Below are 207235 nucleotides of genomic sequence, written 5' to 3'. Positions count from 1 at the left end.
AAAAGCCTCAGGGGCCAGGGATTTCAAAACAGGGCTTGTAAGGATATTTAAAAAAAAAAAAAAAAAATGGAGGGGCGACGATAGCCTCGGCTTCCGATGGCCAGCAGTGAGAGGGAGTGGCTGACGCCATGGCCTCCGCAGGACAGGGGTGTGGACGCCAGTGAGAAGCTAGGCTGCGGCTTCTGGATGCTACAGACATCTCCCCACGGGGGAGGGTCTGTTCGGGTTTGAGGAGCGCGAGGGCACCCGGGGACCTCTCAGGTTGCTGAGCTGGGGAACCAGGCGCGGCCAAGGCGGCAAGGCTTTGGGCGGCGCCCCGGGGGCACTCAGAGGCTCACGCTGCCAGGAGCTGGGCACACGCAAGCAACTCGGCGTTCCCCGAGGACCGCCGCGGACTCCGGCGGGGGCGGCCGCGGGGGCGGGGTCTGTGAGGTCCGGGGGTGGGACTGACGCGGATTGGTTAGGCGCGGCCGCGTGACCGACCCCTTATAGGGCGTGGCGTGGGGCCGCGGCTCGGGTGCGGTAGCAGCTGGCGGGCGAGGTCCAGGCAGCTCGCTGCGGCTCGGCTAGGAGCCCCTGGCGCGCCGCGCCCTCGGTGCCGGGCCGCGGAGCCGGGGATGCTCGCGGCGTCCGCGAGTCATGGTCCGCTTCGGGGACGAGCTGGGCGGCCGCTATGGGGGCACCGGCGGCGGGGAGCGGGCTCGGGGCGGCGGGGCCGGCGGGGCCGGTGGCCCGGGCCAGGGTGGTCTGCCGCCGGGCCAGCGGGTCCTGTACAAGCAGTCCATTGCGCAGCGCGCACGGACCATGGCCCTGTACAACCCCATCCCAGTCAAGCAGAACTGCTTCACCGTCAACCGTTCGCTCTTCGTCTTCAGCGAGGACAACGTCGTCCGCAAATACGCTAAGCGCATCACGGAATGGCCATATCCTACGGGGGCCTGGCGGGGCGGGAACCGGCGGAGGTCAGGGGCCGGGGCGACGTCGGTGTCCGCGCGGCAGGTCCAGGAGGGGCGGCTGGGGCCTGGGCGGCGGCGCCCAGTGGCCATCTTTCTGGTGCTGGGAGGGGGTGCGACCCGGGAGAGGCGAGTCGCGGACCCCACGGCCCAGCGAGGAGGAGCGGGGCGGGGCCTCTGGGGCGGTCTCCGGGTGCGTATGTGCGTGGTTTGGGTGTGCGCGTGTGTGGTTGTGGAGGCCACGACGGACCCGGTTCACGCTGGGCGGAGCCCCTTCTGACCCGGGACTTGTCCCTTCGTGCTCTTGGTCTTGTGGGGATCCAGGTTGAGGCACACAGCATGCGGCTGGCCTGGAGGACACGGGAGGGCGAATCTGAGTCTATGCAGGTGTGAGCGCTGTGTGGATGCAGGTCCGTGCGCGTGCTGACTGCAGGTGCTTGCGTTTGTGTGCGGGCATCGCACGAGCTGGTGCTGCGCGTGCGTGTGTTAGGCATTCTTGGTACATTATGTTCACGTGCGGGTGTAGATACTTGTGGCTGTGTCTTTAGGTAGAGTGTGCGCCTGCGCAGGGCCCGCTTCTACGGCTCCGAGGGGCGACAGGCGGGTTCCCCGGTGGCGCTGGCCGGCTAGGCAAAGCAGCTGTCCGTGGTGCTGACGGCGTCGGAACTAGCGGAGGGGCTGGGCAACTGCAGAGGCCCCGCCTCTTGGCTGCCCCCAGAACTAGGGCGGGGAGTTGGGAAGACTAGCCGTGGTCCGCGGGAAGGTGGGTGTAGGCCAGCGGGACTCTGCCCCGGCTGCTGCACTGCGCTGCCCTCTTCTTCACTAACCCGCGTAGCGCCTCCTAGCCAGTCCTTAACCCACGCACGCCCTTCGAATACATGATCCTGGCCACCATCATCGCCAACTGCATTGTTCTCGCTTTGGAGCAGCACCTTCCTGATGGGGACAAGACTCCTATGTCTGAGCGCCTGGTGAGTGCTGGCTGAGGGTCTGGGGCCGGGAGAAAGGTGGAGGTAGTGCCAGGTTGTCTGCTGTGTCTGAGCTGGACAGGCAGGGCCCTAGGCTACATATGACTCCCCCTCCAGTGCCAGGAATCTGGGGTGGCCAGCGAGCCTGATGGAAAACCAGGGAAACCTCAGCTGGTCTATCTTGTGCCTTTAACTGCCCCTGATCCCCAGACGGTCCATTTGGCCATTCTTGGCTAGCCTTGGTTTCTAGACAGGACATTTCTCAGGAAGAGAACAAGAGTATCAGTCGGGCTTTGTGGCTAGCCCTGTGGCCAGCTGACCACCTTTCCTGCCATGCAACCTAAGGAGGCACTTCTTCCTAAATGTTCTGAATCCACATTTCCCTCTAGTGTCCTGTCAAGAGCTTTCTAGAACCCAGGGCTGCCCACTGTGGGAACCAGGGGCCATGCCTCTGGGATTATGGGTTTTATGAGGCAGGAGGCAGGATTGAAGACTAGCCTTCTGGACTCTGGAGCCTTGAGGGGTAACGCCCCTTCACAGGTGAGGGCGCACACACAGCTTTTTTGCTGCTGCCCTTTGCCTGGGTTTAGCCCATCCAGGGTGTGACTGTGAGACTGCAGCATTGTACAGTGTGGAGGAGAAGCGAGTGGAGGTCAGGAAGGGCACTGGGGACTGAGGTCTCTAAGGAGACGAGGCTGTTCCATCCTTTCTCTGTCCTGGCTGTTGCTTCTCTGGCTTTAGCTCAGATAAAGCAACGTGTAGCCTTCTGGGCTCTGGTGTGGCCTCTCTTTCCACTCCCCTGCAGTGTGGAAGAGGAGGCGACTGTGACCAGGTGAGCATCAAGATAAACCAACTTAAGAGGATGCCTAGGATGGCTGCTTGGGGTTCACGGGAAGGCTGAGTGGGCTTACTGTAGGCTGAGAAGGAGGAGAGTGAGTTAAGTCATGTGTCAAGGGAGATGGCAAACAACAGTCCCTGGGCGCTTCTGGGCATACCCCGTAGGATTCCTCTGTTCTTCTGGGCTTCTGGCAGAGTAGCTTCTCTGTCTGCTGTATCCTTGTGGTGAATACTCACCCGAGAAGGGAGTGAACTTGGAGGTTCGTCAGATTGAGTCTCACCAGTGCCAGCCCACGGCTAGTGACCATGTCTCTAGGGAACTCCGGCAGGGAGACGGGAGGGTCACAGGCTAGAGCGAGGTCAGCGCAATGAGGTCATGAACTTAGGCATCCTTTTACAGGCCACTCTGGTGTCCAGCTTTCCGGGTACCTGTGTTAATATGTCCGGTTTGCTGATATACTGACGTTTGGTGGGACAAGCTTGGTTCTGGTGATGGTGGGAATGAGTAAGATGTAATTTTAGTAGCTAAGCTTTTGGGGAAACAAGCAGTATATGCCTGCTTTGAACCTACACTGGAGATCCAAGGGCTCTCTGCTAACCTTAGTCTCTCCTGTAGTCCTAGTCCTCGGGCTATTAGGGCGAACAAAAGAAAGCTGGGCTTGGAAACTGAAGCCACTGCCTAGGTGGCAGCTAGGGGATGTTTTGAGCCTCCCTTGGCCTTGGGCCTGCCTCATCTCTAGGGACTCTGCTTCCTACTCTCCTGCCTTCTATAGCTGTCCAAGCCTTGCACTTGCAGCCCAGTGCTCCTAAGCCATTGGCCTACCTATCTGCCAGCCCCATCACTCACGGGGTCTGGCTTACAGGAGCTGGGCAGAAGGACCTAGGGTAGGGTTTCCTTGCTAGCGGCCCTAGGATCTTGTCTGCTTTTCTCTCTTTCTGACCAGGAAGCCTTCTTTGAAGACCTTCTGGGATCAGCTCCTTCTCTGGTGTAGCTGGCAGCCTCTCCCAGCTAAACTAGATCAGAAACCTTGAGGCCAAGAACAGTTAGTTCATGCCTTCCTCTAGCAGTCTCACCCTGCCGTGAGTCAACATCAGGAGGCAGGGCAGGAGCACCAGGCCATCGTGGATGCTCAGTTGCCAGGCCCCTCGGATGTAGCTTTCTTCTCATGCCTACTCATAGCTACCTCTAGTTCCAAGCTTGAGAGCCATCGGTGGCGGTTAGTCTCAGGGGCTGGCTCCCCGCAGGCAAGAGAGAAAGGGCCAAGCTGAGGTGTTGGCAAGGCACAGGGCCCTCGAGGGCCAGACTTCTTGGGGGAAAGGCCCCAGCTGAAGAGGAAGTTAGCGGATCCCATCTCATCTGGTAACTCCTTGGACCAAGTATGTAGGCCACACACCCAGTCTTTCCTCATGGAGGCGTAGTGGCTCTGAAAAGCAGGTTTTGCTGGAGCTGGTTCTAGGGGCCAACCCTTGTGTGAGTAGACGCTGGAAGCCGGCTGCCTCAGTCAGCATCACTTCTTCCTCTGTTTAAAGCTGCTACTCCAGAGTGCAGCAACTAGACCATGCTAACCCCCTCCTTGTTCATCTCCCTAAAGCCCTCTGCTCCCCTCCCCTTACACATGATGCTCCTATTGCTTTCTACACGCACGGTCATGTAATATCTTTCTCCCCAGCATCATATCTTGTAAGTCTGGGCTAACAAGTAGACTTGGGGCTCTTACTAGAGTCCCAATCAATCTTCATTCCTTTGGGTCCACTGTTTCTTCTAACAATAATCTTCCCCTTAGTCTCTAGCCCTAGCGCCTTTGTTGCCATACCTTTGATGACGCTCCCTGAGCCTTGGTCCACCTGAGTTTCTGGGTTTGCTCCCACCTTCTAGTCTCATGCCTGTTGCTGGGCCTTGGGCCCGGCCTGTAGAGAGGCGCTGCCTTTTGGTCTCCGTAGATACCATCACTGTAGCATCCTTAATGTTGGAGCTTTTCCTTTCTTCCTCCCTGTCAGAATTTGTATGTTCTGCTTGTTCATATGTGTTGCATGTGTGGATAAGTCCCAGAGCAAAATCTAAGGACGTCAGGCTTTCCAAGTAACCTGGCATAGTGGCCACACCCAGGTGGCTGCTGGGTTTACCTCTGATCTCTGCTATAGTTACTCCCTCTCTGTGCCTTTGTGCCCTTAGAATGGAGAAGACTTTAGTGTACAGAAAGGGTTGCTCTGGTTAATACAAGGATTTGGTTTGCGGGCATCCCCAGTGAGCATTGGCACTACCTTTTTTTTTTTTTTTTTTTTTTTTTTACCTTCTTGAGCAAAGTCAGATACATGATGACAGCAGGATAGTCCTGGGTACCTTGTTGATAGACTAGAGGCCTAAGGACTCCTAGACATACTCAGGACACCTTTGTTCACCTCAGCAAACGACAGGTCACATTATGAGCCATGTCAGATGAGCACACTCAGGCTGGTGGAAGCAATGCATTCTGGGAAGTCAACATGGTGGCTGGCAGGGTAAGCCTAGGGGTAGGACGTATGTCCATCAGACGGGGACTGCTTTTTAGCCATTTTTCCGAGGGGACAGAGGTGAACACTGTCCTGTGCTCCTCCTCAGGATGACACGGAGCCTTATTTCATCGGGATCTTCTGCTTCGAGGCGGGGATCAAGATCATCGCGCTGGGTTTCGTTTTCCACAAGGGCTCCTACCTTCGAAATGGCTGGAATGTCATGGACTTCGTGGTGGTCCTCACGGGGTAGGTGGGCAAGCTTGCGTGCGTGCGTGTGTGCTGCCCTGACTGTAGTGCCTAAGTGGTCTCCAACTGTACTCCTGGGTAAATGAGGACTGCTTCTCCCCACTCATGTGATGGCCTCTGGGCTCCCAAGTGAGGCTCTCAGAGACATTAGGGGTCTGTTCCCATCTGCTGCGCTGCAGCTTCTGCGTGAGGACCATGTTTGTGTTTATAATGTGTTTTCCCAAAGGGCTCATTCCTAGTGGCCTGTCTGGAGGAGCCTGCTTACAGACCAGAAAAGCAAGGTGGTAATTTGGGCACTATGGATGCTGTGCCCAGCAAGTGAGGGGCTTCTTTGAGGAAGGTTCTTATCCGTCTGTGATCTTGGAGGAATGCTTGGCATCTGAGCACTTCCTGGCTGAGAAGCTGCCTGGGATGTCTTCCTGGTAGCTCTGTGCCACCACTCTGTGTGAGGCTGCGTACATGTCCCTGGTAGCTTTGTGCCACTCCGCTGTGTGAGGCTGCATACACGTTCCTGGTTCTTGCCCTGGCAATGCTTTTGTTATTTGGTTTATTTATGAGTGAGTGTTTTGCTTGCATCCATGTCTGTGCACCACATGTGTGCCTGGTGCCTTCCGAGGTCAGAAGAGGGCATCAGGTCCCCTGGAACCGCAGTTACCATGTGGCTGCTGGAAACTGAGCCAGGCCTTTCTACCAGAGCCACCTCTCCAGCCCCTCTGCCTCAAATGTGTTTAGTCACAAAGTATGCCCACCGTTTCCTGTCAGTGCTTCCTTATAATGGCCAAGATAAAACTCCCAACCACACAGGAGCCTCAGGAAGCCAGTATGTGGCCAGCCCCGAGCTGCCTCTATTGATTTATCTGCCTACCGAGCGCCGCACGCCCTATTCTGTTTCTCTGGTGTAGGGTTAGGACTGTGGAATTACAGGGGCTGGGGCTGGGATGAGGGTTGCCTACACAGAGCTTGGGGCTTTCGCAGAGGCGCTGTCGGTCAAGGGATGGCAATGTCATCTGTCCTAGGAGACTGTGTGCTCAGATTGGGGCATAGCTGGCCCACTAGAAGTGAGAGCACTTTTGTTCTTGTTTTGTTTGGTTTTTTGAGGCAAGGTTTCTCTATGTAGTCCTGGCTGTCCTAGACTTGCTTTGTAGACCATGCTGGCCTTGAACTCACAGAGACCCGCCTGATTCTGCCTCTCCAGTGCTGGGATTACAGGCGTGCACCATTGTGCCCGGCAAGAGCACATTTTTAATAGGGGTTGATGTGGCACCATCTTCTCTGTCAACTGGCATCTGTGGAGGCCTGGAGCGTGTGTGTGTGTGTGTGTGTGTGTGTGTGTGTGTGTGTGTGTGTGTGTGTGTGTGTCGGTGTTGGGCAAATGGAGAGCAGGAAAGAGGTGGCTGGGAAGCCTGGGTCTGGGGCTTCAGCCACCATGAGCTCTTGTATTTGAGGAATAAATGAAGTCAGATAATGACCTCTGGGCTCCTAAGTAAGGTCCCCAGAGACATGGGGTGCTCCCCATCATAGCACAGTAGCTCTGCTGGGAGGACCACATTTGTATGTCTGGGGAAGGGAGAAGGTTAGTCTCCCGGAGTTGTCTGGTATGGCCAAGGAATGTAGTGTGTTGGTGGCCTCAGCGCCTTCCATGTGATTGCGACCAGGATTTTGCACACTTCTGTGGGTTGTGGGAACGTGCTGACATGGTGTTTACACAAAGCCCTCTCTAGCTTTATGGAGGCTTGCTTTCCACCGATGACATAAGTAAGCAACCACTTGGGGTTGGTGAAAGTGTGGCCCCTGTGGGTTGGGTGTTCCCCACATCCAGGGCTACTACCTGGGGGCATCCAGGGGTAACTACAGCTGTTTACAGCTCTCCTTCCCTTGAGATCAACTCCCTGAGGAATAGAATGGCGTCTTATTTTTCAGAGTGTCCCCTGAGCCTCTCTTAGGGCAGGCATCTAGGAGCGGGCAGTGAGTGGTGGCCAAACTGCTCAATGTTGAGGGGAGAGGCTGGCAAGGGAGAGGCTGCTACTAGAATCTTCCACCAAGGTATAGGCTGCCTGGGAACAAGGAGGCAAGGGAGTGTGTGGAGAAACACCAAGAGTTCCCCACCACACCCCTGCCTGTAGAACCCCCGCCCCCCAGCTCTTCCAGAACTCTGATCCTAGGAGAGGCCTGAGGGTAGGGGTGGAGGACAGGAGTGCTAATCTTCCTGTGAATGCCTGGGAGAAGATGCTAGGGCTCCAAAAAGAAAGGCAGGGCTGTCCTGCTCTAGCCTTGGCCATCTCCTTGTCCACTTTCTGTTTATCCACGTCTCCTTTTCTGCCTCTTGTGCAGTAGTCTTCTCTCCTCCTCCTCTGCTCCTCCTTCCTTCCGGCTTCCTTCACTCTTCTGTGCCTTCCCTTACTCTGTCCCCTGCCTCATCTCAGCCTCCTGGCCTGTTTCTCCGTCCTCTGCCTTCTGTGCTAGCAGGAAAGCTGGCATTGCTGTCACGGTTTTAGGCTTCTCCCTTTGCATCGAATTCCTTGAGGTAGTGCCAGGTTTTGGAGAATCCCTCCCTGCCCCCCTCTCCTTCCCCCCCGCCCCCCAGGTAGCAGGGTGATGCATGTGTCATGGAGGCCCACATGAGCCACAGAGCCACATCAGGACGCTCCTCTAGGATGCCGAATCTCAAGGGACCCGCATGTGTCTATCTGTGGGAGGCTTTGGTGGGAAACCCAGGGAAGAACCCGTCTCTAACCCTCCTGAGCTGAGGTCCCTGTGGCAGAGTACATATGGGGGTGTGGCACTTTCTTGTTATTTTGTTGTTTTAATTAAGCTTTGTTTAATTGGTGCTTAGAGGGCCGGAGGCCCAGAGGGGAGAGGCAGACAGCACCCTGGCCTGTTGCCTAGTGAAGCCAGGCGTATCCCCAGTGGCCAGCAGGGGTCTCTCTTTCCCTCATGCTGGTGTGGAGGTTGTGAGAGATGCCTGGGCATGGGTAGGGTAGGGAGTTATGCTGCCACACCGACCGTATCCCCTTTAGAGAAGCCAAGGCCAGGTGCTCACAGCTGTTTTCATCAATTCCTTCTCAGGTGTCGTTTTCTATCTGCACTACTGTATATGTGCAAGGGCTGTGATCAACTGGGTATGCTGGGCACTGGCCAGTCTAAGGGCATAGATGGGATCTGGCTATGGGCCCTATATAGGTCAAAAGGATGCTTCTGGAACCATGGGGATCATGTGAGATTTTGGTGTTTTCTGGGCATTGAGGCTGGCCTGTGGAATATGGGCCTGTGCCCATTGAGTCTAACCTCTCAGTTCTGAGTTCCTGCTCCTCACTGGACCATGGATTACCACCCAAACTGTTGTTCCTTGGTGGGGTGGGGACAAGTGCTTATATCTCCTAATATGGGCTCTGCTTTACTACCAGGAGAGGGTTTCCTTCCTTGTCCTACAGCTGATTGGAGGGATAGGGGCAAGCTTCCATGCCCACCTCCTTTTCAAAGGACACTTCTTTCTGCACAGTAGGATGAGCAGGGCCCAGAACTGCCCTGATGGGAGCCCAAGTTGGAAGAGGACAGAAAGAGCCACCATCCCTGCTCAGCCAGAGGCCACCTGAAAGCTATGTCCTGCCACTCCTCTGCCTCTTCCCTCATGACCACCGCATATGTCCACCTGTGACCGTTCATCCCCTTGAACATTTAAGCTTCTCTTCTGCCAACGCTGCTCCAGTCACTCACCCATTAGTCACTTACTTATTCAGTGTTTGCTGGATGGTATGAACACGGGGACAAAATGCAGAGCCCCTTCCTGTGAGCAGCATCCAAGGGGCCAGGTGCCCTTCCCAGCCTGTTTCTCATCAGCATATGTAATCTGGTACCTGGGTGGTGCTTAGATGTGCTGTAGTCACTGGCTTAGGTTTCCACCTCCCAGACTATCACCAGGGCAGGCCTGCATCCTGCCTAGGTCACAGTGCTTCTTGGCATGGGCCAACTCAACATGTCAAAGAAGGACTAAATAACCTTGATCGTGGTGGGGAAGTGGGTGAGGGGTGCGTGGGGCATGCCTTGTGTGGGCAGTCAGGGAAGGCTTCAGGGGTGGGAGGGCCTGAGTGGCCCAAGAGTATGGCAGAGAGTGGACAGGGATGCCCAGGATCTGGAGAAGCTATCTCGGACTGCAGCCTGGTGCCCATAGCTGTGGGGTTGCCCGGGCAAGGAGGTGATAGAGACCCAGGGGAGCATGTGTGTGCACCTGAGGACTTCAGAGAGAGTACGTTCTGCACCACAAAGCTGATCTTGGAGGGAAATGTGTGGCGTGGCCTGAAGTGGGTTAGGTGTGTGGGGGAGTGAGACTGCTGGGCACCGGGGCCTTGTGCTGGGACCTGATAGTAACAATTATGTTTATTGTTTATGGTGCTTTGTAATAAAAATGGTTGGTGTGGTTAGAGGCTAGAGACTCAGAGTGCCGCATCAGGCTAGGAAGTAGCAGCCTACCTGGACACTGGTGCGAAGGGGCAGGAAAAAGGATGATGCCGTCGGAGAAGGTCAGCCCTGGGGTCTGGGCGAAGACGTGTACAGGACCCTGGTCGCTGTATTGGTCTGTCCAACGGAAATGAGCGTCTGCGGGCTGGAGGTTGCTGAGCTGAGGTGGGCAGAGGTGGCAGAGATGGCTGCGCTCTTTACAGACTGTTCCCACTGCATTTGGAAGCAAGTGCGTCGGCTGAGACGTGTGAAGATGAGTGAAGAGATACAGGAGACGGAGATGTAGGAGATGAATGTAGGGCAGAGCAAGGCGGGGTGACTGAGAGAGGGTGGGGGTGGGGCACTAGAGCTCCGTTAGCCCAGCACCCCAGTGTGTCCTTCCCAGCTGCCTCTTCTTCACTGTCTGATCGTCTAGCTTGTTCACTGGGAAGGGGGTTCGCCAGAGACACCTCTTACCTTCTACCCCAGTTAGGTTTCTTGGGACACAGAAGTGACCACATAGATTCTTGCCCTTTGCCTGGCCATGTGTTTTTCTGACACATAAAGCAAACTGTCCATTTGTTCTTGGAGCGGGGGAAGGCTCAAAGTGGTACTGCCACTGGTGCCAGGAGACCTTTGAGAGACAGTTTTGGTAGAAGAGGGTGGGAGAGAGGGTGCAGCGACAAGCGCAGTGGTCTGGGTTGGCACAGGGCACAGGGCGGAAAGCAGACACTTGAGAGTGAGGTGCCAGAGACAGCAGCAGGCCAGGTGAGGCCACAGGGCCAGGTGAGGCCACAGGGCCAGGTGAGGCCACAGGGCCAGGCCTCCAGCATTCAAGAGGTGTGCTGAGAAGGCAGATTCTGTAGCACTCTGACTTTCAAACCTGACACTCACGTTTCCAGGCTGCGGTGCCCACCCTACTTCTCTTGTCCCCACCCCACCTTGTCACTGCCTCCTCCCTTCCAGGATCCCCAGAAAACCCTGCTGTATAGCCTTTGGCCTAGAGGACTTAGGTCCACAGTAACAGGGGCGTCTCTGCTGCGGCCTAGCTGACGGAGGCACAGGGAAACGTGCCTTGGCTCCGGCAGGTGGTCCCCTGGGGACGCACTGTCAACCACAGCTTCTTGTTTTACTTCAAATTAAACTGAGATTCTTTTCCAGGACATGTAATTAGAGCTCAGGCTCCTCTCTCTGGACTCATCTCCTGTGGGAAGAGGAGGAGCATGGGCCGCCTCGCTGGGACGGAGGTGGACAGTGAGTTTAGAGTCAGACTCTGAACTCCGTGCTTAAGCCATGGGTGTCGAAGGGCCTCCAGGACACAAGGACGTAGCCTGACTTGGGAGGGGGACTCCTTCACGGCTAGGGAGGCACAAACAGATGGGCATCGTGGACATCTGCTGCAGGGCAAGGAGACAGTGCTTCGGGATACTGTGTGTGCCTGCCATCAAGGGACCCAAGAGACATGGAGAGAGAGTGACATGTGTCTGAGGGGAGGGTGACCCCAGAGCATACCTAGCAGTGGTTATAGCAGCTTCACGCAGTGTGGGGGTGGATGCCAGTGCTCATCAAGTTGGGGTTTCCCGGGCTCCCTTCCCCTCCCGACACCCAGGGCTCCGATGATCTGCTGTCCCTAAGTGTGGCTGGAGCAACTGGGGTGAGGAATCCAGTTTTGAGAGGCGGCCTCTGTAGCCCCCCAGGGGAAACCCTTTGATCCCTGTCTTTTTGAGACCAGTTTTAAGGCCCTCCAAGTACTATCCACACAACTTTATTGGATACCCAGGGGGCATTGCAACTTCTCCTGGTCCTGTGGCATCCAAGGACTTGCCAGACCCAGGACATAGGAACCTCTTCACCCCCCGCTCTTGTACAATAGGGCTCCTGCTCCTGAGCAGTCCCGTGAATGCTGCCATGTGAATGTGGCATTGGGTGAGTGCTGGTGACATTGGGTTCAGCACCGGTATTCCCAACCCAGATGGCCTCCTGTTTCTGGGGCAGCCCCAGAGCCCTGTGCAGCTTACATAAAGCCCCAGGGACACCCTGCTTGATGAGTGGTGCCCAGCCTCCCTCCTTGCCAACACCCCTGCAAGTGGGTATTTATAGAGGACCTAGCTCACTCTCTGCTCTTTTCCTTCCTCCCTCTACTTTTTTCTTTGCTCCAGGACTCTACACTTCTGGATTATGGGGCAGAATCAAGCCCCTCTCAGGAGTGCTCCCCACTGACTTGTGTTTAGGGGGTCAGGCTCTTCCCTGACTCCGGCTAGCTGGAGATCCACAGTCGCCTAGCTGAAGTGGCTTCAAGCTCTGGTCTTGTCAGTTATTTCCAGAGTCTAAAAGTCCTTGTGTGGTTCCAGATTCAGGATAACCCGTGAGCAAAACAAACCCCAAAGCCTGCCTTCTATGAAAGCAAAGCTGGGCCTTCTGGAGGAGTGCTGTGTGCCCTTGAGGCTGTGCACAGGCCCACCCGCCTCCGAGCTGGACCCTGGGTGAGGGTGGGAGGCACTCCTGAAATCTGCTAACCACTGCCTCAAGGTGGAGAGCTTCCACAATCCCCAGTACCCCAGACCTTGGGCTGACTACAGGGTGTAGGAATGGGATATGCTCACAGCTGGACCACCTTCCAATAAAAACTCCTAGGAACATCCCTAGGCCTCGTACTCAGAGAGGTAGAGGTAGGCCGATCTCTGTGAGTTCGAGGACAACCTGGTCTACAAAGTGAGTCCAGGACAGCCAGGGCTACACAGAGAAACCCTGTCTCAGAAAAATAGGAAGAAGAAGAGGATGAAGATGAGGAGGAAGAGGAGGAGGAAGAAGAAGAAAAAGGAGAAAAAGAAGAAGAAAATAATAATTCTAGGTCCTAGGACACATGCCCACCTGTCTCTCATACCTTCCACAACCTGTGCCCTCAGATTTGGGTAAATTTTGGGCTGAGACACTCTGAAATTCAGCCTTCAGGGCCTCTCAGATTATTCCAAATTGGACCTAGAAGTCACTAGGCAGCCAGCACCCAGGGCGGTTAGCCAGGAAACTTGCCTGTTGTCACCTACCCTCCACACCTGACCCCTACAGCCCAGGGATCAGGAAGTGAAGTCTTTCTACAGAGTTCCTCTGGGACACAACCCGGCCTGTCAAAGAGTACAGAGCTCGGGGGCACAGAGTGGACTCAGGGTTCTGGGAATGCCACTGTGAGTGCAGGAGTCAGACACAGGCGTCAGGGTCTGGAGCAACATGTACCTCACTCTGGGGTACGTGTTTCCCACACTGAGCAGTAGCTGGTCAGCTGTAGGCCTGGTCAGGATTTTGAGATGGTCTCTAAATTAGTTGTCACCATTTAAGAGGGAGGGGCCTAAGTTTCCATCTTGAATAGACACCCCAGTTCTACCTGGTGGTCTCTACTTTCTGGCTTACTACTGTTACTCTGTCCTGGTTGGCATTCCCTTGGTAGGCTTGAGCATGGTGCTCTGGTGTGCACTGCGTTCAGGCCGCTGATGTGATAACCTGGGACAGCTGGTGCTGCGTCCTGTGGCTGTACCCCCACAGATGGCTTCATACGTGGTGAGGATGGTGCTTGGGAGCAAAGGCTAGTGAGCTAACTGGCTTCGCTCCTTTCTCCTCAGCATCCCAGAGCTGTGATTCACACCGAGGTAAGAGTGACGGCTGCTAAGCACTGTGGAGGGCTCTGTTACCCCATGCTCTCGGCCTCCTCGATGCGCTTGCTGCGTTTCCCTCCATTAGCCTCTGAAGAGGCTGAGGATGGGGAGTGTGGTCTGAGGTGGAGACCCTGGCGCCAGTGTTTCTCAGATCCTAGCTCAGCAAGTAGTGTTGCTCCCTGGTGGGTACACCAGGTGTACCAGGTGAGACCAGAGCTGGCTGCAGCCCTGATCGGTACAGGGAGGTGGTTGGCTCCTGCCCACAGATAGGCAGAGAGGAGGGGTCAGAGGCTTTAACTGGCAATGGTTGACATGTGGGTTTCCACAGACTCACCAGACTTACACTGGTGTAGGAAGGATCAGGGCCGGAAGTACAAAGGATCTGGGTCTGTGGGCCAGGTGAGACCAATGGCCTGGGCGCTGTGAGCTCTGAACGTTAGCACCACCTTAAAAAAAAAAAAAAAGGTAAAGTTTGAATTTTGAGCTAATTGTGTATGTGTGTGTGTGTGTGTGTGTGTGTGTACACACATATATAAGTATATGTGTATATGAGATATATATATTCATATATACGTGCAATAAGTGGTACGGAGGGAACATTGCACCCCTATCCAGGTTTCCCTAGTGACAACCCGTCACCAACACAATGCAACACCACAGCTAGGATGCTGAGCTTTGCATTCCCAGGAGGAATCTTCCTGGTGCCCTTCTGTAGCCCTACAGACTTACCACATCTTCACCCCGCTGCCGCCCCTGGCAACCACAAATCCTTTCCGCATTTCCGTGATTTTATTGTTTCAAGAATATCATATGAAGCCGGGCGAGGTGGCGCGTACCTTTGATCTAGTACTTAGGAGGGAGAGGGAGGTGAGTCTCTGAGTTCGGGGCCAGCCTGGTGTATAAAGCGAATCCAGGACAGCCAAGGCTACACAGAGAAACCCTGTCTCCAAAAAACCAAACCCAAACAAACAAAAATAAAAAGAATATCACCTGAGTAGTGTGTACCTTTGGATCTCCCCCACTGAGCACAGTCCTTTACTGATGATGTGGCAGTGACAGTTGACTTCTTTTATTGCTAAAGTCAGGCACGCCTCAGAGATGTGATTTGGTACTAAGCTGCTACAGTGAAGTAAGTTTTGCAATAAAGCAAGTCAGGACGTCTTATTGCCGTAATGCATGTAAACGTATACATTGTATCTACTACATTAAGCGCAGCAACATTGTGTCTACAGCATGTGCACTCCTCACTTAAAAAGTGCTTTATTGCTGGCAGGGCTAACTGCTGCTGAGCCTTTTTGTTGAGATCTTCTGTTGGTGGCAGCTGCTGAAGGAAGTGGTGCCTGGCAATTTCCTCGGACAAGGGTGAAGTTGGCCTTACGAGAACCTCTTCTTGTCCCATACTTGTCTTCGGTCTGCAGTGTGCTGTGATAGCCTCCTAGTCACAGTGGGAATTCTTTCACAATTGAGGTTGGTCCTCCTAAGTGGCCACTGCTCTACCAACTAATGGTGATGCTGTGACATGTGAACCACTTGTCACCAGTGTCCACAGCCGCTTCAGCCGGGAGCGAGTCCACCTCCGGAAACCATTTTGTGCATCCGTTTGTAAGAGGCAGCTTGGGGTCTGCTCAGGTTTGATCGTGAGGTGACAGTGACTTAGATTGTTCCTCAGGCCAGGCCCTATTTCTAGCTCCAGCTCTCTTGCTGTTGCTCCACAGCTGCAGGCAGCTCCTCTGCTAGAGCCTTTAGACCCCAGAGTTCCCCGTGAAGGGAAACATCCTGCATCCTGCGTCTATTGACGTTCTCATCGAGCTACCTTGGGTGGGTACCGCTCAGCACAGGGAGTCCTCAGAAGTGTTGATGTTCGTTTGCCCAGGATTATCAGAAGAGCGTATGCATTGGAATTCTTTGCTCGTTTGTGAGGTGCAGAATGGCTGTTGTGTTAGCAGGCTTCAAAACGACACCCATGTCCTGGAAGGACCACGTCACAGCTCTTCTGTGAACAGGTGTGTGGTCATCCACGCCCCAGTTCATTTAGAGCAGAGGAGACCTGGTCATCCGCACCCCGGTTCATCTAGAGCAGAGGAGACCTGGTTTAATTTTTAAGGCCCGAGGAGGATTCCAGAATGGCAAATGAGCAGTGGCTTCAGCTCCCAGTTCCCAATGGAATCAGCTTGCCCCATCTTTATACCCGTGGCAGTTCTCAGTGGCTTCTTCTGCCTGGGAAGCTACTGTTCCTATACTGCAGCTTGGTTTTGAAGAAGCCTGCCCCATCGGGTACCTCAGCCAGACATCCCGGACTTGTTGCTATCGTTCTTACAGCAGCACCGGCTGCCTCACTTGGCACTGATGCTCCAGTCTTGGCCTTGAAAGAGGTTGGACTCTATGTCGGGCATGGGCTGAAGTGGCTGCGGTGGCTCATTGATTTCCACAGACCTCTAGCACTTCCTCCGTGTCAGCAGTAGGCTGACAGCTTTTCCTTATACGGATGCTCATTAGCGTTCAGGAAACGTTTCTTTTGATTTACAACTTGGCTGTTTGGCGTGAGAGGCCATTTAGCCCATCTCAGCTTCTGACCTTCCTTTGTCACTAAGCCGTATCATTCATAACTTCTAATTTAAGGTAAGAGACACAATTCTTCTTTTTACTTACACACTCTGAGGCCATCTTTTTTTCCCCCAGAGACAGGGTTCTTCTATGTAGCCTTGGTTGTCATGGGCTTGCTTTGTAGACCACAGTGATCCATCTGCCTCTGCCTCCCTAGTGCTGGGAATAAAGGCAGTGCCACCACGCCTTTTTTTTTAAAGATAAATTTATTATATACACAGTGTTCTGCCTGCATGTACACCTGCGGGCCAGAAGAGGACACCGGATCTCATTATAGATGGTTATGAACCACCATGAGGTTGCTGGGAATTGAACTTAGGACCTTTGGAAGAGCAGGCAGTGCTCTTAACCTCTAAGCCATCTCTCCAGCTCTGTAGGGTTACTGTTAATTTGAATATTGTTGTCTTGGATTAGAGATGCCCAAGGCAAGAGGGAAGATGGGGAATTTGCTGATTAGTGAATCACATCAGGACGTTTCTTAAGTCCCTTGCCTTATGTGTATAATTATGTGCATCTTATGTATCCCAAACAAACACATTAAAAGTGTCAGAGGTCAGCTCACAAATGTGGGGCTGTGTCCTTTGGGCTGGGAAGTCCTGTGGAAGCATCTGTGGTGACTGACATGAGGCCCTCATGGGAGAGGTGTGTGCAGATGGGAGGGCAGCGTATAGGACCCTTTCCTCCCGTCTGCTGTTCATGGTAGAGCTGCCCATAAGTTTCCAAGAGCACCTCCGAGTTGCCCACAGTCCTGTAGGTAACCCCAGTAAGCTCACTGTGGTTTGTCAGTGCCCTCTCTGGGGTGGATACATGTTTTTGTATATCCTTATTAAAAATGGAAAGTCATGTGGACAGAGTTCACCATAGCAGATTAGTAAGAATGTTTGGAACCCTGCACTAAGTTGTGGCAAAAGACAAAAGCAAGAAAATGTTATTGGAGAAGTGGCTCAGGACACTTGATGGGTAGGGTTATAAAAACATGGCGTAAGGTAGTAAATTAGTAAAGCAACAGTTTTCTTTAACTCCGCTAGCTTCCAAATAATCGGCACAGAGAGACCATGATTTACTTTATAAGCTTAAAGCAGTGGAGCTGGGCAGACGTCAACCCTCTAAGTTATTTGGCTATGTCTCGGCTCCACGGCCCACGTTACTTGGCATCAAGCTGGATCTTCTCCATCAGGCCATGTCCTCTTTCTCCAGCCTCTACTCCTTCCCTGGCCTCATGGGCTTCTTCAACCCCCAAGCCTGGGAACCCCAGTTCCGTCTCCTTCTCTTCGGCCACGTCCTTGGCTTCAGCATTTTTAATCAACCAATCAACTTTAAATTAGGTAGAGCAAGGTTTACACGCAAGTGCTCCTCTGTGCGGCACCCAGATCTTGGGGGCCGGTCATTAGCATTAGCATACATAGCACCAGGCCAAGCCCCAACAACACGGTGTCTGAAGCATGGTACAGCCAAGTGGAGATGGTGCTGGCTTGTGTGTGTGTTTGAACTGGACGGCGTCAGGCTATATGATAGTTCCACGGCTGGTGCTTCTTTGCTAAACTCTAATCCACTGGCCGTGTGCAGAAATCCGTCTTTGCTGGCATCTGGGGTTGTTACTGCTTTTATTTACCTGTCCTAACTGGCAGTGGATTTCCTATGATGTATTGAGATCACTATAGTTTGATTTGTGTTTCCGGATAGCAGACATCTAGTATCAAGCCCTCCAGCTGGGACTGAGCGGACGGTGCAGCTCAGTATAGAGTACGGCCTGTCATGCCTGAGACCCTGAGTGCAACGCCCACATAAATAATAAAACAGACACAAATCATCAGAATATACAGAGACACAGTTCATAGCCTAGGCCGTAGCAGGTGATGGAACAGTAGAATTAAAAAAAAAAAATTTTTTTTTTTTTTTATGTACATTGATATAAGGGTGTAAGCTCCCTTGGAGTTGGAGTTACAGACAAGTGTGAGCTGCCATGTGGATCCTGGGAATTGAACCCAGGTCCTTTGGAAGAGCAGTCAGTGCTCTTAACCATTGAGCCATCTCTCCAGCCCTCCTGAAAGAGTAGCATTTTTATTTTGTGTCTTTTTCTCAGAAATCTTTGCTGAGCAGTGGTGGCGCACGCCTTTAACCCCAGTACTCGGGAGGCAGAGGCAGGTGGATCTTCGTGAGTTTGAGGCCAGCCTGGACTACAGAGCGAGTTCCAGGACAGCCAGAGCTATTATACAGAGAAACCCTGTCTCGAAAAACAAACAAACAAACAAACAAAAACAAAAACAAAAAAACAGAAAACCTTAAATATTGTATGCATGTTTGTATGTATGTATGTATGTGCATGCCACAGTGTGTGTGAAATCCAGTAGACAGCTTATAGGCGTTGGTTCACTTCTACCATGTGAGTCCTTGGGACTGAACCTGTCACCAGGTTGGAAAGCAAGGGATTTTGCCCACTGAAGCATCTTGTTGGCACTCTGTCTTTTAAAAATTAAATTACAAAGGATACAGAGGGTCCTAGAAAACTACAAGTAAAACAATATGATAGGCAGATTTGGGCCCAGGGGTCCCGCTCAAACTAAGGCACCAGCCAAGGACAATACAGGAGGTAAACTTTAAACCCCTACCCAGATCTAGCCAATGGTCAGAATATTCTCCACAGTTGTGTGGAGAGTGTGATATGACTTTCTCACGTTTTCTGGTGCCTCACATTTGACCATGTCCCCTGGAGGGGGAGACCTGGTAGCACTCAGAGGAAGGACAGCAGGTTGCCAAGAAGAGACTTGATACCCTATGAGAATATACAGGGGGAGGTAATCCCCCTCAGGAACAGTCATAGGGGAGGGGAATAATGGGAAAATGGGGTGGGGGGGGGAGAGGAATGGGAGGATACAAGGGATGGGATAAACATTGAGATGTAACAAGAATAAATTAATAAAAAGAAAGAAAAAAATTAAATTACAAAAAAAGATACGAGCCTAATCAATTAAATCTGGAAACGTTCTCTTTTCCGGAAGTCGCTACGTCAAGATGACAGTGCTTGAAATGTTTGGCAGAATTCTGGAGCAAATCCATCTCTAATATTGGAGATTTATTTCTGGGGGGAGTTTAAAAAAATTTAAGATTCAGTTTCTTTCATTGTCATGGGGGGATATTCAAACTACCTGTTTCATATTGGGTGGGTTGTAAAGGCTTCTGTTTTTCCAGAGGAAGCCCATTTAGTCTGAAGTCGCGTGAGTGGCGGCTCCTCAGAGGCTCTCTCACCTGCAGGTCTTCCACAGAGTGGCAGCTGGCATCTTCCCATTTGTTTTTGTTTTGTCACTGTTGCTAAAGGTTCATCAATTTTATTAATCTTTCCTAAGAGTCCACGCTGACTTTTCCCTGTAATTTTTGGAAGCCTAGTTTGCTTCCCTGCATTGCTTCCCCCACCCTTTCGTTAGCGCTCTCTGACAGGCCTTCTCAGGGTTTGGCTCTGTGGGGCGCAGCAACGGGTGCGGTCCTGGAGGCAGCAGCTGGCCCGGCCGACTTGCAGTTCTTCTTCTTCTTCCATCTTAGACTTCCTAACCTTCACAACTGTTAGAAATACAACCCTCCATCATTTACAGGTTTGCAAATGGTGGTCTCAGGCGCTTCATTACAGTAGCACGAATGGCAGGCGAATGGAAATAAGAAATAAAAAGGAAGTGGAGAGTGGGGTATGACTTTCACACGAACTCTCGTGCCCCATATTTGACCACGCCCCCTGGATGGGGAGACCTGGTGGCACTCAGAGGAAGGATAGCAGGCTACCAAGAAGAGACTTGATACCCTATGAGCATATACAGGGGGAGGAGGTCCCCCTCAGTCACAGTCATAGGGGAGGGGATAATGGGAGGGAGGGAGGAATGGGAGGATACAAGGGATGCGATAACAATTGAGATGTAATATGAATAAATTAATAAAATATTAAAATAAAAAAAAAAGAAGGAAGAGACTGTTCTTAGACATGGTGGAGAGACGGTCGTAGATAAAAGGGAGACTATAGCTAGAGGCGGAGACATCTGGGCTAGTCCAGAGAGAACGGAACCCTGAGCCATGTGAGGAGAGGGGAGGAGGGGACGGGCACGTGCAGCTGCTAAGAGGGCAAAAGGGACACAGGTGGCAGGTAACCGAGTGAGTGGCTGGATTGCACAGGGAAGAGCATCTGGGGTAAGGGCAGCCCGGCTGCTGGGCTGCAGAGTTCCTGGGTGGTGGTCTGAGGGGCGAGGGGTGTACACCAGCCACACCCTGTAACAGGCAGGGACTGAGGGGTGCTGGGAGAACAGGGCACCTCAGCCGTTTGTTCCAGGGTTTGAGGCTCAACAGCAGGGCCTTTATGTTTAGAATCACCAATAGATCTCAGCAATGTCCTTCTTTTTGTTCTGGAACTGCCAGTTTTCATTTATTTATTTATGTGTGCCTGTACGTTATATGCTCCCTGTGTTCAGGCGCCCAAGGAGGCCAGAGGGGATCACTGGATTTCCTGGAGCAGAGCTACAGGCAGCTGTGAGCTTCAGGCAGCTGTGAGCTGCAGGCAGCTGTGAGCGAGCTGCAGGCAGCTGTGAGCGAGCTGCAGGCAGCTGTGAGCGAGCTGCAGGCAGCTGTGAGCGAGCTGCAGGCAGCTGTGAGCTTCAGGCAGCTGTGAGCGAGCTGCAGGCAGCTGTGAGCTACGGGAAGCTGTAAGCTTCAGGCAGCTGTAAGCTTCAGGCAGCTGTGAGCTTCAGGCAGCTGTGAGCGAGCTGCAGGCAGCTGTGAGCTTCAGGCAGCTGTGAGCTTCAGGCAGCTGTGAGCGAGCTGCAGGCAGCTGTGAGCTTCAGGCAGCTGTGAGCGAGCTGCAGGCAGCTGTGAGCGAGCTGCAGGCAGCTGTGAGCTTTAGGCAGCTGTGAGCTTCAGGCAGCTGTGAGCGAGCTGCAGGCAGCTGTGAGCTTCAGGCAGCTGTGAGCCACTTGGTGTGGGTGCTCCAGCTCTCTAGGAGAACAGCTAGTGCTCCTAACTGCTGGGCATTCCTTCACCCCCTCCAATGCTTTATTTACTTTTTATTTGTAGACAGTATACATTTTTGGCCACTGTTGTTAACCTCTTATACCAGTTGTTTCATTTGTTTTATTTAGACCGTATCTACTTGACCTAATATTGGTATGTTAGGACTTAAATCAGCTATTGAACTTTTTTGTTGTTGTTGTTGTTTGACTAAATTCTATTTTCTGCCTTTATATGTGCTACTTAGACATATTTTAAGATTCCATTTTGATTTATCTACAGTATTTTTTAATTACTTATTTATTTACTTTTTTATGTGTATGGGTGTTCTGCCTGCATGCATGTCTGTGTAGCATGTTCTTACAGTGCCTGCAGAATCTAGAAGAAGGCATCAGATCCCCCGGAACTAGAATTACAGACAGCTGTGAGCTGCCACGTGGTGCTAGGAGTCAAAGCAGGGTCCTCTGGAAGAGCAGCCAGTGCTCTTAGCCACTGACTCTCTCTAGCCGCCCTCCCACATACCCCAGACTCTGTGCCCCCAGGGATTTTTTCAGTATAGCAGCCCTGGCTGTCCTGGAACTCCCTCTGTAGACCAGGCTGGCCTCGAACTCAAGAATTCTGCCTGTCTCTGCCTCCCAAGTGCTGGGATTAAAAGGTGTGCCACCACCGCCCGGTTACTGCAGTATTTTTTAGTGTGTTTCATATATAGTTTTGTAGCGGTTTCTTAATGTGGTACATTGTGGATGCAAAACTTGCTCTAGGCTCCTGAGGATATCTTACTAGTTTACAGGAGGAGAAACCCTGCCGTAGTCTGCTTGTAATTGCCGCACTTCTTCTGAATGTATTTAGAACTACACCAAGGAAGCTGGCTTTTGTTCCAGCCATCAATTAATATTTCACAGACCTCAAAGGGAAAAGGGAATTGTATGTACTCTTCACTCATTTGATGGTGCCCTGATTTCTCCTTCATTCCTGAACAATGGTTTTGCAGCTGACAATTCTTTTCTTTTTTTAAAATATGTATTTATTTATTATGTATATAGCGCTCTGCCTGCATGTACACCTGCAGGCCAGAAGAGGGCATCAGATCTCATTCTAGATGGTTGTGAACCACCATGTGGCTGCTGGGAACTGAACTCAGGACCTCTGGAAGAGCAGCCAGTGCTCTTAACCTCTGAGCCATCTCTCCGGTCCCGGACAGTTCTTTTCTTTCAGCCTCTAACATGTGCCATTTCCTTCTGTCCTGCGTGGGCTTTGCGATGTGAAGGTCATGAATTGCTACCCATTACCATCAAGGTGTGTTTTTCTGTCTACTTTTAGGGCTTTGTGTCTTGAGTCTTCTGGAGGGCTCCCTTGTTGTGTTTTGTTTAGAATGTCTGTGAGTTGGTCCTGTTCAGAGTTTAGGCAGCGTCTTGAGTCTGCTGGTCTACGTGTCTTTCCTGGTGTTCAGACATTACACTGGTGAGTAGTTTCAGCCTGCTAAGCCCGAGGATTGTGAAGCTCCACGGTTTTTGAGGCAGTTTTGAAACAAGCTTTAATTAAATACTGGCCAGGACGATGGGCTCTGGCCAGGGCCACTCTGTGGCTCCCAGGACATAGCGACAAGCCATGTTTTGCAGAGGCATAAAGAGGCAAAACCTTGGGGCCACCGTATTTCCCATCAGGCCCAAGGGGCCTGCATGCACCCTGATGCATTTTCTGCTTACATGCATCCCACCTACATGTGACCCAGCGCATCACATGTATTTGGGTGAAATGGACTTGTTCAGGGGAGTGAAATCACGTGGCCCGTTATCGCCCATAAACAACAGCCTCCAGCATCTCAGCAAGTATCTGTCTTGGGACAAGGGATTCACAGGTTAGAGGCATATGTATTCCACGGCTCTCATAGGCACAGTAATTAAAGCTTGCAATGTAGCTTTGGCCCTCACGTTCCCACCTTGAGTTGTATCCTGAGTCAAATCCTTGCCTCTGTTATGGATACCTGCTTACACTGGGATGTGATAACCATCAGCTTGATGGTACCCAGACAGGACTTAGCTAGTTAAGGCTTGGTCATGCAAGAACCACAGTAATTAGCAGAAACAGCAGTGTGGGCAGCCCACAGTTAGCCTGCTGTTGGCTCCTACCAGGGGTCTCCTGGGCTTCGAGGGGAGCAGGGGCTTGTACTGCAGGAAAGACAGGGAACCCTGGATCTGCTCTTGTCCTCTTGCGGTGGGCATGGGACCTGGAGGCTGGGATAAAGCCAAAGCATCTTTGGAGGAGACTCAGAAAGTCTGTCTCCATGGAAACCACCAGCACCTGGAAAGCGAGTGACAAAGCAGTTCCTAGGTAATGCTGCCTCCGCTGCTGTGTCTGCTGCTGAGCAGCCTGCCTCCCAGGACCCGCCCTGGCCTAGAGAAGCTCCCTTTGCCCCAATGGGCCAGAGCCAAGGCATGCAATGCAGAAGGCTTTTCCAAGCAGCACATCCTGAGCTGTGGACCCCAGAGACCTCTTTGTGTCTTGTCTTACTGTGGTAGCTGGTCACAAGGACACGGTGTCTGATCCTGCCACTAGGTGCGGGTACAGCTGGGCACCCTGAGCTGTGTGTTATGGGAGTCTCACCACAGGCATGACCCTTCTCCATGACCTCTGACCTCGGTGTCAGGGATAAAAGACTAGCTATGCAGATAGTCCGGGCAAGCAGATAGACCAAAAATGACTTAAATTGCTGTTACTTAGACCTCTAGCGCTTGGTCACAGGAGCCTATGACTTTAAGTTCCTCCAGGCATGACTTGTTGAGCCCAGAGCATGGGTTTGGTAAGCGTGGAGAGGTATTGTTAGCTGTCTGGCCTAGTGGATGAACAGCTGCCTCAGTCTCAGCCTTTAGGAGGAGTGGCAGCCCACGAGAGATGGAGTTCCTTTTCCTCTAGACTTTCCCCCACTGCTTTATTGACCAAACTTAGATGTTTGGAAGTGTCAGAGGGCTGTCTGTAGCACTGCTGGGATGGCCTAGTCTTGCTGTCTTGTCCTATGTTGCTCCCTTGCAGGATCTTTATGTAATGGGAGCTTCATGGCAGAGCTGCTAGCTCTGCTCAGAGGACCCTCAGCCCTCATGCTGGCGATATAGAAGGCAGTGGCTCATGTTCTGAGAGATAGTCGGGAACTCAGCGAGCTTTGTATGTGCCTACTTGGCACAGACTATTGCAGACTCAGAACTGTCCTCATGGTTTGTGATGACTGTCCCCAGATAGCTCCAGAAGTGTACACACATAAGCTTGGGATTGCTGGGTGCCATGAGCTTTGCCGTCACCCCCACGCTTGGTACAGGTGCCCTGAGGAGCCAGCCCAGGTGGATGGGCCAGAGAGAAGCAGAAAGGGTATGCGTGGGGCAGGGCAAGGTAGCCACAGGTGTGTGGGGCCTGAGGACATCAGTTTTCTGTCACTCCTGGTGTTCCAGCTGCTATGGCTGGGCTCACAGGATGACAGCTGCAGATCTTGAGAGCAGCCCTCTGCGAGGCCCCAGATGCTGCTGCTGGTGGTATCGAGTTAGCCAGCTGCTTTGCCAACTCATGGTTTGTAGGTTTGTGGCCATGGACACCCAGCTGGGACTCGAGGTTTGAGTACTGTGGGGCTAGTTTCAGGGTGCCTTTGTTCCTGGAGGCGGGGCTTCTCAGTGTGGGTGCTGTAGATCACCAGGGGGACGAGCTTGTGTCTGTGTGAGTCCCTGTGCCTGCACATGTATCCACATGTCTCTCCATGTGTCCAGATGTCAGCCTTGTGTGTCCCTGTGTCCACGAGTGTACCCTTTGACTGGATTGTGTCCACCTGGCTCATCTGGGTGTGTTTCTGTGTTTCCATGTCCTTAGCATGCCTCTTGTTTTGCTGTAGCTGCGTGTGAAATGACTGCCCACAGTTGCAAGCTGTGTGGATGTGTGCACTGGGGTTTCATTTTGAGTCCCTGTACGTTTTATAAATGAGGCAAAAATTTGCACTTAACCTTTTTTTTTTTTTTGAGGCTTATAAGTATACATGTCACCTTCATCTTCTGTAGTGTATAATCACTGGTGCTCATATGCTCCTGGAGTTGTACACTTTGGTCTAATTGTAGACCATTTACCTCACTCTCTAAAGAAGTTCTGTGTCCACCAGCGAGTCTTACATGCCCCACCCCACTTGGTGCCACCGCTGCCAAGTGCATGTTTGTCATTTTTTTGTTTCTTCTGTGAAAGACTCACAGGACGCGACCCCTGTGTGTTATGGCTGTCTTTCAGGGAGGTGGGAGGCCTATCTGTTGTGTACTTGTATCAGCCTTCAACACTGTGTCCCATGCATACGTCCACACATGGCTGTCATCCGTAATGACCGCTCTGTGTTCTGAGTTGAGGTCATCGGCGAGTCTGTGACGACCAGCTTTGGCACCAGTACTTCATGACTCCACGTTGTTTGCACAGGCCAGGTTCCCAGAGCATGTAAACAAAGGCGTAAAGATTACAGCACCAGCGTTTTGCTAGGCTGTTTCCAAATGGCCTGCGTCAGTTTATGCGCCCTCCAGTCCTGTTACATATTTTAATGTCTAGTTAGCTGCCACTCAGCCTTCTGTTTTGAAAGCTTCTTAATTCATTCGTTGCGCGTCTGTACCCCATTACTCTTTAGTTTTCGGCTTCCGTTATGTACACATCACTGAACTGTGCTCCCTTTTATAAGTTTACTGTGGGTCTTTTGCCATTAGGCTTAGAAATTTCTGGGCCTTTTCACCGGAATCTATGGAACACGTATTATTGCCCAGGATTCGTGCTAAGACAGGTGAATAAAGAAGGGAGGCAGCTGGCTGTGAGCATCCAGCAGGCTGGTCACGGGTCTCAAGGCTGAGGACTTACAATATGGAAAGCACTCAAGAAACACTTGTTGACTGCAGAATGTGTGTTAGACCTGGCTGGTCTTGAACTCAACAGAGTGTTGTTTGCCCCCAAGTGCTGGGATTAAAGGTGTGTGCCACCACTCAGGGCACAGAGCTTTCTTCCTTGTCATTATTGCTATAAGTGGTTAGTTAGACAATCACCTTGACAATGTGTGGGGGTTTTTTTGTTTCTGTTTTGGCGGGGGTTTATCAGCAACTTTTAAAGGACAGTCTGGTTCTTTTCATTTCGGATGGCGAGGGCAGCAATAGACCACAGAAACGATTCTGTCCCAGTCCACCCCGGTGAGGTGGTGAGTCTAAGTGGGTTACTTACAAGTCCGGGCGACTTGATGGCAGCTCACCCGTGCCTGAAGAGGTGCCGTTTCCCCACTGCGATTGTGTCCGGGAGCTTCATAAACTCCCTCCTCCACGAGGGATTCTTAGCAGTTTCTGGGTTTTGTTTGTTTTGTTTTGGTTTTGGTTTTTTCGAGACAGGGTTTCTCTGTGTAGCCTTGGCTGTCCTGGACTTGCTTTGTAGACCAGGCTGGCCTCGAACTCACTCTGCCTCCTGAGTGATGGGACTAAGGAGCGTGCACCACCACGCCCCGCCAGTTTCTGTTTTTATAAGATTCTGCTGTGGCCGATTCCAGCTGCTCTGATTTTAAGGTAGCAACAGCCACATCACGCTGTTGAATGTGAAGAATCCACAGGAAGAATAATGTTTTTCTTCTCTGTATAAGTAAGATAGTAAATAAAACCAAAAACAACCACGTTAGAATTCTCATTACAAGGAGTATGGAGGGGATGCAAGCCTGTGAGCTAGTACGTGGGGAAGTGGGGGCAGTGGAGGCAGGAGGATCAAAAGTTCAGAGGCCTTGCCAGGTGGAGGTGGCATGCCATTAATCCCGGCACTCGGGAGGCAGAGTGAGCTCGAGGCCAGACTGGTCTACAAAGCCAGTCTAGGACAGCCAAGGCTAACAGAGAGACCCTGTCTTGAAAAAAAAAAAAAAAAAAGTTCACAGGCCTTTAGTTGTCTTTATTATGTTTCTTTCTGTGTCTCTGTCTGTCTGTCTGTCTCTTTCTTTGTGTGTGTCTGTCTCTCTCTCTGTTTCTCTTTTTGTGTGGGTATATATGTATGTGTTTATGTGTGTCTGTGTGTGAGCATATGTGTAAGTGTATATGTGATATGATGTGTGTGTGTGAGTGTGTGTGTGTGTGAGTATATTGTATAAGTGTGTGTGAGTGTGTCTAAGTGTATATATTAGTGTTCTCTAGAGCAGGGGTTCTCAACTTTCCTAATCCTGTGACCCTTTAATACAGCTCCTCATGTTGTGATGACCCCCAACCATAAAATTATTTCATTGCTACTTGAAAACTGTAACTTTGCTACTGTTATGAATCATAATGGTAATAGTATTTGTGTGCCGGACATTTGATGCGTGACTCCTGTGGGGGTCATGACCCACAGGTTGAGAACCACTGTTCTAGAGGAACAGAGCTGATAGGATGAATCTATGTGTCGAGAGAAAAGGGATTTATTAGATTGGCTTACATGCTGTGATCCAGCCAGGCCAACAATGACTGGCTAGTAACAGAAGGCCCAGCTATCCCGGAGTTGCTCAGTCCACGAGGCTGGGTGCCTCAGTGGGTCTGCAGTGTACGCTGGAATCCTGCCATAGGCCCCAACGCCGGTGAAGGATCAGACTTGCCAACGAGAGCGAGAGCGAGAGTGAGAGCAAGAGCGAGCACCAGCAGGAAAAGAGAGCAAGCAAGCGTCTTTTTTTGTGTGTCCTTGTTTAGGCTGCAAGCAGAAGGCATGGCCCAGACTAAAGGTGGATCTTTCCACCTCAAAAGATGTGGCTTAGAAGTGGATCTTCCCACATCGAATGCTGCAGTTAAGAACAAATTTCCCCATAGGTGTAGCTGCTTTAATAATTCCTCATGGAGTCAAGCTGGTGACTAAGAATAGAAGAAGTGTGTGCAGTTCTAAGTCTTCCTGGGGTTTTAGAGTGCTAAGTCCGCTACGGAAGCTGTCTCGGTACAACAGATGGAGTAGAAGATTCACCATTTGTGGGTTTTAGCTTAGTCCTGGGCGCCAGGCACAGGGCTGGGGAGGGGTTCTTGCTTAGATTAGACCCTGGGGTCTCGGAGCCTAAGAAAGGCTGTGATTTATCCACAGGACTGCTTATGGTATTTGGGTGCTGACCAAACCCAGGGCTGCATGCGTACTATGCAAGGACTCTGCCAGTTGAGGTGCATCTCATGCCCTCTTTTAAACACTTTCTATGTTAGTGTATGTGGGCCTACTTAATTTTGCACACTTGTCCAGTTTAACCATAGTGTGCGCATCCCTGACTGTTTCCCCCTTTGTGAAAGGCAGTAGGCTGTTTCTGCTTCTGACTTAGGAAGAGCTGCAGGACGTGCCTGCATAGGTTGTCTGTGTAGCTAGAAGTGGCTTCCTGCGTCACCGAGCTGCTCACTTGAACATTTCCTGGAACTAGCCAGGCGCTCTCTGAAATGACTCTGCAGGTTTTCTTTCCTCCAGCAGAGCTGTTGGGAGACACAGCGCCCGGCTTAACATAGCCTGCTCAGCTTGGGTGTGAACTTCCCTGCCTGCCAATGCCTCCGAATAGCTTTTTTTCTTCTTGTGATTTTTTTTTTTATTTCTCTGGTATGCATATTATAATTTTTCGCGTGAATTTGTAGGAATTTATTTTTCCTCACTGTTTTAACTGTTTTCTGCTACACGCATTGGAATTGCTCCCTCGCCCCCTCTTTGTCGTGTTGGTGGTTGGGCACATGCTAGGCAAGTACCCTGCCACAAAGTTACACCCCCGGCTCTCTTCTCGCTTTTAATTTTGTGACAGGGTCTCATGAAGCTGTGCATGCTCTCCTCGAACTCACTCTGTAGGCCAGGATGGCCTAGAACATCGGCTCTTCATGCCTCGGCTGTCCAAATAGCTGAAGCTACAGGTGTGTGTATTTAGGTGAAGGGAAAAATATATTTTTCATTTTCTTCCCCCCCCCCCCCACTTCGAGACAGGGTTTCTCTGTGTAGCCTTGGTTATCCTGGACTCACTTTTTACACCAGGCTGGACTCTTAAAGGTCCGCCTGCCTCTGCCTCCCAGAGTGCTGGGATTAAAGGCGTGCACTACCACTGCCCGGCTACATTTTTCATTTTCTTGATAGTATTCTTTGTGGGATTGTAGTAAGACTTTTCAGTTATTATTTTGTAGGTTGTGATTTCTGTGGTCATTGACATGCTGCAGCGTCTAATACCAGGTGTTCAGAATTTTTCTATATATGGCTATCTTGCGTGCTTATATGTCTGTGTGCCACAGGTGCAGATGCACACGGTGCCTGTAGAGGCCAGAAGAGGTCAGCAGATGCTTTGGGACTAGAGTCAGGGGTGATTGTATGCGGCCATGTGGATGCTGGGACTCAAGCCCAGGCCCCCTGCTGCAGCAGCAGTGCTCCTCAGCTCTTTGCTCTACTCCATTCTATTCTTTCTTTTTAAAAAGATTTATTTATTTATTTTGTGTGTGTGTGTGTGTGTGTGTGTGTGTGTGTGTGTGTGTGTGTGTTTCTTCAGGTATATATGTACCATATATATGTGTGTGCCCTATCTCAAAGTGGCCAGAGGAAGGGGTTGGATCCCCTCCAATATATGACATTTGCATATGATAATGAGCCACCAATAGATAGATACTGGGAATAAAACCTGGATCTCTACAAGAGCAATAAGTGCTTTTAATGACAGAGCCATCTCTTTGTCCCCAGCTGTTCTCAAGTGTCTCCCAAGATTCCCGTCCTGGGGCAGTCTGGTCCCCTGGCAAGGGGAAAAATGAGACCAGCAAACAGCCTAAGGGGATTAAAAACATTGCGCCTTTGAGAACAGTTAGGAGCTAAGCCAGTTCCAACGGAGGTTAGCGTTGCTTATCCCGTGGTGTACGGATGCCAGCTAAGGTGGCACTGGGAAGCTGGAAGCTTCATCTATGGAGACCTCTGTCCAGAACGCTAAGGTGAAAACTCTAGCGGTGTTAGTGGTTTGTTTTGGCTGGATGTTCTACGCAGCCTATTTGATGACCTCACCTGTGTGCTGCGTGCTCTTCTACCTTTGCTTGCTGCCTACTTAGGAAACTGGTTTGTATGGGATGCTCTCTGCACAAACAGCTGAGCCTGCATTAGTTTACCCCTAGGACAATAGGATGACTTTCCTGTATCCATATACTTTGGCGTGCTGGTTCTTTTCTTTCTTTTTTTCTTTTTTTTCTTTCTTTTTTTTTTTTTTTTTTTTTTTTTTTTGTGGTTTTTCAAGACTTGGTCTCTTTGTGTAGCCTTGGCTATCCTGGAACTCACTTTGTAGACCAGGCTGACCTCGAACTCAAGTGATCCGCCTGGCATGCGCCACCACGCCCAGCTGGTGTGGCCAGTTTCTTCTTGTCATTTGTCATACAATACTTTTAGTCTTTCTCTGTAATTTCTTCATGAATCATTGAATATTCAGGAGCATGTTGTTTAATTTCATGTGTTTTTTTTTTATGGTTTTCATAGTTGATGATTCTAATTTTCTTCCACCGTGGTTTGAAAATATACATGATATGATTTTGATGGATAAAAGTATGGTCTCTCCTAGAAGATGTTTTATGTAATGAGAAAAATGTATATTGTGAAGCTGTGGCGTGACATGTTCTGTAACTATGGTACGCCCACTTGTTCTAAACTTTCTTTAATTGATGTTTCTTTGCTGGTTTTCTGTATGGATGATCTGCCCGTGGGTAAGGTGGGATTTTTGAGACCTTCAGCTGTATTAGAGTGGAGCCTATCTCTCTCAAATGCTTGCTTGGTTGAGTGCTGGCTTCGTATATGTCTGCCACTGTTGTACTCTGTTGCTGTTTGTCCTTTCATCGCTGTACAATCATTGTCTTTGTCTTTCTCCTGCTCATGAAGTTAATTGCAGGCAATTACTCTTTTCTTATGAAGAGAGTTTCTTGAAGTCAACATATAGTTGGGCCTTTTTTTTTTTTTTTTTTTGAGACAGGGTTTCTTTGTGTAGCCCTGGATGTCCTGGACTCACTTTGTAGACCAGGCTGGCCTGCCTCTGCCCCCCAAGGGATTAAAGACGTGCGCCACCACACCCGGCTAGTTGGGCTTCTTTTCAGATTCATTTAGCCAGTCTATTCAGGGATTGACTTAAGGACTGATACGCGACTCCTGTCGTATTGGTGGATCCCATCGTGCTAATGTTCTCTTCCTATCTTGTCTGTATATCTTCTCGACACTTCTGTGTTTCATGATGTCTGTTTTCACTTCTAGATAAAGGATGCCTTAGTGCTTTATCACAGGGCTGGGCTTGTTTGAGACAGACTTTATCTCTTCACTTCTGGAGGCAGGCTCTGTTGGGTACAGTATCTGTAGCTCATATTTTCCCTTTTAGCACTCTGATTGTATCCTGTCATCTCTCTGCCTCCAAGGTTTGCCCCGAGAAATCTGCTATAATGGAGTCCTTTCTACGGGATTGTAGGACTCCCTTAGGGTCTTTAACCTTTGTGCCTTGGAGAGAGTATTTTTGGATTGAGTTTCATTAGGCCAATGGCTTCATCAACTCAGATGTCCTGTCTCTCCCAAGTAGGAAAAGTTTCAGCTATTATTTTGCTAAATACACTTTTTGTGCTTTTTGTACCTCACTCCCTGAAACTCCCACACACACATTTTTGTTTGCTTAGTCGTGTCCTCTAGGCCCCAGGAACTTTGGTCACGTCTTTCATCCTTTTCATCTGATTGAGTTAGCCAAAAATACCTGTCTTCAAGGTCGGACCGTTTAACTTCTATCTAACCTAGTGCCTGTTGGACTGGGCATGGCTTCCTGGAGGTGCTGGAAGCCAGTGTCTCTGTGGTGTCCTATCAAAGGCAGGACCACCATCTGGCTGGTCCTGAGCCGGGCTTGGGTACTGGGCGTTGCTTCTGGGCGGCTGACCAGAGCAGGATGTGTGGTAGGGTTGCTGTCTGGCTGGCTGTGGGGCTAGCTGAGCTATGTGACGCGCCACAGAGCTGCATGCTGCTCTTGTCAGAGGGAGGAGCCAGCTACTGCCTGGCTGCTTGTCAGCTCAGATCAGCGTGTGTGGCTGTCCTGTGCTATGGAGCGCCTGCCCTTTCTGTGCCGGATGGCCTGACTCTGAGAGTGGGGGTTACATGAGTTTAGATGCCAAGTCTCTGTCTTTCTTCTGAGTCAGTGCTTTGAGCAGCTCTTCTGTTGTGGTGAAATAAAAAGCATGGGCTAGTGAATATCTATTATTAAGCTATAGTGTTATGACGGTGATACGATCAACCTGCTTTTATAATCAATAATGACACAGACACCTGCTGTATTTTAGAATGCGCCTTTACCTGGGGTGAGGCAGATATTACCTCCTACACTGTCCTCCAGTGACTCCCTGTCTCAGTCCCATTCCATCTGCTTCCAGTAGTTTCTATCTGGGCTGCCTCCTATCCACAATCCCAAAATACTTGCTAAGGTTTGGCCATCTTTCGTTCCATGAGGAACTTCAAAATTCCTCCTCTGGGCCCACATGGCTTTTTTCCTATCTCATGGCGATTCTCCATCTTCCTCCCCTGGTCTTTCCTCCCAAGATCCTCTCTGTCTTCAAAGCCCTCAAACCTTAGCCACACCTATCTAAATTTGCCTGCCCAGGTGTGTCAGCTTTTTATTGGTCAGACAGGAATATGTTTTTAGGTAAGTTTACACAGCAATATTTGGGGTACATAGACATGTGCTAGTCGGGGCAGCAATTAGATCTCAGGAGCTAGTAATTAACACCAGATTACGTTTTGTTAGACCGACCCGGGGCCCCCCCCCCCCCATATGCTCGGAAGTGATGTTGCAGTCATTTCTGTGCACGTGATGGAATGAAGGTAGCGTCTCAGGAGTGAAGATCACCATGGCAACTGTGCCGGGGTCAGATGTATTCAAGCAGTGAGTGGGCCTGGCTTCAAGCTGATAAGGAGCTACGTCACCTTAAGTCCCTGGGTGACGTGGAATTTGTGCAGTGTGGCGGCCTACTCAGGCAATAGGAACATGTGAGCTCAGTGTTTGGGGCTGCGGGAGTCTTCTGTGCAGTCACTTGCCACAGAACAAGTTGGTTTGGATGAAGATGAGGGCAGGGTGCATTACTTTCCTCCTGATGGCATGCCATGGGTTTTTAGGCTTAGTTAGTAATAATAAAATATCTGTCTTCACGATCATAAAATGTCGCGAGCTTATGGCTGGTCAGTCACTCTAGTCAGAAGGACAGTTTTCCCTGAGCTTTCTACTGTTGACCCCTGGGATCCAGGTGGCAGGAAGAGAGGAACAGACACGCGTCATTATGTTTTATTTACCTTTCGTTGCTGTGATGAAAAACCATGACCAAAACATCTGACGGAAGCATGAATTCGGCTTATGTTCCAGCCTCCTTGCTGACGTCACCCCATGATGATGTTCTCCTGAGTCTTCTGAATCCACCTTCCGGTCCCTGTTCTAGAAAAGTATGAGGAAGGGCAGTGGGAGGCGTGGCTCAGGCGCCCTTCAGGACCCCGTCCACCGCCGCCACACTGCCGTCTGTTCTGAGGGAGGAGGAAGTGCAGTGAGGGTTGATGTGGGAGTATGTGGTTCAGGCCTGGGCTCAGCTGGAGTAAGAGTCGCTACCAGCCTGGTGGTTAAGAGTCCGCTCAGATGGCGTCTTCGAGCTAGAGGGCTAGCACACAGATAAACCCCTTGTCAGCATTCTGTCAGGACCCAGTTCTGTCCCTCTTGCCTGGCCCTGGGCTGCCCTGGGCTGTGGTTAGATGGTAGGGGCACAGGAAGGAATGTGCTGCTGGAGTGAGTGCTGCTTCTGCATAGACTCAGCCTGGAAACTCTTACATCCTTCCTCCTTCTTCTTGCTAGGATTCTTGCCACAGCCGGAACCGACTTCGACCTGCGCACCCTGAGGGCTGTGCGTGTGCTGAGACCCCTGAAGCTGGTGTCTGGGATTCCAAGTAAGTAAGTCTAAGACAATTATCAGACTCAACATAATTCTTCCACCCTCATCAAAGCCGTGGCTACTAAGTATTGGGGGTGTTTTGAACGCTTTGGGGGAGGGTGGTGTTGGGTTGTGAACCCAGTGCTTTGTGTATACTAAACATATACTCTCCCGCTGAACTGCATGCACCCTTACCCTGCCTGAGCTTTCTGCTTTTGACATCAGGAGAAGAGGAACAGGCATGTATCAGTTAACTTTTGCTGCTGTGATAAATACCACGCCCAAAAAAGCAGCTTACAAAAGAGTTTTATCTTCAGCAGGGCAGGGTGGCACATGCCTTTAATCCCAGCACTTGGGAGGCAGAGGCAAGTGAATTTCTGTGAGTTCGAGGCCAGCCTGGTCTTCCAAGCGAACCCAGGGCAGCCAGGACTATACAGAAAAACTCCCCTCTCCCCGCTCCCTCCACTCCAAAAAAGAGTCTATTTTTCATTTATGGTACCAGAGGGTTAGAGTCCATCATGGCGAAGGCGGCCATAGCAGCAAGGGGTAGGGCCAGGAAGTCAAAAGATCGCATCTCAGTGATATAGGAAGCAGAGGAAGAAAACTGGAAGTGGGGCCCAGGGGTATACAGTTTGTCCCCGTCCTCAGTGATGTACTTCCTCCAGGAAGGCTTTGTGTCCCAAAGTTCCACGACCTTACCAAACAGGGCCACAGAAGCTGGGGGCCACATATTCAAATGCCTGCGCTCATGGGGAGCGTTTCTGGTCAGAGCGCTGCAGGGCTCTGTTCAGCTCATTCTTTGCACACCCCGCAGGGTGGCCCTGTTATTTTTCCTGACTCGCATTTCTACCTCTTGACTTCATTTTCTGGGATTAAAGAACAGGTTAGAGACCAAGCAAGGTGGGAGAGTCCGGGAATGTCCAAGGCTGCAGAGGGCAAACTTGTCTTAGCCTCAGAGAGACTGGTACTGAGATGGCCACCACGGTATATTTCTGGGTTGTCACTCAGGGAGTCAAATATGGACAAGAGGATAGTCAGGGGCCTTAGTGAGCCTGAGGGACACAGGCCGTTCCTTATGGCTAGTCCCTTAGCCCAGTCCAGGAGAGATTTGGCTTTCAGCTTACCACGGGCCTGGTTGGGCAGTGTTGTGTTGTCCTGAGACCAGTCCAAGAAAACCATTGAGTGGCCTCCTGTTCTGTTCAGTGCAGGCAAGGGGTGAGTTCTGTGTCTAAGAGGCCAAGAGGCAAGAGTGATGGATTAAGGCTATAACCTCCTTGTCTAGTTTCTCTGCCCTAGGCCAGTGACAAGCCCTTCTGGTTCTGGATGATGCCCTTGTTTTCCTGAGGAGATGGACCTACTAGGAATCTCTATACTTACTTATTATGTATATAGTGCTCTGCCTGCATGTACACCTGCAGGCCAGAAGAGGGCATCAGATCACATTACAGATGGTTGTGAGCCGCCATGTGGTTGCTGGGAATTGAACTCAGGACCTCTGGAAGAGCAGACAGTGTGCTCTTAACCTCTGAGCCAAATCTCCAGCCCTGGAATCTCTGTACTTATTTCCCCAGGATCTCTTGCTCCTTATTCCCAGGATTCCCTGGTCTTTCCCTTTTAGGGAGCTTCTTTTTCCTCTGTGTATTTCATTCCCTTTTCAGACTCTGAATTCTCCTTTGTCTTTCTCGCCTGTGCCCAATTCCCCACCCTAGCCTCATCTCCTAGAGTCAGTCCCTTGTCTTCTGTCTGCCCCCACCTTCAGATGCTGCTCACCCACTTTTCCCCTGAGCCCCTTGTCCTCTGCCGCAGAGGACTGTTTTGCCCGCACGGGCATCCGCTCTGCGTTCTCTCTGCCCTCTGACCCCGCCTGCCGTCCTCTGCTCGCAGGCCTGCAGGTGGTGCTCAAGTCCATCATGAAGGCCATGGTGCCCCTGCTGCAGATCGGGCTGCTGCTCTTCTTCGCCATCCTCATGTTCGCCATCATTGGCCTCGAGTTCTATATGGGAAAATTCCATAAGGCCTGCTTCCCCAACAGCACAGGTGAGTCTCTCGGGGTGCTTTGCACTCAAAGGAGGACCCCAGATATATTTACCTGCCCGTGAGACAGGCACTTGTTCCAGTGCCAGAGGGGCTTCTTAGCCTCCAGACCCGGGAGGTGGAACTTATAGTAGCTTGATAAATAGAGATAAGTAAACATCACTAGATATTTACTTTTGACACTAGAAAAACCTCTCTCTGTGAAGGGAACAAAAGCATTTAATACAGAATAGCTTGGGGCGTGCTCTGCAGAAGATCCCAGGGATTGAACGGAGATCTGAGCAGGTGAGGACAACTGTCTTACCAGACAGACAGAGCACTCGGATTCCAGGGACAGTAAGTGCACACGTGCAGAGTGGAAGGACACTGAGGTAGAGGACATTGTTTGGTTTCAGGGCCATGGTCAGGGACTTGAGCCTCGTAAGGGAAGTAGGAAGGCTGGAGGGCTCTGGACGAGGGGCGGCATCTTCTGGCCCTCCTGGCGCAGCAGGGAGGCAGAAGCAGAGGCAAACTGAGCGGGAGGAGATCTTAGTCCAGGAGAGATGATGGCAGCCAGCTCTGGATGGTCAGAGAGCGTGGCTTGGAGTGGGTCACGTGCTTATTTTGGGTGTATTGCTACAGATGAGGCCACAGGATGTTTTGAGGGATGAAGCATAATTAAAGCAGAGAATCATTTCTTTTAGATGTGTTAGATGTAGAAAACGCTCCTGCTAAAATTTAAATCATTCATCACTAGAAAAAACTTTTCTTAAACCGGAAATAAGTTATTTTGTCAAATTCTCTAAAAATCCCTGCAAATATCAAACATCATGGTAAATTCAGAGCTTTCCCTTTAAAGAAGAAAACAAAAGTCACAGACAGTCGCTTCTAGTCTGGTAGTTACTGCAGAGGCCTGAGAGAAGGAAATGAAAACTTTTGTCAAGAATTACAAAGGAGGAAACAGAACTGTCACTGTGCACAGCGAAGGCAGCTGGCCACAAACACTCAAATGGTGGTATGTTTGAAGGCCTTAATCAAGCAATCTGGAGAAAGAGAAATAAATGGAATAATCATCTGTCAAGCTTATCATTTATCAGCTTTCTCCCTCTTCCCCAGGCTGGGAGAAAGCAGAGGAGTCCGGGGAGGGAGGGAGGGAGGGAGGAAGGGATTGTGAGCATGGTCGTGGGCAGGCTGCAGGAAGGGAGAAGTGGGTGGGGAGCTCACTGGCTCAGGTGGAGGCAGTTGTAAGGTTAGTGAGAGGCCAGAGCAGACGCAGGTGTGATAAAGGGGGGGGGGGGTGATGGAGACAGAGGCAGCAGAGGCTTCATGTTTGCTTTGCTCTCCTCCCCACAGATACAGAGCCTGTGGGTGACTTTCCCTGTGGCAAGGAGCCCCCAGCCCGGCAGTGTGAGGGCGACACTGAATGCCGGGAGTACTGGCCAGGACCCAACTTTGGCATCACCAACTTTGACAACATCCTGTTTGCCATCTTGACGGTGTTCCAGTGTATCACCATGGAGGGCTGGACCGACATCCTCTACAATGTGAGTTGCATCTTGGTCCTATGCCTGGCGGCAAGGTCTGGAGCTCTCAGGATGGCGAGCTGGGTGGGGGTGGGGGGGGGGGGGGGTGGGGTGGGGGTGTGTGCCTCTTAGGGACACTTCAGACTGGCAGTGCTTGCCCAGACCCTTACCCAGGTATTTCATCCAGATCCTGGGTCACTTTCAGCACACACACTCCTCCTGCAGTCTTCTATTATGAAGAGGAAACTGAGGCTGTTACATAGATTGGAAGCGGTGATGCATAGAAGGTGCTGCTGTTGCTCTTGGTGACAGCAACTGATGCTGTGAGCCTGCTACATGTTCAGCCTATCAGGACGTAGCATGCCACACCTCTGTTGACTTGACCATGACCCAAGGCAGCTACCTACCATAAGGGAAAGCATTTACCTGGGGGCTTGCTTACAGTTTCAGAGGCTTGGTCCATTATCAGCATGGCAGCAGGCAGGCAGCTCCTGGATGGAGCAGTAGATGAGAGCGAGGCCCTGCTCTAGGCGGAGAGAGATACCCCAGGATTGGCACGGGCTTTTGAACCCTCAAAGCTCACTCCCAGTGGCACACTTCCTCCAACAAGGCCACATCTCCTAATCTTTTTGAACGGTGGCACTTCCGGGTGACCAAATCTGTGAAGCTGTGTGGCCATTCTCACTCAAACCATGATGAGAGAGTCCGGGATAAGGCCTTGGGGTGCTGGTGACCCATTTAATTAGTCTCCTCGTATACCCAAGGTGTTTTTTTTTTTTTTTTTTTTTTTTTTTTGTGGTTCTACAACCAACTCTAGCAAATCTCAGTCTTTTTGTGGGAAGACCACCCCGGTACCTCCCCACCCTGCCCCAGAGTCTTGTGAGCCATCAGCTAGGAGGCAGGGACAAGGAAGAGTGAGCCGTGAGCTTTGGAAGTAGAGGATGATGATGAAGGTGCATTGGGTCCAGGCGCCTGGGAGCTGGGGCTGGTGGGCCCTCGGTTTTGGACAGAGTAGGGATTTGGAGAGTGGGGCATGAGCTGCTGTCATTTGCACTTGAGGGCGATGCATCCTCATGGCCCTGGAGCCCTGTTTCACCTTCCACGCACTCTAGCTGCTGTGTCCGAGCCTGCCCTGTGGGTTCACAGAAACCCAGGTGATCTCAGGACCAGGCGTTCAGTAGGCGCTTAGTAAAGGCTTGCTGGACTGTCACACTTGAGCAGGAAAGTGAAGAGTTAAAGGAAAACCAGCTGAGAGTCTAAACAAAAATGCAACTTGGAGAACTGATATCATCTGGAAGACTGATACAGAGACTGAATACAGGGACAGATGCGGGGACACGAACTCTTTCTTTTCTTTTCTTTTTTCTTTTTTTTTTTAACCAACCATAGAGCAATTTCCACAAAGACAGATCCTAAAAGCATCTTCACACTGGCCACTGTTGTTTTTCTGAAAGAAAATCCCAACCATTCAATTTTACCAATGAAGACTCAGGAGCCAGCTACAGAGGCAGAGAAAGCACTTAGCTCACACCCCAAAGGAAAAAGCCAAAAACTAAAAGCCGAAGGCCAAAAGCTTGCCAGCTCACCCAACATCCCAGGAGGAAAAGCCAAAGAGCCCCCCCCCCCCCTTGATGCTGTCTTAAATACTCTTCTCTCAAAGTCCCTCCTTTCTCCATCATCCCTGTCAGCTGGCTTCTTGCTCCGCCTCTTGACCTAGGTTAACTTTATTACATCCTTTGCACATAAAGCTCTTGGATTAAAGGTGTGTGCTAGGGCTGAGCCACACCAGAATCACCTGTAACAATAAACAGAGTTCTTGTATTAAGGGTGTGCAATGTTAGGGCTGAACCACACCAAACAAGAAAAAGGGTTTTACAGTTCACAATCTCCGGTTCACAATGGGGTCACATATCCTGCAATATTTCCCCCTTTTTGTCTAAATAAAAGACTCTTTCTCTAACACCAATAAACTATATACTATCTGGTAAAAAAATACATTCATAATTTCCAGTCCATTAGTATTTGGCAACCTTGGGAAAAGTGTTCTACTATCTATCCTATCTTGGTGAGTCCAAAGTTCCGTACCTGAACCACTTTGTATCTAAACTTGCATTACCAGTCAAACAGAACAAAACATATTCTTAGACTTAAAACATCTTATTAAATCATAAACAAATTAAGCTTGATTGTAAGTCTATAACTATTTAGTCTTCAACCCCATCAGAGACCTGAGAGGGATAAATATTACCTGAATAAACAGGAATCACAAACAGCTTCCAAAACTGTAGAAATGACAGAGACTGCTGGCTGCCTGCACAGTCACCCCAGATTTCTCTATAAAGTTGGAGCATCATCTTCAGCCTTCTGGCTCAGAAGATCTGACAGACTTTTCTGTGAAGCAGGCATTATGAAGGACCTGCCTACCTTGTTCTTGCCAAGCTGCGCAGTCGACTTTTCTGCATCTAGTTTGTCTAGTATTCTATTTACAGTGGAAGCAAGGACATTTTCTTGCCCAGTGCCTAGCTTGCCATATATGAAGCCATCTCCAAAAGGAGATTTTTTTTTTTTTTTTTTTTTTGGTGCTCATCATCTTTGAAGCTGAAAGGGTGCTGCCAGGAGCTGACATGCCTCATTGTCAAAAAGTTCTCAAATTAATAAAACATCTTTACCTGTCATATCCTGTATATCTCTGAGGTTTTTGAAGACCACCTACCTATCTCTGGAATATCTGAATTACCTGATTCTAGCTATATATAGACTGATTGGCTTAGAAAACACCTGTGATTAACTAGACTAGTACTTAACAAAACCACAAGTTCAACTATTAATTTACATTTATTAATTATCCAAACTAGTTTGTGACAGTAGCTTTCAAAAATACTAGAACTTCACATTGCATTTTTAAGAATTACATAGGTACAATACCTTAACAAGAGTTGATACATAGTATATTGTAACTAAAATATACTTAAATTTGTATCAATGTACAAAAGATTTATATCAGAGTAACCAATTATAACCTTAATCTTTTATCAGTATACAAAGATCTATAAAAGTAGATTCAATAATCAACCCCTTTTTCCTATTGTTCCCGTATTGTCCCTATATCACCCCTTTTTGTCTAAATAAAAAAGGAAAGATTTTTAACTTTAATACAGTATTTACAAAAATGAATTAATTTCTGCTAACCTTTCTACAGGGTCCAGCTTGGTTGTATTTAGCAATTTTAAGATTAAATATTTTTGATTTTAAAGTTCTGTAAAATGTTTGCTTTAATGTCATATTAACTCAGCAATTTGAATGTCCTAAGCAGTCTGTAGTTGGCAGCTGATCTCTGAGTGGCCTTTGTCAGCTCAGTGGCAGTCCTGGCCAGGTAGAACCTAACAGTTAACGCAAAGGTGTCCATTCTGTGCACAGAACCGGGCAGCAGAAGAAGCACTGAGCAGTGTTTTCCAGTGGTTGGTTTTACAAAATCCAGGCGTATGCACCGCTGGGGGCCCCATCATCTTGGAAACCTAAAGGTTACTGCTAAGAGTGGTAGAAAACCTAAACATTTTAAATGCTGTATTCAGCAGATCTCAGAAAAGTTTTAGGACCAAAATCTACCAAGTACACCCAAAGTACATAAACTCTGTCCCTAGTTATGTGCATCAGGCTCAAACCAGGAAACACATACAGGAAGTTAGATGAAGCTTCTAGAGTTAGTTAGTACTCTGACTACTAGTATCATGACAGAAAGTTTATATATACACAGTAATCTTAGAGATTTTGAGATAATATTTATACCTTAAGAAAAGTTTTAGAGTCAAATGAAAACCAAAGGGTTGTGAGATCAGTGGCAGTAGTCCCTTATTTTTTGTTTTTCTCTGTCCCATACCAGGTGGCTCTTCTGATATGAGACAGAGATTTCTGGATTTCCCTTTAACAAGCATGCATGGTTTAGAGAAGGAGAGAGCCATGCTCCAATCTCAAAGCCAGTTTTCATTTTTAATCGAATTGGGGCCACATAAAGATTATTTGCCACATATGCTGTAGAGGGCAGAAGAGACAAGATAGAGGTGGGCAATACCACTGGGCCAATTTACTTCTTTCTTTTTCTTCCTTCCTTCTTTTCTTTCTTTCTTTCTATTTGGTTTTTCGAGACAGGGTTTCTCTGTGTAGCCTTGGCTGTCCTGGACTCGCTTTGTAGACCAGGCTGGCCTTGAACTCACAATGATCCTCCTGTCTCTGCCTCCCCAGGGCTGGGATTAAAGGTGTGCGCCACCACCACAGCCCGGCTTACTCCTTTTCTTGTGACATTTTCTCTTGATGATTTGTCCTTTTTCTTCAGATGTTTCATTTGTCCAATGGTCTCTGGATTCCTTTAATGGTGTTTTTATTCCTCTAGAAAGATAAAAACAAAACCCTGCTCCAACCCTAACTCTGGGAGGGTTCCTTTTTTGGTGGGTTATATCTTTCTTGGGGCAAACTGTTTACTGGCAATAGAAAAAGTAGCTCTCAATTGAACATTTTTAAAAAGTTGTTTTTGAAAATTTGAAAATAAATATAACTTTAAATTATTCACTTTTAGGTCACAAAGGACTTTGAATTTCAGCCTGCCTTTTGCAAGTATCTTTTAAGCTTACTCATTATAATTCTTAGATGCCTGCCTCTAACTCTCAAGTGTTGGGTTAAAGGTGGGAACTCTCACCAGTCCCACTCATTGTAACCCTAGAATTTAAAAGACACCTAACTTAAAGAGATCTGCCCGTCTCTGCTAGCACTAATGGCGTGGGCTACCACTACCCTGCTCACATGTTATCTTAGCTCCAGATTATTCCACCTCTTAGAGATTTAGAAAATGAGATGAAAATGTAGTAACCCTTGGAAGTTACTTAAACCATTTTAAATCTCTTAACTGTGGTTTTAATACCAAATGATAAAACTATCCTTTTTATTTAAGAAGAAAACTTTAATTTGATATGTTAGTTTGAACTGAATGACCAAGCTGTCTGATGAACTATCATCTCTCTTTGTTCAGGAGCGCTCTCCTGTTCAATTCTAATCTTTACCAATTTTGATGGTATCCACAGCTTTTCTTCTCCTGTGGAAACAAAGGCAAAGCCTCTTCCCCTGTGTAACACACATCCTGGTTTCCATTCTGAGGTCAACACATGTTTAAAATATACAGGCTGATTTACTTCAGCAGTTTTTTTTTTTTTCTATTTCTACTGTCTCTCTTCAGCTGTTGCTCCTTTCGTATAGTATTAAAAAAATTAAAGTTAATAAAGCACTGTGCAGTCTATTTGTGGGAGGTCTTTATTACCCATTTCTGTTTATTAAACATATCTTTCAAAGTGCAGTTAGATCTTTCTATAATTGCTTGTCCTGTAGGACTGTGTGGTATACCTGTAATACGCTTTGTGTTGTAATATGCAAAAAGAATACCTTTTCATTTTACTGGAGACATATGCTGGAACATGGTCAGTTTTAATTTGTACAGGTATCCTCATAATGGCCACAACCTCTAATAAATGTGTAATTACAGAATCAGCCTTTTCAGAACTTAAAGCTGTTGTCCACTGAAGTCTTGAATAGGTATCTATGGTATGGTGCACATATATTAGTTTTCCAAGCTCTGCAAAATGAGGACATTCTTTGCCAAATTTCATTTCTTTGGGTACCTTTTGGGTTACTTCCTGTAGGTAATAGAATTCTGTTAAACAAAGAACAAGTAGAACATTGCCTTATAACTTTCTTGGCTTGCTGTGAAGTGAAAGAAAACTCTTTTTCAAACCTTTGCTGTTAACATGGTGTTTCTTATGAAATTCTGAGGCTTGTAGCACATTTCATCATTAATCATTAATCATTAATGTGTGCTAGAGGGTCTGGTAGACTTGTACGGGATCTAATATTTGTTATATACTCCGGATGATTTCTATTTCTAATTACTTGTTGTAGTTGAATGAATTGTGAAGTTAATTCTGAGTCATCCAAAATAAATTCAGCAGTTTCAATATGTAAAACAACTCTTTGTGCATATTGAGAGTCAGTAACTATATTAAGAGATTCATTAAAATCACTTAATACCATAAGAATGGTACACAACTCTGATTTTTGAACTGAATCATAAGGACTCTGAGCCACTTTACTTATTTTTCTTGACTTATAATCTGCCTTTCTTGATTTATTTGCATCAGTATAGAGTGTGGGTGCTCCAGAACCTGGTGTCTCTTTTTACTATATGAGGGAGAATCCAATTAGTTCTTTTTATATATGGAAGTCTCTTGGTTTTGGGATATTTGTTGTTAATCTACCCCCTTGCCCTAAATTAGTGCAAACACTTTGCCAGTGTTCATTGTCTGCTCATAATGAGGCAATTTCAGCATTACTAAAGGATACTACAATTTCTGCTGTGTCTATTCCTTCTAATTGAGGAAGTCTCACTTTCCCTTTTGGAATCAATTCAGAAATCTTTTTCTACATAGGTCTTTAATTTTTTTTTTTTTACTCTGTTTGTGTGCTAAAAATATCCATTCTAAGATCCATTCTCTCTGCATAAGAATTCCTGTGGGAGAATATGAGTAGAAGGCAAGATAACCAACACACAATCGAACTTAGGATCCACGCATCCACATGTGGGTCTTGTAATTTCTTTTCTACAAGAGCCAATTCTCTCTTAGCCTGAGCTAACAGTTTTCTTGGACTACTTAAGTCTTTTTCTCCTTGTAAGGTATGAAATGAATTACTAGCTCTTGAGTGATTAATCCGATTATGGGATGTAGCCAGTTAATACCTCTAGCAAATTTTGAAAATCATTAAGAGTTTGTAATTAATCTCTCCTGATCTGTACTTTCTGTGGTCATATTTTCTGTAAACCTATCTTGTATCCTAGATAATTGATAATATCTCCTCTTTGTATTTTTTCAGGAGCAATATATAATCCCCAGCAAGGCAAAATTCTCTTTACTTCATCAACCACTTTTTCTAAAGTATCTGCATCTGAATCAGCCAGTAAGATATCCATATAATGCTAAATTTTAGATTGAGGAAACTGTTTGTGAATTATTTCTAATGGCTGCTGTATAAAATATTGGCATAAGGTAGGACTATTTAACATTTATTGTGGTAAGACCTTCCCATAATATCTCTTTATTGGACAAGTATAAGTTGGCACTGAGAAAGCAAACCTTTCCCTATCATGCTCATATAAAAAGATTGTGAAAAACAATCTTTTAAATCATTTATGATCAAAGGCCATGATTTGTGTAATAAAGAAGGCAATAGGATTGGCTGAGTCACCATATTTACAGCTTTTAAATCTGCTAACATCCTTCATTTTCCTGATTTCTTTCTTTCTTTCTTTTCTTTTCTTTTTTTTTTTTATAACAAACACAGGGTGGACTCTATGAGCTGGTAGATTCCTCAGTGTGTTGAGCATTTAGCTGCAGCTATAATTTTTCTTTAGTCATAGGCCATTGATCCACACATACAAGCTTGTCAGTTAGCCATTTTAAAGGTAGGGTGGTTGGTACCTTTGAAAGACCAACTCATGTCATGTCCTACTTATGGACAACCTGGACAGTCTGTGATTGTTCTCAATAATACCTTTTAATATTTTTCTCAGAAGCTTTTTTTTTTTTTTTTTTTTTTTTGGTTTTTCGAGACAGGGTTTCTCTGTGTAGCCTTGACTGTCTTGGACTCACTTTGTAGACCAGGCTGGCCTCAAATTCACAGTGATCCTCCTGCCTCTGCCTCCTAAGTGCTGGGATTAAAGGCTACCACCGCCCAGCCTCAGAAACAGTCTTTATTGTATAGTTTGTTTCTGAGATTAGAGGAATGTTAATTTGTGTTTTACATTGCTGTAACAAATTACACCCATATAAATTCATGGCTATATTAGCCACAGTTGGCTTTAATTTTCCTCTTTGTCCTTCTGGACCTACACACATGACCCATCTTGCACTTTGTTTTACCTGAGATAAAATTCCAATCCCTAGAAGCTGATTTTTACTTCCTGAAGAGGCTGATCTGGATACCAAGGTTTTGGTAAAATTATGTTGCATCTGATTCTATGTCTACTAAACCTTCAGTTCCAATACCATTTATTTTTTATTTTTAGCTTAGGTCTCTGATCTTTTATAGCTGTTTGCCAGTATATTTGTTTTGTCGTCTCTCTTGAATTTTTTGTATTACTTATTGAAGCTCCTCCGCCCTTTATTACATCCAGAGCCCTGTTGTTTTTAACAGCAGGCATTAAAAGTTTTAATTGCCCAGTGGAAGAGTTTTTCCTATGCTGACAGGGAACAATTGGATTTGCTGTCAGGGCCTGCAGGAGGTCCCCTGGGGCTTTTCCTGATGGCAAAGGGTTATCTTGCCTATCTCTCGTTGATCTGTACTCATTAATAAAATGCCAGCCTCTGTCACACCTTCCGCATACTCCGGAAGGCTGGGACCTTCTTTTTGGATTATCTCTAGAAAAACTATTGCTTATGATCCCTTTTCAAATGGCTTTTTTTTTTGTTTTTGTTTTGTTTTTTGGAGACAGGGTTTCCCTGTGTAGCCTTGGCTGTCCTGGACTTTGTAGATCAGGCTGGCCTCAAACTCACAGAGATCTGCCTGCCTTTGCTTCCCAGTGCTGGGATTAACGGTATGCATGCGCCGCCGACGCCGCCACCACCACCACACCCGACCATTTTGCTTAACCACAATTAAAATATTTACCTTTTTAATTTTTCCAAAGAATTTTGTTTGTTTGTTTTGTTTTTAAGACAGGGTTTCTCTGTGTAGCCCTGTTTGTCCTGGACTTGCTTTGTAGTCCATGCTAACCTCGAACTCAGAGATCTGCCTGCCTCTGCCTCCAGAGTGCTGGGATTAGAAGCATGCGCCACCACGCTGGGCTGTTTTTCCTAAGACTTGTAGGAATTACTTCTCCATCAGATTAGCGTCATAGACATGAGCTCTACTATCAGCCCTTAGTTTCTCTAATCCCTTCCTCTACTGGTGCTGATCTTGCCTTTAAGGTCTGATCACTCTTTGGCATTCTGAATTAGCATTTTCAAAAGCCGAAGATTCAATTAGTACTTTTCTGACTTCTGAATCTATTACTATTCTATTTACAGCTGAAGTCAATATTTGCAGCAACAACAACAACAAAAAATCAGTGAAGGCTTCTTTTGGGCCTTGTACATTGTAGTAAAGGACTCAGCCCTCTTTCCTGATCATCCAATTCAAAGCATTTATAAATTAGCATATTGACCTTCACCTAGCATCTGATCCTAGGAAACAGCAACACCTCTGGCCTGATTTTGTTGTTCTGTGGCCTTACCGTCATCTTTCCACCAAAACTGCCATTGTAACTGAGGACTGGGTTCCAATATTGCTGTTGCCAAATCTTTCCAGTCTTGGGGAATAATCCTGTTCTGCGTTGCCCATGAATTTAGAACTTGCTTCACATAGGATGAAGAGATGCCATAGGAGACAACCACTTTCTTGTCTTAAATCTTCTCAAATCACATATGTCTATAGGATTCCTTTTAACTTCACTATAACCTGGGGGAGTGCCTGTCATTTCCTGGTATGCCTTGTATAGTAACTGGAGAAACTAAGGTTGGTTTTATAACAATCTTGGGCTGCCCCCCTTTTCAGTTTCATTATGCAGTGGTGTGGTAGGCTCTTGTCTAAAATACTGTTTGTGTCTGAGAATTTTCTTTATATTCCCATTTAAAGGTATTTTCAAAGCTTGTCTAAATTCCTCTGTCTGTGTCTGAGTAATTTTCTTACTCTCCTTTATAGAAATTTCAAAGGCTTGTATAATTTCCTCCATCTGTGTCTTGAGTTTTTTTCTTATTCTCATGTATAAGTCTCTGTAATTTTCCATCTAAGGCTTGTAGTTTATCAATCCACTTTTTCTTTCATCACCAGTCCAGGTGGCCACAGAGAGCCACTATGGCTTTTAAGAATAAAGCATAAAATACAAGAATGATAACAATCATAATTGTATTGAGGCAAGTTTAGCTAAGCCATTTCCCTTCTCATTTTCTGCTTCTTTTTTCCAAGCCATCTAGAGCAGCACTATACAGGGTCCTAAAGCCTTCTACTGTGGCACTTCCCATCCTTACCTCTCCCTGAGGACTTCCCAGATGACTTACCAAATCTAATGGTGGCTCAGTTTGTCCACAGCGGGAGCTCTGTCTGTGAGGTTGTGCCACTCCTTGGAGGGCCAAAACACTGTTTTAAAAAATAAAAATCCCAACTGTTCAATTTTACCAGTGAAGACTCAGGAGCCAGATGCTGGGGTGAAAGCCTGCTTAGCGGGGCTGGAGAGATGGCTCAGAGGTTAAGAGCACTGCCTGCTCTTCCAAAGGTCCTGAGTTCAATTCCCAGCAACCACATGGTGGCTCACAACCATCTATAGTGAGATCTGGTGCCCTCTTCTGGCATGTAGGCATATATGAAGGTGAAACACTGTATACTTAAATAAATAAATATTAAAAAACAAAAACAAACAAACAAACAAAAAAACAAACCTCCTTAGCTCAGAGAGGCAGAGAAAGCACCCAGATGAACTTCCTACTTGGCTCACATCCCAAAAGAAAAAGCAAAAAAACCAAAAGCCGAAGGCTGAAAGCTTGCTGGCTCACCCAATAGCCCAGGAGGAAAAGCCAAAAGCCAAAAGCTAAAAGCGAAAAGCTAAAAATTCAAAAGCTAAAAGCCAAAGAGCCCCTTCTCCTCCTTGATGCTGTCTTAAATACTTTTCTCTCCAGGTCCCTCCTTTCTCCGTCATCCCTGTCAGCTGGTTTCTTGCTCCGCCTCTTGACCTAGGTTAACTTTATTACATCCTTTGTTTTGTATATAGAGCTCTTGGGTTAAAGGTGTGTGCTGGGGCTGAGCTGCACCAGAATCACCTGTAACAATAAACAAAGTTCTTGTATTAAGGGTGTGCAATGTTAGGGCTGAACCACACCAAAAAAGAAAAAGGTTTTTACAGTTTACAGCCTCTGGGTTCATAATGGGATCAAATATCCTGCAACAGGCCACATTCCTGCCATCTTCACCAAAATGAAGTGTCATTTGACCAGGTATCATCTACAGCTCTCAAAGCCAACTGGAGTTCAGCCAGGTGGCCACAGTGATACAGATGCTCCTGTCTGTATCCAGGAAGGGATTGACACAGAGAGGCCATAGAGGTTTCATCCTGCATATATTGCAGTTGGACCCACTGGCATGGGACACTTTTTTTTTTTTTTTTGTCTTTGAGACAGGGTTTCTCTGTGTAGCCCTGGCTGTCCTAGGCTCACTCTGTAGACCAGGCTGGCCTCAACTCACAGCAATCCGCCTGCCTCTGCCTCCCGAGTGCTGGGATTACAGGCGTGGGCCACCACGCCCGGCACATGGGGCACTCTTATGGTAAAGCTCAGGCATGAGGACCAGGTGATAGGGCATGTCATTAAGCACACAAAGGTTGAGGAACACAGAATGCCTAGTTAAAGATTTCTTGAACCAGCTGGGCATGGTGGCGCATGCCTGCAATCCCATTTGGGATTGCCTCTGGGAGGCAGAGGCAGGTGGCTCATAGTGAGTTTGAGGCCAGCCTGGTCTACAAAGTGAGTACAGGACAGCCAAGGCTACACAGAGAGACCCTGTCTCAAAAACAAAAACAAAATAAAAAAAGATGGCTTGAACCTTTTTTTTTTTGGTCTTTGGAGACAAGGTTTCTCTGTGTAGCCTTGGCTGTCCTAGAGTCACTTTGCAGACCAGGCTGGCCTTGAACTCACAGCGATCCACCTGCCTCTGCCTCCCGAGTGCTGGGATTAAAGGCATGCGCCACCACGTCCAGCTTTGCTTGAACCTTTTTAAGTCCAGAAGCAAAATACACTATGCTGCAGTACTAGGATGTGGATTCCCCACTCCTCTGCTACTCCACACAGACTGGTTCTTGGAGGTTAGGTAATATTTTTCATGGGACTTTTAGGAGGGAACCTAAGACAAAAGCTCTTTTGAATGGTGAGTCTGGGTTCTGTGCGGGCACAAGCTGAGACAGGTGGACAGTTCACTCAGTGTGGGAGCAGGGGAGCCTGTGTGCCTTTGACCAGCACAGCACACTGTGGTTAGCAGGGAGCGCAGTACTAACTGGCTGGTGGTGGTAGATGAGGAGGGAGACCGTCCAGCCTGTGGGGAGACTATTCGCCTTTGCTGTGGTAAGTGTGTGGACTCAGGTGGGGCTACGGAAGAGTTACAGATGTGGCTTGTGAGGGGTTGTCATCAGCACCCAGGACAAGATGTCCCCTCCCCTCTCCTTTTCCTGCCTTTACAGCATTGGGTGAGCATGTTCACAGGAAAGCTGAGGTAGCAGGAACAATGCTGGCATAGAGGAACACTCAGGGGCTGTTGTTTTAATTGAAAATCCCAGATCAGTCTATTCTACCAATAAAGACTTAGGAGCCAGATGTTGTGGTGAAAACCTGCCAGCTCAGAGGAAGCACCCAGCTGACCTTCCTACTCAGCTTACGTCCTGATGGAGAAGGCTCAGAAGTGTCACTAGCTCAGCTGCAGCCCAGGAGGAAAAGGCCAAAAAACCCAAAGCCAAAGGCTTGCTAGTTCACGGCCCCAAAAGCCAGAGGCCGAGGAGCTCAAGAGCTCGAGAGCTAAGAGCCAAAGAGCTAAAAGCTAAAGAGCTAAAGCTAAAGTCCCAAGAGTAAAGCCCAAGAGCTAAAAGCGCTAGAAACCATTGTACTTATCCATGCTACCTTAAATGCCCTTCAACTCAAAGTCCCTCCTGCTCTTCAAACCCTGTCAGCTGGTTTCTTGCTCCATTTCTTGACCTAGGGTTAACTTTATTAAATCTGTATACAGATGGCTCTTGGAGGTGTGCGTAAGGCTGGCTGAACCACTCCTTAATACCTGTTTACAATAAATAGAAAGCTCTTGGATTAAAGGTGTGTTAGGACTCAACCAAAGGAAACAGGGATTGACAGATCAATCTCAGGGATCACAATGGGATCCTGTGACAAGGGGCCCTGTCTGCCCCTCCCCTTGAATGTGCCATCTGTGGCTGCTAGCTCAGAAGCAGTAATGGTTGGTACTGGTCACATCTGATTACCAAATCAAAGCTTTGTTTTTAACTTGAAGGGGTACCATGAGAGTCGCCTTACTTTTCTGTTACCATGGCAAAACACCATGGCCAGGGCAGCCAGGGAAGCAGCTGAGAGTTTATGTCTGGTCCATAAGCATTAGTGGGGAGGGGGTGTGGGGGAAGCATGCTGACTGGGAAACATCAAAGCGCACCCTCGGTGACATACCTCCTCCAACAAGGCCACACATCCAATCTTCTTATCCACAAACTAGGGACCAGACATTCAGATAGAGCAACCTATGGGGGCCACATTCTATTCCCTGGCCCCCGTAGGCTTGTGACCATATCATAATGCAAAAAAGCACTCTTAACCCAACTTCTAAAGTCCCTGTGGTATTTCACAGTCTCAACAGTTTGAAAGTCTGGAGTCTCTTCTGGGACTCAAGGCAAATTCTTTATTTTTTTCTTTTTATATATATTTTATTAATTTATTCATATGACATCTAAATTGTTTCACGGCAAATTCTTAACTGTACCCTCCTATAAAATCAAAAGCAAAGACAAATGACACTTCCCATATACAATGGCAACGAATATAGATTACCATTCCAAAAGAGAGGAAAAGGGGCATAGTGAAGAAATACTGGACCAAAGCAAGACTGAAAACCTTTTGCAGGGTCAACTCCATGTGTTACATTAGAGGTCTTACTGGCTCCATCCTCCCAGCCTTGCTGAGTTCCACATAGTTCCACTCCCAGTATGCAGCTCTCTCTGGGAGACATTGCATGGCTCTGGAGTCTCCAACACAATCCAGGCTCCACTTTCATAGCTTTGCTTAGTGGCCTCTCTGGGGCTTCATGCAGGGTCTCCCTGCCACACACCTGACCTCAGCAGCTTTCCTTAACAGTGGAGGAAGAGTCCACAACCCCTTTATGCCTGTATCCATCCCTGACTGCAGAGCCGGAACCATGTGGCCAATGCTATAGATGGCTCACACCCATCTATAATGTGATCTGATACTCTCTTCTGGCCTGCAGGTGTACATGGAAATAGAACACACATATACACAAAATAAATAAATAAATCTTTAACAACCTCCGCACCGCCCCCCCCCCCCCGCCTCCCCGAAAAAAGAGTGGTCGCTAATAGCTATATGCCTTGAAATTGCCTCTGTCTAGGAAATTTCCAGAACTCTTCAATGTAGCCTTGGGCGTATTCTCAAAACCCAATCACATTCTTTGTCAAAATATTACAAGAATGATCTCTAGCCAGTTGCTAATATTGTTCTCCTCTGAAAGCTCTTGATCTGGACTTGCACTGTGCACATAGCTATGGGCACCATTGTCTTCCAAGCTCCTATGTGGATGGCTCATGGATGGTTATGCTGTTCAATTGCTTTCCTAGAGCAAGGACCCCAAAGCCCCCGCCCACATTTCCCCCATAAACAGCATGGTCAGGCCTGTCACAGCACTATCCCAGTCCCTGGTGCCAACTTCTGTCTTAGTTGCTTTTCTATTGCTGTGACAAAAGACCATAGCCAAGGCAACTTATAAATGAAGGCTCTTAATTGGGGCTCGCTTACAGTTTCAGAGCATGAGTCCACGGCCATCATGGTGAGGAGCGTGGTGGCAGGCAGGCTCCCCTTCTGAATCACAAGCAAGAGGCAGAGGGCTAACTGAGGGACATCTAGGCTGTTTCCAGGTCCTGGCTATTACAAATAAGGCTGCTATGAACATGGCTGAGCAAATGTCCTTGTTGTGTGGTGGAGCGTCTTTCGGGTATATTCCAAGGAGTGGAGTAGCTGGATCTTGAGGTAGCCCTATTCCCAATTTTCTGAGAAAGCACCAGATTGATTTCCAAAGTGGTTGTACAAGTTTGCACTCCCACCAGCAGTGAAAGAGTGTTCTTCTTTCTCCACCTCCTTGCCAGCATGTGCTGTCACTTGAGTTTTTGATCTTAGCCATTCTGATGGGTGTAAGATGGACTCTCAGAGTCGTTTTGATTTGCATTTCTCTGGTGACTAAGGAACTTACCTAGGAGGAAGCATCTTTGGAGCTGCTCAGGGAGGCCATGAAGATCCTGTCAAGGAGCTATCCTACCAGACTGAGGCCAGGCATATAGCCCTCAGGGTGTCCTGAGCAGCCTTCGGCTCTCTGGCCTTGTTCCTGGCTTTTTAGCATTGCCGGGCAATGTCTGGGAATGTGCAGTTTCTCTGGTCTTCTGGGAGCCTCCACCATGGAAGGCTGTTGTTATAAAGCAAGAAAATCCCAGATGTTTGATTTTTACCAATAAAAATGCAGGAGCCAAATATTGGGGTGGAATCTTGCTAGCTCAGAGAGGCAGAGAAAGCACCCAGCTGATCTTCCTACTCAGCTCATGTCCCAGAAGGAAAAAGCCTCTCCTTTAAAAAATATTTCTTATTTTTTTACATATACATTTATATTATTACACATATATCAAATAAACTGCATACAGCAAGAAGAACCATGAAACAATTGGGAATTATATAAATGTTACAGTCATAGTGTTTTGGCTATTTGTATTTGACAACCTTGAAGAAAACATCTTTCCTATCTTGGGGCATCTTCTGAATGTAAATCAATATCTATCATATCTCATCTCTATCTAGCTAGACCTAAAAACATCTTAACCCCTAAACAACTAAGCTTAATTATAAAACTAAACTATCTGGTCTTCAATTCCTTCAAGGACTTGAGAAGAAGTAAAAATTAGTTACCTGAGTAAACAGGAAGTGCAGGTTAGCAACTCCCAAAATGGAAAAAAAAAAAAAAAAAAAAAAGGACAGAGACAGTTTGCTGCCTGAACAGCCACCCAAAGCTCTCTATAATGTTGGAGCATCGTCTTCAGCCTTCTGGCGCAGTGGACCTGACAGACATATTTGTGAGGCAGGAACTGTTGAGGACTTGCTTACCCTGCCTTGGCAGAGTTTGGCTGTCGACTTTGCCTGCATCCAAGCTTGGCCATTTTTAGGCAGAATTCTGTCTGTGGCCAAAATGAGGACCTTTTGCCCACTGGCTGGTCTGCCACATTTGAAGATGCTGAGCATCAAAGAACCTCCTTATGCAAAAGCCCCTCCTTCTCCACACTGCCCTAAATTCCTTTCTCTCAGTGTTCCTATTTCCTGTTTAATCCCTGTCAGTTGGTTTCTTGCTCCACCTCTTGACCTAGGGTTGACTTTATTTAGCTCTTGGATTAAAGGTGTGCGCTAGGGCTGAGCCACTCCACAACTAGAAACAGGTTTTTACAGTTCACAATCTTGGGGTTCACAATGGGATCAAATATCCTGCAACAGAAGGCTTTGTGGGGCAAGAACAGGTCTGACCACGCTGAACTCCCTGCCCGGACCTCTCTGAGGGGGCCTCCTAGGGGCTGAGGGCACAGCTGTGGCCACAGCTGTTTGCCTACTTGTTTCATCTGCTCCTTTTTTTTCCCCCCAGACAAATGATGCAGCCGGCAACACCTGGAACTGGCTGTACTTTATCCCTCTCATCATCATTGGCTCCTTCTTCATGCTCAACCTGGTGCTGGGTGTGCTTTCAGGGTAAGCGCCATGGGCTGGGGCATGCCTGAGCAAGCCTGGTGTGGGCTTTTGAAACCTCAAAGCCCCACCCCCAGTGAGTGAAACAAGGCCTCCAACAAAGCCACACCTCCTAATCCCTCTCAAAGAGTACCACTCTTGAATGACATTTCAAATATATGCGCCTTGTTCAAACCACCACTGTGGCAGAGTAGAAACCAGTCTGAGAGGTTTAAGGCTGAGAAGGCATCTGAGGACGGGGCATCTCAACTGAGATCCAAAGAGAAGGTTCGAAATGAGCCAGGTAGAGGGTGGGTAAGGGCTAGTTATGCAGAGCGCAGTGGGCTGCTATCTCAGGGGTGCTGAGGGGTATGGCACGGGTGAGCTGGAGCCAGAGCATGCTGTGAGGTGAGGGTGCAGGAGTTGGCAGGAGCCTGCCTCCAGGCATGAAGCTTCTAGAAGCAGTACTGTCCTGCATGCCTGTGCTCACTGGAGCTGCTGGCTTTTCTCTCCTTGGTACAGAGAGTTCGCTAAGGAGCGGGAGAGAGTAGAGAACCGCCGAGCCTTCCTGAAGCTCCGCAGGCAGCAGCAGATTGAGCGAGAGCTGAATGGGTACCTGGAGTGGATCTTCAAGGCGGGTGAGTCTGTGTGGGAGCGGGCAACTGCACGTCGGCTTTGGACTCGGCCAGCCCACCCGCCCGCCTTGCTGCCGTCTAGGATCCCTGGGCTAGTGAAAAAGGCTGACTCTGAGCTGCTGCCATGATAGTCACAAACCCTCTGCATGGAGGGATCACACCACCCTGGACTCGAGTACCCTGCTATCCACCCTTGCTCTTGGCACAGCAGACCTAAACTCTAACCTACCTCCCCCAGCCCCAGGTAGAGTCGCTCCCCTCTCTATGGGCTGCTTCCCTCTGTTTGGGAAACTCCCCCCATGGGGGGACCCCTATCCATGCCCTCTGCTCCTGTCTGTGTGGGCAGTTTCTCCTCTTTAGGGCTGTTCCCACGTGTGGGTCTACTCCTCTCTGGGCGGGCTGCTTTCTTGCCTGAACTCTTACAAACACTTCCTCAGTGGTAAATTCAGTTTCAGTGTCTGCCTAGGAGGACCATTTGTAGGCTGGACGTGGGATGGACTCCAGGTGGCTGGGTCTCTGCTTGGGTTGGGCATTGGTAGAAGGCATGTAGCCACGGCCTGCTGATGCGTATAGTGGAGCAGGCAGACGCTTCTCCAGGTAGAAAGACCTTGACTTGAGCTTTGCCCCTCACAGAGGAAGTCATGTTGGCAGAGGAGGATAAGAATGCAGAAGAGAAGTCCCCTTTGGATGGTAAGTGGCCTCCATAGGACCCCCACCCCCACCCTAGTGTAGTGGGAGCTTGGATACCTGTTCTTGTAGGACACCGTGCTGTGTCAGATGCCCTTGCATCTGTGATGGTAACGCACGAGCCGTAGGATCTGAGCAGCCTGCTTCTGTCACGTTGGAAGTTATGCTGGACTGTGTTGCTTCTAGAAGCTTCATGCCTTCAGGGTGTGAGGCGAGCTGTCTGTCTCTAGACTTAAGGTTAACCCTCAGGCCAGAGAACACTCTCGACACTATCTAGAGCCCTTAGCAGTTGGGGCTGTCCACTGCTGTGGGCACCTGCAGTTGCCTGCACAGCCCCAGCGACAGGAAGGCTCAGCATGGGGCCAGATAGCATGAGGTGCTATTACCTTTGCAGGCCAAGCCACTCTGAGCAGATCTGTGCCAGCCCCTCTGCATCTCTGGCCTTGCCCCAGACGGATATGCCTAGTCTTTTTGGTGGCCATGCCTTCCTTGTGTCCTTGTCTTGGACGGAAGAGAAGGATGACCCTTCTGTGTGAGGAATGAGAAGAGCTTGCACACCAGGGTCAGGGGATTGCTGTGCCTCACCGTGAGGACAGGAGCTGGGATAAAGTGGACCCTTCTCAGGAGAGATCACACCACACAGCTGAAATACACCTTGAGGTGGGCTGCTTGATGCTACAGCTCACACTGGTCCCCACTGCCTGTTGTTTAAAGCAGTGTTGAAGAGAGCTGCCACCAAGAAGAGCCGAAATGACCTGATCCACGCCGAGGAGGGGGAGGACCGCTTTGTAGACCTCTGTGCTGTGGGTGAGTCTCTGAAACCGCCTCCTGACACGGTGGCGCCCCCCTGACTGGACGCAGAGTTCAGCTATGTCCTACAGTAGAACCTTCCGGTGCCGCTCCTGGGGCTCTTCCTCTATGCTGCCCCATCGCTCCCTGCGGTACCTTCTTGGGATGCCGCTGCTTTCGGTTATAACCCGTGGTCAGAGAACCTGGGATGGAAGGACAGAAGGTTTCTGCTTGTCTTCCCATGATCCTCGTGTTCCTTGGCATGGGCCCATAGCACCCTGGCTCTGTGTCCTCCGTCTTAAATAGTGAAAAGAGACTGGTTAATTTTTCCTGTGGAGCTAGGAATTTTAGTTCCTTTAGTGCCAACCCCGCCCCGGCATCTCCCCATTGGAAACCTTAGTAATGCTTCGTTTTGCCAGGATCAACCAGGGTCTCCTGCAGCTCTGTAGGGGAAGTGCAGACCCTAGTGGTGCTGGGGCCACATGGCACACCCACCTGGCCCCCTAGTTCTCACACAGTCCGAGTGCCCCAGACCGAGGTCACCGTTGGATTCTGGTCCCTGTTTGTTGGTGTCTGTGCCTCACTCCCTCTTCTGGCTTCCCATGCAGCCTCGCCGTGTTCTTTCCTCCTTTTTTTTCCCCCTCATGAGAAATGTTGCCCTAAATTCTCATAATCATTTGTCTTTTCTTACCAGTGTCTTTGTCTCTACAGATAGGCTTGCCAAGGGTAGGCATTCTGCATTTTTGAGAATTCCAATGTTACTGTCTTTCATTAACCGTTTGAAAGAGATATTGGCCCTTTACCTCAGTGCCAGGGTGTTTTGTTTTGTTTTGTTTGAGACAGGGTCTCTCTGTTAGCTCTGGATGTGTAGAACTTATTACATAGACCAGGCTGGCCCTGAACTCAGAGATCCACCTGCCTCTGCTTCTGCCTCCCAAGTCCTGGGACTAAAGGCATGCACCATCGTGCTTGGCCATTTGAGTCCAGTTGGATGAGCACACTGTAGTATTTGACAGAGATTGCAATTCTTGTTTTACTAACTGCTGATAACTTTGACCCTTTTGTTACCTTGAATTAGTGGATACACTATTTACTTTTTGATTGAATTGCTTGTGTTCATTTTACAGTAATGGCAGGCCGATGTGTATTACAGAGCTAAATCTAATTTTAAAAATTATTGTTAGATTTAGATACTTTTCTTTATTGTTTTACCTACGTTCTGATTTTGTAAATTGAATTAGAATTTTTGAAAAAATTTTTTTTTACTGTGCTGTATATACATCTAATGACTGTTAGAATTGTGTGGCCCCTGCTTGGCTGACCACACTGCATTGGACGGCCCCACACCCATGAAGATATAGGTAGCACAAAGTGAATTTTTGGGTTGTTAAAAAAATAAAGGGAAAGAGGACATGCAGTTTGGAGGATGTGGGGAAGTAAGAGAGGGATCTGAGGGAGAAGCAGGAAGGGACTATGATTAAGATACAGTGTGTAAGACATTCTCAAAAGAATTCTGAAAAACATGATACTATGGAGAACACTAGAATTGTTTATTAGTGAGATAAACTGACGACCCGTGTGGTCCCTGAGAAACAGAGGAGATTGGGAGTGGGCTTGGGCCAGCTTTGTAGCTGGCACCTCATTAAGAAATCTTGTTTTTTGTTTCTATAGAGTTGCCTGTAGTAGTCTCTTAATAATTCAGGCCCTTTTGTGTTTAGTCATTTGTGTGTTTATTCAGTCAACAAATATTTAGTAAATACCTGTAATATTCTAGGAGTCGTTTGAGGCGTGTTTGAGTTGTTGTGTTGAGCAGATAGATGGTCAGGGCCCTCGGCTTTGGGGCTTTGGGGATAAGGCGGATGGTAGTAAAACATGTAGCCCATCAGTTGGAGCTGTGTTTGAAGGAAGAAAAACTCGGGAAGGGCAGGGTCTGAAAGGTCTGTACGTGTTCCGGTTTCAAGCAGAAAGGCCATAGATGGTCTCAGGATGAAGGATATCATTTGTTGTTGTTATTTATTTATTATTTATTTATTGTTTTTTATTTTATTTATTTATTATTTATTTATTTTTAATTGAAAAATAAAATAATTCCTATTACATCTCATTTGCTGTCCCATCCCATGCATCCTCCCATTCCTCCCTCCCTCCGCTTTCACCCCATTCCCCTTCCCTATGACTGTGACTGAGGAAGGATATCATTTGAGTAAGGAACTGGAAAAGAATGTTATGAGAAAGAACCTTCTGGAAACAGGTATTACGACCCTGAGACAGGAATGTGGCTAACATCGATGAAGAATGTCAAAGCTTAAAGGTAGGCCAGGGCCTAGCAAGGACTTCAGGCAGCCACCATTGGTCTACAGATCTGGCTTTCACTGTAGCAGCCGCCGTCTCTCCTTGGAATGCTGAAGACAAAGTGGAACAGGGAAAAAGCACAAGCGAACAGGGAAGCGAATTCGTGAAGGCTGGTGTACCAATCAAATAGGCGGGACCCCGTGTCTGGCTTTGGTAAATGCTTGGCCTTCAGGTCTATTTGAAGACAGTCCAGGCAGGCATGTCTGAGAATGAGAGCGCTATCAAGGAAGCTCTGGCTTTCACAGCAGAGATAGGGGAGCTCTCAATAGGAGATGGGGCTGTGGGCTGAGTCGGGGCACAAGGTCTTGGCTGCTTGAGGACGCAGGGTATTGATGTTTGTTGGAGGCTGGGCGCAGCCCCACACAGACATGTGCGAGTTGTGTGTTCAAGCTGCTCATGGCTCTGAGGCCGCCGACACAGACCCGGTCAGCACAGCTTTGCTCGTATGGTCCCCAATGTATCTTCATGTTTCTTTTCTTTACTTATTAAGGTCATTCAGAATTAACGTGTATATATTGATGAATGTTAAACACCCTCATCTTAGATTTCTTTGACCATATTTTTAATTTTACTGTTTTTCTCATTTACCGTGTATCATTATTATTTTTATATTGTTTTGGATTATTATTTTCTAATTTATTTAAAAACATTTACATTCACTTATATTTATGTGTATGTGTCTGTGTAAGTTTATGTGTAACATGTGGGTGCAAGTGCCTGCAGAGGGCTGAGGGCAGAGGGCAGAGGGCAGAGGGCAGAGGGCAGAGGGCAGAGGGCATGGGATCTCTTGGAAGTAGAGTAACAGGAGGCAGTGCGCCGCCTGATGTGGGGTGCTGGGAACTGAATCTGGGGACCTCTGCAAGGAGAGTAAGCATTCTTAACCACTGAGCTTTCTCTCCAGTTCTAGTTTTCTAATTTCTTTTTGTTGAAAAAAACCTTAATTTTATATGTATGAATGTTTTGCCTGCATATATGTATATGTACCATGTATGTGCCTATAGGTGAGTATAAGTCATCATGTGGCTGCTGGAGTGGCAGGAACTACCGAGCCATCTTTCTAGCACCTTCCTAATTTCTTTCATCTGTCTGCCTGCTTGTCTGTCTGTCTGTCTATCTATCTATCATCTATCTATCTATGGTCTTCGAGACAGGGTTTCTCTGTGTAGCCCTGACTGTCTTGGACTCGCTTTGTAGACCAGGCTGGCCTCGAACTCACAGCGATCCGCCTGTCTCTGCCTCTGAGTGCTGGGATTAAAGGCGTGCGCCACCCTGGGCTCTGTGCTTGCCTCTCTGTGAAGGTTAGCTATGACACAGTCCTTTCTGTTGACATCCATGTCATGTTCTTTCCTTTCCTCTTTAAGCCAACGGTTGTCTAGGAGTCTGCTTCTTAATTGATAAGTAGGGGCAATGATCTTCGGATGATCTTTAATCTCATTTTGTTAGATAATTATGGGGCAATGTGGCCTATAAATCTCCTTACGCTTATACATTTTCAAATGAAAGTTTGTAACTAATCCTAATGTCTCATTGGCATAAACAAGAAGTATATGTTCTGTAGCCGAGAGTGGCCACGTTTGTTCATCGAAATTCCTGGTTCTTTGGTTTCTATCTTGTAGAACTGTCACTTGGGAGGGCTGCTGTTGGCGTTCCCATCACATGCTTTTCTAAGCACGTAACCTTGCATTCTAGAGTTGTTAGTGAGGCTGTGGTTGCTGTGCTTCCTCAGCTCTTTGTGTCATTGCACAGCGTCTGTTCTTACTCCACTGAACGCTCAGCTTTTTTTTTTTTTTTTAAACAGGCTCTTACTATGAAGCTCATGCTGGTCTGGAGCCCAGGCTGGCATTGAACTAATGGTGATCCTCCTGCATCAGCTCCTACCGATTAAGTGCTGAGATTATAGGCCTTGATTTTGTCTGACATCATGCCACTGTTCTGTTCTTTTGTTGTTGCTATCAGTGTTTTTAGACTGCGTTTCCTTGGTACTTTTCCAATAATAATAATAATAAATAATAATAATAATAATTATTATTATTATTAACTGGGTTTCTCTGTGTAGCCCTGGCTGTCCTGGACTGGCTTTGTAGGCCAGGCTAGCCTCAAACTTTCAGCGATCCACCTGCCTCTGCCTCCCGAGTGCTGGGATTAAAGGCATGTGCTATCATGCCCGGCTCCTATTTTATTCTTTATTTCTCTTTAGAATATTGTCTTAGAGTTCTACTGCTGCAACAAAGCACATGACCAAAAGCAAGTTGGGACGAAAGGGTTTATTTATTTTATTTTATTTTTTAAGTTTTTTTTTAAAGATTTATTTATTTATTATGTATACAATGCTCTGCCTGCATGTACATCTGCACACCAGAAGAGGGAACCAGATCTCATGATAGATGGTTGTAAGCCACCATGCAGTTGCTGGGAGTTGAACTCAGGACCTAGGGAAGAGCAAGCAGTGCTCTTAACTGCTGAGCCACCTCTCCAGCCCATCGAAAGGGTTTATATGGCTTCCATATCATAGTCCATCGTTGAAGAAAGTAAGGGCAGGAACTTAAAACAAGGCAGGAGCCTGGCGGGTGTTCCTCATGGCTTGCTCAGCCTGCTTCCAAATAGAACCCAGGACCACCAGCCCAGGAATGACACCACCCACATCAGTCACTAACTAAAGAAGTGCCTAAGGCTGCGTCTTCTGTTTGTTTGTTTGTTTTCTTGAGACAAGGTCTCTCTGTGCAGCCTTGGCTGTCCTGGACTCGCTTTGTAGACCAGGCTGGCCTCAAACTCACAGCGATCTACCTGCCTCTGCCTCCCGAGTGCTGGGATTACAGGCGTGTGCCACCATGCCCGGCTAAGGCTGGATCTTACGGAGGCTTTTTCTTCGTTTACTCTGGCTTGTGTCAAATGGATGTAAAGCTAGTTGGCATATATATTAAGTCCTAGTCTTGTGGTCTGATGTGATTTCTTTCTTCCTGCTTCGTATTTATTATTTGTATGGCATGTCTGTGGTTTCTGGTTGTCATCTCTGTTTTGCCGCCTAGATCACATTGGTATTTGTCATGTTCCCTGCTCCTTTTCCGGTGTCTGGGTCTCAGCTCTGTCCCCCAAATGGATATTCTCCTGTATCCATTTTCCTTCTTTCCCACTGAGATGCATTATGTCAGTCACTAAATTGTTTCCATCTATGCTGCCCCGCGCCTAATTTAGCGCGGGTGACCTTTGCAGAGCTCCCGCACACTGCTGGTCCCTTGCATGCTTGGCACTCCTGCAGTGAGCCCCCTGAGGACTCCCTGCCTGTCACTTCTCCACTAAGTCTCTTCAGTGCTTCTCCCTCTGTAGTGCCAGTGTTGGGGTTAGGGTGCAGACCCTTGACCATCACCCGGTGATAGCTGGACTGCTGGTGCACACAGTCCCTCTGTGGCTCTGGCACTGTAGCTTCCATCATAGGCACTGGACTATTGGCACCGTCTCTCCCTCAGTGCCAGGTCCAGGCTTGCCATCAGTGGAAACACTGTCCACATGACTATTTCATCTCTTTTTCATCTGCTGAATGGCAGAGAGTTGCAATTATTTAAAAATAAAAAGCCTGTCCTTGTTGACTGTTGTATTTCAGAGATGAGACACCAGGACCAAGGCAACTTAAAGAGAAAGCATTTACTTGGGGCCTAGCCTACCATTTCAGAGGGTCAGTCCATGATGCACTGCTTCCAACAGGGCCACACCTCCTAACTCCTCATAAACATTTTGGGTGCCAAACATTCAAATATATGAGCCTGTGGGGGCTATTTTTATTCAGGTTCTTTCTCTCTCTGAGATTTGTTTTGTTACAGTTAACTTGTACTGTCCTTAAATCCATAAAAACTGAGGTTACTAAAACAAACAAACAAACAAACAAACAAACAAACACAAACTCTCAGCTTACTTTCCATCCCCACAGACCCAAGGGTGTTGGCATGTTGCTTGGCCATGTAACTTTCTTTCTTTAGATTCATTTATTTATTATGTATCCAGTGCTGTGCCTACATGTACACCTGCCTGCCAGAAGAGGGCATCAGGTCTCATTATAGATGGTTGTGAGCTACTATGTGGTTGCTGGGAACTGAACTCAGAACCTTTGGAAGAGCAGACAATGCTCTTAACCTCTGAGCCATCTCACCAGCCAGGGCCATGTAACTTTCAATGCCACACACTCAGATAAGCCAGCTGGGCTGGAAGGACGCTTGGAAACTTCTCTTTTCCTTAGAGGTCGCGGGCAGTAATGGCAGTGTGCATCTCAGCTACCTTTTGCTTCCTGTACCTTCCTTAGCTGATGCATGCCCCTGTGTATACGCGCTGTTGCACAAGTCCCAATGAGGGCGGTGAGGACCCTGTGTGTTCACGACACCCCTCTTTGTTGAGTGCAGGGAGTCTGTTGCAGCTGGCTCACTGGGCCCTGCTGTCATCTGTGACTTATTTGAACTCTCCAATGCATGTAGCTTGAAGGTGTCAGATCTTGCTTTTCTTAAGACACATGCTTTCACTATGGGTAATACACGCTGACACTAAGCTACACCTGGAAAGCACACAAAGGTGAAAAAGGGTCCCAGTCATAACCTACAGTGTGAATGGTGTATTTGCCAGAGATCTCACCAGAGTCACTACCCAGAGCAGATGTGAACACGCATTGGCTGCTTGCTGAGAAATTCGGCCCAGAGATCCAGGTTCACAAAGCGGTAGAGGGACAGTGGCCTTGTTGCCTATGCTTCCTGTTGAAGGGCACCAGGCCTCAGCACATCTGCAGCTGGCATGTCTGGTTTTTGGTGCCGAGGAGCAGAAGAGCCTTCAGATTGCACACCGAGGGCCCTTTCACTCTTTGAGTTCTGTGTTTGGAGTGAGGTGCTGGGGGACTTCAAGGGCATTGTAGGGAGAAGATTGTGGCTTTGTTACAGGTGATTGTGTGTGGTGTGTGGCTGGGTAGTTGTGAGCAGACACATTCCTGTGAGGCCTTCAGCCATGAGTCTTGCGGCCCCTTTCTTGGATGGTATGGTGAGCTGGATTTGGATGTCTCCCCTGAGGACTTGTTGAGTGACTCACTCACAGTGGTTTGCGTGTCCCCTGTGCATCTACACATGTTCTTACCGTGTGCCTGTTAAATATGTGAGCAGCTGGTTGGGTTTTCAACCAGAGTGAGCCTGGCCAGGGCCTAGATGTATGCTGAATGTACGTGTATGGCTCAGATTTCTGGGTGACCATGTGAGTATGTAGGTAAGTGGGGTCTCAGGCAGTGCCTTGGTCTACATGTCTGCTGTTCTGCCTGGTAGGTCTTTGCTCGTCTGCACAACATGCTGTGTCTTCCTCAGTCCCCGGTCCCCGTGGGAAGAGCAGTGCCTCACTTACAACCCTCACCAGCACTGGCCTAGAGGCTTCTTTGTATGATTCAGCCCTGGTTTGTGGACGTAGCCACACACATGGTGCAGGTGTGAGGCTGAGGCTGGTTCAGTAGTGCGGAGCTGTGGGGGAGCACAGTCTTCTGTGGGTGCTTGTTGGGGTGGCATCCAGGACCAGGCCTTCTCTATTAAGGAGGCGTCTTCGGCTGGCGGGCTTCCTCTGAGCTGGAGATGGTCCTCCGAGTCTCGGGCACTTGGCTCCATTTCCCCAGGCCGAGGATGCTTTCAGTGTGTCACTGAAAGCCTGGGCGTGTACACACTTGCATGTGGTAAATCATCCACTCTGCATCCACTCACAAGCCCAGATGTTCTTAGCAGAGGGGCAGTGTGTGTTCTCAGAGGAATGCGTATCCAGGCCGTCAGTACAGACACTAGGGCTGTAGTGCAGACATGAAGAAAGCACAGCCATATCTAGACACGGCTGTGCCCGTTACTACACCCACCCATCCAGAACCTTCAGGTACCTGTGGGCGCTTGTCTGTAGGCAGAGGAGATGCTCCCTCCCGGTTTCACCCATATGCCGGCATTTATTGGAACCACCTCTGTGAACAGGGCTCAGTGGCAAACACAGTGATCGTTGGTGATAAGGTTATGGTTACTGCTGGGAGTGGGTTGAGGATCATATTTTAGATGAAGTGTCAGAAAACGGTGCTGTGAAAAAAACCATTGAAGCCAAAACCCAAACTCACAAGCCAACGAGGAGAGCTGGAAAGGGCCGAGGTGGAGCAGGAATAGTGCTGTTTGGAGATGAAGGATGGTTTGCATGTAAGAGAGGACTCAGTGTACGAGGGGGCTCTGGACAGGACCGAGGCTTCCGCTAAACACAAGCACAAATAGCTGCATTCCAGAGGACCGCCTGAGAAACAGGAGGCCAGTGGTTGCTGATCCAGGAAGGTCAGAAACTGCAGAGCCTTGAGGCCACCATTCAAAAATGGTATTAATGGTGGGGTAAAATCTCATAGTTCTTGCAGAGGGTACCCGTGTCAGAGCTGTCCTTTTGAAACTTGGCCAGGGTTCTGGGGACCAGAGACATTGATTGTTGATCACCTATCTGGTCTGATACCCAGTGGCCCTGGACTCCCTAGTCTGTGATAGGCAAAAGGGCTGGAATCCATTCGGGAGCCGTGGAGGTAAGCTGCCCAGTTGCCTGTGGTCAGGGAGATGTCCTCAGAATGCTTGAGATGGGGCAGGTACCGGCGGGGGATCCTGTCGGCGGGTGGCTGCTTGTCCTGGTTAGTCCACTGTTCTCCGGTCCCTCATCGAGCCTTGTCCCTGCAGGCTCTCCCTTTGCCCGTGCCAGCCTCAAGAGCGGGAAGACGGAGAGCTCATCCTACTTCAGGAGGAAGGAGAAGATGTTCCGGTTCTTCATCCGGCGTATGGTGAAGGCGCAGAGCTTCTACTGGGTGGTGCTGTGCGTGGTGGCCCTGAACACATTGTGTGTGGCCATGGTGCACTATAATCAACCTCAGCGGCTTACCACCGCCCTGTGTACGTACTCCGGTCCCTCCTCTGGGGCCCTTCCCAGCCACTCTGTCTGTAGCTGGAGACCCTGGCACTGGATGCTCTGAGTGATACCCCGTCTCTGCTGCACAGCCATGGGCCTAGCCTGTGTGCCGGGCCTTAGTTGACATGGCTAGATGCCCGCCATGATTGTGTCATGATATGAAACGAGTTATTTTAGAGGAGTGGTTCATGGCGCAGCCAGGGGCAAACCAGACCAGTAGACTCAGCCATCTTGCCTCTCCGCCTGGGGCTGCTGTCGCCATCCCGGATGCCGGGGAGGCAGAGCTGAACTTCTGCATTCTCCTAGGGATCTCCTGATCATTCTGTCTCTTTACCGGGCTGCACTGGGGGGTGGGGGGTTTCCATGTCCCCAACAGGGCCAACCTGTTATCTCAAGTCCACGAGCCCCTCACCAGTCACTGGGATCCAAGTCACGTTCAGCTGGTCCCTGTTACAGTTCAGAGAGGCAGACCCTGGAGGTTTGAGACTTCTATGCATGTCAAGCATCAGAGCTCCTCCTCAGAGACTGACCCTCTAGGTCACATGGCGCCAGGCCTCACTCAAGTGTTAAAGGATCTACTAAGCTCGCTCACTGCTCAGCTGTCAGTGTGTTGTTTTCCTTTTCCTCAGGGCTCAGCTGCACTTTCTATTCTTGTTGTCTGCAGTGGGTGTGGAGGAACAGGTCCTGGTTTATGTCCACTTTCTCCAGAGGGGCTCTCTCTGTGTGCCACAGGTTTCCCTAAGTAACTCAGGAGGGCCCTTTCTGACCTAGTGGGCCTCCATTCTGACCCCTGCTTGCTGAGTGTTCTGCCATACTCCCTGCTCTGCGGATCACTGAGCCCGCCCATTCCCTGAAGGGCTCCCGTGAGGTGCAGGCACTCACAGCTCCATGGTAGCCAGTTGCATGTGTGCATACGCATATTGTTGGGGGGGGGTAGTGGGATTCTAGGCTATAGCTTCCTAAACTTCCGTGTTGAAATCGATTTCTTGCCTCATAAGGAAAAGGTGTAGAGGCAGCAGAGGCTGAGGGAATAGTGATGGCATCAGCTGTCAGCCTGACTAGTGCTCCTAGGGTGGGGTGAAGGTCAGGCATAGTGTGCGTCCTGCGCCAGCAGGGCCTGGCGGAGTGGTTTGGTATCTCAGGACTTGGATTGTTCTTGGATGGTTCTCGGGGACCCCCATTGGGGTTGGGTGGGAACCAAAGCATCTGATTCCTGTTCTCTCAGTCGTTCAGGCTTGTGCTTCTCCCATGGGCGCAGTGCTAGCTGAACAGACTTTCAGCTATTCCTGGGTGTCTGCGCTTCTCCCATGGGTGCAGTGCTAGCTGAGCAGACTTTCAGCTACTCCTGGGTGTCTGCGCTTCTCCCATGGGCGCAATGCTAGCTGAGCAGACTTTCAGCTACTCCTGGGTGTCTGCGCTTCTCCCATGGGTGCAGTGCTAGCTGAGCAGACTTTCAGTTACTCCTGGGTGTCTGCGCTTTTCCCATGGGTGCAGTGCTAGCCGAGCAGACTTTCAGCTACTCCTGGGTGTCTACTGTCTGAGTAGGTTATGTCTGTATGCTGGGGCATCGTCTGCTTGCCTGTCTGAGGTGTAGGGACACAAGGCTAGCCGTGCCCTCAGAGTTGGGCTAGGCCACAGATCGACCTGCCAGGGGACAGACCCCTTGGTCCTTCGATGCTTTCTCTTCTCAGTAGTTTGCTGGAAGTCCTGGCCCTCTTGGCTTCATGGAGGGAAAATTGCTGAAGGAGGGTGGGCATTTGCAGGATGTGAGTGTTTCTCCTTAGTATCTGAGGTTGTTGTCCTTGGTGGCTAGACTGACCCACTGAGGCGAGGCAGGCTTGCCAGAGGCTGTGGAGACCCACACTACAGGTGGGCTCTGTCCATCTGCCTGCCCATGCCCTGGTGATCCCAAGGTACTCACAGGTCCTTTGAAACCAAAGTGTGGATAATGAAGGGGAGAGCTGTTGAGTCTTATGCTCCCGGGAGCCCTTTGGTCCCCTCTGTTCCTATGGCATACTGGCCTCTTACTATAAGAAACAAACAAACAAAGACATTTTTTTTCTGTGGGAGCTAGCTAATTCTCTCTTTGCATATGTGGGTCCTGGGGAACAAATTTGGGCTGTCAGGCCTGATGACAAGCGCCTTCACCACTGAGCCATTGCACGGACCTTAGAAGGCACGTGTAGCCACCTCTCTCTTCTTCCCTTCAGCTTGTAAGTCCTAGAGGGAGCGATGGGCATCGCTTTCCATGCTGCCATGCTGGCTCCCAGCAGCCCTGGTGCCTGCCGGCTGAGTGGAACAACTCAGGAATGAAGGAAGCAACCCTTTTCTTCTCAGAGAGAGAGAGAGAGAGGTTGTGTCTACAACACTGTGGCCATCTTCACAGAGGTGTTTCTGATCTCTTTCTCTGAAAGTTTAATGCCCGGCAATTCTTGTCAAAACCCTTTTTCCCTTATTTTCCTGAAAGGCAAGATCAGTGCGTGGGCAGCCTCACTTTAGTGTATGGGTGGCAGGGGTACCCACTTCTGCGGGGAGCTCGGTAGCACAGGAGTCGCTCTTTTGGGTGTGGAGGTACGTTGGGCTTCAGATAGGAGTGTTGGGCCCCTCCGTTCTGTACTGTGTCTCCTTTGCCTACCGAGCTGTTCTAGGCTGGCGTGTGTGACTGTAGCTTTCCTCCTGTACTTCATACCTGTTGATTAACACGTTTGGGCCAGGTGTTGGTCACTTGGGCAGTGTCAAGCCTGACGTGGGAGGGACCTGTCTCCCACCTAGTTCTTAGCCTCCCGTGCTAGATGCAGGTGTCTGACAGTTTTCACGCTGGCTCCAGAGAGCATGTTTAAGGGACTGCATTGCTCTTGGGGTGTGAAATGGATCCCCCTATGTGTTAGAGTGATGCGATGGAGCTGGCTGCTCAGCTGCTGCAGAGTTGCCCTCAGCTGACGCGTTTGGAGACAGATGGCTGTGGGCGAATCTTGGGGCACATTGGCATCTATCGGAAACTGTATGTGCTTGCAGGGGCCCTGGGATGGCTAGGCTAGTGGCTTTCTGGTGGCAGGGATCTTGGAAGCTTGCCTTTCCTTCTTTGTCATGACTTTGTGGTCCGAGTTCCTGCCCTGATTAGAACTTACGAAAGCTATGCTACCTTCCGAAGCTGAAGCTGCATGCGTTGTGGGGAGGTTCCCTTTTTAGTCGGTGCCGGGAATGCACGAGTAAGTTAAAATCAAGGGTGGCTCACTTTGGGTCCTAAGAAAAACCTGTCGGGAAGTCTGATGGTTTGTTTTGTTTTTCAAGACAGGGTTTCTCTGTGTAGCCTTGGCTGTCCTGGACTCACTTTGTAGACCAGGCTGGCCCCAAACTCACAGAGATTTGCCTGCCCCTGCCTCCCAGAGAGCTGGGATTACAGGCGTGCGCCACCATATGAGGTGGCTGAGATCCTTAGTGGAGACTGGAGTGCAGAGCTGAGGTAGAAGGGCCGTTGGGCTGTGTCGGGCCTTACTGTCCCTGCCTCTTCTGAAGTATTCCAGCTGACTCCTGAGTTGATCCTGTAGATGACCTTACAGATGTCTGACTACTTGCTGCCATACAGACAGGGACTGATATGACTCAGAACCTTTCAATTCCTTATCCCTTTCCTGAACTGTGGCCAGGCCATGGGACGCAGACCACGCCCACAACCCTCAGAGGTGTGGCACTGCCAGGCTGGGGTGAGAGGCGGGTGAGAGGAGCCCGAGTTAAACCTTCTCTTCTCTGACTTCTCTAGACTTTGCAGAGTTTGTTTTCCTGGGTCTCTTCCTCACAGAGATGTCCCTGAAGATGTATGGCCTGGGGCCCAGAAGCTACTTCCGGTCTTCCTTCAACTGCTTTGACTTTGGGGTAAGACTCTTCAAAAGGGCCCCGTCTGATGGGTGAGTCCGAGCTGTGCACAGCCCCTCCCTGTGTGCACTCAGAGTGGCTGGGCTCCGTGACCCTGTGGGGCTCAGGTAGGCTGCCTAGAGCCTGGGAAGCGACAGCAGTTGGAGAGGAAGGCTTGTCCAGCTCCGCCTAGGTGAAGAGTACACCCCAACTCCTTACGACTGGCCTGTGAGGCACACACCAACCAGGGCCGAGCTGGGGAGTCACTTGATTTCCTTTAGACTTGCCTTTAGCTGTTTTCAGGTTCAAATTGAAGTCAGGATGTTTTTTTGCCATCACCTGCAGACCGTGGCCTTTCTCAGCGTTGGCACCACTTGGTATCTGTGAAGGCTGGACACGTTCTGAAGCACCCGGTCCTGGCTCCCTTCTGCTAGGTTGTTCTTGCCTTTTACATTTGACCCAAGCAGAAGCAGAGTCCATGCAGTCCTCTGCACTCGGCCTGGAAACTTGCAGATTATACCTCACGGGTTTCCGAGCTTATTTTCTACTCTTCCTCCCTCTACCAGCAACTGTGGCCAATGTCTTGCCCAGATGCCATGGCACACACCTCCTCTGCTGACCAGCAAGGGTTTCCTTGTGTTTTTGTAGGTCCTGATGGGCAGTTTTCTCAGTGTCCAGGGTACTTTACACCTCCACTGACAGGCTACTCAGCCCTTGTTCTCTGGCTCCAAAACTGCCTTTAAAAATTTTATTTTTATTTTTATTTTTTAAAAATATATTTTATTAATTTATTCATATTACATCTAAATTGTTATCCCATCCATTGTATCCTCCCATTCCTCCCTCCCATTTTCCCCTTACTCCCCTCCCCTATGACTGTGACTGAGGGGGACCTCCTCCCTGTGTATATGCTCATAGGGTATCAAGTCTCTTCTTGGTAGCCTGCTATCCTTCCTCTGAGTGCCACCAGGCCTCCCCATCCAGGGAACTTTTTTTTTTTTAAATTACGATAGTTGTTCTGTGTTTCTAAAACATGCTCAGTTCTCCTACTTGGAAAGCAATCCTCTCAATGGCAAGTGGCCTCTAAAGCAGTAAACACATCGTGCCTCGCTGTGTCTATGGGTGAAGACTTCTAATGTGACCCACCCGATGCCTCTGGCTCAGTCTGCACACGCTTGTCAGGTTCACCCGTGTATGCGTGTGTGTGTCCAGATAGAGATGTGCCCTTGTTGGTGCTGTGTGTTTCAGGTGATCGTGGGGAGTATCTTTGAAGTAGTCTGGGCTGCCATCAAGCCAGGAACCTCCTTTGGAATCAGCGTGCTGCGGGCTCTCCGACTGCTGAGGATTTTCAAAGTCACAAAGTATGTTATCTCCATGGCCCTGGCTGGGGGAGTGGACAGAGGCAGCGTGTGAGGCCGGACTGCATGGGATGGCTGGTGTCTGCAGCCTTACTATGTGGCTCACTGGTTTAAAGACAATATTGGTTGTGACACAGCTCACGTAGGGACACCATGGCAACAGCCTTTGGGCCTTACGGTGGCCTTAGGGTTGTCAACTCCCTGGCTTTCTTTATAGTTTGTCGCACCTGCAGTTTTATACCACTATTCGTTTTATCTTCCAGGCCTTCAAAGGTGACTTTATGGTGAATAGAGAAGCCAAAAATTTGTTTGTTTAAAAAAAAAAAAAAATACAACTAGTGGCCATTGTATTAAGTAAGCAGGATAAGCCCGATTCAGAAAGACACTTACTGCATTGTTTCTTCCCATTTGTGGATTCTACACACACACAACATCAAAACAGAGACAGGGTTGTCTGAAGGCAGGAAAGGAACAAGCTGGAGAGAGTGAGGGGTGGATACGGTAAAAAAACAAAACAAAACAAAGATATATCTGAAAGAAATGTCTTTATGAATATGTGCTAATAAAAATAAAGAAAGCAAAACAAAAAAACAGAAAAACAAACAAACAAAAAGAAATCAGAAATTTTCCCATTGTCCTGTCTGTCCCAGGTTTGCCCACCCACTGTGCAGAGGGTGGGAGGCCTGGTGGCCCTTCCCCAGGGCAGCCAGCCTAGTGCCTACATGGCTCCTCCCCCACCTTGATTTCTCCACCTTCCCAGTCCCAGCGTTGGTAGTTACCATAGTAACGAGGCTGTGTCTTTAGTTCCATTTCACATAAGTCTTAACTCTGGAAGAAAAGTCTCTTCATTTGTCCACAAGGAGACTGAAGCCCAGGGAGGTGGTGTGAAGTGTGTGAGCCTGAGATGGGCCGGATACCCGCTTACCATCAAAGACGCAGGTGGGAGGAGCGGGAGGAAGAAGCGCCCTCTCCAGGATGGTCTTATCAGCAGTACAAGCTGGTGTGGGCTGAGCTTGCCCTGTTTCAGAGGTCCCTGTGCTTTGTGCGGTAACTGTGGCACGGAGCTGCAGTTACTTCCCAGGTAGACGGAAGTTTTGCGGGTCCTTCCCAACTATTTTCAACTCCAAACTGTCTGAGGACAGAGATGCATCAATGAAAGAGAGGTTTACGCAGGGATTTTGTCCAGCTAGGGTCACAACCTGCTAAGCAATGTCCTTCGAGCTGTCCCGACTCTCCCGTGAGCACCTGTGGTGTTCTGTAAGAGAGGCCCCAGAAATACGCCTTCACCCAAGCCTTGGCCTTCAGATCCTCCCAAGGAGGTCAGTGACCCTAAGGGAGGTTGGCTCTTTCCAAACTGGAGGGCTAGACGATTCAAGAGCTTTCTCATTCTCCAGAGTCTACTCATGTTTCTCGTGAGAGAGGCTGTGGAGGATGGCTGGGTCACTGGCATGGGGTCCTGGGAGGAGGAGAGCACAGTAGGGCTCCTGGGAGACCCTAACGGGTGAGCACAGGGAGGCTGGCATCTGTTGTGCCGTGGATCATCCCTTGTGTCAGGGTGACAGAGTAGCAGGTTAAAGGTGCAGAGGCAGGTGGCATACCTCCTGGGGGGAGGCCGAAGGCTCCTGGGAGACACATTCTAGAGGCTGGGATGACAAGTGGATATCACTTAGCAGCAAACTCTATGCCACGAAGACTGGTTGTAAATGAGGGGATCCTACTTTCTCTTCGAGGGGTACGGTGAAAGGGACCTTAAGAAATGCCAGGTCAGCCATATCTTGGCTGGCCAATTGAACATTGGGTGTGAAGGAGTTAGGGCAGCGGTTGTCAGCCTGTGGGTCATGACCCCTTCCTCTCAGTCATCTGTCTGGTACCCTGCATATCATATACTTATGATTCACAACTGTAGCAAAATTACAGTTATGAAGAAGCCGTGAAATGACTTTATGGTTAGGGTCACCACAACACGAGGAGCCATATTGAAAGGTTGCAGCCTTGGAAGGGTAAGCACCACTGTGAGCTGGAGGGTTGGAGAGCGCAAAGTCTGGGTTAGGACCTGGCTGCCTGACGGGCAGTGGCTCCTTTCTGTTAACAACAGTGCAGTTTGGGGGGAGAAGGTGAGGCCAGCACTGCAGCCATGCGCCTGTCTGCCGTCTCACAGCTGGATTGAGAGTAAAGGATGGTGGCTTTTGATCCTGGGGACGTGCACGCCTCATGTGGAGGCCGGAGCTCAAGGGGGAGCACAGAGAGTCTGGATGCCGGTGACACAGCGTTGGGGTGGCCCGGCTAGGTGTCAGCCCTCCTTCCTGCCTCACAGGTACTGGAATTCCCTGAGGAACCTGGTGGTTTCCCTCCTCAACTCCATGAAATCCATCATCAGCCTTCTCTTCCTGCTTTTCCTCTTCATCGTGGTCTTCGCTCTGTTGGGGATGCAGCTGTTTGGGGGACAGTAAGTAGCCCAGGATCGGGGGGCGGGGGCGTGGCAGGCCACAGCCCCTGGCAAGGCGGAGCTCAGAGCAGACACTGCCACCACAGGCCCTGTCTGCCTGCCTCCTTCCTGAAGGTCCTCCAGAGGGCCTGAGGATGCTGAGGGCACCGGGAACGAGCCCGCCGCCGACGTTAAGGGACTGGTCCCCGGGCTCCTGATAGGGACTCGTTCTACTCAAGGCTTCTCTTTCTCCTCAGGTTCAACTTCCAGGATGAGACTCCGACCACCAACTTTGATACCTTCCCAGCCGCCATCCTCACTGTCTTTCAGGTGAGGGCTCCTGCACTGTCTTTGGTTTTCGTGTCCCCCAGGGTCGAGGAAAGAGTCGGTGAACTTAGAGGCCCCACGTTCAGACAGAACCATGCAGCAAAAGATAAGCTTTGGCAGGTCCAAGGGTCGCCACTCTGGGGGTACAGGAGGGGTGGTGGGTGAAGTTCCCTTGGGTCGTCTGGGTTCATTTCATCAACTTATTAGCCACTGCCTTCTATCCTCTGAAAAAACCCAGAGCTCTTCCTGAACTTCTGATCTGTTCTCTTTTTCATTCCGCCATCAGTGCCCACCAGTGCCTCGTGGGAAGCTGCAGCTCTGGGCCCATTGTCTGTGTGATGGGGCCGTATTGGCTCAAGTGGTCACTTCCTGTCTCGGACAGCGCCGTTTTGGGTACTCTTGGCTGGATACTTTCTCCTTGGAGAGAGCCTTCTCCCCTGGTCATGTAGCCGATGTATCTGTTTCAGGGTTCTTGCTTGGATACCTTGTCTGAGAGTGACAGGACAGGATGAGCTGGTGACCTGTCATGGTAACCGTTGTTGACTGACAGGCTGGAGGGGGATTAGCTCTGAAGAGGCAAGGCTGAGCCCACTTATGTGGAAGAGCCTTTGTTCCCTTGACTGGCCAAGAGAATAGTTTGGTCTTAGGAATTACATCCATGCCCAGTCCTTGGGTTCCTGGAGTGTTCCTTTTCTTATTCCATGGACACCCTTTTTCTCACAGACACTTTAGCTTTCTAACAGGTCAGTGGTTTCCAAGATTGAGTCTCTGGTGTGGGGTGGGGCCTCTCAGCCTCTGGAGACAGGGCCGTGTCGTTCTATCTGGGTCTCTGCAGAGTTGTATGTGTCTGCTTAGGGATGCTCATGATAAGGAGGAGTGTTTTTTACTGTGGTCCATGGGGCTAGGGTGCCCAGGTACCAAGGAAGGGAAGCGGGGAGAACCACATCCCAAGGTCTACAGTGAGCATGTTGACCCAAGGCCCAAGGGTTGGGAGGCCAGGTTAGAGGGGCCTTTAAGCAAACAGGTTTTGGTAGGTTCTACCTAGTGGGAGCCCTGGTAGGGTGACAGACCTTGGAGGGTGACAAGCATACTGTGCCTCCGCTTTGTGTTTGTTGGAACTAAGTGCAGTAGGGGCACTGGTTCTTTTTGGCAAAAGGGTTCTGACCAGGCCTCCATTTTAGTTTGCTTTATATCGCTGTGATAAACACTGTCACCATAAGCAAGCTGGAGAGGAAAGGATTTGTTTGGCTTACACTTGCATGTCACACTCCGTCATTGAGGGACGTCAGAGTAGGAGCTAAAACAGGGGCATAGGTAGGAGCTGTGGAGGAAACCTGCTTATTGCCTTGCTTTCAGTGTCATGGTCAACTGCCTTCCTTCTAATTCCCAGGACCACCTTCCCAGAGGTGGCACCGCCCACAGTGGGTGGGACCTCCCGCACCAATCCACAGTAGACCAATCTGATGAATACATTTCCTTGAGGTTCAAGGTGACAAAAAAAAAAAAAAAAAAAAAAAAAAAAAATGGCAGCACAGCCTCACACATCTTCTGCTCTGAGCAGAGCAACAGGACACAGCAGTGTTTTGAGAACCATTGCATCAGTAGTGTGCACGTGTCGCTAGGCACTGTGAATCCTGGAGGAGGCCAGCAGTGTGGACAGCATGTCCTCAGCAGCATGCCTTTGGACTGGACTGTTAATATCCTGGCCTCTGGACTAGGAGGACAGCATGGGTGGGAGGGTGGGTACAAAGAAGGAAGAAAAAAAAAAACCCCTAATTTCCCCCTGGAGGAGCCTGCAGATTAAATACTGTGAAGTGTGGATGCCCTAGAAGGGAACCAGCACCCACAGCTGGAAGGTGAGACTACTTTCAAAGAAAGAGAATAACAGAGCAAGTGCACCTGACTCTGAGCTGAGTTAAGGGACAAAGGAAGAACCCTCAAGGGGGGGAAAAAAAACCCCAAGTTGAGGGAAAGCATCTAAGTCAAAAAATAATAACTGATCAGAAATCCTAGGAATTAAAGTTATAGCAATTCAAGTTAAAAAATATAGGCAAGCTGCTCTCTGGACACCATCCAAGGCACAGTGGGCAGGCAGCCTGGAAAGAACGAGGTGCCCACTGACGGTAGTGCATGGGAACAAATGGACTCATGCTGTGGTTGTGCTGGACTTGGAGCTCAGAGGGGCTGTGCCTGGCAGTGCAGCTGCGTGGTAGAGATTTTGTTTAGCAAGCACTGAGCCTGAGTTCAGTTCCAGAAAACACAAAAGGAAATGAGTGAAGACACAGAAGAGCGAGCGGTGAATTCTAGGCAGGCTCAGAGAACTTGTGCCCACAGAGGCTGAGCTGAGGGAAGAGTACGTGTAGACTGAGGCACACACCACAGTGCAGAAGAGTACTCCCTAGGGGGCTACTCTGCGTCATTTCATGCAAACAGAGCTCTTCCAACAGCTGACGTCATGACTGACAGATACCAGAAGGTCATGGAAAGTAGCTTTGGAATATTGGGGTACGGTCTCAGAGCCTAGGGCCCCGAGTGGTAGAACTGTGACCAGAGCATGCTTGCGACCATGCCCAGGGACGTCTGAAGCTTGTCAGGAGGCCACTAAGGAGAAAACACACTCTGAAGAAGAAATAGGAGGCCTGGGCCACATCAGACCCAGGGCATGAAGTTAAGACAGCTTTAGTAATGAATTCTCCTGAGTATGTAGAGGTTATTTCAATGCTTTGTGGACTATAGAGCATATGTAAGTTCCTCACTCATTTTACGAGGTTAAAATATCATTGATATGAAATACCAAATGAGGATAATATGAGAAAAGAAAAATGTCATGATAACAAATTCAGGCAAAAACACCCAGAGGAAAAAACTTGAGAAGTCTTCGTAGACTCCGTGTGGTTGTGCATATGTCTAATTCTAGCCCTCGGGAAGATGTGACATGAGGGTGTGGGTTTGAGGCAAGCCTGGGCTGTATAGCAAGAAGCCCCCTCCAAATATAAAGTAGAACCATAAAATAATAAGAAACAAAAGAAAGAATTGTCTTTATACATTCCTCAAAATCTTCTTAGACTTCAAGACAACTTAATGTCAGGAAGCCCTTCAACACACTCATAATGTTAACAAGCAGAGGCTTTGAACAGGAGACAAAGCACATCTGGCAGGGTGAGGAGACAGGTGTGCGAAGTGCTAGCAGGCGATTCTAGTGTCATCAGCCTTAGTGTGGTAGAATAGGAAAAAACAAAATTCAAGATTCTTTAAGAATTGACAAGAAAGGAAAATATTCATAAAAAATAAAATATATGTGCTGCCCATGGGACAACCTGGTTGATTATACAGAAGAACATGACACGAAGCTGGGGGGGTGGCTTATAGGGTAAGAACACTGGCCGTGCAACCCTGACAACATACATCAGACTCCTGGAACTCACAGAAAGTTAGAAGGAAAGAATTAACTGAGCAAATCTGTCCTCTGCCCGCTGTAGACACACCGCAGCATCCATGCCCTCCGTGCACACACCGCAGCATCCATGCCCTCCGTGCACACACCGCAGCATCCGTGCCCTCCGTGCACACACCGCAGCATCCGTGCCCTCCGTGCACACACCGCAGCATCCGTGCCCTCCGTGCACACACCGCAGCATCCATGCCCTCTGTGCACACACCGCAGCATCCATGCCCTCTGTGCACACACCGCAGCATCCATGCTCTCTGTGCACACACCGCAGCATCCATGCCCTCCGTGCACACACCGCAGCATCCATGCCCTCTGTGCACACACCGCAGCATCCGCGCCCTCCGTGCACACACCGCAGCATCCATGCTCTCTGTGCACACACCGCAGCATCCGCGCCCTCCGTGCACACACCGCAGCATCCGTGCTCTCCGTGCACACACCGCAGCATCCATGTCCTCTGTGCACACACCGCAGCATCCATGTTTTCTGTGCACACACCGCAGCATCCATGCCCTCTGTGCACACACCGCAGCATCCATGTCCTCCGTGCACACACCGCAGCATCCATGTCCTCCGTGCACACACCGCAGCATCCATGTCCTCCGTGCACACACCGCAGCATCCATGGCCTCTGTGCACACACCGCAGCATCCATGCCCTCCCTGCACACACCGCAGCATCCGTGCCCTCCGTGCACACACCGCAGCATCCGTGCCCTTTGTGCACACACCGCAGCATCCATGTCCTCCGTGCACACACCGCAGCATCCGTGTCCTCCGTGCACACACCGCAGCATCCATGTCCTCCGTGCACACACCGCAGCATCCGTGCCCTTTGTGCACACACCGCAGCATCCATGTCCTCCGTGCACACACCGCAGCATCCGTGTCCTCCGTGCACACACCGCAGCATCCGTGTCCTCCATGCACACACCGCAGCATCCATGTCCTCTGTGCACACACCGCAGCATCCATGTCCTCCGTGCACACACCGCAGCACCCATGTTCTCCGTGCACACACCGCAGCACCCATGTTCTCCGTGCACACACCGCAGCATCCGTGTCCTCTATGCACACACCGCAGCATCCATGTCCTCCGTGCACACACCGCAGCATCCATGTCCTCTGTGCACACACCGCAGCATCCATGTCCTCTGTGCACACACCGCAGCATCCATGTCCTCTGTGCACACACCGCAGCATCCATGTCCTCCGTGCACACACCGCAGCATCCATGTCCTCCGTGCACACACCGCAGCATCCACATGCCTACTTCCTCTCCTGCTCCCTCAAACACTAGCAAATTTAAAAATTGAAAAAAAAAATAGATAAGCAGGATTTCTACGTTGTACCTGGTATGAGAAAAAGCAAACCCAAAATTTTAGACTAAAGGTAGGGAAGCCATTAAAGGAAGTATTTTTATTTTCAGTAGAAAACAAAACAAAACAAAACTGTCCTGACTACACCATCCACTAGAGTACACATATAGTACACAACCCAGTACAAACGTACAGCATGAAGCAATGATCAACCATCATGGTGCATTGGAAGATGTCCTTTTAAACGTCCAGAGCCTGGGAGATCTTTCTAGTGTCAGCAAATAACAAAGATTTTGTTTCTAGAATGTACTGGAAGCACTTATAGATCAAGAAGAAAAGATACTGTAGTGGGAAAAGGCTAAGACACAGAACAGTAGCAAGCAAAGGCTGGTGGACACAGTAGGAGAACCATAGCCATCCGTCCTACTGACTACATCCTGACTTTGTCATTCAGGGGGATGCAAGTTACACCTGCAGTAAGTGTCCTCCTTGCCTCTCATTGCATTCCAGAGTAAGAACTCTTACATCAGAGCTTAGAGAGGCTGCGGCTGCTCTTCCCCGTGTGCTGGCGGTGGGTGCTTAACATCATGCTGGACAGTGGTTTCCCAGCATCCTATGGGCCTGTGTATCAGCAAGTCCTGTGCTGGATGTGCACAGTTCAGGTGTACAGATGTGTAGGAGACGGCTCAGCAACAGCTGTGAGACAAGACTGGGCAGCAGCATCCTCATCTAGGGAGTGTGTAAGGAGTGTTGTTCGGAACCAAGGAAAACAACTAACCTAGAACTAAGTGTGTCAGCCCAAGCAAGTTTCAGGGGAACTTGATATCTGTTATGTAATAATGTATGCTGCATGAAGGCTTGCATGAGATGATAAACCTGAATCCGGGAAATGGTGTAACTGGTGGGGGTTGGGGCTTGGGACAGAGCTGGAGAGTCCTGTGAAGACACTTCAGCCTCATTTGGATGTTTTATTTTAAAAATTGAAAATTACTTCAAGTTATTTGTATGTTGGGCATGTGTGAGTGTGAAACCCCACAAAGATAGAGGAAGGGCAGGGTCTCCTGGAACTGGAGCTGTAGGCTGTTGTGGATGCTGATGCGGATGCTGGGAACCGAACTCTGGCCCTGTCTGAGAACAGCAGGGGCCATCTCTCTAGCCACGGGTGTTTAGTTCCTTCATCTGCTCCATAGGGATATGAGTATTACAAGTGGTTTTCTGTCTAAAGTGTTACGTAGTCAGGAGTTAGGAAGATGGCTTAAGAATCCCAGGGAGTCTGATGGATGGCTGTGAACCACCCTGTGGGTGCTAGGAATTGAACTTGGACGCTCTGCAACAGCAACAGGTGCCGGGAGTGGCCATCCACACCTTTAATCCTAGCACCCAGGAGGATCTCTGATTTTGAGACCAGCCTGGTCTATAGAGTGAGTCCAGAACAGCCAGGGCTATACTGAGAAACCTTGTCTCGAAAAACAAAACAGAGAGAGAGAGAGAGAGAGAGAGAGAGAGAGAGAGAGAGAGAGAGAGAGAGAGAAGAGTGCAACAAGTATTCTAAGTTGCTGAACCATCTCTCCAGTATGAAATTTATAATGTTAAATGTAAGGATCAAAAGTAAAAAGTTATATACATAACGGGATTAATAATTTTTAAAAAGTAACTTTTTCTTTGAAATCCCCATATTTTATGCAGCATTATCAAATAGATTTGAAAACTTAGATGATTAAAATCTACATACATTAAAAAAAAAACCAAATAAACAGTATTTATTTTACTTGGCTGAAGAAGACAAGGAAAGAGCTGGACACTGTCTTTCGGCTTCTGGCTTTGAGCCCATTAGCTATAAGTTGAGTGTGATACAGCCTTCAAGGAACAAATGATAGTTAACAGAAGCAAGGCATTCTGGGAGTGGGAGGAGGAGGTTTTCTATGCCATCAGTGTATTTTGACACCATAGTCACAGGACCAATGCAAAGCAAGTGGCATACAGATCAGAAAGTAAGCCCTAGGGTGGGGGTGGGGCGACTCTTGGGGCCTCAACTCCTCTCAGCTGCCAACGTGGATGGAAAGAAAACACCGAAGAGAAACCAAGACTCGGAGGGAGTCACCTGTCCTGCTGGTGGCCTGACACACGGAAAGAGAAAACACAGAAGAGCAGAGTATGCTGCTCCGAGACGTGCTGGCCGTGGGTAGAGAATTACCTGAATGAGAAACAGGACATTAAAGCTCAACGGGGAAGGCTGGGGTATTCAGTACACGTGCCTGGAAAAATGGACTCCCGTAAGAGAAAACAGTATAGCCGTACCATACCACACAGGGTTCCAGATGGATTAGAAATGTGTGTGGAAAAGCACGCTGTAAAATGATCAAATAAAATGTCCGAGCAGAATAAAGGATATGAAGGAGAGCGAGGCGGGGAGAGAGCTCATGACCCTGGGGACAAGTGAGCTGTCCAGGCCCCTAGGCTGGGACTGTCAGTGCTACTGTACATTTCAAAAGATAAAAGTAGAGATAATGGTTTGCTGATGGGGCAAAAATTGCATTTAGTCTGTGAGTGTGAACCTATGTGGCCAAAGGTGGCTGGAACCTGGAGAGTCCAAGGCCCAGCTTCTGTCTGGTGGCTTTGGGCAGCTTGTTTCCTTCACTGACTCTTGCTGTTGGAGAGAGTGTGGCCAGGGTGGCCGCAGTGGCTTCACCTTCCCGTGCCTGGGCCGTGTATGCGCACACTGCGCACTGATGTATGTGTGTGTGCCGTGATTCTAGTCTATGCTGGTGTGTGGACATGGGTGCTGTGTGCCCTTGGGTGTGATGCTGATGCCTTCCGTATTAATTGTTGTTCCTCCTTCAGATCCTGACGGGAGAGGACTGGAACGCCGTGATGTATCATGGGATTGAGTCACAGGGCGGAGTCAGCAAAGGCATGTTCTCTTCCTTTTACTTCATCGTCCTGACGTTGTTTGGAAACTGTATCCTTCCTGGGGCGAACACCTAAGTGGCTCATAGTCCTGTGGCCACCTCATCGTGGCCTGACATACGTAAGGAGAAGAGGCTACAGGGTAGGGTACACCAGGAGGGCCCGGGGCATGCCAGCAGTTCCTTTTCAGAATGTGGGTGGTGTGCGTCCCCAGGATGCCAGAGCGCCTTGTGGGGAAGGGGTGTATAGGGGTTGGGGTGAGCCACGTGGTTACCAGGAAACACTCTGAATAACCTTGGAGTCCCTGCGAGAAGACATGGGTGTGGAAGGAGCCTCTCTTCCCGAATAAGGACTTTAAGAAAACCTTCCCCTGCTGGAAATAGAAAGTCGCAGAACTTGACTCTGACCTTCGCTTCAGGCCAGAGGTGGGCCTGGAAGGCAGGGGAGAGTGGGGCGATCCACTCTTGGAGCCAGTGCAGACACAGCAGCAGCAGCAGCAGCCCAAGGACAGCATGGGGGAAAAACAGGGGGGGGGGAGGGGGTGTTGGGGGAAGGCAGAGGAATCACATGACTTACTCCTGAGAGGTGGAAGAAGCAGGTGTGAGTGTGGCTCGAATGCACTGGAGGCAGGAAATGCAGCCTCAGGAGGGTTAGGGTTAGGGTTAGGGTTAGGGTTAGGGTTAGGGTTTTTTCATGGAATACATCTGGGGGTCTGACCTTTGAGATTGTAAAGCTGGGGTCCCAGCCTTAGCCAATGCGCCTGGTTTGAGAACATGTATTTTATCAGCTTCGTGAGCAGGGCCTAATCTGTCGGTCTAGGAACCCCGTTTTGAGAAAGCAGTGGGATGGTGCTGTAAGCTGGAGCCAAACATCTGCGGACTGTGGTGCAGCTGCCTGTGAAAACGTGGCTCTTGGTTTCAGAGAGGGAAGGGAGCTGCAGTGCTAGCCTCGTGCTGGGTCACAGCCGCTAGCTGTGGTGGTTAGGGTTCTCTCATGTGAGGGAGCTTTCAGGATGAGCTGTGTCTAGGGGCTTTATCAGGATGGCACACAGGCTGCCGTGTAGCTGGACCAACGACGCTGCTATGAACAGCAAGTCCAAGGATCCAGTACTTGGTCAGTCCACAGGCTGGGTGTCTCAGCGGGTCCCATGCCAGTGAAGGAATGGATTTGCTAACAAGGGAAGAGCTAGAAGGTGCAAGGCGGAAGCTTACTTCGTCCACGTCCTCGCGCATGCTCCCAGCAGAAGGTGTGGCCCAGATTAGAGGCCGGTTTTCCTAACTCAAATGATCTGGATTAAAGGCGTATCTTCTTACCTCAGAGGCAAAAATCCCTCACAGGTGTGCCCTCTGTGTTTGGGTTTTAGTTGATTCCTGATGTAGTTAAGTAGTTAAGGTGACAACTCAGAATTGCCACCTGACACTTAGGCCAGGCATATCAGCCACCGAGTTTAGTTAGTTTTTGGTGGGCTTGTATCTCCCTCTGGCTGGATCCTCCCAGGACTGCAGCCTTCAGCTCTGCTCTGGGCATGGGAAGGCCTCTAGGTATATGTGGTAGGGTTAGTCCACAAGGTATGTACTGCTTAGAGGGATTGCTGCAGCCCCGAGCAGGCTTGACTGTGACGATGCCCTGGGCCATGGACCCCCAGCTGGCAGGCCTGGTTGTGGCAGAAGTTGGTTATGGCTGTCTAGTTGTTACTTGCCTGGTACAGGCCAGGGCAATCGGAAGAGTGGCACTGCCTGGCAAGGGTGAGTCCCCAGACCTAGGGTGAAAGAGGCCTAAGCCCTGTGGGCACTGGGTCCATGGGCAGCCTTCACCCAGGGGACATCAAGTAAGATCCGCAACATTTTGGGCTGTCAGATGAAGGACATCATGATTAATGGCCGGGATTGCCCTGGCCAGTTTGCCAGCTGTAGCAGGGTTATCTCCAAATTTTGAGATAACTCAGAAGGGTGAACCTACATGGGAGGTGAGCAGTGCAGTGCTTGCTATACCCTTGTGGGAAGAGGCTTATGGGAAAGGTGGTGACAATTACTAGGTCCTGCTGAGATCCAGGGACCAGCTTCAGGTATCGCATCCTGTCTTAGTCCTTATCTCATGGAGACACCACCGTGACCACGGCACTCCTGTGAAAGAAAGCATCTAATTGGGGCTGGCTTACAATTTCAGAGGGATGGTCCTTTGTCATCATGGCATGGACTCCTGTGAAAGAAAGCATCTAATTGGGGCTGGCTTACAATTTCAGAGGGATGGTCCTTTGTCATCATGGCATGGAATGTGGTGGCATGTAGGCAGACCGGGGGCTGGAGAGGCAGCTGGGGGCTCTACATCTGGTCGGAAGGCGGAAGGCGTCAGGAAGAGAGAGGCTCTGACACCTCCAAGCCCATCTGCAGTGACCCATTTGCTCTAACAGGGCCACGCCTCCTAATCCTTTCAAATGGTGCCACTCCCTGGTGACCAAAGATTCAAATCTGTGAGGCTGTGGGGGGCTGTTCTCAGTAAACCCACCAAACACACAGACACAGACACACTTTGTAACTGTGGCTTCCTTGTTCCAAAAGGTAGTGACAGCACCTCACTATAAAGCAGCATGGGGTCAGTTCAGGGTGGGGTGCAGTGTTGGACACTCAGCATCATTTCCAGCGTTATTCAGGGGATCATGTTGAGGGAGGGTGCCCAGGAATTCATAGAGAAAACAGAAAGTAAAAAGAAGGGAACTTGCAAGACAGGGAGGTTTTGCCGCCTGCCTTAGGAAGTGGGGCCTGGAAGGTGCTGGTCACGGTTGGATTTGTGTGTTGGGCTGTAGGGGTGGAGCCATCACTGAGCCTATGAAGGCAGGCATGCTGGTTTCAAGGCTTCTCATGCAGATAGGGTCAGAGAAGAGCTGGGGAGGACGGGAAGGTAGACGGTGTCCTCCAAAGCGGGGGCAAAGCAAATTCATTAAACATGACCTTTAATCTTTGGATCTACAGCTCATCCCCAGGGATCCTGGGTGAGAAAAGAGCCATCTTCCCCCTCCCCCCCCCCCCCCGCTCCCCCCATACCATGTGTGTGCTCACGTGTTGAGCTGTAGAGACGCAATTCCGAAGTTGTGAACAGAGGCCATGGTGGTGGTGGTGGGGGGGAAGGGGCCTTTTGCATCAGAACAGGCTGATGGTTTCAGGGCAGAACGGCTGAGACTTGGTAGATGGGTGTTTCTGTCTTTCATGGGCAGCCATGGTGGGATGAGAAGGGACAGTGTGTGGGGTAGAGGCTCCCTTCCTTAGCTGGAGCCAACCAGACACCCTGCTGAACGTCTTCCTAGCCATTGCTGTGGACAACCTCGCCAATGCCCAGGAGCTGACCAAGGTATGTAAAACACCACCTGCGCCATAGGAGGCGCTAGTAGGTCTGGGACTCAGACCATTCACTGGATGAAGTTATCAAGCCATGAGGAAGGCCAGCTGCTGGGGCGGGTCAGGGTCCATGTGATTTTTCTCCAGGGGAAAACCCCTCAGTCATGACCAGAGACATTAATCTGGGCTCTGGGTACCTAGGATTGCCACAGAAGCAAGCAGGTAGGTCCATGTGTGGACAGGCTCTTAGAGAAGCTGTGGCCGTGAAAAAGAGAGGGGCCAGCAGGGTAGAATGCGGGAGCATGGGGGGGGGGGTACATACTGATAGGGCACCCGTGTCATGGGAGTGCAGGCTCCTGACACATGCATGCCGGTAGCTGTGTGACGAGGGCTAGAAGTGTTCCCAGGGGAGAAAATGTGCGAGTGAGCCCCAGGGAAAGGGCAGCAAGAGGACACCCGCAGTGCTGCCCTCAGATGTTCAGCCTGGCTGGAACCTGGGATAGCAGTGGTGATGCTATCTGTGCGCATCTGTGTCCCAGCAGGGCAGCGCCTGCTCTAGGCAGTGCCCAGCAAGGACCATTCAATATTCATTTCTTATATCCAAGCCCAGTGGGGGACATGATTATACACGCATCTCTCTCTGATTTCCCTCTGGATGACACAACCCCCTATCTGGCAACCCCTCAGCCCTGTGTCCTGCTACCTGCTAGGTAGCTAGGCTGCCTGCTGTCGGCCTTTGGCCTGCATTCTGATTCAAGGTCTGCTCCAGCATGAAGGCTGCCTCCACGTGCATCACAAATGTTTTGTGTGCATGCATGTGCCGTGTCTCTGTAAGGGGTGGCATGCTGTATCTTCACTGGTGCTCAAATTGGCACCTGTGCACATCTCCCAAGTCTGAGCTTAGCAGTCCAGTGTGTTGGCCTCACTCTGGGAATGAGGAGGAGAGGTTCAGATGCCGTGGGCGGGGCGTAGCTTGTGCAGTGTGGTGGCCGTGAATCTCCTTTGGCTTCCCCCCAGCATTTCTCTTCCTGCATGTAGCCCAGGGCTGTGCCTGAGGTCCTGGGTGCCTCTTTGGCTCTGGTCTCTGGCTCCTGAGGACTTGGGAATGCCACCAGCTTGCTTGTTGTTGTCACCAGCGTGGCTGAGTATCGCCATCCAGGTGTGGTCAGACTCCTGGCTGGGAGGTGTGGGCTGGGGAAAGCCCATGGATTTCCAGGGTTGTCCTTGGTGTTAGTGTTTCTGGAACCATGTGAATTTGGGATACCATCAATACTAATTCCTGTGCAGGGGTACGCTCGAGTCCTGCTGTCTCCCTGAGTTCTCACGTGGGTGAGGATAAGCTGAGGAGGCGGTGCCTTCAGGGACTTGCCTGGATACAGAGCTTTCTCTCTGTGGTAGATCCTATGCAGGAATCCTCCTGCCTAGGGAGTTAGGACTGTGGAGGCCTATCTGTCTGGCCACATGACACTGCCTGAGTTAGGCAGGAGTTCTAGAAGGGAGGACTCCACCCATCCTGTGCTAATTAGCTTCTCATTGCTGGGACCAAAAAAAGCTAGAACAGGATAAATAGGCAGAAAATTTTATTTTGCCTTATGACCCCAGAGATTATCACCCACTGTTGCTGACTCTGTTGTCCCTAGGCCTGTGGCAAAGCCAGCATCGGCCAGGACATTGTGGCAGTATTGAGATTATCTGGGTAGTGACTGGCAGTTCTGTGGGTTTGTCATTTTTGTGCCCCTCAAGAGTCAGGTACATTTTGAGCAGTGTTAGCTTTCGGGGGAGTTAGCCTAGGTAGGTGTAGGCTGGGGAGGGGGGGGCAGTTTAAGAAGTCATGAGGGTGCCCAGTAGTTCATCAGATGCACAGCATGGGGTCTCTGTTCTTGGGTTGTGGACCCAAATATTGATTCAGAGTCTTGGAGCATAGCTTGTTGGTTTTTCTTAGTGACACAGGGTCAGTGCCCAGGGATCTGTCAGCTGTCCATTTCTCTTTTTGGATAGGTAACTGTACACGTGCAGGTCCTGTGGCAGTGGCAAGTAGCCATGTGTGGCTTTGTGGGATTGGATTGGTTCAGGCAGAGAAGCTCTAAGGTGGCCGTAGTGTCCTAGTGGGAACAGGAGGAGCTTGGCACCCTCATCTTCTTCCCAGCCTCCGGGGCACGTTGTGGGAAGGGGGGGAGATGGGGAGAAGGGAAGGGAGAACAACATTGTTCAAGTGCTTCATGAACTTCTAGAAGGACGAGGGATGGAGAAAGACAGATTTGCTGTAATGAGCCTGAGGTAGGAAAAAAAAATCTGGTAGTGGCTTCGTACTTGTCTGGGGATGATCAGGGTAAGGTCTAGGTACAGGCACAGATTCAGGGTCATCAGCTCACGAACAAGCTAGACAACACTGATGCAGGGATCCCGGGTACTGATGTTTCTAGCCACAGGCTCAGGAGGGGAGGCCTTGAAGACTACTAAGGAGAACGCATCCTAGGTCACAAGGGACTCTGTCCAGCCAGGATGGAGGGCAGAAGGGGGCAGAAGGGGGCAGAGGCTTTAGGAAGAACCTGTCGCCTCAGAGTGGCAGACAGTCAGTTTTTGACTTGAAAAGACTGTTTTGTTGTTCAAACAGGATGAAGAGGAGATGGAAGAGGCAGCCAATCAGAAGCTTGCTCTACAGAAGGCCAAGGAAGTAGCTGAAGTCAGCCCCATGTCCGCTGCCAACATCTCCATCGCCGCGTAAGGCTTCTGAGAAGGAACGGGATGCGGGTGGCTTCGGGCGGCAGCAGCACAGCCCTGTCCTCCTCCTCAGAACCTCTTGCCCTGGCCACCGCTGGTGAAGACACAGCGTCCTCTCAGGTCGTGTTGAAAGGAGCCTGAGCAGAGGCCTCAGATGAACACACTCTGCGGCTTTCCCAGCCTGAATGAGGACAGTGTGAGGGCGTGGCCTTCGTGCTGGGTGGGGTTAGCTGGGCTTCTGATTGGCTGGAGGATGGTGTCTGGGTGGCTCCAGCGCTCCTGTCTTGGCAAAGCCCTGGCTGGGGTCAGGGGAGCGAGGAGTCAGCGTGTAGAGCTTAAACATGGTTTTCAGCCGCATACTTTGTGAGACAAAAGGTTCTAGCGGCAGCCCAGCTATTTCCAAAAGTGTCTCTGTAAGTACTTGGCAAGGAGGAATCTGGGATGAGATTCCGTGCTTTGTGGGAAGACCCAGTGTCCTTGCCATCCGGCTGGATCTCACGTGCAGTGGAGTTTGTAGAGGGTGAGGGGCTTTGCGGGGAGTCAGTGTTTAGGAGTCAGGAGAGTTGGGCACATGGCCTGGCCGTAGGTTAATCTTGGGAGAAGTAAACCCTGCTGGCTTCGAAGCTGCACTCACCCTGCCACACGCTTTTCATAGGCTGGGGACATGGCTTTGACTCAGTCCGCTGTGGTGACTTTTGCCTGCACTACTGAATTATGTGTTGGGATTGGTTGGCCGTGGATGCCGATATAATGCTTGAGAAACATATGTGTGTTTATATGTGTGTGCCCAAAGTGGCTCTGTTCCTTCCCAGAGGTCACCAGATGTCTCTAAGCCTAGCAGGAAAGCATTTGGTTCTAGGAATCATCGGTCAGAATGGCTACAGCCCATAGTGACCGATGGTAGGAGCCAGGCAGGCTCAGGGCATGGCGTTTGTTGTTTAGGTGACTTTTGCAGCCCAGGGCTCTCTCTGCTTGTTTCACTGTCTGGCCAGCTCAGTTGTTGATTAGTTGGCCAGTTTTAATCAATAACCTGTTCCTGAGGTTGCTAAGACCTGGCAGGTGTCCTTCCTCCCTTCCTTTATATGAGCTCTGTGAGCTGGTAGTGGTCTGTTGTGGAGAGGACGGCAGGTAAGCATCTGGCACGATCAGCTCCCAGCTCTGTGTAGACTGTGGTACGAAGTGGTGTTCTTTTTAACACTTCCCCTTCTCTGCTGTTCCTAGATATAAGCAGCTCCTGCTGCCTCTAGGGCTTCTACTCCCCGAGGTGTTCCTGTCCTGCCTAAGGTCCTCAGCACAGCCCAGAAAAAAACTGCCCAAACACCCCTCCCCTCACCGCCCGTTTGGAGACACTTGCAGGCGTATAGCTCCAGTAATGGAATATGCACAATAGTGTATGTTAATCACTCTGGCTTGCGTAGAGATTGTGGGGAGTCAGCCACACGGGGGCTGAGCGTGAGGGATGCTCCTGGTACTTCCTGCCACTCATGCTAATGCCTCTGAGGGCTCAGGGGCTGTACGCGAGCTCTCCCCCGTGGTTTGCTGCCAGACTGGGGAGTAGGTGGTTGTCAAGGACCTCTTGCCTTGGCAGTTTACCCCACAGCTGTATCTTGTATTAGCATCGGGTGTGGGCGCTGAGGGACCTGCAGTATGCATGGTGATTGACGCCTTCTGCACTCTGTAGCATATGACAGACGAGTCCAGAACTGCTGAGATGAGGTGCAGTCCTCTGTAGCCCCTGTGGAAGCTCCTCAGATCCCTGGAAGGAGCAGGACACTAAACATGGGGTACCCTCTGCTTTTCTCTGCTGTGGCACCTCATTCTTGCCCAGTCTTCCAGGTCTCTCTCTCTCTCTCTCTCTCTCTCTCTCTCTCTCTCTCTCTCTCTCTCTCTCTCTCTCTCACACACACACACACACACACACACACACAGTCTCACTCAAGTCTTAACATTGTCTCACACACATGTTCTTACAAACGTTCACACATATGCTCAACCTCTCCCACTCACAAGTCCCATGTTCACCCTCATGACCTCACAGAATCATGCTCCCAGCCACTCTCAGCAGCACTGTGATATGCTTACCTGCGTGCCTACCCTGGGGCTGTGTGAAGGTGAACCTGACTTCAGTTACAGTGTGCAAAGGCCTTGGCCTTTAGAAAGGGGCCCTGGAAACCTTCCTGACCATCCCGGTGAAGCCTGGGAGAAAGGCAAGGCCTGTAGAGAGAGTGTTGCTTTCTCTGTTTTTGGAAAAACTTCTACCTGTCACTTGGAAATGGCTACAGTAGCCATATGGAAGGTGGGTTGGTGACATAGCCCAGTTCTTTTCTGGAAGCCATAGGATTTAAGTTTAGGACCTGAGGGTCTGGGAGCAGAGACCAGGTACTTACAGGGAAGGCAGGACCTGGAGAGCTCCACAGGTTGGGGTACCCTTCCGTTCTGTGTTTGCCGTGAGCTCATCCAAGGTCATCAGCTCCAGGTCTGTCTGCCTGGATGTCGGGGTATGGGAGACTGCTGGAATTGCTGTAAAGGTGCTATAACTTTCCAGAGCACTCCTTCTTAGGGCAGTGTGGGCCAAGCTGTGGTGGTGGATGGCCTCTGAGAGAACTGTCTTGCCTTCCAGCCGTGTAAGATTTGCTGGTTCACTTTAGCCTGCCTTTTCTGCACATAAGGAATTCGTTCTCAACCTCTCTTTAGCGCTGGTCTTGGCCAGTGCCGGTCTGGTGGATGCCTCTCTAGCCTTCTGCCAGATGTGCACTGTGGCCTGCAACTGCACTGATGTGGTACCCAAGTGTCACTTGTGTCTCAGAACGTTCTCTCTGGTTTTCTCACTCCTGTTTATGTTTTGTTTCTTGCATGTGCAGTTTTGTAAAGCAAACTCGAGGTACTGTAACTCGCAGCTCATCTGTCTCCAGCGTAAACTCACCGTGAGTGGTTCTGCTATGATTCTCCATCTGTGGCTCCATGATAGCTCTGTGCACACACCCTCCCTCCACTCCTGGCTGCTTTGCCCTAAAGTCATTTGCTTCATGGGCAGTTCCAGCCCAGCCTTCTGTGGGAATGGTGGCCATGTTCCCTGTTGTCCCCAAGTCCTACTCACAGGCCCAGATCTTTCTGAGCTTGGCCCTCCTCTCCCTTCTGGTCTCTGTCCTTCTGTCTGCTGTGTGTCTGTGTGAAGTCACTCCAGTGCCTCATATAGGTCTGTTTCTTGGATAGGGTGGATCTCTGTGGACGCAGGTCTTCTGTGGGTCTCATGAAGCCCTGTGCACAGGGATGGCAGAAAGGGTTCTTGGGGGACATTCCTTGGCTCCTCCAATCCCTCCTTACTTTGGGGAGAATTCAGTTATTCTGAGGCAGCCCTTGTTTTAGCATGAACAAAGCTGCTCTAGAGCTCATAGTGTATAGGTCAGGAGAACACTAAAAACCCCAGGGTGCGAACTAAGGGCCTGGAAGCAGAGTGGGCACTGGATGCTCACAGGGAAGAGAGTAAGGCAGGTAGCAGAACACACTGGCCTTCCTGGCAGTCAGTGACACTAACCTGGCCAGTTGGCCTTAGGAGCTCTTCCTGGGAGATGTACTCTTGGCTCATCCCTCAAAGATAAGGCCAACACCTGTGAGTGAGGGCCCCCTGTTTCCTTCCTGGCTCCACTCACGCTCCCTGGGGAGGTGCTGCTAATGTCTTCTGCCAGTGGCTCCTCGTGGTCAAGAAGGAATGTTTGTAGCTGGGCCCTCCGCATGGGTTAGCCAGGGACCCTCTGTGCCTTGTGTGTGCCTGCTTTGTGTGTCTCCTTGACAATAGCACAGGGCAACCTGTCTCCTTTCAAGTGTGAGATGCTGCTGGATGTTGGACCTTGGTGCCTCAGCAGTCCATACTGCGGAAGTGAGGCATCTGTATGACACAGTGGGGATGCCTCCTCCTTCCAGGAACAACAAGTGACAGGCAGCTCTGCCCGGAGACCTCACAGCAGCACCACATTACCCTTAAGATTCGTTGTCGAGCCTTGAGTGGTCCACAATGCCTTAGCTGGGAGCCTCTCTCCTTCTGGGTGTGGCTGGGTAGCATCTCTAAGCTGGGACCAGGACATAGTGAGGCAGTTCTTCCCCATTGGCTCCTTCAAGAGCCCTGTCACAAATGGGTTCTGGCTGAGTAGTGTCGCCAGCCACATAGCAGTGTGCCTCTCAAGAGAGGATCCTGAATTGCTTATGAAGTTGGTAAAGAGGAATGGATTGAGATGTCTGTGCTAGCTGCAATGGGCAGAGATTAAAAAAAGAAGAAGAAGAAAAAGAAAGTGAGCTTTAGAGAGTGATCAGGGTAGGAGCTGAGATATGAAGAACCAGACTCGGGGATCTGTCCTGGGAGGAGCCCAGTGGTCTCTATGGGCTTGTGGGCTGATGAAAGCAGTCTGGTGATAAAGGTCCCAGAGCAATGGGCTGGGGGCTGTAGCAGTCCAAGGATGTGAATGGGTGGCCCCGGTCCAGCTAGTTTGTATTTTGCCCTATGTTTTGAGAGATCCCTGCAAGTCCAGGGATGCCCTGCATTCCTGTGACAACCTGGCTTCTTTCTGTCCTTGAGGTGGTTCCTGAGAGACGGTCATACCTGGGACAGGGCTGGGGCTGAGGGAGCCCATTCCTGCCTGTACCACAGAGCTGGAGCTGCAGGCTATTGCACACTCTCACTAAGTCACTGCCCATCCTTTCCAGCAGAGAACGGTGATGCTGGCCCTAGCCCAAAGGCTCATTTGAGCTGGCCACCTCTCTGCTGATCAGAGGACTTGGAATCCAGGCCCATCTTGGTGTATTGGACTGATTGAGAGACCAAGATAGCGAGCAGGAATCTTGAAGAAGGGTGCACATCTTTAGGCCCTCTTCCGTTTCTTGCTGTGTTGTAAAAAAATGAACTCTCCCAGGGCCATAGAGGCTCTGTGGGTCTGCAGGGCCTTCTTGGAGTACAGATAGCATGGCTTTGATGCCTCAGCGAGGACGAGAAACAGCGGATGGCTTCTTGCTGCCCCGTCAGCCTCACTGAGCTCCGTGGGGAGGAGGCACAGATGCTGTTGTTTAGCTTTCACACTAGAGGAAGGAGAAGCTTTGCTGTCCTCCACTGTGGCTAGCTTTTCTCCAGTGGCTGGGCTGCTCCCTTGGGTCTGTCAGAGAGATTGTGCATCCTTTAGGCCCTTGTGCCCTGAATGCATGAGACTCCACCAGTGACCACCTGTGGACTCCGAGTAGGTCTTGTCCTCTTTTTAGGCTCAGTGCCCATCCTTATGAAATGGGCGCAGGAGAAGCACCTGCCTGTCCTTAAGGTGGCTATGAAGGTTAGGTGGTCATTGTGAGTGGTCCCACAGACATTGCCAAGGCTATCCAGAAGCCTCCGGAGACTGAAGGGTGAGGCTGTGGCCTCAGGTGAGGGTTTTACTTTGCAGAGGTGGGGCTGGAGCCACTTTTTTGTTTTGTTTTGGTTTTTTGTTCTTTTGTTTTGTTTTGTTTTCGTTTTTGAGGTTTTATTCAGTAAAGAACCCGAAATGAAAATGGCTCGCTGGTTTAGATGTGGGAACAGATGTCTGGGGCAGAGAAGTTTGGATGAAAAGAAGGCCCTTAATTGCCCAGTGAGGACTGAGCTAGACTGTGGCCCTGGTGCTGGAGGAGTTCAGGGTTGTGCCTGGCTCTTTCTTCAGTGGAGTGAGAGGCTCCCCACAGAGCCAGGAGAGGGCGTTGGTGGCCCTGGAACAAGGTTTCCTCCGTTCCAGACCTGCCGTCTGGGTGAGACAGATAACGCCTCTTTACTAAGGGCTGCCTGGACGCTTCAAAAGCACAGCAGAGGTTCTGTTTGCTCACGGCAGGGCCACATGCTCCCTTGGGAGGTACCATGGGTAAGCGTCTCTAGAGAAGTGTCCATTTGGCCCCTCCCGGGCCAGCTCCCAGGGTAGGCTGCAGGGGTTCCCCCCTCAGTCCTCCACTTACAATATAGTCTTCCCTTCCTGTTTTGCCTTTCTGGCTAGCTGCCCATCTATCTACCTCGAAATTGTGTTTCCCCACTCATGCTGGCGCCTGGCATCCCCACAGCCTTGTATCCTTCAGACTCTGGGCCATTGTCCTTCCGCTAGAGTGGCAGCTAGAGCCCGTCACCAGCCTGTCCAGAAGGGCGCTGACAGGAGGAGCTGAACTCTGCCCTACTCCCCTGGGTATTTCTCCCCTGTCCCCCACATCCCTTCATCGCTTGTGGTCATCTGCGGCTTCCCTGTGAGGCAGAGATAAGTGTCGGTGACACTCATGACAGTCTCCCCACAGCAGGCAGCAGAACTCGGCCAAGGCGCGCTCAGTGTGGGAGCAGCGGGCCAGTCAGCTAAGGCTACAGAACCTGCGAGCCAGCTGTGAGGCCCTGTACAGCGAGATGGACCCAGAGGAGCGCCTGCGATATGCCAGCACGCGCCATGTGAGGCCAGACATGAAGACACACATGGACCGGCCCCTAGTGGTGGAGCCTGGTCGGGATGGATTGCGGGCACCGGTAGGGAACAAGTCAAAGCCTGAGGGCACCGAGGCCACTGACAATGCAGACCCGCCACGCAGGCACCACCGGCACCGGGAGAGGGAGAAGACCTCAGCCACGGCCCCTGCTGGAGGCGAGCAGGACAGGACAGACTGTCCAAAGGCTGAAAGCGCAGAGACCGGGGCCCGGGAGGAACGTGCGCGCCCTCGTCGAAGTCGCAGCAAGGAGGCTGCAGGGGCTGACGTGCAAGCACGCAGTGAGCGCAGCAGGCGTCACCACCGGCGCGGGTCCCCGGAGGAGGCCACTGAACGTGAGCCCCGGCGCCACCGTGCCCACCGGCATGCACAGGACCCAGGCAAGGAGGGCACTGCGCCAGTGCTTGTACCCAAGGGCGAGCGACGTCCACGACACCGAGGCCCGCGCACCGGCCCCCGAGAGGCAGAGAACAGCGAGGAGCCCACACGCCGGCATCGTGTAAGGCATAAGGTGCCACCAACACCTGAGGCCCCCGAGAAGGAGGCTGCAGAAAAGGAGAGCAACATGGTGGAAGCTGATAAGGAAACCAGAAACCACCAGCCCAAGTATGTAAGAGGCAGGGTATGCGGGGAGGGGGTGGGGCGGGATGGGCTGTTAGGAGCTCTTAGGCAAATGGGGGAAGATACAGGGTGCCTCTGCCAGGCTGCTCCTGTTGTCACCACTACCACCCTCCCTTACACACACCCTTAGTTCTCTCCTTTGTAAATTCCTTCTGGCAACCACTGTGTACTCGGTGACACCCAGGCAGACTGAAGACATTAGGAACCCATTGACCTGGGAAGAGCAGAGAACCCAGGAGAATGGAAAACCGTGGAGTATTGTCATGAAGGGGAGAATGCTGGGAAGGGAAAAACAAGCAAGGGTGCTAGCTGAATTGACCAAGAAGAAGCAGGGTGCTGGCCTGCTTTTTGGCTTCGACTCTTCAAGAGACCATCTTTGTGCCTGACCACTGGCTCCCAGAAATCAGGTTGGGCACAGCCGGAAGCCATTATTAGGGCTCAGTCTAGCTGAGCGGTGTCTCTGTGTATAGGAGTCTGTGCTGGGCCTTCCCTGGGATGGGTAGAGGAGTGAGGTCCCTGCAGGAAATAGCCTGCTTTGGATTGCTTTGTTTTCCAAGGGGGTTTTAATCCACATTCAGACTATAATACCGACGCTATGGTTGGTGTAACACTGGCTCTGATAAAAGCACATGGGTCAGCTCTGCGCCTTCCTTTTAGACCTAAAGGCAATGTAGGGTGATAAACCATTCAAGCAGCCCAGGCTTTCCTTGCCTGTGTAAAGGGATGGCCAGAAGGGAACTAGGCTTCACACCCTGCACCAGACTGATGAGCATTCTGCTTTCAGGGACCCTCACTGTGACCTGGAGGCCATTGCAGTTCCAGGTGTGGGCCCTGGACACATGCTGCCCAGCACCTGTCTCCAGAAAGTGGATGAACAGCCAGAGGATGCAGACAACCAGCGTAATGTCACCCGGATGGGCAGTCAGCCTGCTGACCCCAGCACCACTGTGCATGTCCCCGTGACACTGACAGGCCCTCCCGGGGAGACCACTGTAGCGCCCAGTGAGTATCTCCCTGTAACCGATGGCAGGCCCAGCTACCCCAGGGCCCTGCTGCTCTAGATCAGTGGCTGGGGAGATCCAGCTTGCTTCTCTGAATTCTCTCCCAGGTGGGAGAGAGAGAAATGTCTTTGCTCCCAGTGTCTGTCCTTTTGATATCTCTTGGCTTTCCGTTGGCCCCAGAGGCAGGCCAGTGTTGAATACCTTTGCTCCCATCCCCTAAAACATGTTTTCACATTGCAGTCTTACACCAGGCTCAGTGTCAGAGTGCTAGGAGCACAGTGGAGGGTGCTAGCTCATCCAGAAAGACAGCAAAGCCTTTATCTTTTGTTGCTTGACAGAAGGAGTAAGGGCTGGTGCTGGGGTGGGTGGCAGAGCTGTCATCTACCTGCCCTAAGCACCTCCCCCATCTGATGTGCTCTCTTTCTTGCCTCGTGTGCTCCATGCGGTGAGAGCAACACTGAATAAGTCAGGCAGTAAGTAACAGATGTGCCTCCCACAAGGGCAGACGTTAGAATGGAAACAAAACAAAGTCAAAACATGCCAGGGAGAGAGGCAGGGTCCGTGGAAGGCTAGGGAAACGCTGAGCTCCCAAGTAGGCCACGTGAGACATAGGCCCCATGCACATTTGCAGTCAGTCACACACTTTGAAAGATAGAGCAGTGCAAAGTGGTGACTTTTAGCTGCTTGGACACCCATTTCACTGAGCTTCTTCCTCTGAGGAAAACTTGATCTTGGCCCAATCTTGTTTCAGTGTGTACACACACACACACACACACACACACTGTCTTCCCAAATTCCCCCTTTGTTTCTCTTTAGAGTAGCCTGAAACTGGCTCAGGGACACACACTGCGGGATTTTATCCATTCTAGCAGCCACAGACTTGCTACCAGAATGTCACACACTTGGAATCATACAGCACACAGATTTTCAGGTTGGCTCAAAAATAGATAGATAGATAGATAGATAGATAAGAGAAAGAAAGACAAACAAACAAACAACAACAACAACAACAAGAAACCCAAAACAAACAAGCTATCATTATGCACTTAAGGCATTCTGTGGCTTGGTGGCTCATGTCTTATGTCATTAGGTAACAAATGTCTGTCTGAACTTTGCCCGTCCACCTACTGAAGGGTGTTTCAGTTACTTCCAGGCTTGATAGTTATAAGCAGATACACATGGTCGGGCTTATGTCTGTGTGCCGCTGTGAGGGCACACCTAAGCACGACGGTGAACTTGTGTGTGGTAAAGACTACGTGTAGTTTTGTAAGGAAAATTGCCAAACTGTCTTCAGGGTGGCTTTGCTGCTTTGTCCTCTCGTTGCTTCTCAAGTCTTCCTAGAATTTGTCTTACCTGTGCTTTGGACTTCATCTGTCCTAATGAAATCAGGAGAGCTTGTTTAGCTTCCTAATGATATATGATTTTTGAATACTTCTTAGTTATGTTTATTTCACGTCTGTGCATCTCTGGTGAGGTTTTTATTCAGGTCTTTTGCCTATTTTTTTAATTGGTTTGTTAAATAATTATTAACGTTCAAAATATATTCGTGTATGTCTATCTTCTTTTAATCTTTTAATCTGGTGTGGTTAATCTGGTGGTTTTACCTGCATGGTGCTTTTGGCCCCATGTGCATGCCTGCTACTGGTAGAATCAGAAGAGAAAGGGCTTCAGGTCCCCTGTACTGGAGAAACTACAGATGGTCATGTGCTGCCATGGGGGTGCTGGTTACTGAACTCACGCCCTCTGCAGGAAGATCAGGATGTGCTCTTAACCTTTGAACTATCTCTCCAGCCCCTCTTTTTATATTTTTCACAGAGGTCTTTTATCAAATGTACTTTATAAGTATCTTCTCTTACTCTCTGGCTTGGCTTGGTCTCTGAGTGGCTGGTATATTTCTTTCCTTTCTTCCTGAGACAGTGTCTCCCATGTGGCTCTGATGCTGGTCTCCAAGTGCGAAGGCCACAAGCGTTCACTAGCAGATGTGCACTCTGCCTGTCTCCCTGTGGCGACTGTGCCGCCAAGGTACCGAGTTGAGGGTGAGGGACTGTGGATTTAACTCATGCACACACACACAATAACACAGCGGGTCCTTCGTGCTAAGAGAGCAGCAGCAGCAGCAGCAGCAGCAGCAGCAGCAGCAGCAGCAGCAGCAGCCGCGGCAGCGGTTTATTCTTCTCCGTTCAGAGTTCCAAAGAGCCTTCTTATAGGCAGCAAAACAGGAATCCTCCTCCCAGGTGAAATCCCTCAAGAGGTGATTGCACACAGGAGGAAAAGTCTCGAGGATGCGAGGGGTGCATTCTCAGAGCAGTAAACATGACTAGCTAACCAAGATAAACACAGACATGGAAGCTGCTAGAAACAGGACATGAAACAGCAAAATAGATAGGCAGCCCAGTCAGGCCTGGTTCCTACATCTCCCCGAGTCTGTCTTGTGAGGGTTGTTAATACGAGACCTGTTGCAGGCCACAAGCGTTCACTAGCAGATGTGCGCTCTGCCTGTCTCCCCGAGTCTGTCTTGTGAGGATGTTAATCTGAGACCTGTTTTACCTCTGCTAGAAGAAGGAAATTTTAAAAAAATGTTATATGTTTATTACATATCCTATTTTTCTGAATTGTCAAATCAGATGTTAGTTGTAATGTTGATTCTATTTGTTTTGTTTTGCCTAGTTTTGATAACTTCTGAGAGTGCATGTGTCTCTCTTCCAAGTTTTAGGTCTCTGAATCTGTCTGGTTGCATTGGTGGGTAACATCCAGGTTGTTGGGTGCCCCTGTCTTGTTTTTCCAACACTAAGGTGAAAGTTCTGGCTTGATACCTATGTGTAAACTTATGTTTATGGTGAACATTGATTCCTATTTTAGTAATTTTTTTTGCCTGTCAGAGTTAAATCTTGTTAAGTCTCTTCAGAATCCATAGAGGCCGTATGGTCTCTTGGTTGTAAAGATGTGAAGCAGTGAATTTCCTATCTGGAACCGCGTGCAGTGTTAGAATACACCTCAATTAGTCGCTATTTATTTGCGGACTTAATTCATTTTATTTTTCTGGTATGAAAACCCTATGTGATAGCCACTGCTGGAGCCCGTGTCCTTGGAATGGAGACTTCTGTGGGTTTTCTCAAGATGGCCAGTGACTTCCCGTAGGGAGACTCGATGAATGTTGTCTGTTTCCAGAGGCCGGGGTCCAGTAGCTGTAGGTCTTGGAATTGGCATCAGAAGTGGCCTTGGAGAATCTGCCAAAGTGGCAGTGTATTTCCCAGCCTAGTGGTTGTCAACCCACGGGTTGTGACCCTTTGGGGGCGGGGCATCACATAGCAGATATTTACATTACGTTTTCTAGCAGTAGCAAAATTACAGTTAGGACCGAGCAACAGCATGATTGTGTGGCTGAGGGTCGGCACAACATGGGGAGCTGTATAAAAGGGTCACAGCGTTAGGAAGGCTGAGAGCACTGCTCTACCTTGTCTGTAGCAGTCATCAGTTTCCGTCAGCAGCAGCAGCAGCAGCAGCAGCAGCAGCAGCAGCAGCAGCAGCAGCAGCTGCTTGGACAGAGGAGCAGAGACGGTGCCAGTGTATCTGCGGGGAGAGACGAAGCAGAGTGGCCCGTCCCCTTGCCTGGGACAGTTAATCTTGTTCCTGTAATAGCCTCTCCACACAGGGGATGGTGGCGCTTTGGCCCCTCGAATGATGGTGGCTACTTTCCGAGACCAACATGACCGCTCTAATCCCCAGGAGTGCCAAGAGCTTGTGGAGAGACTTGTGTGAGGTGGCTGCTGTTGCCTGTGGAGCCACCTCAAGGTCCTCGAGGAACTCTTTCCTCCCTCACCAAGTGTGAAAGTCACATGGGTAAAACCCAGCGTAATTATGCAGATTAAGTAACACAGTTCTACTTATTTTGAGCTGTGCTGTCAAATTCTATTAAGTGATCTTCATGTACGATTTTGGCTCAGTACTTTAAGGTGAGGTGTGTACTGTGGCTTCATCACGCTGTGTTTCAGCATAATACAGTCAGGGTATTGATGCCATATAAACACATCATGCTCAGCCTCAGTACTCCATTCCTGAAAATCAGATGTTCCAGTTATGGCCATTATTTTTTTTAATCATCTTTTATCCTCTTCGTATTGGGGATCACACCTAGGACCTTTTACATATCGGGCAAGGAATCAAGTGCCTTTCTCCGTTAACATAGTAAAAAAAAAAAAAAAAAAAAAGCCGCATGCTAACTTAACCGCACAGGTTCATAAAATACAATGAAAAAGCCATTAAGCACCGACGACTCACAAATGATTATGTTAGGGCATAAGATGTTGAACGTGATTTTTGCTGATCACTAGTTCAAATAGCTGTTCATAAGGGACTGGTTTGGATACTTCCTTTCTTGAAATAAATGCAAGGCACGTTTCAAAGACACCCATACATGATTCGGATAATCTGTCAGTGGAATCCGCCCCCCGCCCCCTGCCTGCCCCGCCCCCCCCACCCCCTGCCTGCCCCGCCCCCTCCTTCCCATGCGCCCCCCCCCACCTGCAAGCGTTCTTTGCATTACTCTGTTAAAAACACCACATATGTTGTACACAATGAACATCTGGCAGGAAAGCTAGTAACATTGTAGTGACATATTTTTCTGGAGTGTTGGGCACTAAAAAAGAAGAGATTTTTGAACTGGGGAATTTTCCTCAAATGAGGAGCCAGCCTGTGGAATGTACTTATCAGTTCATAAAAAGAACTGCAATTATTTCTTGCTGTAGTACAGTCTTTTAAGTGTTTGGTAGAATTTTGTGAAATTATCTTATGGATTTGTGCACGTGTACACAACAAACAATATTTTAAATATAGGGTTTTTAACTTACATAAACTTACACAAAGTATTGGCTTAAATTATTTTTCTTTCTTTTTTTTTTCTTTTTCCTTTCTTTTCATTTTTCTTTTCGCAATAGGGTTTCACTGTTTAGCCCTGGCTGTCCTGGAACTTGCCCTGTAGACCAGGCTGGCCTCAAATACCTGCCTCTGCCACCTGTGTGCCACCACCACTTGGCCTTAAGGTCTTTTTCTTTCATTTCTTTTTTGTTCGGTGTTTTGGGTTTTATTTCCTTGTTACTTTTAGAATTCCAAGCATTTCTGTGATTTCTCCCTTTTTCTTGATTAGATTAGTTGGTGGTTTATATATTTTATAATCCTTATAAAGTGGAAACTATTTTGTTTGTTTGTTTGTTCGTTTGGTTTTTCAAGACAGCATTTCTCTGTGTAGTCTTGGGCTGTCCTAGATTCACTTTGTAGACCAGGCTGGCCTTGAACTCACAGCAATCTGCTTACCTCTGCCTTCCTAGTGCTGGGATTAAAGGCATGTGCCACCATGCCCCACCTGGAAACTAATATTTTAGTTTGTTATTTATACTATGATTTATTGTAAAAAAATCATTACTTTTTATTTTGTCTTTATTATTTTTCCTCTTCTTGTCTTATTTTGTAGTTGTTCCTTTCCTAAATTCTTAAATGACATAATTTTGATGTATTTTACTTCAAACATATATTTGTAGAGTCCTTCCAAAGTCTCTACATAAGAATCAGTAATGACTAATTTAATTTTTTCACTTTTATTTCTTCTTTTTTTCCGTGTCCTGGTTGTGATATTCAACGCCACAGTTTCTCAGGCTCACAATTCTCCTACTTTAGCCTACCAGCGCTGGGACCGTAGATCTGTGCTGCTCCGTTTTAGTTTTCTTTTTCATAGTCTCCTTGTCTGGTTTGGGTATCAAAGTAAGAATGGATCCGTAAAGCGTTTTGGGTCTAATGGAACTATTCCCTCTGCTATTTTTCAGAGTGAATTATGTTGAGCTGGGCACTAGTTTTTCTTTAAGTATTTTGTAGAAATTGCCAAACAAGCATTTCTTGTGTCTGAGGGCTTTTAAATTAGTACCTGCAGAGTTATGTTATCAGATACGTTTTGGATGACTTACTATTTTTTTTAGGACATTTCCATTTCATCATGTGTGTATAGTTAGCCACAGTTAGCCCCTGGCTCCCCTTGGATGCCTTCAGGCCCCCAACACATCCCTTCCACTGGGATGTACTGCCGTCTCACATTTTTCTCAGTCCTACTATATTTGTTAAATTTATTGGACTTTTTGAAAAGGTTGGGTTGTTTCATTGTTTTTTTTTTTTTTTCTGTTTTCATGATTTTTATTTTAAAATTGATCTGTGTGTTTGTGTGTACACACACATACAGAGGGTGGAGAAGAATAGCTCTGTGTGTGTGTGTGGGGTAGTCCATTCTAGAACAGCTCTGTGGGGGGCAGTCCGTTCTTTCTACCCTCACCTAGGTTCTAGGAATTGAATTCAGATGACCAGACCTGGCCAGCAAGTACCTTGACCCGCTAAAACACCTTGTTGGCCCTACTTTTATGTTTTTTAATTTTCCTGTGGTAGGAATGTATATATTATTGATTCCACTTTCCTGCTTTTCTTTATTGAATTATGTTAATGAATGCTTTTGCCTGTATGTATGTATGCACACAGTGTGCATGCCTAGTGCCACGAGAGGTCAGAAGAGAGCGTCAGATCCCTCAAGTTACAGACGGTTGCAGCTTCCATGTGGGTGCTGGGAACTGAACGTGGGCCCCCTGCATGAGTAGTGAGGCTTTACAGCCCTGAGCCGTCTGTCCGGCCACTTGCTTTTCTAATACAAACATTTAGTGCTGGAAGTTTCTCTCTTTGCACTACCTGTGTTTATGGATAAAGTTTTTAACTTTTGTTATGTTTTACTTAAACAGTTCCTTTGGGATTTGTTCTTTTTTTTTTTTAAGATTTATTTATTTATTATTATGTATACAGTGCTCTGCTTGCATGTACTCCTGCAAGCCAGAAGAGGGCATCATATCACATTACAGATGATTACGAGCCACCATGTGGTTGCTGGGAATTGAACTCAGGACCTTTGGAAGAGCAGGCGGTGCTCTTAATCACTGAGCCATCACTCCAGCCCCCTGGGATTTATTCTTTGGCTCATGGATTATTGAGGTGATATGGGGATAGTTTCCAAGCGTTTGCAGCTTTCCCTTCGTCTTTCTGTTGTCCGCTCCAACTTTTATTACTTTGTGGCCGGTAACCGCATTCTGTGTTACTTTTCTTTTAAGTTTTGAGGTTTTGTTCCACGGCCCAGGATATGAGTCATGATAGACATTTGATGGGTGTTGGAAAAGGACATGTGCTCTACTGTTTCTGGGTGGAACGTTGTGTAAGGGCCAGTTTTATCCCGTTGGTTGGCCTTTCTGTGTGGGTGTTATTTTGCGTCTAGATCTGTCAGTTGCTGAGAAAAGGATGTTCAACTCTCTAAATATAATGTTGGATCTAATGTCCCATTCCTTTCAAACTCTCAGTTGTTACTTTCACATTTGTGAATTGCTGTTAGGTATGGACACATTTATGATTTGTCCTTTGGTGAAACAGCTGTTTTATCATTACGTTATGCCTTTCTCTGAACCCTTGGTTTGAAGTTTATCTTACCTTGGCTAACACATTCACTGTTTTTTAAATTAATATTTGCACAGTTGATCTTTTTACCTTTCACTTTCAAGCTAGTTGTACAGTTGTAATTGAAGTGCGTTCCTCACAGACAGCATATGGTTGGGTCATGGTTTAATGCACTGCAAATTCTTTTATTTGGCATTATAGCATTTACATTTAATGTAATTGTTGGCAAGATTAGCGCTGAAGTTTGTTCTCCTAATTTTTGTTTTTTGTTTGTTCTCTCTTGCTTCTTATTTCTCTAGTTCATTTTTCCTGCCTTTCTTGGAGGTTATTTGGATGTATTTATAAGTCCAATTCGATTTATCTATAGTATTCTCCAGTGTGTCTATTGTATATAATTGTTTTAGGTATTTTATTATATAACTTAGCCCAGTCTACTCATTCTGTCAGTATTCTTAAAGATTTTCCCCTGTATAAGTTTAGATCTCAAAAGAGTGTGTTTGAATTTTTATTTCAGCTATTAAACATAACTCAGAAGACTGGAGAGAAGGGAACTGTGTTTTATTTACTCATTTTTCTCTTATTATTCTTTCTTCCTTTTTGGTATTCTGTATTCTTTCATAAATTGTCTTTGTGTGGAAGGCTTTCTCTAGCTACTCTTTTGGAATAGACCTTCAGGTGACAGATTCTCTTTAATTTCCTTCATCCAAGAATGTCTTGGTGTTCCCTTCATTCCTGAAGGATATTTTTATTGGGTCTAGAATTCTGGGTTGACAGTTCTTTTTTTTTCAGCACTTGAAAAAAACGTGTGCCTCTTCTGAATCCATGGTTTCTGATGAGAAATCTACTGTCACTCGAATTGTTTTCTTCCTATAGGTAAGATGTTGTTTCTCTCTTGATGCTTTCAAGATTTTTTTTTTGTTTTGTTTTTTGGTTTTTTTGGATTTTTTTGTTGTTTTTACATTTCAGAAGTTTGGGTACAATGTATTTTGATATGGACTTCTTCAAATTTATTCTGTTTGGGTTTGCTCAACTTCTTTAATCTTTGGCAAAATTTGGGAATACTTCATCTTTTACGTCCTTGAGTCCTTTCTTAGTTCTGCAGTTTCCCTTTTTTCATTCTTAGACTCTGGTGGTATGAATGGTTAATCTTTTGTTGTACTCCTAAAGGCTCTTGAACTCTGTTGATTGTTTTTCAGTATATTTTCTCTCTGCTGATCAGATTGGGTAGTTTCCATTTTCCTATCTTCTAGTTTATAGATTTTTTTCCCCTTGTCCTCCATTCTGCAGTTGAGCCCACCTGTCTGTTAAGTTTTTAATTTTAGTTACTATGTTTTTCAATTCTAAAGTCCTTGCTTAGTTCTTCAAATCTCCTATTTCTCTGCCAAGATTTTCCTACATTTTGTTTGCTTTGTTTTGTTTTGTTTTCAACTGCCAAACATTTCTAGGATGCTGTTTTGTTGTTGTTGTTTTTTTTTTTTTTTACTTTTTTTTTCTGGTTTTTTTGAGACAGGGTTTCTCTGTGTAGCCTTGGCTGTCCTGGACTGGCTTTGTAGACCAGGCTGGCCTCGAACTCACAGTGATCCACCTGCCTCTGCCTCCCGAGTGCTGGGATTAAAGGTGTGCGCCACCACTGCCTGGCCTCTAGGATGCTGTTTTAAAGTCTTTGTCAGATAGGTTTAACATCTGTTTTCTTAGTGCTTACTGATTGTTTTTCTTGTTCAAGTTGATATCATGGTTCTTGATGTGATAAGTAACTTTTTAAAAATGAAACTACTTTGGAATTATATACCATGAGCCTCTGGGCCTGCTGTAACATACAAGGAGGAGATGGATAACTGCCTTGCTAGTGCCAGGCAAGGTGGGAAAACAGATTCTGACTTGGCTGCCATGGGCATCAATGGAAGAGACCGTCTCATCATTGCTGGCCTAGGGTGTGTGTTCCAGGTCCCCAGCAGCTCTCCACTGCTCCCATGTGACTGCCAGGAACGACAGAGGGGACCTAATCACCACCGGCTGGTAGTGCAACTCCTGGTTTTCCCCTAGTGAGATGGGGAAGCGGTGCTTCATAACTGTTGATGAAGTGCAGTCTCTCCACGTGATCTCCACTGTCGTTGGATGGGTGATGGGGCTGGTTGCTTCAGGGTAAGGATGAAAATCCCCCATATAGGCAGTGAAGGTTAGGCTCCTTCCTTAGCCTGTGCTGCTCTGAGTAGAAGTCGCACTACCATTTTGTCTTGTTGAGGTTTTCCATTGAGTTTAGCTGTAGTACTGCGGTCGTTACCTGTAAGTTTTCCTAGTCTTTTCAGGGGGGCATTTTGAATTCCGTGCCTGTTGGTCTTTATGAATTCTAAGCCAAGTCTGGGTATATGAGGCACAAACTAAAACTCAAGAAAGACAGAGTTCTTACTGTGCTATTCCTTGGTTTCAAGGTTCCATAGCCTATGTGCAGTTTTCTTCCTGCCTTTCGGAGTCTTTTTACATTTATCTTGACGTGGTGCCCAAGGGTCAGGCATATGCAGGCGTGCTTTGCTGGGTGCAGAAGGGAAGCTACTTTTAGCCTCATCTTTCCAGAAGGTCAAATCTTGAGTAAAGATTAAAGATCTCTTGGCCCCTGGCCCTTACTGGATGTCCAATCACTTCATTACCATTTGTTGCGGGGGGGGGGGGGGGGGGGGGGGAAAGACTGTCCTGTTTCCCTTAAATTACTTTGGCACTTTTGCTGAAAATCAATTGGCAGATGATAACTGAATTTCATGAAAAATTTCTGGAACTACATTTTCAATGATCGGTTCTGTCACATTGTTTTATTTTTGTGTGTTGGACATTCTAGTTCTGTGTGGGTTGCATCTGCCTCCTGTACTACTTTCTAGTCCTCTTAGAACTCAGTCTTTATTTAATATTTTCTCTCCTGATGCCTTTCACTTCGCCTTTTTTCTCTTGCAGTACTTCCAGCCATCCATTCTTCCATAGGCTCCTTGCAGTTTCTGACGTGATTTAAATTTGTCTAGTTGGATTTTTTTTTCTCATTTTTTCTCCTGAGTTTGGTGAGCTGTCCTCTCAGGGCTCCCATTCTTAGGCCTGTGCCATTCTTTCTCAGGGGCAGCTGGCTTGTGTAACTGTATTTATTATTTCATGTTTGAGAGTTGTTTTAATTCTCTCCTGCTATACAGGGATTGTGTAGGCACATGTGTGTATGTGATATTTTCATTAAATACTTTTCATCTTGTTTCCACTTCCTTATTATAGAAGCTGTGCGTGTTGGGTACCTTTTCAGAAAAGGATAAAATAAAGAGTTTCTTTCTGTAGTTGTTTGGTTTGTTTGTTTGTTTATTCCTGGTGGTTCGTTACATTGGATTCTGTGGAGCACAGGTTAGTGGTTTGTACTTGTTGGTGGGGTAGGGCACTCACTTTCTGGCTCAACAGTGCTCTTTTCTGTTGGCGCAGTGTAGCTTAGTGCCTTCGTCAGGATTTGGGGTAGTTTTCGTTGTTTTAGAACTCCAGTATGCCATCTATCTCTGCTGTACCCTTGACTTCAGCCCTTGCAGCCTCACCAGCACACACTGGCTCCCCCGCTGTGGTGATTCTTGTCTTCGTAGCAGGATTTAGGTGGCTTCTTTCAGGCCCAGGGACTTGCCAAGTCTCCTACTTTTAAGTCCCCAGGTGCAGTGATGTGGTTCATCCCGTCTCAGACCTATTCTTAGCATTTATTTGTTAAGGATGGAACCTCTCTTCTAGTACAGGCACCAACCGATGTGTGCATTTCTTATCACCCGGACTGGACTCTGGTGCACACCGTCCTCCTTTCTGGTCTCTTCCTGCTTCCTGAGATCTCAGTTTAACTTTCCGTTTCCTGTTAGCAGCCAGCCCAGATTATTGCCCAGACCGTGCTTGCCCACAGCAGCCTCTTATTTCCAGTACTGTACAGGAGGTGGCAGGCTCAATAGTGAGAGCCTACCTGTGATCCCTAACCCTTCAACAGATTCTCAGGTGCCCAGATTCCAGGGAAATGGCAGACACCAAACAGGTCCATAGCTCAGACTGCCAGACTCTAGGACCTAGGAGGGCCACCAGCAGCCACACATTTCCCACCCTTTTATTGTTTGTGCGTAATTAAGGGTGCCCCTCCTTCCCACCTCCCCTCGCTGTGCTACCCATGAATTTGTAGACAGCCTGACCACATGAAGTCTCCCTTCCGTTGGGACTTACAGGAAAGAACCCCAACTCTGCCTCAGGAGGCTGGAGTCTCCTCAGAGCCCCACCTTGCTGCTGTCCGTGTGCCCATGAAATTAATAATGTTTAAATGAATCTTACTCAGAATGACAGTCTGCCTCAGTTGCTCAAAACCAAGACTGTTCACTTCTGTATCCTAGATCATAGGGTTTTTCTTTTTTTTTTTAAATCTCCTATACGTGAGAGTAGATTATAATTTTACTTTTCTATCTTAATCTCCTGTATGTCGACTAGGCATGGCTTCATTCCCTTTCCTTATTGACGTTAACGCCTATGGAGGGTACGAACAGGGAGAAATACAAGTGTAAGAGGCTGGCACGTCTATGCGAAGTGATCTCTTGCTCTGTCCAGCAGGCTTATTTTATATTTTAAACAAGTGTTCCACCACCAACCTACATCTCTACAGTTCTTCTTACCTTTTGTTTTGAGTTCGGGTCCAAGGTCTTTTTGAGTAGTCGAGGCTGGTACTGAACTTACTGTGTACTCCAGGCCATTCTCGAATTTGGAAATTTTCCTTTTTCAGTCTCCTGACAGCCAGCAGGAGTCCTGTCTGTTTCTGATGTCCTTCCCTCCCTCTGTCCTCCTCCTCCTGAGCCCTTTTCTCTAAAGTCCACTCTTCACATCGTTATCAGCGGCAGCTGTGGTCTTTTCCACCCTCTTTGTTCTGTGCTTGCTAAATGCTGCTCTTATTGGTTCCTTTTTTTTTGTTTTGTTTTGTTTTTTTGAGGCAGGGTTTCGCTGTGTAGTCCCAGCTGTCCCAGACTTGCTCTGTAGACCAAGCTGGCCTCGAATTCACAGAGATCTGCCTGCCTCTGTCTCCCCAAGTGCTGGGATTAAAGGTGTGCGCCATCAAGCCTGGTTGCATCATTTCCTTTTTCTAGTTTCTTTTTCTTATCTGTATTACAATGTTCTTTCTCCTGTGTGTTAGTTTCTTTGATGCTCTCAGCCCATGACATTTAGGCTTTTTAAAGCTTTATCACGTTAAGCTTTAGATCTCACTCTTAAGGGTTACTTTGATTGTGCGTGAGTTTTTGAAGCTTGGTTTTGTTTTTAAATCTTTCCAAGTTTTTTTTTTGTTTGTTTGTTTCTTATCTAATTGATCAGTATGGTTTGAATTTCCATATAACTGAGCTTTTTCTCAGGAGTCTTCAACTCCTGAGTTCAAGACATTAATGAACTTGGCCCAACTAAACATTGTAAACTTTACGTAGGCCAGTGTGAGGCTTTCTTGGGGTGAGGGTAACCCACTGCACAGTTCTTGACTGTGAACTCTGTAGGTGAGTGTGCTGCAGCACCAAAGGGTCAGGTAGCCCTGACTGGCTCTACATGGTATTTTTCATCTGTCTTCTGTTGATTTCATTATTCCTTCTTAGTTAGTTTTCATTACTTCTATATTTCATTTTTGCTCATTTGTTTTGTGTCTTCTCTCCTTCTGCTTGAAGAACATGTCTCTTTCTTTTTCTTTCTTTCTTTTTTTTTTTTAAATGAAGTTCGACAGTGGTGAGTTCTCTGATAACCTGTGTCCTGGCGTTGTTGTGAAAATGGTTTTCCTTTGTGTGGAATCATAGCCGCTGGCTCGTCTCTCTCCCACCGGCGCTATTGTCCCTTTGTCCTCTCCGCTCCTGCTTTGCGCAGAAGCCGGTTGTTAATTCAAATTATTGTTCCTTTGTACAGCTCTGTCATCTGCCCATGGTTGCTAAAATAAGACCCTTTTTATTTTGGAAAATTGGGATCTATGAGAAGCAGAGACAGGCGTGATGAGCTCCACGTTCTGCTCCTCACCCCTCAGACTGCCCTCACGAGCCAGTCTCCTCCTTACTCCTCACGCCAGTGTGCATCCCAATTAGGGGTTTAAAATAACCATAGTAGCTTCATCATACTGAATGCTGATAGTAAGTCCAGCATCTTGCCCATCATAAATTCCAAGTTCAAATCATAAAATTGTCTCAGAAATAACCTTTTATGGCTGCTTTGAGTTATTATCCAGATGAGGTTCGTTCATTTGACTTTTTTTTTTTTTTTTTTTTTTTGTGAGCATATCTAAACGCCCACTCTGGTCAGCATCTGTCCTTGTTTATCCTGGTTGTTTGTCTGCTGGGTAGAACTCCCGTATGTGAGAGCTGTTTGAGTGTGTCACGTGCCGGGAAGCACTGTTCTCTACCTGCGCTGCACTGCGCTGACTGAAATTGCGTTGTTGGCAACTACATTGTGTTTTAGGAGCTTACTAGCCTCCTTGGCCTCCTCCCAGTAGATGTTTTTGCCATTTTTGTGAGAATCAGAGGATGCCTTTAGCAATGGATACCTATGTATTTGGAGCTTTGGTTGGTAATATAGGCTCTGTTGACAGTAACTTGGCCCCAGGGGGTTGCATCACACCTGCTGTCTCTGGGTGATGTAAGGATGGGACGATGGTTTAAGATGAACTGTTGCTCATGACTTACCAGATGTGTAGTTTCAGTAAGGTCACAGGTTTCCATTATTTCTTCTGTATTTAGCATCGCCACCTTTATGTGAGGAAGAGCATTGCTTTTGAAATACTTGGTTACCTTGAAATATATTCTGTGTTTGTATTAAGAAAGGAAAATACTTATTTTTGTCCATTTATTTATGAATTTTTCAAAGTAACAAATCAATATCTTAGCAACTAAGCCAAATATATTAGTACTTTGAAAATTTGGATTTTAATGTGTTTGGTGTGTTTTTTTTTATTTTTTTATTTTTGAAATTACTGTTTCTTTTGCTGCTTCAAGTTTTCCCATTTTGGCCCAGGGAGTCCCTTTAGGTTGGCTGTTTGTCCTTCTCACAGACCGTAGACATTTTTACAGAGTCCTTGTTCTCCTTTCTAGCATATTCCAAGGACCATTTTGTATGGCTCTTCTGGAAGACTGTGTATTGGACACTGCCATTACGTCCTGGTTCCCCTCCCCCTCCTGCGGAAGAGCCTGGCCTTCAGGCTCCTTAAGGCTGCTGAGAACTGTGAGAGTGTGTGGAGGCTCAGTTCCCTAGGGTAGCTTTGCTAGACTCTTCTGAAATTGTACCCCTGCTTGGTCTCTCAACAGCCCATTTTTATTTCCTTCTGGTTGCTTCTGTGCATCTGACTGGCTTGCTGCATGCTCCTCTGGAGCCTGACACGGATGCCATGGCAAATCATGGCCTACAGTCATTGCTATTGGGTCAGCCTATCTTGGTCTCTTCCTTAGCTCGTTTTGTTGGGTTTGGGTGGAACCCAGGGCCTTACGCATGTTAGGCAAACTCTTTGCCTCTCAGTTGTACCCCAAACCTGCTGCTGGGGTTTTTTTTTTTTTTTTCATAGCTTTTAGGCTTTAGTGTTTTGTTGTTGTTTGCTTTTGTTTTGTATTTTGAGAAGCATGTCACAGGAGTGCCACATTTATAATTCAAATATATTTTAGGATGTATGTCTGTTATCTTTCTTTTCTTTATCCTGAAAAATGTTTTACTTTGTTTATTCTTCCCACCCCTCCCCCAACATGGTGTTTGTTTGTTTGAATTACATGTATGTGTGCATCTGAGTGCCAGTGTCCTTGGAGTCCAGAAGAGGACGTTATATATTCCTGGACTAGAGTTACAGGCAATTGTGAGCCATCTGTTGTGGGTGCTAGAAGCCTAAGCTGGGTCCTATTATTGAGAATGCCAGGCTCAAGAATAGTGGTATTCAGCCTGACAGTGCTAGCACACGCCTTTAATCCCAGCAGCTGGGAAACAGAGGCAGGTGGATCTCTGTGAGTAGGAGGCCAGCCTGGTCTACAAAGAGAATTCCAGCACAGCCAAGGTTACACAGAAAGACCTTATCTCAGAAAACTAAAACAAACAAACAAAAAACTGGGAAAAATAGTCTTCTCCAAGGAAAAGCACAGCAATTGATTATCCAACACCAAATGGTCATCCCTGAAAACAAAATACAAGTGACATGATACAGAGTGAGCTGGTTAGAATATAAATGTATATACACACATATGTGCTATAATAGCAATTATAGCAATTAATGAAAAAAGAGGCAATACATTTGAAAGAGAGCAATGAAAGGTCTTATGGAAGGGTTTGGAAGGGTCTTATGGGAGGGAAAAAAAGAGAAGGCTGAAGTGATATAATCATAATCTCCAAAATAAAAGAAAAAAATTAAAAATTCTCTTCGCTAATCATTTGTTCCCTTATAAAAATACAGGAAGTTTCAATCTATTGACCCTGTTAAGCCACAAAATTGCAAATAAATGCTCTTCTTGTTCTCACTAGAAGTGTTTGTTTGGGCACAGTTGGACCATTTGTGAACACATGTTCACGTATGTACACACACAGACACTCACACACACTTTTTGAGGTAGAATCTCACCAGGCTGGTCTCCAATTCTCCCTGCAGTGGGGCTATGGTCCAGCTAAGATGTTAAGAACTTGCCTAACATGCATAAGCCTACCCAAGCCTTCCGAGTGCTGTGATCACAGACACACGCCACCATGCCCAGCCAATGGCAGTTTTATTGATGGAATCTTTAAAATCCATGTCTTAGTTACCAAATGTGAAAATTTTTCCTTTCTGTTTTTTGATTGTTGCTATGATTTCTAATTTGCTTGTGCTGTGATTAGGATATTGACCTGTGATGATTTCCCTTGAGACTTGTTGATAATTTGTTCTCCTAAAGCTAAGGTTGTGGTATATCTTAAGCTATGCTTTTGTGAGTATTTTAGCTTCAGACAGTGGTGTGTGCTCTGTTTTTCTCACCTTCCTTGTCATCGCTGGTCAGTGTTTTAGTCCTTTTTCAGAGTCCCTAAAATTAGAAATTAGTGTTGTCTATAAAGACAATGTTTATTTAGACTTTTCAGCTTATTGTCATTTTAGTTTTTTGCTGTGACATGATTTGTGTGTTTCTGAAAAAGCAGCAGGCTTATTGAGAAGGGTGCCATAGGGCTGCAAACAGAGCATGAGGGAAACATGGAAGGTCTCCACAGAGCTCAGCCGACTCCTTCTCCATAGTGCTTGCACCCAGCCTGGAGACCAGTTAGTCTTTCACAGTCTGTGGGCTACAGGACCGGGAGGGCATTTGCTGCCCTGGGAGCCTGGTGTCTTCTGCACCCAGGGACACTCAGAGATGCTTATGTCTGCACCCAGGGGCACCGGTCTGGGTACCAGCAGAGATGCTTTCATCCGCACCCAGGGGCACTGGTCCTGGTACCAGCAGAGATGCTTTCATCTGCACCCAGGGACACCGGTCTGGGTACCAGCAGAGATGCTTACATCTGCATCCAGGGGCACTGGTACGGGTACCAGCAGAGATGCTTACATTTGCACCCAGGGACACTGGTCTGGGTACCAGCAGAGATGCTTACATCTGCACCCAGGGACACTGGTCCGGGTACCAGCAGAGATGCTTACATATGCCTTTGTTCTTTTCTTTGCGTTCTTCCCAGGAGTCAGGCACCATTGTCTTCAAACCAAAACACTCCAGTCTTTTTGTCCTTGTCTCCATGAAACAGGTGCTTTCTGCTTGGCTCTTGTTCCTGAGTATGACGTGGGAAATGGTCTCAGGGTGCATATGGGTGGTTATGTGGGCTTCTTGATTCTTCCTCCCAAGGAAATTTGCTCCTGCGTTCCTTCTGTCACTGATCTCAGCGTCTTCGGACAGGCTACACCTGTGTTTCTTTAACTGTCACAGAGACTAGGGGTGGCACTGAACCAGTTCAGAGTTTTATTGCTTGGAACATTTGAAAAGATTAACTTTATATTTTTCACATTTTATATTTGTCATCTAAAAATATTCTAAATTTGAAGTCATTAGTGGTGCCAGTCACTTCTGCCCTTTGCATTGTGGTGGCCTTGCTTTCTTGTGTGTTGTTGGCACTTTCTCTCTCTCTCTCTCTCTCTCTCTCTCTCTCTCTCTCTCTCTCTCTCTCTCTCTCTCTCTCTCCTTCTTTCTTTTAGAACCTTCCCTTGCTGTGTGAGATCATTACCCTGTACAGAAGGCTGACTGCTCATCTTTCCACGGTCAGCCCTAACAGTGCCGTGCCAGATGGATAGGAAAATGGGCTTAAATTATTTTAAACTTCCGTAGAGCTTTCTGTGGTCCAAAGGTGGTAGGTTTTGTAGGGACGTCTTACATGGCGTCTCTTCAGCAGCACAGTCTTGCTCAGGATGGCCACTTCTGGACTGTGGCTTGATAGAGGAGGCCATTTCTGTTCCATCTTTCAATGACTGACAGGCTTGGAGATCCCAGTCGGCACTTGCGGTCACTTTCCCACACAGAGATTCCTTGGGCAAGTCTAGATTGAGCTGGAGGAAAGAAAAGACACACCAGCAGTGGCCAGCACACAGGTCTGAGCCCAGTGGCCGGCACACACGTCTGAGCCCGGTGGCCGGCACACACAACTGGGCCCTGGTCTTCCTCCTGCCCCGCCCCGTCTGCCAACTCGAGTTTCTCTGGTCTAGCGTGTTGACAAGTTATTTAGCTGTCTTGTGCAGGCTGGTGATGGCACACATACTTTAATCCCAGCACTCACGAGGCAGAGGAGATCTCTGTGAGCTCCTGGCCAGCCTGGTCTATAGAGGGAGTTCCAGGACAGCCAGAGCTACACAGAGAAACCCAGTCTTGAAAAGAGAAAAAGAAAAAAGACGTCTTATTTTAGATAGCCTGTTTTCAGCAGTGGATTTGCATCGCCTGTGGTAGCTTTCATCCTGACCCCTTCTCTTGTGTGTCCTCCAGGACTTCATGGACCCCTCTCTCTTTGTTCTCTTTTAAATTCATGGCGTCTTCACTTTTTCACTAATTGTTATTGCACATGTATATAATTTTTCCTATGGCAAATCTTCCTCAGTAATAGTTTCATCCAGGCACTAGTGTCTTTATTTCATTTCTTTTGTATAATTTAGTCCCTCAACTCCAAATTATCTCTTTTCCTAGTTTACTTGTTCTTTGCTTCTCTTTGTTTATTGGGGGGGGGGGAGTTCAATAGGCACCGCTTTAAAATAATATTTCTTTCTTTAAAAGTAGTGTTGTTTGCCATGGGAACATTTCCTAAATGTTAAAAGTGAGAATAGAGTCGTTGCCAGAAAGCTGCTCATGTCAGCCTGTCTACCTCCAGAGATAATATCTTATGAATTAATAGAATGTTGGGGCGGGGGTTGGTAAGTATTACCAGTTATTTTCTCAGAAGACTGTGTAACTTACATCTTCAGCAGGGCCATTTGATGGTGTTTACTTTTAAAATGTTTGCTTTGAAGTACGTGCAGGTGGGGGATGCAGCTCTGGAGCCTGCTGCATCACTCTAGCTACTCTCTGCCCAGTGATCCAGGAGAAGCCGCATTCTTTCGTCTCCACAGTGGGCTTTGGCATGAGCGACTCCATTTTTGTTGCTCCTTAGTATTCAGTTTTATGTATTCTTTAAAGGGAGTAAAGAGACTTTGGCACCGAAATGTGGTTCAGAACACTGCACTGTCTTCTTTGATGTGCCTGAGGTGTTAGCCCTGTTATACACAGGAGTTGAAATAACACATCCCTATAGGTAAAAACAAAGAAGTGAGAGAAATATACAGCTTACCGTAAAAAGGACGTCACTCATGGCTCTTATAACCTGGGGAGCGGAGTTTGTGGGCACAGCGATGAAGCTGCGGAGAGAGAAGAGACAGGGACACGGGAGAGGCAGCGATGAGCAGGAGACCTGGAAGATGGGGTTCAGGAAGTACCGCGGGTTTATGGGTTCCAGGAAGCCCCTTCTTTACCCTGTCTTGCTGCCCAGAGGGAAGGACTCGCGAGGCTCTGGAGGCCTTGGTGTCCATATCAAGGGAGTGGTCCCACTACGGTGGCTCTCACGGCTCAGCGTAGGAGGCAAGCAGGGTCTGCTAGGATTTCTGTGTCTGATCATCGTCTGTCTCTAGGTCTGGCAGTGCTGTTGTCCCCACTGCCTTGAACATGTTCTACTCACTAAAGCTGTGTTCTTAGCCGAATCCTTCCTTGGCTGGGCATATGGTAGTCTGCCTCACTTGTCCGAGGGGTGGGGCTGGGAAAGACTCATGCGGTACGGTGTTATGTGTGTACATGCCCTGACTTTAAGGCCCCGTGTCCTTGTAGGTGGTAACACGGACCTGGAAGGCCAAGCAGAGGGCAAGAAGGAGGCAGAGGCCGATGACGTGCTGCGAAGAGGCCCCCGGCCCATTGTCCCGTACAGCTCCATGTTCTGCCTCAGCCCCACCAACCTGTGAGTCTCTTCAGTGCTCATGGCCTGGGTTTGTCCTGCCTGTGTCTTCGCCATTAGTGTCTGAGCAGACTAATGTACAAGTTATGCGCCTCGTAAAGACTAATTCTATGCATTTATGGGCTCTCTTAGCAATCCTGTGAGACACATTTGTCACCTGATTTTGTAGACGAAGGCAGGAGGCGCGGAAGGGAAGGGTTTGGAGAAATTTTGAGATGCAGAATAGGATGGTGACTTAGAAATGGATGGAAGGGAGGGGCCAGAGACATGTGAGTTCTGTTTGCTGACAAGAGCCAGGGCAGTCTGTGAGACCGGAAGGGCTCTTGGGAGTCTGGCTGGGCCCCCCCTCCCCTGGGCATCTTAATTAGCTGCTAGACAGTGCAGAAGGGGAACGCCTGGGGGCACCTCACAGCCAGGTGAGCTGGGAGCACAGCTGAACAGTGGGAACGTAGCCATAAGCTGGACGGCTGAGTTAGAAGAGGGGCGGACATACTGCAGCCTGGGACCCGGGAAGAGCAGCTCTGTGGGATAAGCAAAGGCTTGCAGAGGAAGGCCAGAGAAGTAGGTGTGTGATGGCTGGGAATTTGCAAGCTTTCGACAGCAGACATCCCTGGGGATATAGAGTTGGGGAGGTACCTGGAGGGGTTGGTGGCAGAGGTAGGCTTGTGAGGCTGTTGAGACACTGGTGACAATAGGAGAGATGTCTGTTCCACTTGCTGGGTCTATGGCTGTTCTTTCTTGTCTGCTTCACGGCTTCAGTCCTCTGACCTGGCCACGTGGCCGCTTCAGTGTGTGGCAGCTGAAAGACTCTGAAACCGCTCAGTGGTGAGTGCTCACTGGAGTGGAGCCTCTCGTAACTGGGGACTTGGCTTTCCCATTTGATGCACAGTAATTTGTGAGCCAAACTAAGGTCCTGCTCAACGGGTATGGGAGGAAGTATGTGATGGAGCCCAGGTTGCTCAGACACAAGCTAGCCCCCATCACAGCCCCAGACACTCTAGGGCAAGAGCGGCCTGCGTACTGCCAGGCGGGTGGCTGAAGCAGTTTCCTCATGCTTTTCATGATGTGTGCAGGGCTGGATGGCTGCTCTCATCTGCTCGGGTGCTGCAGACAGTGTACAACCAAGAGGCCTTGACCGGTAGTTTGCTGGTCCCTGGCCTGGAATGCCCTTGTGGAGACTTAGTCACCTGGCTGTCGACTATTTCTTTTACCACAGAAATAAGCGACAAAGCTCCATTCTGATGCTGACTCTGTGCTTTCCCCTGATAACCAATGAGCTCGTCTTGTGGGAGACGTTGACACACTCAGGTGTTGGCCTGTGGTGACTCGAGCTTTGTCCTCACAGGCTCCGTCGCTTCTGCCATTACATCGTGACCATGCGGTACTTTGAGATGGTGATTCTTGTGGTCATTGCCTTGAGCAGCATTGCCCTGGCTGCCGAGGATCCCGTGCGGACCGATTCATCCCGGAACAATGTGAGTGTCATAACTACTGGCCTACTGCTAGGGACAGGGGTGCCACTGGGCGCGTCACCAGGGTCCACAGGGATGGGTGGCACTGTATTCTGCTTTCCATCAGACATCCTTCTTTCCTCTCGGGTGTGAGAACCAAAGGTCTGGAAAAGCCTATCTCTGTTAGCAGGGCAAGCAGCAATGGATCCTTCACATAGTGTTGCCCCGACACCGTGGCCAGCTGATTCTGCTCAAAGACCCGGGGGAGGAGGCCACCATGAGCCAATGTTGTATGCCTGGCTCTAGAGTCAGGCCTGCCTAAACTAATCCCATTTTCGGTTCTAGGCTTTAAAGTACATGGATTACATCTTTACAGGAGTCTTCACCTTTGAAATGGTCATAAAGGTGAGATGGGCGACTCCTGCAGCTCCCGGGGAAGCATGTAATGTGTGCACAGGCATGTGCTCAGTCAGCAGGCGTGCATGTGTGCATGGGCTGTGTGTACATGAAGTATTTTGATGGCTAAAAGCCTTACTGGCCACAAAGGGTACCCAGGGTCATGCTGTCCCATGGGGTGCTGCTGGAGTGCTTGGTCCAGCTGTACTTGCCTCCCAAGCATGGGGACTTTGGCTTTATTTATGCGCATGCACGTGTATGTGTGTGTGTGTGTGCATGCGTGTGTAAGTGCATACTCAGCTTCCCCTCCAAGGCTGCCTCACAGCCACAAAAAAGGAGCCATATGAGAAGACACAGAATAAAGGCCCCTAGGGAGAGATGGCTGGAGCAGTGTTAGATGCTAAAGACTACAATTCCATAGGAGCTAGAGGTTTGCTGATAGGTTGAGAGCCGGCCATGCCATTGTCACTTCTACTTTCTTTGCCAGGTGCCCTTTGTCCGTGTCTGGCATACACCGATGTACTTTCGGTGCAGTGAGCCACACGTGCACATATCAGTGCAGCCAAAGGCCACACATGGACCTCTCTGCTTAACGTCAGCTCAGAGAGACCATCCACAGAACACTTACGTGATAGCTAACATAACACTTCTGCCACTCGTATACGCATGTCTGTGAGGAAGGGCCACCACGCTCACTTGGCAGATGAGGATGTTGAGGATAAAAAAACTGTGGTATTTGCCAAAACCCACTGTAGCAGAAATGGCAGAGTCAGAGCATGGAGGTCTGAGCACCTTGTCAGTCTCTCCTGAGCCGAGCATTCAGGTCAGGGCCGTGTGAGTTCTCTGAGAGAACATGTCTGTTGCTAGAGAGATAGGGAGCCTCTTACCAATCAGAGACCCCACCTAGGGTCCCTAGGTCACACCTAGGCAGGACTCAGACTGCAGGGACATTGAGGCCAAGGCTCTGCCAAGGCCACTTAGGAGTGTGACCTGTGGCACCCTCCCTGAGTGTGTGGAGTGTGTCTGAGATGCACTGAGGTCACAGTGTGCTCAGAATGTAGTGTGGCCTGAGCACTGGGCCTTGTGCTGTGTAGACACTCAGAGCCATGTCCCCCTGGCTGGGGCTTGCCTCTGCCTCACTTTTCCTTAGGTACTATATAATCTAATGTCAGCTTATCTCCTTAAGATGATAGACTTGGGACTGCTGCTGCACCCTGGAGCCTACTTCCGGGACCTGTGGAATATTCTGGACTTCATTGTTGTCAGTGGAGCCCTGGTGGCATTTGCTTTCTCGTAAGTAAACCTTAAGTACGCTGGGTCCAGTGGGCGTGGCCAGAACTGCGGTGGGGTGTGAGGGTGATAAAAGAGAAAGGGCAGGCTCATGTCTAGTCTGAAGCTCTGTGACTGTGCAAGCAGGGCCTGTCCTTCCTTCTTGGGGCTGGCACGTGGGGTTGAAGACTGAGGCCTTCTGTTCCTGATACTCCCTGTGGTCTGGGAGCTGGCTGGGCAGACCTCTGGATTTGGGGTGCCAGTCTGCTTGCCTGCTCTGAGGTGAGCACCTGATTGAGGGATTGTGTGGTTTTGCCCCTTCTGGTGGAAATCATTGTTTTTCGGGATGCCAGACCATGCTCTCCAGTTCCGGTCTTGGTGGCCCTTAGCTTGGTGATAGTTGGGACTAGACCCTCGGTGGGGAGTCGAGACTGGGTTAGGCATAGGGGAGGCTGGTTTGGGGATGAAATTTACAGGCTAAAAGGACCCCAGGGGGAGAGTCTGCATTTCTCTGGCCTTGGGTGGGCCCCTGGAGGCTCGTGTTCTGCCTCCCACAACACTGACGCTGTTTTCTCTGTCTCTTCTTGCTGGACTCTGGTAGGAGCTTCATGGGGTAATGCCTCCCCTTCCCTTCATATTGCCTGATGTCATGGCACGCCTCTGGCCCATCCATCATGGCCTCACTCCTGCTCACCCACCTTCACCCTTTCAGGCTGCATGCTACCTACCAGGGGCCATCCTCAGGCCACCATTCCTGCCATGCATCAGGGGACTGGTTAGGGGCTGGGCTGGGCTGAGCTAGGCATGGTCAGCCTTTGCTAGGGAGGCCCTCAATGGGTAAGGCATCCATCTAAGTAAGTCTTAGAAGCTGGAGCAGCGGCCTAGACAGCAGTGAGGGGTCTGAGTAGGAGCTGTCGGTCCTGACTGCAGTCTATGATGAAGTGCTTTCCCAAGTGGCTGCTCTCTGGAGATGCAGCTTTCTTTTTTTTTTTTTTTTTTTTTTTTTCCTTCCCTCAGTACAGCCCCCTTGCCAGTACCTCCCAGTGTCTCCTCTGGGTGTCTTAATGGACCCTCTGTCTCAGACAAAGGAAATGAAAATGTTGCTAGAATTTCAGCAAGGGCCCTGGAGGACTCCAGGCAGAGCGTCAGAGAGGCTGCAGGATGGCAGTCCAGTGGGCAGTTCTTCTCGGAAGTCTCCCTGTTTCTCTGCCACCCATCCTGGCTGCTCTGTGTCCTTGTACTGCAGAGGGAGATGGGTAAAGGTGGATATTGGATGTGTTGAGTGAAAAAGAGGCAGGTTTTGTTTTTGTTTTTGTTTTATGACCAAGCCGGCCCCAAATAACCTTGTACCATGTTTAGGCTGTATTAAGGACAGTTCGTTCTGATTCTGAGGTGTGTGTGTGGGCCGTACCTCTTCTTTCCTGTGAAGAAGACCTGGCCTACACAGCTGATTTCTATCAACCCTGGACTTTTCCTGGAGCCTAAGGGAAGCCATTTGGGGCAGACTCAGCCATACTTGCTCAGGGCTCTCAGTGGGAAGTGGTCTGAGCTGGCGAGGACAGGGCTCTCTCCAGGCTTGCAGGCCTGGCCCCTGACTCTTAATTCTTTCCATCTGCACCCTCCAGCAGACAGAGACAGCACTGTGTCTGCCCTGGTTTCCAAGAGGGCTCTTGTTCTCGTCTTCCAATCCTAGACTTGTGAGCTTGCTGCTGGTCTCTGGAGTTTTGCCTCTCTGTCTCCTGCACCTGAGTTTCCGAGCCTGCTACTTTCTCAATCATCCTGGTGTCTGGCTACTTCCTTGGTCTCTCTTCCTCCTTCCTGCTCCCTCCCTTGTTCCCCTCCCTGACTCCTCCCTTTTTCTATCTCTTTCTCCTCTGACCCCTTTCTTCTTTCTCTCCCCTTCTCTCTCTCTGACCCTCTTTACTCCAGTCTCTGCCATTGCTTCTGTATTTGTATGTCTCTTTCTTACTGTCCCCCTACTCCCTTTTTGGCCACTAGAGGTGGGTGTTCTGCAGCTGATGACAGTCAGGTGGCCTGTAGGGCAGAAGCCAGTAAATTCCCCACAGCAGCAAGCAGGTTGGTGACTTGTCTAAGTGCACTGTAGAGCTCTAGTGTAATAGGCAGTCATAGGCCTCTACTCTGCTGGTGTGGAGGGTTCTCTCAGGACCCCTGGGCAGGTGGGAATGTCATTACAGAGAAGTGCATAGGCTCTGTCCACTTGAGGAATCAGCTTTCCCTGCTCACTGGCTGTGTTGCCCTGGCTTGGTACTGGCCCTAGCTCACCCTCGTCCTCAGGCAGCCATGGGAAGCGGTCCCTCACTCAGTCTTCTACCTGGAGGCTGAGATGCACAGGGTCTTATTAGACAGACCCGGTGGGCCGGCTAGGAGATAGACTCAAGCCAGCATCCCGCCTGCCAGCATCAGCCACTTCTCCCTTCTAGAGGATCCAAAGGGAAAGACATCAATACCATCAAGTCTCTGAGAGTCCTGCGCGTCCTGAGGCCCCTCAAGACCATCAAGCGGCTGCCCAAGCTCAAGGTTGGAGTCTGGAGTTGGGGTTGAAGGCGTGTGTACTGGTGTGTGGGTGGGTGCCTGTGTCTTCACAAATGGCTCACCTGTAAGAGGGGACAAATCCTGCTTAACTCAAAGGCCCTTCTCCAAGGAGGTCTTTCCCAACAGAGGACCCCCTCTCCCTTAGCCTCCAGCACCAGCTGGGACACTATGGCAGGACAGGGGACAACAGAGGACAAAGGGCGCAGGGGTAGATGCCAGGACTCAGGGATTCCAGAAGGTAGCTGCTGGGCTCAGTAAGAGAGGGTGGGTTCTGCTGAGTTTCCGGATGAAGGAAGTGCAGTGTAAACCTAATCTAATAATTAGTGAGCCCGGGGTCAAGAACAAAATACTTTCTGTGCTTTTACTCCATTAGTTTTTCAAAACATAGGCAGTAGATTTTCAATAGCTTGGACATTTAAACCTCAGGGACACTAACAACGTGTAAGTTAAAGAAGTTGGGTTAGTCCTTGCGTGTGAAGTAGTGTGTGAGGAAGTGAACTGGGAAGGCGTCGGGGAGTCTCTGGGCCAAGCAAAACTTAGACTTGAGGCAGCAGAAAAAATGCATAGCGTGGCTGGGCCTGCGGCTTCCTTGGCCCAGGTGGCAGGCAGCAGCACTTGGAGCGGGCAATTGCTGTGGTCTTCAGGGGAGCCTGTGAGATAGATCAGCTGTGGGACCATGGGGAGGACCCTGAGTCACATCCCGGAAGACATTCCCATAGTCCTCAGGGACAGTCCCTTGGCTACAGCTCTGGCCTCCCCCCATATCAATGCTGTTGCTGGTCCGGAACAAAGCAGGGACACTGCATGAGGCCCATAGATTCCTTTGTACAGGCCTGGTCCTTTCTGGCTCCTCCCTATGGGCTGCCTCCAGTCTACTGCAAGGCCAGTTTTCTTGCGCACCCAGGTGGCTGGTCTGGTACCTCCAGCCACTGGTAAAATCCAGGATGACACTCCCGTCCTGCATCCTGCGAGAAAGACAGCAGTTAAGGTGGCTTGGGGTCTTAGCTCAGAGGGCCGTGAGGGCTCCTGGGATGCCTCTGGGAGCCTGGAGCTCAGTGCTCCCGAGGCTCTGAGCCTGTGACTGTCCTGTGTCCTCTTTTGATGCCCTCCATGTCCTTTCCTAACCCCCATCTCCTTCAGCTCCCTCGGTGGCCTAGCTGCACTCCACCATGGCTTCTCTCTCCCATGGGCCTTCACTCCTCTCGCGTGCCTCTGCTCTCCCCTCCTCGCAGGCTGTGTTCGACTGTGTGGTGAACTCCCTGAAGAACGTCCTCAACATCCTGATTGTCTACATGCTGTTCATGTTCATTTTCGCCGTCATCGCGGTGCAGCTCTTCAAAGGGAAGTTCTTCTACTGCACGGACGAGTCCAAGGAGCTAGAAAGGGACTGCAGGTAAACTGAGGCTTAACTCATGGGAACGTCAGCTAGAGCGTGAGCGCCTCGGCGCCTTTCATGGCTCACTGTCACTTCTGGGGTATGGGGGGGAGGCACTCTACGCTTTGGTCATTGCAGATAATGCCGCCATCAGCCTTTTTGTATACGTCGTTGTTTCGTCTATATTGTTGTGTGTTTTAATTTCTCGTGGTTGCATATGTAGAGGCAGAACTCCCGGGAAGTATGGTAACCGCTTTTCTATTTGAAGAGATGCCAGATGGTATTCAAAGTGGCCGAGCCAGTCTGTATTTAGTTGTACTTTTTCTACGTCCTTACCAATACTTACTGTTTTCATTGTTCTTATTTATTTTAGTTTCTTGTGTTTGCTTGTGTGTGCGTGTAAGGCGGTGGCAGTGCTTACACAGCACAGTGTGTGCGACCGCAGGGCACACCCACCGTTGAACCGATGTGGTGAGGTGGTGCAGCAGGACCCGTTAGTTGCCCGCTGAGCCTCCTCGCCTGCCCTGCTTGCTTTTCTTTAGTTACATTTATCCTAATAGGAATAAAGTGATGCTTCAATGTGCTTTGGGTTTGCTTTTTTCTGATAATTGATGATATTAAGCAGTTTTCATGTAATAGTTGGTCTTTTGTATGACTTCATTGAAAGAAATGTCTATTCACATATTTGATCCATTTTAAAATTAGGTTGTCTTTTTTTTTTTTTTTTTTGATGTCTTTTTTCCCATATTTTCCATGTTATAAATACAAATTTTTTGATTGATCAAAGATCAACAATAATTTCTCTGATTATTTCAATCATCTTTTCAGTTTTTTTTCCCTCTCTCTCTCTTGAGAGAAGACCTGAGATAGAACTCCTCCCTCTCCTACCTCAGCTTTCTGAATGCTGGAATTGAAAGTCCCAGCCGCCACACCAAGAGAACTCTTACTTTTAAAAAATGGCTTGTATTTATTTTGGGATGGTGGCACATGTGAACACGTCCGTGTGGCGGTCAGAGGATGACCTAAGGAGTCTGTTCTCTTTTCGTCACATGCGCCTCAGGGGTTGAGTTCTTTTACCCACTGAGCCGCTTCACCAGCCCTCTCTTACGTTTTCATGGTGTTTTTTAAGACAAAAAAGTTTATAATTTTGCTGAAGTGCATTTTACCTTCTTTCTCCATCTGTTGTTGTTCATGATTTCGGTATGACCAAACACAAAGCCATAAAGACTCGCCATGCGATTCCTTCAAAGAATTTTAGAGATTTGACACCGACATTTACATATTGGGTCCAGTATTTTTTTCACTCTTAATAAATAAAACTTTATTTTGAAAAACACAGTACAATGAAACCAACTAGTTCCAAAGTCTGTACCTCTCGATGTAAATTTTTGGTCGTCAAGAGTGGCCCAATTTTATAAATACATATAGGTGGTTTATAGGTAGTGCGGTGGCATCTAGAATGGCTGGAAATGCATTTATCTTGCCACAGTCATTGAGGAAGCCTTCTCTTTCCACATGGGATGATCTTGTTTGGTTTTCGTTGGCCATTTGCCTGCCGATCCCTGGGTATGTGAACTGCCTGCCTTTAACTGCCTTTGTTGACTGCTTCCTCTTCCCAGGGGTCAGTATTTGGATTATGAGAAGGAGGAAGTGGAAGCACAGCCAAGGCAATGGAAGAAGTATGACTTCCACTATGATAACGTGCTCTGGGCCCTGTTGACACTGTTCACGGTGTCCACCGGAGAGGGATGGCCCATGTGAGTGCCGAACTGATGACTGTAGCTAGTTAGGCCAAGTGGGTAGACTGAGGCACAGTCTGCTTTGGTTTCCCTACTTCCAACCCCATAATGCGGTCGGGTGTGGTGTAGATAAGAGCCCTGCCCCTCTAGGGCCCAACCAACCTTCATTCCTAAAATACAAATAGGGGCTGCGCTCCTGGGATATGACTCAGGCTCTTTGTACGAAGTCTAGACTTGTGCCCTGTCTCCGCAGTGAGCCCCGTCCCTGAGGTGCAGAGCCCTGCTCCTTGGGGAGCTCTCCTGAAGTCTGCTTTCCCTTCCCTAGGGTGCTGAAACACTCTGTGGATGCCACCTATGAGGAGCAGGGGCCGAGCCCTGGCTTTCGGATGGAGCTTTCCATCTTCTACGTGGTCTACTTTGTGGTCTTCCCTTTTTTCTTTGTCAACATTTTCGTGGCCTTGATCATTATCACCTTCCAGGAGCAGGGTGACAAGGTGATGTCCGAATGCAGCCTGGAAAAGAACGAGGTGGGTAGATGCCGTGTGGACCCTGGGACTTGGGTACGCCAGGCAAGACTGCCAGCCTGCCTTCTGCACGGGCGGGCAGAGCTCGTGGCTGGTGTAGGCAGGGCCGCTTTCTTTCTGCAAACGGAGACCATGCGTGTCTGTTGGGCCCACCTGGAGGAATCCTAGCTGCTTCTGCTTCCTTCTCTTATGTGTGCTCCCCGAGAGGGCGTGGTGAGAGAAAGTTCCAGTTGTGGTGGGCAATGCTCTGTGTTCATAGCCCCTCCCCCCTTGTCTTCTGCAGAGGGCTTGCATTGACTTCGCCATCAGCGCCAAACCCCTGACACGGTACATGCCCCAAAACAAGCAGTCGTTCCAGTACAAGACGTGGACCTTCGTGGTCTCTCCTCCCTTTGAGTACTTCATTATGGCCATGATTGCCCTCAACACGGTGGTGCTGATGATGAAGGTGGGTACGGCCCACCCTGTGCTTGATAGGGGTTGTTGTGTGTGTGAGGCTTTCTGAGGGGACAGCAAGGACACTCGTCTCTCTCTGTGTCTGTGTCTCTCCCCACCCCATTCACCCCAGATAGGGAACTCAGAACAAGTAACAATCCTACCAAAGTCCAGCTAGGTAAACTGGTGAGCTGGGGGGGAGGGTGGGGGGGGGGGGGGAGGGAGGGAGGGATTATGAATGAGGGCTGAAGAAACAGGAACAGCAAATGTCGCTGCTACGTCACCAAGCTCTCACCTCAGCCTAGATGATGGCTCACAAAAGCTCTGACTGAAGGGCTCTCTGCATAACTTGCAGGCAGCTCACACGTCTGAGAGTCTCCTCCCTGCAGTAGACTGGTCAGAGTCCCCTCCCCGAGTCGTTGATTGCTGCGTCTACAGTCCTGAGGAGGGACTCCATGGATGATCTTGCCAAGTTCAGCTAACCCAGACATGGGGAGTCGGTCTAGAGGGGAGGTTTCAGTTAGGAGGAATCTGCTCTAAGACGCGGCTGTGGGCCTTTCTTTGAGGCGCAGCGGTAGGCCCCCTTCTTGTTGGCACATGCTGGAACTGAATGGCCCTCGTGTCGTGGCCCATGCATGGTGCCTATGGGATCCCGGTCTCTCTTATTTGTAGCCGAGGCAGTGGAAAAGGTTCTGGGAAAACTGGAAAGAGCAAGGAGGGGGTGGTCCAGGAACGGGCAGGTGTGAGGCAGGACGTTGTTGCCTCCGGTTGGGGCCCTGGGGCTAGTGCATCCTGCCCCATCGGCCCTCCTCTCCCCGGGCAGTTTTATGGTGCACCTTATGAGCACGAGCTGATGCTCAAATGCCTGAACATCGTCTTCACATCCATGTTCTCTATGGAGTGCATCCTGAAGATCATCGCCTTTGGGGTCCTGGTATGTGCCTCGGCGTCTCCTTTGCTTTGTTTTGATGAGCTGCTTCCTAGCATGTTGCGGGTGGTCTTTGCAGCACACATGACACTGGACGGTGGGGAGGCACCAAGAAGAGTTGCTTTGTACTCACTTTGCTTGAGTCTTGCCCTGCCCTGGGATGGGTGGCTTGCAAGTTGCAGAGTCTCCTTTCTGGACCTGCATTCACCAGGCCGGAAGTATTCCACGCTCGCTGTGGCAGCTGCTTGTCGTGGCCTTATGTTAGGGACCTGTCACCCTTGACACTTTATTGATCAGTGCCCTGCCCACAGTTATTGCCCGGGTAACCCTTTACCACCAGCACCAACTGCCTTCTTTTTTTCTCCAGAACTACTTCAGAGACGCCTGGAATGTCTTTGACTTTGTCACCGTGTTGGGAAGTATTACTGATATTTTAGTAACAGAGATTGCGGTAAGTAGCATTTCTTGACCCCCATCCAGGGTCCAACGTGGCTTCTTTCTAGAGGGCTCTCCCTTGGGTGTGTCCCAGGTCCCACTGTCCTGCTTCCTCCCAGGATGGAGCTAGATGGCTGGGCATTGTGTCAGCACTTGCTCTTCTTGGATAAGAATGTAGTTCTGGGGTTGGAGAGACGGGTCGGCAGTTAAGAGCACTGTCTGCTCTTGGAAAGGACCTGGGTTCAATTCCCAGCACCCACATGGAGGCTCACAACCATCTGTAAGTCCAGGTGCAGGGGGATCTGACGTCCTCTTCTTCCTTGGACACCAGGCCTGCATGCGGTACACAGACATACATGCAGATGAAACATCACACACGTAAAGGAAAGAACTCCCTGTTAAGGTGGCTCGCAGGGATCTTCCAGGTTGGTAGCCTGGAGTCTCCTGTCGCTCCATGGTAGCAGCCAAGAACACAGGACTGGTGAGATCTCTATGTGTGCATGTGCACATGTTGGATGTACTTAACAATTTGGCACCAGGAACGCAAAGCCAAACCCAGTAAGAATTTGTAACTCGGCAAGAATTTGTATTTTTAAGTCTCCACTTCTCTATTTAGAGACACTCTTAGTAAACATATGGATGATATACCAAAATTGTCCAGTATCGGGGGCGTAAACCCAAAAGATTTTAGAGTTGGAATCATAAAGCTCTATTTTTCCCATGTGGCACATTAAATTGGAAACAGAAAGTCTTGTCTCTAGGAACAGCTGCTGGAATGGATGTTCATGTAAAAGTTACTTCTTAAAAAGAAAAAGTAGGTGAGGTCTAGGAAGCAGCTGTCGTAGGAGAAGGAAAAGAAATTTATTTTGAGTCAGGTATGAAGGGACCTTTGAGATGGGGAAGGCTTCCCTTCAGGGAGGTCTGTGAGGGAACAGAAAGGGCTGGAGCTTACCTCCGAGCTGTACGGGGCAAAGGGCTTTATGTACCAGAGGTCAGCGCGTGGCCCGATGGCCCCCGAGTCCATGGATGGAGGTGAAGTGGGGTCTGGCTGCACTGGCGCCACTGTCACAGGAAGGTACTGTTGACTGCAGCTCTTTGTGTGCGAGGCTGTCCAAGCTGACCTGATGTCATCGTTGGATCTCCTCACTCATTTTTAGACTCCCAGGCAGGTGGCCAAACCTCTACTGCTCTGGTTTCTGGCCTGATGAGGCCCTCCGTATCCTTACCCTGCACTGCTTTGTTACCTTTCACTTGTCTATGTCCGGTTTGTCTGATAGTCTGGTCGCAGGATGAGACTGGCCTTGGTGGACTAGCAGCAGCTCTGCCTTCACAGCAATGGTGGGCAGGTCACTGGCCAATAGGGAGGGAATCTCTTTGCCTGGCAATGCTGGTTTTCTGGCATTAGGAAGTCCCCCTTCAATCACACGGCTGCCACAGCTTTGAGTGTTCTTTGCGGGATTCCCCCTGGCCTTTGGAACAGGGTGTATATTGATCTCAAAGTTGAGGAGAAGATGAGCACAGAGTCACCCTGGGTCCCTGGAAGGCTGGCAAGTGCTCCAGGGCCTCCATGGGCTGCTGGCCAACCTGATGTTTAGCATTCTGTCTCCATAAAGCACATGTCCAGTGCTGTGGCTACTGTTTCGTTTTTGTTTTTGTTTTTGTTTTTGTTTTTTTTTGGCTTTTTGAGACAGGGTTTCTCTGTGTAGCCTTGGCTGTCCTGGACTTACTTTGTAGACCAGGCTGACCAGTGATCCACCTGCCTCTGCCTCCCGAGTGCTGGGATTAAAGGCGTGTGCTACCACACCCAGCTTCTGTTAAGTTATCTTGATTTGTGTTTCTTTTCTTTCTTCTGGATGATGTATTTGGTACCCCAGTAGATCATCGTATGGCCACTGACTTCTGTGTGCCTCCTTTGCTTCCCCTTAGTTGATGTTGTGTGGATTCTGTGCTGCTCAGTCTGATGATGACCTGTCTGAAAAAAAGCAAACAACAAAATAAAACTAAGGAGGATGACACCTGAAGGTTGACCTTTGGCCTCCCCATGCATATACAAATACACACCTGCAAACCCAATTACATGATCCCAAAGTTGAGGAGAAGATGAGCAAGAAATGTAGTGTGTCACCCATGTGCACAAGATTGAGCCATTAACCATTCTGTCAGATATTGGGATTCATGCAGCCGGACAGTGTCTGAGGTAGTTAACTGTTACTGGGGAAAGGGTGCCACTTTCTTTAGTAGTGTAGCCCCTGCAAAGTAACCCATGTTCTGAGAAATCACCTTTTATCTATGGTTACCCAATACCCAAATCAAACTCAGCAGGGTCACACACACAGGACATGAAAGTAAGAGAGAGACTATGGATAGGAGAGGAGAGAGAGAAATGGGGTTAAAAAAATGACCAAAATCCATTATCTATCTGTATTAGACTGTCAAGGAATAAATAATAAAGAAAAATGTCTTTAGAGAAAATGACCTATTCCTACATCAAGATTATCACACAGAAGCTTCATGTTAAGAGACATGCATTTGTACACACTAGAAGGCCCTGAGTGCTCTTATATGACACTGTCAGAAAGTTTGTGGGCCAGCCTCTGTATCTTTAGAGCCACATTAAGGCACAGATCATTTGATGACCTCTTACGTGCAAAACTAAACTGGAAAAAAGAGAAAAGAAAAGAAAACAGGGTGAAAAGTGCTATTCTGAGTTGGTAAACTGTTAAACGAAAAATAAAAATAGAACTAGAGGGAAGCTGGACGCAGTGGTGGCGCATGCCTTTAATCCCAGCACTTGGGAGGTAGAGGCAGGTGGATCTCTGTGAGTTCGAGTCCAGCCTGGCTTACAAAGTGAGTCTAGGGCAGCCAAGGCAACACAGAGAAACCCTGCCTCGAAAAAAAAACAAGCCAAACCTAGAAGAGGACATCTGTGCACAGCTAACACATGGCGACACAGGAGGAATGCTCTTCAGGATTAGAAAGAGGCAGTGCTTGCACGTTTCTTTCCAGCGCCCAGCTTCAGTTTTAGTCCCCTCCGTGGCTGTAATGTCAGCTCGTGAGGATGTAGCCTGCAGTCTTCCTAGTGTTTAGAGTAGTGCTTAACACTTGCTAGACATCCAGTGGGTGTTCAGTGTGAAGAGAAAGATGAGAAACAGCATAACACATGTAAGGATTAGAAAATGAATAAGCAAACCTGCTATCATACACAGATGACACTGCTATTTGTGGACAAATGCTAGGATAATCTAATGAGATTGTTTAGCAGGATTGCTGAATGTACAGTTACTCCAGCATGTCCGTCACATTTTAGTACAAGGCCAGCCATCTTGGCCGTAGCCCTAACAAAATATGAGGGCATAATCTTCATGAATAAAAATCACTGAGTTATATTGAAAGGAATAGAGAACACGTCCATAAATGGAGCCATATATGATGTTAATTGTTGTCGGTTTCATAGTTACTGATTTCCCCCCAAACTAATAAGCAGGGTTAGTCCAAGCACAATAACAGTTTTTAAAAATGTATATTTGTTTCAAACCCTTTCATGCTGTTTTAAAAATGTATACGAAAGCGCAGTACCCCCTAAGGGTGGGGACACTTAGGAAGGTGGACAGTGCAGCTGTGTGGCCTGGCATGATCCGTCCCTATCAGTAGTGAGGACTGACGTGAATTGATCAGATCAGGATTAGCATGGTAATCAGTGGAAAGAATGAGGCGCCTCGGGGCAGCACTGTCTTCTGTAGAGAAACAGGCACTGATATGTACCTGACTGTGTTCGTGGGAACATCTGGGCCACTGAGAAACTGATGTGTTAGCCGGAAGTCAGCGTCAGTTCACCTCCGTCACCACCCTCTCCCTCCCTCCCTCCCTCCCTCCCTCCCTCCCCCCATCTCTCCTTCCTGCATTTCTTCCCACTCCCATGGTTTTCTCATCCCACCTCCCTAATACAGTATTACAACTGTAAAGCTCATAAAAGACCTTGTGACAAGAACTATTTGATAAGCAAAATGTAGGAAAAGCAGCCATAACTGGAAGGAGGCCTCAGGTACCACTTCATTCACTGTGGTGTTCAGGGCAGGAGGTGGTCCTATCAGGAGCCGGAAGCACGCAGCCTTGTATCAAGATGTAACTTGGCCGTCTGCCTTAAGTAAAGGGTCTTGTACAGAGGGATAATATAATCTGGTTATTAAGACATGCCTCTATAGGGAGTTCTGAGTGAAACATACCTGCCGTTCTGTCAAGGGACAGGAAGTTGAGGGGGTCTTTATTAACCATTGCTGGTTGCTAATGGCTCCCAGGGGAACAGCCAAGGAACATCCAACATCTGGAAGTTTCTAGGAAACCCTCCAGGGAAGAAGTGAATACAGTATTGGGTTCTGGCCCTGAGATGACAAGGTGTTGCCATGTGTAATACATAGCTTCTCTGCTGGGCCTTAATGAGCCTCGGTGCCCAGCAGGGCTGGCGGGAGACCAGAGGCCATGTATCATGAAAGCTCAGCTGTGTTATGACCATTTGTTCTTGGAGCTCAGGCTCTGACTGTGCCTGGGGGAAAGGAGAAGAAAGGAAAGCCGTCATGTCATGTCACTTGACCAGTATTCCGTCTGTGTGTTTTTCACCTGAAGCCATTTTATACATTTTCTTTGCAAATGCCCTCTTTTTCCTTAGGCAAAAATTTGAGTGTCAGTTTCTATCCCCAACTTAAAAACCAGTATATATCTCAAGGATGCCTAGAAGAATGCTCTAAGCATTCATAAAACTGACATTGATTTCTTTGCCTGGAAATAAATAATAATAATAATAATAATAATAATAATAATAATAATAATAATAATAATAATAATAATAATAAATGTCTGTGACTCATCTTTGGATTTGCATTACAAACAAAAATGCAAATGGATCCCATTGTCTGCATAACCTATAGATTTTAATACCATGCTTTGAATGGATTAACTTTCAGAAACTTGTGTGGTTTAACAAAATCCTACGTTCTCTACTTAAGAATTCAGAGTTTGAGTTTTTGCTTGTGTTGATGACTCATTTTCTCTTTTGTTTCCTGTTTTTGTTCTTGACTTACCTTCACCTACCTGCTGACTCACGTCATTCAACCAACATACAATGCGAAAACCCATGTCTCCGTCTGTATGTTGCCCATCTGCTGCTCAAACCACCCAATTTGTCAATAACACGCAAATACCCATCCATGAAAACATCACACATAGGAAACGGTTGGTTTCATGACTTTCAACAGTTCTTATGCTTCCTCCCGCTGTGTGTTCCGCTCCTCCTGTCTCGGGGCCTCTGCCCCGCTGCCTTCCAAGGCATGAACACGGTTTCCCTGTGCATACTCACCTCTGGCCTTCCCTGGTGCATTTTCTAAAGCAGCAAGGGTTTCTGAAGACCTTTAACATGCTTTCAGTCTGTCTGAGGAATGGAAGTGGGATTTTGGGAGGTGAAGGTGGTGGGCAGTGGAATTTATGAGTTCTTGTAGGCTGTGTTTGGTCCTCATCCATGTAAATCCATGGTTTCTGTTGCACACTTACCTCTCATGCCCCTGTCTTGCCAACACAAAGAGAACACTGAGCCTTGCCAAGGAGAAGGCACCATGCTTCTATTGCTGTGATGAAACAAAGTGATAAAGGCAACTTATAGATGGAAAAGTTTTATTTAGGGCTTAGCATTGCACAGTGGTAAGAGTCTATGACCATAGCAGCATGGAGTATGGCGGGGGGGGGGGGGGGCAGGATCACACCTCAAACCACAAACAGAAGGCAAAGAGATGCAATCTCTTTGAAACCTCAAAGGTTGCCCCGTAGTGACACACTCTGTCTAGCAAGGCCACGCCTCCTGATCCTCCCCAAACAGCTCCAACTGCTGGCTGTTTTCAAGAATTCAAATGTCCCAAGACTTACAGGGGACATCTTCAGGCCACCACACCCAGGAGAGCTTTGTAGACAGGCTCTCTTAGATTGTCAGGCAAAAGGTTTAGGGGAGGGTTTGGAGACCAGTATACCATGGCTAGAACAGTCTGTGTAGGGCCTGAATAGGAGGGGGCTCTGCCCCGGTGTATTAGGATATATGGATCCCCATCTGTGTCCATTTACATATCATAGATGTGTGAGCCCCTGTGGACTTCAAGCACTGGTAGACCTCTTCCAGGTCCTTAAGGATTTTAAGAAGAGAGCAAGGGGGTTTGGTAACAGCTCATCCGCACAGGCAGATACTTTATATTCCTGTTATGGAGGCCAAATGCTTCATGTAGGGTTTTATGACTAGTTCTAGAAGCTTGAGTTTTGAGAATGTACCATGACACTGGAGAAATGCTCATGGCATGCCCGGTGGCCTCCAGCCAGGCCAGGCATCTCACCTCCAAGCCCCTCATCTCCCTCTTTATAACACATATAACCACCTAAAGTCTGTCTGTCTCTTTCTCTCTCCACGCCCCCCACCCCACAACCTGTATCACATAGGATGCAGGAAAGGGGCTGGAGAGATGGGTCAGCATTTAAGAGCACTGTCTGCTCTTCCAGAGGTTCTGAGTTCAACTCCACACAACCACATGCTGGCTCACAACTGTCTATAATGAGATCTGGTGCCCTCTGCTGGCCTGCAGGTGTACATGCAGATAGAGTGCTCATACACATTTAATTAATTAATTAATTAATTTAGAGTGAGGGAAAAAGAGAGTAGCTGCTTTGGAGCTGCAGGACTCTTCTCTGGTATGGTGTCCATAGGTCTGGACTTTGCCTTAAATGATATCTAGAAATAGGTTCTCTTTGTCCTACGACTAACTAGAGGCCACAGTGGAGCTGGATGGTAGGCCTTAGTCAGTCCAGCCATCTTTGTTGGGATGCCTTACAATGTTTAGTATATTTTCAATCCCAATGCCCCAATTGTCCCTCACCACCTAAGTATGGATACCTCTGGTGTCTCCAGGTTGTAAGCCAGAAGGCAGAGGCTAAAGTGTTAGAAACTGGTGTCCCTTCTGGGCCCATGATCCTTACAATGAGATCACCCGTGACTTAGCGATGCCACCTCCTGTGCAGCAGAAACCGTGGGTCTTGGGGGGACAGGACAGGCACACTCACCACCAGTGCGGTGGCCAAGCCAGAGGTGACAGTAGCGATGCACAGCTGTTTGCTTGTAGACCCTTGCCATCCTGCATGTGACTGGCATGCTGCTGCCTAGCCCATTGCTCTGTGCTTGGGGCATCGGGCAGTTATCATCACTAGCCCCATGGTACTCTAAGGCTGCCTATCAATTGCTGTCCCATCCAGTGCTGAGCACTTACAGAGAGCTCAGAGGGCTCACAGGAGAAAAGCCTGGGAGAGGGTGTCCACAGATACCCCAGGCCATCTCAATAGGCTGTGGTTTACAATGACTCCTCGCCATCCCTGCTGCCCTCGGTCCTGCCTCCACCACAGGGAGCCTTCCTTTCCCTCAAATCTTCAGGAAGTCTTCTCTCTGATGGTACCTCAGTACAGGCTGCTTTGAGTTGGCCGAGCACTGCGTTGTTAGAATCCCTGCCCCTCAAAACAAACTGAACAGATAGTTTCAAAGTCACATCCCGGAGAGGGCCAAGTAAGAGCCACCCTGCCTCTGCATCTTGTCAAAGGCTCCTTAGTGTTAGTAGACAGTGGCTCTTGACCACCATGTCAGTTAGTGAGGTTCTTTCCTCATTTCAAGCTAGGACTCTGCCGGGCTGTTTCATCTTTGAAGGTCACTCCCTGAGGTGCTATTTCCCCTTGTGGATTTGGACATAGTTTGGGGCCCCTTTGTGTCCGCAGACCCTTCTGGGTGTTGTTTGAAATCAGCCCTGGCTCTAGGCCTTCAGCATCCTGGCTGTACACCCACTGCCTGCATAAATGGCAGAACCGCTGTTAACTCTGGTTGAGAGTCACACAAGTCTGTCCCAAGAACAGACGCAACAGGCAAGGCAGGAGCATGCACTGGAAGTCGGCATGGAGGCCGTCCCCTCCTGAACGTATGATCAGCCAAGATGGGCCGCCCGGAGCATCTCCCCAGGCTGCCCCTGCTTCTGTGTCTGCATGTCCTGCCCTACTGTTTCATTCAGTGTGTGTGTTCTCTTTCCTTTTGTTTGTCACTGAGTCTTGACAACACAGATGTGTATGAGCCTGAGCTGCTTGCATATTGAAAAAAAAAAAAAAAGCCAAATGGCCGAAAGTTGCTCTCAGGACATAGTATAGGCACCTGCTGTCTTAAACAGGCAGAAAACACCTGGCTCCACAGGTTCCCGTACCCGGTGCGTGGCTGCCTTCCCAGATCCAGAACCCTGAAAAGGCCTGCCAATAAGTCAAGGTGCCCAGGGTCAGGTGTCTTTTAATAACGGTTTGTTATTTTTATGTGCTTGGTTTTGAACCCCTGATTGAGGGAGCAATGCCGGATGTCCTGGGTTCTCTAGAGCGGAGGCCTGTGGGGTATGGGTTGCACAGATAGCTTCTATGGCGAGAGCAGCAGTGACCATACCTATCTCCTATCAGAATGTTTGTCAATCCTGGACCAGTCCAGAGAAGGCAGCCAGAGTCTCAGACAGCAAGGCCTTTACTGAGCCCAGAAGGGAGGGGTCAGTCAGGAGTGCCTCCTGGGGAATATCTGGACAGTTTGGCAGGGTTGTAGGGAGGTTACCAGCATTGGAGGCTCATAGGTGATCTCCCAGCACTACCTGGCAGGAGGGGAGGGGCTTTGGGACTTTTTTTTTTCATTATGTTCCGTACTGTTGGGAAGTGGCCCTAGTGAGAAGGGAGGTTTTTTTTTTTGATGAGAAGTGACTTCACGTGACACGCCCTTCTTTTGGAAAGTTTTTTGGCATCCGGTTGCTGCTTAGACGAAAGCAATGGCCTTATTTCTTCTAACACATTTGTTCTGGGCCACAAGGACTTGAGGGGAGAGGTTGTAGGGTGGGAGCAGCTTGTCTGCACATCCGGGCGATTCTGAAGATTTGGAGACGGGTGCTTCTTCTTTGCAGAACAACTTCATCAACTTGAGCTTCCTCCGCCTCTTCCGAGCAGCGCGGCTGATCAAGCTGCTCCGCCAGGGCTACACTATCCGCATTCTGCTGTGGACCTTCGTCCAGTCCTTTAAGGTGAAGCGGGGCTGCTGTGGGGCCTGGGCAGCTTCTGTTGGACATTTTGTGTTCCTCTTTTCTTTGCCGTGGTGCCTCCTTTCTTCCACTCAGAGTGGACCTTCCTCCGGGGGCGGAGTCAGGGCAGGTCCTGCGTGCCTCTTTGGCACATTATTATCCTAATGCAGTTCTCTAAAGGCATTTTAAGGAAGTAGAGTCGTAGCTTATTCTGCTAATGTCCCTGCAACACTGAGATCGGCTTATGCTCCCAAGTTAGATAAACAGATGAGGCCTCTTGCTGCCAGAAGGGCCCCGTGGTCAGTGGGGTGGAGTTGGGCTGGGCTGAGGGATGCCCCGGAGCTGATGTGCTCCTCCTGTGTCTCCAGGCGCTGCCCTACGTGTGCCTCCTCATCGCTATGCTGTTCTTCATCTACGCCATCATCGGCATGCAGGTGGGTACCACCTGCCCAGACTCCTGACTGCTGAGGGAGAGGGATGTGGGTCACTGTCGCCACGGGTGGCGCGATTGCTTACTGTGAACCGGATACTGGTATAAACATTGAGTGAACTGAACCCCCTAGCAGCACTGCTTTGTGGCAGTGGAGACCAAGGCCGCACAAGTGGGCTCACAGCAACCTGTTGCGCTCACCCCCATTTCTCAGGCGAGCTATACTTCTGTCATTTTTGGAAGGACGCTGAGGCACCTTAGGCAGGTGTCCGGCTGGTGGCTGATGCACTGTCTAGCCACCAGTTAAGGGCTCCTTTTCAGCTCAGACATTCCTGATGAACCCCTTTGCAGAGTGTAAGTAGGGTCCCACCAGATCACTGAACCTGACAATAATTTAGTCAAAGACCACTGTGTAATTCTTTGGGGGGGGGGCGGAAGAACATTCAATAGGTGGAGATCAGCATCTTAGCTGTAAATCATGGCCACTTCCTAGCAGTGTTAGATGACTTTACATCTTTAGCTGATTTCTAAAACTCCTTCTTCAGGATCGAAGTTTGCTGAGATTTGGTGCCACTTAAAACAAATGCCACATTTTATGTTGCTTTTGTCTGTGGATACTCAGTAGTACGTGTTTCCCTGACCTCTGCCAAGCATGGTAGTTCGCAGACTTTCCATTACAGTCTGAGTATTGAGCCCAGCATGGCTCTTGGCTTGTCTGCGTTTCTTACGCCAATCTCACAGCCTGTTGTGCTGCGTGCACAGGAGATTCCAAAGACCCTTTCCTGAGCGGTGACTAACCTGCTTACAGTTTTCAGATTAGAGAGTGACCTGAAAGCTTCCCTCCCACCCAAAGCCACGCCCAGCCCCCATTCCTCCTGGCTGCTCAGATGTGTGACCATGGGTGGCCCACGGCCCCAGCTGCAGCACTGAACTGTGGAACAAGAGTGTGTTGCACTGAAAGGTGCCTGTGCTGGGCACCACGCTGTCCCCAGGCAACCCCTGTCCCTTCTGTTGTCCTTGGTCTTGCACGCACACTTTCTCTTGCCTAGTCTAGCGATCACAGCTCCCAAAACTCCACCTTCTCACTCTGTTATTTTTCCCCACCTCAGGTTTTCGGAAACATTGCCCTTGACGATGACACCAGTATCAACCGACACAACAACTTCCGGACATTTCTACAAGCCTTAATGCTGTTGTTCAGGTGCCTTGGTTTTTAGCCTAAAGAACATGTCTGCTCTTCACTTGTGGTATAGGGTCAATCCCACTCATGGACCACTCCTCTTCCAACACCAAAATCAATGCTGTTGCTGTCAAGTAGGCTTTCCCAGTTCTTTTGCTTTCTATTCATTCTTTCTAAAGAGCTCTTGTCTGCCTTGGCTTTCAGATAGAGGGATAGATGTGTGACCCTTGTGCCAAGCCAGCTTCTGCCACGTTGTTGCTACTTATTCCCCAGTGAGAGCCAAAAGGTGTCCAGAGCTGGTACAGTCTGTGACAGCAGGTCCTTGGCAAGGTCATACTGTCTGCCATCATATTGGTCACCTGTATCAACAGATGAAAGAGAGAGACAGGGCACTTGGGGAGTTTTCAGTGACTCAGTGGGCAGAGGAATCAAACTCCCCCAAACCGGTGGTCTGAACACTCCTCCACTCTCTGCCCTTCCTTCATCGCCCTCATGGGAACTATAGTGCTCTAGGCTCCTGGGCGCCTTCAGAAAAGTAGCAGGTGGAGGACACTCAAGGTCCAGAGCAAGAGGCCCATCTGCACAAGTTATAGGACTGTGGACCACCCTGTCCTGCCTCCAAAGCTGCTGCAGAGACTAGCCATCCATTGTTGTCCAAGTGTGAGATAGGACGGAAGCACTGTGTACTTATCGACAGAAGACATGGGCTCTTGGTAGGAATGGAGAGTAAGATGTGCTGGCCTCAGACCCTCCGTGCCTCGGGAGTCTCTTTCTGAGGTTTCGCCACACTGTTTCTGTGTGCAAATGTGTCACCCAATCCTGTGGCGCCCCTGCCCAGCTTGTCCGTCCACGTGCCTGGGCTCATGGAGAAGAGTGAACACAACCCAGTCCTCACTCACTGAGCTGCTTGGAGAGACTCTTCAACAGGCACCTCCCGGCTCACACTTTCTCAAGTCAGGTTTCTCTGGGCTTCAGTGAATAAGAGTAATTATATTTGATCATCAACGGGGACAGCTACACACACACACACACACACACACACACACACACACACAGACACAGACACACACAGACACACACACACACAGACCCACACACACACACACACACACAGACACAGACACACACACACACAGACCCCCCCACACACACACAGACACACACACAGACACACACACACACAGACACACACACACACACAGACACACACACAGACCCACACACACACACACAGACCCACACACACAGACACACACAGACCCACACACACACACACACACACACAGACACAGACACACAGACACAGACACACACACAGACACACACACACACACACACAGACCCACACACACACACACAGACCCACACACACAGACACACACACACACAGACACACACACACACACACAGACCCACACACACAGACACACACACAGACACAGACACACACACACAGACACAGACATACACACACACACACACACACAGACCCACACACACACAGACACACACACAGACACACACACACACACACAGACACACACACACATACAGACCCACACACACACACACAGACCCCCCCCCACACACACACACACAGACACACACACACAGACACACACACAGACACACAGACACCCACACACACACACAGACACACACACACACACACACACACACACACACACACACAGACACACACACACACACACAGACCTACTGTCTTTGCTGGCCACATGTCTGTAAATAAAAGTCCCCAAGAATCCCTGCTTGGGGTGCTTTTGAGAAGCAGTGGCCAGTGTGAAAGTAGACTGAGCTGAGACCAGGCAAGGAAAAGAGCTCCCAGGTTACAGGAAAGGTGTTTGAGTTTGGGTTTCTGCAGCGAATGAGAAGAGTTGAGGAGAAGGTGAGGGGAGCGAGCAGGCCGGCTACACCCAGGACCCGGTGGGAGGCTATGAAACAGAGCGGAGATCGCTTTGCCACTGTCGCAGTGGGGGGGGGGGGTGCAGCTCAGCAAGGACAAAGGAAAACAGCAGTGCTTTCTGATGGCAGGCTGCTGGGCAGACCACAGAGTTAGAGTCACTTCTTCACCCAAAGAGGATGAGGAAAACTTGAGTCCTGAAGGAGGCCTGGGAGTGCTGGGAACATGCTGTGTCCACATAGGAGTGCCTACCCGCAATGGGCAGGCTCCCAGGGCAGTACGTCACGTCCACTGCATTTGTAGTCAGCGGTCAGTTTAGAGATCTACCCTCCATGTGTGTGCAGAATCCCGGAAAAGGAAGATCCCTCTACCCAGCTCCTGCAAGGGCTCTGCTAGCCAGGCCTGGGCTTACTGGACAGCCCCCTCCAGGCTTGCCTCCGCGTGCTTACAGCCCTGTCCTTTCCAGGAGTGCCACTGGGGAGGCCTGGCATGAGATCATGCTGGCTTGTCTGGGCAACCGGGCCTGCGACCCAAATGCCAACGCCAGTGAATGTGGGAGCGACTTCGCCTATTTCTATTTTGTGTCCTTCATCTTCCTATGTTCCTTTCTGGTAAGTTTCTTTAACCCCACCCCCACCCCGCCATGTCTGCCTGTCCACGGCCATCCTCTGTTGTTTTCTGCTTTTAACCCAGCCCACATTATGTCAGTCCCATGATTAAAAGCTTTGTCCACTGTGGTAATGGAGTCCAGGGAAGCAGTGTGCCTGGGGTAATCAGTAAGTGACATCAGGATTAGGTAGGAGACGTCGGTGGGCTGGTCCTATGCTTGTGTAATCCTGGGAACCTTGGAGCATGAAATGGCAATGCTATAGCTTGGCTCTGGCCTTCTGTTTGGACGTGAGCAGGGAGGCCGTTGTGGGAGACGCTGGCCCAGAGCTCGAGAGAATTGGGAGGTGCTGTTGTACAGCTTCTAGGTAGAGCTGATTAAAGACAGAAAAGAAAGCCACACTCTGGACTTTCCTAAGCCACAGTGTGCGTCCTCTGCTGGACACGTGAAGCTCTGCAGGCATGGGTTAGAAGGGAATAGAAACACTGCGCAGGCGTCAGGGGTGGAGCTATGAGGGAGCGGTCCTTGTGCTAAAGTGTGTGTGTACCTGGACTGTGTCTTCTGTGTCCATGGTGCACAGCCCAGCAACTGGTGTGTTGGGCGGAAGCAGCACGGACCACGTGAGTGCTGGTTAGAAGTGCAGAGCCCTCAGGCTAGGAAAATCCCTCAGTCGGTAAAGTGCCTGCCACAACCCAAGTTCCTCGCTCCTGCGTGGAAGCTGGTACATGTGTATAACCCCAGTGCTGAGGGGAGCCAGGGTACAGAGCTGATTGGATCCCTGAAGCTCTTTTCCCTTTCAGTGTAGGAGAATCAGTGAGCTCCAGGTTCAGTGAGAGACCCTGGTTCAGAAAATAAGGTGGGGGTGGATAGATGGCTCAGAGGGTAAGAGCTCTGGCAGTTCTTCCAAAGGTTCTGAGTTCAATTCCCAGCAACCACATACAGGCTCACAACCATCTATAGTGAGATCTGGTGCCCTCTTCTGGTCTGCAGGTGTACATGCAGGCAGAGCACTGTATAAGTAACAGATAAACAAATCTTTAAGGAAAAAAAATGTGGGTAAGTAATTAAGAAAGACAGTACTAACACAAGTGATTTATACAATAACATACAGACCTATATGTACACATATCCACACACAGTGCCCATGCCCACATGGGAGAACACAGGTAAGTACAGAGAGCATAAGCATATATATGCCCAGTGCCTCCATGTGAAAACAAACACAAGCACACACAATATACATATATACACAAAGAGGAAGCAGTGTACTGAGCCCTGTCTCAGACTTACTGTACCCCTGGGAAAAGGACCCAGAAGTCTGAGGGTTTTTGCTTATAAATAAAAGATTTACTTATTTTTACTTAGGTGTAAGCATGTCTCAAAGTGTGTATAAGTGTGACCAAAAATGCCAGAAGAAGCCATTACATTCCCTGGAGCTAGAGTCACAGGCAGTTGTGAGCCACCTACACGGATGCTGTGGACCTAACTTCAGTTCTCTGAAAGAGCCACAGGTGCTCTCAACTGCTGAGCCCTTTCTACAACACCCTCCCCTTGTGTGTGTGTGTGTGTGTGTGTGTGTGTGTGTGTGTTTATGGGTGTGTGCGTGGGTGTGTGCATGTGTGTGTATGGATGTGTGCATGTTTGTGTGTGTGCATGTGTGTGTGCATGTGTGTGGGGGGTACATGTGTATGGGTGTGTGTGTTTATGTGTGTGTGTGTGTATGTGTGTGTGCATGTGTATGTGTGGGTGCATATGCACATGGAAGCCAGAGGTATATGTCAGTATATCTTCCTCAATTTCTCTCTTAGTTGTTTTTTGAAACAGGGTCTTCTACTGACCCTAGAGATCATCACTGTGGTTAGGCTGGACGGTCCGGGAGCTGCACTAGTGTGGGGTGGCAGCTGTGGGCCTCTGTGCCTGCCTTTTGTGGGGGTGCTGGGAATGAGCCCGTTTTCTTGCAGTGAGTGCGTTACCAACTGAATCATCTCTCCAGCTGTGTCACTCTGTAAATGTGAAACTCTGAGGAGCAAGTGAAAACTGCTGACATTAGTGAAAAGAAAAAAAAAAAAAAAACGTAATTAAATGGAAAAAGACATCACGTGTCCATGAATTGGAGCTTAGTATTATCACAATGGCAGTACTATTGCAAGTGATTTATACAATATCTACAGCCCATAATAATAGCCCAGGGGCACACATAGGAAAGCAGATCCTCAAATCCATGCTCAATTGCCAGGAAGTAGCCAAAAACAGTCTTGAAATACAAAGTAGAGTGATTAAAAAAAAAAAAAAGTTGAAGGATTCATCTTCCCCAATTTTAAAACTTACTTCAAAACCTTATAGTGGCCAAGTGCTTGCCTAGAAGTCAAGCTGGGTTTGATTTCCAGCGTGACCTAAACTGGGTGCAGTGGGCACACACCTATAATTCCAGCACTCAGGAGGTGTAGGACTAGAAACTGAAGGCCATCTTCTGCTATCTAGCAAGTTCTAGGCCAGCCTGGACCTCAAACAAAACAAAGCAATAGTAATCAAAATAGTACTGTTGGCATAAAGATAGGTTATAAGCCAGCCAAAGAAAGCCGAGACTAGAAATAGTCTAAGACACTATGGCCAATTGGTGTTTATGCTTAGTTATTGCCTCAGCTGAGTAAAATAGGTTTATTGAGTATACTCGGGGGGGGGGGGGGCCGAGGGTCAGGCAGTATTAAAGTGCTGCTTTTAGTCTGGCCAGTTCGTTTTTGACAGATGTGCTTGTCGGCAAATAACGTTCTGTTCTTTAGTCTCTCTGTCTTTTTCAGGAGTAAAAATTGGGATTGGTGGGATTAAGAGCTCTTGGGAGTGAGGAGACATTAATAAATCCTATCAGGCCAGTCCCCTCTACTGTCCTGCTAGCTCCTCGTGCAGACCGCGGGCAGAGCTGGGGGGCAGGCACGCGGGCACACTGGGGTGTGCGTCACCTCTCTTTCTCCTTGCCCTGCAGATGTTGAACCTCTTTGTTGCCGTGATCATGGACAATTTTGAGTACCTCACGCGGGACTCCTCCATCCTAGGGCCTCACCACCTTGATGAATTCATTCGAGTGTGGGCTGAGTACGACCCGGCTGCGTGGTGAGTGAGCTCCAGTGCTCCATGGTCCTTGGGGTGGTCATTTCCTGTGGTTCTCAAGGCAGGGCCAGGGTGGATTCAGCCAGTTCCGTGTGCACGTCCCCCTCAGTTGTTGGTCTGAGGCCCAGGGACTTGCCCAGTTCCATGTACGGTAGCACCGGTCCCCCTTTCAGTAGCATGCTCCCTTTCTGACTCCATGCTTGGTGCAATTTTGTGACAGAGACACACAGTCTTTGAGCCCCTCAGTACGGTCCTCAGGAGAGTGCCTATGCCTGGGGGGTCAAGGGACATTTTCAGGGCTCTTTGCGCAGAAGTGTCCTGCCTTCTCCCAAGGCTTGCCTTGTGACGGAACGTGGAGGCCCAGTGGGGGAAGGCGAAGAGACAGTGTGGAGATACAGCTGTGTAGTGCTCGGAGGCCTCTCAGAGCACATTAATGTGTGGGGTCTGTTGCTGCTGCTGCTGCTGCTGCCGCCGCTGTTTGATGCACTAGCGATTGAACCCAGGGACATGCGCAGGTTACGCAGGCACTGCACCAACTGAGCTATACCACCTGCCATAGTGTAGGCTTAAAATTTCCCTAGAGGGACTCAGGTTTTCCTCTCTGTCAGTTCTTTCAGGGGATAGAAGCTAATGTGTATGTCTGTTCCCAGCCCTAATTGCATGTGGTAGGCCCTGGGTGGGGTTTCATTTAAAGCAGAGGAGTCGGGAAGGCCTTACTGTGTGGGAATGGTTTGGGTTCAGATGTCAAAGTTGCCTGAAGCTGTGTTCCATAGGGAACCCTCACAGTCATGTCATACAAGTCCCCGTGCCAGAGACCACACTCGGGGAGGCCGGCAAGCAGGGCATCAGGGGCTCTCGCCTGTGTGCTGCTCACTCCTGCACCTGCTTGGTCACTAAACTGATACGGTGACCACTCATGTCAACTCTTTCACTCATGTCACACTCCTTCTTCTTCTTCTCCTTCTCCTTCTCCTTCTCCTCCTTCTCCTTCTCCTTCTCCTTCTCCTTCTCCTTCTCCTTCTTCTTCTTCTTCTTCTTCTTCTTCTTCTTCTTCTTCTTCCTCTTCCACTCATTTACCTGTTCACTCATTCATTGTGTTAATTATTACTTTTCCGATTCTGTGGTTGTATCTCAAAAAGCAGCTTAAGGGGGAAAGTTTATTTTGACTTAACAGCTTAAGCAGAGATAGAGCCCAGCATGGAGGGAAGGCGTGGTGGTGTGCTCGGGAGGCGGCTGCCAGTCATGAGTGATGAATGCTGGTGCGCATCTCATGTTTGTCCTGTTCTTCAGCCTGGGGACCTCAGCCCTTCGAATGATGGCAGCTGCATTTAGCATGGGGCTTCCCATATCCCTAGGGAAGGTGTTCTCAGAGGCTGCCCTCTGGGGACTCTCCATCCCGTCCCGCTGACAGCTAGTGTTTAGCCGTCACACCCACACGGTCACTCGCCCAGTTCCGTTTCACTTAGCTGCCCGTTCACTTCTTCGATTGTTCAGTCACAAACCGTAGTTGCTGAGCACTCTTCCCTGTCAGGTAGGATGTAGGAGAGGCAGGGGCGAAGAGCACTGGCTGCTGGGGAGCACAGGGCCTCTGGTCTCCTTTACCACAGTTGTTCAGGAACCGCATGTGTGAATGAACAGTTCTCCTTGAACGGATGAGTGCTCCCTTCCTATGCCCGAGGGGTGAACAAGAAACTGCAGCTGTCTGCAGCTTCTCAGCTGCCCTTGTCTACCTCTTCACAGGTCTGTGTCAGCGTTTTGCTATGGGACAGTCAGGAGAGTGCAGTCAGGCTTCTGATGGAGAGCCAGACGGCGTGGCTAGGCTGTCCATGCTCAGGACGGGGCATGTTTAGGTTTCTAGTGAAGACCCAGAGGGCGTGATCAGACCGGTGGCTACAGTTCGGCTTCCCAAGGAGCTCCTTGGCTTCTGCTTTCTTCTCTTAACCTGAGGCTCAACACCAGAGTGCTCAGTAAACCCAGCTGGGCTTGGGGGATAGTTGGCTTTCTTCTGCCGGGCTAGATTCCCATTGCCCCCCATCCTTCAACCTCTCCTGGGCCCCTGGGGATGGACAAGCCCTGTCGGCCTCTCACAGTGTGCATTTTGAGCTGCTGCATGAAGTTGCAGTCCTAGGAAGTGCCACCGTCTTGCTTTAAGCCCCAGGACACAGGCCACTTCTGTTGGGGCTACTGAGACTAGTGTCATCTCCATGTACATTTTCCATTTATATGAGAACTCTTCAGTTTTTACACAGTCCATTAGCAGCAGAGCCATTTTTCTTGTTGTTACTGCATATTGCACTTGACCATCGCTGACTTTGTAGAGGCCTCTCATATTTGATATCCATATGGTTTCCCTACCATGGCCAGGACTCTTACTGAGATGCATAGGCCCAGGGATATTGCATTGGCTCTGTGGTCAGCTATGCCACTGAGGTGGGACACAGTGGGGAGACTGAACTTTGTCATAAAAAGGGCAGGGGAGACTCCAACTGAAAAAGGACACATTAGCACTCCCCCATTACTCCTGGCTATGACCTAAAGAGTCGCTGCTATTTCTGGAATATTTTCCCAAGGGGGATATGAGCTACAGAAAACTTAGAGTGCATTGCACTGAAGGCTAGCTGTGGAGGAGCAGCGTCCCCTTAGTCTGTGTGACCTGCACAGCCAATTCCTACCATCACTTGTAACCCCGAGGGGGCAGCGTCCACTGTCATGCTTAGTGAGTGAAGTTGGCCTGAGTACAGCTTTGCCATCGTGCAGGGTGAGAGTTCAGGCTGTTTTCTCATTCGAGAGCTGGAGAGCTAGGGGCCCTGGGTGTCACAGGCGAGCTGAAGGAGGTGGCCAAACACGAGCCTTGTGGCAGAGGTGACGCATGGCCAGAAGATCACGATCAAGCAGCCCAAAGCACAAGTGCACCTGCGGGCCTTTTGGCTGGTGCTGGTCCCCTCTAGACTCCTACAGCTGGGTGACTTGACAGTGTGTCCAGACAGGTTCAAGCTGGGTCCCACATTTGGACAGGGTCACTGCAAACCTGCCAGGTGCTTGTCTTTATTCCCATGTGAACACATGATTTTCTCATCATTTGGGAAAAACTTTGAAACCATACACAAAGTGTCCATTTTTCTAACATTTGTGTATGTACAAGTACAGATGTGTATTAGCAATTAGCATATGTATGTATGTATGCATGACCCTGTGTGTACAATGCGGGTGCACATGCAATATATGCATGTATGTATGAATGTATGTATGTCTGTGCACACATAGGCACATGCATATATTTTGTATATCCATGCCAATTTATCTGTGTGTATGTTTATGTGTACACATCTGTATATATGTATGGTGAGTGTCCATGTATGTTGTGTGCATATGTGAGTCATTACATATATGTACGCAAATGTTAGGGTGTTTAAGTATCATTTTCACATTGTGTAAGCTTGGGCCTTGCTGTGGGATAGCAGAAAGGCATGGGCAGAAAGGCATGGAGCTCCTGGTGGCTGCGGCTGCCTGTCCCCGAGCTTCCCTTTTGTTGCTTCAACCCAGCGTGGTCAACAACAATGGAGACTAAAAACGAGAATCACTCATATTCGTCCATGTGTTCAGTAAGCATTTCCTGAGCATCTGCTATGTCTGGGGTCTGGGATCCCGAAGGTGAGACCATAAACAAGGCATTGCGATAGGACAGTTGCATGGCCATAGCTTGAGGCCAGGGCACTTTTGAGGAGGGAAAGATCACATGCTTCTGAGCTCTACGAAGGGAGGCAAGATGAGTTGAGTGGCAGACACCTCTGAGGTAGGTCCAGAGGTGAGGGAGAACTCCCTAGGTTGTGTTAGGCTCGAGTGAGTATGTTAAAAACCGGGAGATTGAGAGACCTTGAAATTGAATTAAATAGGTAACTTTGGTTTTTGTTTTGTTTTGTTTTGTTTTTTTTTAACTTGGTAGACAGTGGGAAAGCTTTTGACTATTTTGGGTAAATATATATTCTGAAAATATATTCCAGAAATAACAGGGTCAGCAGTATCGTGCCCACACTTTCCCCCCTTGTAATCCTCCCTGGGGTCCAGCAAGATTAACAAGTGTGCACAAGGCCCAACTAGAACTTCCTCTTTTCTAGAAGAAAATTGGGCATGACTTGAAACTGATGGGACTGAGAGGGGAGCAACACAGGAGAAAGAAGTGTCAGTGGTGGCCAGAGGGTGCCATCGCTGCGAGGGGGCCTTTGGCTGGACCAGCAAATTCCAGGGACCGGCAGTGTGTCCAGGGAGTTAGGAGCCACTGCGAGGCCCTTAGACGTGTACTTCTGAGTAGGGTGGATGAGGTGTATCATGGTAGTGAGTGAGAGCCAGGGTTCCAGGGAGACCTGTGGAGAAGGAACAGAGAGCAAGAGCAGGGGCCCAGTCCGGTTGAGATAGGCCAGTGACGGGGCTTGTGGTGGGACTGTGGGTGCTGATGTTTCTCCTGACAGACATTGCTCTGATTGTTTCCTGCCTGCCTTCACCTCCTGTAGGGATTATCTCGGGGCTGTCACTTTCTGGAGAGCACTAGACTCCAGGTCCCACTAGGAGGTAGTGTGTCTAGCTTGTACCCCTCACTTCCACTTCACAGCTCACAGCTCATCTTCCATTGCGGACTGGGTGGGCGGACGGGTCGGACTCCATCATGCCTTGTTGCCATAACCTGTGACATTTCCTTTCCAGTTGCCGGATTCATTATAAGGATATGTACAGTTTGTTGCGTTGTATTGCGCCACCCGTTGGCTTAGGAAAGAACTGCCCTCGTAGGTTGGCCTACAAGGTTTGCAACTTCAGAGCCTCCATCTGGCATACCTCCCTGCCCGAATCGCAAACACTGCACACACTCCCTGCCTGACTTGGAAATGACAACACCTCACCTTCTCTTCCCTCTGTCCTGCCCTGCCCTGCATTCCAGCATCCTGGATGCTTTGGTTCCCTGTCTTATCTCCCCAGGCCCTTCCAGCTAGCTGGAGGCAGGCAGCCTTCAAGACAGTGCCCAAGGAGTTTTCTGGCCTGGCTAGGCCGGGTCAGCCAGGACCAGCTGGCTGGGCGTGGGGGGTGAGGTTGCGGGGGGTCGGGGATGTGGGTGAGACAGGCCCTGCCTTTACCAAGGAAGCAGCCACCACACCCAGCATTTCCGTAGGCTCTTACGAATGGGCTGATGGTCAGACAGGCCAGAGGCTGAGAGCCCAGAGGAAAAGTATATATGTGGCGCAAATAAACAAGTAGCAGTTGTCCCTGTGGGTCAGAAGACGCGCTCAGGTCCCCCAGGGGAGGGAAGAGCGGGAACAAGAAAGGGGAGCCCGCCTGCGTCGCTTCAGGACTGATGTGCTCAGTTCAGGGAGAAAACCCCTGGCCTGAAACTGTGAGCGGAGGGCAGGGTCCGGGCAGATGTGCCCTCTGGAGAAAGGCTGGACTCTGCTGTGTCTCTGAGACCCCAAGCCCACAGGCAGGTGCTCTGGGGTAGAGGGAGGCCCCAGCCTCTTGACTTGGGAAGATGCTACATCAGCCCCAAGATGCTGCCCCAAAGTGAGTCCTTGGGTTCTAGGGCCCCCCAACCCCCCGCAAGGGGCACATCCGACCTGTTGGTCCCAACCTGTGCTGTCAGAGGCACCAGTGGCACCAGGCCACAGCTTACTCAGCTCCTCCCTTTCCCGCAGTCTCCTTCCTATCCAGCCCTGACCTCAGCAGCGGCCCTGCCCTGGGCTGGCCTCGGGCGTCTCTGGGCTTGGAGCTGACTTGCCCTGTCATTAACTTTAGTCTTCTAAGAGCTTTGGGACTCCTCTACTTTCCTAGCCTGTTGTAGATTTTTCTCCACTGTAGCCTCTGGCCTTATTTGGAAGCAAATCTGATCTGCTCACTGAGGCAGGAGAGATGCTGCTGTTGTGGTTGTGCTGTTGTGCGGCAGCAGTCCCATTTCCACACAGCCTGGCCAGTGCTTCCTGCTTGGTGAACCGGCTCTTTCTGATTCGGCCTTGTCTGCGGTTCTAAAAGAGTAAAGTCAGAAATGCATAACCCAAAGCCGCCCCGATGCAGCCCGTCCTCACCCCTTCATGTTCATTAGCTCAGATGTCACCCCTGCCCGCTGCCCTGCATTGGGCTGCTATGAGGAGGTGAGGCTGGGGGTGGGGGCAAGCAAGGGTCAAGTCAAGCAGAGATTCCCTCATTTTACTTGTTTTGGTTTGGGGCATTTACCCGACACTTTGGTTAACTGAATCTGTTTTCTTGTCTGCTTCCTCCCCTGCCCGCTCCCTGCTCCACCCCTCCTGCCGTGTGCCTCTCCTGTGGACCACCCCACTATGCCTGGCCTCTGGAACGGGTTTCCAGTGGGCGCATCAGTTACAATGACATGTTTGAGATGCTGAAACACATGTCCCCACCTCTGGGCTTGGGGAAGAAATGCCCGGCTCGAGTTGCATACAAGGTAGACCTTGACCCTGCACTGATCCTGCACCCAACCCAGGAGCTGTCTGTGCTTGGCTGGGCCCACCTGGGCCCTGTGCAGCCCACAGAGCACTCATGGGCTCTCACCTGCTTTCTTAGGATTTGTCTGGCTGTCTGGCTGTACCTGGCTGCCTTACCGCTGCTCCCTTTACCACCCCGAAACCCTTTTCTCTCATCCCTAACAGAGGGACATGTCTCTGCACTAACCCCTGATGTCCCCACCTGGCTTTCCTACCACTGACATCCTTGAGAAACTCAGGACAACAGGGCCAGAGTCGACTCCACCCCACCCCACCCTGCCTGTCCTTTCCCCTGCCTTCCCAAGACCGAGAGGACCGACAAAACAATGTTTTTGGACAGAGAGTGCTTTATTCTGGGCTTGGGACTACCCGGCTGCCCTGCCCCCTGTGCTCCTGTCATGGGTGGTCATCAAGTCTTCAAGGTCTGGCCTTGGGGTTCATGCGGGGCCTGTGGGGCTCTGCTGCTTACCTCCTGCCCTGCCCTTCCGCCCTCCAACTGAGCTCAGCCGTGTAGGGACCCATGCCCAGCTGCAGTCTTCGAGGGCTTCCTAGGCTGCCCAGCGGGAAGGGCACCTTGTTGAAAAGGGATGTGTGTTTAGATTCCCTTGGGTGAGGGGTCCCAGCTTCAGGAGTTCAGGGGTCACGAGAGACTGCGTCACGAGGGAGGAAGTGAACGAGGGCACCTGGCCCAGCCACAGGCTTATTCCACCTTCAGTGTTACTTCAGTCCTCCCAGCCCCTGCTGCTCCCCGTTAAACACTGCCAGCTGTGTTTGCCTCTGTCTGAGGGAGCTTCCTGCTAGCTCCTCCCTCCTTGGTTCACCGTGCTCTGTCCATATTCTGTCTCTGTCCCCCATCCTAGGTTTTTGTCTGCCACTTCATTCAGTGTAGTCTGTGGGAACCAAACAGCTCTCCCTGCGCTCACACAATGCCTCCGGGTTCTTCCTGCCTCTCTCTGCCCCCTACTAGCATGTGTGTTGAAACTGCAGAAGTCCTGCATGCGTGCATGTCTCTATCCGCAGGAGGGCGAGCTCTGTCCCCATGACACCCAGCCGGCCAGAAAGGCTGTGTTGTCCTTTCTAGCCATGCCTAAGGATCCTGAGGTTCAGGGTATAACCATACCAAGGGACCCTTCAGGGTAGGTTGCAGATGGCTTGGGGCAAGGTGGGGAGGGCCCAAGAGACGCTTAGAGTACCGTTCCTGGAGCTTATTTGCCCAAGCCTTGTCACTTTGCTTCTCCGAGGTTCTATCTCTCTCTGCCCTCCACGACTAGGGGCAAACTGGTAGGAGTGCCTGTGAGGGTAACCCTTGGTGTCCTGGACAGATCTCCCCCTCTTAGTAATAGTCTGCTTGCTCTTCTTTCATTCCCATCCTAACTCCCCTCCTTGGAAGAGGAATTCCTTGGCCTCTCATACTGCCATCGGTGCTGGTCTGCAGGGATGCCATACTCTGGGAAGCAGGTGTTTCCTGGTGTGTGACACATGTGACATGTGAGGTCCTGGTCCTGTAATTGGATGTGCCCAGTGGGGCTTTGCCAGCATTCATAGGACAAGAGCCTACCTCCTGTTTTCTGCACCCCTGTGCCCCCCCCCATCACAGTGAAGATGCAGAATTTGGGGGCAAGGACTAGGGGCTGGGCTATGTGGCCCTCCCTCAAAGAAGGGTGCTTGCCCCAGGGAGGAACTCGTACCTCTAGCTTTCTTCCTGTATAGAGGACACAGTGGGTTACATTATGTTCCTGGGGTGTTCCTTGGCCAGCTGAGTGTTTCTCAGATGTACCTGAGACCTGCGCCCTCCTTGAGGCCTCAGATGTTCTCCGAGCCAGAGGCTCCTGCGGCTGCTGAGTCTACGCGGAGGGTTGATTCAGACACCTCCTTGTTTTGTCTCTGAAAACCGAGGAAGGAAAGGGAGCTGGCCACTCAAATGGCAGCAGGGTGAGCCTGGGCTCGGATGCAGTGCCCTGTGCTCTGGCCCCTCGAAGGTCTCTTAAGACTCTTCTTGATGCATTCACCTACCAGGGTGTCTGACTTCAAGTATCATCAAGCACATCTTCCTGGACCCTGTTTTGTGGTTAAGCCCTGAGGTAAAGCAAAGATATCTCTCTTGAGAAATGCCCCACCGGGACGGGACCTCAGAGAGGCCTCTTGGCTGCTGTCCCTTGCCCAGATGTCCCAGCTGCAGATAGAGAAGGGCAGGTAAGCAGTGTCACAGGACAGGGTCCTCATCTGTTCTCTAGGCTGTCCCAGGGAGTTACACTCTGCCTTGGATCCTTCTTCCTCAGCCAGGATCACACCCCCTCGAGGCGTTCACAGCCAGAGGGCAGGATGCAGGCTCCTGGCCCAGCTTTGGCTCCAGGTTTTAGTGGGGATTTCGTTTCTTCTCGAGCCAGGAGAATTTCAACTCGGGTGAGAGCGGGGTCTGGGAGGACAGAATGCTGGCAAAGCTCCCACCAGCCCAGCCTTCTTGGACCAGGAACCTGCCGGGACCACTCTCAGGAAGCCAAGCCAAGCTCCAGAACCCAAACACTAATTCTAGGGTGGGAGTGACAGTGACACACTTGGCCCTGATCTGCCTCTACTTATCCCCAGCGCCTGGTTCGCATGAACATGCCTATATCCAATGAGGATATGACGGTGCACTTCACATCCACGCTGATGGCCCTCATCCGGACGGCGCTGGAGATCAAGCTGGCCCCAGGTGAGTCAGGCGGCCTCGGGAAAGGGAGGGCACTGGCAGCCAGTCCTCAGCAAGTTTACTGCCAGCCTTGGGTAACTAGCAAGACCTGTTTCAGAGCAAAACAAGACATACACACACACACACACACTCTCTCTCTCTCTCTCTTTCTCTCAAATAATCTACTCAGGCATGTAAAGAAGAAGTTAAAGGGATGAGCTCTGTCTGGGGCACAACTGGATAGATTTACCTGTTAGGCGCTGAGTATTCCCTTGATAGTTGCGTTAGCATTATACTGACCTCATATTTAAGGAGGAAGCCAACACGCTGAAACGCAATCCCTTGTTCTAGGTTATTCCATCCAGCAACCATACCCTGCCCCAGTCATGTTACAGGCAACATGTACCATCTCTCCTTCCTTTCCCTTCCCCTCTACCAGAGGGACCCTGCACCCCATCACTCTCTCACTCTCACCCTAGTTGCACCCCTTGCTTCTTGCTTTGCTGGTTTTCTCTTTCGGGGGTTACTTGTGCCCCTTTGTGAACACACTCTCACCGTTCCTTTCTTTAAACGGTTTGTCTCTTACCCCTCCATTGATGCTCCTCTTTTTCTTCCTTCATAGGAAGCAGCTACCTGAGAGACGAGTCTCTGCTGATTTCTCTTTGCTAGTTTTCAGTTAGGCAGTTTTCGGTCTTTGTCCTGTCTGTAGCCTTCCTCGGATTCTACTTCCTGTGTAATTTTTTGTTTGTTCTTGGCTTCTCTGGCCCTCCCACTTCTGAATTACGGGTGTGCCTCAGAGCATCCTTTTTTGCCACTTTTCCTGTTCCTTGTGCATATATTGAACCCTAATCTTACCAATTTCCTGTACATACATTAAATTCTAATCTTACCCACTTCTTCTTGTTCATATGTTGAATTCTAATCTTGTGTTTTCAGTCCAGATAAAAATAGCACAAGTTATTTGATCTTTGCCCAGAGGCTCTGCAGGAATCCCCCACTGGCTTGTCTCGACCTCAATGCCAGGTGACTCCAAACCTTACCCTGGCACCAACATTAGGAACTCTTTTTGTTTGGTTTGTTTGGTTTGGTTTTTGTTTGTTTGTTTGTGTGTGTGTGTGTGTGTTTATTTGTTTGGTTTGGATTTTCGAGACAGGGTTTCTCTGTGTAGCCGTGGCTGTCCTGGAGCTCGCTCTGTACACTAGGCTGGCCTCGAACTCACAGCAATCTGTTCTCATTGCTTTGCTGCTGTAGTCTCCAGCTGCTCTGCAGCTGCCCAGCCCTTCAGGCTGCCTTCAGCTCCAAGACCAGAATAGCCAAGGTTAAACAGCAACAACAGCGCTGTTGGCAAACCGCCAGCTAGACCAATCAAGAAGAAAGAAGATGCAGATCCCAAAGCAAAGAGCAGAAGAGGTATATCACTGCAGGCCCTGTTGACAGTAAAAGAGTGAGCATCGATTGTGTCAGTGACCTACAGCATCTTAGGGGAGGTGACTGTCAACTACCAAACACATTCAAGAACAGAATTCACATTAAAAAATGCCAGGCATAGTGGTGTGTGCTTGTAATTCCAGTGCCAGCGATGTGGGAACAGGCAGAGAGTTCTTGGAGTTTCCAGATAAGCTTAATTTGTGATGCTTCCAGCTCCTGAAGATGACGCCCAAGGTTTTTCCTCTGGCCTCACACAAGCAACAGCATACAGGCATACATGCAACCCACACATAGTCACACATGTGTGAAAATAGGAGATAACCTTAGGAGCACTGTATCTCTTAGGTAATCTGATAGCAAACAGCCTTCCAAGAGAAAATTCCAGGCCTAGAGGGCTTCGTTGAGGAAACCTACCAAACATGTCAGTGAATACAAACTACTGAGACTTTAACAGAGTAATACATACACACACACACACACACACACACACACACACACATATATATATATATATATATAGAGAGAGAGAGAGAGAGAGAGAGAGAAGGGGGAGATCCAAGGAGAACAGAACAACTGATGTCATGCAGTAGACCCCAAAATCCCAAACGGCTGTTTTTCCCAGGTTCAACAAGATCCCACAGTGTGGGAAAATCTCTGGTCCAACCCCAGGTCACCCAGCTAAACACTGGGGAAAACTCCCAGGGTCCCCTCCAATGTGGCCTCAGCTTCAGGCCTTATGATACCCAGGAGGTGCAGCACCAACCTTGGGTGCCCTTTATCACTAAGGGGAGACTTTCCAGATACTGCACCTTGCAGGCCCCCACCTCAGACCCTCCTGTGAAGAGGTTACCTTCTGGGACAGGGACACACAGCTCATACCTCAGGTGCCCGCTATCACCACCATGCTGTGGAGACTCTGTGGGTACTGTGTTTGGCCACAAACTTGGACCCTTCAGTGAAGTGGTTACCTTCCAGGAAGGGGACACAAAGCTACTACCGCAGGTGCACACACTCACCACCAGGCAGCGGAGATTTTCAAGGTACCACAACGTCAGCCCTCCCCATGGAGAAATGGATACCTTCTGACATTCAAGCAGGCAGACCCAACTGCGGGCTCCCCAATTCAGTGAGTACAGTGACTGGGCACATTGACTGAGGACAGTATCTGGGCAGTGGGACCTCATCAACCTTGGAGCAAGAAAGCCAGTAGCAAAGCAGCCATCTCCCTTTGCAAAAGGAGGGTCCCAGAGTCCTGAGAAGAAGCCCAGTTGACCCCCAGGATCATACAGTTGAGGTGAGGCCCTGGCAACTCTCTGATAAGGACTGGCCAATCCGAGACCATTACCAACAATCTGAGGAGGACACCTTCAGCACCATCCAGCTTCCTGCCCAGGGCTCTTCCTGTATCCACCGAGAACTCTGGGGAGCAACGGGATCTACCAGCCAACACCATAGACAACCAGATGGCTAAAGACCAGCATAAAAACACAATCAACAGAAACCAAAGCAATATGGGATCTTCAGAACACAGGTATCCTATGGCAAGCAGCCCTGGGTCCTCTAACACAACTGAAGCACAAGAAAATGACATTAAATCTATGCTTGTGAAAATGATAATAGAAGAAATAAAGAAAATTCTTAAATACAAGAAAGACACAAGCAAACAGTTTGAGGCCTTTAGAGAGGAAATGCATAAATCAATGTTAGAATTTCAGGAAAATACAAACAGGTGAAGGAATTGAACAAATCACATAAGGAAATAGGTGAAGGAATTGAACAAATCATATAAGGAAATAGAAGAAAATAAAAACAAACAGATGAAGGAAATCAATAAAATGGATCAAGACCTGAAGGTGGAATTGGAAATAATAAGGAAAGCACAGCTGAGGAAATTCTGGAGAGAGAGAACTTAGAGAAGAAAAAAGGAACTACAGAGGTAAGGATTGCCAACAGAATACAAGAGATGGGGGAAAACATCTCAATGCAGAAGACACAATGGAAGAAATTGATGCATCCATTAAAGAAAATGTTGAAGCTAAAAAATTCCTGACACAAAACATCCAGGAAATCAAGGACACCATGAAAAGACGAAACCTAAGAATTATAGGAATCGAAGAGTCCCAGCTCCAAGGCTCAGAAATGTCTTCACCAAAATCATAGAAGAAAATATCCCTAATCTCAAGAAAGAAATGCCTATAAACATACAAGAGGCTTACAGAACAACAAAGAGGTTATGCCAGAAAAGAAAATACTCCCACAACATAATAATCAAAACACTAAATGTGTAGAACAAAGAAAAAAAATACTAAAAGCTGTAAGGGAAAAAGGTCAAGTAACATATAATGACAAACCTATCAGAATCACACCTGACTTCTCAGCAGGGACAATAAAAGCCAGAAGGGCCTGGACAGACATCTTGTAAACCCTAATAGACCATAGATGCCAGTCCAGACTACTATACCCAGCAAAACTTTCAATCACCATAGATAGAGAAAATAAGATATTCCATCATAGAACCAAATTTAAACAATATCTGTGTTCAAACCCAGCACTACAGAAGACGCTAGGAGAAAATCTCCCACCCAAGGAGGTAAACTACACCACCACAAAAGCCACAGGATATAAATAACGTCACTACAGCAAAACCAAAGCACACAAACACAGTTCCAGAATCAACACCAAAATGAAAGATTATAACAGTCACTAGTCACTAATATCTCTCAACATCAACGGTCTCAACTCTCTAATAAAAAAAACACAGAACTGTGGTACATATACACTATGGAATACTACTCAGCTATTAAAAACAAGGAATTCCCAAAATTTGTGGATGAATGGATTGAGCTAGAAATGATCATAATGAGTGAGTTAACCCAGAAGCAGAAAGAGTCAAATGGTATATACTCACTTATATCTGCATACTAGCCCAAGGGGCATGTCCCATGAAAGCCTTCACTTACCAGGAAACTGGGACAGAGGGGAGGACATCCTATTGGGACTCTAAATGAGAGAAGCATGGGAGAATAGCAAAGTAGAAGGATCCAGAGGGTCCTAGAAACCTACAAGTAGAACATTATGATAGGCATATTTGGGCCCAGGGGTCCTGCTCAAACTAAGGCACCAGCCAAGGACAATACAGGCAGTAAACTTTAAACCCCTACCCAGATCTAGCCAATGGTCAGAATATTCTCCACAGTTGAGTGGAGAGTGGGATATGACTTTCTCATGTACTCTGGTGCCTCACATTTGACCATGTCCCCTGGAGGGAGAGACCTGGTGGCACTCAGAGGAAGGACAGCAGGTTGCCAAGAAGAGACTTGATACCCTATGAGCATATACAGGGGGAAGTAATCCCCCTCAGGAACAATCATAGGGGAGGGGAATAATGGGAAAATGGGAGGGAAGGAAGAATGGGAGGATACAAGGGATGGGATAAACATTGAGATGTAACAAGAATAAATTAATTTAAAAAAAGAAAACAAACAAACAAATACTTCTTAAGTGAAAAAAAAAAAGATATGAACTGATAAAAAAAAGCCACAGACTAACAGAATGGATTCATAAATAAGACCCATCATTCTATTGCATACAAGAAACACAGTCAGCTACGAAGATAGACATTACCTGAGAGTAAAGGGCTGGAAAAAGGTTTTCCAAGCAAATGGACCCAAGAAGCAAGCTGGAGTAGCCATACTAATATCTAATACAATAGACCTTCAATTAAAATTAATCAAAAGAGATGAGGAGGAACACTTCATACTCATCAAAGGAAAATTCCACCTAGATAACATCTCAATTTTGAACATCTATGCCCCAAATACAAGGGCACCTACATTTGTAAAAGAAACAAACATTACTAACGCTTAAGTCACACCAAACCCCACACATTAATAGTGGGAGACTTCAACACCCACCTCCCACCAGTGGACAGATAATTGAGACAGAAACTAAATGGAGAAATAATGAAATTTAACAGATATCATGAATCAAATGGACCTAACAGACATCTACAGAACTTTTCACCCAAGCACAAAAGAATATACCTTCTCAGCACGTTATGGAACCTTCTCCAAAACTGACCATATAGTCGGTCACAAAGCAAGCCTCAACAAATACGAGAAAATTAAAATAATCCCTTGTATTTTATCAGACCACCATGGACTAACGCTGAACTTTAACAACAATAAAATAACAAAAAGCCTACACACACATGGAAACTGAACAATGCTCTACTCAACAACAACTGGGTCAGGGGTGAAATAAAGAAATCAAAGACTTCCTAAAATTCAATGAAAATTAAGGCACAACATACCCAAACCTATGGGACACAACGAAAGCAGGGCTAAGAGGAAAGTTTATGGCACTAAATGCCTTCATAAAGAAAGTGGAGGCATCTCATGCAAGCAACTTAATGGAGCACCTGAAAGCCATAGGGAAAAAAAAAGCAGACACACCCAAGAGTAGTAGATGCCTGGAACTAATCAAACTCAGGGCTGAAATAAATAAATTAAAAGCAAAGAAAACAATTCAAAGAATCAATAAAACCAAGAGCTGGCTCTTTGAGAAAAATCAACAAGATAGACAAACCCTTGGCCAAACTAACTAAAAGGCAAATGAAGAGTACACAAATCAAAAAAATCAGAAATGAAAACAGAGACATGAAGACAGATACCGAGGAAATCCAAAGAATCATTAGGTCTTACTTTGAAAGCCTATATGCCATAAAATTTGAAAATCTAAATGATATAGACAAATTTCTTGATAAATTTCACTTAACCAAAGTTGAATCAGGATCAGATAAACAAGTTAAACTGTTCTATATCCCCTAAAGAAATAGAAGCAGTCATCCCCACCAAATAAAGCCCAGGGCCAGATGGATTCAGCACGGAATTCTACCAGACCTTCAAAGAAGAGCTAATACTAATACTCCTCAAACCATTCCACAAAATAGAAACAGAAGGAACACTACCAAATTCATTCTATGAAGCCACAGTCACCTTCATACCTAAGCCACACAAAGACACAACAAAGAAAGAGAATTTCAGACCAATTTCACTCATGAACATTGATGCAAAAATAATAAAATACTTGAACACTGAATCCAAGAATACATCAAAATATCATCCACCATGACCAGGCATGCAGTGGTGGTCCAATATACAGAAATCCATCAGTGTAATCAACCATATAAACAAACTGAAAGGAAAAAAACCACATGATCATCTCCTTAGATGTCAAAAAAACATTTGACAAAATCCCACACCCATTCATGTTAAAAGTCTTGGAGAGATCAAGGATACAAGGCCCACACCTAAACATAGCAAAGACTATATACAGCAAGCCTACAACCAACATCAAACTAAACAGAGAGAAATTTAAATAAATCCACTGAAATCAAGGCCAGGACAAGGCTGTCCATTCTTACCATATCTCCTCAATATAGTACTTGAAGATTCTAGCTACAGCAATAACACAACTAAAGGAGATCAAGGGGATCCACATTGGGAAGGAGGAAGTCAAAGTATCACTATTCATGGATGATATGACAGTATACATAAGTGATAAACACCTTTATCAAGGTGGCTGGATAAAAAATCAACTAAAAAAGTCAGTAGCCCTCCTGTATACAAGTGACAAACAGGCTGGGAAATAAATTAGGGAAACTACACCCTTCACAGTAGCCACAAATATAAAGTATCTTGGTGTAACTCTATCCAAGCAAGTGCAAGACTTACATGAAAAAATCTTCAAGTCTCTGAAGAAGGAAATTAATTAAGTTACCAGAAGATGAAAAGATCTCTCATGCTCATGGATCGGGAGAATCAACATAGTAAAAATGTCCATCTTACTACCAAAAGAAATATACAGATTCAATGCAGTCACTATCAAAATATCTACACAATTCTTTATAGTCCTTGAAAGATCAATTCTCAACTTCATATGAAAAAAAAAATACAGAATAGCTAAAACAATCCTGTACAATAAAAGATCTTCTGAAGGACTCTTCATCCCTGATCTTAAGCTGTATTATAGAGCAACAGTAATAAAAATGAAATGGTACTGGCCTAGGAATAGCCTGGTTGATCAATGGAGTCGAATCGTAGACCCAGAAATAAACCTAAACACCTATGGACATTTGATTTTTGACAAAGCCAAAACTATACAATGGAAAAAATAACATCTTTAACAAATGGTGCTCGCCTAACTGGATGTCTACATGTAGAAAAATGGAAATAGATCCATATTTATCACCCTGCACAAAACTAAAGTCCAAATGGATTAAGTAAGGACCTCCATATAAAACCAGACACACTAAATCTGTTAGAAGAAAAAATGAGGAAGAGCCTTGAACTCATTGGCACAGGAGACAACTTCCTGTACAGAACACCAACAGCCCAGGCTCTAAGGTCAACAATTAATAAATGGGACCTCATGAGACTGAGAAGCTTCTGTAAGGTAGAAGACACTGTCAAGAGAACAAAGCGACAGCCTACAGACTAGGAAAAGATCTTTACCAACTCTACATCTGACAAAGAGCTAATATCCAAAATATACGAAGAACTCAAGAAATTAAACACCACCAAACCAATTAACCCAATTAAACATGGGTTACAGAGCTCAACAGAGAATTCTCAACAGAGGAATATCAAATGGCTGGGAAACACTTAAAGAAACGATCTGTGTCCCTAGTCATCAGGGAAATGCCGCTCAAAATGACTCTGAGATTCCATCTTATACCCATCATAATGGCTAAGATAAAAAAAAAAACTCAAGTGACAGCCCATGCTGGCAAGGATGTGGAGAAAGGGGAACACTCCTCCATTGCTGGTGGGAGTACAAACTTGTATGACCACTTTGAAAATCAATCTGGTGCTTTCTCAGAAAACTGGGAATAGTTCTACCTCAAGACTCAGCTATACCACTTCGGAGCATATACCTGAAAGATGCCCCACCATACAACACCAGCATTTGCTCAACCATATTCATAGCAGCTTTATTCATAATAGCCAGGATCTGGAAACAACCTAGATGTCCCTCAACTAAAGAAACTGTGGAGCGGTTACACAATGGAATACTATATAGTTATCAAAACCAAGGAAATCTTGAAATTTGCAGGCAAGTGGATGGAACTCGAAATGATCATCCTGAGTGAGGTAACCCAGACCCAGAAAGACATGCATGGTATATACTCACTGATAAGTGGGAATTAGCCCACCATGGATGTTCTCTGAGAGACTCCACCCAGTCGGGGTTAGGAACAGGTACTGGAACTCACAGCCAGACTCTTGGTGGAGTGCTGAGAGTTGTATGGGAGAGTGGGGATGCGGGTAGGATCTAGAGGGGTCAGGAGCCCCACAGAGAGGCCATCAAGGTGGTGGATCTGGACGGGGGTCAGGGGGGGCTGCACAAACTGATGCACCAACCAAGGACACTGCATGCAAAGTACCTAGACCCCTGTTCAGGCATAGCCGATGGACAGCCCATTCTCCATGTGTTGGGGGAGAGATGGGGAGAGAGTGGGGACTGCCTTTGACATAAACTCTGGTGCCCTGTATTTGATCACTGCCCCTTGATAGGGCAGTCTTGCAGGCACACAGAGGAAGGGGATGCAGGTTATCCTGATGAGACCTGGTAGACTGTGACCAGGCAGTGGGAGAGGAGTGCCCCCCCATTAGAGCTATAAGGGGGGAATAGGATGGAAGAGGAAGGGGGTAACAGGAAGATAAGACTGAGGGTATAATAATGGGGATGTAATGCCAAAAAATAATAATTTAAAAAGAGAGTATTTCTCAACTTACTTTAAATGTACTTTATTTTGATGTAAGAAACAAAGATATGACGGGAAATAAGGCAGTCTTCCTTTATGACGTTCTTCAGTATAATTTCAGTGAACTGACTCTAGACATAAAATCTTCAGGGCAGTTTTACCAAACCAAATCCACCAGTACATAAAAGAAGATAATAATTGATGCCACTGTCAAGGGTTAGCCCAGTAGCGGAAGGCTGGCCTGGCATTGTAAAGCTCAGTCAGTGTTACTTACTGGGTCAAGCAATGATAGAAACCAAGTGACATCCCCACAGCCACACAGGAAAAAGCGTGTGCCAAACGCCAACACTCAGCTGTGCTAAGAATCCTTCTATGTGGAACTTGAATTAATATATGATAAAGGCTGTCTGTGAAAAAACGCAGCTAGTTAATACTTGGCATAGGAGCGCTCGAGGTCAGGACTAAGGCAGCAGCTGCAGCGCACTGTCAGCACTTGTTTTCAGGAATGTACCTGAGGCCCTAGACATTTTCATAGAGAAACAAGAGCAAGAAGTGATGGAAGAGGAGGAAAACAGAAGCAAAATATGTTTAAATTTAAAAATTTCTTTAAATAATAAAAAAGCAAGAAATGAAAAAATGAAAATGTGTGTTTAGAGTTGATATCATCTGTGTAAAATTTCCAGTCTGGGTTGTTGTTGTTATTGGTGTTTTTTTGTTGTTGTTGTTTTGTTTTTTTTGTTCTTTGTTTTTGAGACAGGGTTTCTCTGTGTAGCCTTGACTGTCCTAGACTCACTTTGTAGACCAGGCTAGCCTCGAACTCACAGAGATCTGCCTGCCTCAGCCTCTCAGTAGGCGTGCGCCATTGAAGCTGACAGGTATGCAATCTGGTATACAAAAGCATTTGCATTTCCCTGTACTCGTAATTGACAATAGAGAAATCCAATGTTTTCTTGAAAACGTTCCTGGAAAATAAGCACAGTACAGTGTTTCCTATTGTGGGTACCATGCTTGATTCTGTGAGCTTATAGGAAGAACCAAAGAAGAGCCGAGCAGCGTGCAAGTATGCTGTGCGTAGGCTCTATCAGCCTTAGACTCCCCCTAATCATCAAGGTCATTGCCGTCCAGACAGTCCCAACAGATAAACCAACTCTAAAATGTATGTAGGAATGTAAACAAACCTGAATAGTAGTTTTTTGCTTTTTTAAAAAGAGCAAGGTTAGGAAGCAGGCCCTTCCCAAGTAGCTTTCCATGAAGTTATGTTGATCAAGGTGTGGCTGAGAGAAACCCACGTACGTATGGCCAACTGATTTTCTGCAGTGCTGCGAAGGCAATTGATATGGAAAAGATAGCATCCCGAAGAAGCAGTGATTTTAAAATTCAGACAGCTATTTGCAAAAGGAAAGACTTTTTTAAAATACTCATACAGTTTAGAATGCGTACTAATTTTCTTGTTGCTATGACAAAAGACAACTTTAAAAAGGAAGGGCTTATAGGTGGCGCATGCCTTTGATCCCAGCACTCGGGAGGCAGAGGCAGGCAGATCTCTATGAGTTCGAGGCCAGCCTGGTCTACAAAGTGCAAAGGGCTACACAGAGCAACCCTATTTGGGAAAGCCTCCCCCCCCTCCGCAAAGGAAGAATTTATTTTAGCTGACCATCTGGGGGATTTATCCACTGTGGTGGGGAAGTATTGTGTGTGTGGGGTGGGGTGGGGGGGGTGCTGAGGCAGCTGCTCAGCTCTTCCCGAGTCAGGGAGCAGAAAGGAATGCTGAGACTTTCAGTTCCCATCCCTTTCTTTTGAGCCCAGGACTGCAGCCATATCTTGGTGCTGCCTTACTTAAACCTCTTTGACGACACCTTCATAAACATGCAATTCTAAATTCTGTCAAGATGAAACATCACCAGGGTGCTGGCCCAAAATTCCGCAGACTGGATACCTTGCCCAGGAAATACATTTCTCAGAGTTTTGGCGACTATCAAGTCCAGTACCGAGGTGCTGCAGGATGGAGCTTTTTCTGAGGTCTCTTCTTGCTGTGGTTTTTCACTGTCTTTCTGTTGAGGACGTAAGGTGAGAGGGTGGGTGAGGGGTGAGATTTCTGCTATCTTCTCGAAAGGGCACTTTTAGCCTTTAATTCCTTCAATGATAACCCTCTTCTAGGCTTTTCCACAATCACTGGTTCTTAAGACTTCTGTGTAGCAAGGGGGAAAGCCTTTCTATATGTGCCGTGTAACCTCCTACAAAATTTAACTCAAAATGGGTCATAGATACAGTTTTAAAATGAAAAAAAAAAAAAACAAAAAACAAAAAACAAAAAAACCAAAAAAAACCTCTAGAGGAAAAAAAAAGTTGGCAACTGAGTAAAGGGAGATTTCTTTGTAGAAAGATGCACCAAAGTGGATTGGTTAAGTGTGCTTACTACCCTGCCAGAGTATCAGAGCTTGGATCCTAGGAAGAGACTCACAAGTAGGATCTGGTACCATGGGAAACCCCTACAATCACACACACAACACACATAGATATATACATACATAAGATAAATGCATGAACCATACAGGAAAATTGGTAAGTCAAACGTCATAAAAATAAAACATTCACTCTCCCCAAGATATTTAAGGTGCCTGGGTTATAGCTCTGTTGTAGAACATGTACAGACCCTGGATTTTTATCCTAGGCACACATGCACATGTGCACACACGTACACATGCTCTCACACACCCTCACTCACATGCACACACACACACACTGTCGTACTGCCTCCAGAACTACTCAGCAGGAAGGTCTGTAAGCAGCCTGCAGGTCTGTGCTTCACACTGTCTTTCCGCGGCATGTGTCTTCCTCACACACTGTCTCCTGCTCTGCCTGAATGAGAGCCTGCATGACTGCTGCTGCTGCTGACATCTGTCTTCCCTTTCCTTCTTGTTCTGCCCCCAGCAGGGACAAAGCAGCACCAGTGTGATGCTCAGCTGAGAAAGGAGATCTCTTCTGTGTGGGCTAATCTGCCCCAGAAGACGCTGGACTTACTAGTACCACCCCACAAACGTAAGTGGGGGAGGGAAAGGTACCCTCTGGGCCCACCTTCCCTGTTCCCTCAAGGGCTATGAGAGCACAGCCAGGGACTGTGTTGCCTTGGTGCCCCCCCCCCACCCCCGCCTCATCCCTCTGTAGCCATGCTGGGTAGCACAGGAGTCGTGAGATCTGATCGGGGTCTCCCACTTTGAGGATATGCCTCACAACATTTAAAAAACGCAAGAGGGTACCCTGGTATGGGCACAAAAAGAGGAGGTGCTTAATTCTGAGGGCCTCTTGGGCCCCCAGGACACAGGACTAGTTAGATGCGCAGAGTGGGACTCACTCCTGTAGCTGAGCCCCGTCTGGAGCCATCCAGCTCAGTGCGTTTCCAGGAGACCACGTAGGGCTGAGGGAAAGATGCTGCCTCCTTATCTGGCTAAATTTTCTGTGGCTTCTTCGTGCTGTCTGCCCTCCAAACCTCTCCCTCTGTCTCTTCTCTTTGCCTCTCCCCTCAGCTGATGAGATGACAGTGGGGAAAGTCTATGCGGCTCTGATGATATTTGACTTCTACAAGCAGAACAAAACCACCAGAGATCAGACTCACCAAGCGCCCGGAGGCCTGTCCCAGGTACCGCTGTGGGAGACCTACAGCTGAACAAGGCTCCGTCTCAGAGGAAGACTCACACACAGGGACAGACCAAAGAGATACATGTTGATATCCCAGCGTTGCGGTTATCTTTGCTCATGGTTATGTGGGAGGCAGGAGGTACATCTTCCTGGTGTGTCACTTCCGTGTCTTCAGGGATTACCATATGGAGGGTCTGCATCTGACCCTGGGTTGGATTCCAGGCGGCAGTCCCTGTGAACTGAAGATGAGAGGTGGATGATGGATTCTGTAACATGAACACTTAAATGGGGAAAAACTAAGACACTCCAGGGGTCCCCCAGCCTGCCTTGATCTGTTTGCACGGTCCTCTTGGAAAGCAAGGCTGTGCTGCAGAAGCAGGAGCCAGCCCACACTGTTCCGAGCAGACACAGGGCTCTGCTACACGCTGTAACAGGTTGAGGTCCTCAGGCACAGGGCTCTTCTCTGTTGTCCTTTGCAGATGGGCCCTGTGTCCCTGTTCCACCCTCTGAAGGCCACCCTGGAGCAGACACAGCCTGCCGTGCTGCGAGGAGCTCGCGTGTTCCTTCGGCAGAAGAGCGCCGCTTCCCTCAGCAATGGCGGGGCCATGTGAGTGCCGGTGGGGAGAGCTCAAGGGCAGTGGGGGTGGGGGGGGCTGGTGTCTGTGACCACACACTACCTGGTTCTGAATGCCTTCTGGCCTCTACCTCACTGCCTGAGCATAGGAAGTCCTCAGGCCCATCCCACTTCCGGGCCTGAGCTCTGGAGCAGCTCCATGTCTGCCTCCACCCGTGGGTGCACACAGACATTTGAAAGCTGGTGTCCATTGCTGCTGCCAGGTTTTTCTACCTGCTGGTTTCTGCGGTGGGCCCTGAGGTTAGCTTCATGGCACCAGGTAGACAGCCTTGTTCTGTCGAAATGGGGGTGGATAGCTGTGTTACTCCTGAGGTGACAGCCACAGCAGGTACCCCTCTCTTCTAGGGTCTGCTGTCACTGGCTTCTAATTTCTGTGGGCTCCTAACTGCTTCTTCCTGAGCTTTCAAATGCCTAGACAGTTCTCAAATTCATAGACAATTATGATTCTGACCTTCCTGTTTCCTCTGAGCCGTTTTCCTCCCAGTTTCCCATTTTGGTTTAATTTCACAAACAAATTGGCCTGGCCCTCTTGTTTCACTTTACTTTTGGACAGTGTTTCTTTTCTTTCTTTTTTTTTTTTTTTAAGATTTATTTATTTATGTATTTATGTATACATTGCTCTGCCTGCTTGTACCCTGCAGACCAGAAGAGGGCATCAGATCACATTATAGATGATTGTGAGCTACCATGCAGTTGCTGGGAATTGAACTCAGGACCTCTGGAAGAGCAGTCAGTGCTCTTAACCACTGAGCCATCTCTCCAGCCCAGACAGTGTTTCTTGATATGAGTTCAAAGAGTTGGAAACTGAGGGTCATGTTTCTCACCCGAGGCTGTGGACAGACTCTGGGCAGGGCTTATTCCACACTGGAGGCCAGGCTCTTTCAGCTGCCAGGCATGCCCATCTTTCCTTACTTGGTGGCTCCAAGAGACTTACACCTCATGTTGGCCCTGAAAATGGCAAGAGAGCAGCGTGCAGGACCTTGTTTGGACCTCTGCTTCTGCCTGTACCACTATCAGCATTGCAGAGCCAGGCCCACGTTCATGATGTGGGCATGCGGAGGACAGTGCAGAGGGGAACCCTGTCAGCACGTGCTGGTAGAAGTGGCTCCAAGTTGAAGAAGTCCATCCTAAGGCCTGCCACACAGAGCCCTACAAATATCCTCACTTACACACTTTCCCTTGCACAAGTTGCTTAGGGTCCCACTTGTGCATTTAAAATTAAAGATACTCTGAGCATGTGTAGAAGACTGTGAGAGAGGGAATGTGTGCACATATGTGAGCTGTGTGGAGATGTGTATGTGAGAGGGGTATTCTATAGAGTGTGTGGTCTCTTTGATTTGATCCAGGCTTCCAGGAGGATAAAAGATCCAGGTATTTTGAAGATTATAACTGTTGCATAAAGCCATTAAGGGTTTCACAGAACATCAGTGTCTCAGTTGGGGTTTTGTTGCTGTGAAAAGACGTCATGACCACAGCGACTCTTATGAAGGAAAACACTAAATTAGGGCTGGCTTACAGTTCAGAGGTTTAGTCCATTATCATCATGGCGGGAAGCATGGCGGCGTGCAGGCAGACATGGTGCTGGAGAGGTAGCTAAAATGTATACATCTGTATTGGCAGGCAGCAGGAAGAAAGAGAATGCCACTGGGCCTGGCTTGAGCTTCTAAAACCTCAAAGCCCGCCCCCACTGACACACTTCCTCCAAGTTACTCCAACAAGGCCACACCTACTCCATCCCTCCAATACTGCCACTCCCTTTGAGTTTATGGAGGCAATTTCCTTTCAAACCACTAGTCAGAGAACACGCTATCCCATTGTTCCAGCAATGGAGGATCTGAGCTATGCTGTGACCTCAGGACTGGCAGTGCGCCAGGGTTTAGCCTGGCTGCTGCACCCCCCCCCTGCCCCCCCCCCCCCAGCTAGAGCCCATCCCGGGGCTTGCTTCAAGAGTCATTGAGGTGAGTTGGCCTTCAATACTCCAAGAAGACAACTGGATGAGTCTTATTTAAAATGTGCAGAAAGGACAGGTCTGGCCGACTGTCCGAGTGCACTATGTGTTCAGGAGTCTGGCTCCATGCTGACTGTGACAACGAGTCGTTCAACCTGTATGGTACAAATATCCTGATTGCAGTGGGTCTGCCTGGGAAGAACCAGTGCTGTGTGGAGTACTTCCAGCACCATGAGGAGCGAGCATGGTGTGAGGTGAGGGCAGGTGAGGTGAGGAGCAGGTGGTGAGGTGAGGAGCAGGTGGTGAGGTGAGGGGCAGGTGAGGTGAGGAGCAGGTGAGGTGAGGAGCAGGCGGTGAGGTGAGGGCATATATAGTCTGATAATTAGGAAGTGGACAGGACAGTGAGCAGGCCCTTCATGGAAGAGCTCCCAGCAAGAAACTCCGGAGGAGAGAGGCCCAGGAAGGATCCTGGAGTTTCTTTAGCTGTTGGCTGATTACTATTCACCACATAGTAACTGTGCCCCTCCCACCACTGCCTGTGGCAGAGGCTTGATGCCTGTGTCATAGAAGAACTCTCTGATTGCCCCCAGACCAGGGAGTGATGGGGCTGGCTTTCCTCGGAATAAGTGTTTCAAGTCCTTTGCTCTGAGAGTACCGTTTAGCTTGGAGCCATGTTGAGTGCATGCTCTGTGATGTGTCTTGGTTTAGGCCATGCTGGAGCTCCTGTGCTGGGATGGCTGGGAGGTCAGGGGGAAGGAGACAGGTCCTTACTGCCAAGTCTGTGGCTGGTGGAGATCCCCACATTAGTAGTGTGCTGCGGACCACAGGTCTCTAACTCTGCAGAACATTTTCTTTTTCTCCAGACAAACCCAGGAAAGCGGCATCAAGGAGTCGCTGTCCTGGGGCACGCAGAGGACCCAGGATGCACTTTATGAGGCCAGAGCACCTCTAGAACGTGGCCATTCTGCAGAGATCCCTGTGGGGCAGCCAGGAACACTGGTGAGCCTTTGCTGGAGGGATTGTATGAGATAGGAACACAGTGTGAGACGTACCGGGAGCATGTGTGATGGGGGCGTGTGAGTCAGGGTGAGGATGCGTGAGATGGGGAGATGAGCCGAGGGTGGGGTCAAGTGTTGTGGGAGTTGGAGGGTTTGGGGCGGGGACTGGGGTGAGATAGCGGTCAGAGGGACCAGATAGCTCCGTGATGTGTAACTTAGGAGGCCGCTGTCCTCCAGGCTGTGGATGTCCAGATGCAGAACATGACGCTGAGAGGACCTGAAGGGGAGCCCCAGCCAGGGCTGGAGAGCCAAGGCCGAGCTGCCTCTATGCCGCGCTTGGCAGCGGAAACACAGGTATTGTCTCGGAAGGGCCTGGGCTGTGGAGAAGATGGTGTGCACACAGAGGACGGTGCTTGATGAGGAGGCTGGGGTAGAGAAACAGGTGGCACCTAGAGAGCCTGCCTGAAGTCACCTGCCTGTGTAACCTTGGACGCCTCCCACCCTTGGGTGACATGGTACCTACCTCACCAGGACAGTCTTTCGGTCAGGCATTAGTCACCACATTGTGGATCGGCAGCTTTGGTGTCCTCCCTCAGCTCTGGTCCCCCAACCTCTAGTGTCTCCCAGCCCAGCCTACTGTCTCCTGGGTGTTACTCCTATGGGCTCAAGGCCCTCAGCCCTGCTGCCTTTGGCTCCATCGTCGCATCTTCTCCTTTCCTGGGATTCTGCTCTAGGACCAGAACAGAAACTACAACCCAGGAAGTAATGTTTCGTGCCTCAGTCTACCCTTTTGCTGTTTGGGGTTCTGGCATGGCCCTTCCTGCCCTGTCCCTGAACCTCCAGACTTTTTTTTTTTTTTTTTTTTTTTTTTTGCCTCTTGTGAGGTTTCTGTCATTAGGCCATTTCACTAGGAGCCAGATGCCCAGCTTCGGAATCGACAAGCCCCTTTCTCAATGTCACAGGGAGGAGTCTGTGGCATTCCCACTTTTGAAGCCAAGAAAGGGGGGCTGCTGGTTGATCTGGGTCTTTAGTGCCCAGGCCTATGTGGTTTGCCTCCTGGCTCTGTTTCTTCTTCTTCCTATGGTCATGGATATATTTCTTTTAAAATGTTTTATTTTATTTAAATAATTTATTCAGATTACATCTCAATTGTTACCCTCTCACTTGTATCTTCCTGTTCCCTCTCCCTCCCTCTTTCACCCTCTTCCCCTCCCCTAAGTCTGGGACAGAAGGGGACCTCCTCCCCCACCATATGATTACAGCCTCATCCTGGTAGCCTGCTTACCTTTCCTCTGAGTGCCACCAGGCCTCCCCACCAAGGGGAAGTGGTCAAATGGGGGCACCAGAGTTCACGTCAGAGTCAGTTTCTGTTCTCGACACAACTATGGAGAATGTGCTGTCCATTGGCTAGATCTGAGTAGGGGTTCTAGGTTTACAACATGCATTGTCTTTGGTTGGTACAGTAGTTTGAGGTGACCCCCCTGGGTCCAGATCCGCTAGCTTTGATGGTCTTCTTGTGGGTTTCTAGGATCCTCTGGGTCTTTCTATTTTCCCATTCTCCCTTATCTCTCTCAGCTGGAGTCCCAATAGGAAGTCCCAGCATCTGTCCCAATCTCCTGATAAGTGAAGACTTTCAGGTGACATCCCTGTTGGGCTAGTGTCCAGTTATGAGTATATACCATGTGTATCTTTCTGGTTCTGGGTTAACTCACTCAGGGTGATCATTTCTAGTTCCATCCATTTGCCTGCAAATTGGAAGATTTCTTTGTTTTTAATAGCTGGGTAGTACTACATAGTATAAATGTACCACAGTTTCTTTACCCATTCTTCGACTGAGGGACATCTAGGTTGTTTCCAGGTTCTAGCTATTACAAATAAGGCTGCTATGAACATGGTTGAGCATATGTCCTTGTTGTGGGGTGGAGCCTCTTCTGGGTATATTCCAAGGAGTGGAATAGCTCGGTCTTGAGGAAGCCCTATTCCCAGTTTTCTGAGAAAGCACCAGATTGATTTCCAAAATGGTTGTACTAGTTTGCACTCCCACCAGCAATGGAGGAGTGTTCCCCTTTCTCCACATCCTTGACAGCATGTGCTGTCATTTGAGCTTTTGATCTTAGCCATTCTGATGGGTATAAGATGGAATCTCAGAGTTGTTTTGATTTGCATTTCCCTGATGACTAAGGACATTGAGCATTTCTTTAAATGTTTCTCAGCCATTCGATATTCATCTGTTGAGAATTCTGTTTAGTTCTGAGCCTCATTTCTTAATTGGGTTATTTGGTTTGGTGGTGTTTAATTTCTTGAGTTTTTAGACACTTTGGATATTAGCTCTTTGTCAGATGTAGGGTTGGTTAAGATCTTTTCCCAGTCTGTAGGCTGTCGCTTTGTTCTGTTGACAGTGTCTTCTGCCTTACAAAAAAACCAGAGACACTAAATCTGTTAGAAGAAAAGTGGGGAAAAGCCTAGAACTCATTGGCACAGGAGACAACTTCCTGTACAGAACACCAACAGCCCAGGCTCTAAAGTCAACAATTAATAAATGGGACCTCATGAGGTCATGGATATATTTCATGCGCTCTTTATTTTCACCCTTTTCTCCTCCCCACTGGACACACTTCCCTTCACATGTCTCTACATGGCTGTAGCCTACAGCGCACTCCACCCTCTTCTTCTTTCCTTCCGCCTTGCTGTTTCCTCTTCTTCCGTCTTATGACCCCATCCGGTGGTGTCACAGGCTGAGGTACTTCTGTCTTGTGTTTAACACTCAGGTAGCTGTGCCTAAGCTCCATAGCACTTTCTTTCCGTAGGTCCTAATTTCGTAAGTCATGGTTGGGGTGGGGATGGGGCAACATAGGGGTCAATCCTCCGGATGAACCAAAAGAAGTGAATCACACTAGGATTCCTCCATCAAACAAGCAACCCATTTCCTGGCAGGACCCACACTAACAGCCCAGCTTCCAGCCAGCCTGTCTGGAGGGATGCCCCACCCACAGACTTGTTCCTTCTCGCTTGACTGTGTCTTGATCAGGTTCATTTTCTCTGCCAATTAAAGAATTAGAAGGGGGCGGGAAAGGTGGCTCAGAGGTTAAGAACGCTGCCTGTTCTTCCAAAGGTCCTGAGTTCAATTCCCAGCAACCACGTGGTAGCTCACAACCATCCATACTAAGATCTGGTGCCCTCTTCTGGAGTGCAGGGGTACATGCAGGTGGTACACTCTACACATAATAAATAAATCTTAAAAAGGAAAAAAGAATTAGAAGGTAGAGGGAAAACCTCACGGACACTATTAGGATGTATGCAGCAAAAATAAAAGTCACACCATGTGGCAGATCCATGCGAGAGGTTTTAATAGGGAAGGGAATAAGAGGCGTACAGAGGCCGACTCTGGAGACACACAAGGGAGAAGGGCAGGGGGATGGGAGGGATTCACTTTATAAGTCGGCCTAGTTCGTGTGTGGGAGGTGCACATGAACGCGCAGAAGGTGCATACGTGGCTTAGAGGACCTGAATTCTTCTGGCTAGCAGCGACATGTTTTTGGGGTTGCCTTTTGTTGTGGCTGTATCACTTCCTCTTTACTAATACACACACACAGGCAGCAGTGGAGAAATCTCCCAACACCACAGACAGCAGCAGACAGAATCTGTAGTTGACGAGAAGTGTATGGGGTGAGGAGACTTACACAGGTCTCAGACATGGAGAGAAAGACCGTCTGGAAAGCAGAGTGGAACTCGGGAGACTGAGAAGTCCAGTCTCTTTGATGGCTGAAGTTTTTGTTTGTTTGTTTGTTTGTTTTTTTAATCTCTGAAGAGTTTTCCGTCTCTAATTTAGGGTTAGTCTGTTTGGAGCTGGTTGATCAGCCTACAACTGTTGTGTAATTAGATCTTGATCTGGCCTGTTGAGGTATAGTCCATCAGCCAGGAGGCCTGCTGGTGGGAGAGGGAGAAAAAAAAAAAAGCTCACAAGGTCTTTGTTTTAAGCTGCCAGGCTTTTGTCTCAGGTCAGGAGGATGAGGAAGAAGAAGCCACCTTGGAAGTCCACTACCTTTGTTTTCACTGAGCCCCTCTCCCTAGCCGTGTACCCCCTGCTCTCTCATCCTCTGCCAGCTCAGGCCAAGCGCCTCCTCATCCTTGTCCTTTGCCTGCAGCCTGCCCCTGACGCCAGCCCCATGAAGCGCTCTATCTCCACACTGGCTCCACGCCCCCATGGCACCCAGCTTTGCAACACCGTCCTGGACCGGCCTCCTCCTAGCCAGACATCACATCACCACCACCACCGCTGCCACCGGCGCAGAGAGAAAAAGCAGAGGTCCCTGGAAAAGGGGCCCAGCCTGTCTGTTGACACAGAAGGTGGTGAGTGTTACAGGGTCTCAGGAGCCTTATGAATCGATATGGCCTGATTTGGGATAGGGTCTAGCAGTCCTTGGTATCCATATGGTCCCAGAAGGTTCCCACAGCAGAAAGGGGTATGAGTCCCAGTTCTGGGGACTAGGCAGAGCCATGGGCTACCTCAGGTGTTGAGTCTGTAGGTCGAGAGCCAGAGGTTTCTGTCCTGCCCTGGTCAGCTGAGCCAACCTCTTCCCTTCTTTGCCAGCGCCGAGCACTGCCCCAGGATCTGGCATGCCTCAAGGAGAAGCGCCCACCGGCTGCCGCCGGGAGCGTAGGCAGGAGCGAGGCCGGTCCCAGGAGCGGAGGCAGCCCTCATCTTCCTCTTCAGAGAAGCAGCGCTTCTATTCCTGTGACCGATTTGGAAGCCGGGAGCCCCCGCAACCCAAGCCCTCCCTCAGTAGTCACCCCACATCTCCAACTGCGGCGCTAGAGCCAGGACCCCACCCACAGGTACCCAAACAGGGCAGTAGGGTTCAACATTCCAACTTTGCTTTTCCGCAGATCTTTGAGTGCCCTCTGTGCCCTGCCACCCCATACCTGCCTTTCTAGCCACTGTGTCCCCTGATCAGTTAGGTTGGTACTCCCGAAACCAGCAGCACTTTCTTCTAATCGCTCTTTTTATTTTCCTCTCTGACTGTGGGCTTCTAGTTAGTGTGTCCCTCGCTCCTGCTTCCTCTTCGTTTCCATAGCATCCTGCCTGCATCCCTTCCCTACGATGCCTATGTTGTCTGCGTGCTGTGTTGTCTAATGTGACTTTTGTTTTTACTTGCTGTTTCCTTTTTCATGTAGGGCAGTGGTTCCGTTAATGGGAGCCCCTTGATGTCAACATCTGGTGCTAGCACCCCGGGCCGAGGTGGGCGGAGGCAGCTCCCCCAGACTCCCCTGACTCCACGCCCCAGCATCACCTACAAGACCGCCAATTCCTCACCTGTCCACTTTGCTGGGGGTCAGAGTGGCGTCCCAGCCTTCTCCCCCGGCCGACTCAGCCGCGGCCTTTCTGAACACAACGCCCTGCTGCAGAAAGAGCCCCTGAGCCAGCCTCTAGCCGCTGGCTCTCGCATTGGCTCTGACCCTTACCTGGGGCAGCGTCTGGACAGTGAGGCCTCTGCCCATACCCTGCCTGAGGATACACTTACTTTTGAAGAGGCAGTGGCCACCAACTCTGGCCGATCCTCCAGGACTTCCTACGTGTCCTCCCTCACCTCCCAGTCTCACCCTCTCCGCCGCGTGCCCAATGGCTACCACTGCACTTTGGGACTCAGCACCGGCGTCCGGGCGCGGCACAGCTACCACCACCCAGACCAGGACCACTGGTGCTAGCTGCGCCACGACCACCCCGTGCACCAGCTCCGTGGGTGCGGGTTCCAGTTGATGAGTTTTATCATCCGCTCTGGGCTGTGAGGTCACAGCCCCGGGAGGAGGGTCCTCACATCGTGGCCTCTGTGGTGGAGGCTCCTGCTTTTCTCCCTCTCTCCCTTTTACACTGGATAGACTAATAAAGCCCTTTCTTAGAGGGATCTGGTTCTCTCTAGCCTCCTGTGTACTGCCTTCCTGGGTTCCATTCCAGATGTTGGATCCTAAGCAGGAGGTAGCTGAGTTGAGATGGACCCAGCAAATCCAAATCCTAGGTCATGGCCTCCAGCATCCAGGGTGGGTCCCTAGGGGCTTTCTGAGGAGGTCTGAGTCTCATGGAGAGTATTGTTTGTCCAAATGTGTGGCCTGGGGGATAGGGTGCAGCTGAAAGCAAGGAAAGGCGCCAGCCCAGCTGTGGCCTGGCAGCACCTGCCCACATCACTAATCTCGTGTCTATTAATGGTCTTGGAATCAAACAGCACATGTGTGTAGAAATGCACTCAAGGCCCCGCCTTTCACCGTGCTGTCACCATGATAGGGACCAACTCTGGAGAGCGTCTATGCTATTGATTCTGGTTTTCAGTCACAACACTTTCACTGTTTGTCATTTCTATATAGTTGATCTAGAAAAAAAAAAAAACAGAAAACAAAACAGGGAAGGAAATGTTCAAGGAACTTAAAAAAAAAAAAAATCAATGTGTAGGAAGGTCTGCATTTTGCATAGTTTCTGTGACGTATGCGATGTTTCTGTGTGGCTTCTCCCCTGCCCGGGATATCCCCAATGACCCTGGCTCCTCTGCTCAACCAAGTGCCTGATCTCTGGCTCTGAGCATCATGTATGAGGCGAGGCCTCAGGGACTGTCGAGTAGATTGGAGGAGAACTGCTCAGAGCAGCACTGCGGCTGCTGTCCTGGGGAACGCTGCTGCCACTGTCCAGCAGCATGTCAGAGAGGCAGCTGCTGTGCCCATGCTCCCCGCTGGAGGAGCAGAGTGTGTGCTTGCATGAGGCATTTTCAGTCTTTTTAAATCTGATTCTCAGGGACGGGGTGCCTGCCAAGTAGGGTATGATCTCTGTTGTGTTTAAAAAAAAAAAAAAGTTTTCACCAAATGCTGAAGAGGGCAAAAGTGCTTGTAAAGGAGACAGGACTAGGGGAAGGGGAAGGCGCCCCCACTGGCAGCACTACAGACTGGCAGGGAGGGCGTGGCTCCTGGAATGAGCCTGATGCCTAAAGCCTAGTTAGGTCCCTGGCCCAGGTCTGGAGATGGAGCAGTCACACAAACCTCACGGCTTCTTTGCAAAGGGAAAACCCATACTCAGGAAGGCGTTCAGTGTGCACAGGTGGCTGGGGGACTCTAAAGAAAGGCCGCGCATAAACGGCCAGGCATGCCACCTCTGTGTGTTCTCCGTGTTTTGAAACTTCTGATGACTTCTGGGTGGTTGTTGGTTTCTACTCCATGTTTCTCACAGAAGCCGTGTGTGTGTGTGTGTATGTGTGTGTGTGTGTGTATGTGCGCGCGTGTGTGGGTGCGTGCACAGGTGTGCATCAACGGAGATACAGGTGTGTGTGTGTGTGTGTGTGTGTTTGTGTGTAGGTGTGTTCAGCGAGTGGCTATTGTCAACCATAGGGCTATGCAACAAAAGACACATTACTAGAAACAAAACACAAGACCACCACTTGGTCTAGGGTTTCAGCATGATTGTGACCAAACCTTTTGTAGAATTTCCTTATATGAAGGCACAATACCCCAACACTTTAAAGATAACAGAGTATTTTATTCCAGTAGGGTAAAGTTAAACAGGGCCCCTGGACCGCGCATGTGACTGCACCTATGTTGCGACACTGAAGGATGTGCATTTTCATACGTTGTGCTCTCTGTCCCAGCCCCAGCCCTTGTTCTCTTGAGTGTCCAATGTGTACATCCTGTGTGGAACTACAGCTGCTCCTGAAAGTCCCGGGTTGGGAATCCTATTTCTCCCACATTAGTGTAGCTGGCTGCTCTTCCAAGCACTGGTATACATGAAAATCACCGGCAGGGCAAGGAGATACGAAGTCTTGTTTCCTGACTTTGGGTGCGTTTCTGTACTGTCTCTTCTCAAACCGTTGTCTGTTCCCCCTTGAAATTTCATAGTGAGTTGCCAAATTTGAAATGCAACAACCAGCTGTCTGCATCCGGAATCTGTCAAGCAGTGGCTGTAGTTTGAACAAGTTATGTGTGCATGTAAAATATATACATATATACATACATAAAAGTACGTGCATGAAATGTATATCTTCGTACTTTTTGATACAATGTATTCATTTGTTAATTTTTAATTATATTTGATATAAATTGAAGGTTTGTTGCAAAACTTTATATTTAACAGTGTTGAGAGAGAGAGAGAGAGAGAGAGAGAGAGAGAGAGAGAGAGAGAGAGAGAGATCCAATCATGCAACACAAATGGGATCTACTTCAAAAAACAAGTCCTTTGACTAGTTTGCTGCCTGAATAATATTTACAAACCAAACTTTGGATTCTGCTCTTGTTTCTACAATGACTTTTTGTATAAAGCAAAGTCCTTGGATTAAATAAAAACAACCAAAACAACAAAATCAGAATCAAAACCCAGGGTTCTGCTGGGTGATACCTGAGAACAGTGTCTCGGTGCGTCGCTGGAGAGGGTTACCCTGCCAGGAAGGCTCAAGAAGAGTTGAGAACTTCAGCAGTGTGCTTGTGAGCACTGGGTTAAATGCAGGAGTGAGGTGTGGTTTGGCAGTCGGGGTGGGCATTCCTTGGGGCCCTGCAGACGCCAAGGTGAGAGTTGTGCAGGTCATGCAGAACAATATTGCCCAGAATCCTTTGCTGCAGGAGGGGTGCCCCATAGTTCTCAGAAGACACTATAGTGAGAGCTGGGTAGGCAGGAAAGACTGCACTTACCCAGAATCTTACACCGGTGTCCAGTGTGAATGGGTGAATCAAGGCTCTGCAGCTCCTGAGCCTGCGGAGGAGATTCACTTCTGAGCTGCAGGTCCTGACAGGGGCTTCTGTGATGCTGTCGTTTACTTTGTTAAAAGTCAAGAGCCTAAAAAGGCACCAGTCCCAGGCCAAGTCCTTCCAGCTCAAAGACTGCACTTATTAGAGTGTCCTCAATGCTGTTTCTGGTCTGTCTGTGACTAGCCCTTGGGTGCCATGTGCCCATTGGTGTAAGGACCTTACACCCTGCCTATTCTCCCAGTGGTCAGAGTGGTCAAATGCACAAACTGGAGTTGATTCCTTGGCTCTTTTCTCTTCTGACTTTCCACTAATGTTAGTGTTAAGAGACAAATACAATGGGAGTGTTGTTTGATACCTCGGAGCAGATTTTACCAAAAGAGAAAGGGGCAAAGTACCACTGTTATGTATGTCACGGTGATTTGACTTTTAAATCTAGAACAAGAGATGTGGAGTGGGGGGCTGGAGAGATGGCTCAGTGGTTAAGAGCACTGCCTACTCTTCCAAAGGACCTGGGTTCAATTCTCAGCACCCACATGGCAGCTCACAACTGTCTATCACTTCAAGATCTGACACCCTCACACCAATGCACATAAATTAAAATTAAATAAAATATTAAAAAAAAAGAGAGATGTGGAGTGGGAGCTGTGGGCATCATTGCTAAGTGAGAAAGGACAAAGAGTGGGCCAGTCATGTGATGAGGCCAGCAGTGTCTGTAGCAGTTGTCTAAGGGTAACAGTAGTTTTAAGGCTGCTGCCATCTAAAAAAATGAAAAAAAAAATATATATATGGAGTGGTAAGAAGCAAAGGAGATTTAATCAATGTACAAGAACACCTAACAGGGTCCAAGTTCCTCCTGGCACTGACACAATATTAGCCTTAATTAGCGAAAGAATTGGGAGGGCAGGAAGAGAAGACTTAATTTATAGTTAAGTCATCATCAAGGGGTGTGGTCTAGTTGGCCATTGTGTTCTCTATCTGCATAGTGGTCCAAAGTTTGTCCTTTGAGGCTACAAACTGGGTCTCAGTAGATGACTGTTTTTCTGGGGGCCAGTTCCATCATGGTGGACAATTTCTTTCATCTAGGGAGAGTGTTTTGCAAGCCTCTACTGTACCTGAGATCCAAGGTAACTATAGGTTTAGGATGATTGGATATTTTGACATACCCTTTGTGGCTGTCTGGAGCAACACATTCTAAAAATTTGATGATGCCTTTGGGTTAGGCTACTCTCTCTTTTCTGTCTTGACTGAATGAGATAGGCTAGGTACCACCAATTCTAGGTAGACCAGATGACCCAAAGTAAATGCTAGCATGTAAGATGAAAGCAGAAGTGCTAGCTTTTTCTGGCTTTTAGTTACATTGTGGTCTCTGTGCAAAAGTGCTAGCTTTTTCTGGCTTTTAGTTACATTGTGGTCTCTGTGCAAAAGTGCTTGGTTTACTTGGCTGTGCCTTCCTGCAGAGTCTTGGAACCTGGCCTCTCCCTGCTTGACGCTGGCTTATACTTGATTATATTTCAGTAGAATTGCTGTCTGGGTCTGGGGCCCTTCAGAATTATAAGAGAGACATAAGCCTTTTAAATAAACCGTTTCTTCAGCTATATTAGGTCTATGGTAATAGTAATAGGGCTTTGAAATTTTCCTCTTGGATATAAAGAGGAAGTTGAAGATAGACCCCCCCCAAGGTTTCATTTATTTCCTCCACCCATCCAAATGGTGCTAAGTTGCATAAGAGGTAGAAAGTTGACTAGGGTAGATCGCCTCAGTCACCCATGCTCCTGTGAGTAACCCTAATAAACTCATTTATTTCCAAGTGGGACTTGATGGAATCTCTCTTTGTTCAGTTAGCTCCTCCTCAATTTGTTGTGCAAAGATGTTTGTTTAGTGTCTCCCCAGGAAACTTGTTAAATAACTTCAAGAGAGTGAGCTTTTGGCCTGTTAGGTGTCGGCAAGAGCATAACTTTATTTATTTTCCTGACAACACTGATCTTTCCTCAGGCAGACATTGTAGTAGAGGTCACAGAGAGGGGCATTGCTGTGACCATGACACAGTCTTTATCATCTCAGAAAGCAAAGCTGACAGTTCTTTAATCCTTACTGGTCCCACTTAAGTAGTCCCTTGAAAGTTTCTATCAGGGAAACACAGGTACTAATACAGTCTTGACTGAAGGCAGGTCCTCCTCTAGTTGGGGGAAGGCTGTTCTCTTTGACTGAGCATGCAGCCTCAGGAGGGATGTACAGATTATGGTGAGGGAGGAAGGAGAAACCAGCTAGGTCAGCTGACTCCACTCTGGTGATTCATGGGGTGACATGAATACCTTCATATGAGTGCCTTCATATCCTATTGTTTACACTACTCTTTAACTTTATTTTATTTTGGTTTCTTATTCCTCTACCTCCCTTCCACCAACCCCCCAACACTAGGTAGGAGAGAAAGAAAGTTAGCGGGGAGAAGGGACATAGACATCTTCTTTCAGCTGGTAGGGTCACCTTGTTCTTTGGGGCAACACTAATATCCAGCAATCTGGCAAACATCAACCAGTAGCCTTCTTCCTCCAATTATCTCCTGGATGTCTCCTTTCTCTCTCCCTGGGCTCTGATGTTTATATCCTCTCAGAGTCCTCAGAATTAAGCTATCTGCCACTGGCAAAGACATGTCCCCTCTTTAAATCTCAAGAAGCACTTATCAGCTGTGGATAAACTAAGGCAGCCCCATACCCCACACTTGGGATTAAAACAAAAACATGTTTACATAACTGAGTTTTTAAAGAAGCCAAAACTTCCACTACATCCGACATGTTCCCTAATAGTTTTGCGTGGAGATACTTGGTTGCATATTTGCTTCATATATGTTATCTGTAGTCTTACGCATTGCTTCATATATTTCAGGAAGCTCTGGCCAGGCTGAACTAACCTCAGCACTTTTTTTTTCTTTTTTCTTTTCATTAGAGACAAAGTTTCCCCGAGTAGTCCTGGCTGTCCTGGACTTTCTTTGTAGACCAGGCTGGCCTCAAACTCACAGAGATCTGCCTGCCTCTGCCTCCTGAGTGCTGGGATTAAAGGCATGTGCCATGACGCCCGGTTTTTTATTTTTGTTTGTTTGTTTGTTTTTTCTTCTTCTAATAAGAAGAGTAAGAACATTTTTGAAAGGCTTTTGTGGCAAAAAAAAGTGAAGGGAATAGAATTGGCTCAGGATTCCCAAGACCAAGTTCTCAGCACAACAGAGATGTATTTGCCCCAGGGGGACAGAGGGCAGAGAGAAGAGAGACAAGAGATAGAGGAAGAGGGAGAAGGGGACGAAGGAGAGGGAAGAAAAGGGGCAGGTGAGAGGGGAGGGGCATCTGTCTCAGAGAAACAAAGGCCTGCCTCTGCAGGATCTTAGGAAAATGGTGTTTACAAAGGCGTGAGGGAAAATCCTGTGTTGAGATCCAAAGTGTTTAATTTTAATTGGGCAGGTTAATTAGGTGAGCCAAAGGGGGCTTCTGATTGCTAGACTTCAATTCTTTCATAGTTGGACCTTGGTAGTCAGCCTCAGAAGGAGGGAGTGGCCAAATACAGGAATAGACTGTGGGGACTAGCTTCAGGAATGTAACCTAATGATTTTCAGCAAGGCAGGAGAAATTGGAGAGATGGGCAGGAGTACAGGCTAGCACAGTAGGGGAGGATCACAGGCTAGCACAGTAGGGGAGGAGCACAGGCTAGCACAGTAGGGGAGGAGCACAGGCTAGCACAGTAGGGGAGGAGCACAGGCTAGCACAGTAGGGGAGGAGCACAGGCCAACACAGTAGGGGAGGAGCACAGGCTAGCACAGTAGGGGAGGAGCACAGGCCAACACAGTAGGGGAGGAGCACAGGCTAGCACAGTAGGGGAGGAGCACAGGCTAGCACAGTAGGGGAGGAGCACAGGCTAGCACAGTAGGGGAGGAGCACAGGCTAGCACAGTAGGGGAGGAGCACAGGCTAGCACAATATGCATTACAGAAGGAAGAACCAGCTAGCATGGGTGCCCTGTTTGCCTGAGGCAGGGGAGTGGGCTCCACTCCTGAGGTTTCTGATGAATACTGCCTGTGAACCCTGAGCTGAGCCCTGACTGCCATTTGAGAACCTCACTGCCCTTTTGGGGAAGGCGGGTTGGGGATTTGGGACCTAACAGTTCCTATGAGAACATTAAACTTGTATGTACAACAAGAACACCATAGTCTGTTACTTGCATTAGTCTTGGGCCTGAGCTGAGGGGTTCCCGACGGCTCATTTGTATGGCCTGACTTGATGGCACGTGCCATGCAAAGTGTACACACGAATGTTCAGAACCAAGGCGTTAGTAGAAGCTAAGTTAATAGATTCCAAAAGGCTCTCATCTATTAGTCACAGGACATTAGTTCTGACACAAGTGGGCAAGGTTAGAACTAGCTGAAGATAAGCCTTCGGCCCTGCAACCTTCCAGTCACTCCACAAATACTGACATTCTAACCAGTCAGTTGGTCTCTGCAGACATGGCTTCTTTTCAGGAGCTTCTGTTCACATATGGGGTCATGGACCTACAGTTTTAAGAAACTCCTTCTAGCCAAGGGGCAGGACATTCTCCACAGTTGAGTGGAGAGTGGGGTCTGGCTTTCACACGAACTCTGGTGCCCCATATTTGACCACGCCTCCTGGATAGGGAGGCCTGGTGGCACTCAGAGGAAGGATAGCAGGCTACCAAGAAGAGACTTGATACCCTATGAGCATATACAGGGGAGGAGGTCCCCCTCAGTCACAGTCATAGGGGAGGGGAGTAAGGGGAAAATGGGAGGGAGGGAGGAATGGGAGGATACAAGGGATGGGATAACCATTGAGATGTATAATATGAATAATAATAATAATAATAATAATAATAAAATATATATATATAGAAAAGAAACTGCTTCTAGATCTCAGAGAAGAAAGCCTGATACTACATGGGTCTTGTTTTAAAAGAAAGAAAAATCCCAATCGTTCGATTTTTGCCAATATCAGGAGCCAGATATTGCAGCGAAAACCTACTAGCTCAGAGTGACAGAGAAAGTGCCCAGCTGATCCTCCTACTCAGCCAGTGTCCCAGACGTCGCAGAAGAAAAGAGCCTAAAGCCTCTCTATGTCATCTTAAATGCCCTTCTACTCAGTGCCCCTCCTTCTTCTTGCTGGTTGCTTGCTCTACCTCTTGACCTAGGGGATAACTTTATTTAATCCTGTATACAGTAAACACTTGGATTAAAGCTGTGTGTTAGGGCTGAGCCACACCAAACAAGAGACAAGTTTTTATAGTTCACAGTCTCGGGGTTCACCGTGGGATCAAATATCCTACAACATGGTCTCTCAGAAAAATCTGTTAGAACAGCCAGCCCCATCCATCCTCGGCCATCCTCAGGTCTGTAAGTGGAGCAGGGATATGATGCTCCAAGCTGTGGTTGAGGAGGTTGATTGTAGATATAAGGGAGAGGGAAGCGAAAGGCATCTGGAAGGGGCCAGACTAAAACTAGGGAAGCGGTGGGGGTGGGGGTGGGGGTGAGAGATGAAGAGAAAGAGGGGTGGTGGCCCACAGGTGACTGAAGCAAGCATGTTGCGGGCCATTTTGGAGTAGTTTACAGGCCACAGCTGATTTCTGGATGGTGTCTGTCACCTAAGTAGAAATCTTCCGGGACAGAAGGGAAAAAGGAAAGTTAAGGAGCTTAGCAGTGGTGTACTCTTGAAACTTCCTGTCTTGGTAGTTGTGGAGGGAGGAGTCCCAAGACCAGGGGAAGGATAGAGCCCTCCCCCAGGTATAGGTAATAGGTAGGAAAACTTAAGCTGTTGACTGTCATGAGTACTTAGTGTATTGCCCAAAATTAACCTGTAAGCCCCACCTGCCCAAGGACCAGGTAACTTCCTGGAATGCTGTGAGTTGTAGTTCTTGGAAAATAACAAAGCCTCATGGGAAAGTGCTGTGGTCTATAGGTTTGTCCTTATTAACCCCTGAAACACGTGGCTGGGGCCATTTCAGCGGGGACATTCCAGAGAATGGTCTTAACCCAAATCCATCTCTTGATCAGTATTTAATATTTAATAAAGCTTGCTTTAAATATGGCCCAAAATGGTGGAAGTGTTTTTTTTTTTTTTTCCAGTGTTGGGTTCAGGCTGGAAGCTGAGAAAACTCACTTCAGAGAAGCTTAACTTTTATATTTAATAAATATGAAAATGATAAGATAACAGATGTCAGATATTAGATTATATGATGTTTATTAAGTGAGGATGGGGAGAGGAGGAAAGAAAGGTGGGGTACCTCAGAGAGAGAGAGAGAGACAGAGACAGAGACAGAGAGAGGAAGAGAGGGGGAGAGGAAGAGGAAGAGGAAGAGGATAGTAAGCAGGGGAAGGTGAGGTAGGACTGTCCTTTTATATAGCCCTGGACAGGGCCACGCCCCATGGCAGGTAGGCAGAATCTTAACATGAACAATGAAAGCTTCATTTACTGTGCAGGCAGGGAGGCGGCCAGTTCAGGGTCTGACCTGTGTCCCTGAAGGGAGATTGTACATTTTTTTTTTTTTTAAAGGATAGGGACACAGAGTGAGGGGAAGGGGTGGGATGTTGCATTGACCAATCATATTTTGACACAAGGGGTTGAGCAAGACAGCTGAGGGTTAGTTAGGTGACTGGGCCTTTGCAGGTCACCTGGTTTCAAGACCCTTGGCTCAGCTTGGCAGCCACATCCTTTCTTGGACTCTGACCCGGAATCTAAGAAGATAGGGGTGGGCAAGCTTTAAATCAAGACAGGCAACACAGTTACAACCTGTGTGCCTTAGTTTAGATAATGGCTACTTCCCTTTTGCATCCTTTGCTGATTAACAGACAAACAGGGAGCACCTGAAGAAACAGGCTAGGAGTTGGTTCTGGGACCAGGGAACTCAGTTTTGACCCTGCCAGCAAGACAGAACTTGTCCCTGAGATGGCTGGACCCTGGAAACTCTCTCTCTCTCTCTCTCTCTCTCTCTCTTTCAAGATTTATTTATTTATTGTATATGAGTGCCTTATCTGCAGAAGAGGGCATCAGATCACATTATAGATGGTTTCGAGCCACCATGTGGTTGCTGGGAATTGAACTCAGGACCTCTGGAAGAGCAGGTAGCGCTCTTAACCACTGAGCCATCTCTCCAGCCCCCCAGGAAACTGTCTCTTAACAGGGATGGATTAATAGCTTACCAGAATTCCATTGATTAATATGTTAAAACTGAACCTTTGAAGTCTTAGCGTCATATATCATCTTGAATTCTCAGTTTCACGTACTTTAAGTCATTCCCTCATACTGTTACAACTTGCACTTACATCCGTTAAAGCACGTCCTTAGAAGCTCACAGCTTACATACACTTTAAACCTTTTTTTTTCCCCCCATCTAGTCATTTGCCAAGGGACATAGATGGTTGATTATGGTGAGCAATCATTGAAAAGCAAGTTATTTTAAGTAAAGGAACAGTAAAGAGTAAATTTTTAGTTAATTACAGCAGCATGATAGCCTGAGCTTGTTTTCACACTGAAACCTGTTCTGTGAGTTTATCTTTTTCGGTATGAAGCAGATCAGCAAAGTGACATCTTGTGAGTCCACCTTTCTTAAGAGGAGCCCTAATAGCTCTTAAAAAAAGGGGGGGGGGGCTGGAGAGATGCCTCTGAGGTTAAGAGCGCAGGCTGTTCTTCCAAAGGTCCTGAGTTCAATTCCCAGCAACCACAGGGTGGCTCCCAACCATCTATAGTGAGATCTGGTGCCCTCTTCTGGCCTGCAGGCGCTCTTGCAGGCAAAACACTGTGTATAAATAATAAATAAATCTTAAAAAAAAAAAAAAAAGGCAAGGCCGGCCGGCTGAGTGGATTGGTCACTTAGCTGCAGTCTTGCAAGGGGTGCGGGGGTGCGGGGAGCTGGCTAGAGTGTTAGCTATTGCTAAACTGATAGAGCTGCAGCTTGCTGTCAGCACCATCAGAGATCTGAGACGGATAAATTTGAGCAGATGGTATAAGCCAAATGCCCCCGCCCCCCCCATCAATGAAAACAACGGAGCTTTACCGGCTTCCTGAACTGCCAGGCTGGGCTCCTCCGTGGTAATCTCCATGGCTTTGTTGGGGCAGAGGATGGCAGTCACTCAGAAACAGCACTAAGTCTCCAACTACTACACAGGGCAGCATCAGCCTTTAGCTGACAGACCCAAAATGCCCAAGAGGTTTTCCTGTGGAGGAGGAACTTGGGGAAACTGACTTTTCTTAGCAAGGCAGAGTAGTGTTAGGTCCTGCTGCAGGGCGTGGCTGGCATGCTCTGCCCTCTACCTAGGGGCGGGGCTTCCCCTCTCCCAGACACTAGGGGGCGGGGCTTCCCCTCTCCCAGAGACTCACTATAGAAACCAGACATTTCGGTTTCCCTGGCCCTTTTTGCTCTTTTGCCCACCCTTGTCCTTGCCCTTCTCCCACCTCCCTACCCTCTCTCCTTCACTTCCCCCCAAGCCCAGCGCAAGCTCCTCTTTCCCCTCCCCCTCCTGTGCTGCTTCCAATAAACCTGTATTTAGATATGATAGCGTCATCCGGTCATCGCCCCGTTAGCTCATTCTGAGTATTTGACCAATCACAGAGTGTTTGTTAATCCCAATGATGGGAGGAGAAAGACCGCTGGCCCAAATCATCATGGCGATGATTAAAGCAAGCTTTTTTATTCGTGTGCATGGGCCTGAATTTCACATATGAAATGGACTGACTGGGCAGCCTTACAGGGAGGAGTTGCTAAGATCTAGCTCAGGGGTTCAAGAGGTCAGCATTGGGTGTGTGGATGACAAGGATTCTATAGCTCAGGGGTAGGCAACTTCTGAATGGAGGATTTGGTGGCCAATGGTTACCAGAGTCGAACATGAGCATCCCGAAACAGAGACTTGGTTGCAAGGTGGGCAAAACATGGTAGCCATAGGTGGTCATACAACCTCTTGAAACAAAGGTAGGGTTGCAAGATGGTTATAAACAACTTTTGAAACAAAGACATGGTTGCCATTCCTGGAACAGGCAGTACGATTTGTAGTTAAGGTTACATAGCCCAATCCTTGAGAAACAGAGGTTTAATCATAAACAGTAATGAACCTAGTTTGTCTTTACTGTAAGATGGGTTTTAACCCCAAGATGGAAGCCTTTTCTTCATAGTCAACCCAACAGAGTCCACAATTTGAGCAGAGCGTTGGTGGTAGGCAAGGGATAGGGCAGTTCTTCGCCCAGCGGTCAGCATTACCACAGCTGAAGTAAGCTCTGTTTGGAGCCCTTGCTGCCCATCTTCTTTGGCAGCCTCAGCTGCTGCCACCAGAAGCTGGCATTTTTTGTTTATGAGGGAAAGCCTTTTTAATTAAACACCTTAAATGCCATAGTCAGCAGATCTCTCTGAGGGGTTTGATAGACATCTCCTGGCCTATTAAGTATGCCTGATTTTAAACAAGCCTTACTTATTCTTAGTTACTTGCTACAGGCTTAGCCTTGACAATATATACAGCTTGTTCCTGTGAATGAATTACATTTGTTCGTAGTGTGACTACAAGCACAGTTCTGAGCACATGAAAGAGAAGTTGACCATTTGTAACGCGACTGACCATGAACTTCCTTATGTTAGTTATCTTTAACGTCAGTATTTTACAGTTTTATCTCTGTTAAGTCTGAGCCTTAAAATTTTGAATTGAAGATCTTTTAACATCAAAATAAAACTTTAATCCCTCAACACAGTTCGCAGCGAGACTGGGAATCTTACTGCCCTCATCCTTGCAAAGTGCCCCATCCTAGAATATCACAGAAGCAGAGGGTTCGAAAGGACTCAGTTTACCCAAATAGCTAACGCTTAGCAGAGTTAGCAAAGCCAAAGAGGTTAGACATCCATCTTTAAATCTGTTTCTGCTATCCTGAACAGACCGTAGGAATTTATAAACCTTATCTATGTAACATACCTTATTTATTAATCATATATTGTTCCTTATCTAAAGTTTTCCAGAATCCTGGTATTGAACACAGTTAGCAAAGACCTAAGTGGTTAGATGACCATCTTTAAGTGGCTTCTTTTAGCCTGGGAAGACTTTTTTTTTAAGTATTCTTTTTTTAAAAAATATTTATTTATTTATTATGCATACAGTATTATGCCTGCATGTACTGCATCCCAGAAGAGGGCACCAGATGTCCTTGTGGATGGTTGTGAGGCACCATGTGGTTGCTGGGAATTGAACTCATGACCTCTGGAAGAGCAGTCAAGAGTGCTCTTAACTGCTGAGCCATCTCTCCAGCCCCTAGCCTGAGAAGACTTTTATAGCCTTAAGCATTACCTGATTCATGAAACATACGTTGTTTTTAAGTCCTGTTTTCCATAACCCTTGCACATGATTTTGTCCTCATCCATTATTTTTACTCTCAGGGCAAAAATCATCATACCAAAAAAAAAAAAAGAAACGAAAAACAAACCCAACCCATTCTAATCTAACATGCCTTTGAGACCTACTGCTGCCTCCTTACTCTAAAAAGGAGACACAGTGATAAACAGAAGGTTCAAAAAGGCTAAGAAGTTCTATGGATGCTGCCTTAGTTGGCTTATAGGTGGTGAGGTCACATGGCATGTCTTGAGATATTCTGAACTGCAGTTACAAACAGTTGTTAGCATACCTGGCCCCAGTCTTCCTGGCAACCTATGACATCATCACTTGCCTACCACTAGGTGTGCCAACTGCCCAGGATATAAAAAGGGAAAACCTACCTTTTTGCCCTCTCTTCCTCTTCTGCTCTCTTCTTTTCTCTTGTTCCCTCTCTCTCTCTCTCTCTCTCTCTCTCTGCCCTTGGGGTGCTCCTCCCCTTTCCCGATCTCCCACACTTCTACAGATAAACTTCTCCATATCACATCTGACGCCTGGCATCTTATTTTTCATATTTAATAGTTGTGAGCTGCCATGTGGGTCCTGGGAATTGAACCTGGGACCTCTGGAAGAGCAGCCAGTGCTCTTCTCTACTGAGCCATCTCTCCAGCCCCAGCATGTCTTCTCTTTAACCTTAGTAAAAATGGCTGCCAGCCACATTGCTGCTTACGTCCTGGTGAGGACATCAGCCAAGATGGCAGCACGCATGGTTGCTATTTTCTCCAAGGTGAATGCATCAGGCATAGCCCTTTTTTCTTTTTAAAAGCATTTATTTTCCTAAACAAGAGTGAATTTAAGTTACTTATAAGCATGCTGTAAAATTTTAACTATAAACCCTTTTAGTTACAAATTTTAAACTAGCTTTTTGTTACAGATTGCACAAAAATTTTAAAACCACACCCAATGAGCTTATAAATTTTGAGCTGCAGAAAGCTTACACAATAGTCTTACAAATCTTTAGATAAAGTTTGTATTTAAGTAAACATTTTATAGATATAAGAGAAAATTTATATAATTAAATAAAGCCAAGAAGAGAAACATGAAATCAGCAGCAATAAATCCACATTGGGAATAGTTTTTTTTTTTTTTTTTTTTAATCTGTTCTAAAGTACATAGTGTATTTTCCTGGTGGTGTATTTTGCCATCCTTTTTCCTGTCACAGTGCCACGTGGCTTGTCTCAGGACAGAGATTTTGGAGAAAAGTTTTAAACAAGCACGCTTGGGTCTAAAGAGGGAGAGCCGCCATAACCCAATTCTAGCACCAGCTTTTAAAAAATAAAGTAGAACAGCATTTGATAATATTTAAATATCCACACCCAAAAGACATGTGTAGAGTATAATTTAGTGATCAGAGAGTGGGGCTAGAGCAAGCAGAGCACAGGGTACCCAGAGACAAGACAAGTGCAGGGAGCAGAGAAAACTCAGAAAAGAGATTTTGTGATTTGTTCGTGCAGTGGCAGAAGTTGTCGTACCCTGTGAAATCTAATGTGCCTTCCTTAGCCACTGAGCTGTACCGAGGCCAAACCGTTTGCGGGAAGACATTTAGGCTTAGGGGAATCTCTGATTAGAGAGGCAAGTGAGGCATATTCTGAAGGGGAAGTGCCCATGGCTAGAGAGAGGAGCCAGCTGAGAACTAGAGCAAGCAGGAAAGGCCTCCTCCTTCAAAAACAGAGAGAAGAGGAAGTGAGAGAGGCGTAGGGAATGCGAGGTGGGGTGGGGTGGTGAGAGAAGAAAGCGAAGCGCTGACGCTGAGCCGCTGAGCAAAGCGCATGGGGACCGCTGCACGCAGAAAGGACTAACTAACATCCAAAGGAAGCGGAGCCCAAGAAATTCTATTAACATCTAAGAAAGCACAGAGCCTTTTGAACTAACACTGGACAAATGGCTTATCTGAAGTCCACAAAATTCTTTACAACGGACTTAAAAGAGATTCAGGCTCACAATTACAACCAGGATGGCGTTACCTGATGGCAACTGACCCGCGTGTCCCCCCTCAAGCCGCCCCCACCCAGCAAATGGTGAACAGAAGAAAACTAAGTTAAACTGTGAGTGGTCTTGGCGCCTTTCCTCTCTGGTCGCTTGGACTTCAGACGCGCCTCCTTCTAATGTCAACTATAAAAAGCTCCTCAAAGCTCCTCAAAAGCTCCCTGGGTCGCTCCTGAGACCTTCGACTTGTGGGAGGCAGAGGCAGGAGGATCGCTGTGAGTTCGAGGCCAGCCTGATCTACAAAGTGAGTCCAGGATGGCCAAGGCTACACAGAGAAACCCTGTCTCGAAAAACAAAACAAAACAAAACAAAAAAATCCTCTTGTTCTTACATCGGTTTCAGGTGTTTTCTGGTTCTTTTTGGGATCAAATCTGGGAGGGGGGAGGGGGGAGGGGAAGAGGAAGAAAGAAAGAGCATGCATAGGAGAGAAATGGGGTGGGGGGGGGGAGGGAGCGCAAAAATGTCCGGAATATATAGAGAAGAACCTCTGAGGGAGAGGAAGGCCAGACCCTGGGCTGGGAAGTTCAGGGTAGAGGGCAGGGTATGCCAGCCATGCCCTGTAACAGGTAGGGACTGAGGGATGCTGGGAGAACCAGGAGGCCAGGTCTGCTTTAGTATATTTAAAAGGTCCCTCAGCTGCTTGTTAACCAACAACGTCATCTGTGTCTCGTGCCTGCTCTCCCCTCATCTCCTAGGTACAAGCTGCTATTGAGAAAGGAACCCATTAAAGAAGCAGACAGAGTGGAAAACTGTGCCCCGTGTCCATATGTGGCACTGTTGTTTTTGGAATACGTGGGAAAACTGGGAAGGAGAAGGAGATCTCAGTGTCGTTTTGTCCCACTCAAGCATGACGTGGGCTAAGATCAGAAAGCTCAGTGACTCTCCCTGTTGGCAGGAGATCAAATCTCTTAGAAATCAATTTTTAAAAAAATAGTTGCTTTCAGAGGCAGGCGTGTTTCTGCGTTTGAGGCCATCCTGGTCTACAGGGTGAGTTCCAGGACAGCCAGAGCTACATGGAGAAACCCTGTCTCAAAACAAAACAAAACAAAACAAAACATTAATCTTGATTTAAAGTTAGCCATTTTCTGTGCCTCTTTTCCCTAGAAGAGTGATTACCTGGGCACTTCATTCTGAGGCATGCCAGGCCCACCCTCACCTAACTGCTGTTTTTGTTCCTCTGAGGGTATAAATACTGCTCAATAATATCCAAACTAGCCAGGCGCAGGCTGGTGCGTGATGGCGCACAGCACTCGGCAGGCAGAGGCAGGTGGATCGCTGCAACTTCAAGGCCAGCCAGGTCTATAAAGCGAGTTCGGGACAGCCAAGGCTACACAGAGAAACACTGTCTTGAAAAAACAAAACAAACAAATGAATGAATGAATAAATAATAAAATAAGTTTAAAAGGGCATATTTTGGCAAAATATTCATAACCTATACTGACAATGTTATTTTAAAAAATAAGAAAAGAAAACTTGTAACCTCAGTAGCCCACATGTCCCAATTCAATGGACATTCAAGATATTACATAGTATTGTTAGCCAGGATTAGTACTAAATAATTTTCATGTTTCGTGCATGGGAAATAAATGGCTACTTAACTTCTATTTTCTTTTCTTTTTATTTAGCAAATAATTTTAAAAATAGTGATTTTCCAGAAGTGACTTTTCATGTCTGTTCATTAGTCATTAGTAATACTCAGTACATAGGAGAAAGATAATTTTTTAGAAAGAAATTTAAAATAACACGCCATCATTATCAACTCCTTGTGAACTGTGACTGTTCACCCACTTCCCACACGTGGGATTTGGTATGACAGCAACAGGACACATCAAATTATTATCCACAAGTAAGACTTACGATAATTTACGTATTAAAGACCACTTTAAAAATAAAATTAGAATTAGCTGTTGCACATGAGGTTATGGCTATGGGACCAAAAACAAACTGAAATACAATTTGCTTTGGCATGGTGGCTCACACCTTTAATCCCAGCATTCAGGAGGCAGAGATGGGTGGCTCTCTGTGACCTCAAGGCCAGCATGGCCCATTCATAGTCCCATGCCACCCTGAGCTGCACAGTGAGACCCCAGTTTTAAAGATGATTTGTTTCAGATAGTGCAGCTATCTGATCACGTAATTCCTAGACAGCAGGCATAGGGAAGAGTTCTGTGGTTAAGGGCTAGGATGATGCGTACACAGAGCTTCTCTTTCGTAGTTGTTTTTGGATGCCTACTTCCCTCACTAGGTATCCTAATCTTGTGGGAAGTGAGTATGGGGGGGTGAGGGTGGGCATGGGGTGAGGGGTAAGCATTGGGAAAGGGGTGGGCATGGGGTAGGGGGTGGGGATGGGGTAGGGGGTAGGCATGGGGTAAGGGGTGGACATGGGGAAGGGGTGGGCATGGGGAAGGGGTGGGCATGGGGTGAGGGGGGGGTATTGGGTGAGGGGTGGGCATGGGGAAGGGGTGGACATAGGGAAGAGGTGGGCATGGGGAAGGGGTGGGCATGGGGAAGGGGGTGGGCATGGGGAAAGGGGTGGGCATGGGGAAGAGGTGGGCATGGGGAAGGGGTGGGCATGGGGAAGGGGTGGGCATGGGGTGAGGGGTGGGTATTGGGTGAGGGGTGGGCATGGGGAAGGGGTGGGCATGGGGTAAGAGGGTGGGCATGGGGTAGGGGAGTGGGCATGAGGTAGGGGTGGGCATGGGGAAGGGGGTGGACATGGGGTAGGGGGTGGGCATGGGGTGAGGGGTGCGCATGGGGTAAGGGGTGGGCATGGGGTGAAGGGTGGGCATGGGGTAAGGGGTAGGCATAGGGTAGGGGTGGGCATGGGGTAGGGGGTGGGCATGGGGTAAGGGCGTGGGCATGGGGTAGGGGGTGGACATGGAGTAAGGGGGTGGGCGTGGGGTATGGGGTGGGCATGGGGTAAGGGGGTGGGCATGGGGTAGAGGGTGGGCATGGGGTAGGGAAGTGGGCATGGGGTAGGGGTGGGCATGGGGTAGGGGGTGGGCATGGGGAAGGGGGTGGGCATGGGGTAGGGGTGGGCATGGGGTAGGGGGTAGGCATGGGGTGAGGCATGGGCATGGGGTAGGGGTGGGCATGGGGTAAGGGGGGTGGGCATAGGGTGAAGGGTGAGCATGGGGTAGGAGGTGGGCATGGGGTAGGAGGTGGGCATGGGATGAGGGGTAGGTATGGGTGTATGTCAGAATTTGGTGCCAGTTGTCCTTAATTGCTCTCTCCACACTATTTTTTAAGACAGTCTCTCACTGAACTTGGAGCTCATCTATTTAGTCAAAGTAAACTGTTGAGCAAGTCATAGTGACCGTATCTCTGGCCTGTTGTAACTTGGGTTCATAACTTGCACAACATACATTTTACTGGCAGAGGTGTCTCCTTAGTCCTCTGCCTTATGCCATGTGGTGGCTTGATTATTTTAATGACCGCAGTCACTCAGTGCCGTCTGCAAGATCCTGTCCTCCACAACCCTCACACCTCAACAAGAGAGTGCTCTCAGCACTTGGAACAAGCAGCCACTCTTCTCCTCGGTCAAGCCTAAAGAGTGTTTATTTCCCATTGCCAAGATCAGGTCAGGGCTACTTGAGTGAGATAAGAAATAATCATTTTTATGGGAGCAATGTATACTATTATGAACTTGGAATTTTAAAAGTATGTCATTATATAATATAAAATTTTATTTGCGGATAGTAATTTGATTTGCCCTATGAATATCGTACCAGATTCTACTTGTGGGACGTGAGTGAATAATCACATTACAGAGGAAGCGGATAATTGTTGGGAAAAAGCAAAATAAACTTCTCCTAAGTACTACCATTTTGTTTCCAGACTCCCTATGATTAAATAGGGAGAAACTAAATTCAATGTCCTGGTCCCTGGGGGAGCTGGGGACTTCCCAATTCTGAGCAGCTTCTGATGTAAAAAGACAGTGTTGGAGTCCAGTCACGTCAGGGACAGCTTGTAAAGGAGACAGTTATCTGAGCCCAGCCACCTCAAGGACAACTTCTCCACCTTGCTGGTGGGATCAAACTAAGTTCACGCTCCAGGCCATGCTCACCCCCTTATGTCAAAATACGATCGGACAAAGCTGCAACCCATCCGTCCCCCTCGTTTTTATGGGTTCATCCTTTAAATATGCTGCACAATGTCCCTTCAGGGCCACAGTTCAGCTCCCAAGTCTGTTCTGAGGCTCTGACTAGTCAGCGGCAGCTTGGTTACGATACATGTCTGTCACCTGCACTGACCTGGTGTTTGAGTTATGCTGGATTGAAGCGGACTCCACAACATTGATGGTGGCAAATTATTTTAAATTTCCTTGTAAGAAATGTCTTTTTGCTATGTACCGAGCATTATTAATGGCCAAAACAAAAGAACATTATATGCACTTGTCATGATCTGATTTAACACGTATGCCCCACCATGGCTGTTTCCTTGGTGGAAATGCAGGATGCTGCTTCCACATAAGCCTTAAAAGCTTGAGAATATTTGCTATTCCATGTAAGCTATTGGTCTTTGAAATAATAATAGTAATAGTAATAATAATAAAATTTGATTTAACTTTTAGTAAGAGGCTAATAGTAAAGATAGCATTTTTGGTATTGAAGTTCATATTTCACAGAAAATACATTTTACGCCAAAACATTTTTCTCCCATATAAAAGCCTTTTGGATCAGAGCCTAGATGGCAAAGCATCCCTATCTATGTGTGTCACCATAATGACACAAGCACTTAATCTCTCATCTTGGTTTCCCTAGGCGGAAGGTGACAAACCTGGAGTCATCCTTAAAGTTAAGGAAGATGACACACGGCTTCTGCGTATAAGTCTTGATGCACAGGGATGTGCATATTGGAAGTTGCACACTTATCTTTGCCCCTCTGTGTGGTAAGAGCCATGGAACAGAGACAGGCATCCAGAAAAATAAAGTTTAAAAAAAAAGCGGGGGGGTGGGGTGGAGAAAGAAATCTGAGGATAAGAGAGTTTTCTCTTAGCCCACACAGTTTCACTTTTTGTCATAAACTAAAAATATAATTTAACCCAGTTAACAGTTGTCCTGAAGGAGGAAGAGGAGAGGGATAAGGAGGTGGAAGAGGAAGAGGAGGAGGAGGAGGAGGAAGAAGAAGAAGAGAGAGGAGGAGGTGAGAGAGGAAGAGGAGGAGGAGGAAAAGGAAGATGAGGAGGAGGAGGAAGAGGAAAAGGAGAGGGAGGAGTGGGAAGAGGAGGAGGAAGAGGAAGAGGAGAGGGAGGAGTGGGAAGAGGAGGAGGAAGAGGAGAGGGAGGAGTGGGAAGAGGAGAGGGAGGAGGAGGAGAGGGAGGAGAAGGAGAGGGAAGAGGAGGAGGGAAGAAACCTCCAAGCAACCCCAACAAATGAGTAAAGTATTATGTTTTGAGGCAATGCCTTGCTCCAGCCTGGGCAGGCCTAGAACTTGCTCTACAGTCAGGCTTGGGTTTAACTAACAACGAGCCACCTACCCCCTTCTCCCCAACAAGGTGGGCCAGCCTGTCTGCGTGATTTGTTTGTGGGAACACTCTCATCAGTCTTGGGCAACTAATACTTGTTTATACTTCCCTTAGAAAGCAGGAGGTGTGCCGTCATCATTACGTTTAGCTGGTTGGCCAGCTAGGCTCAATCCAAGCTATTTCATGTGGGTATGTGGCCTGAGAGTAGTCTTTTGATTATCAAATGGAAAGTGCAAAATAAAACAAACAAATCGACCAAAAGTAAAACTACTGGCTTTCATAGTGAATACGTAAGGCTATCGCTTTGGCTGACGTATTTTAACATGCTTACTCTAATATACAATTCTTTTTACAGAAAAAGTTTGCTAACCCAGTGACTTTACTTCTTCGATGCTCCAGTCTCTCCTGCAGAGCTGGATGGGCATTTTCACTAACTTCAGTAGCTGATCTTTAAGTGTATAAGTTGTCACCAATAGCTGACCTAGGAAAGCTTTACAAATGAAACCTTTTATTAGGTGCTTTTATTGCCCTTGTTCAGATGGGAAACTCAGAGTATACACTTGTTATTAAAAGGCAAGACATATGCCTGGGGCCACTAACAAATACACCTCTATCCTCTTGGGGATGATTAGGACTTAGAAAGTTTTCAGATGAGTGGGTGGAACTGTGTGGGTCTTTTCTTTAGTAGATCTTTTGTTTCCCAACCCTCACTCAACATCTCCCGCACAGGACCCACTTGGTATGCAATGTTTTACACATCCTATCACTGTGGGGTTATTGTGTGACAACACTTTTCCTGGGGAGACAGAACACACACATCTACTCATCCCATATAGGAAGTTCAGGGCAGACCAAAGTGTGGATACCACCAAAGTCCAACTTGGTGAACCAATGGGTTTAATGGGGTTATTGGGTAAGGGGTTGCTTACAGGAGCAGACAGAACTCAAAGACGTGGAACTGCAATGTCTACTCTCCCAGATAAAAAGATTAGTGACAGGCCAAAGCCCAACGTGGCTGGACTAGCAAAGCCTTCCTAGGACAGGGCTTGCAGGTGTCATGCTATTGTGGATGTGTTTTGCTGCCTTTACAAGGTTTCATTATGGACCACTCTGAAAGAAGCTTGTTCAAAATGCCTTCAGTCAACCCTTAATTCAATAAACTGATCTAACTGTTTCTGAGGCAGGGCCAATGATTAATTCTGTCTGTTGTAATACTTTATATATTGCTAACAAGCGCTGTTCTAGCACCCTGTAGTATACTCTTGTCCTCTTTCTTGACTGAGAGAACAAAACTCCACTGAACTAGTCTCTTTCTCTCTTTGTGTGTGTGTGTCTCTCTCTGTCTCCCTCCTCCCTCCCTCCCTCTCTCCTTCCCTCTCTCTCTCTCTCTCTCTCTCTCTCTCTCTCTCTCTCTCTCTCTCACTCACTCTTTCTCTCTGTGTGTGGTGTATGCTATAGTCCAAGAAATAGCTCTATGAATGTCTACTGACTTAGAAGTGACGCAGATGCCATGAGACACAGAGTTGTCTTAGCTTGTTCGAAAGTAGTCTTGACATTTTTGATGCAAGTCTAACACAGCTCCTCAGTTTATCAAGTTATCCAGGCACTGTACAATTTACCTGAGATGTGGTATGGTGTCTGCCAGATTCCCAAGGGACTTTTAAGTTTATATTTATTTTATCTTTTATATTTATCGATACAGCTGTCATAGAGTTTTCAGGGTAATTTTTGTCAGGTATCATGTTTCCTAGCAGGCCACAGCCTCAGGGACTTCACAGCCTGAGGCCCTTGCACCCTGTGTGGCTTCATCTCCCACCTTCCTTCCTTTGGCTGAACCTATCTGCCTTTGAGAAAATACTAGTTTGCATGATGCCATCTACATAACGAAACCTTTCTACGGACCTCAGAACGCAAGGCTCTGGGTCACCATCCCATGACAAACTGTGGTGCCATGAAGGGGGCCCTGAGATTTCTGAATGTCCACTCTTGCTGTCTTCATGTGAATACAAATTAGTCTTACATCTATGAGGCTATGGGGGAAACACACTAACAAGGCCAAAGAGAGCAATGAAGGACCCGACCAGCTGTAATCTCTCCCTCATATCTACAATAAAACCCTTCTCCTCAACTACACCTCATCATGAATGAGGTCATGTCCTTGTTTTCATTCGTCTACAATTCTACATTGAACTCTGAAAAGTTTCTAGTAATCTTCCCAAACAGTAGAGAGTATATAGTCCAATGGTGTTATACGTGTTTAATTTTAATATTAAATTTATGCTTCAATTTTCTCATCTGAAAGATGGTAAAGGCATGTGGCTCATAACTTTTTTCAAATGATTAAATTATTTATGTTTTATTATTTGTTAAGTTTATTAAATTGTTGTTTCCTTTGGTCAGCGATTGGCTTATTACCCAGACTATTTAAGAGTTAGTTACTGATATTATTGAAATATTATAATATTATTATAAATATTATATAATATTTAATATATTAATACAATATAATAAACAATTATATAAATATGTTGAGAATATGTAATGTTATAAATACTATTGAAATATTGATACTATTATGAAAATAAGGACCTCCTTGCCTTTCACAGGAGGCTAGGGCATATGAAAAATTAGCCTAAGAAACATAAGATCACCTCTCTGCAAAGGGCCTTACACTACATTAAATATCTTAGGCCTAACCTTATGAGTAACTAGTTACCCTCAAAGCTAAACAGTTCTTTATACTTTACATGTGAAAGTTGAACAGTTATTCTTATCTCATGGGTCTATACAGAACCAGCCTTGACTGTGCCCTAGTTGACAGCCTGGTAAATGATGATGCTAACGACACAGTCCATGCTTCTTAAAGGCTGTGTAAAGACCTGCCAACTAACCAAAGCTGACTGAGAATGCGCTGCCCCAGACATTTGAAAGCAGGAGGACATACTCTTTTTTCTACAAGCCCTGACCCTGGAGGAATTTTAATTTTTGCCAAGTGGCTTCCGTGAAATTAAAAAAAAAATTAGTTTATTTAAAGCATGTGTGTGTGTGTGTGTGTGTGAGTGTGTGTTGGGGGGTATTGTGAGAGCCAAAGTTACATTTTAAGTCTTAGTAACGGTGCCTATGAGATCCATGAAACTGCCTCTAACCTGTGAGGCCTTTGCCCAAGGGCAGACACTTCCTGAAATGTTGGAAGCTGTTGTTTATGGGAGACAACAATCCACGTGTTTTCACTCCCCTAAGCAGATTTGTTTGACTCAATGGCACATGCACTGGATGTGCTTGCTCACATGGCACACGTGCAGGAAATACATCAAGATGTGCAGGTGGGAGGTGTGTAGGCAAAACCCACTTACAATCTTAACAATATAACAAGCAGTCAAGATAGATAATGATATTTATATTATATAATTGGGATCTGTCTGATAAAAGATTCGTAAACAATAAATTAGCAAGGCCTGATACAATGCAGAAAAGCCCCACCATTTGTTATCAGCTGATCAGTCTCAGGAGCAGTGTTGAGCACAGTGGTGTGGATGAGGAACCCACTTCTTCTATCTATGGCCCACAACTGTTCTTCAGGGGTCACTGGCTTCTTCACAGACCATGCCATACAGTAATAATAATAAGTAGTCAGGCTATAACCAGGTCCTGGTTGTGTCTGGTAGGGGAATACAGTGGCTTTATGGAGTTGCCTTTTTAAAGCCTCTGCAAGGCGTGGCTTGTGGCCAATTTTTGGAAACTCTGAGATAGATTTGGACAGAGTCTGTACTCCTGACCAACATTTAATTGAAGCTTGCTTCAAATTTGACTTTAGAGTGTGGTAGTAGTGATAGTTTCAACAAGTGGGTTAACATTTTGTGACTTTGAGTGTAGGTGCCCATTGAGGCCAGGAGAAGGGTTCAGCCCTTGTAAGTTGCCTGATGTCTGAGCTGGGATTTGAACTCGGGACTTTTGCAAGAGCAGTGCATGCTCTTAACCCCTGAGCCACTTTATCAGCGCTGTCTCTTTGATAGTAAAGACAGTACACTTCTTTTCCATGCCCCACCCTTGTACGGATTCATTTCTCATCCTCACTCATTTCAGTGTATTACGATTGGTTTCCAGATGCTTCTAGAAATCTGTGGAACATCCAGAGGCTACAATGTCATCTTGTAATACCCCAAAATTAACCTGTGAGCCCTGCCTGCCCAAGGACTGGGGAACTTCCTAGAATGCTAGAAGTTGTGCTTCTTAGCCTCATAAGAAAGTATGGCAGCCTATGAGTTTTATCCTGCAAAACGTGTCTCACTCAGCTGGGAACTCCCAGAAATGAATGGTCCTGACCAAAGCCCAGCTTGGTCAGTATTTAACTAAAGGCCTGATTCCGATTGGCTCAAATGGTGGAACTGGTTTTTCTCCAGCGAATCTCAGGATTGGTTATCTATGCGATGAGGCCCTTTTACAGAGTGCAGGTAGGATGATCCAGCAGGGCCCTCGTGGTAAGAAGTCCGCGAGAAATTATCGCTCTTTGACAGGTCAGTGCCATGAAGCGTAGGAGAAGAGGGGCCTGCCCTGGAAAGTCAATATTGTGACAGCCAAACTGAATTTTCCATGCTGTTTGCATCTCAGACTCGCAACCAACTACAAAGGATCCATTTGGTGTAGCTGGGGGGAATCCAGTTATGACCGAGGAACAGACGACACCAAGAAATTAATGGTAATTGTAGTAAGCCACGATGGTACCATTATTTTGTGATCTCTAGGGCACTTCAGTCTCTTCAGGAACCTTCCTTCACAAAAACACTATTTAAAAGGCATATTTATGAACTCCTCAGGATAAAGATTACTATGACCCAGTGCACATGCAATATTATATGCAATGTTACTTTTTTTATGACTTCAAAACAAATCAAATAGCTTTCTAGGCTCCTCAAGGACTTTGGGTCCCAGACACTACGTCTACAATATTTCATCCTGACAATAATGTCACAAAGAGAAGGCATTTCCTCATAATTGTTTAATTCTCTAGAATGAATTAGCAAGAATTGATTTCACAATTCAGGAGGAGCTCAGAAAACATAGAACGGCGAGACGGCATTGGGGGTTGTGAGCACAGGGCCGGTTAAGAACACACAGAATTTGTAAGTTAGAGTTGGCAAGAAAGAGAAGACATCATCACTGAAAATATTTTTTTCTGACAGAATCTGGGTGATAACACGGTGAACTAATGGATCAAAGGCTACGAATTGACGAAGTGAGCGCAAAGACCCTCAGTTCTAGCTACCAACCCACAGGATAGTAGAGACCCAACCTAACCGGGTCTGAGTCACTCTGCTCTGCCTGAGTTCTGGGTGGCAGACATCTCCCTGAGCTGGAACCCAGAGTGGAGCCAGCAGGCAATGGTGGGACCTCTGTGACGTTAGCATGAACCAAGGGACGCAACAGATGTCAAGACATCTGGGAATGATGGAATCTGACGTCAGCCGAGCTTCTCAAAGGAGGGGCTGCTGCTTGGGCACGCTGCTCACACGGCAGTGGCTGGGTGTGCAGGGCCAGGTGCCTATGTATTTCTACGCAGTAGCATCTGCTTGGAGCTGCCTGTGGGCTCTGCTTAAGCCAGGCACATGCCTCCTTGCGGGCCAACATAATCCCACGTGTGCCTCTTTATTCACTGTGCCCCTTAGCCAGCCGTTGTAGACATTTAAGTGGCACCCCTGGTCTAAGATGTGAACAGTACAGTGTTTGCCTGGCAGGAAAACAATTACTAATATGTGTATATCTACAATACATCATAAACTAGATTTGTAAACGAGGTGCGTTGTCACAGGGAGGTGTGAGGCCCGAGCCAGGCCCTCCCACTAGAGCCATCTGTAAAACTGAACAAGGTAGGGAAAGAAAATGTGCTTCAGGCATTGGGTAACAGACGACGCAGAGCTGGGAGCCTCAAAAGGAACACATTATGCTAACTCTACTAAAGGATGTTAAATCCGACTGTCACAGACACCTGCCTTGAGTGTCTGAGTGTCAGGAGCTTATGGGTCTTACAAGCCCAGAGGCCTCGCTAGGTAAATTAACCTGATATTTGCGATAGGTCAATGCTATAGGGACTAAGAGAGAAGAGGACGAAGGTGCTCTCGACTTTGAGGGTCCACAGCCTAGCTTGCTGGCAGTGAGTGTCACACGCTCTGGGCACTGGGACACTCAGCTTTTTAGCCTTGATAGCTTTTAAGAACTCTTCCAGTAACCAGGGCTTCTGGTTCTTGCCCTCTATGCTTTCAGCTCTCAAATTTCTCCTTCCAGAAGTTGTGGAAGCTTCTGGGTGTGTCTAGATAAAAACAAAACAAAACAAAACAAAACAAAACCGCATGAGCCCTTCTGTCCTTTGTTTAACTAACTCAGCACCCAGCTATTAAAGTAACAACAACAACAGCACACACACACACACACCCCAAAACCCCTACCCAATAACAACAATAAAAAGACCACTTCACAGACGCCTTAACTGGTGCCTAGTGTTGTAATACCATGGGACAGTATACAGGAAAGGAAAGTCCAGGCCACACCCAAACAGATTGAGAGCTGCCTGCTTCTATAACCAGAAGAGGCACATTCCCAGGTTTGTGGGCGGGTTGAAATTCCACCAATCACAGGCTGAGTATGTGCACAGCTCCATCTCCTGCCAATCATAACTCCTCCCCTCCCTTTAACCGTCCACAAGCCTCTTATTGCACTGACCATGGATGTTTTCCTAAGTCCCTGGGGGAGATGCCCTGGCTCCTGTTCTGAGGGAGAAAAACTGCAAGGTGGGTGGGCTGTATGGAGTTCACTGAGGCTTGCCTTGCCTACCATGGGATAACGTCAGTGTTTAAAGTAACTTGCCTGCTGGACAATAGTCACAGAAGCTGCTTTGCTGCTGAGTCCCTGCTCAAGGCAGCTAGCACAAGAGAAAATGTCTGTCAGCCGTCACTAAAGCAGCTAGCTGGCCAGTCTGAGCAGTTGCTCATTTGAGACACCAAAGGGTGCTTCTACCAAAGACCTGGCCCAAGATTTAACATTCTTTACACTGCTGAAACCCTAGCATGTTCTTAGAAAGAGCTAGAGCCCTCTGACGTCACCACAACCCACCCCAGCTTCCTCCTTAGGAACATTTCCCACATCGCAGCCCTGCCAAGCGCAGCCTTCTGAGTGGAGGAGCCAACAGAGATGAGAGGTGAGGGCTGCTAAAATAGCAGCAGTGTGAGGATGCTGAGTAAAGGAAGGGAGCAAGCTGCAGGGAAGATGCCCTAGAAATGTATATTTGGGCCATATTGCGCATTTGGCAAACTAATACATTCTGGCAGTGGAGAGGTACAGAGGGTGAGGGTGGGAGGACCAGCTGAACTGAGATTACAGACGCCGCATGTGTTGGGGGGGGGGGGTTGGTACCCTAACTACCTAGATTAAGATCTTTCTCAGCGCCCTGGACATTTACTTTAGATTCTAAGAAAAGGTATGACTATTGAATAGGGTTTCTCCGACCATAGATGAAGGGAGCGATTCTAGATTCTAGGCTTGCGCGAGTCTACAACCAAAGGTCAGTAAGATCAGCTTAATGAATTCTGCTATTTTTTCCTAAGAATAAAAATCCAGACCCTAAACAGCATAGTGATGTGGTTTGAGTTGTTCCCCCAAGGAAGGGTTGGTTCTCATGGTGATGCTGTTGCTAAGCAGCGGGTTTGGAAGGGAGGTTACAGGGGCTTGAGGGCGGGGCGGGGCGGGGCGGGGCGGGGCATGGGACCTTGCCCTTGAAGGAGATGGGAGATGGTGTGGCTCCTGCCTTTCCTGTCTCTCTCTGTTTCCTGGCTCAGGATGAGCGGGCTGCTCTGCAGCACGATCCTGTCTCGTGTTCTGTCCTTGTTAGAGGTCCCAACAAACAAGCTCATTTGATTTTGAACTGGAACCTTCATAATTGGGAATCGGAATAAACCTTTTTTTCTTTAAGAGTGTATTGTCTTAGTCATTTCATTACAGTAACGGAAAATTCAATAACATACACCATATTCATTATGTCCCGTTACAACAAAAATTACTAGGCCCGTGTGATGAGAAGATCGTTTTCAAGAGAAAGCACAGCTGGTAGGAAAAGTCTCAGAGACGATGAGAAGTTAGAAAATGGGATTTTAGAGACTGTAATAAATGCGATCAAGTCTTTAAGCTGAAAAATAATAAGTGACTTTATGAGGAAATGTGCATAGAAAATAGCAATTATTTTAAGATGAAATGGAAATTCAAAAGCTATAAAACCCAATGGCCAAAATATAAATCGAATGACTGTTTAATTTTGTCAAGACAGATTAAAAAAGTCAAAAAACAAAAAATAAAAACCAAACTGCACCAACCAAAACGTGGTTGAAATCAAGCTAGCCTTTAATTCCAGCACGTGGAAGGCAGATCTTTGTGAGTTCAAGGCCAGCCTGGTCTACAAAGGGAGTCCAGGACAACCAGGGCTCTGTTACACAGAGAAACCCTGTCTCGAAAAAACAAGCCAAACAACAACAACCACCATTATTTGAAACCAAAATAATGAGTTCAAGATGTTGTTGCCTGCTGGGCGTGGTGGCGCACGCCTTTAATCCCAGCACTCGGGAGGCAGAGGCAGGCGGATTGCTATGAATTTGAGGCCAGCCTGGCATATAAAGTGAGTCTGGGACAGCCAAGGCTACACAGAGAAACCCTGTCTCGAAAAACCTAAAATAAAATTTAAATTTAAATTTAAAAAGAGACGTTGCCTAAGAAGCCCTGCCTATTCTACTTAGCATGGAAAGCTCCACCGGAACACAGGTGTTCTGGCTTTGGGGGCTGACCGCCTCCTCTAGCGGCTCCCTAGGAGACACTCGGGATCAGTTTCGGTTTCAGCCTGAGGGAAGTAGCATTGTGGGTTTGGAGTCATCTGAGCTACCCAGGCAGGCCGAGCCGAGCCGAGCCGAGCCCAGGAAGGAACGGTGATCAACAGTGACCTCTATGGGATGAGAGAGGGGACTGCACTGAATTCCCCACACTGCAGTTTCCAGATGCCCGAGACCAAATTTGAGAAGCATTAAATCTTCTTTATGATCGAAGAGCTGGACTTTCCAGTAATTTGGATGTCCAAGTAGTTCAATTTAATTTGCACAGTCATTCATAGCAGTTATAGTTGCATGAACTGAGAAAATATAGCTTTTCTATCACGATAATTGCTTTTTTAAATGATGATAATTGCCTTTTTAAAACAAGTTAATATTCTTATAATATGCTTTCTCTTTTGTTGGCTGGTCAAGCCAGACTATTTCAGTCATAGTTTTAAATAAAGAGCCAAACCTTGGTTTCCATTCTTCGGCTAATATTTTTTCCATTTCAATTTTCTACATATATACAAACACACACACACACACACACACACACACACACACACACACATATATATATACATATATACACACATACATACATACATAGCCATTGCAATTAGTTTATTTTCTTTTTTGGAGGGGCAAGGGATGACTTATTTGTTGATTTTCTAACTATTTTAATTACTTGGTTAGGTGTTCCATGTAAGGTTTTATTTTTCTTTTTGGACTGGTGCATCACTCTCTAGGCTTGCGCTGCCTTCCTTGCATTCTGCCCAGTTGCATGCTTTATCTCTGGCCCGTCCCCTCAGGGTGGTTATTATTTTCATTTGCGGCACTGAAGCTGTCAATTGTGCATCGTCTCTGTTGGTGCGCTCCTTCTTTTGGTGCTAGATTCTGATATTGTCCTATAGCCACATATGAAACGAACAGGTAAAGCACAAAGGCAGTTGTTCAACTTCTGACTGCAGCGCTCTCAGGAGAAGTGGAGGAAGACTCTCGGGAACCAGGTGACACCCACTTTTGGTATAACACAAGAAAGTGTTTAAGTCAAAGAGCTGTCTCTTCGACATATATAAACAAAGACTTACTTGTTTGTAGCAGCAATTTTCACAATACCTAGTAAACAGAACCAATATAAGTGCTCATTGACGAATGAATAAAGAAAATGTGGCACATATTCACAATAGAAGATTATTTAAACACACACACACACACACACACACACACACACACACACACACACACACACAAAGCCCTGTCACTTGTGGCAGAACAGACAAAAGTGGAGGATATTAGGTTTGGTGAAGTAAGTCTAGAACACAAAGACACAAAGACACAAAGACAAAATATATGTGGAAGTTGAGGTTGACCTTGAGGATTGAGTGAAACAGTGGCTAGCGGCCTGGGAAGGATGTGGGAAGGAGGAAGGGGCAGCTGTGGCATGGGGACGGGATAAAATTGGAATAAGCCGTGATAGGGGGACCTTCTATGGCACCATGGGATACCACGTGGATATCCCCGAACTGAATATTTTGACAGAGTCGATAACAGAAATTTTAATATCCTCAATCCAAAGAAGTAACTGAAGTGGTGGGTGTGCTCTCCTGCTGCTCACTACAAACTGTGCACACGCACTGAAAACCCACACTCTACCTGGAATCATCTATAATTAGGACGTGTCAACTAAGAATAAAGTCGTCTTTCTTTCTTTCTTTTCTTTTCTTTCTTTCTTTCTTTTTTTTTCTTTTCTTTTCTTTTTTTTTTTTTTTTTTTTGAGGCAGGGTCTCTCTTTGTAGCCCTGGGTGTTCCAGAATTCACTGTATAGCCTTAAGCTCACAGGGTGCCAGATTAAAGGCATATGCCACCATGCCGTTAGTTTTCAGCTTTTAAAACAGAATATGCCTCTCTACATATCCTATAACAAATCCCCCAGAAAATTTCATTGACATTTCTAAGCTTTGGCCCATGTGGACTATGAGCCTTAGTTCTCCTTGGAGAACCAGAAATATTTTCACCTTGCTGCACCCAAGAATCCCTTTGGGGCCCCTTGTTATGCCATCTCCAGGGTCCCACCAGTGAACATGGATCTAGCCTGTGGGGTCCAGGCAAGCTTCTCAGATGGCCGACTCCAGCAGCACACCTTGGCAGTCTTAGTTTGGGAGCCAACGTTGCTAACTGAGTCCTTTCTGCTGGTTGGCATCATGGGGTGTGCACTGTCAGTTTTCGTGGAGAATGCAGAGTTGGAAAGGATGGCCCCAACCCATCATTTGAGACTACAATGAGACCACGGAGGACTTGCAGCCAAGCACTGGTGCCCATCAGTGTGGCTGCTGTGGCTCTCTCTGCCTTATGGGACTGCTTTTCCTGAATGTGACAAGTTGGCAAGAACAATGGTTTTAAAAAAATTTGTTTTGTTTTTCGAAACAGGGTCTCTGCGTGTTAGCCTTGGGGTCCTGGACTCGCTTTGTAGACCAGGCTGCCCTTGAACTCACAGAGACCTTCCTGCCTCTGCCTCCCGAGTGCTGGGATTAAAGGCGTGTGCCACCACCGGGCCTGGCTAAAAAGCACTTAAAAAATTCTTTTCTCAGTCTTCCTAGTTTCCTTTTCTTTATTGTTAAAAAACACTTGTTTGCGGTTTGCGTATACATATGTATGCTAGGAATGCATGTGGAAGTGCTGGAGAGATGGCTCAGGGGTTAAGAAATCCATGTGAAGATGAGAGGAAAACTTGGAAAAGTTTTGTTCCGTTCTCGCCTTCGGCCTGTGGGACCTGGGAATTGAACTCAGGTCGTCTGGACCGGCAAGCATCTTTACCCACTAAGTCATCCGCCTAGCCCCGCTCCCCCTTTCTCTAGCAGTTCTTAGAACCTGCCCTAGTGCCCCCCACCCCACCCACAAGCCTTTAAGGCTGTCTTTGTAGGAATGAGCTTGCGCTGGTGCTGAAACATACAAGCCACGCCCCGTGCTTCCTGCTCAGGCTTCCCCGACTTCTGGAACTCTCCTCACCTGTCAGTGATTTCTAGTCTATGTCTGGGCTTCTCACTGTGTCAGTCCCCAGACTCATTCTTTTTTTTTTTTTTTTTTTTTTTTTCAAGACAGGGTTTCTCTGTGTAGCCTTGGCTGTCCTGGACTCACTTTGTAGTCCAGGCTGGCCTCGAACTCACAGCGATCCACCTGCCTCTGCCTCCCGAGTGCTGGGATTAAGGCGTGCGCCACCACGCCCGGCATTCCAGACTCATTCTTTGGAGCTGTGTGATCTTAGACAAGCCCCTCCACCCCTGCCCCGCTCTTTCTGTCCCCCCTCTGGACAGTGGCTCAAGAGCTGGCCTCAACCCGGAGGACAGGACGTGAACGAGAGCTCGCGCACTTCCTTCTGGTTAAGCCACAGCACCCAGGAAGCCTGCAGTAACATCTTCCCACTTCCTGTGTCCCGCCCGCTTGATTTCCTCCCTCTTGCCTCTTTAAAAATTTGAAATTAAAATATAATTACATCATTTCCTCCCTTTCCTTCCTTCCCTTAGATCTCTCAATGTACACACACACCCTTGCTGTCTCAGCTCCATGGCTTCTTTTCCTTAATGTTGATATATAGATAGAAATAAGTAGACAC

The 207235-nt window shown here is 48.3% G+C and overlaps 1 protein-coding gene across 1 annotated transcript; it reads left to right on the top strand.

Moving 5' to 3' along the window:
- Positions 1 to 534: 534 nt before the first annotated feature.
- On the top strand, positions 535 to 174637 carry Cacna1b (calcium voltage-gated channel subunit alpha1 B). The gene is made up of 46 exons (XM_051166217.1): positions 535 to 923; positions 1819 to 1924; positions 5358 to 5497; positions 33968 to 34059; positions 35928 to 36080; positions 37410 to 37600; positions 54092 to 54195; positions 54694 to 54809; positions 55440 to 55496; positions 56211 to 56300; positions 65324 to 65533; positions 69310 to 69422; positions 70650 to 70762; positions 73074 to 73205; positions 73442 to 73514; positions 81122 to 81239; positions 84465 to 84532; positions 87134 to 87240; positions 93529 to 94308; positions 95108 to 95325; positions 115097 to 115223; positions 116566 to 116695; positions 117017 to 117076; positions 118254 to 118360; positions 120778 to 120874; positions 122122 to 122282; positions 123884 to 124021; positions 124329 to 124530; positions 124811 to 124975; positions 125786 to 125896; positions 126258 to 126341; positions 135310 to 135426; positions 135792 to 135857; positions 136963 to 137054; positions 139421 to 139565; positions 142542 to 142669; positions 149009 to 149105; positions 151732 to 151840; positions 163944 to 164051; positions 164537 to 164649; positions 165128 to 165255; positions 168094 to 168229; positions 168466 to 168582; positions 172374 to 172578; positions 172820 to 173064; positions 173404 to 174637. The coding sequence occupies exons 1-46, from the start codon at positions 640 to 642 to the stop codon at positions 173932 to 173934; spliced, it is 6984 nt and encodes a 2327-aa protein (XP_051022174.1). The 5' UTR covers positions 535 to 639; the 3' UTR covers positions 173935 to 174637.
- Positions 174638 to 207235: the final 32598 nt, after the last annotated feature.

The sequence above is a fragment of the Acomys russatus genome, chromosome 24, assembly GCF_903995435.1.
Source record: "Acomys russatus chromosome 24, mAcoRus1.1, whole genome shotgun sequence".
In the NCBI taxonomy this organism is placed as follows: Eukaryota; Metazoa; Chordata; class Mammalia; order Rodentia; family Muridae; genus Acomys; species Acomys russatus.
This window is presented reverse-complemented; position numbering and strand designations above follow the sequence as displayed.

Coding starts and splice junctions, on each gene's coding strand:
- Cacna1b (XM_051166217.1), top strand. CDS start 640: ATGGTCCGCTTCGGGGACGAGCTGGGCGGCCGCTATGGGGGCACCGGC. Junction 34,060..35,927: donor GCTGGTGTCTGGGATTCCAA/GTAAGTAAGTCT, acceptor CTCTGCTCGCAG/GCCTGCAGGTGGTGCTCAAG. Junction 173,065..173,403: donor AGCCAGGACCCCACCCACAG/GTACCCAAACAG, acceptor TTTTTCATGTAG/GGCAGTGGTTCCGTTAATGG.